This window comes from Oryzias latipes, chromosome 23, assembly GCF_002234675.1.
Source record: "Oryzias latipes chromosome 23, ASM223467v1".
In the NCBI taxonomy this organism is placed as follows: Eukaryota; Metazoa; Chordata; class Actinopteri; order Beloniformes; family Adrianichthyidae; genus Oryzias; species Oryzias latipes.
In genome coordinates, this window is record NC_019881.2 from 2,533,432 (window position 1) to 2,820,498 (window position 287,067).

At 42.7% G+C, this 287,067-nt stretch overlaps 11 protein-coding genes across 15 annotated transcripts in view; 5 read left to right on the forward strand and 6 right to left on the reverse strand.

The window, feature by feature from the left end:
* Positions 1 to 973: 973 nt before the first annotated feature.
* Positions 974 to 63,079, forward strand: plxnc1 (plexin C1). Of its 2 annotated transcripts, none has more exons than XM_023952137.1 (31): positions 974 to 2,045; positions 7,111 to 7,242; positions 8,218 to 8,352; positions 8,433 to 8,533; positions 11,683 to 11,788; positions 11,853 to 12,009; positions 13,868 to 13,970; positions 14,307 to 14,382; positions 21,005 to 21,043; positions 21,158 to 21,294; positions 23,228 to 23,407; positions 26,228 to 26,333; positions 27,513 to 27,683; positions 27,762 to 27,929; positions 28,266 to 28,359; positions 28,478 to 28,579; positions 31,176 to 31,279; positions 32,257 to 32,298; positions 34,486 to 34,610; positions 34,680 to 34,878; positions 36,922 to 37,068; positions 46,582 to 46,750; positions 47,382 to 47,482; positions 49,210 to 49,285; positions 52,673 to 52,707; positions 52,776 to 52,871; positions 52,952 to 53,115; positions 53,199 to 53,346; positions 53,424 to 53,564; positions 54,991 to 55,065; positions 62,765 to 63,079. In XM_023952137.1, the coding sequence occupies exons 1-31, from the start codon at positions 1,014 to 1,016 to the stop codon at positions 62,867 to 62,869; spliced, it is 4,566 nt and encodes a 1,521-aa protein (XP_023807905.1). In that variant the 5' UTR covers positions 974 to 1,013; the 3' UTR covers positions 62,870 to 63,079. The 2 variants fall into 2 exon arrangements, with proteins under 2 accessions (XP_023807905.1, XP_023807906.1); XM_023952138.1 differs by having other exon boundaries at positions 7,114 to 7,242.
* cep83 (centrosomal protein 83) lies at positions 63,066 to 71,847 on the reverse strand. Of its 2 annotated transcripts, none has more exons than XM_004082854.4 (16): positions 71,745 to 71,847; positions 70,727 to 70,931; positions 70,500 to 70,650; positions 70,324 to 70,416; positions 68,913 to 69,044; positions 68,590 to 68,841; positions 68,382 to 68,513; positions 67,641 to 67,755; positions 66,730 to 66,874; positions 66,512 to 66,661; positions 66,342 to 66,417; positions 64,181 to 64,338; positions 63,980 to 64,109; positions 63,798 to 63,901; positions 63,538 to 63,727; positions 63,066 to 63,334 (listed from the first exon to the last, which is right to left on the reverse strand). In XM_004082854.4, exons 2-16 carry the CDS (start codon positions 70,924 to 70,926, stop codon positions 63,215 to 63,217), a joined length of 2,148 nt encoding a protein of 715 aa, XP_004082902.1. In that variant the 5' UTR covers positions 70,927 to 70,931; positions 71,745 to 71,847; the 3' UTR covers positions 63,066 to 63,214. The 2 variants fall into 2 exon arrangements, with proteins under 2 accessions (XP_004082902.1, XP_023807908.1); XM_023952140.1 differs by lacking the exon at positions 71,745 to 71,847 and adding an exon at positions 71,533 to 71,704.
* Positions 71,848 to 71,928: 81 nt separating this feature from the next.
* hcfc2 (host cell factor C2) lies at positions 71,929 to 85,963 on the reverse strand. Of its 2 annotated transcripts, none has more exons than XM_011490864.3 (16): positions 85,726 to 85,963; positions 83,962 to 84,271; positions 83,691 to 83,893; positions 79,308 to 79,392; positions 79,074 to 79,177; positions 78,762 to 78,992; positions 78,482 to 78,685; positions 78,335 to 78,399; positions 75,601 to 75,664; positions 75,456 to 75,509; positions 75,330 to 75,385; positions 75,115 to 75,258; positions 74,840 to 75,037; positions 72,986 to 73,283; positions 72,837 to 72,894; positions 71,929 to 72,766 (listed from the first exon to the last, which is right to left on the reverse strand). In XM_011490864.3, exons 1-16 carry the CDS (start codon positions 85,889 to 85,891, stop codon positions 72,757 to 72,759), a joined length of 2,250 nt encoding a protein of 749 aa, XP_011489166.1. In that variant the 5' UTR covers positions 85,892 to 85,963; the 3' UTR covers positions 71,929 to 72,756. The 2 variants fall into 2 exon arrangements, with proteins under 2 accessions (XP_011489166.1, XP_004082919.1); XM_004082871.4 differs by having other exon boundaries at positions 75,586 to 75,664; positions 85,726 to 85,962.
* A 3,226-nt stretch (positions 85,964 to 89,189) lies between these two features.
* LOC101157174 (ETS domain-containing protein Elk-3) lies at positions 89,190 to 100,989 on the forward strand. 2 transcript variants are annotated; one of them, XM_004082855.4, is made up of 5 exons: positions 89,456 to 89,755; positions 92,689 to 92,916; positions 92,995 to 93,681; positions 95,498 to 95,620; positions 98,530 to 100,989. In XM_004082855.4, exons 2-5 carry the CDS (start codon positions 92,710 to 92,712, stop codon positions 98,623 to 98,625), a joined length of 1,113 nt encoding a protein of 370 aa, XP_004082903.1. In that variant the 5' UTR covers positions 89,456 to 89,755; positions 92,689 to 92,709; the 3' UTR covers positions 98,626 to 100,989. The 2 variants fall into 2 exon arrangements, with proteins under 2 accessions (XP_020569900.1, XP_004082903.1); XM_020714241.2 differs by lacking the exons at positions 89,456 to 89,755; positions 95,498 to 95,620 and adding an exon at positions 89,190 to 89,209.
* A 607-nt stretch (positions 100,990 to 101,596) lies between these two features.
* Positions 101,597 to 154,334, reverse strand: LOC101161849 (cyclin-dependent kinase 17). Its single transcript, XM_023952141.1, has 17 exons — positions 153,907 to 154,334; positions 128,321 to 128,464; positions 122,143 to 122,307; positions 115,422 to 115,555; positions 113,374 to 113,499; positions 111,075 to 111,131; positions 110,864 to 110,978; positions 110,676 to 110,770; positions 109,578 to 109,640; positions 109,384 to 109,507; positions 109,188 to 109,308; positions 108,257 to 108,354; positions 108,071 to 108,176; positions 107,828 to 107,870; positions 107,012 to 107,102; positions 106,856 to 106,933; positions 101,597 to 105,343 (listed from the first exon to the last, which is right to left on the reverse strand). The coding sequence occupies exons 2-17, from the start codon at positions 128,445 to 128,447 to the stop codon at positions 105,303 to 105,305; spliced, it is 1,584 nt and encodes a 527-aa protein (XP_023807909.1). The 5' UTR covers positions 128,448 to 128,464; positions 153,907 to 154,334; the 3' UTR covers positions 101,597 to 105,302.
* A 5,008-nt stretch (positions 154,335 to 159,342) lies between these two features.
* On the forward strand, positions 159,343 to 169,572 carry phyh (phytanoyl-CoA 2-hydroxylase). Its single transcript, XM_023952142.1, has 9 exons — positions 159,343 to 159,481; positions 159,973 to 160,028; positions 163,133 to 163,243; positions 163,349 to 163,517; positions 164,494 to 164,575; positions 165,069 to 165,250; positions 165,322 to 165,471; positions 168,132 to 168,263; positions 169,128 to 169,572. Exons 1-9 carry the CDS (start codon positions 159,416 to 159,418, stop codon positions 169,179 to 169,181), a joined length of 1,002 nt encoding a protein of 333 aa, XP_023807910.1. The 5' UTR covers positions 159,343 to 159,415; the 3' UTR covers positions 169,182 to 169,572.
* Positions 169,573 to 220,441: 50,869 nt separating this feature from the next.
* ucma (upper zone of growth plate and cartilage matrix associated) lies at positions 220,442 to 228,791 on the forward strand. Its single transcript, XM_004086950.3, has 5 exons — positions 220,442 to 220,593; positions 222,219 to 222,278; positions 222,366 to 222,461; positions 224,320 to 224,418; positions 228,413 to 228,791. The coding sequence occupies exons 1-5, from the start codon at positions 220,536 to 220,538 to the stop codon at positions 228,499 to 228,501; spliced, it is 402 nt and encodes a 133-aa protein (XP_004086998.1). The 5' UTR covers positions 220,442 to 220,535; the 3' UTR covers positions 228,502 to 228,791.
* A 1,129-nt stretch (positions 228,792 to 229,920) lies between these two features.
* On the reverse strand, positions 229,921 to 244,997 carry mcm10 (minichromosome maintenance 10 replication initiation factor). Its single transcript, XM_023952547.1, has 18 exons — positions 244,810 to 244,997; positions 242,639 to 242,687; positions 242,152 to 242,565; positions 241,915 to 242,076; positions 241,692 to 241,832; positions 240,517 to 240,718; positions 240,274 to 240,439; positions 238,931 to 239,098; positions 237,732 to 237,848; positions 237,457 to 237,653; positions 237,123 to 237,217; positions 236,109 to 236,222; positions 234,067 to 234,519; positions 233,198 to 233,325; positions 232,998 to 233,111; positions 230,729 to 230,874; positions 230,607 to 230,649; positions 229,921 to 230,530 (listed from the first exon to the last, which is right to left on the reverse strand). Exons 2-18 carry the CDS (start codon positions 242,643 to 242,645, stop codon positions 230,447 to 230,449), a joined length of 2,751 nt encoding a protein of 916 aa, XP_023808315.1. The 5' UTR covers positions 242,646 to 242,687; positions 244,810 to 244,997; the 3' UTR covers positions 229,921 to 230,446.
* A 1,121-nt stretch (positions 244,998 to 246,118) lies between these two features.
* Positions 246,119 to 254,531, reverse strand: optn (optineurin). Its single transcript, XM_004086957.4, has 13 exons — positions 254,400 to 254,531; positions 251,195 to 251,336; positions 250,906 to 251,114; positions 250,686 to 250,829; positions 250,425 to 250,609; positions 250,247 to 250,340; positions 249,293 to 249,408; positions 249,046 to 249,195; positions 248,891 to 248,975; positions 248,651 to 248,809; positions 248,428 to 248,570; positions 247,126 to 247,208; positions 246,119 to 247,037 (listed from the first exon to the last, which is right to left on the reverse strand). Exons 2-13 carry the CDS (start codon positions 251,313 to 251,315, stop codon positions 246,925 to 246,927), a joined length of 1,602 nt encoding a protein of 533 aa, XP_004087005.1. The 5' UTR covers positions 251,316 to 251,336; positions 254,400 to 254,531; the 3' UTR covers positions 246,119 to 246,924.
* A 5,122-nt stretch (positions 254,532 to 259,653) lies between these two features.
* Positions 259,654 to 269,694, forward strand: ccdc3 (coiled-coil domain containing 3). The gene is made up of 3 exons (XM_004086958.4): positions 259,654 to 260,409; positions 260,599 to 260,776; positions 268,322 to 269,694. Exons 1-3 carry the CDS (start codon positions 260,003 to 260,005, stop codon positions 268,625 to 268,627), a joined length of 891 nt encoding a protein of 296 aa, XP_004087006.1. The 5' UTR covers positions 259,654 to 260,002; the 3' UTR covers positions 268,628 to 269,694.
* Positions 269,695 to 278,433: 8,739 nt separating this feature from the next.
* The window catches only part of camk1d (calcium/calmodulin dependent protein kinase ID), a 117,304-nt gene continuing 108,670 nt past the window's right edge, over positions 278,434 to 287,067 (reverse strand). The window contains exon 11 of the mRNA XM_011473673.3: positions 278,434 to 286,160. Coding sequence (XP_011471975.2) covers positions 286,036 to 286,160 — 125 coding nt within the window. The 3' untranslated portion in view covers positions 278,434 to 286,035. The remainder of the gene's footprint in view (positions 286,161 to 287,067) is intronic.

The following is a 287,067-nucleotide window of genomic DNA, read 5'->3' on the forward strand; positions in this document are numbered from 1 at the left end:
AGAAAAAAAAAAAAAAAAAAAAAAAAAAAAAAAAAAATTACCATCTGGATTCAACTTGATTCATGTTTATTTTGCCTGCAGCACATTTTGTCATTGCAAACAGCCTCCAGTGTTTTATTGCTTTGATGTCTTCCAATATCATAAAGTGAACAAACTCATGTTGAGAATTATATCACTTTCACCTACACGAGTATCATAAGGGAGTATTGCTGACATCTACAGCCTCAGTCACAACTGCTCTTACAGGTGGATACGAGCTGTCTGCAGCTGAAAAACGGGACCAAATCTGCAGGAAGTTTTAAGATTGCAGACAACCTGAGAGCTTGTGGCCCGCCGACAGTAACACCTGCATCACAGCTTTTTCCAACAGTACTTTTTCATCTGCTCCAGAGTTACCACAATTTGAATAACAAAATATTCAGAAATGCCATTTTTAACTTAATTTTCTTTATAAAAGTCCTGCATCATGACAAAAATGTCACATGAAACATGTTAAAACACATGAAGCACGATTTTCAAAGGAGCAGGTCTTGAAGTGGTCATCTATAACAGTAAATTTAATGAATCGTGTCATTCTTATTGCTGCTAAAGTTACTCAACATACCCAGTAGGTGGCGGCATAGATTTACTCTTTTAAGCGACTGTTATATTACTGAGAAAAAGTCAGAAAGTGTTTTTAGAAGTCTTAAACTGCAAACATTGACCCTGAAAAATGTCTATTGATCCCTGATCCTCTGATTAGTTTTTAGAACTCTTTAGATAACATGCAGTGGTTGTTCAGGACTGATGAACACAACAACTCCTTCTGTCTTATTCTGTGGTGAGCTGGCATCAATGACAGCATCAGATCTGGTTCCAGTTGGTATCTGTATCTGTAGGAAGCAGAAAATAAACCGAGGAAAAGCTCACTACCTGAAAAAGCTCTGCAGTTCTCAGCGTTGGTGGATGCGCCGCCTCCTCGCCTCACGTCTAAGCACTTCTCCTTTGAGCTGTAATCTTCAGAGCAGAGTGACATGCAGACGGGGAGCTTGTGGAGGAAACAGCTTTGCTTCAACATGATCCTGCTTCTCTCTCTGCTGTTTCCCCTCTGGGCAGAACCTGCCGTGAGTCTGGAAGAGGACACAACTTTCACTTTGGAAGGAAAAGTGCGACACCTGGCCGTGGCTCCAGACGGAGTTTACATCGCCACGGAGGAGAAACTCTACCAGCTGAGCCACAACCTGACACCGCTGCACTGTCCCACTCTGAGGGGTCTGTCAGGTGGGGAGGGGCAGGGGGATGCTTCGCTTCATTGTGTCTCAGAAAGAGAATTATGGAAGTCAAATTTCACCGTCAACGTGCTCCTGCCTTTTGTGGCAAATAAAACTCTGCTCATCTGCGGCGTGACAGAGAAAAAACCACGAGGATACTGTGAGGTTCTGGACCTGAAGAACATTTCTAAAGTTCTGCACAGTGAAGACATTCAGGTGGGGCCACTGATGCAAAGCGACGCATCCATCAGCCTCCTGGTGGAACTGGAGAAGAATCCACCTCAGAAGGAAACTTACATTCTGACTGCCATACAGCAAGATCCAAATAAACCCAGTACTAGGTCTGATGCAAAGACAATTAATCTGCAGAACACGCTTGAGGCTCAAGACGGAGGTATATTTTCTCTCACTGAAGACCAAACCTTTACTCCGGTGATTGAAAGTAAGGGTACTGTGGAGTTTGTAGATGGCTTTCAGATCAACCAAACTATCTATATCCTCTCCAACGTGGACAAAAACAAAGTCCGTCTTCTTTGGCTTAAAGCTTCTAAAAGTAAAGAAGAAACTCTGGAATCTCTGGAAGCCGCTACGCTCAACATCAGTGGATGGGATGGGAGCAGATTGCTGGCCTCCTCGGTTGTCCCAGGTGGAGAGCGGGTGCTTTGGAGCGGGGTATTCTGTGTGGACAGAGGACAGACCAATACCCAGCTGGTTCTGTTTGACATCAGCCCTCCTGTCATCAATAATCCCAACAAGGAACCAGATTTCTACTTCAAGAAACCACCCACAAATGCGGTAAGTGGCTGAAGAATTCTTCTGTCCTGACACTAAAATCCTTTTTAAATGTTTCATTTTCTGCTGTCATTCCTGTGGTCAACAGTAAACTGGGAAATATTTGAAGTCCACAGATGCTGCTTAAGGGTGAATGGTGATAGATGTTTTAGCCCTCCTTGTCTTCTGACCTTTGAAAAGGGCGCATCCACACTCACCAGCCACTTTATTAGGTACATTTTGGAGTTTAGCATGGCTATTGCCTTGAGGAAAAGCTGTTTTTGAGTCTGTTTGTTTTGGCTCTGATGCCTCTGATGCGCCTCTCAGAGGGCAACAGGTGCTCTAGTGGGTTGAGATCTGATGACGGTGGAAGAAGAAACCAGTCTGAGATGATTCCAGTTTTCTGACATGGCGCCTTATCCTGCTGGAAGTAGCATAAGAAGATGGTCCACTGTGGCCAGAAAGGGATGGAAATGGTCAGCAACAATACTCAGGTAGGATATGGGGTTGGAACCATGCTCAACTGGTACTAAGAGGCCCAAAGTGTGCCAGGAAAATACTTTATGCCCCACACCATGACACCACCACCACCAGCCTGAACCGTTGATACAAGGCAGGATGGATCCATGCTTTCATGTTGTTGAGGCCAAATTCTGACCCTACCATCTGAATGTGGCAGCAGAAATGGAGACTCATCAGACCGGACAACGTTTTTCCATCTTCTGTTAAGATAAGATAAACTTTCTTTATCCCACAATGGGGAGATTCTCATCTTCGGCAGCAAAAAAGACATCCAGAAATATGACAGCAAAAAGTGGCATTCACATAAGATAAAGTGACCTTCAGAAAACATAAATGAGACAGAGGAACATCTGCATTGTCCTGTTCTGGTGATTCTGTGTGAATTGTAGCCTCAGTTTGCTGTTCTTAGCTGACAGCAGTGGTACCCGGTGTGGTCTTCTGCTACTGTAGTCCATCTGCCTCCAGGTTGGACGTGTTATTCTTTCAGAGATGATCTTCTGCAGACCTCGGTTGGAACCAGTGGTTCTTTGAGTTCCTGTTGTCTTTCTATCAGCTGGAACCAGTCTGGTTGTTCTGCCCACAGAACTGCTGCTAACTGGATCTTTTCTATTTTTGGCTGAAATTTATTATAATCACACAATCGAGCTGTGCAATATGCATATCGCAAAAGACGGAGAAAATTGCAATAAATTGTTATAATAAATGTACTAAAACCATCTTACGGCAGTTTGAAGTATTTAACGAATCCAATAAACCGATTTTTGCAATTGACCAATCCAATGTTGTTGACAAATCGGCTGGAGCTCTTTTATGTTAGATGTTCGCCTCCTATGTAACCGACGGTCATTTGGAGTTGAATTTTTAAACTGTTGCAGTGAAATGGAAATGATGTTTTTGGTTGTTTTGCTATTGGTTCATATATTGTCATTGCAATATTGATCACTAATATCGCGGGTTTTCCTCATATCGTGCAGCCCTACTCATTAGGAGTGTACATTAACCAACAGTGGAACAGATGTGCCTAAAAAGATGGCCAGTGAGTTTCCTATTCTACAGATACTTTCCTTCCACAGTCCAAAAACAAGCTTCACAGGTTAATTGATGACTCCACGTTGTCCTAATGTGAGAATGTGAATGTTTTTGGTCGTGTGGCCATGTGATGGACTGTTCAGGGTGTACCCCGCCCTTCACCAAACAGTAGCTGGGATAGGCTCCAGCAACCCTGTGACACTAAAAGACAATAAGCAGATTTGGAAAATAGATGGTTGGATGATGATTGAGACTGGCAATAAGAATGAAACAACTAAAAAATTTTGGGCAATGAATTAAAAGTTTGACTGCATTTAAACTAATGATTTTCTCTGAATAATCACAATTAATCACTGCAAAAATAATAGTGTATTAAATGTATTTGAAGGCAAAATTGAAGTTTGGAAAGTGTTTTTCTTAAAAAGCAAAGAGAATAAAGTTATTTAGAATCAAAACTGTAGTTAGTTTCACATTTCCTTTTCACATATTCAATAACTACGAACAATTAAATGTTTTTTTCTTGTCTCAAGGAAAAGCAGAACAGCCAGTGTTCAGTGAAAAGTAACCCTGTTAGAAAAAAAATAGACTAAAATCCCAACTAGGATTTTCTTTATGCTGAACTTGTCTGTTCATGATTTACAAACAGAAAACCTCCTCTACTTTGACCCCCCGATCATCCATGCTCAGAACATTGAGTTGAACAGTAAACTCCATCTAACGTGGCTGCACCATTTGTGATGTGATTAGTCACATCACCTAGTAGGGGTGGGATGGTGATGGGTTGAGCCGGGTCCTGGCTGGTTGGGTGGGCCGGGCCTACCGCTCTCCCGGCTTGGGCTCTGGTTGCTCGGGTGGGGGTGCGCACTCTGCCGGCAAATTGGCAGGGGTTCCTGGGCCGTTCCCGGTCAGTGCGGCTGACCGGGAACGGCGGCCGGGTGCCGTGCTGGGTGGCTGGTCGCTGTGGCGGGGGCTGGGGCTTGGGGTTGTGGGGCCTGGGGTCGTCTGCCCGCGGCCGATGTTTCACCCTTGGCCAGTAGTTGGCCATATATATATATATATATATATATATATATATATATATATATATATATATATATATATATATATATATATATATTATTGTTATTATTATTATTTTTTCTTATTTTTTTCTTTCTTTTTTTAATTGGGGGGGGCCTGGGGGGGCGGTGTGCTAGTCCTTAGGGAGGTCAGTGTCATGGTTTGAGTTTGTTTTGTCTTGGTTTTTGCTTTAGTGCTTGTTCTGTCTTGTTTGGTTCTGTTTCCTGTTTTATTTTGAAAGGTTTCCTGTCTTGTCATGTCTTGAGTTGTACTTCCTTGGTCCCCATCTGCCCTGATCGTGTTCACCTGTGTCTTGTCTACCCTGTCTGTATATAAGTCTTGTCTCTGCCTTCCTCTTGTGCTGGTCCGTTAACGTCTTCATGTGTCTTCGTCCCTTCATGCCATGTTCCATGTTCCTCGCCACGCCACAGTAAGCTTTGTTTTGTTTTGATTCCTGCTCTGCAGCGCCTTTTGTTTGTTATTAAACCCTCTTGCATTGGAACCGTGTGCCTCCTGCCTCTGCGTCTGGGTCCTACCTGCTCTCAAGCCCCCCTCACCCTGACAGAATGGACCAGCCATATTTTCTGGACCCAGCAGAGCGGCTGCTAGAGGCCTACTGCCAAGAAGCAGAGCGGACCAGGACATATTGGGTTTTCGACCAGGCCCAGTTTGCCTCATATGCCTGGAGTGGGAGCCACCTGGACTTTACTGGGAGCCATCTTGCCCTGAAGGGGGATCCTCGTGGTCGCCGCCACCGTCCCCGTCCACGACCCGTTTTTGTTCCGGCAGTGGTCCCGGATGCACCACATCCCCTTCCAGTGGTGGTCCCGGATGCACCCCTGCCCTGTCCTGTTCCGGAGGTGGTCCGGCACGCACCACAACCCCTTCCAGTGGTGGTCCCGGATGCACCCCAGCCCTGTCCTGTTCCAGAGGTGGTCCGGCACGCACCACAACCCCTTCCAGTGGTGGTCCCGGATGCACCCCAGCCCCGTCCTGTTCCGGAGGTGGTCCGGCACGCACCACGACCCCTTCCAGTGGTGGTCCCGGATGCACCCCAGCCCCGTCCTGTTCCGGAGGTGGTCCCGGATGCACCACATCCTGTGCTAGTGGTGGTCCTGGCACCGGGCCCCTTCTTTGCTGGCCGTCTATCGGCGCTGCGAGCCTCTATCTGCGGCTGGCTTTCCGCCTCCTGACTGCCTGGCCGCCCTGGGAGGGGGGGCGCCTACCGCGGCCGGCTGGGGGGCCGGTCGCTCGGGGGAGCCTTCTTCCCCCGGTTGTGCCCATCCGCCTACTCCTCCCCGCCGTCACCCAAACAAATGTTGTACATAGGGCTCCGGGAACTGGATGGGTGGGGTATGCTGGCGGGGCTCACTGGGGGTGTTTCTCTCTCTGGGGTCGCGTCGGCGCCCGCCCTCCATCCCGGTTTTACTTGGGCCTTATGTGGAGGGTTTGGTGGAACACATTGCACGTTAGCAGCACACACACAGCAAATACACAGCACACACAGAGGGACCCCGGAGTGGCTGGTCCTCTCAGGGCGGCCGGGCTTGTGGGTATCCTGTCGGCTGCGGTAATGGAGATACTTATTCATGCATTTGTCTCCAGTAGGTTAGACTACTGTAACGGCCTGCTCACCGGCCTCTCCAAACGAGCTGTAAAACAGCTTCAGTACATCCAGAATGCTGCTGCTCGAGTCCTGACCAAAACCAGGAAGTATGATCACATTAGTCCTGTGCTCAGGTCTTTGCACTGGCTCCCTGTACCTCAAAGAATAGACTTCAAAGCAGCTCTGCTTGTGTACAAGTCTCTCCATGGCCACGCACCAAAGTACATCTCTGACATGTTAGTGCCATATGAACCATCTCGTACTCTGAGGACCTCAGGGGCCGGCCTCCTGTTGATACCCAGAGTCAGAACTAAACAAGGGGAATCAGCGTTTCAATATTCTGCAGCTAAAATCTGGAACAGCATGGGTGGGACGGACCTGGGGGCTGGCTCGCTGGGATCCTCTGGGGCTCTCCCTCCCCATCACAGAGGGGGGAGGGCATTAAGGGGGTTGGGGAGGGGGGCTTAGACAATATGGCGGGGGAGGAGGGTTGTAGAGAGTAGGGTTATGGGGGGTGGCTGTGGGTGCACCCACAGATGGAGTTTACTGAGTTGAACAGTAAACTCCATCTAACGTGGCTGCACCATTTCAGGCTTCGTCTTTGTCTTTAGAATCCAAAGTCATAAATAATTGGTCCAGTGCACATGTCAATACTGTAGCTGTTCCACCTCCTGTGTTTTTTCCCGGTTGGGGAGTGGGAGGGGGGGTGTGAACATTTTTCCTCCCCCAAAGGGGGAAAAAGAGAAAAAGTTTGAGAACCACTGTACTAACCCATCAGCCATTCAAAAGTCTTTCACAATTTAATAGCTGTTATATCTTTAGGTGTTTGCGGACCCAAATCTGTTCAATGACAGACGTGTTTCTGTTTTTCAGCAGAGAACGTTGAAAAGCTTGACAGCTGAAACTGTTCTCTACAAGCAGAACAGCATGACGTCTGTGCTGGCTGTGAGACAGAAGACCTGGATGGTCTTCTTCGTTGGGACGGCGGATGGACAGCTAATTAAGGTGCATAGGAAATGAATTACACCTACAATTTCTCTTTTTTTCCCTTTCAACTGAAACGGTTAAATACTGATGTTGAGAAGTCTTCCCTGGTTTCTTTTGTAGGCTGCATAATGACTCAGTTAAACAAGTTAAGAAAAAAAAACGTTTTTGGTCAAAAAGTCGCAGAAAAACAGTTTTATTTTCAACACCTAAAATGTGAACTATTGCATTGTAACATCCTTTTCCTGTCGTGTTACTTCATGCAAGCCAGATCACATGCAGACAGCTATAGTTTTTAAATATACATTTCTGTTGAGAGTTCTTGCTTTTGTCACTGTTATGCACCAAAATAAAACTCCTGTTACCATTAAGAGGAAACAGGAAACAACAATGTTGATCACAACAGCTGAGGGTCAGACTGAAGGCAGGACCTGAAACTTTGAGTCATAGCAGCTTTTATTGAATCAGATTCGTTTTCCAATCGTCAGTTTACTTCTGTCATGAACATAAACACAACGTGACTCTTAGCACATAATTTTCTAAATACATGCAAACTTTCTTCTTGGCCGTTTGGACGTGGAGGAAGGGTTAGGGTTAGGTTTAGGGTTGGGTCAATGCGTTAATACGACCAACAAAAGCCTTTAGCCTTGGACGCACACTTCTAATTCATGCAGGCAATGCAGCAATGTGCATCTCAGCCAGATTATGTGTGGACAGAATGTATTTCCATCCGTTTCTGTGCTGGTCGCATGTGAATGCGTGCAAAAACATCAGCTGTAAAAATAACTAGCATTTCACGTGCGGTAAGTCCAGTCTTTTTTAACGACACAGCCACATCTTAGAAGATCATAGAATAAACTAAGATAAACATCTGAGGAAGTCAGAAAGACCGCAGTTTGTTTATTTTATTATTTTATGAAATATTATAATTTGTATCGTGAATGAAAAATGTCATAAAACAGTGACTTCTATAACCTGTTGTCTTGTCTTGATCAGCTTGTTGTGAGCCAAAACTATAAAGTCCTCTGCCCTGAAGTGCTCTACAAACCCTGTGATGAATGTAAAGTGTTTCCCAGAATGCAACTGGATCCGGTGGATCAAAAACACATCTATGTGCCGTTTGAAAAGAAGGTGCTTTCCTTTTTCAGCGTTTATGTTCATGCTTGTGCTTTTTTAAGGGGAGTTGTTCACTAATGTGCGTATCGTTGCAGATTCTACGTGTTCCTGTGTCACAATGCAGCAAATACAAAACTCTGCAGGAATGTTGGGGTGCACAGGATCCGTTCTGTGTCTGGTGTGGCTCCAACAACAGGTCGGTGAAACTAAAAATTGTAAAAAATAAAGATTCATCTATTTTCAACTCAAAAAGGGTCCCACTAGGAAAAACCCAAAGTTTTTTTTCTTGTTCCTTAAAAGTAACGCAAAAGTACTGTGAAGCTACGTTCAATAAAAAGTCATAGTAAATACACGTATACATGTAAATATGCGGCCTTCTGCATTCAAAACCCTCGTGATCTTGTCGCCGCAAGTTTTCTGGATTCAGTTCAAGCTAATTTGCTGGCCCCCCGTGGCGGGGACGTCTCTTTCAAATGTCTGCCCTATCAACCTTCGATGGTACTTTCTGTGCCTACCATGGTGATAACGGGTAACGGGGAATCAGGGTTCAATTCCGGAGGGGGGCCCAAGACACGCTACCACATCCAAGGAAGGCAGCCGGAGCGCAAATGACCCACTCCCGACTCGGGGAAGAAGTAGCTGACATTTTCAAATATGTGTTGGATAATTTGGATCATTAGAACTCAATATTACAAACTTTGTATGCATTTATAAAACATTCAAGTTTCCACTTTATTTCTGGTTAATAATAGATTTATTTATTTTTTAATAAATGTTGTTTTATCCCATCATGCATCACTGTTTTACAAACATTAATAACAAAAGGTTTGCATGCCTGACTTTGAGATTTTTAAATGTTTGCACAATGCCATTTCCCATTGACTCCCATTTTAAATTTTTAGGTTCAGATTTAATCAATCTCTCTGATGCAGTGAAAATAGTTAGTTTTCTTTTTATTACAGCTGTGGGGGATTTTCTACTCTGATGTAAGCAAGCCGATGAGTTTCACTGCTGCAATTTCCTTTCAGCAAGATGCAACAGAACAGGGAACTATCAGCCACTTTCAAACAGACAAAGATAGAACAAAAGATGAGTGGAGTGGGACTTTAAACTATTTTACAGCTGGACAAAAACCAAAACCTATCTCTATATATCTGGGTACACTTAAAGTTCCTTAATGTAAAACCAATATACCTTTTGATTATTTTTCGTGAATTGAAGGATTGCAAATAACATCACAGAACTTCCTGTTCACTGTGTCGGAGGGCAAGCAAACTTTCACAACCACTAGCAACACATAAACAAACTGTAAACTCAATTCTATCGTTTAAATTTAAAGTCCCATTAGTTGTCTCCCACCTAAGTGTGAGAAATTTCTTCTTCGAACTATTCTGTGGTTTAACGCCCCCCAATCCAACCCCTTTATGCTGAGTGTCAATCAGGGAAGCATTGGGCCTTTGGTATGACTCGGCTTGGGTTAGAACCCACGACCTTCCAGTCTCAGGGCGGACACTCTTCCACCAGGGTGAAATAATAGTCAATACTTGTAGTGTTTACGGTTGCCACAACTAGAAAAGGCGTGAATCAGATGGTGTATATTGTAGATTACCTGCAACCAAAAATGTGTTCATCCACAGGAGGAATGCTGGTGAGACTAAAATGGAAGGACATGACTTAAATGATTCTGGCTAGCCTATGAGTTTTTTTGTATATGTACTAAACTACAATCCGGTTGGATGGATGGCTGACTGTAGGACTGGCGCATGGGAAACCAGATTTCGTTTCCCAGGGGTCGCAATGAGCTTCATCCAATGTTGATCCTTGGGCAAGACCACTCACACTACTGCCTAACTAAGTAGCCACAAAGGGGGCCAAATATGTCTTTATGGACCTTCTAGATGAGGGGTGTCAAACTCATTTACACTGAGGGCCACATCAGCATAGTGTCTGTCCTCAAAGGGCCAGATGTAACTTATACATGTTACTAAATGTAATGAAAAATAAATGTAACTACTCCTTAATGTTAAAAAACTCATTTATTTAGTATAACTTTTTAAAGTGACAATTACAGTTGCACAGAAAACATTTGTTTGCTTGTTATTCTAGCATAAATTCTTTGAAATTTTGACCGCTTATTAAAACCCACATAACTCCATAAATGAAGGATCAAACTGTCAAGTGAATAAAGAAAAATAACATAAAACTGAGCTAAAAGAACATGTATGACACGTGTAACATTTGACAAAAAAAAGGCTGCACACAGCCTCGCATCCAACTGATGGTTTGATGACAACAATTTGTCTGCATACACACATAAGACCTGCAAACATTGAATAAATACAACAGCAGCTAAACATAAATTACATGTTATGAACAAAAAAAAAGTATTTTAAGAAATTAAAAACTTTATGCTCACGACGGGCCACATTTGGCCCCCGGGCCTTGAGTTTGACACATGTGTCCTAGATGTTCTGGTGCATAGTCACATTAAAACAGGAAGGCGCTTTCCCGAAACTGTTTCCACAAAGCTGGGAACATGTTATTGTCCAGAATCTCTCGGTATACTGAAGTATTCACTTCCTTTCAGTGGATCTAAGGGGGCAAGTCAAACTTCTGAAAAGCACCTCAACCTCATAATTTTCCTCAACCAAACATCACAACAGATACAAGGCAGTCTGGTAGGCTGTAGATCTCCTGGCAACAACCAAGCTCAGACGAAAAGGAATTGGTTACTCCATAGAATGATGGTGACGTGCTTCACATCCCTGCAGTGACACTTTACATGTGCATTGGAACATAGATGGCTATTCCATGTAGTTTTCAACCAACAGATCTTAATCAAATTTGAAAGCCACAAGAAATTGACTGTCTGTAGTTACGGTTTCTCTGCCCATCGTTCCCCTCAGCATCTGCTGACCTGCACTATTAGGTTACGGGTTCTAAGACTTTATGATTGAGTTTCTGTCCTACCCATTCACCTCCACTTTGTTAGAACACCACATAGTACCGTTTAGTAGAATGAAAATGTTCTTAGCTGAACTTCATTGCAGAGGAGAATCCTGCCATGGAGTCATACTAGACTGCAGTAAGATATTGAGAGAGGACCATTCATTCACAAATGTTAGAAGAAGTCCATTTGCCTTGATGATGATTCAAACACCTGTGTTTCTTGAATTCTTCCAATTAGAGGGGGAATAAAGACATACAGCTATGTGTTGTAGTTTTTCATAGAGTGACTTTGAGTAGAGACTCTCAGTCATCTAGGTCTGTTACAGGTCCATACTTTCATGTGTTGTTCATCTAAAGTAGTATTTTGAACAAGATCTCATGACTATCTTCTTCCAGTTGCATGTTTGAAGTGGACTGCAACAGTTCAAACTGGTTGTCCATCCCTGAAAAACCTCAGAAGAAAATGATGACCTACAAAGTAGTGAAGGAGACCACTGGACGGGTGGGTATCTCTCTGCTTCTGCACTCAGACACCATTTTGTTTCTCATGTTCTTTTCTGTTTCAGATTAAACTGGTCGTCCAGATACATGCGACTGTTGGAGAAAACATGAAATCCAGCTTTGCCTGTCGTTTCTCTGCGCCTCTAGACAACATTGACTCGTCTTCACAGTTCCCTCAATGCACCGTCGTCCTCCCTAGTCATCTTTTCCTTGCTGCTGAGGGTGAGTATCTAAGATAATTTTACTGCTGGTAATAAAAGCAGTTGCACTCACTGTGGGTGAGGTAGTGGATGATAGCTATGCCTCTTCACCACAGTGTTATCATAACTTCAGAGGTGATCGGTCTCTCAGCATCTTTGCAGGATCAATACCCATCAAAAAGAGAAAAACCTTTAGAGTTGAGTGTGAACAATGATCCTCTTATCTTCATGACACCAGCTGTAATAACTGTCATAGAAGTGAAACTACATCCAATAATGTTCTGTAACCTCATCATGTTCTGTTGGGCCTCAGTCTTTGCTGCAGCAGTCCTCATAGCACACTGCTGTCAGCAGGCTCTTCATGGTACTGCTGATGCAGTTGCCTGACAGCCTCTGGTGTAACGTTTTTCACAGTGTCTGTTGGCTGATTTCCAGCCATTGTATCATTGATGATACAATGGAAGCATAAAAGTATGTGATCCCTTGCTTTATTTTGTGAGTTTGCCAACTTAAAAAGAAATGAAAAATCTGTCATCCTATTGGTAGATTCCTTTGAACCATGACAGACATAAAATCACAAAGTAAACATGAAATCCACCTTAAAGAACCTATTTCAATGTATTCTGATTTCATTGAAGAAAATAAGTATTTGATCCCCAAGATATGATTTAGAGTTCTGGTTCCCACAGACCAGTTAGACTCTCCTAATCAGTCTGTCACCTGGATCGAAGACACCTGTTTGAACTAATCACCTGTAGAAAAGACACCTGTCCACAGAATCAGTCCATCAGTCAGACTCCAAACTCATGAACATGGAAAAGACTGAAGAGCTTTCAGTGGATTTAAGAAGATTGCAGACATGCATAAGACCAGAATGGACAAGAAACCCATCAGCAAGAAGAGGTTATAAGGTGACAACTGTTGATGCAGTTGGGCCAAAATACAAGAACATGACCATCAATCCACCTTGAGGTCTGGGTTCCAAACCAGATCTGACCATAGTTACCATGATCATTAGAACAGTGAGAAATTGGTCTGAAACAACACGGCAGGAGTTAGTCCATGATCTCAAAGTGGCTGGAACCACAGTCACCAAGAAAACCATTAGGAATACTTGTGCCACAGCGGTTTAACATCTTGCAGTGGTTGCAAAGTCCCCCTGCTTAAGGAGACACATGTGCAGGTCCACCTGATGTTTGCTAATGAACACCTTTATTATTTAAAGTAGGGCTGTCAGAATCCAGGCCTCCAGGGCCGGTGTCCAACATCTTTTCCAACCAACCTGCCATTGAAGCTACAAATTGGCTAAACTTACCTGATCCAGGTAATCACTAGCAGATAAGGAAGGATTTCTGGATAACCAGAAGGAGGCCGGCCCTCGAGGCCTGGAGTTTGACACGCCTGATTTAGAGAGTGATGTGATGTGAAGGTGCTTTGGTCAGGTCAGACGAAAACAGAGAGGTGTGGCATCAACTCAGATGGTTGTGTTTGAGCGAACAGAAATACTGCCTTGACCCCAAGAATACCTTCCCGACTGTCGAGCAACCGCCGCCACATCTTCATGATTTAGAAGTCATTTGCAAAGAAGAGTGGACAAACATTCCCCCTGATATGTGCAGAATCTAAGTCACCCATGAGGACAGTTGTGACTAACAAATGTGAAGGGTAACATGAAGTCTGGAACAGTCCAAACAACTCAGATCCTCAAGAGAATTGAATGACCTTTCAAACTGACTAGCCATCTCTGCCTGTTCCAACCAAGTCTGCTGGATCAGCCCCCTGTGAAAGCAACTGTAACTTCTATTAACAGTTACTGAACACAGTCTGCAGACGCAAAGACCAAGTACCATTGCTGTTCTCATCTCTGTCTTTGTTTACAGGCTTGTCATCTACACTTAATGTCACATTTGGAAAGGGGTGGGTGACAGAACAAGTCCATCTCAAAAACTGCTCTAGGATCCATGAACACCATAGTTCTTCTTTGTAAGTGAAATTTCCACCAATGTCATCATTTTATTATAACTGAGTGTCAGGAACTGGTGGATGGAAGAGGGGGCTTGTGGCAGAAGCATTCAACTTGAATGCGTGCTTTCAATTCATTTATTAAAGTTCAAAGTTCCTGTATTTTAGTTAATTGTTTTATGACAAGGTCAAAAGTAGAAAAACCAGAAATGATCAAACCTCATTAATGTTCTTGTGACAAAAGCCAACACATTTCTGACCTTTAGTTGACAGAATTTAATGTGCATTTTATTCAGAATTTTGTTTAACTCCTACAAGTGATGCTGATCTCAGCAACTGTGACTTCTTCCTGTTTAGGTGTCAGCATTGTATCAGAGCTGGGTGTACATGGACAAACAACCGCTGTTCTTGGGCCAGGGAAGGAGACCAGACTGTAAGGATGCATCATTACTTTTAGATGTTTGGATGAAATCAGTACTTGTTTGTGTCAAAGCGGAGCATGTTAACTAAATTAGACCTAAAATTTTCATGATTCATAATAAAAACAGACATTGTTTTAGTTGTCTTGTACAGTAATTTATGTTGAAAGACTTCATGTATCGTGTACAAACTAGTTCAATTACCACTAAATGCACCAAACAGCTGATATTACAGAATGTGCCAATACAGTGGCCCCTCTCTATATGGCAGTTCACCCTTTGCTGTTTCATTGTTTCACAAATTTTTTCAATGCAGTCATTCCTTTGTTTCTCTCTATAGTGCAGTGTTCTGTGGCCTGATTGGCTGCTGATCTTGTCAATCAATCTCCTCTGTGCTGCGTCTGCTGCAGTGTTGCCAGATTTGGCCCAACTGGGTGTTTTTTTTTTTTAATTTTTGGACAAAAATAGCTTTTTGCGGGTTGACATAACTTGGGCAGATTTAGAGTTGGTTGAGCGGTTTTTAGTTAGACTAACCTTTGGGGTGTTTTTGTGTGTGTGTGTGTGTGTGGCGGGGGGGGGGGGGGGGGTTCTTATGGTTTTTAGATTACATTTGGGCTGGAAAACCATGGGTTACATAAATATTCGATCGCGAACAGATCTTTGTTTTCCTTCTGTAATACTGGCCTTTTTTCCTGGGAAGGTTTGAACTTTGATAGTTTAAACAAAAAACAAGTGTAAAAACTGTTAACAGGCAGTTTCTATTGGAGTAGGATGTTCCGATCCTAATAGCCTACGTGCACGATAGAACTTCCGGTTAACTTCCGTGTTTCGAGTGTGAGGCCGACAACTTCCTGTTGGTCGTGTTATTGTTGTGGGGAGTTTTGTTGAGTTGCTAGTTTTGAGTAAATAGGAGCGGATTTCGGGTAAAAGAAAGGCGTTTGTTGTTTCAACGCATGACAAAGACATCACAACATTGTTGTGTACCCGTGTGCGAATTTGTCAAAGTACAACAGTACTATAAGCTTTCCAGTATATGTGTCGGTGAGAGCCGAATGGATCATGGTGAACACGGCGGGAGGACTTCACCCCAAGCAAGACGAGTCGTGTTTCGTATTTGCAGCAATCGGAAAGATAAAGCGTCATGTAAACACGCCGATCAGAATACTTTGCTCCGGTCAGACTCGTTCGGATCAAAATTTCTTTCCGATCGAGATAGCTGGGTATACCGATCGTTGTTCATGTAAACGGTCATTCCGATCGTGTGTCACTGCTGCTCTGGGTTACGTCATGCATAGACGGTGTTTCGCTGAGAGAAAGCTAGTGAGCTCATACGGGACCGACCAGCGGCTCTGCGGACGCCCCGCGTAAAGCCCCGCTCTGCTCTCGCCCCGCTGGGTCTCCCCTCTCTTTCACCCCTCACGAAGGAAATGCGGGGGGGATGCGTGTCCACTGAGGTCTGGACCCGGCATCCGAGCTCTGCGTTCGGGCTCCGGTGCCAGTGGACGGAGTGAACCTCTCTGAGCAGAGCAGCCGGATTTATTAATGTGTTTGAGGGGAGGGTGCTTTGTTACGTGTGCGTTTTGTTGTTTTGTTATGTGTGAGAATTCGGACTGCGAGCCGAACCGCCGCTCTGGGTTAGCGGCTGCCGGACTCGCGAGGACAGAGCAGAGCACACAGTGTGTGTGAGCTTTTCAGAGCAGAAATGCCGCTCAGTCCTTAGAAACTGTTCAAAAAAATCACGACACATGGAATTGTGTTTCTAATTGTGCCCCGACAAATAAAGGCTGATCATTTACGTGCAGCCAGGATGCAGATTGCAGCGTTTCCCACATGGTTTGTCCTGGATTTTGTCTCCATCAAAAGGCTAATGTTGTTAGCCCGTGTTGTTAGCCTCTCCTAACACTGGGTTGTTCTTCAGTTCTGTTCTTCTTCCACAAAAAAAGCACTGACCACGAGGATTAAATATAAAATGATCATGAGCGAACAGGCACTTATAATATTCATAAAATTAATAAAAGCACGTTTGGAAGATCGCTTTGTATATTATCGAGCTGCTGCATAAATATGTGACAGCACAGGTTTGTTTACAACGGGACAGATTTCCTTTCGGTATTTTCAACACTATATATTTTAGACACGATATTTTGCCCATGTAACCACGCACTGGTCGACAATCCTGTAGATGTCGTTCACGTCGATTTTCGGGAAACCTTGTAGAAAACGGGTGAAATATACCATCTTTCGGAATCAAAATCTGCCGTGTCGCTGCTATAGAAGTCGCAAGCCGGAAATGGTCGGCCTCACACTCAAGGCGGCGGAAGTAGAACTCCTTACTTTCGTGCACAGAGCCTATTTGATTGCCATTACAAAGTAAGCACAAAAGCCTAAATCCAGTGGGAGAATTATTTATCATAGATCCTATAAAGAAAATTTGAATCCCAATCTATTTGTTGATGATATCAAAAGTTCAAATTGGTCTACAGTTTTGCAGGAAATTGATGTAAATGTTTCTTTGAACACTTGTGGCAATTTTAGGAAAGGCTGTTGAGAAAAATGCTCCACTTCGGAAAAGAAACAGTAAAAAGAACAATAGTGCTTTATGGATAGACGAGGAATTATCTTCACTCAGGAAGCAGAGAGGCAATGCAAAAAAGGTGGCTTCCAAATCTAAATACTTAAAGGATCAAACAATCTGTAGCATATTGAGGAAAGAAATTACAAAATTAAATGTTTTCAAAAAAGAGAAGAATATTTTGGACAAAAAACCTGTGGTTCCACGATTGACAGCAAATGATTGTGGAAAGTGTCACAAGAACTGATGTGAAAAAAAACAAAGACTTGGGATTTGAATCTGGAAGCTGATGGTACTTTTGTCAGTATACCATTTGATATTATCAATCATTTGAATGACTTTTCATTAACAAGGGTCAGCAGAGTCAAGTCTGAGGCCATGTTTCTCCACCTGGAAAAAGATAGTCTGGTTTTTGAGGTTGAGCCCCAGATGGAGGAGTTAAATATCTTGGGGTCTTGCCCACAAGTACAGTAAAATTGGTGCGGCGATTGGTGCGGCATCTGCTCTTATCTGGTTGTTGTACTGGTCCATTGGGGTGAAAAGAAACCTGAAACAGTAAGCGAAGCTCTTAATGATCTTTGTTTTAATACTCATCTAATGTCATTTTTCCGGTTCCGGGTTACACGGCAGGACGCGTGGCGTGCCTCTCTGCGAATACAACTATCTTCAAATTACTTAAAAGGTTGATTTTCAAAAAAGAGAGCTGACCATGCCCCCGAAGAAACCCCAGGAATACGAAGACCTCAAAAAGACTCTTGACATTATTCAAGAAACGCTGAAAAGTTTTTTGGAACAAGTGTCGGCTAAGCTAACGCCACTTTGGGATATGATGGAAGAGTTCAGAAGATTTCGGGCTCAAAACGAGCAGCGAGAAAACCAGGTCGAGATTCTGGAGAAAAGACTGGACGATGTGGAACAGCAAGTAAGGATGAATAATGTCATTCTCACTGGAGTACCAATCAAGCCTCGAGCTAGCACTGCTAATGCTAGCGCTAGCGTAGCTAGCAGTGCCAATACGGTGATCGGTGCAGTGTCTTTGGAACAGCAAATACATTCATTTCTCACATCTAAAGGGATTTCCCTGGATCTCAATACCATCGAGACCTGCCACCTGCTCCCCAGGAGAAAGGAGACGGATAAACCAGCGATCCTCATCAGGTTTGTGAATCACAAACACAAGCTAGCTCTGACGGATCAAAGGAGGAATCTGAAGGAATCTGCTGCTTATCTGAACAACGATCTGACCAGAAGAAATGCTGAAATCTCCAAACATGCACAGCTTCTCAGGAAGCGTAAGCAGATTGAGAACACTTGGGTTAAAGGCTGCAGGATTTACGTCAAACCGCTCGGTCCAGAGGACCGGGCCAAGGTTCTGGTTGTGAACACCATGAAGGACTTTGAGAAGTGCTTGATCACGGTCGTCTGAAACAACATGCAGTAATAAACCAACGAGCCAAATAATTTCAAGAAATATGACACGTGGATTCATCACTTTACGTAACCTGAATAACAGCAGAGTTCTGACCTGCAGACAACTTGACCTCAACTTTCACCGTCACTGATATCAGCTGAAGAAGGATATGGACCTGAATCTAATGTCTGCAGACATAACATGGAAGAGAACTAAAAACTCTGTTTTGAACCCAGGAGATCAGCTGTTATCAGTAAAAGAAGAAATCCCAACCTTGGACAATCTACAGTTATGGACCCTTTTTATTTTTCCCCTACAGCATTTCTTTTTTATAAAAAAAAAAAAAAAAAATATTAAAAAAAAGTAAAACAAATGATTAATCACTTATTGAAAATTGTTAAATTGATTGACTTTTAATGATATTACTTCACTTTCTCCAAAACTTGATAAATTGATTCAAAAGTCTTTCCTAATGTAGCATAATTTTGCACATGTTTTTAACTTTTGATACTTGATGAAATTTTTGCTATGAAAATTCCTGAAACAGTGTTGTGTCTATTTTACTGATATAGTATTATGTTTTATTCATATGAATGGCTTTTATAAGTAACATAAGCTGCATATATTTCAGATGACTGATCTGCATTTGCCATGTTGATTTCTAAAATAGTTATTTTTGACGTAGTACTTAAGTAATTCATCTTTGGCATCTGCTTTATTGATACCTTATGATTCTTAATTCTGTCTGATAAAACCTAGGAACCGGATATTGATAAATCATGTAATAAAATGGTTACAGTATAATCGGGGTGGGATTATATAAGTTCGCTTCCTCCCACTCCCTTTCAAGCAATATTTATTAATATGTCTAATTATCCTAAGTTTGATTAGTTACTGTATGAGTGTATAACTGATGATTGTATTGCTTTTGTGTATTATTTCTATTTGATTGCTTGAAATAAACCATTTCAAATCAAATCAAAAAAAAAAGAGCTCTGGAACTTGACTGACAGAATTAGATTCCAGATACAAGAGGCTGAAATGAGTTTCTTCTACAGGATGGCTGGAGGCTCCCTTAGAGATAGAGTGAGGAGCAACGTATCTACTATAAGCTCACCGAGAGGAAGCCTATAGTAGCTCATAGTATCCTCCACGTTGAGAGGAGCCAGTTGATGTGGCTCAAGCATCTGTTCCAGATTCCAGACGGTGCTGGGTAAATTACTTCTAAAAAGTAATTGAGTGCTTTACTTAGTTACTGGATGACATTTGTAATTAAATTACTTTACTCATTACCCAGTTGTAAAAGCAATAATTTTCTTCCTATTGTGTACAAATTCTCGAGGGAAAAACTCAAACAAGATCCTCTTGTCTTCATTTAACATGATTTTTAAAGCAATGACTTTGTGCAAAAGTATGAACCTGGTTCAAGACATGAGCTGGCTTCATTAGAATTCAGACAACGCTGTAAAAAAATGACACAAAATTAGAAGAATCAACATGTTTTTAACCAAGCTGTTATGTAGGAGAAAAAACAAAGGGGAAATAAGGAGTAAATCTACGCTGCATGTCAAAGATGTGCCTCTTATGGTCTGAAGAAAACGATTGTGGATCTCTAGATAATCATGTCAGCCCTTTGGTGTCACTGCCTTCTACCCATGTAGTGATTCAGAAACAGTCAGTGACTCTTCTCAGATGTATGTATGTATAGAATACTAAATCAGACTGGGATTTCTTGATAGAAAACACCTTTGTCCAATCATAATCTCACTCAGAATTCAGTAAATACCTATTTGCTACTTAAATTTGGCAAACAAATACTTTTAGCAACTATACTATCATTTAAAAAAGTCTTTGCTTTTTACAATCAAACTAGATCTTCTTAAACCACAAATCTTTGCATTTTCATTTTTACAATAGTAATGGTCTGTAGTTCTTATAGGAAAGGCTTTCTTTCAAACTTTCATTTCCTTTTCTCCTGACTGCTGTAACTTCCTCTTCTGTTTTATCTGTTCCCTGCATAGAGTTGCTGCGGTGAAGAAAAGCGGAGCATGTTAGTCTATGTGCTAAAATTATGTTTTATTAACCCATCAATGTTAGGATTCAGTTTAAAATAGATAAACCTCTCCATTCTGATCCTTCCTGGTAAAACCCAATATTACTGTTTGGTCCTCATACTCCAGTCGGGCTAAATGTGAATTTTCTTAAACTGGTGCACAGACCATGAAAAACACTTCCTTTCAGTTTCTGTGCCCGCTGGAAATTCTTTTTTTTTTTTTTTTGCTTCTATTTGATTTTTTTTCTCACAAAAAGCTTTGATTGAGTTAAAAAAAATTCAAACTTTATAAATCTTTTTTTGCTTTCCTCAAATAAATACTTCAGTCTCTTGATGCAAATAGATAAATGTAATGGCCGTTAGGCTTTAAAGAAATGTTGTCCTCCAATATTAGTTTTTCTTTTTATCTTATTTTCAATATTGTAAAATAAGTTTCCCCAAACTAAAACATACATTTGTGTTTTAATGAACACGTGTTTTTATATTTTGCATACTGTTACACATGTGAAATCAAACATCTTATAGTTCCTCTTTTTATTGTGCTGCATAGAATATAATGTAAAGCTGCTGCTGAACTGATGTCCCATCTTCTTTCTGCAGGACAGTGTTTGCCAAAAGACCTCATCAAATCCGGTTTCTGTGAGTCTCAAAACCAATTCTTTCATCCTTTGATGTTTGACTGATTGGTTTTTAGTCACCATCAATCAAGTGGAACATATTAAAGCACAGTGTGTTTGTCTGTTTTGTTGTCAGGAGGAGCCTGTCATCTCCTCTATCACTCCCAGCAATGTGTCTTTCCATGGCAGAAACGGCGCTGTTCTGTCCGGCAGAAACCTTCAGGATGTGATTGGAGTGAGAATCCAGACTGACACGGACTGTAACCAACCTGAGTGAGTCCTTCTGTGGAGGAGAGATCGCTTTGGTTTGTGTTTCCTTGGAAAAACGTGTAAAACCTGAGATTTCCTCCTTTCAGATTAGATTTTTGGAATAAAGTTTCTTAATGTCATAGAAATGTTATTGGGTGAAAGGAAACTTTTTGTAGCGCAGAATAGAAGAATCAATGTGATATTTTCCAAAAATTTAGCTTAAAAAAAAGAAGAGGAAGAAAATATTCTCTTAAAAACCCACTCCAATGAAAACATGTTCATGTGCCATTTCTTCTCCTACTAGTGGACATATTTAAAGAAAAATAGGCTCAAAACAATATTTCTGAGTATTTCATTTATCAGATCATTGTGAACCAGGAGCAGATGAAAAAATGCTGTTTGTAAAAGCTTGTAGATGTGAGGTAGGATCCTCAACGCCATGCCTCCAGCTCCCTGCTCCGCTCCATTCTGATACATCTACGACAGATTCATGCTCATCTTTGTTTTTCTGAGCTGGATCAAAACTGATGGATCGCTCCAATACTTCTTGCCATTTTTGTTGCATTGGTAAGGTTAGGTTTGGTTTGTGAGGAGCTGTAAGCTAGCAGAGGAGCATGTAAACAGATGGATAATGGTTAATGGGGGCGGGCTTACTCTGCGCCAGCAGCTCTGCCCCCAATTCAGAGGAAAATTTCAAATAAACTACTGCCGCCCTGCAGAAATTATGTTCTAGAAAAATATACTGTTTTTTTTATTTTATTTTGACAAGAACAGCATCATTATAATTAAAGGAACACTGGGAAAACTTTGATAATACATTAAAAGATGATTGGAGGGAAATTTAGCGAGGCTAAATCTGCTGCAGTGTTTGCTAAATTCGCTGAACAAACAGTTTGGCAGTTTAAACAAAGCTGAACAACATTAGAATCTTTTCCTGTAAAATAAAATATATATGAAAAAATATTTCATCATCACTTTACTTGAAAAAACACCAAAAGGAAAACAGAAAAAGGAACTAAACTGTGGTGTGTTACTGAATTAGCAGAAGAAATTCTTAAAACAGCTCAAATAAATAAGTGTAAAGTATTATATTTGGTTTAGAAAGTTCTAGAAGGAACCAGTGTAAAAAAAACTAACCCACCACATATATGCTTAACGAATTGTAGGTTATTGAAGCCTGAAACAGATTTGCAGATTAGCAAGCAGCACTTTGGTGGTTTTCAACAAGCACAAAGTCTTAGTGTGACTAAAAACGAAAAATTAAGGAAATATTTCTTATTGTCTTGGTTGATTAATGTCCCAAATCAATGTTTTTACAAATCTGTTTTTGAAATGTGCTCGACCGAGTCCTTGAGCAGGAAAGTTGTGGGTTCAATTTTGTTACAACCCCCCCAACCCTAGAGTTATTTCAAACAGCAGCAGAGAGGCAAAGACCCCCAGGGTTTCATTCAGTGTTCAAAATGAGATGGCTGCTGCTGCTGGATGGTTTATTACTTCCATCTTGACTGTTTGAAGCAGCTGAACAACATTTCAGTCTGTTCTTGAAATACTCCTCCCTACAATTTATTGTAAAACGTTAAGAAATGAGGAGATTTTTGAAACTCTTGACGATAAAAGACATTTCTTTCTTTTCATGGGGTGTAGGAAGTGAAATCAAATTCTTAATTTTTTTGCAAATGTTAATTTAAATGTTTTCTATCTAATAAGAACTCTGGTGTTGTGATTATGGGATTCTGATGTTTACAATAAAGTTATATGGATAAAAAAAAGGTTTAAAAAAATTATTTTATTATGTATCAATTTTTTTCTTGGTTTTTGTTAATGACAAGACAACTTTAAGTTATAAAAATGAAGATGTAGGATAATGCAGAGCTTCTGTCATGGTCTCAGGCTTTTTCTATTTCCAGTTTTCTATGCAGATGATATAAGAGTTTTGTTTTCTCTTGGCTCTGCTCAGATCTCCAGTCTGGAACAACAATGGCGTGAACCTGACGTTCAACATTCCCAGCTCTGAAAAGAAGGGCCAGGTCAATGTGTGTGTTCTCCTCCCAGACGGAAGCTGCCATGGCAACGCCAGAATCACTTACAAATCGGAACCAATCTGCAGAGATATTTCCCCCAGAATCTCTTGGATGAGGTTTTTGAGACCTTTCCTAATTCTTGAGCTAATTCTGTCCTCTTTCACCAGAAACAGTCCATTTCAAGCTTCTTCCACAAAACCTTTGAGTCATATACATATGAGGGTCATCTGCTGGGAAAGCCATTTACTAAAGTTGACATTCTTTCCTACCCGACCACTTCTCCTTTCTACGCAGTGACTAAAAGTGTCTTTTTGTCTTTTGTGCATTTGCAACACTACTATAAGTAGAAAAGATTAGGCTAGACGGAAAAGTGTTCAGCTTCTCTGCAGGGGCGTAACCCTTGTGCTATCCTAGGCACTTTACCATTGGGAGTGGGGTCATCTAGACCCACTAGACAGTGCTCTGAACCTTTTTTCTTCAATGTTTTGTGATCTTCACTGGTGTCCATGGATTACATGAAATCTTTCCACCTTTATCCACCTTTGTCATGGTAGGGAGAACACGTCAATGGAAGGGGGGGGGGGGGGGGGTAGTCATAGGATAGCACAAGGGTTAAGTACAATTATTAAAAAGATGTAATGATGTAAGCGGGTCGTTAAAAAAATCGGATGTAGTCAGAAAATCGGATTTGGCCATCAAAACCTGCAGTGTAAATGCAGCCTAAAAGAAACTCTAATACCACCCAAATAAAACAACTTAAGAGTAAACAACTGTGCAGCACTCCAAACAGAACCACAGAAGAGAGAATGGTACTCTCCAGGAGAAGCTAAAGCAGAGGGGAGGAAGACCCCCGCCCAAACTAAACAGATAAACTGTGTCAATGCTTATTCAGCATAAACACATACCATGTACTGCAATATTTTCAATTCATCTTCATCAATTTTACAAAAAGGGTAAAAACAGGTCAAATCCTTATTTCTTTTTGTTTAAGAAGTATAAAAGTGCACATTTGTTTTGGTATCTTCATATTCTTCCTGAAGAACTCTGCATCCTGTCTCTGTAGATCTAGAGAAAGTCTGTCTATAACAGGGAGCCGAGCGATGAGCAGCAATTTTCATGAGGAAGTCTAGAATAGCAGAGAAGTAAAGTTGAGCAGGACATGCATGAGAGCCGGAAGACGGAGCACAACCAGATGTTAGATGTGCTGTAGGCGTGACAGAAGAGGTGGGACAGCGCCAAGGATCATCTCCCTGTTTGCTGTGTTGATGGACACTGACAGATGAGCTTAGGCAAGAATCTCTGTGGATCATGACGTTTGCAGATGACATTGTGATCTGTATTGAGAGCAGGTGGAGGACCAGCTAGAGAGGTGAAGGTTTGCTCTGGGAAGGTGAGGGATCAAGGCCAAGCTCCAGAAAGTCAAAGTATCTGTGGGTAAATGAGAAAATTTCAAGTGGAACAGTGAAGTATCAGGGAGCAGAGGTGGAGAACTTTAAGTTCTCAGGGTCAACAGTCCAGAACAAAGAGTAGAAGAGGCGTGTTGCTCTATGTTGGAACAGGTGGAGGAAGGTTCCAGGTGTGATGTGTGACTGAAGAGTTCCAGCATGAATGACAGGAAAAGTGTAGAAGACTGTGGTAAGAGCAGCCATGTTGAAGGTTTGGAGACTCAAGCTGGGTTTCCATTACAAATATGAGCAAACCTCTATTGAAATACTACAAAAGTCACCAAAATTAAAGACATAGTTTCGCAATAACACTGTTTTCATTCAATCATAATTATCAGAATAAACACAAATCAACTCAGGCGATTAGTCATTAAGAAACATGGCAGCTGATGTGAGCAATACTCTGATTTACAGCAGACAAATTCAGATTTCTGCCACGGCCCTAGCGCTCATCATCATCTATCAAAGGAGACGTCGGCGTTCTCTTCAGGCCTCTTCAGCTCCTTACACGTCAGAGCGACTACAGATTAAGAAATGTTGGGGAATCATTTGTGGTGATTTTACAGAGGAGCTGTGGCTCCAACAATTCCACATGAATGCCTGCTGTGCAGCGCCCAACGCAACCAGTTTCTACCAAGGCAGCGCATCGCCATCCGGTTGTTGGTCACATGACTCATTTAGTTTGAAAGAAGTTTTTCCACTGCAGTTTTGCGAAATATGTCTATTTCAATGCACCTGAAAAAAAAAAACCTTCTCCAAGCGCAAAAAACTGTTTTTTTTTTTATCAATGGAAGTATTTTTTTAAATGATCGTGTTTCCATAAGGTGAATTTCTTATTATTATTATCACAAATCCAATTTGTGCAATTTCCTTGTCAAAGAAACACTGCCTCTGGTGCAGAGACAGGAAGGTGGAGCTGTAGGTAGCAGAGATGAAAATGTTGACGTTCTCTTTGGGAGGAACCAGGATGGATAGAACCAAGAATGAATCCATCAGAGTACAGATCATGGTAGATGTTTTGGAGATAAATACACCGAAGCTGACTGAGATGGTTTGGACACGTTGAGAAAAGGAACAGAGATGATGTTTGTAAAAGGATGATGAGGTTGGAGCTACCCAGAGGAAGAGCTGGAGGCAGATGGTTTCCTGTGCCAACCCCTAAAGGGAGCTACGTTAAAAAAAAGAAGACATTCATTACCAAAGACACATATCTTCTCAGGCGTAAAAGGGACTCTAACAAAGGCATTGGGTTCCACCCAATAATATGAGGGAGGTTCAGGTTTATTGGGTGACTTTTCCTGTTCTGGATATGACACCCTTTAAACTGAGCATTCTGGATCACATTAAGTGATGTTAAAATGAGACGTGTGGTGGCATTTCAGGATATGTGACTGTAGTCTAAGGATCAGAATCATGATAATATGTGAAAAAGATTTTTGCTGACTTCAAGTTTCCTGTCTCTTGATTGGCTGCTTCTCTGTTTTCCTGCAGCGGGAAGAGAAAGGTCTTCCTCAACGGCTCTAATCTGGAATTTGTGGAGGAGCTTTCATACATCCACCCTTCACATGTCTTGCATGACATAAACATCAAAAATAAGGTGACATTCAAAATACTGTCATTGTTTTCTCATAAAACATGCTGTAGATTCTACATGTTACATTGGTTTGAAAACGTCCTAGAGTCTAGAATGTTGTTGAATCAATGAAACACGTTGTTTTAAATCCTTATTATTATTTAAATATGCTACATCTAACTTTGAATGAACGTAATTTACTATTTAGTGTTGTAGTTTGTCTAAACATTTAATTCTTCTGCAGGACAAATTTACCTAAATTTGTTCTACATTCACACAATTTCCTAAAATGGTTTGTCCTGTATGTAACATGGTTATAAAAGTACACTTATTCTCCAAAGTGTGTTTTCATTGCACATAAAATCACACTCAGTGTTTTTATAACTAACACAGAGGACAAATCTGGATTCTTCCCCTACCCCTACATTTAGTCCTCCAAACGTAGAGTTATGAAAAAATAGTGTATGATTTTTTTTCTCACTATACTATTCTTAATTTTAAAAAAAAGCTTAACCTCTGTTTCTGCCATGTTTCTGTCTGAAAAAAATAAACTGCATCCACTGCTGCCTGGAAACAAGACAAAACATTTTGTAAAGATCTTAGTACATTGTAGAAGTGGTTGATACTAAGGACAGTGAACTGTGTAAATATTTATAAAACTAACGGTACTGAATGTTTTAGCAACTTCCTGCTAGACTTATTGAGAGTCCCTGATGTCAGGGATCAGAAATTACTCTGTAAAAAATCCAAACTGAATCACCTTGTTCTATCCTGAAAACACGAGTTTCAGGGTAGAATAAAGTTGAAACATGACACTTGGCCTCTTTACTTGGGGCTGTTTTGTTGTAAATGCATTTCAAATAAAAATGCAGCTTTAGTACTGCAAAAACCATACTGGGTCTCCATGACCCTTTTAATGGAAAGTTCTCAGAGAGTCCTGTCAGTTAGTCAACTGTCTTCAGCGACCAGATCAGTGTCTTTGCCTTTGAAGCTGCTGCCCCAGCAGGTGTTTGCCTTTAAAACTGTGGTTTTGATACCAACCTTCTAACGAGATTCACAGAAAAACAGAGCTTCCTTGAAACACAATGCAATAAGAATTTGGACAGAACTCTTACAGTTTATGTTCTGCTTTGTGAAACACGTTTTTTTTTGTTTTGCTGCTGTGCACAGACTCAATCAAAGTAAAATGTTCCACTTTTGCAGACTATTGAATTTCACACCCCTGCATCAGCAACACCCCAAAAGGTCACTGTTTATATGAAAGTGGCAAATAAAACGTTGGAATGCCCCAAAAAAATAATCTACTACCCAGATCCAAAGTTCACGAACTTCAAAGACGCAGGGAAGGGGAATGACGTCCAAGTCATCATTCAGGTAAGGCGATTTATAATATTTTTACACCAAAACTTTTGGTTATGTACTGAAAATAATGTATTCTCATCCCTATTCTAGAAAAAGGGAGACAAGCTGGACATAAAGAAAGAGGAGCTGTCAGTGTGGGGAATCCATGATGAGAAGGAGTATCAGTGCATCATGGAAGCTAAAGAAAGCAGCAACAAGACAGATTCCTTCATCTGTGAGATCAAAAACATCGGAAACATCAACTTTAAACAGCTGAAGGTAAACTCACGAATAAGAAAAAACACATTTGACTGGATTTGACCCTCCAAAGATAATATTTGACCTTTTAATACCAGAGCTGTCGCTGAGACGGCAGAATAAGAAACCATCTTTAAACTACTCTTCAACCATTTACACCATCAATCCAAGCTTTTCTGCCTTTTCCAATAGTTCCTTCTGTTCTGGGTTTCTGTAATATTGGACTGGTGTTTACTTTAGATTTTTTTTAATTGCACATTTTCAATCAGTACTTGAGACTTTCTTGTAGTCATTTATCGGGTTCTTGTATTCTAAGAAGCAATGATCTAAAAGTATAAGGATCTCTATCTTCTACAGATAAAGTATGGAGACACGACGGTTGTACTAAAACAACCCGGAGCTCAACTTTGGATGCTGCTTGCCCTTCTTCTGGTACCAGTCATCACAGTTGGTAGGAACATTAAGCATGCATAAGTCATGAAGACACAATTTGACCCCCTGCTACTCGTCTTAAAGCAGTCAAACTTTCAAGCGTGTTCAGTTCTGTGTCTTTGCTCGCTCCTTTTCAGTGGTGCTGATCGTTTACCGTAACAAACAGAGGAAGCTGACGGCCAAGATGAACAGATTTATGGAAAACCTGGAGCTTGACATCAGGAATGACATCCGACAAGGTCAGTGGGACACACTAACAAGCCAAGGCTCTATGACAAGCAAAAATAATCATAATGTGCCAGGAACATTTACGTTAAAAAGCAGCATAGTACCCATAAAAAGCAACGTTTTTACATATTTTTCCAAAAAGGGGCGAGTAATTTACTTAAGTTTTCTGTTGTCCCAAGACTGCAGTGAAACGTGTTATTTTACCCAAATAGGACGCACATAGAGAGTGGCGTTTTACCCCCTTAAAAACTGCATTCTATCATGTCTCGTTACCTTGGTCAAAAATGTATTTTAGTTGAAATAAGAAAAATTATTGATAGCCTAAAGCTCAGGACATGTGGCCTAGCGGTTAAATCTAGGGCTTAATGTACATTTTTTTTTGTTTTATTCTGTGTTTGAGTCCAGCAAAGGAGCAGTAGTAATCTGTTAAGTTTATTTGAGGAGTTTGCACACAAAAGAAACACAACTGCTGAGTCTTTTGCTCCAAGTAGAGTCATTTTATCGTCCAGTTATCTGTAGACACAGAAGCCTGACCAGGCAGTCCAACACGGCGAGAAAGCAAAACAAGTTTGAAATAAAACATCACCTGTTTTATTTCATGTACGGATTGACTGTTGACGGTACCCCTCAAAAGACTTCAGCATCAGTGAGCACAACCAGAATTAATCTAGACATGAGGCGCTCCGGATTATAAAACACATTTTTCATTTTCATTTCTTTTTTTGGAAAAAGAAAGTAGCGACATTGCGGTCCAAGCGTGGATCTCATAGTGCCGATCCCAAGCTCGTATAAATACAGAGGGTCATGTAAGGAAGGGCATCCGACATAAAATCTTTGGCAAACCAAATACATGAATCAGATATCCATAACGGATCGGTGGAGGCCGTGGTTAACATGGACCACCATTGGCGCTGATCACCGATAGGGGCGAAGAAGGAGAGGAGGAAGGCACGATCGTAAGAAGAGAGAGAAATGGAAAATCATGTGTTGGACTGAGAATAAGGACTTTGAATGTTGGAACTATGACAAGAAAAGGTAGAGACTATGAGGATGTCTGGAGTGAAAGATAAGTATGTTAGACATGTATGAGGGCTGTAAGACAGTGGTGAGGTGTGGAGTAGGGATGACAGAGGAGTTCAAGGTGGAGGTGGGATTACATCAGGGATCAGCTCTTAGCCCCTCCCTGTTTGCAGTGGTGATGGATAGACTGACAGATGAGGTCAGACCGGAATCACTATGGACTATGATGTTTGCAGATGATATTGTGCTTAGTGAGAGCAGAGAACAGGTGGAGGAGAAGCTAAAAAGGTGAAGGTTTGTCCTGGAAAGGAGAGGAATGAAGGTTATCTGCAGCAAGACGAAGTACATTAGTGTGAAAGAGAGGAACCCAAGTGAAAGAGTGAGGTTACAGGCAGACGAGGTCAAATGGGTGGAGGATTTTGAGTATCCAGGGTCAACAGTTCTGATTAATGGAGACTGTGGAAAAAAAGTGAAGAAGCGAGTTGCAGGCAGGTTGGAATGGGTGGAGAAAAGTTTCAGGTGTGATAAACCCTTGTACTGTCTTGTGGGGTCCAGATGACCCCACTCCCAACGAAAAAGGTTGTCAACCTTTTTTCTTCAATGATTTGTGATCTTCACTGGTGTCCATGGATACCCTTCTCCACCTTTATCCACCTTTGTCATGGTAGGGAGAACACGTCAATGGAAGGGTGGGGTCATCTGGACCCCACACGATAGCACAAGGGATAAAAGGAAAGATGCACAAAACTGTTGTGATACCAGCCTTGTTTTTGGCCCGAGGAGGACCAGGAGGAAGAGCTGAAGGTAGCAGAGAGGAAGATGCTGAGGTTCTTTCTCTTTGGGAGGGACCATGATGGATGGGATCAGGAATCAGGAATGAGTGCTCAGAGGAACAGCCCACGTCAGAGGATTTGGAGATAAAGTCAGAGAATGGACTGAGATGGTTCGGATACGTCCAGAGAGACGGTGAATCTGTTGATAGAAGGATGCTGGGTCTGCAGCTGCCAGGCAAGAGGTCTAGAGGAAGACCAAAGGAGGAGGTTCATATCATTTGTCAATTCAAGTTTCTTGGTTATTTATAATTCTGTGGCAGTGTTTCAGTCTGTCAGTCAATCCAATTTTACAGACTTTTTTTATGTTGGCTTTTTTTTTTTAAACTTGTTTTGTCTTTGCACATTCGGTAATTTCTTTGAACCCATAACGTTTCTATGCTTTTGTTCCTGTAAAAAGCGAAGCCCCTGTAGTCACAGAACATTCTGGAAACTGTCTTTTGACTCAAATGATTCATCAAGTTTCACCACTTCCCTTTACTGCTACCACGTCCAAAGCCAGATACCATTGCTTTCACATCTTTTTTTTTTTTAGTTGTTAAACATCCTGGACAGCTTTTTCTTTTTTCAAATGTTGAACTTTTTAAAGTAAATTCTAATAATGTTATTGGTGCATTCTCTCATTATCAACATGCACAGGAGTAAGAGACACGACATTAAACCAAATGTAGGCACTTTCCACACTTTTTGTTGTTATTGTCATTTTTAAAACAGGGTACAGAAGTTTAAATCAGTTTTTATTAACTGTCCTCTGCAGGTTTTGTGGATTTGCAGACTGAGAAAGCTGACCTGATAGAGAACGTTGGAGCAATTCCTTTCCTGGACTACAAGCACTTTGCAGCAAAGATCTTTTTTCCAGAGGTAAAGTTTGTCACACAAACAGACAAAAAGAGGAACTAGAATTTCATTTTATAAAAAATACACACAAACATGACTATTTTCTATAAGTCAATGAACTTTTTATATGAGCAAATACTTGTAACTATGGTTTCAAATATGTAAGAAAAGTGAAAAAGGTGCCTCTTAACACTGCCCTTATCCCTGCTCCAAAACATGAACATGTAAGAAAAGTAACACAACTCAACACAGAAAAGTAAAGGAGCACACCAGTCTTTTGTTACAGACAGAGCTCTGACACAAAAAAAAATACTTAGGGATATTTGGTGCAATTTCCGTAGAAAACAAGCAAAAGTTGAAAGTGAGGAGGACATTTTTGTTTAAGTGGTAGATGATGAAGAAACCTCCAGCAGAGCCCGACTCAGTCAGGATGACCATCTGCTGTTTCTAAGATTTGCTGTCCGTCATAAAGTCTTACAGAATTCATGAGTAACCCGTTCATTCATCCATCCAACCATACATCCAAGGAAGGTTTGAAGTGTAACCCTTGTGCTATCTTAGATGACCCCCCCCCTTCCATTGACGTGTTCTCCCTACCATGACAAAGGTGGATAAAGGTGGAAAGATTTCATGTAATCCATGGACACCAGTGAAGATCACAAATCATTGAAGAAAAAAGGTTCAGCGCACTGTCTAGTGGGTCTAGATGACCCAACTCCCAATGGTAAAGTGCCTAGGACAGCACAAGGGTTAAACAAGAGAGAAAAAGTGTGAAAATGTGCATTCCTGTCTGAGAAAGTGTGTAGTGAGTTAGTCGCCTTAAAACATCTATAATCTACTCTACAAATCTGACCTATCACAGGTTATTTTTAGAGCGTAACTCTCGCGATAAACAAAGGAACACTGTGTCTAAAAACAGTACACATTTTTTCTGTCCTTTTGACTCTCTAGAAATGTTTGTTTGGGAGATTAACTGGGATTTTTTTGTTGTTTTTTTTCAGGGTGAAGCTTTGATGGCGCTGTGTATCAAAGACATTGGTCCGGTAAGGTTTTGTAGTAATTGTTGCCTGCTGTGTTTGGGCTGTTTTCACTAAGTAAAGACCACTACACACAACCACTACGGACATTTTGCGCAGACTGCATGGATTAAAATTAGTCATGCATGAATATACATGAGCAAAATGAGAAAAGTTGTGGTCTTTACTTGAAATTTTCACAGACGTATCATGAATAAAACAATGTTCAATCCACAGAAGAAGTACAAATAAACCACACAAAGAACACAGACATCAACGTAGAACATGCACCGTGCATGATTATTGCGCTTTGCAATGGGGCAAAAAACGATTTAGTCAGCCACCAATGGAGCAAGTTCTCCCACTAAAAAGATGAGAGAGGCCTGTCGTTTTCATCATAGATAAACCTCAACTATGAGAAACAAAATGAAAAAATAAAATCTAGAAAATCACCTTGTCTCATTTGGTCAATAACAAAACTTCAACACAATACTTTGTTACATAACCTTTGTGTGCAATGACATCAGTCAAACATTTTGTTAGTCTTCACAAGGTTTTCCCAAACTGTTGCTGGTATTTTGGCCCATTCCTCCATGCAGATCTCCTCTAGAGCAGTGATGTTTTGGGGCTGTCGCTGGACAACACAGACTTTCACCTCCCTCCAAAGGTTTTCTACAGGGTTCAGATCTGGAGACTGGCTAGGCCAATCCAGTACCTTGAAATGCTTCCTAAGAAGCCCCTCCTTTGTGTGTTTGGGATGGTTGTCCTGCTGAAAGACCCAAAATCTGATGATACCTAGCCCCATTCATTCTTTCCTTTACACGGATCAGTGGTCCTGGTGCCTTTGCTGAAAAACAGCCCCAAACTATGATGTTTCCACCCCCATGCTCTGAGGTAAGTGTGTTGTTCTTTGGATGCAACTCAGCATTCTTTCTCCAAACAATCAAGACGAGTAGATTATAGCAGAGTCAGTCTCTCAGCCTGGTTCAGCTCAACAATTTGGTTTCTGGTGTCCTTAGACAGCTCTTTGGTGTTCATAGTGGAGTTTGGAGTGTGACTGTTTGAGGTTGTGGACGGGTGTCTTTCTATAGATAACCAGTTCAAACAGGATCCATTAATACAGGTAAACAGTGGAGGAAAGAGGATCCTCTACAGAAGAAGTTAACAGGTCTGTGAGAGGCAGAAATCTTTCTTGTTTGTTGGTGACCAAATACTTATTTTCCACCATAATTTACAAATAATTTATTTAAAAATCAGACAATTTTCTGTAGTTTCTTTCCCTTTTTAGTCTCTCATTGTTGCGGTTTATTTATGATGAAAATTCCAGGCCTCTCTCATCTTTTTAAGTGAGAAAACTTCCACAGTTGGTGTCTGACTAAATACTTTTTTGGCCCCCGGTACTAGCAATTCATTAGTGATTCGTGCATCAATTACTTCATTTTAACTTGATATCGCCGTATACGCGATAAGAAAGTTAAACATCGGTGGTACATGCGTGAAAAGTCTGTTAGACATACGTGGAACGGTCGTAGAAAGCCACAAATTTGCGAATGCATCTCGCAAACATCACCCACAGTTGCGTAAGATTTACGTTATGGTTGCGCAGAAACTGCGTAAAATAAACTGCGTAATTCTCAACCAACCAAAAATCTTTGAACTGCTCAAAACTAGGGCTGCAGGATATGAGGACAACTTGCGATATGCGATGTAAGTGATCAATATGGCGATTACGATATAATTTGCGATATATAAACAAAAAGAAAAATAACCATAAACATCATTCCCATTTCCATTAAAAATTATACTCCAAATGACCCTCATCGACATAGGTGACAATCGTCTAACATAACAGGCCTCCATCTGATTGGTCAAAACATAAAGTGGTTTATTTGATGCGTTAAATGCTTCAAGCTGCCATAAGATTGTTTTAACACATTTCGGGTTTATGATCTATTGCGATATTCACCGTCTTTCGCGATATGCATATTGCAGAGCTGGATATTGCGATAACGATAAATTTGCGGTATATTGTGCAGGCCTACTCAAAACCAATCTCACGTAAAGACCTGTTGGCTAAAACATACATCCACGTACATACATCACGCATGTATCACCAAAGACTGAAATTTCCTACATGGAAAATGCACAAAATGTTGGTAGCAGCGGTGTGACTCCACCTTAACGTGCTGCTGTGTCTGAACTGTCTGCCATCAGGATGGAGTGAAGGTTGAGCTGGATAATTGCTGCCAGCTTTTGTTCAAGCTGATCGAGGACAAACTCTTTCTTACTTCAATGGTCCAAGCTATGGAAGAGCAGAAGAGTTTTGGCATCAAAGATCGGTAAGTTTGCCTTTGTTACTCAGGATCTTCCTGCCACGCTTTGCGTTTAGATTTTCTCTTCTGTTCCAGGTGTTCCATGGCGTCCCTTCTCACTGTAGCACTTCATAGCAACTTGACCTACCTGACTGAGGTGATGGAGGTTCTGCTCAAAGACCTGATGCACCAGAAGAGCAACGCTCAACCCAAACTGCTGCTGCGACGCACCGAGTCCACAGTGGAGAAGCTGCTGACCAACTGGATGTCCATCTGCCTCTACGGCTTCCTGCGGGTCTGTGCTCCTCAAACTGTCAGATTTGAGTGATTGGAAAGTTCGGTTGATAAGGGTTGCATGTGTTCATTTAGAGTTAAAACCTCAAATCTGAGATTACAACTGTTCAAATGTGCTGCTGCGTGTGATAGAATCACAACTGCGCTCGGACTTCTGACACATTCCTTGGGAGAAACTTGTGTCAAAACTGATCTGAATTGGAATGGGGGGGGGGGGGGGGGATCAACCAATCAGAGTTAGAGAGTTAGAAAGATCCTCACAGATCCGGACTTCCTGCTTCAGTAACTCTTCTGATAAACGTTCAAATGTATCTCAATCACTTTGTGTGAACACGGAGGGTGAACCACAAATGCATTTCTAAAGAAAAAGATTGTTTTTTTCCTGCCTTTTAATTGAAATGATCTCTTCGAGCTGTGAATCCAGACGCTGCAGCAGCGACGCGGCCTGCAAGGGACTGTCAACAAAGTGCAAGCTCCGTAAAAACACCATTCTGTACAAATCAATCTCTCAAAAATGAATAAATGTCTACATATATATGAGCCGGTAATGAAGCCTCGTTTTCATGCTACAACCAATATTTTCTGAGAAAGTAAATCTTTGTTTTGTTTTATTGTAGACATATTGATCATCAATACTTCGAACGCACCTTGCCGCCCCAGGTTACCCCCGGGGCTACGCCTGTCTGAGGGTCGTTTTGCAATCAATCAGTGGTCCCCGCTTCCCCTCTCCACGGGGGGGGGGGGTCCCCGCGGCTGGGGCTGTTGCTGTTGCAGGCACCAGCCGAGGGACCTGGGGGCGCCTTCCCGACATCCGGACCTGCTGCCGGCCGCTGGACCTTGGTGACTCTGTGCTGCCCAGGCAACACAGGGCCCCATGGCGGCGAGGGACAACGTCTGCCGCTCCCTCCAGCGAGGGAATCGAGCATCTCAGCGCAGTTGTGTCGCACTTGTGATTCACGCCAGCAGATTTGAGCGGTTTTAATCACAGATATGAGGTTGTAACTCTAAATGAACACATGCAAACGGGAATTTGTCAGTTGTGGTTTTGTTTGACAGACTTAACAGCAGAAGATTTTTAAACATAGATGCAGATTTTTTTTATCTCACATTCTATTTTACCATTTCTCACATCAAATCTACAAGCTCGTCCTTTTTAGAACATTATTACCTTCATAAGACAGCTTCCCTAAAGGTATTTTATGAAGCATAACATAATGTAAATACAAAACAGAGCCCTGAGGGACACCACCCATCCCGTTTCTTTGTGATGACATACAGTATTATGCCTGATTCAACTCTAAAAGTTCTGAATGTTAGACATGAAATGAACCAATTCACTTCACGGTTGACCCCAGCAACCAGAAAAGCAAATGAAGACAGCAGCCAACTTTCTTTTGCAAAAGGAGAAAAGACAGGAAGCAGAAGAATTTCGACAACATCAGTAGAAACCACAGCAGTGATACGACCACATCTGTGGTCCGTCTCTTCTGCAGCCGTGCAGGCCTGAAAGAAACTGTAGTTCTTTCAGGACGGTGCCGGTTCTAACCCGCTGAGACGGGATGCTGGATCATTTTCCCTGTTGTTTGCAGACATCTGAGTCTGTTAGTGAGAAAAACTGCCTCTGTGAAGATTTCTGTTAGAGATTTTCCTTTAGAAGCCTCTGCTGGTCTGGTGCCTGAAGAAAAAAGCTTCCATATAGAAATTTCAACGTAAACATTCAAAAACATAGACAACAAGAAATGCAAAATGTTTGAGCAGAAAGGACTTGCAGTTTAGCGGTTTCCTTTTTTTTAATCTTAAAGTGTTACAGTTGTTTGTTATAAATATGTCAAGCCACACGTCTTAAACTTGCGGTTTTCACACGACAGCTGCATAACAGATGTTATCAAAACCAGATGCATTTTGCTCAGACCTTCTCGTCTGCACAGAACTTTTGCCGCCATTTTTTGGTGTCAAACTGATCAGAGTGAACCGGAGCAGAAAAAAGCTCGATAGTTTGACGAATGTCTCCAGTTTAACCAGCAGGGTTCGTGTTTTGGTGCAGGAGAGCGTGGGCCAGCACTTGTTCTTCCTGGTGAGCGCCCTCATGCAGCAGATCGCCAAAGGCCCGGTGGACTGCGTGACGGGCAAAGCTCTGTACACGCTCAGCGAGGACTGGCTGCTGTGGGAGGCTCAGAACTTCAGCTCCTTGGTGAGAAAACACACCTTCAGGCTGCAGAACATGCATGGACGCTTCTCTGTGCCGATGTTTCATTTAGGTCTGCACCACTTCCACGTGTCACAACCAGCCATTAATACTCTCCAGTTCCCTCTTCTGGTTTTCGGTCGGTTACTTGTCGTACCTTGACTGCACATGTATTACTTCCTCTTCTGGTTTTATGGGCTTAAGATAGACACAGTCTTTATTATCTTCATGTGCACAGCCCATTAGATTTATGGTAAATCATCTGATAACCAAAACCAGACAAACTCCAAGCAGCTCAGAGTGCTCAGGCTCTAGAGATTGGATAAGTTGAACAGTCCAGCGGCTGACTCCATCACCAAAAACCTCCACCTGCCTCCAAAAAGACTGGTACAAAAAACTAACAAAGGTCAAAGGTTTTTAAGGAGGGTCTAAGTTAGGAGGGTCTAGTCTGTTATTGAATTCTATGACTTTATGTTCTTTATCATTGATGTTTATTACACAGTTACCGGTATGGAGCCCATTGAGACGACTATGGTTGTAAATATTGGGCTATAGAAACAAAATTGAGTTGAATTGACTTCAACACAGGATCAGGAAATGGAAGGACGAGGGGGTCATGGAGCTGAACTACCAGACTCAGCATGAGATGAGCTCTGATTGGACCGAGGCGAGGCAGAAAAGAGTCAATGAAACGATGAAAAGTTAAAGAGATCCATATAGAACCATGACGAGTGGATCCCAGAGACTCACGAGGAAAATGCTAGATTATACAAATGGATTAAACAGATCTGTAAATTCATTAAAGTCCCTCTCCAACCATCTTCTGATCTGTTTTCAAACCGTTCCGAGTGGTCTTTTATTTAGGATTACGTTGTTTTTAGTTCAAATCAAAAGTCCTGTGTCGTTTTCTAGGACATAGTTTCTGCAGAGCAGCAGGAGTTCATTAGAAATCTACCTGTGAGCTATGGACGGGAACCCCTTTCCTCTACCTGTTGCTGAGAAATCAGAGAGCAGCGTCATTTCTGTCACATAAAAGCTCTTTTTCAAATGTTTTTTTTTTTTTTGTCTGCTGCTGATTTACAACAATTTGAATAAAGAAATACTCTCAAATGCACTTTGGAACATAATTTTCTTCATATATGTGCTCCATCATCAGACCATGTTCAAAACAATTTTCATTGGAGAGGGGACAATAAAAAGATGAGTTTCAGGTGTTTGGGGCTTAGTTTTAGTTCACGTTTTTATTGCATAATGTCTGAGACTTTCAGCTAAAATTCTTTAGGTCCGTTTGGTGTCATGGAGATGATGGGGCATTTCCAGCAACTATCGGACAAAGGTGGGGTACACCTTAAGCCAGGAGCGGGCCACAAAGGGATCTAAAATTTTACAGAAAGGTCTAAACAGGAGCTTGGATTTAGTAATTGACCTCAACAGAGGAAGAAATAACATGTGGATGAAAACCTGCTTTAATTTGTAACCCTTGTGCTATCCTAGGCACTTTACCATTGGGAGTTGGGTCATCTAGACCCACTAGACAGAGCTCTGAACCTTTTTTCTTCAATGATTTGTGATCTTCACTGGTGTCCATGGATTACATGAAATCTTTCCACCTTTATCCACCTTTGTCATGGTAGGGAGAACACATCAATGGAAGGGTGGGGTCATCTAAGATAGCACAAGGGTTAATGAGTATTAACACATACAGTATATTTTAAAGGATAGATTTTTATATATATATTTATCTTTTCTTTGTTTTCTTCCTTTGGTTCTTTTTCTATCCCTCTTTCTTAATTCCTTAAAAAAATAGAAAAGGATATGTATAATTTAGTTCAGTTTAGTGGGCCACAAATGCACCCTGGCCGTAGGCCGTAGACCGTTCTCCACTCCGTTGGCTATTCTCAATCAACATCTGACTTCTCCAAATCCAAATATCTAAAAATGTCATTTTGTAAATTTAATTCAGGGTTTTTTATGTCGAACTTTTTGTGGAGAAATCAAAGGAAAGTAGTTTCAACCAATGAGGAAGTAGAATGAGCAGTTTCAGCAACGTTTCTCTGTGCTCTAGAATGAAACGTTGACGTCATTTCTGGGTCTTGATGAGACGATCTCAGGTAGAAAATCCATAATTAGCGTTTTTCATTTCCTAATCAATAGCTTGATTAGTGAATATCGTATTAAAGAACAGAGATTTTGATAATTGTACTGAAAATCTGAAATGAAACTCCTTCTTTAGAGTTGATGTAGTTTTGCTTTTAACAGCATTTTAATGGTTATTAACTAAATGTTACAGCTTTAAAGTTATTTCCTCAGAAACTTCTCAGAAGTGATTGTAATGGGTTGAATGGGTTCATGAGATCATTCTGACACTCTGCCAGTACGGTGAGGTTCAACATCTACCACAGGAGCTGCTTCCTAAAGACCGCCGCTTTCAGCGCTACTGCCGTCTCTGTGACCCAGTTTGGGAACTTGCAGTCCAGCATTAGTCCAAGGAGGGGGAAAATCTAAATGAGAATAAAATTGGCCCTTGTGCTGTCTATGGGGTCCAGATGACCCCACCCTTACATTGACGTGTTCATGTCACAAATCACAAATAAGCACGTTAACATTGGGTGTTGGGTCATCTAGACCCACTAGACAGTGCTCTGAACCTTTTGTCTTCAATGATTTGTGATCTTCACTGGTGTCCATGGATTACATGAAATCTTTCCACCTTTATCCACCTTTGTCATGGTAGGGAGAACACCTCAATGGAAGGGGGGGGTCATAGGATAGCACACGGGTTAAGTGATTCATTTCTATAGGAAATCATAACAAAAATGATCACAAAATCTAACGCAATTGTGTATGATTTTTGTGAGATGCAAAGTTTTTTCTTTTCACGACCGTTCCGCGTATGTCTAACGGACTTTTCATGCATGAACCACCGATGTGTAGCTGTTGTATCGCGTCTACGGCGCAGTTAACAATTAAAATTACACAACTGACAAACTCATTTTTGGGCCAAATTTAGCTTTTACGTTGGTTAACGTGTTCTTTGGGTGGTTCATTCATACTTCTTATGTGGGTTCATTTGTGATTCATCTGTGAAGTTTCCATGTGAACACCACAACTTTTCTCACTTTTTCCACATAAATTCACGAATGACCAATTCTCAAACCAGAAAAGTTTATCTAACTAACCACTATCTCACGCTCTGTGCTGCATGATCCCATTAAAGAGATGAAGCGTGCCTTAAGCCCTTTCATTATAGTGGTGTCACGCGAGCCATGCGAGCTTAACTGTTCTGTATCACTGCGCTGGCTTCTGTAACCCTTGTGCTATCCTAGGTACTTTAACATTGGGAGTTGGGTCATCTAGACCAGTGTTTTTCAACCAGTGTGCCGCGGCACACTAGTGTGCCGTGGGAGATGGTCAAGTGCGCCGTGGGAAATTGCACTCATTCACTGATCTAAAAACATTTTCCATCTCCAAGAAATCAGCTCTCTGTGTATCCAAACATGCCCTGATAAAACAATGAGTAGTTTGGAATATAAAAGATCTTAAAATTACTTTTTCTTTGTGTTTATTTGATTCTATTAAAGACATTTTGATAAGAATCACGGTACCGCGATTTAGCTGCAGCTATAACTGTGTAAGGAAAAGTCCCGCCCCTTTAACTGTCTCCGCCAATCATTCTTGAAGGCTTAATCACATGTCATCAGTCTGACCAATCAGAAGTGGTTAAAGTCTTCACTTCCTTGTTCTTAATTCTGCTGATAAAGTCGCTCAGTTCTAACAAAAATACCAGCTAAAGCTCGTCTTTAGCTGGTCGTTCATCTCCTAGAAAAAAACAGCTGCAACTTCCTGCTTTTTCTGCCACAATTATCACAAAAATCCACATGAGACTGCGGGGGGGGGGGGGGGGGGGGTCGATCAATACAGACCATGAATTTCTGCTTTTTTTTTTATTTGGATGCTGGTGTGCCGCAGGATTTATTGTCGGGGTTAAAGTGTGCCGTGGCTCAAAAAAGGTTGAAAAGCACTGATCTAGACACACTAGACAGTGTTCTGAACCTTTTTTCTTCAATGATTTGTGATCTTCACTAATCTAGCCACAGGGGTTGCAAGCCAGTTGCCTCTGTGCCGGTCCCAAGCCCGGATAAATAGAGAGGGTTGCGGCAGGAAGGGCATCCGGCGTAAAAATTGCCAAAATAACCATGCGAATCATCCACAACACTTTAGACATACCGGATCGGTCGAGGCCCGGGTTAACAACGACCGCCACCGATGCTGTTAACCTACAGGGTGTCTGTGGAAATTTGACTACTGTTGGTCGAAGAAAGAGGGGAGGCAGAAGGGTCCGTGGCCAGAGAGAGAAGGGAAAGGCAAGAACATAGGTTTGAGAATAGGGACTCTTAACGTTGGCACAATGACAGGGAAAGGCAGAGAGCTGGCAGACATGATGGAGAGAAGGAAGGTAGATGTACTGTGTGTGCAGGAGACAAGGTGGAAGGGCAGCAAGGCACGTAGTATTGGAGGAGGATACAAACTGTTCTATCATGGTGTTGATAGGAAGAGAAACGGGGTAGGTGTGATTCTGAAGCGGGAGTTTGTAAACAGCGTTCTAGAGGTGAAAAGAGTCTCAGACAGGATGATGAGCCTAAAGTTAGAAATTGAAGGGGTGATGGTGAATGTAGTCAGTGGGTATGCGCCACAGGTTGGCTGTGAGTTAGAAGTGAAGGAGAGATTCTGGAGTGAGTTGGATGAGGTCATAGAGAGTTTCCCCAGAGGAGAGAGAGTTGTTATTGGAGCAGACTTTGATGGGCATGTTGGTGAGGGCAATAGAGGTGATGAGGAGGTGATGGGCAGGTTTGGTGTGAAGGAAAGGAATCTGGAGGGACAGATGGTGGTGGACTTTGTGAAGAGGATGGAAATGGCTGTAGTCAACACTTACTTCAAGAAGAGAGAGGAACATAGAGTGACGTACAGAAGTGGAGGTAGGAGTACTCAGGTGGACTACATCCTATGTAGACGAGGTCATTTGAGAGAGGTTAATGACTGCAAAGTGGTGGTAGGAGAGAGTGTAGCCAGACAGCACCGCATGGTGGTGTGTAAGATGACTCTGGAGGTCAGGAAGAAGAAGAGAGGGAAAACAGAAAAGAAGACCAAGTGGTGGAAGCTACAGAATGAAGAAACTTGTGAGGAATTTAGGCAGAAGTTGAGACAGGTCCTGGGTGGTCAGGATGAGCTTCCAGATGACTGGGAAACTACAGCAGAAATTATCAGGGAAACAGGTAGGAAGGTGCTAGGTGTGTCATCTGGAAAGAGGAAAGACGGTAAAGACACTTGGTGGTGGAATGAGGAAGTACAGGAATGCGTCCAGAGGAAGAGGTTGGCTAAAAGGAAGTGGGATGTAGAAAGGACTGAGGAAGATAGACAGGAGTACAAGGAAGCGCAGCGTAGAGTGAAGAGAGAGGTGGCAAAGGCCAAACAGAAAGCTTACGATGAGCTATATGACAGGTTAGACACAAAGGAAGGAGAAAAGGACTTGTACAGGCTAGCCAGACAGAGAGACAGAGATGGGAAGGACGTGCAACAGATAAGGGTGATTAAGGACAGAGATGGAAAGGTGCTAACAACCCAGGAGAGTGTACAGAAAAGATGGAAGGAGTATTTTGAGGAGCTGATGAACGTGGAAAATGACAGGAAAAGAAGGGAGGAAGATGTGGTTTTTGTGGAGCAGGAAGTAGCAGAGATTGGAAAGGATGAGGTTAGGAAGGCTCTGAAAAGGATGAAGAGCGGAAAGGCCGTTGGTCCTGATGACGTACCTGTGGAGGTATGGAAGTGCCTAGGAGAGACAGCAGTGGAATTTCTAACGAAGTTGTTCAATAGGATTCTAGAGAGTGAGAAGATGCCTGAGGAATGGAGGAGAAGCGTTCTGGTTCAGATCTTTAAGAACAAGGGTGACACGCAGAACTGCAGCAACTATAGAGGAATAAAGTTGATGAGCCACACAATGAAGCTGTGGGAAAGAGTAGTGGAAGCCAGGCTTAGGAAAGAGGTGGAGATTTGTGAGCAGCAGTATGGTTTCATGCCCCGTAAGAGCACCACTGATGCCATTTTTGCTTTGAGAATGTTGATGGAAAAGTACAGAGATGGTCAGAAGGAGCTGCATTGTGTGTTCGTAGATTTAGAGAAGGCGTATGACAGGGTGCCGAGGGAGGAGCTGTGGTACTGTATGAGGTCGTCTGGAGTGGCAGAGAAGTATGTCAGAGTAGTTCAGGACATGTATGAGAGAAGTATGACGGTGGTGAGATGTGCTGTAGGTCAGACAGAGGAGTTCAAGGTGGAGGTGGGACTACACCAAGGATCAGCTTTGAGTCCTTTTTTGTTTGCTATGCTGATGGACAGGCTGACAGACGAGGTAAGACAGGAATCTCCCTGGACAATGATGTTTGCGGATGACATTGTAATCTGCAGTGAGAGTAGAGAGCAGGTGGAGGAACAGCTAGAGAGGTGGAGGTTTGCTCTGGAACGAAGAGGCATGAAGGTCAGTCGTAGTAAGACAGAATACATGTGTCTGAACGAGAGGGATCAAGGTAGAAGCGTTAGGTTACAGGGGGCTGAGGTGAAGAAGGTGCAGGAGTTTAAGTACTTGGGGTCAACAGTTCAGTGTGACGGAGAGTGTGGAAAAGAGGTGAAGAGGCGAGTGCAGGCAGGTTGGAGCGGGTGGAGGAAAGTGTCAGGAGTGTTGTGTGACAGAAGAGTGCCAGCAAGACTCAAAGGAAAGGTGTACAAGACAGTGGTGAGACCAGCTCTGCTCTATGGGTTAGAGACGGTAGCAGTGAGACAGAGACAAGAGGCTGAGATGGAGGTAGCGGAGATGAAGATGTTGAGGTTTTCCTTAGGAGTGACCAGGTTAGACAGGATAAGGAACGAGTACATCAGAGGGACGGCTCATGTTGCCTGTGTTAGCGACAAAGTCAGAGAAGCCAGACTGAGATGGTTTGGACATGTTCAGAGGAGGGATAGTGGATATATTGGTAGAAGGATGTTGGAGATGGAGCTGCCTGGCAGGAGGGCAAGAGGACGGCCAAAGAGGAGATACATGGATGTCTTAACAGAGGACATGAAGTTGGCTAATGTTAGGGTAGAAGATGTCCATGATAGAGTGAGGTGGAAAACGATGATTCGCTGTGGCGACCCCTGATGGGAAAAGCCGAAAGAGAAAGAAGAAGATTTGTGATCTTCACTGGTGTCCATGGATTGCATGAAATCTTTCCACCTTTATCCACCTTTGTCATGGTAGGGGAGAACATGTCAGTGTAAGGGGAGGGGGTCATCTAAGATAGCACAAGGGTTAAAAACAACCTTTAGCTTCATCATCTGGATTAAAACAAGCGGTAAGAGGTGAACTTTCTCTCTGAACGGATGCTTTATGTAACACATCGTGATCATCAGCATATATAAATATCGCTTTGTATCGCAGAATCTCTACTGCAGCCGTGGTGCAGCGCGTTGTCACGGTACATATGGTCCACTTTTTGAAAAAAACGTGATGAAATTCAAATCCAAAGGATTAAAAACTGGTTGAAAATTTATTTCTTTTGTAAGTGACTAAGGTATAAGCGGGTTAGTGGCCTTTGAAGTGTACATTATCAAAATTAAAGCACTTCACAGAAGCAACCGTGGTCCGCTTTACTGTGGTGATGAAGAGTGTTAATGGATACCCAATGCCTTAGTCACATTCGGTCAACCCCCGTATGGGTACTTGTGGTTTCGGGTCCCATGGAGGGTCGCAGACAGAAGTAGTGGATTTTCTGGCAACATGTCTCCCCCCCCCCCCCCCAGTATATCTGTCCTTGCTTCATCAGCATGTTTTACTTGTACCTGTACAGAATGTGTACAGTCATATGATGTTAAAATCATTTACACACCATCTATGGGTTACTTTTCCTATACTTCATTTGAAAAAAAAGAAAGATTCTTCTGCAATACATCTGGTTTAGTCTACAGCAGGATGTCTGAAAGCGTTCTTCATGAAGGGTGTGGGGGGCTTTTCGTAGCAGTGTTGTGTGGCTGAGCTAAAGAAAACAGAAACAACTCATTGGTAACAGAAAAATAAAGCTTCATAGACGGTGAGAGGAGAGCAAAGAATCTGACTAGGAAACAATGAAGAAGTTACTAAAGTTTTTGTGTTTTTTTAAATGCCAATAAAGTTATTTGATTGAATAGTCTACTCCTAAGGTATCTGCTTGGCCCGTAGATTTCATCTATAAGCCAACTTGGTCACTGCTCATGCATCTTCATAAAAATGAAACGTACCATTGTCGTATTTGTAAGGATAATGCAAGTTGCACACACTAACGACGTACAGCTGTACGGTGCCCATAACCCTTGTGCTATCTTAGATGACCCCCCCCTTCCATTGACGTGTTCTCCCTACCATGACAAAGGTGGATAAAGGTGGAAAGATTTCATGTAATCCATGGACACCAGTGAAGATCACAAATCATTGAAGAAAAAAGGTTCAAAGCACTGTCTACTGGGTCTAGATGACCCAACTCCCAATGTTAAAGTGCCTAGGATAGATCAAGGGTTAAGGGAAATTAGCTTAGATATCCACTATATTACCAAAAGTATTCACTCACCTGCCTTGACTCACACATGAATTGAAGTCCCATTCATTCCTAACCCATAGAGTTCAAGATGATATCGGTCCACCTTTAGACAAAAAATACAGTGATGTAGCAGGGACACAGGCGCTTCAATCAGCGGGCCACAACCTCCCCACACTGCATCGACTCGACTAGATCCACGTAGGACTTTGCTGTCCTTCTGCCCGCTATATTATTTTGGGGGTGTGAGGGGTTGGAAGCTAACGGTCTTGTCCATAACTCGGAGGTGATTTTCTGAAGAACTGCTGCCACTCTGCAGAAACTATGTCCTAGAAAACAACACAGGTTGTTTGTATTTCCAAACGTTTGTAAAGATGGATGTGCATGTAAATGGTAAATACGTGTAAAGCGCTTTCTACCTTCCTAGAAGGCCCAAAGCGCTTTACCGTCACAGTCTCATTCACACATTGGTGGCGGCTCCGCTGCCGCGACAAGCAATCTGGGGTTCAGTGTCTTGCCCAAGGACACATGGGCGGGCAAGGCGGGGTTCAAACCTGCAATATTATGATCAGGGGTTGACCACCCTACCACTGCACCACGGCCGCCCTGATATGTTATGCATATAAAAGGAAAGAGTTTAGCTGATCACTGCTACTTCCACAGAGACAGTGTGTGTGTTGTCTAAATGTGTGTCCAAACCAACAAGTAAACAACAATGAATGTCAAATCCATTCACATTTGAGTTTCCTAAAGTTCAGCCCACTGCCCACACCTCTCTGTGTGAACATTCAATTTCAATTTCTATGTATGTGTCAACATTGTAGATCTTGACAAATAAAGTTACTTACTTGACTTGACTAGAACGTTGTAGCACACTGGATGGTCACATGACCTCTGGAGGTGTCCGTGTTTGTGTTTGCAGAAGCTGAAGGTGTTGTTTGCCGTGGGCAGTAGTGGGGAAGTGAGCGAGCCTCTGGACGTGGACGCTCTGACCTGTGACACGGTGGAGCAGCTGAAGGAGAAGATTCTGACCTCCTTCAAAGCCAAGTTTGGTTTTCCCTACAACTGCCCCCTCCAGGATCTCTGTGTGGGTACGTGACGCAGCCCTTCCTCCTTAATTCTGGGGCTAGTCGCTGATGAACCCCGCTCTGTGGGGGCAACTGTCGCAGTGTAGAACTGGGTTCCAATCTGCAGAGAAATGGGGTTCCTTCTAGCTGCTCTCACCTGGATACTGTTCTGCACTGACATTTCTTCCACTGATAACAAGTCCCATACCATCACACTGCCTCCTCTGTGCAATCATCATAGATTTCTACGTTTTTTTATTGTAAAATACAGTTTTGACCAAATAAACACTATGGCTTCTAAGGTTGACCTTTTCTTGAAAATGCTTACCACGAACACAGTCTGTGACATTTTCCCTTAAATGGGGGTTGGGCTTCAGTTTGGTCACAATAAAAAAACAATCTGGATCGCTAGAACACCAGCCTGATGGTTGAGGTTTAAAGATGTTCTAGATCCATTTTAATTCAATAAATTGGATCCATTTAAATTATTCAAAATGAACCAATATTGACTATGATTCATCACAAATTGTTCAAATGAATCGTTAAACCCTTTGCAAAAAAAGGAGACTAATGAAGAAATGAACTATCTTTCCTGAATCGTCCATGAACTTTGAGTAAAAATGTGTGGAAAACAGTTTCTTTTTATTTTCACCAGAATATGAGAAGGAAGGAACCTTCATTCCCCTTCAGGAAGTAGATGCCAGTTCTGAGGTCATTGGGGAGGTGACCATGCTCAACACTCTGACGCATTACAAGGTAAAAAAACCGGAGTTGCTTTAACGCTACTGTTGAAACCCGCGGTTTGCTCTTGTTCCCTAAAACAGAAGATCAGTTAGGCGTTAAAGAAGCCACTGACATCCCACACCCACTCACACACACACACACACACACACACACCACACACACACACACACACAACAGATCCAGTTATCAGAGCTCTGTTTTTGGTTCCGTTTACATTTCCTTTCTCCTAGTCAAATGGGTGGGAATGCTCCTAATTTTCACCCTTTTACCCTTTACCTTTGGTTTGCATATCATCTCAGAGATGAACCACAGATCAAACTGTCTGGTACAATCATGAGTTCCCAATAAAAGCTGGGGGAAGTGGAAAAAACAGCCAAAGAGGAAAATTAATTCCATTAATTAAGAGTTTCCTTTCCAAAGAATGTCAACACTGAAGCTACTGCCAGGTGTTAAAGGGTTAATGCGAAGTTATCTAGCTTGACCTTTGCTAAATAATAATCCCTGCATTGTTATTTTTTATTGTAAGAGAAACTCTGGACACCCTGTTCCTGTAAACTCAGACGTCACACATGTAACCCTTGTGCTATCTTAGATGACCCCCCCCTTACATTGAGGTGTTCTCCCTACCATGACAAAGGTGGATAAAGGTGGAAAGATTTCATGTAATCCATGGACACCAGTGAAGATCACAAATCATTGAAGAAAAAAGGTTCAGAGCACTGTGTAGTGGGTCTAGATGACCCAACTCCCAATGTTAACGTACCTAGGATAGCACAAGGGTTGAACAAGTTTTTCAGCAAACTCCTGGCCACTAAAACCCTTGCTGTACCAAAAGCAACTTAGTGTTGACTCCAGCTAGATGCTGAGTTTTCATCACAAAACTGTTGTTTGTGACAAAGCTCAAACACATCCTGAACACTTCTATCAATAGCTGCGGTTACATGGCAAAGTAATCAGAATAAACGCCTGATCAGAATAAAAATGTGCCGTGTAAACACAGCGTTTGGAATACTCTGCCGCTGTCAGACTCATTCCAATCAATATTTCTGTCCGATGGAGATAGGTGGGTTATGGCGATTGTTGACCCGATCGTGGTGCATGTAAATGGTTCATTCCGGTCGTGGGTCACTACTGCTCTGGCTTTGCGTCATGCATTGACGGTGCGGCGCTCCAGAAAAGCTTTGGAGCTCAAACAGGACCGCTCTGCGTGAGCGAGCTGCAGGTTTGAGGGGGGTTTTAAAGGCGGAAGTGCCGCTTCGGGCAGTCCTGAGAAACCGTGTAAACAATCATTTGTGTTTCCAATAGACAAAATAAAGGCTGATGTTACTCCCACATATATGTTTAGTCAAGATGCACATTACGGCTTTGACAACATGGATTGTAACTGCGTCCACGGCTAAATGTTGTTGTTAGCACGTATTAGCCTAATCCTAACCCTTCTCCCGGCTCTGGGCGTCCAAGAAAACAAGCCAACAAGCACTTGATAATAATCATCTCCCTCTATGCTGCAGCTTGTTTGTTTACAAACAAACTCAATATTTCTTCTTCTACGGCCATTTTGCGCATGTCCAAATGATTTATTCCGTCCAAAAGTGTGGCGTTTGTAAACGTTTGTTCTCATTGGATCAAGTTTTTCTGGGACCATGTACACAGTTTTGATCCAACCAAAGATATTTTTCACATGGAACCGCGGCTTATGTCAAAAATGAACCACATGTGTTATTTTTTTTCTCATGTAGGTGAACGACGGAGCTACAATCAAAGTGCTTTCCAAGAAAACTCACCCTCCTGTTAGCCCACAAGGGAGTGTGAAAGGTAATCCTCCACACACACATGACTAAACACTGGACAACTTACAAATGAGATGCACAAAAGTGTATAAAAATATAAACGGACAGGATTTTTTCTTTAAAAGCAGCTTCAAAAACATCCCCTTTGTAAACGGAGTGGTGATGACAGTAGATATTATCAATCATGATCCGTTGGCTGATTTAATACGTTTTTGCACACGACGATGTAATATTGACTCATAAAAAAAAAACAACTCACTAATCCAGTGACTTAAATTTGATCTGTTCATTATTTTGTGTAGCTGTATTATAAAGAATACACTGTTAACCAATTTAACATTGTCTCAGTACAGCAAGTCTTCATTTATAACATAAGTTATAGATTAGTTATTTTCAGCATGAAGTTTTTCCCGCCAGAAGTGTTATTTATTAATTTCGCAGAGGCAGCCATTTTGAAATGAGAAGGAAAAGTTTTTCTACTGCCCCTAGTGGACAGATGATGAACTACAGGACAGAAAACATGAATCAAGTTCTGAACAGTATTGGTTTGGGTTGTAGGGTCCAGATTAATCCATGTTAACATGCCTTGGAGGCACGTAACCATGGAGGCACGTGGAGGCACGTAACCAGGACCCCACAAGATAGCACAAGATAGCACAAAAGTTATGGAAAGTTTGGATCATTTGGTCTCAGAAATGTGTATCAGATATGTTACGAATGGTAACACAATATTAACGACAACCAAAAGGCAGTTATAGATTAAGGTTGTAGATATGAAAGGCTGCAGGATGTTGGAAATTCTTTAGCGCGTGTTACAGGAAGTTAAGGACTGAAGTTCAGCTCAGTTACAAACCGTCACACAACACCCTCAGTAGAGGCAAATACCAAAAAACACTGGAAAGGAAACAACGAAACCCTCAACAGACTGTCCACATCTACAGAGACGACCCTAAACACACAACAAACATGCAATTCAAGAGTCTTTCATAGAAGAGACATGGCAGGCGGGATTTCAATAAGACAAACTGTGACCCTCTTACAGTGGGGTTGACTCTTTTTTCACACTTTTTTTCATTAGAATCTGAGAGGACAGGAGAGAGACATAAACACTGGAACAGCTGCTGTGACGAGTCAGACGCAGCAGAAGTGACATTCAGAAAAACAGCAGGCACAGAAATCAAGGAGGAAAACACCCACTTATGCAGGAATGACCCCGAGCAGCAGCACCACTACCCCGGCTAAGGGTCACCCTGATAACAGTCCCTAACTAGGGTTTAAGGTCCCGGTCCAATTACGGTTTGATCTATTGTCAAAGCATTCTCAGTGGTCCTGTAATTACCATGATGCCGTCTTGAACCTACATCAGAACACCTGTGTCGTTATCTAGGACAGAGTTTCTACTAGGGATGTGTATCGGCAAGAGTTTGGCGATATGATACGTATCCTGATACACGTATCACAATATGATATGTACCGGAACACATTTTCTTTTTTTTTTTAAATAGTATGACTATTGTATGAAAAAATATGAATATGCCTTTCATTGTAATAAATGGGGATGTTCATTGTACGTAATAATTACAACGTTAAGCCCTGCAACTGAATCTCAAAGACAAGTTGCTTTTACTCTGAATTCATTGTGCTTTTATTTTGGTAACTTAAAATATATTTGTTCTTATAGGAAACAGTTAACTTTGTCTGATTCACACAACAACCTATATTTCAGTATAAAAACAATTAAACAGAATGAATGTGTCTTAAGCAATAAGGTTCTAAACCAGAGGTGGGCACTGAGGGCCGCAGTCCTGCATGTTTTCCAGCATACCCTGCTCTGGCATGTTCTTATTTGCTGGACACACCTGAACCAGGTAATCAGCCATGAGTAGGGCAAGAGTATCTGGAAATCATGCAGACACACCGGCCCTCGAGGGCTGGAATTGCCCACCCCTGTTCTAAACGTATTATTGAGGAAATAGAGTTCTGTTCATTTTCAACATGAATGTAGATTTTCCAGAACTTTTAAACGGTTCAGGAGTCTGAACGGTGCATCAATAATGAAGGAGATGCAGCTCCACTTTCTCACACGTGGAAGTAAAGACGGATTTCACCGCTCATCGCCATGACGATGGCCTTTCTTCAGAGCATTGGACACATCACTCTGATCCATCAGAACTAGAATCTATTGCTGGGAGGTTCTGCAGAACTTTGACCCGCTTTGCCGACAGCATTTTGTCTCCGTGCATCAGCCGCTGTGCAGCTGCAGAGCTGCACTGGTTCTGATCTGAACTACAAAGAACCACAATCCGGGTTTTTATGGTACTGACAGCAACATGGAACAGAGTTTCTGTTCGGTACCATCCCAGTAAAAACCAAGAAGTTCATGTCTCAGAACAACAGAACCAGCTGCTTCTCTGAGATCTTGTTGTTTTGTGTTGTAGAGCTGCTCTAAGTGGCTCAGTGTTCTCTGCTGCCAACTAGTGGTTGGAGGTTGAAGTGGAAAACAAGAGTCAGACACTGAAGGACGCTCAGGAATAATGAAATAAATAAGAAATATTGTCCTGACAGCATTTTATATTGATTCAAATATTGGTAAATGAAACATCGCCAAATCTATTTTCCTGTACGCCCTTAGTTTTCTACAGAGCGTCAGGAGTTCATGAGAAAAATGAGTTGTGGGCAGTACTGTGGGTGTGGAGTAACCCCTCCCTCACTTCCCATCATCCCTTGGTTTAAACTCTTTCCATCTAGCTTGCAGCCCCCTCACACCCTCCTTTTGATCCAGATGTCAGCTCAGACGAGGTGAACAAAGACGAACATGGAGTCTACAGAGTCTACAGTGGAACGCTGACTGCAGAATCTACATCACTGCACTGCTTTTTCCAACAGCGTCTGATCCTAAATCACATCAACTTGAATTAAAAAAAAACTCAGAAACACAATTTTAAGCTCAATTTCCTGCATACATGTCCTCCATCATAAGACAAATGCTGCAAGAACATGTTAAAAACACCAAAAACACCACTTATACCAGCGTGGGTCATTTGGGTTGACATGGGTTCTGTGTCACAAACGAAAATCGAGTTCGATCCCCAATAGAAGAGCGTGCTGCCGTCCATGTAGAGAATTCTAGGAACAACCAGTGATCTGGAGACTGAAAGCAAACCGGTGAACGATGGAAAAGAGAAAACGTCTTTCAGACGTGCCGTCTGCTTTTGGACAAACTGAAAGAGACGAAGCGAATGATCAGCCCATTCTCCTCATGTCGATCCTCTCGCTATTTATGAGGCTTCAAAGCCTTTTTAGTGTAAAAACTGGGTTGTGTTGTTTTTCTGAGGCTTCTGATTCCGACTCAAAGATTTCATTCAAGCCCCAAATGTAGAACTGATTTGAAGTGTTTCATTTTTTCTCATAGATGACGAGAACTTTTCTGGAAAATACTTCCATTTGGTAAGAATCTTTTCCTGCACATTTGACCCATCATTACAACAAACCACTAACTTGAAGTCCTGATCCAGATCAACCCAGATGTGGACGAGGACCAGAGGAAGAACCCGGAGAGGAAGAAGTTGAAAGTGAAGGAGGTGCACCTCACCAAGCTGCTCTCCACCAAGGTACGAGCCAGCGCCGCCAAATGAAGCCGGAACCGAAGCCTGAATCGTATCCAGCGCCGTCTTTTCCGTCTCCCTTCCAGGTGGCCGTGCATTCGTTTGTGGCAAACCTCTTCAGGTCCATCTGGGGGGTGTCCCACGGCAGACCCCCCCCTGCCATCAAATACTACTTTGATTTCTTGGACGCTCAAGCAGACAGCATGAAGATCACAGACCCAGATGTTCTGCACATCTGGAAGACCAACAGGTGGGTGTGTTGGACCGGTGGGTCAAAGGTCAGAGCAGCGAAATGCAGCGATGCGCCTGCTGACGTCTCATTTGCCCCACCAGTTTGCCTCTGCGCTTCTGGGTCAACATCCTGAAGAACCCGCAGTTCGTCTTTGACCTGGAGAAGACTCCGCACCTGGACGGCTGCCTGTCGGTCATCGCCCAGGCCTTCATGGACTCCTTCTCTCTGAGTGAGACTCAGCTGGGAAAGGTAAGGCGCAGCGGACGCCCTATCGGTCTGACCGAGCGGAGAGGCGGCCTCACACTGAAGGTGTTCCCGTCCTTCAGGGCGCCCCCACCAACAAGCTCCTCTACGCCCGAGACATTCCCACCTTCAAGCAGGAAGTGAAGGCGTACTACAAACTGATCCGAGACCTGCCGCCGGGGCAGGACGCGGACTTCAAAAATTTCCTACGAGAAGAATCAAAGGTAAAACTACCTTTACGCTACTGCCTAACAGTGTAGCCACAAGGGGGCCCAAGTCTGGATCTCCCTGTGCCGGTCCCCAGCCCGGATAAAATACAGCAGGGCTGCTCATTCCTGGTCCTGGAGATCCACCGCCCTGTATGTTTTCCAGCTCTCCCTGCACTGCTAGCTGCTGATTACCTGGACTAGGTGTGTTCATTCAGTCAGAATGTTGAGCTAATCAGCAGCTAGCAGGACTTGAAGATCTGGAACAGTCAGGGTGGAGGATCTCCAGGACCAGGAATGAGCAGCCCTAAAATGCAGGGATGTGTCAGGAAGGGCTCCGGCATAAAAATCCAAAAATCCAACCACCTGTGGGAATCTGGGAAAAAGCTGGTTCTCTGTGGCGACCCTGAAGGGCCACGGTCAAAACAATAAAACAAAGGTTCATCTGCCACGGTTCATCCGAATGGATTTAGATTTCAAGGCACAGAGACGCTTCACAGAAGGTTGACCATAAATCTGTGGAGCCTCTTCCAAAAGCTTGCCTTTTTATTCACACTGTCTATTCAAAATCCCAAGTTTTATCCATCCATCCATCTACCGATCTATCCATCCATCTATTCATCTATCATCCATCCATTCATTCATTTATCCTCATCCATCATCCATCCATCTATTCATCTGTTTATCCATCATCCATCCGTTCATCCTCATCCATTCATCCTCCATTCATCCATCCATCCATCTACCGATCTATCCATCCATCTATTCATCTATCATCCATCCATTCATTCATTTATCCTCATCCATCCATTCATCCTCCGTTCATCCATCCATCCATCCTCCATTCATTCATCCTCATCCATCCATTCATTCATTCATCTTCATCCATCCATCCATCCTCCATTCATCCATCCATCCATCCATTTATTCATCCTCATCCATCCATTCATTCATCCAATCATAATCCATCTATCTATTCATCAGTTCATCTATCATCCATCATCCATCCATTCATCCATCCATCCATCATCCATCTATTCATTCATCCTCATCCTTCCATTCATTCATCCTCATCCATTCATTCATCCTCATCCATCCATTCATTCATTCATCTTCATCCATCCATCCATCCTCCATTCATCCATCCATCCATCATCCATCTATTCATTCATCCTCATCCATTCATTCATCCTCATCCATCCATCCATCATCCATCCATCCATCCATCCATCCATCTTCAGGAGCCAACCTAACTACTGGAGGGCAAAGGTCGGGTCCACCCCGAATGGGTCGGCAGTTTGTCACACGGCCATCATAACTGTCATTTATGATCAGAAATATTCTTTAACATTTGTTTTTCTTATTGTCTTGTTGTAAAAACATAATAGTTGTCCTGAAAAATGCGTCAGGAATCTCAACAGTGACTCTTTGCTTGTGATTTCAGAAACACGAGAACGAGTTCTGTGAAGCTGCGGCCCTCAAAGAGCTCTACAAATACGTCCAGCAGTACTTCAAAGAGGTCAGTGGTTCTCCGCCGTCTTCTTCTCGCTCAGCCTCTGTGGCGATGAGACAAATCCAGATCCTCTGGACTCGTTCCCATGAAAAAGCTGTTTGCAACAGGCTCTTCTGGCAGCTAATGAGAGAGCATGTAAACAGAGAGCTCTCTGCAACAAGAAAGGAAGAGGGTTGCCAACAGTCCCGCCCAGAACTCAGAGGTGAATCTCAAATGGACCTCTGCCGCTCTGCAGAAACTACGTCCTAGAAAACGACACAGGTCTTTGGTTAAAAATGACGTCATCATAATGAAAGAACCACTGGACGCACTTTGACACTAAAACAAAGGATGAGACTGTAAATCTGATAACTACAGGCAGCTGTGACGACCCAGGGGGGCGGGGCATCCAGAAGGCACAGCCAACCGGCACAGAACAAAGCAAATAAGGAAACCAACAACTTCCTAATTTTTCTTCCTTCTTTGCTCTTATGAAGTGATATTTTCAGATCAGAATCTCAATGTGGATTTTAAATTAAGTCACATTTAACTGAACCTCCATGCATAACCCCCCCTCCCCCAAAATAGCAAGCAAAAACCATGACACTGCCAACGCCATGCTTGACAGTTGGTCCATTTTTTTCCATTCAAACACATAAATGCACACCACAAACACACAAACACATACAGTGAGGTCAATAAGTATTTTATCACCGTGTGATTTAGCAAGTTCTCCCAACTAGGAAATCATGAAGGGGTCTAAAATTTTCATCATAGGTGCATTTCCATAGTGAACAGAATGTGAAGAAACATTCAGAAATCATGTTGTACAATTGTTTTAAACAATTTATTTGTATATTACTGTGACAAATAAGTATTTGATCACTTGATTATCAGGTAGATTTCTAACCAGCAAAGACCTGCTGTTCTGCTTTTAAATTGTCCAACTCCACTCTGCCCATGATTCTACATTAGTGGCACCTGTTTGAGGCGGTTAGCTTGCATAAAGGCACCTGTGCCCCCCCCAATCAGTCAGAAGTCTAACTACCGACATGGGTAAAACCAAAGAGCTGTCAAAAGACACAAGAAACAAAATTGTAGACCTTCACAAAGCTGGAAGTGGCTACGGAGCAATTGCCAAGCAGCTTGGTGAGAAAAGAACAACTGTTGGAGCATTTGTCAGAAAATGGAAGAGGCTAATGATGACTGTCAATGTCCCTCGGACTGGGGCCCCTCGCAAGATCTCACCTGGTGGGTTCACCTGCTGCAGTCAGCCCATGTCAAGGCCCGTCTGAAGTTTGCCACTGACCATCTTGATGATCCAGAGGAGTCATGGGAGAAAGTCTTGTGGTCAGATGAGACCAAAATTGAACTTTTTGGTCTTAACTCCATTCGGCGTGTTTGGAGGAGGAAGGAGGAGGAGCATCATCCCAAGAACAACATACCTACAGTGAAGCACAGGGGTGGAAGCATCATGCTCTGGGAGTGTGTTTCTGCACAGGGGACAGGACGACTGCACTGTATTAAGGAGAGGATGAACGGGGCTCTGTATTGTGAGATATTGGGCAAAAACCTCCGTACCTCAGTCAGAGCGTTGAAGATGAGTCGTGGCTGGGTCTTTCAGCGTGACCATGACCCGAAGCACACAGCCGAGAAAACCAAGGAGTGGCTCCGTAAGAAGAATATCAAGGTTCTGGAGTGGCCTAGCCCAGTGTTTTTCAACTAGTGTGCCGTGGGAAATTGCCCTCATTCACTGATCTAAAACATTTTCCATCTCCAGGATTTCAGCTCTGTGTTCATCCAAACAGGCCCTGATAAAACACTGAGTAGTTAGGAACATGAAAGATCATTAAATACTTTTTTCTTTGTGTTTATTTGATTCTATTAAAGACATTTTGATAAGAATGACGATTTAGCCGCAGCTACAGCTGTATTAGGAAAGTCCCGCCCCTTTAACTGTCTCCGCCAATCATTCCTGGAGGCTTAATCACACGTCATCAGTCTGACCAATCAGAAGTGGTTAAAGTCTTCACTTCCTTGTTCCGATTCTGCTCATTAAGTCTCTCAGTTCTAACAAAAATACCAGCTAAAGCTCGTCTTTAGCGCTGTAGCTTTCCACAGAATCCGGTGTCAGACCGTGGAACAAGTGAACAAAACCATGAAGCTCAGAGAAGAGAGTCTGTCTGCCGTCACTACATCTCCCATGATGCATTGGGTTAAAGTGAAGGTCTTAGCGCACAATGAGTCTCTCTTCTTAACGTCTTAAAACAACGAACACACAAACAGTTTTTGAATCTTTTAACTTAACTTTTAATACATCTTTTAGAAAAAACAACTGCAGCTTCCAGCTTTTTCTGCAACAATTATCACCCAAATGCATGTGAGATTGTAAAGGGGCTGTAGACCAATACAGACTGAGCTTTTCCTTTTTTTTGGATGCTGGTGTGCCGCGGGATTTTTGTCAAGGTTAAAGTGTGCCGTGGCTCGATAGTCGCAGCAATTCGTACCAATAATAATCTTTCACCTTTTTTTAAGCTGGGACGTGGAACAAGGCAAGGATGTCCCTTATCACCTTTATTATTCGCTTTGGTCATTGAACCTCTAGCAATTACTCTTCGAGGTGATGATTCTATTAAAGGTATTCAGAGAGGGGATTCTGAACACAAAGTATCTCTGTACGCGGATGACACATTACTATATATATCTGATCCCCTATACAGCCTTCCTCATTTATTCACACTTTTGCGTGAGTTTGGAAAAATATCAGGTTATAAAATAAATATGCACAAAAGTGAACTGATGCCCATAAATCCTGTTGCACTAAAAGATGTGTCAAATTCCATACCATTTAAATTAAGCCAGCATAAATTCAAGTATCTAGGGATTTGGATCACAAGCAATTATAAACATATGTACAAAACAAACTTTATTCCATTGTTAGATAGTGTAAAACAAGATCTGCAACGCTGGCAATCCTTACCAATTTATTTAGGAGGCAGAATTAATGTTGTTAAAATGAACATCATACCTAAGTTTCTATATCTTTTTCAGTCTATACCTTTATTTTTAACAAAAACATTCTTTTCTAACCTAGACAAACTGATTTCATCATTTATATGGAATGGGAAGACTGCCCGCATTCGCAAAAATATTTTACAATACCACAAAGATTATGGGGGAATGTCACTTCCCAATTTCCAATACTATTACTGGGCAGCAAATATCCGTACATTACTTTATTGGCTAGAGACATCAAGTCATAAGGATCTTAAATGGTTAAATTTTGAACGAATGTCATGTCAATCTGCCTCTTTACACTCTCTACTTTGTTCAACAATACCACTGTCACAATCCCTCGACAAAATTTCACAGAACCCAGTAGTTAAACATGCACTTAAAATCTGGGCACAATTTAGGAGAAGCCTGCACCTTAAAAATATGTCAATCTATGCCCCAGTTGTGAAAAATATTATGTTTCTCCCTTCCATAACTGATAACTCTTTTACATATTGGTCCACAAATGGTCTGAGAACCCTGAAGGATCTGTTCATCGAAGGTCAATTTGTTTCATTTCAGAGACTAAAAAGTGAATTTAAAATTCCTGATGTTCACTTCTTCAGATACCTTCAACTTCGAAGTTTTCTATCTACCACATTCACCCATTTCCCTTCGCGACCACCAGACTCACTTCTTGAAAACATCTTGACCTTTAATCCACAGTCAAAAGGACTCATCAGCAAAATATACACTGCAATCAACTCATCAAACACAGATCCACTGACTCATACCAAAAGAAAGTGGGAAGAAGATTTGGCTACGGACCTATCAGAGGATGTATGGCAGACTGCTCTTCAGAATATTTATTCATCCTCTATATGCTTAAGACAAAGGGTTATACAATTCAAGGTGGTTCACAGACTGCATTGGTCCAAAGTAAAGTTAGCTAAAATCAAACCAGACCTTAATGCTAATTGTGATCGTTGTGATAGGGTACCAGGTACACTTTCGCATATGTTTTGGTTTTGTCCGACACTAAGGGCCTTCTGGCACAACATCTTTCAACTTCTCTCTGACGCATTGGGGACACACATGGCTCCTGAGGCCTCAATTGCAATTTTTGGTGTATCAGAGTTCTCTCTGCGGCTTCCAAGTAAATCCAAAAGTGTGATCGCTTTCACTACACTTCTGGCCAGGAGGCTAATCCTCCTACACTGGAAAAACAAACAACCCCCTACTTTTAGGAAATATCTTGTGGATCTTATGTGCCATCTTACCGTAGAAAAAATCAGATATTCAATGAAGGGTTGTACTGCAGGGTTTTTTAATGTCTGGCAGCCAGTTCTGAGCAAGATCAAAGATATTGATCCATCGCTTCTTTCTGAGGGGTAACACTGTTACTCCATTCAGCAAAATCTTTTTTTATTGTATTTAATTATTTTTCTTTAGGGTGCAACAGGGGGGGTTTGTTTGTTTGTTTGGGGTATTAAGGGGAAAAAAAAAAAAAAAAAAAAAAAAAAAAAAAAAAAGTTTGAATGTCTTTTACACTGTATATGTTGCTGAATACTCAAATAAAAAGAAACTTGTGAAAAAAAAAAAAAAAGTGTGCCGTGGCTCAAAAAAGGTTGAAAAACACTGGCCTAGCCAGTCTCCAGACCTAAATCCAATAGAGAATCTTTGGAGGGAGCTGAAACTTTGTGTTGCTCAGCGACAACCCCGAACCCTGACAGATCTAGAGAAGATCTGTATGGAGGAATGGGCCAAAATCCCTGCTGCAGTGTGTAGAAACCTAGTGAAGAACTACAGGAACCGTTTCACCTCTGGAATTGTTAACAAAGGCTTCTGAACCAAATATTAAAGTTGTTTACTCAAGTGATCAAATACTTATTGACCTCACTGTATGTGCACACCACAAAAAACACACATACAGGCACACCACAAACACACAAACACACACATGCACACCAGAAACACACATACATGCACACCACAAACACACAAACATGCACACCACAAACACACAAACACATACATGCACACCACAAACACACACACACATACATGCACACCACAAACACACACACATACATGCACACCACAAACACGCACACACATACATGCACACCACAAACACGCACACACATACATGCACACCACAAACACACACACACATACATGCACACCACAAACACACACACACATACGTGCACACCACAAACACACACACACATACATGCACACCACAAACACACAAACACATACATGCACACCAGGAACAAACACACAAACACACACATGCACACCAGAAACACACATACATGCACACCACAAACACACAAACATGCACACCACAAACACACAAACATGCACACCACAAACACACAAACACATACATGCACACCACAAACACACAAACACATACATGCACACCACAAACACACAAACACATACATGCACACCACAAACACACATACATGCACACCACAAACACACATACATGCACACCACAAAAAACACACACACACATACATGCACACCACAAACACACACACACACACATACATGCACACCACAAACACACACACACATACATGCACACCACAAACACACAAACACATACACGCACACCAGGAACAAACACACAAACACACACATGCACACCACAAACACACAAACACATACATGCACACCACAAACACACAAACACATACACGCACACCAGGAACAAACACACAAACACATACACGCACACCAGGAACAAACACACAAACACACACATGCACACCACAAACACACAAACACATACATGCACACCACAAACACACACACACAAACATGCACACCACAAACACACACACACATACATGCACACCACAAACACACAAACACACACACCACAAACACACAAACACATACATGCACACCACAAACACACATACATGCACACCGCAAACACACAAACACATACATGCACACCAGGAACAAACACACAAACACATACATGCACACCACAAACACACAAACACATACATGCACACCAGAAACACACATACATGCACACCACAAACACACACACACATACATACACACCACAAACACACACACACATACATGCACACCACAAACACACATACATGCACACCACAAACACACACACACATACATGCACACCACAAACACACACACACATACATGCACACCACAAACACACAAACACATACATGCACACCAGGAACAAACACACAAACACACACATGCACACCAGAAACACACATACATGCACACCACAAACACACAAACACATACATGCACACCACAAACACACAAACACATACATGCACACCACAAACACACATACATGCACACCACAAACACACATACATGCACACCGCAAACACACAAACACACACATACACACCACAAACACACATACATGCACACCAGGAACACACAAACACGTACATGCACACCAGGAACACACGCACATACATACACACCACAGACGCACACACAGATTTATGCACACAACAAACGCACACATTCATGTAGACTACAAACGTGTGACGCACGTTTACAACACGCCTTAAGCATGTGGTGTCCCCCAGTACCAGCGATGTTCTCCGCCTTCAGGTAGGAGGTTTGCTGGGAAATGTCAACACGGTGCAAATCTGTTTTTTTTTTCACAGCTCTATTCCGATAAATGAGAAACTTTGTGTCATAGAACTCCGGCCAACTACAAACTCAAGCATTCGTTTCTCCTCCATGATCCATTTTCAAATAGTTGGTACTTTTGTGGATCACAAAAGACGCCATCGGTTCATCACCACCAAATCCGTGTCCCTGATTGGTCAAAGTTCAGCTGTTTTACCTCTCAGCGCGTTCATTTTGTAGCAAAACGGTAAAAGAAACTAGCGTAGAAACGAGCGAGTGTGTTATGGACACGGAAGCCCGAAACGCGCATTTGTCTGTAGACGGTTCATTGGAAGCGCCGGCGTGATGGAAGCTTCCGGGATAGAAATAAGTCGGGTTTTTCTGCATGGAGGTGCACACACACCTGTATAGGCACACATGGATGTTCACACAAACACACGCGTGTGTTTGTGTGAACATCCATGTGTGCCTATACATGTGTGTGTGCACGTTTGCTGGCAAAAACCTCTTTTTAGACGATGGGCTGTTTGCTCTTTTGTGAAAACGTGCGATTTTTCTCAGATGTTTCGTCTCTCCTTTGATCTTTGTCTCTGTAACAGATTTGTTTGTCGTCACACGTGTCGCGTTTTAGCCCCGGTTGGATTTTCTTGGTATGTAGTCTGGCACGAGGCTGAAACCGTGCCGTTGAAGAGGTGAGACTTTTTGACTTCCTCTAGAAAAAAAAGAGCAGAGGAAAAAAAATAAAAATAACCTTCGTTCTGATGAATCCCGGAACAGAAAAAGCTGCGAAGCGTCTTTCTGGCTGAGCCGAGGCGTTGCACCAGCAGCTTTTGTTGTGAAATTCTGTCGTGAGCTGCAAGCAAAAGGGAAGCGACTTTAGAGATCTGCTTCCCTCGCTGCAGCGTTTCCTGTTTGGCTTCAGTTCCCCTCTTAGGACAGAAAAAGACCGCAGGTTGTGTTTTTTTTAAGGCGGCTGTCGCCCATTCTGGCTACTGCCGGTCAAAGGTGGGCGGGGCTCACCCTGGACAGGTCGCCAGTCTGCGGCGTGATCACACGCTCACTTTCGGTTCTTCTGCAGATAAAGGAGAAACTGGAGCAGAACGGCGCCCCCGCTGAGCTGACGGAGCAACTGCATCACGTCAAAGAGGCTTTTGACGGACTGAAGAGCTGCTCCTGGAACTGAACGCCGGACTCACTGAGGAAACGCGCTCCCGGAGCGTCCGACACCGGCCAGGGGGCGTCGGCATCAGAGTTTGCACACGAGTCCTGCAGGGAATCGAACCCTTTGAGGGGGCGATGTTTGACTTGAATAACAAAAAGAACTCCGCACAGCTCCATAAAAGACATATTTTCTGTACATTTACACATTTTTTAAATTAAAATGTAAACTAAATACAAAAACCCTGAGGTTGTTTTTTTCCAGTCTCACAGAATAATTAATAAAATTATGTAAAAAATTTACATTTAAATGGAAATGCACTGTTAAAAAAACAGATTTCCTGAGCTTTTGGTGAGAATGGCTCAGAGGTCAGAGGTCAGGCTGAGGATCCGCCTCCTTCTGCACCAGAGATCCCAGCTCCTCCAGCTGCTGCTGCTGGGCGCTCTCCAGGCTCTCCAGCCTGCGCCGCAGCACGGAGAAGTCGGCGTCCTGCAGCAGAAAGCGAGCGCCGATCAGGATAGATATCAGTCACAGTCAGAGCCAAGCTTCTGCTCTGGGCCGTTTCCTGTGAACTTTAACCCCTCCCTGACAGAAGATCCCCTTTTTAAAAAATCTGACTAAATTATCTTAAATGGGTCAAACAGCGAGCAGAACTTCATGAAAAAGGACCTAGCGGTCTTTCGGCTGCTTACTGGATCGTTGGACGGGAGCCTCTCTGACAGCAGGAGGGGGGCGGCGGCGGCAGAGGAGGTCAGCAGCGCCGGGCCGCCGCCAAAAACACCCTGACTGCCCAGCAGGAGGCGCCGGAACTCGTTGTGGCGGCGCTGCAGCTCCCTCAGGCGCCTGTGCAGCTGAGCGTGCTCCTCTGAGAGGGCCGGACGCCTGGACAGAGTCAGAGGTCGTCATCAGCAGCCGCTCGGCATCATGGGATGCCTCCGGGCGGGCGCCTTACTTCTTAGCGGCTGCAGCTTCCAGCTCCAGCTCCTCCAGCTTGGCCTCCAGCAGCTGAATTCTGTCCCTCAGCCTCTTCTCGCGGTTCTCGGTCTGGTGTTTCCTCTGAGATTTAAAAACGCATCAGCTGCAGCTCCTTAACTCCGCCTCTGAAGCTTCAGGTGAAAAAGGGGGCGTGGTTACCTTCTTCTGAGCCACAGCGGCTCTCTGCAGTTTCTCCTTGAGCTGCGAGTACTTCTGCTGCAGCCCCGCCTCTCTTTCCTGCAGCTTGTGCTTCTCCTCCAGCCACTCCACCCGCCGGTCCTCCTCCGCCCTGGAGCCAATGAGAGTCGCGCTGTGAGATCGGCGGAGGCGAAGGCCCCGCCCCCCTGGGAGCCGCCGTACCTCTCTGCGTCGTGCTGGTTCCTCTCGGCCTGGACCCGCGCCGCCCGCAGCTCCTCCCTGGTTCGCTCCAGACTTTCCCGTAACCTGCGGTTCGCCTCCGTCAGGTCGCTCTCGGCGTCTGAGAGCACGCCCACTTTGGCGAGGAGCTCCTGGGTCTGCTGTGATGTTCAACACCAAGCTTTGGTTTACAGACCATGATTTTCACGTCAAGTTAGAGACTCACTGATGAAAATGCTGTTTTGTAGCTTTTTTTCTCAGGACAATCATGAAGACAATGAAGCTTGAAATTGTGTTTCTCAGGAGTCAACAGCAGACAAAAGTTTGATTTAAACTGTAAAATCAAAGAACAAAGTAAAGAAAGCGTCCTGGGCACACGTGTGATGGAAAGGACTGAAAATAAAAAGTTAAACTTTTTGCTGTGGTGACATGTGCGAGACTTGACCACAGAAAGAGTAGGGAGGAGTTTGTGGAATGTTAAGGACCGCCTCCCAGCAGCTGGATGCTCCTGTGGCCGGAAAGGAGGAAACGAGCTGTGAACCTCACCAGGGGCCTCATTTATAAAGGTGGCGTACGCACAAAAGAAGGCGTACGCCACTCTCTACGCAATAATTGAGATTTATAAAAAGCAACTTGACGGGAAAATGTGCGGTCCTTCACGCAAGCTCTGACCCAGGTGTACGCACAAAAACGGGTTAAATGAGAAACGGCGACGCCGTCTGCAGATGGAAGAAACACGTGAAAGTGAAAATGACAATCCTGCCTCTCAGAAATAACATGAAGACTTCACAAAGCAAGTCTTACAATTAACAGCAACACGAACACCCGTTTGATCGATCAGCAGTAAAACTAACAAAAAAATCAAACGAAAATTACAACAGAAATTCAAATGAACACTTATTTGCAAAAAGAAAAGTGAAATATGTTCTGCAATATTGGCATGTTGTGCAATTCATCCTCATAAATAATATATTTAACAGAACGAAATAATGTACAAAACTGATATTCCCGTCAGTGTGTCCGTCTGGCGGAGCAGATATAGGTGCAATTAGACAGACAGACAGACAGACAGACAGTCTATAATAAAATGCCCCATCACAATGCGTAATGACGCACAATGGCTGATCTTGCGCTCTTAGAAGATGTGGCAAATGGAAGAATTCGGAGTGAACGCATCTTTAGGCAGCAAGAAGACGTGCTGGCAAACGAGGACGACTGGCTTATGAGCCGGTTCCGACTTCCTCGAGCCGACCTGTTGGACCTCTGCGGGCTTTTGGGAAGAGGAGCACTCGGAGGAACCACGCCGTGCCAGTCCCAATTCAAGTCCTAACAACACTAGGATTTCCCCCCCCCCCCGTGGCAGAGACACTCGGGCGATGGAGCGCTAGACTTTTTTTGCCTCGACTTTGATGTCCGACCATTTCTTCTTTATTTGGGCCACGGTCCGAGGTTGTGAGGCTGCAGCATTTACGGCGTCTGCCACCGTTTGCCGCTCACGTGCCTTTTTGGCATTAGTAAGGCCCACACTGTGCCCTCCAAACAACACTTTTCTCCTCTTTTCCACCTCGCCAACGATAAATTCTACTTCACATTGAGTGAAGTTAAGTTTTTTTCATTTCCTCTCTGTGTTTGCCATGGTTTCGCAATCAATGAATATTCATTTGTGGGCGTTTCACGGACTATTTATGGGCAACTATGGGCGTGTCATGAAGCCGCAAAAGCTGCGCTGCATTTAGAATTGGTTGTGATTTATTAAGGGAAAGATGCGTAGGATGTGCGTGCGCACGGTTTTATAAATCCGAATATTTCTGTGCGTACGCACGTCCTATGTTTCATCCGTACGCCACTTCTGACGCAAATCCTACGCAAAGTTTTATAAATGAGGCCCCTGGAGGGGATCTGGATCTCCTCCTTAGGAGGATTTGGAACCAAAAGTCTGATCTTCATTTGTTTAATTTAGTTTGTATGTTTTTACCTTTGCCATCTATAGGAACATCGATGAGGATTGTGGGTTTCTCTTTCATCAACAGAAGCATACGTGCGTGTGTATGTAAACATACATGTGTTTGTTTGTCTGCATGCACTACACATGCATGTGTTTCTGTGCGTTTTTGGTGTGCATGAATGTGTGAACCTCCATGTGTGCACACGTGTGTGTTGTTACCTGCTGCAGGTCCGATAGCTCCGCCCTCCGTCTCTCCTGCTCCTCCAGCTGCAGACTCTGCTGCTGCAGCTTCATCCTGAAATCAGACCACAAGCCTCCATCTCTGCTGCTGCTGGCAGAAACAGAGCTTCCCTCCATGAATCCGTCATTATGAGCTGCTGGACTGTCACCTGAGGTTCTGCAGCTCCCTCCGTGCTAACTCCTCCCCCTGCTGGGCGCTGTGCACGCGCTCCTCCCACTCCTCCCTCAGCGCCTGCTCTGAAGCGTCCTGCAGCGCCCTCTGCTGTTCCAGGGCCGACAGTCGGTTCTCCATCTCCAGCCTGGCGGTGGAAAACGCTTCAAGTGGCTGAAAACAGGAAGTGAAATTAGGCGTGAATCCGGTTCTCACTTCTCCTCGTGCAGCGCCGCCGTTCTGCGCTGCTCCTCCTCCCGAGCAGACTGCACCCTCTTGACGGCGTCCCTCTCCTTTTCCATGAGGACCTCCTTGCTTCTGCTCACGGCGGCCTTCAGCACCTCCACGTCTGTCTGCAGACCTGACACACACAGGGGGGCGAGGCAGGGGTGAAGCACAGACAGGACCATTGACCATACATGACAACTGACTGACTCCTCCCCCCTGGCGTCCCAAACAGGAAGTACCCGCTGGTTCCAAGCAGCCAAAATCCCATCTACAGAGAAATAAACCGCTGTGACTCCGTCGTTCTGTTGGTCAGAAGAAGCATTCTGGATCTGATTGCTTTTTCTTTATCATGTTCTAAATAATCCTAAAAATATTTTCATGATATTTCTTTGTAGAGGAATTCATTCAGTAAAAGTGTTCGCTCTCACGTCAAACTTTTTAAATTCTTGATTGACAGAGTCTTCCGAGTTAGTTTAGTGGACTTTGAACACGCTCACTCCTGATTGGTGAGACTGGTTGCCATAGAAACGTAGATTCAGACCGACTGACATGTTCCTGGCTCCAACATGGTGGCTGAATTGACCTTATTTGGTTGGAGCCAGGACTACCGCATTCTCACAACCGTGAGGCGCACTGAAGAGTTGTAAACTTTCTCCAAAATATACGGAGCGCCTAATGTGTTGTTGTGAGGGATGCAGCAGATGAGGACTTTGATGGATAAATCACAACCAGCTCATTTTTACTCCTGCTTCCTTTTTCAAACACACACTAGTATGTGTGTTTTGTGTGTTAACGTGCCCGCGCCCTAAGACCCAGTGCGCCCAGTGGTCGGGAAGATCCGGTAAGTCGTTTTGGGTCCTGTTCCTGTCAGTGGTGTGAGCGTCAGAAGTGGGGCGTACCATCGTTCTGCCCCTGCAGGGTGTCCCTCTCCCTCTCCAGCTCGGCCTTGGAGCGAGCACACTCCAGGCGGACCCGGTCCACCTCCAGCTTGTGGGAATGCTTCAGGCTCTCCATCTGCGGGCAAAACAAAGCAAACATTTGCTCTAAGAAACTAAAACATTCTTACAGACCGACTCCAACGGTAATGGTGGTTTGCGTGTTTTTAACATGTTCTTGTTGCGTTTTTCAGATGACGTTGGACATATGTAAAGAAAATTAAGCTCAAAATTGCATTTCTGAGTATTTTTATTTAAAGTTTGAAAACGATTGTGACGTAGAAAAGAAGCTGCTCCGCCCCTTTCTGATCATCCACCTGCAGACAAACGGATCCGTGAACGTCTTTGTTTTCCTGGTCTGAGCTGGAATCTGGATCAGAACTGGATCGCTCTGATGTCGCTGCCATTTTTGTTGCACCGCTAACGTTAGGCTGGAGGTGTGAGGGGCAGTAAGCTAGCAGGAGAGAGTGAAAACAGATGGGTGACGGGAAGGGGGGGCGTGATTGCTGCATGCCAACAGTCCAGCCCAAAACTCAGAGGTGAATTCCTGATGAACTCCTGCAGAAACTATGTTGTAGAAAACGGCTCAGGTCTGCTCTGATAACAGATCAACAGCTGATCGGAGGACTTCTAGACTCACGTCTGATGCAGCATAAGCTGGGGGGGGTTGAGCATTTCTGGAATGTCTGGATTCGGGGCGTTTACCTGGCAGGACAGCGCGCTGACCTCTCGCTCGGCTTTGTGCAGTCGCCCGGTCAGCTGGTCGCTCTGTTCCAGGCTCTGGTGAAGTTCGCCCTCCGTCCGCTCCAGCTGCAGGCGCAGCGACTGCCGCTCCGCCTGCAGCAGCAGCAGCAATGAGTCAGATCTGTTTCTGTTTTGGCGCTCCAGCCGCGGCAGAACGACGGCGCCTCACCTCCAGTGACTTCACCGCCGCCTGGGACTCCGTGAGCTGCCTGGTCTGGATCCGCTGCACGCTCTCGGCCTGCTGGCCCGAGTTCTCCTTCAGGGCTCGGAGCTCCGCCACCTCCGCCTCCAGGCCTCTCATGCGCAGGTGGAGCTGGGCTTTCTCCCTCAGCAGAGCCTCCACTCGCTGCCCGTCCTGCAGCCGGTCCGAGTCCCGACGCTGAGCCATCAGCTCCTCTCTGTCCTTCTCCAGACGGGCGATCTGACGGCACAGCGGCGAAGCTTTCAGACAAAGCGGCGCTGCAGACGCCTGCAGGCGCAGTCGCAGCCCACCTCTGCCTCGTAGCAGATCCTCCTCTCCTCCAGCACCCGGCTGTGCTCCTCTCTCTGCTGCTCCCACTGGGACTGCAGGAAGGTGTAGTCGTACCGCAGCTTGTTGTACTCGGACCTGTACTTCTCCGCCTCCTGCAGGAGAATCACAGCCAACCAATCAGAGGAGGAGACGACGACGAGCACGAAAAAAAAAAGGAGGTTCATGTCTCCCCGTCTGTTGACAGAAGATCTGCATGTTCCTTACTGAAATAAAGATCAAGAATCATTGACCTAAACTGTGTTCATTTGAATGTTCATCACCAAAGGGGATGAATAAACGCTTCCTGCTTTTTCTACCACGGTCCGTGAGAATCCTCCGTTCTGATTGGCTGCAGGGTGTCCATGAAAAAGTGATAATGGACACCAGAGAAAGACGTTCCAGTCACAGAGTGTTGGACATGATGGCGCTGGCATAAACGGTAATTGGAAACGTGGAACAGATTAAAATGTCTCTATGGTTACTAAAACTAACCACTAAAAAACTATACAGTGCAGCACTATGTAGTGCCCTGGATTTTAAAACCAATTCGGACACAATGCTCACTATTTTTTGTTGTTTTTTAAACGGCGGATATGACGTTGGCGATTTCACAAAGTTAAAATCTAATTCATATGAGCATTTTACGAGGACTATTCATGAATCCACTGAGTTCTGAAGATAAAAACATTGATGGTTTATTTAAAAAATACATTTTTTGGGGCAAAAACTGTTCCGACGCAATGCATTGTGGTCTAAATCCAGTGAGCATTGATGCACACTGGTTTTTGGCAGAGACTTGTGACTCGGACAGCACTAGAAAATGGTGAACGCGCTAAATAGTGAAGGAATTCAGACACAACGCTAGTCAACGTTTTCTATGGCAACCACTCTCACCAATCAGGAGTGAGCTTGTTGGAAGGCCACGCCCCTGACATTTGGTAACTGACTACATGAATTCTGTCAAACAATTTGAACGTTCCAGGTGAGACTAGATATTAATATGTGATTGGTGAGTTTAGAACTAGAATAACTTAAATAAAAATGAGAATTATCAAGAATGCGTTATCAACACAGCAAGAATGGTTCTTCAGACCAAGCGAATGGCAGCTGTTTATTTCGCTTTAGAAGTCTTTGGGATTTTGGCTTCTTGGAGCCAGTGGGTACTTCCTGTTTGGAACGCCAGGGGGAGGAGTCACTCGGTCCAGTTCTCTTATACAGTCAATGATTCAGAAACTACTACGGTTAAACTATTTTTGCTTTTCCTCTTCCCGACAGGTAAACTGGCCTTGATTCTTACCTGAGAGCATTCGGCTCAGACTGTCACAGTACTAAACGGAGCTTTTAATTTTTTGTTTTTCATTATTAGTTTGCACTTTTCCATGGCTGGCCTACCTCCTCCAGCTTGTTGAACCTCTCCCTCACCGGAGCCTCCATCTCCTGCTGCACCTGAGCTCTGAGCAGCTCCAACCTCTCGGGAGTCATCACCTGTTGAACGCCACATGGCAGATCTACATCAGGGCTCTTTGCAACAGTGGGTTAGAAAGCTCCAGCTGGAGACGAAGGCCCACCTTCAGCCGGAGCTGATCCAGCTCCCTGCTTTTGTCCAGCAGCTGTCCTCTCAGCTCCGCCTGCAGCAGCTGCGTCTTCTCCTGCAGAGACTGCCGGTCGCTCAGCAGCCGCTTCAGCTCTGTCTGCGCCCGCACGAATTCATCCTGCAGGCTGCCGACGTCCACAAAAAGAACATCACGACTGATGGAATCGTTTTACCAACCCACTGCCAGGGGTTCTCCTGTACCTGGTGTGCTCCGCTTTCAGGGTCTGGTAGTTGGTTTTGTGGGTTTCGCTCTTCATCCTCTCGTCGATGAGCATCTTGTGCAGCTCCTTCTCCGCCCCCTCCAGCCCCACAGAAAGCCCCAGCACGGCCGCATGCTTCCCCACGCCGGGTTCCAGGCCCTGGACCGGCGGAACCGACCAGCCAGGGGTCGGGGAGGTCATCTCACCTGAGCGGGAACAGGAGAAAAGATCACAGGAAGCTGGTCGACTCCAAAGCAGAGCTCTGAAGGAGCTGCCAGGAGGCTTTTAGGGCTCAGTCAGCTGCTCCAGAAGGTTTTGTTGTCAGTATCCATGGTGGCCTCCAGAGGAGTCACCCAAGCCTGTTATTACAATCAGCCTGCAGTCTGCTGTCAGGGAGATGAAGCCGCCTCGAGTGATTAGCTGTTCCCCCTCAGGACAGCCGCCTCTGCTGGGGATACCTGCCTGATTAGACTGCGCGAGCAGAACAAGCCACTCAAGTGTCCGGATTTCTCCTGAAGGCACCGCCATGCGAACGATTAAACTTGATGAAGAAACGACATAAACTGAAGAAGCTCGGAGCTTTAGGTCCCAACAGTGATTGATGCCAATATCTGAGCGCTTTCATTAAACGTGGATTGTAAATCACAAAGATTTCAAACAGGCCGGTGCTCCGTTTGTTTATTTTTTTGAATCTGGCGCGCGCACCGCAACATGCTAACTAGCTTAGGTACTACGTCCGCTATTGGACAATCTTTAACTCTTAACTTGGCAAAACCCCTGAAACGGAATTTAAACATTCCTGCTCACATATAATTGGTGATTTTGGTAAAAGAACCAACATCTGAGCTGTGGAAAAAAGAAAAGAAAAAAATTAACGTTAACATAAGCTAACTTCAAACAAATTAAGCTAATAACTTACACAGACTGGCGTATTTAAAGACGCAAAGCATATATTATAAAGTTGTATTTTCTTCTTCTCTTTCAAACACAAAAGATTTATTTGAACAAAATAACCCCACCTTCTTATCCCGAGACGGCTGTGGGTCGTTCTCTACTGTTTACAGCTAGCTACCTGCTACCGGCTAGCGAATACGAACTACAAACCTCGGAATTATGGGTATTTTTTTTTTTTTTTTTACAATTTAAACCCTTCATTTGCATTTTATAGAAAAACATTTCTTTGAACACACAAACAAATCGTTGTTACTTTTTTCTGCATCTTTTAGATTTTTATTCGAAAACATAACATGAAAACAGATTAAAGTTGAATTGTAGGCCACATAAAATATTCATTTGACAATGAAAATATAAAAAGGCAGCTAGAAGAATAACAATTAACTTGCTTAAAAACCGGGATTTAAAACAATGTTTTTAGTTGTATTTACCATCACCAAACTTAATTTGGTCAAATGGGATTAAAGTCACAGATTTCCTTGTTGCCATAGTAACGTTAAACAGACAGGGATGACAGCTCCACCTGGGTGATGTCAAACCTGACCAAGTCTTCACCTGTTTACATACATTACACATGTGCAAACACGTCTTCTGATCTCAGGGTTTCACACCACAGATGATTACCTCATAGCATTTCCATGAAAAAATATAGTTTAAAAAAAATGACTGAAATGTAAAGGTACCGATGTTTACAGTAACGTGCAGCGATTAAATGTACACAAAGATAAACTTGGTCCATACATCTGAGTAAAAAACGACTTTTTTTATTTTACAGATATAAATGTTTGTCTTTTTCAGGAGCAGATATTTCATACAGCCCGTTTCCTTTGAAGCAACAGCGGTTTTCCGTCTGAAACATCTTCAGAACTTTCTCTGATTCTTGGCTTCTCTTCAACTTATCTGGTCGTTGAACCATCAACCAGCAGAGCGCACAGAAAGCCGCTGTCAGCACGTATTTACAGGACGTTCACTAAATACATGGGAATAAATTAAGGGAGCAGTTCAGGACGTGTACGGCGTCTCAGCGCCCGTCTTCCTGAGTGAACCGCCTTCTTCCCCTGGAGGGTGGAATCGCCTTCAGCTGGAGCTGCAGGAGGGAGGGAGAGCGGTCAGATGAGTCCTGGTTAGAGGGGCAGTTTCAGGTGTGGCGGGATTACCTGTCGGCGGCGTCCTGCTCTGCCTCGGCGCTGCTGGATTCCCGCAGTTTAATGGGATCTACAGAAAGAAGAGATGAGGCTGAAATCCAGCTCCCCAATGGTTTTACTGTGAAGAGTGAGCAGGAGGCGTCAGGTTGACGCTCCTCCACCTTGGATCCAGCGGATCTGCGTCGCCGGGCCGTAGCCCTGCTCGTTCTTGGCGGCGATGCGGAAGACGATGGCCGGCCTGTTGGAGGCGGAGCTGTCGATGTGTGCGTTCTCCAGGTTGGAGGAGTTCACCGAGCAGGACGTCTTGGTGCCGCGGTAAATGCGAATGAAGGCCATCTGACCGGGCCGCTCTGAGCAGGCGGAGCGGTTCTTCTTCACCGCCAGGTACATGGAGTACTCCAGGATCCGGCCCGACGGAGACGAGGGAGCCTCCCAGGTGATCTGGACCGAATCGCTGGCCTTTGGTGAGACGGGAAGAAAGACAAACAACGCTTTTTCAGTCTTCTCCGGACCAAAAAAAAAACAAGCAGTGGCGAACTGATCTTTACCCAAAAACAGGCTAAATCGAGTTTTCCACAACTAGACTGAAAATCCGGTTTTTCCGCTTTTAATGTAAAACTCATCAGCAGACAGGAGCGGAAGACTCTTTTCTGCTTGGGAATAAAAATCGGTTATGGCTGAGGCCGTAGTGAGTCATTTGTGTCCAGAAGCACCTGTTTGGGTGAGCATCTCCATGGCAACGCTCAATCGCTGAGCATCTTAGACCCTTCACACACACGCGCCACACGGTTGTGTCTGAATTCCTTCACTACTCGCTACGTGGCGTGCTGTGCAGTGCATTCGCCGTTTTGTAGAGCCGTCTGAATCTGTGGCCGTGTTTAAATCCGAGGGCTGCGTTCTTCCTGGGCCGCATTTGGAAGCTGCTTACGTCATGGCGCCGGTGTTCAAATTCAGCGACTCCTTCAAATACGGCCTTTTATTTTTCCAGATTTCGAGGATTGGTCTGGCGTATCCTTCTATGCTGTCCAAATCCCAAGATGCACTGCGGCCGAACCCGGAGATTTTCTGACAACATCGGCGGACTGTGGGACCCGGAGTTGGAGAGAATCACACCTCCAAGATTCAAAGTTGGATCAAATAAGCCAGGAAAGTGTTGAGCTCCATGCCCGGTTCACTACTCGGGACTCACGGTTGCTAGGCGACAGGACGTTCGTCAATGTAACGGCTGGAATTATCTCAAGGCTAGACTCGTCCAAATTCACAGCCGTTCAAATCCGGCCCACTCGCTGGACGATGGACCAGGAAGGCCGCGGCCGCTGTAGGATGCGGCCCTCAAATTAGGACACAGCCTACATTTCCCAGAACTCTCTGCAAACTTTCAGTGTGCATTAATGCTCACTAAATTGGTGCATATAGACCACAATGCATTGTTTTTTGTTTTTTTTTGAGTTCTCAAAGGTCATCTTCAGAACACAGCGGAGTCTTATGTTCATAAAAAGTTCATATTTAGGCTTTTACTACGGCAAAGCGTTGATGTCGTATCTGCCGTTAGCGTGGCGAGCTCGCAATGGCGGCGGTTCCCTGTTGCTGGCACATTTTCTTTTACCAGAATCTTGTGAAAAATGTATTACATGAATAAAACCAAATGATATAAGACAGGATGTGAACATATTTTGAATGTGGGCGTGGTTAACGAAAATCTCAGTTGGCGAGGAAATCCAAACGGTACGTAAACATGTCCATCACCCCAGGCAACCAAAACATAAAACTGTTGCTATGGAGATAAAACCAACAGAAAACTGCTTTTTTTTCATGACTTTGTCACATGCAGGTCTGACCAGCGGCCGGAGGGGTGAATCAGGGGCGTGTAGCAGCCGCGCAGCCATTGAGGGCGGGTCAAAAGGGTCGTGTGGCGCCTGTCCGCCCACTTTAATTCAGTTTGCTTTGCAGCATTAAAGCTGGCACATTTTTTAGGCCAACTTGAAGTGGCAGAGACGCACTCAAACGCGCCTCACCTTGCTGATCCTGACAGCAGAGGGCGCTCCGGGGAAGCCGGGCTGGCAGGTCTTGAACTCACTGCAGGGGCTGAAGTCTCCCTGACCGAAGCAGTTGATTCCTGCCACCCTGAACCTGTACGCCTGACCGGGAAGCAGCTCCCGCCGCTCTCTGCCCTGGTAGTCCTGAGGCCCCGGCGGCCTCCTGCAGGCAAGGGGCTGATGGGAAAACAAAAGGAGACAAAGATGAGCCGGAGAAGGAGGAAGCAGAGCGGCGATGCTCGCCCCATCTTTACCTCTTTGCTGGTGGGGGTTCTGCTGCTGCCCACTGCTGCCACGGCGTCGCTGTCGGCGGGTAAAAAGAAGCGGCTGACCTCAGAGAAAAGCGTTTTGAAGACTCCAACATCAAACCACTCCCCGCTGTCTGGACTCCCCTGAGCCTGAAGGGAAAAGGATCATGGTCTGAGTCCAACGATGCAGCTGCACATGTATGATCGGAGCGCGCTCCAACCTCATCTTTAAGTCCGTACGATCTTCCTCTTCTGTCAGCCACAGCAGCCTGATCCTCTGTCCAAAACGAAAACGAAAACATCAAGGATGGCGTTTTTGAAAAGTGCCGCTTGAGCGTCACGGTTACCTGGCTGGTTCTGGCGTCTGCTGTCCCCCTCCGATGCCGTCGGCTGTCCGCCAGCTGCAACGGTGAAACGGGATTAACGGAGAACGTTCACAGGGAGTCCCATCCGTGATCACTAAACAGGAACACTGACCGGCTCTGAACGGACCTGCTGTCCTCTCGGCGCTCTCTCCCTCCACAGAAGACTGGATGTCCAGCTGCTGGAAGGCCTCCTGACAACAAACAGACGTTTAAACCTACGGAAAAGACATTTCAATCACCGTCATCCGTTATTCCCCCTTTCAAATGATGCTAAATTGAGTGGAATCCTGGATTGAATGCTGGCAAATTCATTATAAATTTTAACGTAACAATTGCCTAAAATGTTTTTCTCCATTTCATTCAACAATCCTTTTTCCTCTTTTAACGATCCACCTAATGTTTGTTATTATAGATTTTAAACATAAAATGACTAAATAACAGACAGACAGCAAGTCCAATCCTGTTGGAACCAGATTACTGTGAGAGTTTAACTGATGAAGTGATCATCCAAAAGGATCCAGGCTCATTTTACAGCTTTTGAAAAGTCAAGAACATCAAGTATTTGCAGATCAAAACCCCTAGTAGTTGTTTCTTGAAGTGACGCGGCTCCAATTGTTTTTCCAAAGAGCTTCAGTGAAGGAAAAACGACGCTGGGACACTTTAAACATCCCATAGTCATTTATTCTTGTCATGGCCGAACAGCTTGAGCCTTAAGTACCAGAGTGTTCGCTCTAGTGTTGACGCTCTACGCACTAACTCTTCAACCGTTAACGCGGATAACGTGGAAAATTAAATGTCTATTAATCTGCTATTCTTTAATCATCTGTCAATAAACCTGCTGTTCTCTGCTAATTTTATATGTTCTTTAAGCAGCATTTTTTAAAAGAACCTGACGTCATCCATAGAAAAGCCCTTTCTTCCAGTGCCAGCACCGTTCAGGGGCCAGTTTTCCGCCGTATGGACATCGCCATCTTGGAGCCAGACGACAGCGATTGGTCTGAGTCGGTCTGAGCCAACGTTTCTATGGCAACTACTACCGCCAATCACGAGTGAGCTTGTTGCACTTCCACAGCTTTTCCACTGAAAGCGACTCAGGAGAATCTGTCAATCAAACGTTCTAGGTGGGGGCCAGCGGGCACCACATGCTTTTACTGAGGCATCCGATTGGTCAATTGATGACGTGAATAACTTGCCATAAAGGAAAAATATGAGTAAAAAAAATTGGATTAGCAAGACGTGAAGAAAAAGGTAGCATAGTAAGAATGGTTCTTCTGACCAGTAGAATGACTGAGTCTCTATAGAGGTCCATGGGATTCTGGCTTCTTCCAGCAGGTACTTCCTGTTTTGAACGTGAGGTGTCACTCAGTCCAGATCCCATTAGGGTTGTGCCGATGGACGATATCATCGTCCATCGTGATGGGTGACTGACATCCCGATGGAGAGACCACCATCGTGATGCCACGCCCCCGCCACGTTGCGCGTCGACACCATAAGCCGCGGTTACATGTACAAAATATCTTGATGGGATCAATGGTCGGATTAGAATCCAACCGTGTAGATGGGCCCAGAAAAATGTTTTCAGAATATAAAAACGTTCACTAAGGTCACAATTTCGGTCGGAATAAATCATTCGCACATGCGCAGTTTGAAAACCGGAAGGGGATACAACTTCCGCCGAGCGGCTTTTTTTTCCAAACTTTATTGAATGTAACAATTCAATACAAAACAATGTTAAACAGCGCCGAGCGGCTATATATATTGACATGTCAGCTCGGTAAAATACGAGATGATCTTCTAAACGTGCCTTTAATAATGTTACGGTTATTATCAAACACCTGTTCGCTCATCATTTGAATTTTAATCCGTGTGGTCAGTGCTTTTTCTGAACGGAGCCAGGATTAGCAGTATGCTAACACGGGCTAACAACATTAGCTTTGGGTGGCGCTGCATCCTGTGAATAACATCAGCCTTTATTTAGTCGGGACACGACTGGAAACACAAATCCGCGTGATTGTTTGAATGTTTTCTAAGGACTGAGCGACATTTCTGCTTTGATGCTTAAACCGCTGTGTGTGCTGACGATCCGAGCTGTGCTCAGACACGTTTAGACCCGGTTCTGAGTTCGGTAGCTCGTACCCCTAGAGCTGCGGGACGGATCGCAGTCCTAAATCTCCCACACATACCGCTCATGTACCCCCCCCCCCTTCCCATCAAACACAAAGCTGTAAATCCGCACTCCGCCGGTCCACTCCGCTAAGTGCGGGAGCGACTACTTCTTTTCTATTTTGTTTGTTACTTTTTCTGTTAAAGTCACTTCCCTCAGTTTATACTGGATCATCGCGGATTAACCATTAGTTGGGAAATAAAATGAAAAAAGCAAAATAACGAATAGCAGTTATATAAGAACGAAAAATGTAAAAAAAACACCCCCCCCGACGATGTCATCGTCCATCCCGATGGTTGACAGCAAACATCGTCAACGGCCAAATTAGGGGACATCGCCCAACCCTAGATCCCATATATAGTCAATGGGCAAGACCCTTTGTGCAACATAGCCACGAGTCCCTATGCCGGTCCCCAGCCCGGATAAAATGTGTCAAGAACGACATCTGGTGTAGAAAATCTCTGCCAAAACTACCTGTGCGAATCAGTGAAAGCTGATTTGCTGTGGCGTCCCCTAAAGGGAAATGCCAAAAGGTAAACAACACCTTGGCAGCATTTCTGAGTTAATTTTCTACCTTTGCTGCTTTGTCTCCGTTTCAGAATCTACTTTTTGAATCGCCATAACTCTCTGACTAATTACACAACTGACGTCATGGAATGACCGTGTTATGTCCTGGTGTTGAAGGAGTCCCTCTCACCTGACCGCAAGCTTTGTCTTCTGGGTCGGTGGTTCCGTCACTTGGAGTTTGGACTGGCTGAACGCCTGTGAGAAGAAGACGTTCATGTAAACACAAACACTCGTGTTGCTGCGTGTCGCTGTCTCCTAATGGAAGAGTTCTCCTGGCCTGCAGTCTGTCCGTCCTTCCCGCTCAGCCCCGACGGTCCAGTTGGATCCGTGGATTTTCCCTGTGAATCACTGCTGACGGTTTGACACACTGGTCGGATCTGAAGGATGTAGCAGTCCGCCGCGGCCACGGGCCGCCACGCCACGTGAAGCATGCTGACGGTGGATTTGATGAGCATCACCGCCTCTGGGGCAGCCGGGAGATCTGGCGGCAGAAGACAGAAGAGAGGATGTCACGTTTGTCGTCCGGGCTCCTCGCCCGCGCCGCCGACCGGCCTCACCTGTCTCCAGGTACCAGAGGTCTTTGCAGCAGACCTGGTAGTTCCAGCTCTTGCGGTATCCGTCGCGGCCGCTCCAGACGTAGAGCCTGGAGCCCACGGCTGTGCTGCAGTGGCCAGCTCTGGCTCTGGGCCTGCAGGCGTACGGATCGTCGCAGGCGGGCCCCTGACTCTGCAGCTGGGACTCCACGTCCTCCTGGTGCTCCGGGCCGAGGTTCTGCCAGCACATGGCGTCTGTGACAGGACGCCAGAACCGTCACCTCTGCCGTCTCAGTGAACCCCACCCCCTCCAGCTCTGAGGTCCCAAGAACTCACCCAGGTTGAGCACACTCAAGGAGTTTGTGCAGACCCACTTCACCGCCGAGTCCGTGTGCCTCTGTGACTCTGGAGCGGGAACCCAGCCGCCAAAAATGTACATCCTGCGGGCCACAGGACAAGCTGGTTACTAGTCCATCCATTGTCTGAGCAAAAAGGATTACTTTTGGGGTGGCAGGGTTGCTGACACAGAGTTACTGAACCTGCAAACTCTCATTCACGCATCTTTCTCACTTGTTTCCGATGACGTTGGCAGAGTGAAGACTTCTGGGTAGAGAGGGGGGGCCCTTCGGCTCAGGTGTCGACCAAACCATGGAGTCTGAAGAGAGAAGAGGAATCTCTGTTACCCCCGCTTGTCATTCAGCCTTCCTGATCACCATTCTGCGACCCCACCAGGGTTAAGGACTCTCTGGTAAACAGACAACAGTTCGTCAGGGTGAGGACCGGCAGCACAGGGGCACCGTTCTTTCACCTCTCCTCTTCATCCTCGTCACATGATGACATAGTCTGACGACGCTGCAATTGTGGCAAGTATCAAGGGGGGTGAGGAGGGGGGAGTACAGGGGCCAGGTTGAGTAGAGTCTGAAGATTTCAAAAACAAAAGGAGATGGTGCCGGTGTAGGTACCAAAAGTATTGGACCTGCAATAACTGTTTGTGGTCCTGCGACTGATGATGACGTCACATTTTGGGGTTGGCTGTACGCTGGTCTGATGACATTTAGGATAGTGACTGTTCCGCAAAGTTTGCACCGTTCTTCGTGAGAAACATGGATACTTGTACAAGAAGATTGCCCTCTATATATCAAAAAGGACTTATTTAAAAAGCATTTCATCTACGGAGACGAGTAGAAAATTGGATTCAAGACATTTAGCATTTGTTTTAGTGTTAATTCATTGGTTTTTTGGTTGGTTGTTTATTTCAATAACTTGAATAATACATAAAAATTGAACAAAACCATACGTTGTTTTTTTTTAGTAGTTAGTATATTAATACTGCAATCATAACTGTTAGAAACTGACATTTGGGTCAATTAAACCAGACTGCACACCATAAATAAATATTGTTTCTCATACAGTCATTCATTTACTCACGTAGGACAAATAAGCTTATATTGCCAATGTGTCCCCCTATTATACACTTGGTGTAACAAACAATTATGTCAGACACTTCTTAAGATTCAAAATGGCATTATTAGTTATGAGGAAAAGAACTTTAGGTTACAAAACCAAACGTGAAATGAAAATATAGAGCCCTAGTTTGTCCCGTGCCGGTGTTGCCGTAGTGTGACGTCATCATTAGTCGCAGGACCCCGAACAGTTATCGCAGGCCCTATACTTTTGGTACCTACAACGGACCTCCGCCGGGCGCCTGCTGCTCTACAACCCATCACCAAGAATAGGGCGAGTGGACGTGGTCAGCAGCTAGAAAGGCTAGTGGGAGAGAACGCCAACAGAGAGATCATGGGTTGATTTTGGCGTAAAACAGCATAATCATAACTAAAAGACCTCTGGCAACTCTAGAGTTTGAACCTCTACTCAGGATGTTTCTATTCCGGAAACCTTTAAGTTGATCTCAGTCTAAACAAGGATTTTACTTTTTTCTTCTTTTTAGCAGCGTTGGATGTTGCTGTCTGTTATTTTTCTAAAACACAAACACTGATTCTATTCTTAAATGGTAACACTTTCTTTTACAGTACAGTACTTACAGTGTACTTAAGTGGTATTTACCTGGTACTGTTTATGGAATTGACTGGGTACGTACATGGTACTTTTTGTGTCTACTCTGTACTTACATAGTACTTGCTGTGTATTTATGTGGTAATATTTGATTTATACTTATGTGGTACATACTGGGTATTTATAATATACATAACGGGTATTTACAAGTTGTGTAAAGGTGTCTTTTGTGGTACTTACCACATGTAAGAACAAGGTAAGTACAAATAAAGTGCCTTGAATTTAAGTCTGCACTCGCTGTAAGTTTCATGGTATTTACCATGAATTTACCACAGAAACTACCCCTAAAGTACAATGAAACTGGACTGTAAAAGAAAGTCAGCCCTATTTCCACTCTATTACTTGGTACTTTCAGTAGTAAGTACTGGGTATCTTCACGTATTACCTTTCCGTACAGTGAATATAAACACACTTGGTTTTCTGACCTCACCAAATGAGATAACTTGTTGGTAAGGGTGAAGTAACTGCATTGTAAAAACATTCTGGCCTGATTGCTTCTTGTAACATGAGGCAAATGTAAAGAGAAACAAGCCAGCAGTGAAAACAACAATCTTTAATATGATACACTTCTGCAGCATACAGAGTGTCATCACAATGACATTTGTTTTAAGTACAAAACAGTAAAAAGGAGCATTCCAAAGAACAGATTATTTATCTTTTCTTCCAGAGTTTTGTGTTGTTCCAGGAATGATTCACACTCCTTTGCATAACTCATTAGTTTGTCACCCACCGTGAAAACTGGAAATGGCCAAGATCATTACCTTTTCCAGCCAAAGTCATTTCTGTAATAGTTGCAGTCAAATCTATTGTATTTTTGTCTATATTACACTGACGACATGTGGGGTCATGCTTTTGGTCCGTTTAAAGGCCAGAATGTTTTTACAATGCAGTTACTTTACCCTAACCAACAAGTTAGCATTGTCTCCTTTGGTGAGGTCAGAAGACTAAGTGTGGATGTACACTGCACAGGAAGGTAATACGTGAACATACCCAGTACTTACTACTGAAAGTACCAAGTAATAGAGTGGAAATAGGGCTGAATTTCTTTTACAGTCCAGTTTCAGTGTACTTAAGGGGTAGTTTCTGTGGTAAATTCATGGTAAATACCATGAAACTTACAGCGAGTACCACAAAGGTGTAAAGGTGTAAAAAAGTACCACAAAAGACACCTTTACACAACATTTAAATAGCCAGTAAGTATATTATAAATACCCAGTATGTACCACATAAGTATGAACCAAATAGTACCACATAAATACACAGCAAGTACCATGTAAGTACAGAGTAGACACAAAAAGTACCATGTACGTACCCAGTCAATTCCATAAACAGTACCATGTAAATACCACTTAAGTACACTGTAAGTACTGTACTGTAAAAGAAAGCGTTGCCCTTAGGGCGTTCTACAGCACCCGTTTCGCCCGCAAAGCCCTCTGCATTGCCGATGACCCCATCCATCCATCCCACAGCTCCTGCAGTCTGCTGCCATCCGGGAGGAGACTACGTCGTCTTCAGGACAGGACCAGCAGACTCAGAGACAGTTTCCTCCTCCAGGCTGTCAGGAAGCTGACAGCCTGGAGAAGTTAGATTTCCCGTTTAGACTGGAGTTTGAAGAGAAACGGAATTTCAATTTCTATGTATGTGAAAACATCATAGAGATTGAGAATAAAGTTTACTTTGAACTACGTGTATCGTTACAGCCCTACTGTTATGTGAGGGATAAAGCCCCACGGGGTGTTTGGTGTCATACAGTAATGCCACTGGCTGATCCCACGGGACGGTAAACTGTAGAAACAGGATTATTTTGGTATTGATAAGACGTTTGAGGTCAATATTTTTGGAATTGCTCAGAAAAGTGATTCCTACTGTTTTTATGTGTTAAAATGGAGATGCGTTTCTTTCTTCATTATTGGAGATTGAAGGAAATTGTGAGAAAGTAAAGGTTGGAGGTCTATCATGAAAAAACGTCATAAGGACCCTTTTTCAGTTGTATGTTGATCTTTTGATCACAATGTCACAAATTTAAATGAAAATTCTTCCAAATGAGGCTTTTCGCATCAATTATTAGGTAAAAACGTTTATTCAACGTTTTAATTACACATCATGATTTATTAATAGCATACAAAAAAATAGCGCATGACAGCTAGAATCAATTCTTTCAATTCACTCGATATGTGTATAGAAATACATTAATAATCTATAGATGTTTTGAAGATATTCATATAACTCTGATGCAATACACATACTGTTACTGAAATAATAAACCAATGGATTGTTAACACCATCAAGTGTTTCATGGTTTCTGAAATGGAGAAGCTCCAACTTAAATGTGCTGATCGTTAAGAAACCTGCGTTTCAGTTTGGCCACTAGGTGGAGCTGGCGCTATAGCATCACACTTTATTCCAGAAGATTACAGAAAAAAAAAAGGACTTTAGACCACAAACGGTTACTTTAAAAATGTTTTCTTAAAAGAGTTTGGGAAATTCCTGCCTGTGAGTCTATAAAGCTGTTCATTTAGTCAGCAATGCATGTTTAGGTGGACCGCGCGTTAGCATTAGCCGTCCTATGGGAAATTTCATTATATGTTAGCATCAAGCTAGCAGACTTTGGCTTTACTGCTGTTATCCTTTGGTTACCAGAAAAAGAAAGACATAAAAGATTGATTTTTACTTTTATGGATCTATTTTTGATCTAATTAAGCTTGGATCGATTCAGATCAATGAATGGATTTCATCAACCCAGCCCTACTAAAAAATGTACTTACTTACGTCTTTTCCGAGGACACCCGAAGAAACTTTAAGTCAAGGAATGGTGCAGCTACTCTGACACACTAAAAAAAAGTTCTGCCATCTTCTGGAGGAGGATTCTGTAAAACTTACCGAGATCCAGCTGCCAGATGTCGTTCAGCCGGTTCCCCTGCATCCCTCCAAAGATGTAAAGCTTCGGAGAACCCAATCCGCTGTAGGCGACCGCCGTGTGGGACTCCCGCGCTGGCGGAGCGCTGCCCTTCGCCTCAGGGATGTTCCAGGCCCTCGCCCCCGACAGCGTCTGCAGCTCCAACTCGTACAAGTCATCCAAGTATCTGAAAGCAGAGACGGCCGTTTTGACCACGCCGGCGAGCTGCGGGAAGGGTTTCCTGCTCCACTCTACCTCGGCACATTGCCATTGGGGTCTTCACTGTCGTTGGCCATTCCTCCGAACAGGTAACATTTGTTCCCCACGAGAGTGAAGCTGTGTCCGATCCGAGGGCACGGGGCGGCGCCGTTTCTGGGAGCTCGCGGCTTCAGCTTCTTCCACAGCCAGCGGCTGGCCTGCAGCTCGTACACGCTGTTGGTGTAGCGGCCGTACTCAACCATGCCGCCGAAGATCAGCACCCGCGTCCCCTCGCACACCAGGCCGTGGGCGGCGCAGCCGGGGGGGATGTCGCCCCTCACCGCAGGCAGGAACCACTGCTTTGATACTGAACAGAGAAAGGAAAACGTCAGGATTACTGCGGAGAGTCCAGGTACAGGAAGTTGAAACAAACAGGAGGAGGCGTCAACATCCAGCTGCTAGTTTCACAAAAGATTTTCTGGACACCAGATTATAGGCCGCATTAAAATAAAACAGTCGGAAAATGTGACATGACTATACTACCCAGAATTCTTAGAGGGCCCAAAGGGCAGACGATTGGTCAGAAGGGATGATGGGAAGTTTTTCCAAGTGAACTGTGTTGCTCTTCACGTCTTTTATCAGCAATAATCAGCCTTTTCAGAGCTCAACACGACAGATGAATTGAACTTTTTTTTAATGCCACGTTTGCCATTTTGTTATGAAATCAACAATAAAACTTATTTTTTCTTTAACACTTCGCTGCAGGAAGAAGAGCTTTCACAGATCTCTCTTCCTGTCTGTTATTAGACTGCAGCGCCTCATACACACCTGACGATAATGACTGTTGTTCTTCACTTTGCAAGTGTATTTTCAGTGTTATTAATATTGTATCTACTGTTTTTAATAGAGTTAATAATAAAGTTTTATTCTAAAAAAAAGTCCCTCTCCGAAAATCTTTTGATTTTGATTTGTAAAAGCGTTTCCAGTGGTCTTTTAATTCATACTACGCGGTTTTTAGCGTTTTCTGGAAGTGGTTTCTGCAGACCAGCAGTAGTTGTGTAGTCCCCAACACAACTTCAACAGTGCAATCCCGCCCCCGTTCCCCTCAACAATGCTGAGCACTCGGAGCATGGAGCTTGTGGCCCCCCAGCATATTTTCTACGTCACAAATAAGCGCTTTTCCTGATTTACAATGATTTGAGTAGAGAATTACAGAGAAAAGCAACGTTAGACTCAATTTGCTGTCTATATGTCCTTCATCAACAGAATAAGGCCACAAGAACATTTTAAAAACACAATTTTTCATCAGGTGGGCCTTAGGTACTCACCTTTTGTGAGATATTTTGACAACAGTTTATTTTATCCTCCAACTAGTGGAGTCTACTGCAATAATCCTAGTGCTATGAAGAAATTATTTTTAACAGTACAAACTAGTAGAGAATACATTTTTCGATAAAAACAAACATTTTTGCTCAGATATTCACATGGTGGGTTTATATCTAACAATTAGACGTTTGTATGATATACAGATAATTTCGGGTTGTGTTGTGCTAGCTAGCTGACTTTATTTAAAGTTGTGTAACTAAGCTAAAGTGTGTAGCAGTTGGAAACACAGGTCTTAGCAGAAATAGCCTCAGATCTATGTTTAAAAAATAAATAAAAATAAAAAGAAGAAGAAGAAGCTTCATTGCTGATGCTTTCTGAAGGCTAACATCATGAGCTAGTGCTACACAGCTCCATAGAACGGCCTCTTCCTTCAGACAGATGCTAAAAACATTAGCCGCCTCCCTGCTAGCTAGCGCGCGGCTAACGTTAGCTTACCGGTGTTGTAAACATGCAGATCCTCCGCAATCCCCTCGTTCCCGCCGCCGAAAACGAGGATCAGCTCGCGGATGGCGGCGGCTCTGTGTCCGTGTCGGGACCGCGGAATCACGCCAGTGACCGAGTGAACTTTTCTCCATTGCGGCTCCTCGACTCTGGTGCTCATTTTCCCGTTAAGTGGCCAGAAGTTTGGCGCTGTTGACGCTTCAAAGATGTGGGCGGGGCCAAAGGAAGCAGATCTCAAACAAAGAGGTGGAAAAACGAAAGAGGTCTCACTTTGTTTGGTTTTCGAAGAAAGCAAAACAATCAAAGAACTACTTTGATTAACATATTAAAAATTTGTTTGGATATGAAAATATTAACCAAGTAGAATAGCACAAGTTCAAAGCTCTATGAAGTTTGCATTTCAGTAAATTAACTATTGAGAATAGTTAGATATGAAGAGTAGTAGGTGTTCATCGCTTTTAGCCTTTTCGAGAAGGACAAATCTAAATGTAAATAAGTTCGATATTTTTTTCAAGATCAACCAAATCAATCATACAGGTTTATGCTAAATTAAATAGTTATCACATGTTATTTCAATAGATCTTAATTGACCTATTGAAATAACATGTGATAACTATTTAGTCTATAGTTGATAAAATAAAAGACAAGAAAAAGAAATTCATAATGAGATGCATTCATAAACAGTCATGTCATGAATGATGTCATTAACGTGCCTCCAAGGCATGTAAATGTTGGGAGTTGGGTCATCTAGACCCACTAGACAGTGCTCTGAACCTTTTTTCTTCAATGATTTGTGATCTTCACTGGTGTCCATGGATTACATGAAATCTTTCCACCTTTATCCACCTTTGGATCCATCCATGCATTTTTCTTAACCTGCTAAATCTTTTTGTTCTTACTGGGTTGCTGGAGCCTATCCCAACTACAGTTGGGCGAAGACAGGGTACACAACAGACAGGTCCCTAAATCTACATCTGTCATGGTAGGGAGAACACGTCAGTGTAAGGGTGGGGTCATCTGGACCCCACAAGATAGCACAAGGGCTAAAGCGAGCATTTCTGTTTTTGACATTTTTTTTATTTATGCTACACAATCGCTTCCATAAGCCCATACCTTTGGTTACAGATTGGACACACCAGGAAGTCTCAAACGCTGCAGTTCCTCCAATGAACACCTTTACAAAGCATTTCCCCACTGATTAGCTTGTGAGAAAGTTTAACTTTAGTCCTCAAATAAAACGTTTCGAAGCCTTTATGATGTATGCATGACTCTGTCGTTACTTATTATTTACGACAAATGGGGGGGTGGGCTTCTTCTAACATCAGCTGTTTTCATTTCATCCATCTTCTGAGCCGGCTGAATCCCTTACAGGGTGGTTGGGTTGCTGGGGCCTATCCTTGCCATAGCTGGGTAAAGGCGGGGTAAACCCTGGACAGGTCATCAGACTCTCCAAGGCCAGACAATCACACAACTAAGGAGAATTTAGAGACAAGATCAAGAATTTTGGACTGTGGGACTGGAATTACTGTAGGAAAACCAACGTGTGCACGAGAAAAACGTGCAAACTGCCCTCAGAAGGAGCCCAGCCCTGAACGTCTGGATGGCTCCAACGTTGCTCACCATTTTTGTTGAACAGCCAATGTTAGCTTGGGGTTGTGAGGGGCTGTAAGGTAGTGGGTGTGAGAGTGTAAACCAAAAGACTGATGGGATATCAGCAGAGGCCTACTTCAACGCCAAAAGTCCCGCCCACAACTCAGAGGTGAATTTCTGATGAACTCCTGTCGCTTTGCAGAAACTATGTCCTAGAAAACGACACAGGTTTTTGATTTGTGCTAAAAACAGCATCATCGCGATTAAAAGACCTCCGGTGACACCTTTACAGTAGATCAACAGATGATCGGAGTGGGACTTGAAATGTTTGCGTCATGGGGGGCCTGTTTTTTGATTGACAGGTGGATCCAAGGTTTCCTTCAAGGTTTCCTTTCTCCCAGCATTCATTGGGGTGGGCGGAGTGAACGTCTCTGGTCCGTCCCACTTTTGACTTAATGTTCTATGTACGTATTTGTCCTGGACTACAATGACCAGATTCATTCATTACTGCGACTTTGAGTGAAAATTTCACCCCAACTCAAAATCTACACGCTCGATGACATCACAGCAGAGGAAATGGTCATAAAAATGAATGGGGCCAAAATGAAAAACAATTGAAATCCACTAACGAAACCAGAACACACATGTGCGGAGTTTCCAAATGAAGTTTTGTAATTATTATGGGATGGCCACAGGACCTAAGGCTTTGCAGCCACTTTGGGGAAAGTGTGAAATTTGAAGATTTTCACGTTTTCCCACAATATGGGGGAAAAAGTTTGAACAATCCTAACAAAATTTCACACACAACGCCAGTTTCTGTCTAAAACCACAACCAAAGTTTTATTGACCTTTGACCTCGGGATCAGCCCGCCATCTTGAATGTATCACCTTTTGTATCTTTTTCTGACTCAGGGTTTTAAATGTATCCGCCCATAGTTCCTCAGGCTCCATCGGGATCTTCTTGGGAAAAACACGTTGGTCTTAAGGTAGAGCCTTTCTATTCGCGCGTAGTTTTGTAAATATGTGCGGCCAGCCCTGAACTTTGTTTTACGCCGCACGGACCTAGAGGAAGGGTTAAGGTCAGGATTACGGTCACGGTTAGGGTTAAGACACTAGATGGTTCCTGAGTGTGGCTGTTTCTGCAGCTCCTCCAGGGGATGAATCAAATGGTGCCTCCAAGATAATGGGATTTGAACTTTAAGTTTAACTTTAAATACGTGGAGCCAACAACAAATGCAACCTTGGACGCACGTTTTGTGGACATTGAACTATTTTAGCGTGGTGAGCTCACAAGGGTTGAGTTTTCTTGTTGCTCAGAAATGTTTTACTGGATTATTGTGAAAATGTAACACATGCATCCTTGGCTCAAGCTGAACATCATGACATGAGATCTGATCAACATGATGGGATGTTTGGCGTGGTTGACAAAAACCCTGTTGCCAAGGAAATCCAAAAATGTACCTTTGTCGATTCTTCTAAAAATGACCGTTCGTCACCCCTGGCGACCAAATCATAAAATGGTTGCTATGGAGAAGAAAATAACAGAAAAGCCGCCGTTTTGAAAAACACAGTCTTTTTGTTTTTTGAATTTGTCATGTGACCAGGATGTCAGGGGCAGAGGTGGAGAACGAGGAGCCTGTGGGGGACAGGGGAACCCAATGCCGCATGCGGCTTGAATTTACAATGAATTTTTATTTTTAACAAGCCACATCAACAGACTGCAGATGTGTGAAAAAGGAGATTTCTTTGCTGCAGAACTTCATGAAAAAACGAAAATTCAGAGTTCCTTTTGTCCTTTTTTTACTTTTCCTTGTTTCTTACAACATGGCCTTGTCAAGAAAGCAACCCTTTGTTTAACATCGTGTAGCTTATGTATCAAACACACAAGGTAAGTGTGTGTGCGCACGCGCGTGTGTGTGTGCAGAAACAGGAACCTCTCCTGGTGAGCAGGAAGAAGATGACGTCAGTTGTCATTTGGTGTGTGTGTGTGAAGGTGTGTGTGTGTGTGTGTAAAGCCTTACAATATTTAAAGGCGCACGTGTGAGCGCGTGTCCGTGCATGAGTTCGAAATATGATTGTACCACTAAAGTCTGCGCTCAAGAAAAACATGTCCGTGCGTGTGTGACCACGCTGCCCTCGCGCGCATGTGAAAGTTGTTCAAGGGGTGTGTTTATGGGAAATAGAGACTTTGCGCGCGGGTGCGTGTGTTTACACAGACGGGAATACTGCGCCAGAGGAAGTGCGCCCGTTCCCCGTCTGCGCGTCCCGATTTCCTGCTCTGAGTCAGGAGAGAGAGGAGCCTCGGATCCGCTTTCAGACGGCGGGACGGCGGCAGCATGGAGCCCCAACGCCGCACACACACCCCGCATCTATAAAGAAACGCGCACATCCCGGGCGCGCAGACGGACAGAGGAGCTGCGGCACTGACTGACGGGTAGGTTCCATGTTTCCTTCAGTCTCCAACTTTCTGAAGTTTACGCATGTCTGCAAACTCGTGCGCGCTCAAAACGTTCACGCATCCTACTCGTAACTCCCTAACATCTTTACTGCAGAGCAACGTGAAGAAAAGTGTAGAGAAACGCGCGCATTTGGTAAATCTCGTGCGTAAAAACGAGTAAAGCTGTGCGTAAAAGGCAAGGAGCGGCGCTTAAAACGCTTTAAAATTATAACACCCCCCAACACACACACACATTCACACACACTTTGCTAGGGTATAGTTGTGATAAAGGGGGGACTAAAAAGGTCCGATGACCAACTCCAGTGTCAAAGAAATGTGCCGTGGCTCCTTTAAAAACCGTTCAGTTGACTTTCTGGTTTGTCTGGACCTCGCAGACTAATTGCTATGCGCTTCCGGATTGAAGCTGGCAGCAGACAACATCTTGAAAATGAGTCACTGTTGGAAAAACAAAGAACTGTTTGAGCTCCAGCAGGACCTCGTTGCTGTTGCTGCTGCTGCTGCTGCTGCTCACAGATTCACCAAACTAAGAGGAATCACCAGCCTGCAGGAAACGGACAGCCTCACTTATGTGCGACTTCAGTTCTTGCAGAGAGACAAACCCTACTTCTTTATTCACCTGGACTGAACACAAAGTTTACACCTGCTGGAAAGTAGAGACTTGGAGAGAACAGAGATGTAGAAATCTGCTTTTTTATTCTGCATAAATATTTCCTGATGCCCCCCCACACAACCCCACCCACACAAACACACACACCTTAGACTGAAAGCCCATACATCAGAATGTGACATCAGGGCATAGATGTAGCCGTGTGCTCACTCTTACCAAAACACTTCTACATCTGTGAGTTGTTAACAAGAACAGAGCTTAACACAAGCAAAGACACATGCACAACATGTGCGTGTCTCTGATGTGCACGTGTGCTTTTTTTTCCCCTTTTTTTTTTTTGGGTGCTTCCCGGAGACAGGAAGTCCTGGAGAGCCTCTCTCCGGGAATGACGCCCCAAAGCTGAATGACAGGAAGTCCTCCTTTAGACAGACACAGATCACTGCAGTTCCTCCATCACCTCACACACAAACACACACACACCTATGCAGGAAATAGGAAGCAGGAGCACAGTGGGTTGTGTACCTGTGCACGTTAAGGGATCATTGTTCATACTTTCCCCTTTTTCTGTTGGTGGGCTTCCTTTTAAAGAAAACACAGAAATAATTTTAAAAAACCCCAACATCAACCGATTCATTTGGATTTGCTGAAAGGCAGGATGCTTTTATGAAGCATCATATTTTTAGCATCATATTGCACGAAGAGCACGGCGCGTCGCAGACAGTAGCCGTTTTGTGAGCGGACACAGGAAGCAGACACTCCCAGACAGTCAGCGGTTTCCAGGTAAACACGCGGGTAAAAAAGGGTCACTGACCACATCCTGAGAAATCACCATGGAAACATCTGCAAACCATTCTCCGGTGTCTGTCCGTCACACATGAGCGAAACGAAATGGAGCGCGCCCAGATATGAATGTGAAACGAGCCAGGGCACCAAACCTCGTCAGCCATTTTCCCTTTTTAAACATTTTCTACGACTTGAAATACAGTGGAACTTTGGTCAAAGAGCATATCTGTTTAGGAAATGATAATGCCATCTGCTCATAAGTTGTGTGAGGAAGTAGCAAAACCACAAGCCTGCACATGCAGCTGCAGTTGGCCTGCATGTGCAGGCAGGACCATCTGCGGCTGCTGAGGTCAACCCCCCCCCCCCCCCCCCAATCCTGGATGAAAAGTAAACAAACAAAAAGGATAAATCATTTTTGTTTACTGAATGTTTGAAGTTGTCAAAGGTTATTAAAATCCAAGCCCTACTTTGTAAGAAAAAAAACACTTTTAAAGCATTTTATTGACTTATGAAAGTGTTTATTTATTTCCTATTTATATTATTTTCCTTGATCTGTTTTAACACCATCTAGATGGCAGTATGATTCGTTTGTTGTAGCTGGAGCTGACTTAGCCTCCATTGCCTTTCTTTGTGTATACATGAGAAAGATCCGATGTCTGGATAAAGTTGAACGCTTGTTGGCGCTGCAATGCGACATGATCCTTCACTACGCTGTGACTCAGATAGGAAATCCAGTTAGCCAAGGAGAATAAGTGACATATGTGCGGTGTGTGTGTGTGTGTGTGTGTGTTTTGACACTGCAAATCTGAAGAAGCTGGAAAAGTCCTCTTGGATCAGTGAGGAGTTCCAGGCACTTATCAGAGGACAAAACCATCACGTACGAAGTAGGATATCCTCTTCCTGACTTTCCTTTTTTCTTCTTTTTAAAAGATCCTTGAGGGTAAATCCGCCCACAAACAAGCTCATTTTGTAACTCCACATCTTCAGGGCGGTTAGATCCAACCGCAAAAGTGCAGTGTGAGAGCAAAGAAGTGTGAAATGTTCCTGCAGTAGCAGCCAAATGGTACTGAGTTTACCAGACTGTGCTTTCTGTTCTCCACGTCTACGTCATCAGTTTAATGCACAGCAATGAATGAGCTCAGTTCACCAAATCATCAAAGACGGTTTAGACTTTGCTGCTCATAAAACCATCCCAACCTCATTTGAGGTTAACAATGATCAACTCAATCCATCCATCCATCCATCCATCCATCCATCCATCCATCCAACTAACCAATCAACAATCCATCCATCCATCCGTCCGTCCGTCCATCCATTTTTCTTAACCTGCTAAATCTTTTTGTACTTACTGGGTTGCTGGAGCCTATCCCAACTACAGTTGGGCGAAGGCGGGGTACACATCAGACAGGTCCCTAAATCTACATTACTCAATAATTGGGTGGATCAGCTGACCAGTTCTTATTCATCAATCTATTTGTTGTTTTTCAGATTGATGTTTGGTGTCTTTTTTTTTTTCCAGATCCCCAGGACATTCATCGTCATGGAAAGCTCCATCACGCTCTGGCAGTTCCTGCTGCAGCTTCTGTTCGACCAAAGCCACAAACATCTCATCTGCTGGACCTCCACGGATGGCGAGTTCAAACTGCTCAAGTCAGAGGAGGTGGCGAAGCTGTGGGGACTGCGCAAGAACAAGACCAACATGAACTACGACAAGCTGAGCCGAGCGCTGCGCTACTACTACGACAAGGTGGGCCAAGCTCCTGAGCGGAGCACACCAGGCTTTCACCGATTTGATATGAGGAACTCCTTCTTTTTCCCTTTGCAGAACATCATCAAGAAGGTGAACGGGCAAAAGTTTGTCTACAAGTTTGTGTCGCTCCCGGAGATCCTGAAGATGGAGCCTCCAGCGGTGGAGTCGGGTCGCAGCAGCGCCGGGAGCGCAGGAGCGTCTTCAGAACCTGAGCTGGATGACGAAGATGGACGGCAGAGAAACCAGTGCCTCCAATCCGGCCTTTTCTCCTCTTTCCCTGCAAGCTCCTTGCAGCAGCTCTCGGAACACCCGCGACCAATCAAATCGGAGCCCAGATCTGATCGTCATGACGACAGCTCTTCGGTCATCCGGTTCGTGACCAACGGTGGCCGCTCTTACACCCCGCCCCCTTCCTCCAACCCCTCCAGGGCGTCTTCTCAGCTCTCTTGCTCCCCACTACAAAGCTCCGCCCACATGGGGATGATGGGGCGGAGCCAGAGCGATGAAGCAGATGATTTGGAGCCTGGCATCCAGCCTCTGAATCTGTCGTCCGGTCAGAGGGAGAGGGAGAGGCTAAAGACCCAGTCAGCGTCAGAGAGAAGGGGGTTGGCTCACAGCACGCCGCTGAAAGGCAGGAAACCGAAAGGTTTGGAAATCCCCGCCTCCTCGCTCCTCCTTACAGGAAGTGACCTCGTCTCCATTGCCCTCAACAGCCCGGCTCTGCCTTCTGGCTCCATGACCCCCGCCTTCCTCACTGCTCAGGTACACATCTACCTGTCCACATCAGCTTTCGCATGCACATCTGTAAGTCACTGCAGGAGATGGGGGGGGGGTCAGGCAGGGAGAGGAAACAGAGAGGTGAGTGGAAAGAGGGGAGGAGAAGGAGGAGGAGGAGGTTTCTAAGTGAAGCCATATGTTCCTGACGCTCCTGATTCTCTGGCAGCAACTCCGACCAAAAGAGGATAGTCTGCCTACAATTCAGGCATTCAGCTGATGCTCCTTTCCAGACTGAGCAATCACGCGCCGCTGCGCGTAAACCACAGACGGAAAGAGGCAAAGGCCGGACGGGATGTTTCCCAACGCACTCGTTCACGTGTCTGCAGACCCTCAGCTTCAGAAACCAATTCAACACAGTTTGAATCACTTTCTGCCCCACTTTCCTCTAAACTAGGAAAAGCCAATGTATTGTCTGATGTAGGGTGCCATTGTGTTTTAAGGGGGGCTTGTTTGGCCATTTAATAATAATCATCATCATCATCATAATGATCATAATCATAATAACTTAAAAGGTGACAGAGCAATTTCGGAAAACACAGGATCGTACATGTTTAGAAAAACCAGAATGAGCCAAAGGCTAGATTTCAACTGTTGACCATCATGTAAAAAGGCAAAAAGCACACATATATGTCAACCATTCAGTACATAATACATGTAAAGCTATGTTCACACCGCCACCGGCAACCCGTGTTCAAGCGGCCACTTCCAATAAAAAGTCTCTTTAGATGCACGTAGACACTCACCCTGGCGTTCACAATTGTGCACGACAGGTTTTCTACTCTACAGGCAAAGTTCGTGGCCATTGAACGTGCGTTGAAAGTTAAATCAGTGGAACTTGGACCAGTCAAAGTTCCTGTTCAATACAGGAAGTGCCAGTTGTTTGAAATCATGGAGGAGAAATTAATCATTGCAGTTTGCGCCCAGCCGGAATTAAATGACACCAATTCTTTCTTTACTTTAATATTATCACTTTAAATTGTTCGTCACAAGATATGGACTATTTGATACACGGCGTGACCTGTTGTCATGGTAACGACTATTGAGGCTGCAACCTCGCTCTATTGCTGCTGGTGTATGAGAACTAACTAGTAAAGTAAAGTGGTAATTATGCTAAACGTCATCTTAAGTGATACAAAGCGTCATTTCAGGGAGAAAGTTCGTCTCTTCTTGTTTTTCTCCAGAAAATAAAGATCGCTTTGATTTAAAAATATCCAATGTAAACTCTGATCATGAAATATGCATCAACATACAATTGATTGTATAATTCAATATTAACACTATTTATAAACACATATTCACTCTGTATCAAGCAATAAGGTAAACACGACAGAAATTGTTGAGGATTTGCTAGAGATACTGTCACGTCCATCACAGTGCAGAGATCTTTTCTACGGTCTTATGTTGTGATAAACTGTTGTTTTGGTACCAACTGGGGGAATAATATACAACATTCCTGCTATGTGACCGGAACGTCAATGGGAATGGGTTTGGGAAGCCAAACCCACCATATGCTGATTCTGGAGTTGAGTAAAGCACCAACAGATGATACTTGAGGTGTAGCTATGATGATGTGACTCCTCAGTGACTAACAGCTGACAGATATCCGATCAGCCCTGGAGACTCAGAGGCTACCGGTATCAGCCAGGATCAGAAAGCTGACTTGAGAAATGGTTCCATACATACCCAGGGAACTAATGGTTGAAACCCAAGGGCTACCAGGGTGCACCTAGACCTGTAGTTTTGAGTAGAATACCAAAAATTTCTCCTCTGAAAATAGATTTGATGTCTTCTTTACATTTAGACTCCGTCTGGTCTACTCCTCACTCCCAGTCCTTTACTCTCAAGTATCCAGTTTTGGTCTGGTTTGAGCCCAGTGGGACCACTCAGCCCCGCCCAGCTCCAAAACCACGCCCAGCTCTTCCAGGTAAATTTCATTATTCGCTTTACTGAAAGTACTAGGACCTTCAGCACCACCTGGTAATCTCTAAACTGGTCATAAAAAACCTTAGCCAGTCTAGACCCAAACAGGAATATAGAATATGAAACTAGATAGAGTCAAATACTTAAATTAAACTAGTTTACTAAATGAGCCATACGCGATGATGACCATTGTGCCTGACTGTTAGCACTGAGGAAATTAGACAACCAGAGTGTGGTTTGTGTGGACATCCCACAGGCACCTGAACACCCGGTGCATGCACGCAGTAAGGGGCCAGCACGCTGACCATAACAAGTGTGGTGTAAGGCCAACGTACACCAGCATCATCCGTGTGTCATAACTGCGTGCAACTTATAGTATCCTTACGAATATTGCACGATACACTTACCACACACATGATAATGGCACGTTCCATTGTCACGATGTCCTTTAAGCCCCTAGGGAACTGCAAAACCTCTGCACACCTCTTAACCCTTGTGCTATCCTATGGGGTCCAGATGACCCCATCCTTCCATTGACGTGTTCTCCCTACCATGACAAAGGTGGATAAAGGTGGAAAGATTTCATGTAATCCATGGACACCAGTGAAGATCACAAATCATTGAAGAAAAAAGGTTCAGAGCACTGTCTAGTGGGTCTAGATGACCCAACTCCCAGCGTTAAAGTGCCTAGGATAGAACAAGGGATACGATGCGGCTGCTCCTCTCCACCACTAAATTTGTCCTAATTCCAACTCTGGACAGCTAAACTCATCAACACAGAGAAATGCTTGCATTTTCACAAATGACGGGTTTTATACAGATAGGCACTGTCGAAATTAGTGTCTATCTATAACTTTACAGCCGCTTTTTAACAACAGGCTTACCTCTAGAAGTTGGTCTCCATTCAACCATGTGTGCGTGGTGTTTGTGTAGGTGTGATCCACGTTTGCCAGGGTTTCAAAATAAGCAGCAGATGTTTCTGCTCTGGTGTGGAGGATACCGGGACAACTTCCTGTTGGCTAGGTCCTAAAGGGAGACAGTTGGTCTGTTAGAAAGTCCTCATACCAGCATCAAAAAAGCAGCACATTCAGACTCTAAAGTCCTTATAACGTTACACAATCTCTGCAGAATAGACGGCCAGTGGATGGATGGGAGATGTTTTCACATCCTTCAGACACCAGTTCCACTTATGTCTGAAGGATGCAATGAAAGCGTGAAGCTGCTTTTGACTTCAGTGCAAAAGTTTTTGATTGATAAAATGCACAGAAAATTTGCTGAGAGGAGATGTTTTTGTCATGTGGAGTTTGGATGCAGCGTTGCGTCATAGACAATGGCGCTTCAGGCTATATTTCTGTAGCAAAGAGACACAGCAATAGATTCCTGTTCAAATCAAAGCAAAAACTGTTTTGTTTCCAGTCTGTTTCCACAATGTTATTTTTCCCCGTATTCTACATTCCAACTACATTCGAAATAATAAAAAACTGAATCTATCTCAAAAATCCCCTGCAAAAATAACATAAAATTGTTATTTTTTGTGTCAATGAGCCGGTAGTGTAGTTATGATTTAGAAAAATCTATTCAGAACGTTTGTGCTACGTTCACTACGGGCTTGGAAACGAACGTTCTACTTTCAATAAAAAGTCAATGGAAATGCGCGTTGAAACTCACGTTCACGCGTCGCTACTCAAGTCAAGTTTTCGGGCTCAGCATGTGAAACCTGCAGCCATTGAACGCACCTTGAAGGTTATATCAATTGAACTCTGACCAGTCAGAGACTCAGATTTGGTAGTGACATATAGTTACCATCCTGTTTAATTCACAGATGTGCCAACCATTAGGAAAGTGATAATGGAGGAGAAAGTAATAATTGAGGTTTGTGTCCGGCTGGAATTATGTGACACCAAGTCTTTCATAGAGTAGAGCTGTGCAAGAAAATACCTGGGGCAAGACTCATTAGATTTGCACTGCTTTGACGTCTCCCACCAAGCCTCTTTCAACTGTAGATATATGAACTTGGATGGTGTCGCTCCAGTCCAGTGTGAACACTGCACGCTGAATTAGTGTGTTCTTCAAGGCGCATTGCAGGCCAGGTGTGAACGTAGCATTGCTCAAATCACCACTTTTTCAAAATAGGGCCATAACATAATCGCAAACAATTATAAATTATAGTACTGGTGAAAACAAAATAAAGCAGACCACAAGAGCAGAGTAATGCCTTAGTCACACGGGTGCTGCGGGGTCTTGGGTTGTCCGGTGCCGTGGAGGGTCGTAGAGAGAAGTGGCTACATCTTCAGATAAGCACAGATGTGTCTTGCAGTTCCCTTGAGGCTGATGCGGCCACCTAAAGGGACATCATGAAAATGGAATGTTCCATTATTATCGTCGGCAGCCGTCCGTCTCGAGAGACGATGGTGTAGCTCCTTGTTGAATCTACCTGCACCGCCGAGAGTGGCTGTGCAGTCCATTATTATACAAGTGAAGTATTTGCAAGAACGATGTAAGTTACACACACCTACTGTATGACTCTCGGTTGCTGCTGTCGTGTGGTGCCCTTACGCCACGCTCTAGTCATCAGTAAAATGCAAGTACAGGCCCCTTACTGAATGTGTGTGAATGCTGCACGCATGCAGGTGCGCAGGTGATACGCAAGTGCCCATAAGACACCTGTGTCCCTTGGACAGGTAAGCCCATTTTTTGCCTGCAGACAGCCTGTATCCACCTGTAAGAGCAGTTACCAAAGATGTTCTTCCCTCATCTACTCCTTTAAGGCCACGTCACAAAGCCAAAATTCAGGGGACTATATAGTCCTGCACTATCTTGTCTCTAGGGGTTAGAGAGTAGAGAGGGAATTTGGACACAGCCAACGTTAAAGTGTTGTATCGTTTTCCACTAAAAAGGCTATTTTGTTTGCAGTTTCCATCCCTGATGAATGGACCTTTAACTATTCCTCTGCCCGGCGGAGATGCGTCTTCTCCGCTGCTCCTCTCCTCCAGCTCCTCCAAGTCCTGATTCAAACCTGAGCTTGAAGATCAAACTGGATCCAAAGATGTTAAATCAGCACTGACCAAAGGACCAAAAAACCAACATTAAACTGAGAAACGACATTAAACTTGAACTTCTACCAAAGCCAATTAAACATTTATCTGAGTCTTTTATAGTTTTAGGGAAAAGAACCTAAGCTTCTCTCTGAAACGGAGCAGACTATTTTCATCGTGTTAACTTCAGGGTTGTCCGAACATTCATGTTAAAATGCAATAAGATTGACTTTGGGTTTACCTCGTGAAGTTTTTCCTCTCCTTTTATAGTTTGTTTGATCCTGATCGGTGATGTTGTCAATATAAAAAATAGCTCGGGGATCCTTGTGTTGCTTTCACTAACCTCAGCATCCGCACCTCAAAATCCAAGGGAATCCATGTCGAGATTTTTTTCAGTATGAAAAAGATCTCATCGAGCCAGAAGGATTCATACAAGGGAACTACAATGGTGGAAGATGTTATGTCTTCAGGAGCCAACAGCTGAGATTTAAACTTTGCTTTAGTTTTGGAGGGTGAAAAAAAACGCTTATGTTAGCCTTACTTTTGTTGTGCTAGCATAACCTTTGCAGTGTTAGCATAATTTCTGTCATGCTAGTACAACTTTATTTGTGCTAGCATAACCTTTATTGCCCTTGCATAACTTTTGTTGTACTAGCATAACGTTTGTTTTGCTAGCATAACGTTTATTGTGCTAAGATAGCGTTTATTGTGGTAGTTTAAAATCATTAAAAAGCATAATTTTCCTAGCTAAGCCTATGGTCACATATCGCAAAATGCCATCCATAGTGACCTAAATGCAAGTTTTTCAACAAAGTCGGCAGGTGGCCGCGTGGTGACATTTGTAATTGGAAGGTGGCAGTCGCATTTTGACATGTCAAATGTTGATGCCGAACGGACGTTTTTTTTCTAGAAGTTTGGAGGTTGCGTGGTGGCATTCCAGTGACAGGTGAGGACGACGCCATTACAAAATCAGGCGACAGCTTTGATTGGATGATGTGTAAATGTCTCCGGACAGTGGGCGTCCACATCAAGTGCCACCTGCTGCAAGGGTTTATGAAAAGTGGGTCATTCTGCACGGCTAACAGATTCCTGACTGCCACTATCTATATTCTTGACTTCACCAACAATTTTCAAAACAATCAGATGTTAGCATGTTTGAGTAAAGTATTATTAAAGGTGCTAATATAGATATTGGAACGGATAGTTTTGAGCGTAAGTCGGCCATTTTCAGCTAATCTGGTTTTGACCCTAAGCTAGCTTCTAGCTATACATTCCGTATTAATTGGGAAATTTAAAATGTAAGTAAAGCTAATCAATAAACTCACCTAAACTCTGAACAAGGGAGAGATCCTGGTTTCCATTCATGTGAATCCTGGTGTGGTTCACGTACAGTGTAAATGCCAAGAGAACCAAAATGGAAAAAAACAACAAAAGAAATGGCCCAAAAAAAACCAAATGTGTTCACAGAAAGATTAGCAAGATGCCCATTAGTAGTATGAACACAAGTGGGACCAGCCACTTATCTTTGTGCCTTTTTCTCTTCTTGGCTGCAAAAGAGTGTAGAGTTGGAAGTCGCAGTTTAATGAAGCAAACTATTTTCCATCTTCTCCTTTTGCCATTCAATGCAATAGTCCTGGCAGATACTTTAATCTGTTTCAATAGGAATAGAGATGAAGCTCGAAATGTGATACAGTAAAGAAATCAGTGGTATAAAAGAATAAGAAGAAGATCCACATTTGGGATCTACACAAGACTCCAGAATCGTTCACCTCCTTTGTTAATGTTTCCAAATATTCTTTGGTAATGTCTTCTGGCACAGTATCCAAAACGATCAAGAGGGTTTGCAAAATGGATTGACGGAGACACGGCTTGCAGGTCTTGCTCAGAGACTAAATGACCAACAAGGCTAAGATTGGAACCTCTAACTAACCAATTGTGGAATTGGACAAATGTAGGCAAACACCTCAAAGGGAAGTTTTCTAACCACCACAAGGTAACATTTATCAAAATCCTGCACAGGAAACAACGCAAGCTAACGTTTTTCTCAAACGGTGCAAAAACTCCAGAAAACAACACGACTTTAATCTTCATTGCAGTTGAAACCATTTCAGTGGCTAAAAAACAAGTTTCTCATACATCTGATCACATTTTTCAAATGTGAAAACTTCTGGTGTGTATGTCTGGAATTGTTTGGTGTTCTTTGTACGATGAGTGTATGTTCGGCCCTGAACTATCAAAGCATCTGCTAGCCAGAGTGCTAATAATGTTTTCCTGCATAGTTTTTTAGTGTAGCTCTGTAATTTAAAAAAATAAATAAAATGGCTGTGCTTTCTGTATTTCAACATTTGTCATTCTTTAAGTGGATAAATGGACAATATTTGAGAGGTAAGTTTGGTCATTTGTTGATCCAGGAAGAACAAAGCGATCCCGGTCATGGAACGGTGGACCAGCAATACACCCTCTTTAGGGTCCTGGAGGGTTTGTGGGAGTTCACTCCTCTAGTGTGCTTTGTGAATTTGGAGAGGGTGGGAGCTCGGTTTGCATCGCCATTGGACCTGTTCCTGGTACATGTTGGACTCCAGCAGTGCTGCCCTTTTATTTCCGGTTCTGTTCATAATCATCATGAACAGAATTTATTAGGCGCAGCTAGAGGGAGAATGGTTTGGGGACCACAGGATGTCCTCTCTGCTCTTTGCAGATGATGTTGTCCTGTTGGCTTCATCGAGCCAGGACGTCCAGCTTGCATTGGGCTGCGATGAGGGTCCAGTTGAGGTGGCTCAGGCATCTAAACAATATAAGTAAAATCTACTGTTGTAAAGTTTAGTCTGTTTCCTAACCAAAAAAAAAAATCACAAGCAAATATTTTATTTCTGTTTTTCAATTTGTTTTAGAATAATAGTAAAAAATAAAATAAAAAGACGTTAAAGAAAGAGTCCAACACAGAATATATGAAAGTTTAAATTTTACTTCTGATGGTTATGAGAAATAAATAGTTCCAGTGAAAAGAATCACACACCAACTGTTTACCGGCAGCTCAGTGTTTCAGAAAGGTCGAGTTCACAACACAGCAGGCCTTCCGTGCATCAGGCTCACATGCATACCTCCACGCACGCACACATACGTTCACATCTAGTTGTACATCATACATGGTTCTGAAAAGTACAGTTTAATAACAATAAAAGCTGTATTAGAAATCTCTTCGTGCACGTTGCTGCTCTTTATGTAAAAAACAAAACAAAAACAAAAGTTCTAGTATCGGAAACACAGTTTGAAGTTTACAGTCAGATAATCCCCGTTTAAGGTGGAAACTCTTGAAATGTTCAAGCAAATGGGAAATCAGCAGGATGGAAACAGACTTATTTAAAACGGCCAAGAAGCAACTTGCAGGACAACAGGCATCTACCATTAATATAATGAATGTTCCTGTTTACAATGTTCCATCTGTTGTTACCAAAATGGGGGTCATTAAGACGTTAAATCCCCTCGAAAAGCAGAAAACGTTTTGCTAGCAACACAAGAAATGAAGATCAAAACGTTAGAAGCTGCAAACTGTGTTTTACGCTAACATCCATGGTCTCGAGCATTAGCTCATTGAGCTTCGCTAGTGCTTCAGCACCTTTTAAAAACTAAATCAGTAAGTTAGAACAGAGAACTCAAAGCTTGAAGCCAAAAAGATGATGCCTTTGAAATTTCCACTTGATGGGGAAACCTCTAAAACGTCCATTTTTACATATGTTCAATGCAATCCTCCTGAAGTTTGCGTGCTGTGCTGACTGTTGCTACGGCGGGGGCAGAAACGGTTTCTGCTTTTGCCACCTGTGGGTGTTGAGTCTCGTTGTGCTATTTACTGTGGACCGCCACTGAAACGCACCATTCGGTTTTGAAAGGAAATTAATCCGAAAGCGCTTCTGTACCGAGAATTTGAAGAAAAAAATTGATGCCACCCTGTTGATTCCCTGGGATGTGAAAAAACAGAAACTCATTTTGTCGATCACAAAGATAACAAATTGTTGCGTAGCAACCTTGACGTGTATGCCGAGTTTATTGCCATCGTTCATAAAAAGGAGGGCATGAGTGGCATCAATTTTCCTGTGTCTTTTCTTGAAACTGAAATAAATCTTTATTGTCCTGCTGACAGACAAACACCACGGCAGTACGACACACGTGTTTAAAAGTTGGGTTTATAGTTCTGCTTTGAGCTGTCATAGACGCTCCGGGTCTGAACCCCTCGCTCTGCAGTAATATCTTTGAACACAAGATGGCGGCAGAGGGCTCTTTGTTGTAGCTGAAGCTAAAGTAACATGCTAATATTAGGGGCTGGACCCACGGGACATGTTTTAGAAACAAAACAAAAAAACAACAAATTGATGTCAGTTCTGGAAGACTTCAACAAGAGTGTAGCTATGTGGTATTTTATTTTGAAAAAATACATCTATAGATAAAAACTTTCCTTCATTTTGGTCATTTTATCAAATTATTTTGTGCTTGTTTTTTAAGGTTCACCTAAAAGACATTTTTTGATCATCACAGTAGATTCTTCATTCTTCTAGATTTACCTTACCAGTCCAGTTACTACAGAAATGAAATCCACTGGATTCTGTCTATTCTCTTCCTTTTGGAAGACTTTATCTGACCCTGTTATAAAAAAATGGACCCTTTGTGAATCCATAGCTTATGTTTAAATTGTTGGGATGTGGTCACATGACCTCAGTGTTCGTACCAGAGGCTTTCTAAATGATCAAACATATAAAAGACAATGTACAAAAAAATATAAACTCCGTTGCTAATGCTTTATAATTAAAAAAAAAGGTTTTAAAGTGGTTTACTTTGACGAAGTTAGAATATTTTACAGTGAAGTGAGAGAAGACTGAGACAGGGCCAGGACGGTTCTGCTCAAGTATGGGTTCTGTGTCCAACCTTTTGTCTGAATATTCAGCTAAATAACATCCAGACAGCTGATGGAAACGTCTTCATTTGTTCTGCATCACGTATGACTAAAGCTATAGGGGGACCTGTAGACCCTGAACAGAGAAAGCTTCAAAGCAAAACTATAAACTTCACAAGAACAGAAACGGTTGAAACATCAGTCAGTCGAGATCGACAGCCGGCAGTTGGACTGAAGTTGTTTTTTTTGTGTGCAATAGTGCTGAAGCGCCGTGGACCGGAACCACTGACTGTATAGGAGAACTGGAACAAGTGAGAGTGACATCGTAAAATAGACGCTGCCACGTTGGAGCCAGACGACACGAGTAAGACAGTGATGGAGTCAACGTTTCTATGGCAACCACTTTTCCCAATCAGGAGTGAGCTTGTTGGAAAGCCACGCCCCCTACCGCTTGAAAGCGGGCGAGGTGGAAATCTGTCAAAGGTGGTGAACGTTTCGATGTGAAACTGCATCCTTTTATTGAGGCGTCTGGTTGCTCAGTTTGGAACTTGAATAGCTTAAACTACAGACAGATTATGAAAAAAAAGAGGATTATCAAGAACGTGTTAAGTAAAAGGTATCAGATCTGGAACGGTTCTTCTGACCAATAGAAAGACTGGGTCACAGCTGTTTTTTTCTCCATAGATGTCTATGGGATTTTGGCTTCTTGGAGCCAGCTGGTACTTCCTGCTTAGAACGCTAGGGGGGAGGGGCCACTCAGTCCAGCTCTCATATACAGTCGAAGACCGGCACCAAGTGGAACCAAGACAACCGTTGTTGCTTTTAAGAACCGCCCCTTTCCCCTCCCTGTGGTTCCACTTCCAAAGAACACGGCACCTTTGTTGCACAAGGAGAGGTCAAAGGTCACAGACACAAAGATCACATCTTAATACTTTTGGGTAAACTCGGCCAGGTCCAAGGCCGTGTCCCTGATTCACAAAGAAAGGAGGGAGGAGGAAACTGGCTGGAGTGCAAACGAAGACCTCCTCTCTGTGCGAACGCTGAAGCAAGCTAACATCTAGCTCCGCCTTCTCCTGGCAGTTTTCAGAGGTTTAATGCAGCGCTTCCTGGCTTCCAAACTCCTTCTGGTGCTCTGACGTTCCTCACTGCGTTCTCCTCTGGCCCTCCAAGCGGTCTCCTGCTCAACATACCGTCGGTTCTGGTCCCATTTTGAGCCAAAGTCCCGCAGAGAGACATTTGCATGTTTGGGTGGATCTGCTCAGCTTCCAGCGACCTCTGAGTGCAGCAAGGCCCATCTGAGATGTTTTTAGGAGAAAGGAAGAGGGGACCTCTGGAGGAGGGAACCTCCACAAGTCCCCTCCTCCCTCCCCGAAAAAAAACGAGCCACTAAACCTGGAAAGTCGATTCACAGAAACTCGGAACCAGGAGAACGTCGACCCGGAGTCGAATCGCGATGAAAGGAAGCTGGAGGATCTGAGACGGACTGTGCACGCCGTCTCCAGTTCACATCATGTGCACGTACATGCACACGCACCAAGTGTTACAGACAGTAGTTTAGCAGCAAAAAGAAAAACTCAAACAAACAACTTCACCCCCCCCCTTCCCCCCCCCACACACACACCCAATAAATACTCAGTCTTCAGACGGGTGTGTGCGTGTGGGCGTGCATGTGAGGGCTGGTCGCTCTGAGAGGGAGGTGGGGCTCATGGCAGGCGGTGCGGGGGACGTGACGAGGCTGGCCGCTCCACCCTCCTCCGCAGGAACCTTCAGAAGAGCATGCTCTGCCTTCTGTTGACCTTGTTGTTTGCTGCAAAAACAGAACGCCAGCTTAAAATACATTACCCACAATGCATCTGGCCTACAGCCTTTGCAAGCAAAAAAGATTCTCGGTCGTACCTAGTTTTACAAGAAACAAAATAACAAAACAGGCAGAAATTTGCATTCTGGGAAATGTAGGAACATTTACGATAAGCTACACTGTAAAACATCAAAATCTTCCGAGTGCATTTGTCAAATTTCTAGTTCAGCGTTTCCTCGTTTACCACCGGAATTACGTTTAAAAATGACCCGCGATAGATGAAATCTGACAAGAAGGATTACAGATGTTCTAACCTTCTCAGAAAAATAAGTCCAGAATGGAAACAAAGATCTCTCAGAATCAAAGATTTGTTTCAATTTGGTAAATTGAATACATTCTGGACAGGAGAATCTGCCAATCAGGATGCAGAACACAATGCACTTTAAAAAAGCATGCACAAGTTTACTAAATAATACAAGTTTAACAAAAAATACACAATCATGGGAAAGTTCCAACAATACAAAGTTGTGAAAGATAATTTTGTTTATTAAAAACTGTTTTTTAGCTCATTTTGGATTTTCTAAAGGGAAGTAATTCTATGTCAGAGAAAGTTTCACCTGTAAAAAATGAAATCTAAGTAGAAAAAACGGCATGTTTCTGCGCCACAGACCAGAACTTTCCACAGTCATTTCTGTAAAACAGAGGTGCTCGTTACGTCGATCGCGACTGACCGCCATCATCCTCGCCGCGAAGTACGTCACTTGATTCACTTGAAAGCACAAGGCCTCTCCAGCCTGGAGGGGCGTTTCTTGAGGCCTGGGACGGCCTGCCTGCTCCCCGATTGGAAGCGAGACAGAGACACGGATCCAGCCGTCCCGCCATGGCGCCACAGTCCCGCCCGGGGACTCCTGGCGCCCTGCCTAACGGAGCAGGGGCCTGTGCTCTGTCGCCGTCGCCGCGCCCCCACCTGTCCCGCCACCCATTAGAAAAGCCTGAGAGGGCGGCGGGGATCCCCCATTAAGCAAAAAGAAAAATAAATGTCTTTGGTCTTCATCTGCAGAAAGGCGTTCACGCCAACTAGGAACGCACACATCTGATTCAAAAGGCTGTTGATGACAGACAAACTCTTTATCCTGTTGTAATCAGAAAGATTTGTCTTAATTGATCCGTTTTATTCCAAATAATAGTGATTGACTTAAAAACCTGCTTTATTAAGTCTGACAAAATAAAACATCAGCATATGATTCTGAAGAAAGAGAATTAACTTTATCTTATTACCTAGATTTCTTTTTTTTTAAAAGACACCTACAGTGTTCATTTGCTTTATCGTGGTTCACTTTTGCTGTTTTTTTTTACACTTTAATTTTTTTAGAGTGCACTCTGTTCTGCACCTAGAATGAGGTTATGGCTTTCAGCTATGGCAGGACATTATTTGAACGTAACCGTGGCGATAAACGAGGAAACGCTGACCATGTTAGTAATGCCTTCATGAACCTGAGGCGGAGCTGCTTCTCCACTCACCTGACTCTGGGTACGAGGAGTTCCTGTATCCGGGGTCTCTCTGCAGCTGCACCTCCTTCAGTGTGAATATCGACACGTCTGAAAGAAAGCAGGGAGAGTCTTGGTCAGCCGTTTGTCCCGGGGCAGGACGGGCTGTGACGAAGAGCGGCGGCTCACTCTCGGGCAGCGCGTGGACCCTGGTCCCGAGCTGCCTGAAGTAGGACTGCTTCATGGCCTCGTCGGCTGAGATCCTGGCCTTGGACTCGTACTGTGGCGACAAAAACAGGAAGCGTGAGCCTCGCTGGCGTCTGGTGCCTGTGCTGTTTGAGGTTCACTCGGATGAATGTGTAAAAAGGAAACACTGCCTCCTGCTGTCGGCATGTGGTACTGCAGACAGGCAGCTTTCTCTGGTTCTGGTACCAGGAGCAAACAACATCACTATGGGATGCCCAATTAGGATTAAGAACATCTGAGAGATTGCACTACTTCATTGTAGATGTTGGGATTTTTTGATCCTGCTTGATTCTTGACTAGTATTAGTAACTACACTGCAGTAACAATGACCTAAAGTAACCTGACCCAAAAATAAAACCAGTTTTTGTTCAAATCCTGCTTTTTTTTGAACAAAATAAGTAAAAACATGAAGATCTTAAGACACACTTTTTTTAGTTAAATATACTTTACTTCATCAGGCATGGAGGTGGGGGATTAATGATGAGGGAATGTTTTGTTGCTATGAGTTGACGCATTCGGCTTTAATTCTTACACAAAGTTACATTAAAAAGCTACATTTGGTTGTTTCCCTGGCTTTTATGTGTATAACAAACAACAATAGAGCTAGAAATTGTGTTTGTTTGTTTTTTTGCACAAAACTACTATTATTGTAAAAATCTGGGAGGTTTGAAACCAAGAGACGGTCTACAGCTCTAAGGATCAACCACCACCTGCTGTTCAGAGCAGCGTATTTAAACGCTTCGGGAAGAAGAGACTCACTTTGAGGAAAGAAAGCAGCAGCTCGATGCCGTCACCGTCCAGCCTGTGGAGGACAAGAGCAGCGGGGGGGTTAGTGTGCGCTCGAACGTTGGGGCTCATGGGAGGAAGGAAGGAAGTGGACCGCCGGCACCAGAGCCGTGCAGGATTTCCTGCCTGCAGCTCACAAACACCGCCTGAACTCACAACGATACCGTCCGTATTCAAAGGGAAGGGGGGCGGGCCGCTGGGCGCACAGCTCCGTACCTGGGGGCGTGGTTGATCAGCGGCTGAGGTTTGTATTTGGGGAAGTTGTAGGACTTGAACTCTTCGATGGAGGAGATTCCCGGCCACTTGTCCTCCGTGGGCGTTCCTGGAGTCGCACAAAAGCAGGGGGGGGTCAGACTTTGTTTGGGGGGGGGGGGTTACAGTTCAATGGGGGTGGGTGCTCACCGAGTAGCCGGAAAATGAGGTGAAGCTCGTCCTCCACGGTGGAGCCGGGGAACAGAGGCCGACCTGCAGCCATCTCATAGAATATACAACCGACGCCCCTGAAGACGCAAACGCACACAACAAACACACATCACTGACACGAAACACGGAGGTCAGGGTGCACACACCTTCACTCACACAAAACCTGATCGGGAAGCAATGCAAACAAAAAGTCCAATGGTGGGATTCAGACAACAGAAGAGGATCAGCAGAGAGACTTGAGCTGTTGGACTTAAAGGACGTGAAAACGGCTAAAAACGCCTTTTGTTATTTTACAGTGCATTGTGTTCTGTGTCCTGATTGGCTGTTGGTCACTGTCAATCAAATCTCCTCTGTGTGAAAGCGCACAGATTTGTCAAACTCATTACAGAAATGATCAAATGCATAGATTAAAAGATAAATGATCTTTAATGAAAAAACAACAATGACCAAAATGATTTTTATTTTTCTGATCAAAAACATCAGAAAAAGGAAAACTCCCGAGTCCGGACCTGAACCAGCAACTCTAAAATGTTGTGTAATTTTTGGGTCATATATGACACAAAATAGACAAAAGCCTGGAGAATTCTGCAGGAGGGGGGGGGGCACCCCCTCCAAAAAAAGGCCCAGAAGTAACCGGTAACCGGAATCTGATCAGGTGTGTGTGACAAACCCAGAAATGCTCTGAAACGGTCTGAACACAGAAAAATCAACATCTGCAACGTTTACAACCCCCTCCAGAGGAAACGGGGCTCCAGGCTTTTAGAGAACAATCTAAAGTGCTTTCTGTTTGACAAACCAAAAGCAGAAGAAGCTTTCAGAAACAAGAGCTGAACTCCTGATGCCTGAATTTGAATTTTGAATGACGGTCATTCTGTGGTTTCTGCAGAAAAGGCGGAGCTCTGGTCTTTACCACATATCGATCTGCGTGGAGTATTCCGAGGATCCCAGGAGGACGTCTGGAGGGCGGTACCAGAGGGTCACCACCTCGTTGGAGTAGGTTTTGGTGGGAACCGACTTGGCCCTCGCCAGACCTGCCAGGCGGACAAAGATTTCAGCAAAAGAGGCGCTTCCTGCATCCTCAAAGACGGGAAACGCCGTCTCCTCACCGAAATCCGCCAGTTTCAGCTCCCCCTTCTCGTTGATGAGGAGGTTCTGCGGCTTCAGGTCTCGGTGGAGGACCTTCCTCCGGTGGCAATAAGACAGGCCTCGCAAAATCTGGAAGAGGAAAACCTGCAGAGCAGAGGGTCAGATGTGGGCGAGCTGCAAACACACCCAGGCTGAAAGCAAAGCGGGGAGTCACCTTCACGTTGTGCATGCTCATGATGTTCCCGCAGTCGTCCATGTACTGCTTCAGATCTTTGTCCTGCAGGGAGAGAAGGATCCTGAGACGGAGAGCGGCTGCCAAACGCCGGAACGGGCCTGCTGAGCTTCATTTAAACTCCCATCATCCTCTGCTTCATCGTCAGAGTGTTCTTTTCATTCTGAAGAATCTCAAAAAGCCCCGTGGGTTTCTAGAATACAGTTTCTGCACAGCGACAGGAGGTCAAATCCACCTCTGAGCTGTGGGTGGGGATTTTTTTGCCGCGGGGCAACCCCGCCCCCCTTCCCCTCCCTGCTGCTGAGGGCAGGAAGTGACGTCACAAAGGAGTTTTTTTTCATCTGCTCCTGATTCACAAGCATTTCAATAAAGAAACTACTCAGAAATGCAATTCTAAGCTTCAAATGCTATAAATCCTTCAATCCATCCTTTTCCTGTTTCTTTATTCTAGTATCTTCATCCATTTTTTGCTGCTTAACTCCTCCTACAGTCTTTCATTTATTTCAACCATTCAACTATTCAAATGTTCAGCTCTTTCAGCTTTTCCAGCTATGACTTTTGCTCCTTCAAATCCTTGAACTTTTCCAGATTTTCCAGGATTTCTGCCTCCATTGAAACACATGGAGAATCCTTTGGTGCAGAAGCTCGCTGGTTCGATACCCGGCTCTGACATTTTTCACAAACATGTTATTGTGCTGTTTTCACTTTATTTATGGTCAACTTTGATCATTTCTTTCTTTATTTGTTGCCAATTATGACCCTTTAAGTGTCATTTTCCTTCATCAATGTAGCATCAACGGTGCATTTTCCTCCTTCTAGTTCTCTACATACCTGTCCTCCATCATTTTCAGTAAGGCGGGTCTTTAACTGTGTAAAGGTTAATGTTTTCTGAAAAGCTTTACAGAATGAGTGTAAACTTCAAACTCTGTTGTAGAAAATGACAAACGTTTGTTTTTACGCCAAACTGAAAGCTTCTCTGCTTCTCTCCTGTTGTTTGACTTTCCTCCTCATTTTCATCAAACCTTCATCTGCGTCCTGAATGTCTTCCCTGGTCTGCATGAGGAGGCGGGGAAACGTTACCAGGTACTCGAAGACCAGCGTGAGGCTCTTCTCGGTGTGGACGATGTCGTGTAACGTCACGATGTTGGCGTGCTTCAGGTCCTTCAGCAGCGACACTGCAGAGACCAGGACAGAACGACAGCGCGGATGACAAACCGCGCCCCCTCCACGCCGGCAGAGGTCCGCTCGGAAATGATGATGAGGATCACCTTCTCTGATGGCGGTGCACGGCGCCCCCTCCTCGTGCTCCAGCCGGATCTCCTTCAGCGCCACCAGGTTGTCCGTCAACTTACTGCGGCCTTTGAACACGGTGGCGTACGTTCCCTGAAACGAAAGCGACGTCTGGTTAGCGTGACGCCCAGCGGAGGGGTGGGCGGGGCTTTCCGGGGGGGGGGGGGGGGGGGCACCGCTCCTCCTCACCTCTCCCAGTTTGTCCAGCTTGATGTAGGTCTCTAGCTTCCCAAAGCCGATCTCAGACTGAAACACATCAACACACGTTTAGTCCATGAACGCAGCGTAGAAACTCCCATAATGCATTGCACTTTGTTCTTTTTATAAAAGGTGTTATTCTGGTTCTGTCTGCGCACAGGAAGGTTTTTGATTGATTGATGTCATTAGGAATATTTATGGTTTTCTTTTCAATCTTCATTCATAAACATTTAGAGAAATACGTTTTTTTTAAATTAATCTGTTTAAGTTTGTTTTCATAAAACTAAAGGGACCAAAATGCAAACTGTGTTGTGTCAATCACTGACGTCCATAAATGACCCGGAGAACAGAACTGCAGTCCAACATTTAAGGGGGGTTGAAATTAGCTAAATAAATCCCTGATTGGAAACATAAATGCCTTTTTTTATGGCAACATTGGTTCATGTTTTTGGTATTTTCTGCTGGCAGACTCTCCATCAGTGCCGCTGAACTGGATCTCCATGGCGCCAAATCAGGATCAGAACCAACGAGAAAGAAACGGGACATTTGAAGAATGAGAAAGAGTTTGAAACTCAGAAGTACACATTGTGCTGCGACAGACAGACTGGCGACCCGTCCAGGTCGTCCCCCGCCTTCGCCCATGAGTGGCCGGGATAGGCTCCAGCAACCCCGTGACCCCGAAAGGCGCAAAAACGGGTTTAGAAGACGAACGTATGAAAGTTCACATCGTAAACTTGGAAGAAAATGGATAAATTGAAGAAGAAATTGTGAATTTGAAAAATGAATTAAAATAAAAAAACTACAAACCTCAAACTTTTACTCAATGATAAAATAAAGTTTATTAGTAACAACTTGCTAATTTTTATTTCCACTTTTGTTTTTTCTTTTGTGTCCATCGTTGCTTTCAGTCCGAATTTTACCGTTTTAATTCAGACTCGTTTGTTTTCAAAGTTGATCCTAATTTCCCGTGGGGGCGGGGCTTGGAGCCTATTGGTGGATGGGGCTATGATGTCAGTCGTGCCCCGGTAGCCTCTTCATCTGTTAATATGCATCTTCAGGAATCTTCAAAGGATCTCAATCTACCCAATAATTTACAATGAATGAGGCTGATTCACCCAGAAGAGAAACTTCTGAAACATTCGCTTCACTACTTCCTGTTCTAGCGAGTTCGTTTTGGGATTTATTGAACATATTTAGATTTTCCATTCATCTAAGGAGGAAAATCTACAAACGGATGAGAAGCAGCTGCTAAGATAGAATAAACAGAGTGTTTTTGCTTTTGTACTCGTGTGTTAATGATATGTGAATCACAGAGCCGAAGACGTTTTGACTCATGAGAAACGGATTCAACACAATCAGATTAGATATGAAGTGTTGAACCTCCAAGCTCTTCTGTTTCCATCATGTGGTTAAAACTGAACCAATCTAAAACTTTTAAAGATTAAATGAGGAATTTCTCAAAAACAAACTGAATTTTAAGAAAGTTTAAAAAAAACCTTGCTTCAGGAAAAATTATCCTATTTTCTGTTTAGCAGGAAATAAAATTATCTTTTTTCCGTAAAACCATTTTTCTTACAATATTTCATTTATTTCTTTGTTCCTTTCATGAAAGTGATTGATTGTCCAATATGTTTACCTGTTTGTCTTACAATATTGAACATTTTCACGGTTGGAAAGGAGCAGAATTGAAGATATTAACAGATTTTTACTCAGAATTTTGGACATTTTTCTAGAGGTCCTGTTTTTAAGGTCAGCTCTTGTGCGCACACGCCGAACAGCAGAATTCTCACACAGATAAGGGAAACCTTTCTCTTTTTTGAGGCAGATTCCAGATAACATGAACACTGACTCCATGGCAACCTTGTGTTCTTGTGTGGCACCTTTGGCCGTGAGAGTCTGGTGGAAACTACTGGAAGGAATCTCCGCTGTCTGTTCAGGGAACTCAGATGCACCTTTTCTGCATCAAAGGGAGGAAATCGAAGCACAAGCAGGTTCCTCTGACTGGAGGAGGATTATGAAAGAGGTTGGAGGGCGGAGTCGCTGCAGGACAGACTGTTTTAGCCCAGAATCTGCCAGCAGGCCTCAGTCTGCAGCTAGCTGCACAATCGCACCACAGCGGAGTTTAGGATCTAATCTGATGGGCTCCAGGTGGGAGGTGAGTGCCTGTGTCTCCAGATGAATCCATCCTTCGCTCGCACTGGGCCAGTTGCCATGGCGACCGGCACAGAGGGAGTGCTGCACAGCAATAATAGAAAGGGACGAACGCCTCGACGCTCGCGGGCGGACTGACCAGCGAGGCTCGGCGGGAGCGCCGGCTGAGCGGCTGGTCGAAGGGGGGGCTGCTGAGCTGCAGCTTCTCCAGGTAGCCGTCGGGAATTCGGATGTCGGCGGGCAGGGACAGCCGCTTGTTCAGGTCCTGGAACACACAGAAAAACAGTCCGGGGGTTAACTTGGATGCTGCAGTCTGCTGCTGGAGAAAAACCTGTATGTAGGAGGCCCCCCCCCCAAAGAGTGGCCGGGTCCGCATCTTCTGCAGGAACACGGAGCTGCTGCAGACCACCGTTCCGCTGCGCTGCATGGATTCTGCAGGAAGTTTGGGTTCTTCCTTCTCCAAGCAGCTCCAAGCTCCCGACCAATCGGGGGTTTGGGTTTGGTAGCGACACGGAGGTGCGAACCGTTTGAACGTTGGTCATGAAGGAGAGATTGTGGTTTGTGCTTTGCATCCATCTTGGAATAGAGCCATGAAGGACAAAGCCTGGAGCAAGATTAGCAGTTCTGCACCGCTTTGACATTTCCCGCCAAGCCTCATGCGCTAAATGTGGGGGGAGACAGACCTGTGTGAACTCCTTCTGCTAAAAACCACGTTCCAAACCCAATGATCAGCACGATCACCTGTCCACTATGGAGGTAGGATAAGATCTAAAGATATCAAGAACGACGGAAAGATGTTTCTGCTTGAGAAACATTTTTAGATTCTCTGACTGACAAGTAAAAGTGATTATAAGACTTTTTTTTTTTTTGCACAATGAGCTTGTAAAAGATAAAAACAGGTCGCCAGCATCTGGGGGCCTCAGTTAAAGAAATATCAAATTAGTTTTTGTCCTCCTCTACCAGCAGGGGGCAGGATACTGCCAGGCTGCTCCATCCATCCTCCCACACCCCCCCCCCCCAAACTGTAACACATGCTGCATGTAAAAGGCACACAGTGAACCCTAAAGGGGGGGGGTCCGACTGCTGTGTGCGGGTGGGATCACCACACAGGAACAGCAGGACGGTCATTAGCTCATAAAAACAAACCACTCAGGTAAAATTACAAACTAGGAGGTGAAGACGTTTGCTGAAAATCATCAGGCGTTTCTGTTTTACCCTTTTAATTGCAGAGCTTGTGCGGCAAAATGGCGGGAAGACGAATCAGCATCTTTGAACCTGAGCGTTTAAAGTCCCATCATCCTCTGATCTAGTGTCCAAGTCTTCCCAGTGCTCTTTTAATTATGACTATGTTGTCATTTTCTAGGCCATAGATCCTGCAGGGCGGCAGGAGATCATTAGAAATTCACCTTTGAGATGTGGACGGGAGTGTTGGCGTAAAGCAACCCCGCCCCCTGTCCTGTCACCTATAACTGAGAGCTCTCTGTCTACACACTCCCCAGCTAGCTTACGGCCCCCTCAGAACCCCAGCCCATTATTACAGGTGAAGCAAAAATGGCGAATGAAGGCGTACATGGATCTCGTTGATCGAAGCAGGGAGCTTGAGCCCCGCCCAGCGTATTTACTATGTCACAAATAGGGATTTACATTTAATACATATATATAATTTAGAGACATACATATAATTTCTTAAAGTATGTTATACATAAATAGTTCACATAGTATTTGTAAAGTATTCATGTTTATATATATATTATATATATATGTGTGTATATATATATATATATATATATATATATATATATATATACACATATATACACATATATATATACACACACACATGTGTCCTCCATCATCAGAAAAACAAATTGGTAAAAACGCCGTTTTCATCGGCGTGGGTCTTTGCTTTTGATTAAATGTGTCTGAGCCGGACTGACAGGACTCTCCAGTCTGTCTGCATGCGGTCCTTCGTGGCTTTAAGCTGATCTTTTATTTAGGAGGGCGGACGTATCCGTGTCAAAACGCTGTGCGAGCGTAGGCTTGATTTAAATGGCCTCAGGACGATCTGTCCCAGAATGCCCTGGAGCTGTGAAAGCAGTCGTAAAGATAATCGTCACGTCTCCAGCTCGGCCTCCCCTCCCCCTGCAGGGTTTTGAGGCCAAGACATGGACGTGTGGGGGTTCTCACCTCCATGGAGATCCGCCGGTGGACCCGGCTCCTCAGACAGACGCCCGTGGGAGACTGAACCTCGTCTGAGGACGTCCCGGACGCCTGGTCGCTCTCGCCGTCGGAGCCCATCTTCAGGTTCTCATGAACGATGTCTGCAAGCAAAAACCAAACGAGTTCATCCCCGGTTCCTCACGAGTTTGAAGATGTGAAAGTCTTTGATTAGACCTGAATGTTAACTGTTTCTATCAGGAAAGCGCCAGCACACACGTGTGAATCCTGAGGCCGTTGTTCCTGTCATTTCCACAAAAAGCATCAAACACACAGATCTATTCAGCCAAACTACAGAAAACGCAGAGAAGGGCAGAAGATGCAGGGAGGAGGGAAAATAGAAAAAACTATTAGTCATTCTCTGCATGTTTACTTATTTAACCAGAACAGCCAATAAGCAGGAACCTGCAGTACAGGGCATTTATAATTTTATATGTCTTGTACCCCCCCCCCCAATTTTGTTTATTTATTGTTTTAAAAATTTGGTCCTGGTTTTAAAAGCTGAAACAGGGCTTAGAACCAAGAGTTCAGATATTGCTGGTTGTTCTAGAATTGAAATGAACAGAAAGAACCCACATGGCTTTGGTCACAGCAATCTCGTTAACTACACGGCTAATTCTGAGAGGCTGCACTTTTAAGACACTTTTTAAGTCAAACACCCTTTCCTCAAAAACCTCTCCAGAGAGGTTCCTCAGGGCTCAGAAATAGAGCCCCTTTTGTTAGCCATAAACCGCCAGCATCTCTTTTATGCAGATGATATTCTACTCTATCATCACAATATCGCCGTCCAATTTGAAGTGCAAAGGAAGCAAACGTTTAGGTCAGGGTGGGGCAAACTACGGCCCTTAAAACCATTTAATCAGGCCCAATAAACAGGTAAAAACCAACACTGGTTCCTCACCAATGGTAGGGAAACCAGATGTCATTCAAATTAGCATTACTCAATATATGCAAACTGAGGGCTTAAATAAAAGCTGTTGGTACAAGACATTGTTTTTGTCTGAACTGCAACTGAACCAGTACTCTGTTCCAGAATCTACTGCAAACCAAAAGGCTTCATTTCTAAAATCCCTACTGTAAATAAAAAAGGCGAGTTGACTGTAGCTGCGGTTACATGTGCAAAATATCCTGATCGGATCAATGGTCGGATTAGAATTCAACCGTGCTCATGGGATCAGACAAACTTTTTCCGATTAGAACAAACGGTATAAATCATTTGGGCATGCACAGTAGTGTTGGAAATACAGGAAAAGTAAACGAGTCCCACTGTAAACAAACCTTTGCTGCCATTTACATTTATGCAGCAGCTAAGTAATAAACAAGACGATCTTCTAAACGTGCTTTTATTAATGTTATGAATATTATGAAGTGCCTGTTCGCTCATTATTTTATTTTTAATACGTGTGGTCAGTGCTTTTTCTGTGGCAGAACGGAGCTGGAAGAAGCCAGGGTTAGGAGAGGCTAACACGAGCTAACAACATTAGCCTTAACATCAGCCTTTATTTTGTCGGGAAACAACTGGAAACACAAATCCACGTGATTGTTTGAACCGTGTCTAAGGACTGAGCAACATTTCTGATTTTGAAAAGCACACACACCGCCCCAAAGCCGCTGTGTGTGTTGGCGGGCCGAGCTCTGCCCGGACACACGTTTTTTTGTTTTTTTTAGCATGTTCTTGATCATCTAAACTGGCCAATCAGAGGCCTCGATAACAGCATGTGGTCTCATATCCAATGTTTGAAAACATTTGTTTCACAGGGTCCACTTTAAGGTGGTATGGGGTGTGGCCTTCCAACAAGCTCACTCCTGATTGGAGAGAGTGGTTGCCATGGAAACGTCGACTCAGACTGACTCGGACCGATCACCGCTCAGCTGATGACGTCTGGTTCCGACATGACGTTTAGCAAAAAAATGGCAACAAAACAGAGTCCATTTGGGTGGAGCCAGAAGTAAACCGTTTTCTACGGGTGACGTCACACTCGCTCAGTCCAGCTCTCACATACAGTCAAGGGTTTGTACTGAATGTGTTTCTGGTTCACTCTTTCTTACTCATACTGAAGAAGCGCGTCGTTCAGAAAAGTCCGAGCTTTGCTCACAGAACTCGTTCCATTTCAAAGAAACGTTTGGTTTTGCAGAGAACCGCTTGCAAAAATATAACATCAACTTCCAGGCGTGGAAGACTGAGAGAACGTTTGACTGATAATGAAGCTAAAGCAACTAGATGGAAAGGTAGAGGTGTTTCAATAACCATTTTGCACATAGAAATAATGCATGAATAAACAGATTTTTGTTTCGATTTGATCACTTTGGTGACAAAAAACCATTTAATTGAACTAAACATCTTTGTCAATAAAGCACATTAAACTCAGGTTACAGACCTGAAAAAAATAGAATTTGATTTTTTGTTAATTGAGATACCTTCTGTTTTTATGAGCATGTAAAGACCAGAAACATGCAAACTTGTTGAAGACATTTTTGATCTATCAAACTTGATCATCTGATGGTAAAAAAACAAAACATTTTTATCAGTGGATCATAGCCAAAATAGCAGGGATCTTTTTCCATTTTGGGCAAACTCTTGTACCCAGTTGTTAATATCCAGTTAAACACATGAACCCAGGAATTACACAGAGCCCTCCTTCCCTGTCATGCTCCTCCTCTCAGCCTCCAGTGGCTGATGATAAAACGCTGCACCAGATTTCTTGCCTCTGCCTTTCCCAGCAGAGCCGGAGCCGCCGCGCTCCTGTTCCAACCGCACGCCCACCCACCCATCGCCAACCACAGTTAATGAGAAGTCAAGTCGGCGCTCTGTCATCAGCCCCTCCAACCACGCGGCCTGTCATCACACATGGAGGGGAGTCGGACAGACTTCACTCCGAGCGCTTCACTAACTCCACCATTTCCGGTTCTTTTAAGGATTTGAAGACGGCTGTTTTCACTGCAGATTCTGATCCAATCATTTCTGTGGAACAGGGAGCGCTGACAGACGCAGGGACAGCAGAGGAGGTCTGACAGGCGAGCAGCCAGAAAAGGAGGCGAGCGCCTCCTCCATTTAGCTGATTTAGAACTGCGTTTTTCTCTTCTCATTCCAAACTCATCAATCTGGAGTGAAGCGTTCACACACAAAACGAGCTTAAAGCTGCAGGTCACATGACCACAAACCCTGTGCTGTGTGGAGGTGAAACTGAAACCAAGCGTTGAGTCTGTCATTGATGGGATTCTTCTCTAAATTGGGTTCAGTTATTGATGTGTCGGTTCAGATTTGACCCAGTGGATCACGTAGAAGTACTTTGGTTTAGCTTTGGTTTAGATTTTAGTCCCACACCTGCTTTGACATTAGGACAGAACTTCCCCTAAAAAGCTTCAGCAAAAATCCATTTTTTCTGAGCTTTATTTTCGTTTTGAAAGGAAAGTTGCACATAAACAATCCCCCAGACGTGATGCAAACCTGTGTATTATCCCATAATCTGATTAGGATTGTCTCCTGGCATCGCCTGAGTGGAAACTTCCCTCTGATCTGTCGCTCATCAGGAATGCCTTTCATCTCCTCCCGCTGTCCTGCGTTATGCACCGGCGCTTCCGCTTTGTCGATGCGGTTTGCCGTCCAAGAAGCTGATCTCCAGACAAAAACGCAGTAAAGGAATAACGAAGACCTAGATGGACTAGAATTAGAGTTTTAACTGCTTCACTTTCCTGTTATACCTTCTTGTTTTTACCTAAGTTGAATTATAAGAATATAAACATGAGATCTTGAAAAAATGGAAAATATTCCAAAGGATTTTTAACAATAAATGAACAGTGGTGTTGAAACCGTTGACTGTATATAATAACTGGAGTCACTCAGGACATTTCTCCTAGACTTCTCCTGTTCTTAAACAATCCTTTTTTTTGGTTATTTTGTCTGTACTTATTGAAGTTATAATGTGGTCTCATGTCAAATGTATTAAACCTTTGATTAACCTGCTTTTAAGTGCTCGGGGTGTGGTATTTCAAAAAGCCCACCCCTGATTGGTGAGAGTGGTTGCCGTAGAAACGGTGAATCCGACCGACTTGCCGACGTCTGGCTCCAACATGGCGGCGTCCGTATCACGAGAAAAAATGGCAGCTGATTGTAGTTCATCGGTTGACGTAAGTCATTTTCTGTGGGTGACGTAAGCGTCGCTCAGTCCAGGTCTTGTATACAGTCAATTGTGTTTGTCAGCCAACATTTAGACTAGTAAACCTAAATTAGCCGTAATCTCTACTCTCGTTATGCGTGGTTCCATCCGCCTCACGTCCCAAACGCTTCCTCCTTTTCAGGTTCCTCAGTTCTCCTTTTGGCCTTCAGCTCCATCGTCTTGTTTTTCTCTGTTCTCCAACCCCTCCTCCGCCGCTGCAACACATTCCTCCACAATCTGCTCTCCCAGCTCTTCTCTAGAAACATCTGAATGATCTAATCTGTCCCGCTTTCACATACCTCTCATTCATCTCCTGCTTGCTTCCATCTTCCCTCCAGAAGCCAGGATTCTTCGCCTCTCCAAACATGATTTTCATCTCCTCCTGTCACACCCTCTGCTCCTAAATTCCAACTTCAGAAGAGAACTCCTCCTCTGAAATGACGAGGGTAAAGCTTGTCTTCATTCACTCTTCTTTTACCTTATGTAGCCCAAAGCCTCCCAAAATAATCCATTTTCTTTGTTCTTTTAAATCATTTTCTTTAAGAACCTGTTTTTTTTCCTCACACAGTAATTAGCATCTCTCCTATCAAGGCCACAGAGTGTCGTCGCATTAAAGGGAAGGACGATGGCGGCGTCCTACTTAAGAGTCCTCTATTTAGATCCATGTCCTTCTATCTGGGACAGGGTCCAGGGAGAGCATCAGGGGGTCGTCTGCAAAAATCGGCTTCAGAAGCTCAGATGAGCTGAGAAAAGTTGGGCAGAACCGGCTTCAAGGACTAAAGGTCACCATGTCTGCAAAACTTAAAAAATTGGATGTCAGGAGTTTTTCTTTCCACTGGAAATGTTGATTTCAGAACACAATTGTGACACTTATGACAGGTAAATGAACTGTTGATGCTCATTCTATGACAACTAACACAACGGGGGAGGAGCTAACACCATAGACGGTATATGACTAGACAGCTTGGCCCCTCCCTCCAGCGTTCCAAACATAAAAACCGCTGTTGGTCAGAATGACGTACTTGATCTGATACATTTTTTTAAACCTCTCTTTCCGATCAGATGCCTCAGTAAAAGCGTGTGGCGCCCGCTGAGCTGACTTTCAGTGGCAGGGGTGGAGGGGTGTGGACTTCCAGCAAGCTTACTCCTGATTGGCGACAGTAGTTGCCCTGGAAACGTTGACTCGGACCGACTTGGACCGACTCGGACCGATCTCTGGCATCTGGCACCGAATGGCGGCACGCGTGTCGCAGAAAAATGGCGACTGAATTGGCTTCATCGCGCTGCAGCCGGTCTATGGGTAACGTTCAGAATTAAAGCCGCAAGCAGAATTGTGTGGCCGCCCCCGCCCTGACCAGCTGCTTGAGCCCCCCCCCCCCCCTTCTTTGGGTTGGCTTCGTCTCCATGGTAACGATTGGAGTTTTTGGGGACGACAAACAGGTGTAATGCTTAGAAGAATCAGCAAAAGTGAAATTGGAGTTTCCTTGGCAACAGAGGTTTTTTGGGTAACCCCGCCCACATTCTTAATATGTTCATATCGTATGACACATCCTCTTTGTTCATCTTCTGGTAAAGATTATGTGAGCATAAAAGGGAACGCCACTTTTGCGAGCTCTCCACGCTGGGGCTGTTGAAAATCTGCCATTGCTAATTCCAACACTTTTTCCCAAAGAGTTTAGCAATGATGGCGGCTTCTTACTGAGGTCAAAGGTCAATGAAACTGACGGCTGTAGACTTAAGCTGGCGGCATTTGTGTGGCTCTGTCCGAATTCCCACACTAACCAATAAAAAACTCATTTTAAAAGCAGTTCGTACACCACGCTCAGTACTTTATTTATTTTTTATCTTTATGACGTCATCGATTTCACAAAGTTAAAATCTCATTGATGTGAGCGTTTTGAATCCACTGTCTTCTGAAGATGAAAACATTGATGGTTTAAAAAAATACATTTAAATACATTGTTTTGGCAAAAAGTTTTCCGACGCAATGCATTGTGGTCTATATTTGCCGATCTAGTGAGCGTCGATGCACACTGGTTTTGCGCAGAGACTTCTGGGAAATTTCTGGCCCTGGATTTTGGACTTGTGGATTCGGACGGCACTAGAAAATGACAAACGCTCTACTATACAGTGAGTAGGGAAGGAATTCAGACACAAACTGGGACATTTTGTAAAGTTCGCTCAAGAAAAGTTTTCTAATGTCCAACAAAAAGTTGAGCCAAAATATGGATAATATGGAGGATGATTTATTGATGGACTGACCGTTAAATCATATTCCCCTGACCCCCCCTTGTGCTGCTCCGAGCCCCCATTTTCTGCTGATCTGATTCATCTGATAATTCCTCGCCGCCACAGATCGACTCTGATGAATCAGCCGGCAGGAAAGCGCGTCACGTCTGACCCAATCCCACATCCAGCCGTCACCCTTCTGAAGTCCCGCCATTCCGCCCGGCCGACGTGAAAGGAGGATGACGCGCTTCCCGCCGCCTGCTTCCCCGCCCTCCGGTCGGGTTCCCCGCGCTCACGCGTCTCACCTAGACGGCTGCCGTTGCGCGGCATGGCCATGAAGGAGCCGAGGGTGCCGCCGATGACGCTGTGCGGCCGGCGCAGGGGCGGCTTCTTGAAGGAGCCGGTGTACTGGTGCAGAAAGGAGTGCATGCTGTGGGAGGTGGGCGGGCGGCCGTTCCTCATGAAAGGCTCTGGAACACAGAAGGAGACGAGACGTCCTGAAAAATCACAGCGACACAAAGAAAAGCCCGGATCTCTGAGCCACAGACACAAACTCTGACGCTGGTTAAATACAAGAAACACGGAAGGAAAACTGAAAGAATCAAGACAACATGTTTTCACATCAGAGACCTGCACCTCTTTTTTTAAACCCATTTTTATGTAGCTGTTATTTTACATCAGGATTTTTTATTCTGTAGCTTTTATGGCCGTAAATTTGTCTTTTTACCTTATTAATACAGTTGACCTACATTTAAAAGTTGATCATTTTAACAGGAATCTGTTCAGCCTACAAAATAAAAAACAGACTGTTAACCAAAAAAAAAGGTCCAAATATGGGAAAGAAAGAGGTAAAATATCTAGTCTGGTTTGGAGAAGAAGCTTTATCACAGACTCAAGGTCCATTTGTCACATTAAACACAAAACATATAAAAGACTTAAGGATAAAAATAAAACACTCAAACATGTATAAGAACAATATCATAAAAGTATAAAAATTTATGACAGGAATTTAAAAACAATAACAGTATAAGAACATTAAAGGAAAACAGCAGGCATAAATAATGTCAGAAATGTAAAAAAGAGGTCGATTTGAAGGAAATCTGCCCTTTTTTTGTTTCAGTGCAGGGTCACTGGGTTGCTGGAGCCTATCTTACTACACCGCCATGCAGCTTTTCAAGAAAACCTGGGAGACTAAATACGGCAACAAGCATTTTTATAAGAATTCCCCAGAAATCGAATACATGTTAAATTCAGGAGAGCAGACGCTTCAGCCTTGTCCCTCAGCAGACCTCTCAAACTCTGAATGTGGTCGCACGCTCTCGGAAAATTACCTCCAAAACTACTGATGTGGCGTCGGCTACGCGAGCTGGCAGGAGTTTCCACGACTTTTATGAGTTTTTGTCAGTTTTCCATGGAAGACTCTTAAACACGGCTTTACATGCCGTTATATGAAGTCAATAAAGAGGCCACTTTATTTGAACAATGTCTGTAATAAAAACCCGACTGGTGTTTTCCTCCCTTTAGATTTTAAACAGACCAGCTCTGATACAAATATGTTAAAAAGAATTGAAATCAAAATGTCCCACTGCACTTCTGAGACCAAACCACCTTTATTTACCACAAAGGCATATTTCCAAAAACACGTGCCAGCTAGGAAGGAAAAATGTGAAAAGAAAACTTTCACTTGGCAACTATGCATGAATATATTTACATAAATATATATAAAACAGACCAAAAGTTTGGACACACCTTCTCATTCAAAGAGTTTTCTTTATTTTCATGACTATGAAAATTGCAGATTCACACTGAAGGCATCCAAACTGTAAATGAACACATGTGGAATTATAGACATATGACAAAAAAGTGTGAAACAACTGAAAATATGTCATATTTTCTTCATAGTAACCACCTTTTGCTTTGATTACTGCTTTGCAGATAGCAAATCTATGTGTTATATATATATATATAACACATAGATTTGCTTCTTCCCACCTCTTTCAAGCAATTCATCAAACTCCACTTGACGTTAATTGATAATCATTACATTTAAGGAATGTAATGTGTTTTGTGTGTGTGTAATGTATTCATGACTTTTCATGATTCTGAGTAATTACAACGTCAAGAAGACGGCATCATCTTCAATCATCTCTGTTTGTTTATTAATGTATGTATTTATCAGCAATATAATGCTGCAAATGGGTTTGATGTATGCTAGGACTGCACAATAAATTGCACATTTATCGTTATATCAAACTGTGCAGTTTGCATCTCGCTAAAGTGGTCCAAAACAACAGTAAGGTTGTATTGCATGGAGACAGCGTGATGCGCTCTTTCCATGCGGGTCCTCTTCTTCTGCGTGTTACATAACTGGATGCAGGGTGACTCAGAGGAGGACGGCTGCATCTGCTGCAGACGCACACAGCCACCCGCCTCTGCCTTGATTTAAATGCTCCGGAGAGCTGCCAGAGCTCCCAAAACTCTGCAGGCTTTTAAGACTTGCAGACACAAAAGTACGGCAAACAGAGAGAAAAATTCCGATTGGAAGTCGTCCTCTCCCTCATTAAACTCCGGTTCGTCTTACTAAAAGGCATTTTGGTGGCAGATGAAGCTTAATAGATGGGTTATGGGACTGGCTTGTTCCTGTTACATTCCTGACAGATAGAAGGCTTCATTTAAATGATTAAAACAGAAAAAGTCTAAACAAACCACCTTAGTCCCAACAGATGCCTATAGGCTGTCTTTGGATGAAAGTGCAAACTTTTTCAGATCATAGAGCCCTCAGTAAACTCGTAAAGCCAAAACCTTTATGCGCTTTTTTTATAGCCATGTGTCTCCACGGACCTGAACGGCCCGTAAACCCGCAGCGCCCGTTCGGGTCAACCCACATCCAGTTTCATGTTACTAAGGCACAAACAGCCACCAATAGAAAGTCTCTTCTGTGGTTAAGTACATAAAGCTGTGATGTTGGGATTTCCAGAATCAGTTTTTTCAGAAGTTACCGCCTCGTTTTCTCAACCGCAGAATATCCCTGTTGCAGCACAGTCAGCGTTACACACAATAGGATTAGTATTGCAACAGCCTGTCAGAACATGTTGGTGTCACTATCAGACGTAACAATGACATTTATGTCATAATATAAAAAAGTTTCTTCTTTTTGTGATTAAAAGAAATTCAAATGGAACCAAAAAATGAAAGAAAAAAATACATTGAGTTTTTCTTACACTTAGAATAATCAATTACATCGCAAAATCAACACAACGGAACATGTTCAGACTTTATTGAGTTGTCAAACTTTTACAAACGACATTTAATAAGCTTGCAGAATAGAGTTCAAACAGGAAGGAGTAGGACTAATAAATGTTGGGAGAGGCAGAGTTGTGAAAAAAATAAGAGTTAGATCCGGAGTTCTGTTGAATTTATCTGACAGCAAATAAAAATGAATCCCTTTCACGTCCCAGGTTACTAACATGGTAACATTTTTATGAAATTCACAGATGTTTCAGTACAAATCCAGACATTTGCTTCATGGGAGTTTAACTGGGCATCAACTAGTTGTGAAACTCCATAGTTTTCAACTCTTGAATAAGTTCATAGATAGTGAGCAGCAAAAAGAGTGATTTCTCTCTGTGAATGAGATGAAGCTGATCGCCGCACATTCATTCTTGTTGGGTCAGATGGGCTTGTGTTGGTAATGTCACGTTGGAGCTTTATCTTCGTATGTTTCTGAAGAATTACATTTTTAAAGTCACACATCTTTTCAAGCTGCTGTGTTTCAGAATCCAGACGTCTGCCTCCATAACACTCTAGACCTGTTCTGAAGGTTGTGTTTTCATCTGCACTGGGGTTTGTTGGTTTGAATAGTCCACTTTGTTTGGCAAATGTAAAAGCTATCTGAGCTATGATCCGGGTCAAACAAGCTAACTCTGGTTTCACTTAGGGATGGACTAAAGTGCAAAAGTAAATCAAAGGAAGTAAACGTGCAAGCTTCGTTAAAACGGCCCTTTGACGAACAAATAAGCTAGAAACGTTCTAACAAGCTAACCGTGGTTTAGTTAAGGATTACCGTATTTTCATGATCATGGGGCGCACTGGGTTAGAGGGCGCGGTCTCATTTTTCTGTATTTTGACACGTACACAAAGTGCACCGGGTTTTAAGGCGCAGGCACGTTAACACATACCAGTAATTCATGCGTGCTAGTGTGTGTTTATGGCAGCGGGAGCAAAATTGAGTTGGTTGTGATTTATTTTTCTTTTTTTTTAGTCATCAATCAGCATCCAAGAATCCATCAAAGTCCTCATCTTCTGTATCTGAAATGAACAGCTGGGCTACATTTTTATCAAACACGCCAGGTTCACTTTCGTCATCGTCAGAGTCCGCCTCGTTTCTGTGCGGCTCCTCGTCAATGATGCCGGCTTTTCGGCACTTTGAAAGCGGTCCAAGCAGACACGTTAGCGCGAGCTTCTACAGTCCCGCCGACGCTTCCCACAACAACGAAAGCCGTGCCCCGTTGTGCGTATCGCCGCCGCGCGGCACCCGTTCTTCTCGACAGTGAGACTCACTGTCAAAGTCAACGGCGCCTTGTCCATGTTGGTGATGTGGTTGGCGGTGTTTGTGGGCGATCTTTCTACTGCAGTATGAGCGGAAGATGAACAGCTTTTCATTCTAATCCGCTGGAAGTCACTGCGGCACCGTAATCCTCGCCCGGATGGAAAAATGACGGTGTTTCATAAAACTAAAGCAAAAGCTTCCTCTGTAAGCATTACTGCCCTCAGTAGAATGGTGACTGCAGAGAAGCTTCTCCAAGCTGATCCTTCGTCGTTGACTTGTTTCCGTGGAAACTCAGCAGCGTCATCCTGACTGTTGGAGTTTGTTTTCCAGCTTCCTCCACTTGTGAACCACGGATTCATTCATCTGGTATTCTCTGCAGCTGCTCCCATGTTCCCGATAACTTGCAGTGTAAACTGTGCTTCAGCCATGTTGTAATCAAAGTTGTTCACGCCCACCCCCCTCCCCCGCTCTCATGCCGTCTTCTTCTACGCCCCACAACAACACGTTAGGCGCACCGCCTCATCGGGCGCCCCCTACATTTTGGAAAACATTTAAGACTTTTAAGTGCGCCTCATGGTGTGTTGAAGAACCCGCATTGATTGTTTATAAGAACAGGATTGAGTGACACCCCCCCCCCCCCCCCCGCGCGTTCCAAACAGGAAGTAGCTGCTGGTTCCAAGAAGCCGAAATCCTGTTACTCAGTCCTTCTATTTGTTCAAATAACCATTCTTGCTCTGCTACCTTTTCTCAACATGTTTTTGTTGATCTTCGTTTTTATTTCATAACATTTTTTCTGTATTGCAACCAGTTCAAGCTTTAAACTAAATCAGATGCCTCAATGAAAGTAGGTGGTGCCTGCTGGCCTCCATGTCAAACATTCATAACATTTGATTGACAGGTTTTGTGTAGCCCGCTTTCAAGTGGTAGGGGGTGGCCATCCAGCAAGCTCACTCCTGATTGGTGAGAGTGGTTGCCATAGAAATGTTGACTCAGACCAACCAGTGGTTACTGAGGATGTATGGCTCCAACATGGAGCCTGAATCGTTTCGTCTATGTCACAAAAATGTCGACCAATTTCACTTCATTAATCAGAGATGGAAGAGAGTCATTTTCTATGGGTGATGTCATTCTCACTCAGTCCAGTTGTCATTTACAGTCAACAGAAACTGTTTGATACTGTCGTCCTTTATTGCATCACTGCTCTTCAACATTCATTCAATGGTAAAGTTATATGCTTTTATTTGGTCCTCCTAAAGTTGTAATGTATTGATGTGAGTAAGCACTTTATTTGTTGAAGAAAAACAAATATAATTAATAAAAAAAGTAGCTGCAATATGTATATGTATATAGGTTTAACAGGAAATAACACACGTTCTTTGAACTGCCGTAACTCTTCCACTATTTTTAACCCTTTTGATGCATCAACCCACTTCTGCTCCAATCTCACCTTAATTTAGTATCTACTTGAAAGCAAAAGACATAAGTGACGATTTTTGTTCACTGCTGGAAATAAATTCTGCGTCAAGGCGTTTACGTAATTTCAACGGATTCTAAAGCTAAGAAACGGATTCTTGGCGTCAGAAGCTGTTGGTTTACATTAGTCGCAGAAACAATAGAAGAGTTTATTTAGAAAAGGTCAACACTGGAGCAAAAACTACTGTGTTAAAACTGCATTCATGATTCACACTGGAAATGAATTATATCAATGGAATCATTGGGAGTAATAGATTCTTTCAGAATAAATAAAAATGCAAATATGAGGTATTTTTTATGTCTGATACCAGCCAATTTCCTTTAACAAAGTATATTGTTAAAACAACGACGTCTTCCAGGGATAGACAGGGCTTCTAACTCAATGTTTAGATCGAATGATCGGAAATTCTGTCCATTCGACTTCTCCTGAAGGTGAAGTAAAACGTATGTTGGTGATTTACCGTTGTCCTTGGTGCCTCCGTCCTCCATGGTCATCTGTTCTGCCAGTTCGGACAGAGACTCGTCGATGGTCTGGCTGGGGCGGAGCGTTAACGACAGGCGCTTCTTTATCCTCTTCATCTTCTCCATAACACAGCAGTGACGGCCTGAGGGACACAGAGGAAGACACGTCACTCACACACTGTGAAAACCCCGCAACAAACGCCAAGGACCGTACGGACACGGGAGGTTCACAACAGTGTCGGAGACGGCAGGAGCCTCTGAAAAGCCCAAAATATCTCAGCTCATGAATAACCTAAAGCAGCTTTTAATCCAATATTCATTTACTCTGCAAATGCCTGAACAGCAAATGAATAATCCATGAAGAGGGCCTGAATAAAGCATGAATGTCACGTTTCTTGAACACAGCTGTTTTTCTGCTACACAAACATTCACACATCGGAGAGATTAACGAGCTCTGATTGAAGAAGGGGAGGCGGGCGCACACGCCGTTCCTCCTCCAGACAGGCGTGTTTGAGTGGACGCCGCGGTGTCCCAGGTCACAGGAAACACCTTGTTGAAGCAGCCTCAGGCCGGGCCTCGCTTATTGTGCTGCTTCACGTGTGCACGAGCTGGCTTGCAAAGTGCGTGGAGGAAATGCAGCAAGGAAGCAGCAGAAACGCCCCTCCCACTCTGCCGGACCACCGCCGCAAAACAAGTCAACCCCTGCTGACAGCGCCCCCCCCCCCTCAGTTTCAAGGTTGTTAGCTTCCTTGTGCTCGTGGGACACCATCTGGCCGTCTGTTCTCACACACGGATGCAAAAGTTTGTCATTGATTGCTGCGAGGCGAGCATCACTCCAATCAGAGCCACGAGCTGCCGCCATCACACCGCCACAACCTGACTGTTTAGACTCTCTACCCTACAACATCTGCACCTAAACTATTGGAGAGACTTCTGCTCAAGCTGGACATGATGCACACCTCCACCCAAAGAACAGGGGTGGAGCACACAAAGAAATACTAAGATTTTATGCAATATTTGTGTTCCCAATCCATCATTGTTACTGTTTACTCCTATGAGGAAATGCAGGTGTGGCGACATCTTTACACCTGAGCTTGATTAGTCTGCTCCTTGGCAGGAAGTGTGTCGTGTTGGCCGTGTTGGCCGTGTCAGCATGCCCATCTGATGGCGCCTTAGGTTTGTGCTCATGAAAACCCATCAAGCTGTTTATTCGTGGAGGGGGGAAGGTAGACGAGAAAATACCCCTCTGCAAATCCTACTGGTAAAAATCAGACTGCATAAATGAAGGGAAGGCGCTGGTAAATACGTCCAATCGCGGGCGCGCTCGCAGTTGACGGGATAGGGGCTCTTTGTCTCCCAAACAGAGGAGTGTAACAGAGACGGGGTTTTATCTCTGCAGCGAACCAAAACAAAGAGACCCATGTGACGTGCGCGTGTGTGATGCGTGTGCGTTGAAAGTACGGCCTCTGGCAAACCGGAATGATGTGCGTAGGTGGCGGTGCGGATTTCAACTCAAAAAGCAACATCAGCAGTATGCCAGCAACAGAGAGGCAGTGAGGGAGAACGCCCTCCCCATCAAAGCCCCTCCAGATATTCACCAACACATTTTGACCCACATCCCCCCCATTCCTCTGGATGCTTCCCAAGTGCATCCGAGGAAGTCGGAAGGAGGGGAGATGAAAGAAAGAGAAGGTGGTGGTGGGGGGGGGGGGGGTTAGGGACCAGGCCTGATCACTAGGCTAATTATCACACACTGTACACTCTCCTAACCTCCTTTTCAAGTCTTCCTCGATTCCCCCTTCACCCCCCCCCCCCCTGCAACTGCAGACGTAATGATACGGAAAATGTGGCATCACGTCTGATCTGGGAGATGTTTGCAAGAGTGTGAACGCGAGGAGGAGGAGGAGGAAGAGGCAGAGAAGAAATATGAGAGAAATGAGAGTTTATGTCAGTGAACGAAGCCATAATGGAGTCTTTGTGTTTGGTTAAAAAACCATGAAATCATCAGAGTGAGTACAAGCATGGACAGCGGCGCAGAGCCAGAGAAAGGCTCTCTGAGGCGGCGGCGGCGGAGGCGGCGGTCTAACAAACGGAGCTTTCAGTAGCAGCACACTGCTTTTATAGACGCTTTGGGATTGGATCATTCAGAAGGAGACCAACCAAGGGTTCCCCAAAATCCTGCTGGTGCAAACGTTTGTGTCAAAACAAAAGTGGCGTTTCATTCCGGAGGGGGTAACATTTTTCTAATGTTGAGGACATTTTTTAAGATTCTCTAAAGTGGAGATCGAAGAAAGCAGCAGTCTGAAGGCTGAAATCAGGCCCTTGTGTGGCGAGACGGTAAATGCAAAGAATTCACAAGAAAGCTTTAGTTTAGCTTGAATTGATGCAACTTTTTGCAATCTCACAAGAAGTATTTTTGCTGCACAGCTCAGATATTTCTGTGGCTTCTTCCTGTAACTGAAAAGACGATTTTACACTAAATCAGCATTTGCATAGATATAGTTAGCAGGGCTTGTTGGTGTGGTCTCTTTCAGTTTCTACTTTCATAACAGAACTATCCATTAGTGGTGTGCTTACATAGACCTCGATGCTGTTTAAGTGTTAGCTTTTAGTTTTCATTTTTAAGTTCTTTTCACTCATTTTATGTATATCTGAACAGACATTTTACTAAGGGGAAAAGAAAAAGTAAGTTTAGCTGATTTCAAGGAAGAAATTGGGCTATAAATTATGAATGTAGATCTGTGAGATCTTTGGTGATTCACTTAAAGTCCCACTACGTTCATCTTCAATTTAATTTCAAAGCATTCCCAGTGGGGGGTTTGTTTTAATTACGATTGGGCCATTTTTGGTCATAAATGAAAAAACCTGTGTTGTTTTCTAGGACAGTTGAGTTGAGGGCAGAGCACCCCCCCCCCCCTACTTTCCCTCTCCTTTGCTGAGAGCTCTCTGTTTACACTCTCTTACAGCCCCTCACAACACCAGCCTAACATTGAACACATAAAGACAAAAATGGCGAAAATGAAAATCGGAGCAGTTTTGATCCAGATTCCAGCTCCCATGAGGAAAACAAAGATGCACACAGATCTATTCGTCTGCTAGTGGAAGCTAGTGGCTCACCCAGTGTATTTTCCACATAACTATTTCAAACGACAATTTTTCATTTACAACAATTCAAATAAAGAAATGTTCAGAATTGCAATTTTGAGCTCAAATTTCTTTACACATGTCCTCCTCTATCAGAAAGCATGTTAAAAGCAGCAAAAACACCATTTTCAGTGCAGTGGGTCTTTAAGAATGTTTTTAAGCTGCTGTCTGTTGGAAACGGACGCATGTCTACGTCACTGGAATGACTCCAAAGCTCCTGTATCTTTACTCTAGTAAAGAACAGCAGGCAGAGAAGTGTTTATTAGAAGGTGATGATTTGACGTCATTGTCGCTGTTCAATATTTCTAATATGTCCGATTCCAAGGGAGCTTTGCAGAAAAAGCATCAAAATACAGTAAGTCCGAAGCCCGGTTCTTCCCCTACCCCTATGACTTCTCCCTACCCCTATGACTTCTCCCTACCCCTATGACTTCTCCCTACCCCTATGACTTCTCCCTTCCCCTATGACTTCTCCCTACCCCTATGACTTCTCCCTTCCCCTATGACTTCTCCGTACCCCTATGACTTCTCCGTACCCCTATGACTTCTCCGTACCCCTATGGCTTCTCCCTTCCCCTATGACTTCTCCGTACCCCTATGACTTCTCCCTACCCCTATGGCTTCTCCCTACCCCTATGGCTTCTCCCTACCCCTATGACTTCTCCGTACCCCTATGACTTCTCCCTTCCCCTATGACTTCTCCGTACCCCTATGACTTCTCCCTACCCCTATGACTTCTCCGTACCCCTATGGCTTCTCCCTTCCCCTATGACTTCTCCGTACCCCTATGACTTCTCCGTACCCCTATGGCTTCTCCCTACCCCTATGGCTTCTCCCTACCCCTATGACTTCTCCGTACCCCTATGACTTCTCCGTACCCCTATGGCTTCTCGCTACCCCTACATTTAGCCCTCCAAACGGAGAGTTATAGGCTATGTCTGAATTCCCACCCTAACCCCTATAGTGCACTATGTATTGGGTTTGCCATTTAGTACAGCTGTCTGAATCTACAGTTCCAAAATCCAGTGCCCTCGAAATTACCCAGAAGTCTCTGCGATAAACCAGTGTGCATCGATGCTCACTAGATCGGCAAATATAGACCACAATGCATTGCATCAAAACATTTTTTACTAAATAAAAATGTATTTAAATGTATTCTTTTGATAAACCATCAACGTTTTTATCTTCAGAAGACAGTGGACTCATAACCAATAGTCGCAAAACACTCATATCAATTAGAATTTAACGTCTTGAAATCGCTTAAAAAAAAGAAAGTAGTGAGTGTGGTGTCTGAATAGCTTTTAAAATCCAGGACACTTCATCGTCTCACACTATATAGTTTTTTAGTGGTTAGGGGTTAGGGTGGGAGTTCGGACACAACAATAGGAAAACAGTGTCTTCTAATTAGGGAGTCACTCCCACTTGATGATGTCATCACAGTCGCCGGTCATTCACATTAGCGAGTAGCTGCCAGCGCTCGGAAAATGAAAAAAACACCAGTTTTTGCACTGCGCCAGGGTGGCCGTGGTGTAGTGGGAGGGCAGTCGACCTGAGATCGGAAGATTGCAGGTTCAATTCCCGCCTTGCCTGCTCATGTGCTGAAGTGTCCTTGAGCAAGACACTGAATCCCACCTTGCCTAGTGGAAGGTCGGCGCCATTGTTCGAAGAATTCGGATTCTGTCTCACACTACTTGCTTTTATTCAAAGTTTAAAGAGCTGTCAGACTTAAAAGAAGCCAACTCTAGTCAAATATTAAAATCTAGCCTCCCCTTACAATCTTCTGTGAGAAGGTTTCTGGAGCTGACACAATCAGAGCAAGAACAGAGAACAGAGGACGGGTTGAAAGGAGGGTTGACCTGTCCGCCAGCAGCGCTGTCATCTCCAAAGACAAACAGCGGTTAACGCTGTTAAAACGGCCGCTGAAAATAGACTCTCATATGAGAATCACAGCTGCTCTAAAATAGATGGAATCGTCTTTGTGCTCATGGAAAGCTGACAGGATGGAGCCGTGGCAGAACAGGGCCCGAGGAGAAATTTTCTCACACCTCAAAGAGATCCATTGATCAAATCCGGGTTTTATTTTTGGCCAATTCAGATTTTTCTGAGTCATTCTGTGCTAGATTGTGATCGTTAAAGAATCTATTTTTAACACGGATTCACAGTTGTAGGAGCACAAACAGTTATTCTGAGTTTAGCTGATGTGCACCAAGTTAGGGCTACATGATCTGAGGAAATCTCAAAGTATGTGATAGTGGTATTCAATACGGTGATATAGCAAAAAAAAAAAAAAAACTAATACATCATTTACCTTAAAAAATACTCGATGTGACCCTCGTCTACATAGAAAGCAGGTATCTACCATAAAAGGGATTGGTCAATGACATGAAGGGATCCGTCCAATTGACCAAACGTGTAAAGGGCTCAATTTAATTCTTCAAGCTGCCATAAGATAGTTTTAGCATCTGTATTAACGCAACCGTTTGCCAGTTTACGCTGTCTTTTGAGATGCGTGTATTGCACAGGCTGACTTTGCGATAACGATACATTTGCGATTTATTGAGATGGCCTAAACACTATGCAACTGTAATTGACCAACAAAAAGAAACTTTTCATTGTAAATTGTTCATTTAAATGACTTTTGGGCCTTTATCAAATGGTCTCTAAAAAGAAATGTCCTCAACCAACATGAATTCATTATCAAATGGGAATATTCATTTATTTTTGTTGCAGGTTCAAATACCCATATGGAAAAAATGTCAACAAAGGAACCAGCTGGTCAACAGGCCTTTCATGTAGGATTTTAAACTACAGATTAAACCTAGTTACATTTTCCCAAATCCTTACCCTTTAACCCTTGTGCTATCTTAGATGACCCCCCCCCCCCCTTCCATTGACGTGTTCTCCCTACCATGACAAAGGTGGATAAAGGTGGAAAGATTTCATGTAATCCATGGACACCAGTGAAGATCACAAATCATTGAAGAAAAAAGGTTCAGAGCACTGTCTAGTGGGTCTAGATGACCCAACTCCCAATGCTAAAGTGCCTAGGATAACACAAGGGTTAACACGGTTGATGTCGCCGTGACACCTAAAGAGCACATGGTCTTCGACATACTGTAAATCTTTGACGATTTACTCGATCACGAGAGAAAGCCCATCTGACGCAAAAAAAAGCGGCTTTGCACCAATATGTAACAAATTACTAACGTAAAATGTCTTTGCAACAGAATCAGCTGATTTACATTCATTGCACTTCACTACTGGGAAAGGTCAAACATAAGCACAAAGCTGCTTTTCCTCATTTTACAATCAGTTGGAATTATGTTAAACGGTTGAAGAGTTCCAGTGGTAAAAAGAATGAAAACTCTGGAGCTAAAACTCTGGTTTTAAAGGGTTAATGACGGCCCCTAATGTGAATATAGGAGGCTGGATTATAATAATACATGATGTTTTGTTGTGAAAAGATAAGTAAGCACATCTCTAGGCAATATGAAAGTATGTATCATGAAAAGAACTGATAATTAAAACCTGGACTAATGCGTCAGACAGAGAAAAGAGACTCCACATTAGCTATTGGGTGTTGGTGGTTTCTAAAAGCCTGGATCAATATCAGCTATAGGAAAGCCTGAATTAGCTGACCTCTACTGCAAAAAAGCCAATTTCAGATAGAGAGGTGCTGAATCAATATTTTTATTTAGCAGTAATTGTTAAAAGCCCTGCTGTGTTTCATGATTACAAAAAGACGATAAAAAAACTACTGAAAATTCTATAGAATAAATATGCTTTAGATGTTCTGTAACAAGTCAAAATTCTTGCTTTTTTCAGAACTTTTAATGAAGTTTTATGTTATCTCTAACACTCGCAGTAATATACCTACACTGATTGAAAATAACGTACAATAGAAAAAGTGACAGATGGACCTTTAAGGCCTCAAGATGGAATCGGACCCCACAAAGGGGCTCAACAAAAAGCATTTTTCATCTACGAGTGTCTGAGAATGATAGCTCCGGTTGACTTACTGATGACACAGTGATGCTGCCTTCAAAGCAAGTGTACATTACAGGCAAAGACCATTGTGGTTCTTACACAACACACGCCAACACAAAGCCTCCAAAGAACACAGAGTATCTATCTCAACTCCATAACAGAGCTAAATAGCTGTAGAAACTGTAGATCAAATATTTTAGGATGCAAAAAGGTTAAGAGTTTTACATAAGTGAAAAACTGTTAGCCACCATCAGCCTCCAGGCAGCCATTTCCGCTGCCAAGTACAGTCACAAGTATGTGTTTGTGTGGCTGGAAGAACATGCACAAACAGAGCATCAGTGCTGCTGCCCAGTGCAGTGGGCGCTTTCCACTGAAAGACCCTTTGTTTTGTTTGAGAGAAAACCAAACAAGAAACTTCAGCATGACTGACCCAGAGGGGTGAGCTGAAATAACCCGGTATGTGCACCATTGGAGAGTTTACAAAGGCCTGCAATGTTGGTGTTACCAGGAAAAAAACAAATGAGAAGCGACAGAAACATGTCTTTAGATGATGATGAACCAAAGTCTAAGTGGAAAAGGAGGGAAAAGAATGAAATAAAAGTGATCAAAGAATCTCAAGACTGTACTGCTAAAAGCTGGAAAAATTGGAAAGTAACTAAAATTGCATAGACCATAGAGTGTGTACAGCTGAGCTTCAGTCAGGTTACACTGAACAATGACTTACACAACACCATCAGAACTCTGGGGGAGAGCATGATGTCATCCACATACATGATTTAAAAACAGTAGACACATTCATCCACACTAAAACACAGGAAAAGGTCTAAAATAAAGTAGACTGTTAAAAACTAATTCAGCAAATAGTCTGGGTGACCTGAAACCACTGTCCAAGTCATTAAAGTCAAATGAATCACTGAAATTCAGGATAACAACCTAAGTCTAAACATTCAAACATCAATTCGCTGTCTCCACTTCCTGTCTGCTATGCTAAAACTAACCCTGTAGCACCTGAGCTCAAGCTCCAACATTTTGGTTCTTTCCACTACAGTAACTAGGTTACCCGTTTTACCAAATATCTCCTGCGTTAAAGGGTTAGATATAAAAATCAATCATTGCATTTTGGCAAACTGGAATCCCTGTACACGACCAGTACATATTTTGTTATCATGACCACAATTACAATTCATTACAACTGGAAAACACAATTTCAAAACGAAATCCTACTTTTACCAAATCTGTGCTAGTATTTGAAATAACACTATAAAATTTTAATGCTCAGTGGTTTTTTGCAGGAAAGTTAGCTTTTGTTAGCTGGAGACACGATAAACAGCTCAACAAAAAGAAAACTTAATAGAATAGAATAGAATAGAATGGATAAACTTTATTTATCCCACAAAGGGGAAATTCTTTTGTCTTAATGACTATCCTTTGCTTGCTTTTCATTCCAGTTAGCCTTTAAAGTCAATTGCAGTCACTTGTAATCAATGGTTACCATGTTTAGTAAGTTCTAGTTGTTGTTAAGCACATCTGAAGCAGCTGGAATATAAAAGGCAAACGTTGCTCTCCAGAAGATGATGGAGCAGGTCTGACATGACCTCATACTCATCGAGACACCAAGCAGAGTGCAACATTAGATGAGGCGAGACAGCTTGAGGGTGACGTGCTGGTCTGCGCTTACCCATTAATGTTTACCTCAACCTTTAGCGAGAGAGTTTTCTTCTCAGACGGAACACTGGCAGACAGTGAAGTTGCTGCCTTTTCTCTGAACTGGGGAGTGTGATGAAGATAACCCCAGGATACCTTCCTGTGGAGGCCTTTCTGGCAGAACACACTGTGAGCAGGGCCTGGGGTAGACCCCGAACAGGAGGCCTTTTGTGTCCCATCTGGCACCGGTGGCATCCAGACTGAGGGGTGTTTGGGCTACAGCTACCTTACTAACCCTGCCGTGGCAGCAGCCACATTTGGGAAAAACAGTAATAATAACTCATGCAATACACAATGCTTTGTAATTTTAGAACACTTGCAAGAAAACAAGGTTTTATAGAAGGAATCAACGTCCAGAAATTCATAATTTCACAATAAAAACAACAGACACAAATTCAAAGTGTTAGCATGAAATCCAAAGATGACAAAAGATATCAAGAGGGAAAGATAGAAATCAGGAGAACAAATGGAAGAGACTGGGAAAATGCACATCAACAATAAAGAAGGAAGATGATGAAGACGATGACGCACAAAACACAAACAAATGCACCATATGGTTCTGCTGCCGCATGACAAAACCCAGCAAAACATGGAGGGAACTCAGCTGACAAACACACACGTGGCTGGCAGAACGCCCACACACTGTCATCCGGTTGCATCAACAGGAAAGGTATGGTTAAAAAACAAAATACACAACATGACTGTGTGTGTGTGTGGGGGGGGGGGTTTGCTTGGTTGAGCGCGAGGCGTTTGAGGTCAAGGCAATGGCACAGAGTTTTATTTTCCATTTGCAGAAGACAAGTCACGTGCAGGATAGCTGATCCTCTTATGATACCTTCCCATCGGCTATAATCACTCTGCAAAGCGACACGCACACCGAAGGAGGCGGAGCCTCTGGCAGGCCACAGATATCTGGAACAGCCTCTTGGCTTTGTCATACCTGTGTGCTTTAAATGTCTTTTGTAGGATGAAAGTAAACAAATATCAGACAAACAGAAGTTATAAAAGAAACTGATACTTGTAAAACTGTCAATATGTTGGAACAATTAAAAATAACAGAGACACGTTAAAAGCCATTGAACCTCAAAGAGAGCTGCTGTTGCTCAGCTCTTCAGCTTCACCTCAGCTTTGCACAGGAAGTTTGCACTTCTTAGTTCAATGCTTTGATTTTACGGCCTGCAGGTTTATTGCCGTACATCAGCCTCAGGTCTCATGGCGTTGCAGCTGTTTGTCAAAACAGAACAGCTCTGAAGAGGTGGCAGCGATGGGTCATTGGAGTTTTTACTGTATTTGAGGGGTAAATGAAGATAAATCTGTATGGTTGCTTAATGCTGATGTGAAATTAAGATTGACAAAAAAAGAGCTGTATCTCCTTATTTCTAACAAAGTATTTGATAAACAAGGCGTTTATCAACCTCACAGCTAAACCACATAAAACATTTAATATTCCGCTCAAGTCTAAGCTGCTGTCCTGGCTTGCATCCATGAACAGACTCCGTTTTGTTTGGGCAGTCAAAGTGGTTGTTTATTTGTGGCAGTTTTATTTGGAGTGAAGCATGTCTGTGTGCTGCTGTTTACATGCTGGCGTGTCTGTATAACCAAGTGGGTTTCCCATCATTTACTGTACGGACAGATGCATGAATGAAGTCCACGAATGAGCCAGACGCAGCTTTGAATTCAGTCGCTTTAGTCTGGATTCTGAAGATTGCAGAGTAGAAGCTACAGTCAGTGACATTTTTTTCAATTATATTACCCCAAAAGTCTCTTTCATGTTTTCATTTACTTCTCAACCTACATAGTTTAACCCTTGTGCTATCTTAGATGACCCCCCCCCCCCCCCTTCCATTGAGGTGTTCTCCCTACCATGACAAAGGTGGATAAAGGTGGAAAGATTTCATGTAATCCATGGACACCAGTGGAGATCACAAATCATTGAAGAAAAAAGGTTCAGATCACTGTCTAGTGGGTCTAGATGACCCCACTCCCAATGTTAAAGTGCCTGGGATAGCACAAGGGTTATCAGGCAGCAGGCACAGCCACCAAATGCTCTCTTGCGTACAGTTTGTCTGTCTGAACATGCATCAGATTAACGAGAGGTTAGTGAGAAACTTCCGGTTTGAGGAACACGTGCGTACACAGCTGGACGAACAAAACATCCAAGAATGTGTTTTCATGCCTGCATGTTTGGTTGTTGATCAACTGCTGCTGAAGAGCTGAAGATTGAGAAGCTTAAATGAGAACCCACACACCCAACATGTGTTCCCGCTGATTGAATACTATCCAAATGATGTTGAACTGAACAGAAAAGACAGTTTTACTTCGTTTTTTTCTGATCTGTGGTTTGGATGTGAAGAAAATGATACAAAACAAGTCTGCCTGTCTGGAGGATTCATCTACCAACACCAAGAGCTTTCAGATCATCTTTAACAAGAGAATCAACACACTTTCAGTTCCTCCCACCATCTATTTTCTCCATTCTTACACTCTTTAGTTTCTAACTGTGGTTTCTTGTGCTTTGGCTTCACATCAGTCTTTGTCTCCAACTCGTGTCTTTAAGGCCAGAGGCATTGGTGAACAGGTGTTCTTGGGCTGACAGACATTGATCCCATCATCCACCTGTGCCAAACAAGGTTGGTCAACACATGCTGAGGCAGAGTGATACCAATAAACCGCCACGTCAGACTCTGACAAACTCAAAGACAATTTGTGCAATTCTGGTGCTGTGATGCACAAATTGAGCAGCTTCATGTCATTTTGAAAACTATGCAGACTGTTTCAGGTCTAAAAATTGTACGGCTTTGTTTTTCAATGGACACTTCCCTGATTCCTATCAAGGTAATAGATGACTTGTAATATTTGAGTAGCACAACAAACGTAGGGAAGAACCTGCTCAAATTGGTGGTTAAAAAACGGTTTTAAGGCATGTCTGCAGCTAATCTGACAGGGTGGATAAAGAGAAATGAGGCGCTCACAGAAGCTAACGTGGTGCGAACCCCGCAAAAACACAAAAAGGAAACACTTCAATCGCGTTTCATAAAGAAGTAATTAGACGTGGCTGTAAGGCTGGACGGTTTTCCCCGTGGGACCAGTTAGTGTCTGAAGTCCAATTTTCGATGCAGCTTCCTGTGACCTTTCAATGCCCTGTATTGGCACAGATTGTAGATGGCGCCTGTGTGGGAGGCCATGATTCTCCCACCATCAGCTCAGCTCGGGTAATTAGAGGTTTCTCTTTTGAGATTAAAAAAACGAAAGTCGGTACAGGAAGGAAAGAAGAAAGTTCCTCAATTGGCCTTAAAAACCACAAAAACTCTGCTAAAAAGGGTGTTTGGTTGCATGTGACCAACGAAAACAAGGCATGACATCAAATTGCAAGCTTCTAAATTGCCCACTCATTCAAGAACCTAATAAACCACAACACAATGGCTTGATATGAAAATGTGTCATTGAGTGAATCATCCTGATTTGTGAGATCACTGACTCAGATCAGAATACAATCAACGTGCCCGCCATTTCCTAGTCTCAATGAAGCTTTCAGTGATTCATGGTCTTAATCAGTCACTGATAGAAATAGAAATGTTTAATTACAGGATTTATTATTAATTCATGGATTTAAATGAGATTATTGTTATAAAAGATTGGCTGAAGTCATCGTCTTTGGTCCACAGAAACAAAGGGAAAGTGTCAGCAGCTACCTTCACTCTCTGTCTCTGAAACCTTCAAATCAAGTCAGAAATCTAGGAATCATCACGGACTCTGACCTGAACTTTAACAGCCATATCAAGTCAGTAACATCAGCGGCATTTTACCATCTGAAAACATTGCCAAAATCAAAAACACAGTGTCAAAGCCAGACCTGGAGATACTTACTCATGCATTGGTCTCCAGTAGGTTAGACTACTGTAACGGCCTGCTCACCGGCCTCCCCAAACGAGCTGTAAAACAGCTTCAGTACATCCAGAATGCTGCTGCTCGAGTCCTGACTAGAACCAGGAAGTACCGTCACATCAGTGCTGTGCTCAGGTCTCTGCACTGGCTTCCTGTAGCTCACAGAATAGACTTTAAAGCAGTTTGCTTCTCTGACTTGTTAGCGCCATATGAACCATCTCGTACTCTGAGGACCTCAGGGACCGGCCTCCTGCGGGTGTCCAGAGTCAGGACCAAACAAGGGGAGTCAGCGTTTCAGTTTTATGCAGCTAAAAGCTGGAACAGTCTCCCTGAGGTTGTGAGACCGGCCTCTACTGTGTTGAGGTTCAAATCCAGACTCAAACCATTCATGTTTGGCCGTGTGTATAGGCCCGTACACACCGGGACGAATATTCCCCAGGCGTTATTCGCCAGCGTTTTTCGCCACGTTTTTTGTGTTCACACCCAGGCGATTTTCGCTGACGATGAGTGGAGGGAACATGCAATTTCATTCCCTGACATTAGATGGCGCTTAATGTAAAACAGAAATACTCCTGTACACAAGGTGGCGCTGCGCAACTTTACGCTTCTTAAAGTCGCTTTTCACTCAGAAGAAGAGAGCAAGTATTTACGCGCTTGTCAGAATCAAACAAAGAAAACATGAATATTTCAAGCATCAGTAGCTCCAATTGGTGCTTGGTTCGGGGATATTTTAGAATGTCCGTCATTATTGCTTCGCGGCTGTGTAGACGCTACTTGGCGTCTATCTTCTTCGCTGGTATGTGTGCTCAGCAAGGCAGTTTTGTGTTTGAGCGCCCCCAAGTTGTGTTTTACTGTAACTTCAGAAGCTCCAGACACGTGAGCAAAAGCGCCGTTCTCATTGGTCGAGTAGATTTCGACGCGACGCGTCGAAAGAAAAAAACGAACCCGAGGCGTTTTTTTTTTTTTGACGCTTTAACGCCTGGCGTTTTTTCGCGTCGGTGTGCACACTCTCGTTGGTGCCCTTTGTTTAGTCACGAGGCGTTAAACGTCGGCGAAAATCGCCGGCGAAATTCGTCCCGGTGTGAACAGGCCTTATAACTGAAGGGTCCTTTTCCACACATATTTTCATTTTTTTCTATTTCCTTTCTTTTAAAGTAACTTTTATAATGATCATTTGTGTTTTTAATCTTTGCACTGTTATGTATTGTGATTTTAATGCATTTTCCTGTTTTGTGAAGCACTTTGAATTACTTTGTGTACGAATTGTGCTATACAAATAAACTTGCCTTGCCTAAAAGTAAGAGGTAGTGGAACTAAAGTAATTTTTTGTTTTCTACCTTCCTGCTTTTTTTGTTGCACACTCCACAATCAGGGGGATCAGATTTAAGGCTACTGAGGGAATTTAGATTGTTGTTAAAATATTAGCATGCCGCTAGCCAAGTTTCTATAAGGTTGCAATGTCAGAGTAACACTCCTGTATGTTTATTTATTGTAAATAAGCATCTTTAGCTTATTTGCTTTGTACAAACTTTCAACTGCCGCATCTTATTTTTCATGTGTCTTTCTATGGCTTTATGAGGTTTGTTTTATTTTGTGTAGTTTTACGCGCCTCCTTCAGATGGCACTGTAGCCAAATCTAAAAAAGAGGAGTCAGGAAAATAAAAAGCGGTGAGTACTTAATAGAGAAAAGGAGAGAAAAAGTAAAATAATTCATCTCTGGTAGTGCAAAACCAATGAGGTAGCTTCGTTTTATGTTGGTATTTTTCAACAAATACAAATGCTATATGTCGGGATTTGTCTTATTTGAGAATATTAAATTATTTGTATGTGTTTTTCATTTTTTTCCATGGTGTGTCTGTTGAACTTTAATAAAATCAATAATGTGAGGACACCACTTGTGTCTAGATATGCTTTATGGGAATTATAAAACAGCATACATTTGTTTTGTTTTTTAATAAAATGTCAAAAGAACTAAAGCAAAAATGTAACATGCCCATTTATTTCAATGGCAGAAAGCTACAAAATGTAATCTAAACCTAATTTATCTACTACTGCCAGTTATTCTACTGTGTAGAACACATTTACTACAAATGCAAATGTTTTTGGGTTATTTTTACCGGTGAAATTCTGTAAAATTGTTATTTTTGTTATTGCAGTCCCAAAACCTTTTCAGATTAATCTAAATAAATTAACTCGTCTCAATCAGGGAACAAAATGTACAAATGTTTGGATCTGGTATTTCACTTACAAAATACACCAAAAATTAAAACCAGAGATCCTTTGTGTTCCATCAGATCTAACTAACTAAACAAGCAACTTAGTATCATAACAGCCAAAAGAATCTTTATGTGAAGTCCTGATCTTAATCAGTTCTCCTCTGCATCTAAAAATCTAAGGGTTAAATGTGCAACTTATGAAAGCAGTCAAGCAGAGTTACAGTTAGGTCATAATCTTTGGGTTTTTTAAAAATGATTTCTTAAGTTCCAATAACAAGTACAGTGGGGCAGAAAAGCATTTGTCCATCACTGATTCTACAAGTCCCCCTTAAAATATGAGAGGTATGTAATAAACATAGTAAACATAGATACACGTCAACATCACTGCTCTTGAGAAGATCTGCGAGGAAGAATGGGCCAAAATACAGCTACATGGCAAACCTGCTGCACACCATCAGGAAACCTCTGACATCTGTCATGTGGCAATTTGTTATTGACCAAATACTTAATATCTGCACCATTATACAAATAAATTCTTTAAAATCAAACAATGTGTTTTCCTGGATTATATTTTTACTACCTCAAAGTTGAGTTGTTTATGAAAAGTATTTCAGATTAAACTCATAATTTTCAGTCGACTGATACTTTTCGGTGCCACAAAACCTGGTAAAAGGATTCACGAAATAATTCTTCTAACAACACAGCAAACACGATGACCTAACTGTGAATTCTTACTCCACAATGGTTTGTTCCTGCAGAAAAAAATGGTCAGTCCTTATCGTTTGCTTCAAATCTAAAACCTATTTAGGAGAAAGCAGCAGATGGTGAAAGCTCTGTTGTACAAGATGTACGGAACAACTGAACAACAGCTGAGCGCTCTTGGCAGCAACATTAGAGCGTTTATTTGAGACATTTGTATCAATGCAATTAATAGTCAATGTAACAAATGTAAACTTTTGAATTTTCTTTTTATATTTATTTGAAACAACATTAATGAACACAATTGCTGTTAGGACAATGAAATGAAAAGCTAGGTTCACGTGTTTTCAGACACTAGCTGACATATAGTGAAAGTATCTAGCACTGCAGTTTTTTCAAGATAACCCCTCAAATGCACAACATAAAAAACACGATTTGTGGTTGACTGAGATCCATGTCAAGAAGACCATCACTATAAAACTGACTTTCAACAGCTCATAAATCACAGACTTGCATTTAGGTAAATATTTAAATACTTCTCCACAATACCATCCATCCATTTTCTAATCCCTGTTGAGGTCACAAGGTTAATACAGCCTATTCCAGCTAACGTTGATCTAAATTCAATTTAGAAATTTTTCAAAATTTCATTTAGATCAACGCAGCTCCCTCTGTATTTATATGGCCTAATATTTACAACAATAGTCGTCTGAATGGGCTTCTCACCGGTAACCGTGTTATAAACATGAATCATAAAGAACATAAAGCCATAGAATTCAATAAGTAATGGCTAAACTAAACTAAACAGACTAAACTAAACTGGACATCCCTCCCCTTAGCCCCTCCTTCGCGGTAAGGAAAAAGTCCCCCCCCCCCAAAAAGAAGAAACCTCAGGGGTGCCCAAATACAGGAGGGATCCTCCCCCAGGGTGGACAGGCAAGGTACCAGAACTCTTAGAGAAGCATTAACTTATGTAACTCTACAACTACATATTAAAATAGTCCAGCAGATGGGCTTCATCCAGATGGGTGGGGGGACGGCTGGGGGCGCGAGACGAGCCAGAGACAGGATCCACAGCCAAGTTTTGGAGCAGGAGCAGAGACGAGGTTTTGTTCTGTTTTTAATATTGACTCCAATGACTTGCAACATGTGTAAGTTTCTAAATACAGCATGTACTTTACAGAAATGAAAGCAGAAAGCCATCAACTGTGGAGTCATCTTTGTGTCCTATGACCAATTCTTCCCAAAGATTCACACACGCCACGTCTGTACAGGCGTCATAGCTCATGGTGGACTGTCACACGCTACTGTTACCGAGGTCAAGTACAGACATGTAGTCAAGCACTTGGGATACTTGATGTAAAGGCATTAGACATTCATATTAATGAGACAAACTGTGGGACACAGTCATGGACCAAAACTTATTTAGTACAGAGACGTTTCACTGTTTAGTCACCGGCCCTTTGTCCCATAATTTTTAAACAGGTTCAGAAAATGGATGGATTGATGGATAGATGTTTAGTCAATATGGTAAATGCCGTATACTTGTATAGCACTTTTCTACCTTTCTCTAAGGCCCAAAGTGCTTTTCCAGTCACAGTCCCATTCACCTATTCACACACACAGTCACACGCTGCCAAAGACTGGCACCAACCTTACACTAGAGGTAAGGTGGAGTTCAGTGTCTTGCCCAAGGACACTTCGACACATGGGCGGGGGGCAGGGCGGGAACAGAATCTGCAATCTTCCAATCCGATCAGCCCTACTGCTGCACCACGGTTGCATTATATGAACAAATATGACTAAAATAAAATAAAAACAGGAGCTTTTCTTGTTGCCCCCAGATGAGTAGTTCTTACCCCTTCTTTAAACCTCTCTCTAATCCACCGTACTGCTGTGCGATTATTAAAGGGTTTTAACTGAGTTTGTGTCTCCAGAAAGCAGATGTATCTGGGGTCAACACAAGAGAGAACAAAAGCCGGGATCCAACCTGGATCTGCTCATGTTATCACTGTAACGACTACACTGAAAAATAACTCAAAAACAACCATTATTGCCAGTCCTGCTGCTATTTTGTTGCTACAATGCTTCACTCAACGCGTGTTGTTTTCATGTGAGGACATCACAGAAGGCAGGCACTTTAATACAAGATCCAGAAAGATCATTGTTCGAGTTCCTGCATCCGTGAATGCCAGAACAAACACCTTACTGCTACTGGAACAGGAACCAGTTTGAAAGAGTAAAGAGGATTGGGTGCCAAAAGTCTGTAGTGATGCCCAAAAACCTGTAACCTGTTTGGGAGCTATCTGACTGAATACAACGATTGTAATATTGTTTGGGATCCAAAAACCAGATCCAAAAGTGTCTTGGTCTGCTTGCAAGTGAACTCTGATACGGTTCACCCATTGAATGAAAGCACACTGACTATGCAGCTACCATTCGGCCATATTTCTTTTTGGAATGGTTTGGGCTAAATTGGATAGTACTAATCTGAAACCTCCAGAATCACTTTGATTATAGAAATTCTCACTAATTAAGCTTGACCCTGGTCTGTATCTTAATAAAAGCAAATCACAAACAAGATCAAAATGTTGGTAATAATTTTTTCTGGTTGGTTCTCTTCGTAATATTTTCCATTTTGTACATTGTTTGAAAGATACAAGCCAAAACAAACCTTTTTGGATTATTTTTAGAGAATTCTGTAGAATTATGTCAATTCCAGGTCTGATACAAACTGCATAGCTCATTTTTCCTGAAAAAAAGTCCATCTACCAAAAGCGCTTTATAATAACCTCTGTGACCTTATCGCAGTGCAGTCTACCACCTTTTTATTTTTTGCCAGAAAGCAGGATGCCTCCAGTCCTTTAAGTCAGCTAACAGACTGCTCTTCTGAGAGACTTCCTCCTTGATCTTTGAAAATGATATTTCATCAAATCCATGAATCGTTTTTTTCTTTTTGAAGAAATATTTGGTCTTTTTCAGCCAAATAAAACAGCTTTTGTGTAAATATTGATAACTTTTTAGAGCATAGTTTAGCTTTTGTCCAGCTTAAATCCCTATTTACAGTTTTTATAACAAATATCTCATCTATCCAACTGAATAGAAACACAATAGAGAAAAGGATCATGGGAGACTGTGTGAGAGGCTGGCCGTTTTGTATATCAGTGATGAATATTTCAGCATTTTCCCTGTCAAGTGACACCACTTGAGTTCGCTGCGTGCACTCGCTGCAGACACTGAAGAGGCCCGACGAATGAAAAAGGCGAACATTTTATTTTTAATGTGTGACCTCTGAGCGCGTTTGTCTACTTGTGTGTAATCGGTGTCTGCTGCCGCTTTAACAATGTCAGCTCCTAATCTCTAGATTACAAGACTCTCTCCCCCCAATCCTCCCAGCGCAAACAAACACACTGAACCAAAGACCAGGCGGCCAATGGGACGACAGCAGCAGAGAAATGGCTAACTAAATACATGAGATTGTAGGATGTATTGAGGTGGGAAAAAAAGATAATTTTAGTGTAAATGTTCTTCAGAATATAAGTATATCAGACTGTGACTCGGCTCTCGGTTCTCCTTAGGAGTGACCAGGTTAGACAGGATAAGGAACGAGTACATCAGAGGGACGGCTCATGTTGCCTGTGTTAGCGACAAAGTCAGAGAAGCCAGACTGAGATGGTTTGGACATGTTCAGAGGAGGGATAGTGGATATATTGGTAGAAGGATGTTGGAGATGGAGCTGCCTGGCCGGAGGGCAAGAGGACGACCAAAGAGGAGATATATGGATGTCTTAACAGAGGACATGAAGTTGGCTAACGTTAGGGTAGAAGATGTTCATGATAGAGTGAGGTGGAAAAGGATGATTCGCTGTGGCGACCCCTGATGGGAAAAGCCGAAAGAGAAAGAAGAAGACTGTGACTCGGCTCATTTGCCGTCCTTGAGAGAACAGACAAACAAACCCCACAAAGTTTTTATTTGAACATTCAGTAAAATTTCGTGGAGAGGAGCAGCAGAATCTTACGGAGTGCACAGGTGTCTCACATGAGTGTCTCACATGAGTGTCTCACAGGTGTGTCTCACAGGCGCGTCTCACAGGTGTGTCTCATAGGTGCGTCTCACAGGTGCGTCTCACAGGTGTGTCTCACAGGTGTGTCTCACAGGTGTGTCTCACAGGCGCGTCTCACAGGTGTGTCTCACAGTCACGTCTCACAGGTGTGTCTCACAGGCGCGTCTCACAGGTGTGTCTCACAGGTGTGTCACACAGGCGCGTCTCACAGGTGTGTCTCACAGGTGTGTCTCACAGTCACGTCTCACAGGTGTGTCTCACAGGCGCGTCTCACAGGTGTGTCTCACAGTCACGTCTCACAGGTGTGTCTCACAGGTGTGTCTCACAGGTGTCTCACATGAGTGTCTCACAGGTGTCTCACATATGTGTCTCACAGGTGTGTCTCACAAACGTGTCTCACAGGTGTGTCTCACAGGTGTGTCTCACAGGTGTGTCTCACAGGTGTGTCTTACAGGTGTGTCTCACAGTCACGTCTCACAGGTGTGTCTCACATGAGTGTCTCACATGAGTGTCTCACATGAGTGTCTCACAAACGTGTCTCACAGGTGTGTCTCACATGAGTATCTCACAGGTGTGTCTCACAGGTGTGTCTCACAGGTGTGTCTCACAGGTGTGTCTTACAGTTTCCCTGAGGTTTGTTAAAAACAGAACATTCGATTGTCCTACTCGTAAAGCTAATTTCAGTTGTGTGCACTTGTAACATATGGGCGATGCTGTCAACGGTGCCCCTTAAAACACACTAGTTGTTAGTAAGATTTGAGCACTGGGTCCATCCTGACTGCACGCAAATACCACACGCATGGGGCATGCACGTGGGCATGCACGTGATGCATATTCCATATGCCGCCTGTAGGATACCTACACAAACGGCGCTCTGGTTGTCTAATTTCTTAATGCCTAACAGACATTAAGAAACCAAAGGGGCCTGAAAGGAGCACGCAACTCTCGGCCTCCTTAGGCAGTCAGCAGGATTTGAAACAATGAAAATTCTGTTCAACACGCCTGCGTCTCACCTTTTTACTTCTCCTTGTGTGTTATATAAGCGTTGACTACCACTTGTCACCTGTAGCATGTCCATAGGAAAAAATGCAGGACGTTTCTGCTTTACATGCTCACAGAGTGGTCTACATCGATGATTCCTGTTGTTCGCCCATTTTTCACCCGCAAACAGCCCGTTTCCACCCGTAAGGGCAGCTGTGATTAAAGCTTTGAGCCGTTTTGTGTCTGAATACAATCCTAATTGAAAGAATGGGAATGTTTGCGACTGGAAGAACCTTCTAGACCTTTTTACAACAGTGTTAATGTTGCTGTAAAATATTCCTAACTGGTAAGTAGAAAATGCGTTGGGCTTTACAATGTTCTCTAATGTTCATTTGGCTCAAACTTTGTTTTTAGAGGAAAAGAGCGTGCAGCTTACACCTAAAGAGAGAACACAGCCACAATGTGGAAAATGTCATAAATTCCTTGGTTCGTGTTATGATCAGCTGATTCCAGTGTTCAGAAGTTAAGTAAGGCCACTCCCTCTGCTCGAGCCTGTCCATCAGAACGAGAGCGATGGTCCTACTTCCAATTCAAAGTGATGCGTATGAGCGACTAGATCAAGTCTGACTGCAAAACATTAGGAGGTGAGAATCATTTCCACAAGATCATCCATGCAGATCCACTTCAGAAAGAGAAACAGAAATAGTAGAAGCAGCTGTTTAATAAACAAAACAACAGCAGCAGACTAACAGAATCGGGTTCTTCTGTTCTTTAGAGCCACGAAGATGAAGTTTGTGAGCGTTACTGAGAAAGACAGACAATGAATTCACATTCCCCACATGATTCGCATAACTTTCTCAGCGGCGTGTGCGTGAAAGCGTGTGCTTGTTTTCATATGGCTCAGAACGGGTCTCAATGTATATTTGCTCAGCATCCGGCACACACTCACACTGGAGCCCTAGAATTAGACCCATCCACCAAAATACCCAGTAATTATGACGTCCCGTTCTTAATGCCCACCCTGCAGCAGAACTCCAGCAGGAGAACACGGAATAGCTAGCTTGTTTCATCTTCCTATTTTTATTGTTTGTGAAAAACAAACAAAAAAACAAAGGTTATCCTAATGAAAGACAAATATATGTTTCCAGCAGAAATTCCAAGTTGGCCACAAAAAGTCTGTAAAAATGAATCTACATCATCTTCACATCTTTAAAGTTTAAAGCTTTAGGGGGTGGAGCCAACCTTTCCTCCGACCTTCATTTGGAAATGAAGGTTGCTGCAATGTGCTTCACACTTTTAAGGTGCAGGAAATGCGGCGTGATGAATTTGGACAGAGATTTAGGAAAGGAAAGCTAACCGGTTCTGTTCCAATCTAGGTCTGTGACATCACTGAACCTTTCAGGTGCTAAAAACCGGACTAAATAATTCCATGTTAGCTTAGGAGTCTTCAGATAAACTGAGATATTTCGAAATGTTTCGTTTTGGTAGAGACTATGGCTACGTTCACACCGCAGGCTGAAATGATCCAATTCTGATTTTTTCCCTGTATGCGACCTGTATCTGATCTTTTCATGACAGTCTGAACGACACAGATCCCATCTTTTCAAATGTGACCCAGGCCACTTGGGTATGTGGTCCTGAATCCGACACATATCCGATCCAGGACACATGAATCCGACCCGTACGTCATCTATACGCTACAAACGTCATGATTCTGCGTTGAAGTAGGCGGAACCAGAAGATGAACAACAACCATGGTGGACAATGCTGCTGAGACCAGTCAGTGGAAGGGAAGCGAGGTCACCCATTGGATTCATATTTGGGGTGACAGCTCTATTCAGGCCAAACTCCAGGGCTCTTATCGCAACCGGCGGTTTTTGAAAAGATTTCCATCTAAATGGCCGAGCGTGGTGACAGAAGATCCTGGCTCCTCACATCAGTATCCCACCACAGTATCTCACCCACACGTTTCTCTGTACCGACTTGGCTAACACTGCTCCACAAAACGCCATGGCCAAAAACCTTGCTATCCTCCTTTTTGATTTTCTTCTTAAAATGAGAAGATTGTAATTGTGCTGGCTCCTTTGTGAAAATTACATTTAATAATGCAAAAACAGCTCCGCTGTTGACAACACTGTTGTTAACGTTAGCTACTTCTGAAGCAAGTAGCAAATGTGAACGGCCTTGCAAAAAAAATCGAATTTTTTCAAAAAATCGGAATTGAGCATTAAGTCCTGCAGTGTGAACGTAGCCAAAGTCATAGAATTCAATAGGTAATAGCTAAACTAAACTGACATCCCTGTCCTCAGACCCTCTTTCTTGGTAAGAAAAAATTCCTAAAATAAAAACGATTTTGGAAAAAAAAAACAAAAAAGAAGAAACCTCAGGGGTGTCCACATGAAGGAGGGATCCTCCCCCAGGACGGACAGGCAATGGACCAGAACTCTTAGAGAAGAATTGACTTATCTAACTCGACAACTACATATTTGAAGTCCAGCAGACGAGCTTCATCCAGATGACTTAGGGGACGGCTGAGGGAGCAGGAGCAGAGACGAGCCACAGGTGAGGACCACAGAGAGCGTTTACGTGAGATGCCCTTCCTCACCTGTATTTATGAGGCACAGAGAGGTTCCGGCAGGCAGGAAGGGTCCTGTAGTCCCGCAGCCAGCAAACCGAGCCATCCAGCCACCACAATATGTCCAATAGAAGGATTACAATGACAACTTCTGATTATTTTATCTAAACTGCACTCAAAAGCTACTTTATTGAATGTACCTGTATGATATAAAACAATTCAATACTGCAGCTATATAATAAATGTTTGTTTCACTAAACTTTAAAGACCCACTACAATGATAATGGATTCTTTTGGTGTTTCCAATATATTCTTGTGGCATTTTTCTGATGTACCTCAAAATGTCATTTCTGAGTATTTCTTCATTTAAATGGTGAATCAGGAGCAGACGAAAAAATGCCTTTTGAAAAAGATCGCATTAGTTTTATTGAAAAATACGCTTGGCAGGCCTCAAGCTCGCTGCTCTGCTCCGTTCTGATCATCCACCTGCAGACAAATGGATCCATGAACGTCTTTGTTTTCCTGGTCTGAGCTGGAATCTGGATCAGAACTGGATCACTGATGTTGGGGGTGTGAGGGGCTGTAAGCTAGCGGGACAGGACATAAACAGAAAGCTCTAAGTAATAGGGAGAAGGGGGGGGCCAACGGTCCGGTCCACAACTCAGAGGCAAAGTTCTGATGAACTGCTGCCACTCTGCAGAAACTATCTCAGACACCGTGATTTTGTTTAAAAGCAACATAATCCGAATTAAAAGACCACTGAGAAGCTTTGGAAACGGGTCACACAATGATCACTGTGGGACTTTAGGTTAGAGAGGAGCTGCCTTCTGGATACGGAGAAAAACTAGGAGGAGCTGCATTTCCAGAATAAATGCAGGCTTGAATGCTTTGCTGCTGAATGAAAATGAAACTAAAGGGGAATAACTGCCCGAAATAAAAGTTCAATAAAGAAATGATCAGAGTTATCCTTCAATCCAAGTTGGATTGAAGGATTTATAGCATCAACCAATAAGCTAAAAACATGAGCAACTTGTAAACAGCATCCTTCACGGCACAGACGTCTTTCTGGACCTGCAACACTACATCCCATAAGCCCAAATGATCTCATCTTGCCTTTTACTTTACATCCAGAACATTTCAACACAAGCTAGTTGCCCCACAGTCCAAACCACAGAGGTGATCCACTGCCCCCGCTGTCCCGCCAGGTCGCCCCCGGCCAACCTCAGGTACTCGCTTCCCTTTTTCTGAACCACATCGCCAAACTTTTCTCCACAAGACGAATACTCGACTCCTCTGAGCCAAAACCGGACAGAAGTGGGTTTGTCAGCTCTGACGCTCCGTCCACGGCAGAGATCAATGACAGCACTGCTATACCAGGACGGGTGGGGGGGGGGGGGGGCAGGGTAATTACATGGCTCTCTAGGGGTGTACCGCAGCCAACAGCCTAGATCTTAATGTGGGTCAGGTATAGATACACAACGGGGAATCAGAGGCGGTGGAAGGAAATCCAGGTCGAACACGGATGGATGTTTGTTTCACAAAATAACCTGATTTATGGGAAAAAGATGAGAATAAGAAGTGATTTTTGAAGGGATGAGCCTGGGGGGGGGGGGGTTCTCTCCCTGCATGCCGTGTCTGGGTGGCAACAGGGTGATGCATCAGAGCATCAGAACCAGCAGCTTCTGACGGACAGACTCTCCTCTCACTTTCTGCTTCATGACGCCACAGAATGTCTACGAACGTCAACCTGATTTCAAACTGCAAAGTGAAAACAAACGCGCATTTTGATGAGGACCATTTAAACAAAAAGGCTTTGAAAATGGCAACCAAGACACAGAACTTCAACAATAAAGCATGTATTGTTGTTGACAGTGTACTTCCCATAAGCAGAGCTGCTGCATTGTGGGCTGTGATGTACAGAATGGCAGGATTGCAATCAAATGTGACGCATGAAGATTGCATCTGTGCTGATTCCATTCACAGAGATGGACTTAAATTAAATACATTTTTATTTGATGCATGTTTACTGCAAGGTAAACAAACAAACAAACAGCGAGTTTTTTATTATTCAGGATAAAATGTGCGTCAAATAGTTTTTGTTTTGTTTGTTTCCAATCCGTGATGGATGAACCTGAGAGGAGCGTGAACAGCTGGATTCTTTTTTCTTCTCTGCCGCCGTTTCCTCCGCGTTATCATCCCCGCGCGCGCTCGTGTTTAGTCTTCGTCACTCGCATCCGGACGGGACGCAGCGCTGCGGCGTCCATTATCGGACAGGCTCGGAACAATCCGCCGCGCGAGCATTCAGATAGGGGGGGGGGGGGGGTAAATTACCTGAAAACGGTGAATTCCGTCGCTTGGAGGGAACCCTGCGGTGATTCCAGGCCCGAATGTCCTCCTCCGCTTTTATCCGCCCAGAGAGAAGAAGAAGAAGAGGAAGAAGCAGAAGCCTGATGCACAAACACGCAGCTCCGAATGCGCTGGGGTTCTGTTTAAAAGACACAATCCGAGAAAAAAGAAACGGACGTCCGCCGGAAAGAAACGGACAAATTAATGTGAGCGCGCGGGCACCGCCTTTGAGACTGGAACCCCAAAATGCCGTTTGTTCGGCGGCGAAGTCAGTTTAAGGAGGCAGCAGGAGACGGACCTAATCTCACTGGAAGGGTGCAACCCTTCTGAGTGGCTGCTGCCGTTATGATACTGCCACTTCCGGTAAAGTTTCAAAATAAAATCACGCGATCCACACCTTTCCCTGGACATTTCAAAATAACCGTGTTCGGGTGTTTCCGGTAGAGACGTGGACGATGCAAGTACTTTACACAGGAATCGCAATGCACGCACTGTGCACATCTTGTACATATGTTGTAACTTCCATAGCAGTATTTTACTAAATAAAAGGAGAAAAATGTGGTCCACTTCTGTGTTTTTTTTATTGAACACTACAAATGTTGACATTAAATATATATCAGTTACAGCAAAAAAATTAGTTACAATATCAAATGAGAAGATAAAAAAGCAAAACAAAGACACAAATACTAAGGAATTTGCATAACTTGTTGTTTTTAGCAAAAGTGAAAAATTTCCTTTCTTTACTTATTTTTCATGAATTTTAGCAAATTTAAATAGAAACAAATCTTTTGAAATATATTTAAACGTTTTTTATTTTATTTACTTGTATGACTATAAAACCTGCTCAGGATTATGAATACAATAAAAACTGAATTGTACAGACACGTGACAGACATGTATGACACCAAAATTAAAATGCAAGAAGTGGCATTGAAGTACTGATTACATTTTATTCTACTTTTGAATCTTCCATTGTCCATAAAACTAATTAAAGAATGTACATTACATCTTTAGAAAAGTGTGTGTTTTCCCAAATTTCTCTTCACACAATGCTTCTTCAGTTTACTGTGATTTTCTGCCTTTCACTTTCACAGTATAAAGTGCATTTAAAACAGAATATCAATTTATTTTGTATTTTTACTTAACTTTTGTGTTGAAAAAAAGGCTTAAATGATCCAATTCTTTATTAATTGTTACAGAGGAAATACTGAGTTTGAAAATCAACAAACATCCTTAAAACGTAGGACTCTTCACATTTTGTGTTGTTGTTGTTAGGTGGCGCGCCCTGCTGGACAAATGCTACAGCTGCCATCCCATCATGCACATCCAACGTAGACTCTTCAGAATCGGAATCCGCTGTATTTGTCTAGTATTAGGGGCACATAGGCATTCGGCTTTGGTGACGTATACTCTCATCTATAAGGACAAGGCAAACAAACACAAAGCATAAATATGTGTAAAAAGAAAAAAGGAACCGTTCAACGTTTACGCTGGTTTTGAAGTTGTCATGTTTGTGGTTTCATACTCTGTGACTGGTCAAGAGTTGGTCAAAGTGACAGCTTGGGGGATGAATCTGTCTTTGTGCCAGGTGCTTTTGGCCTACAGAGCTCTGAAACGCCATCCGGAGGGGGGGGTCTAAGCAGATTGTGTCCGGAGTGTGTGAGGTCTGTGGCGAATTCACCAGACCAGCCCGCTTCCTAACCCTGGACCAATACAGGTCCTGGGTGGAGGGAAGGTTGCAGATCTGATGGTTTTTTTGCAGCCTCATGTCTGGTTGCATATCCAAACCAGACTGTGGTGGATGTGGACTGGATAAATGCAGTGTAAAAGATGGTCAGCACCACCTGAGGCAGGTTGAACTTCTTAAGTTGACACAGGAAGTGCAAAACCTCTGCTGGGCCGTGTTCTGGAGGGAGTCTATGTGGAAGGTCCCCTCCCATGAGACAGTTGACACAGGAAGTGCAAAACCTCTGCTGGGCCGTGTTCTGGAGGGAGTCTATGTGGAAGGTCCCCTCCCATGAGACAGTGGACCCTAGGAACCTGTGTGAGACTATTGAGGGGACTTTCCCATTTGAGATTTGTAGTGAAAGACTTTTTTTTTCCTGAAGTCCACTATTATCTCCATAGTTTTACTTTAGCTCCTTGTGGCTCTGGCTGCACACGGCGAGGACTAGTCTCCACTTCTCCTCATCGCTGACTTTGGTTTGGCGCTGCTGACTTTTTTGTTAAAGGTTTTAAAATTCTTCGATATCTTTGTGTGTGCAAGCAGGTTGTAATGGGCGGAGGACGGTTTCAGCTGTGACTGAAAAGAGTCATCTCTGTGCTGAGAGCAGCCATGTTGTTGGTGTAGAGACTCTGATGCAGAGATAGGAGGCAGCAGAGATGAAGATGTGGATGTTCTCTTTGGCCGAGCCCAGGAGGGATCAGGAATGAATCCATCAGAGGAACAGATCATGGTAGATGCTCTGGAGATATAAGCAGGGAAGCAGATGGAGATGGTTTGTACACATTGAGAGAAGAAATAGTGATGATGTTGGTAAAAAGGATGATGAGGTTGGAGCCACCAGGGAAGAGGAGCTTTGTGGATGCAGAGGAGGACATGAGTGTGGTTGGTGTGAGTGAGGAGGATGAAGAGGAGACGATTAGATGGAGGCAGATTATTCCCTGTGGAGAATCCACAAGGGAACAGTCAAAAGACAAAAAGGATGAGTATTTTTTGATACTGCTGGTCAGTTGCTTGACTTGGACCTGATTGCATGTGTTGTCATGCAACTTTTGGTTGGTTTTCCACACAACCAGGTAGGCCTGCACAATATACCGCAAATTTATCGTTATCGCAGTATCCAGCTCTGCTACACGTATATCGCAAAAGACGGCGAAAATCACAATAAATCGTGAACCTTAAATGTGTTTACATGCTTGAAGCATTTAACGAATCAACTAAATCCCTTCATGCATTTGACCAATCGGATGGAATCCTTCACATTGTTGACCAATCGGATGGAATCCTTCACGTTGTTGACCAATCGGATGGAATCCTTCACGTTGTTGACCAATCGGAGGGAATCCTTCACGTTGTTGACCAATCGGATGGAATCCTTCACGTTGTTGACTAATCGGATGGAATCCTTCACGTTGTTGACCAATCGGATGGAGCCCCAATAAGTTAGATGTTCGAGGAGGTTCATTTAGAGTACAATTTTTAAACTGTTGCAATAAAATGGGAATGATGTGCTTGGTTGTTTTGCTCTTTGTTTATATATCTCAAATTATATCGTTATCGCAATATTAGTCTTTAATATCGCGAGTTTCCTTCATATCAGGCAGCCCTACAACCAGGTTACACAATTGTATTAGATTGATCCTAATACCATTGCCAAACCGGAGGCCAAATTCCATATAACTGAACGTGTCAGAGACAGGACTTCTTAGGTCGTTCTGTTATCAGACACAGTTGTGTTTTTTTACATACCTGACAAGTTTTCACGGACGCCTTCCGTCTTCGTCAGAGTCGTCATCAGGTGGTGGTGATGTGACGTATATAAAAACAAATGGTTTGTGACTGAGGCGGAGTCACCTGTCAATCTTTGACAGGTGACTCTGCCCCCTCATCCCGGTTCATGGAAGTGTGGGCTCGCTTTCGGATCTCCACCGCCTCCATCATCCATCTGTGGTGTCTGTTGTCTTCAGTGTGGAGGACTTTGGCCTTTTCCCAGTCCATGATGTGGTTTTCTTGCTTGCAGTGGTCTGTTATGGCTGATTTTATGTTTTTTTGAGATGCCTGTTGTCGTCTGGGTCTTGTTAGTATTTTGTCTGTTTCCTTTTCACATTCTTTTTGATGTTCTGTTTTTCTTGTGCCATAGGTGCGTCCTGTTTTCCGATATATGTTTTGTTGCAGGTGTGACATGGTATTTCATAAATGACACAACCGTGTCTGATAACAGTAGAACCAAGAAGTCAGTCAATAATACAGACACTATGGACTGTATTGCACTAGTTTCAGAGACATGTCTCAAAGTGGACAAGCCAAGAAAACTTAGTCCAATAGAACTTTTTCCTAAGCCTATCTTGAACTTAGGTACTACAGTTTTTCATCTACAGGTCTGCAGTCAATAATCCAGGACAAAATGGCTCATAATTCTCATTCTCATAATCTCACCAAAAAGCTCAGACGTCTTCTCTTCCTGCCCTTTGCTGGGCATGATCTGAAACCTGAATGGTTTGTTCAGCAGTAAGTCCAGAGTCTGCCTGTGGCGCTTCAACAGTAGAGTCAGCATGTGGTCAAGACGCAGATGTTCCAGTTTGCCGCACCAAAAGAGAATTAGCTGTAGGGGGTGGCAGTGTGATGGTGTGGGGCAGCATCTTTGATGCAAAGATGAGGCTTGTCATCACTGAAAGCAGTCTCAACGCAGAGGAGTGGAACAACCTGAGGTTCTGCACCGGTGGAAGTCTCACAGTCGGCACCACAGAGCAGACGTTCTCAAAGACTTCCTCCAGAAAATGGGAATTGAAAAGGATGGGCCAGTGGTGTTGATCTTATACCTTTTAGAACGCTCCAGAATGTACTGTTGTTTCCAGAGGGAGGACCTTAGCTTCCATACAACAAATGCTTGTCCATCTCACTGCAGCATTGGGCATTAGGAAGAGGTGTCTGTTTGATGTTGTCGTAACTGTTTCAGTAGAGTAGAGCAAATAAAATTTCTAAATTGCCAATATATCCTATCTTTTTACTTTAACCGTCCATTTCCCCAAACACAAGTCAAACCAAACTGTGTTTAGCTGTGGAGATTGAAAAATATCTGGCACAGCTCTGTAACTTAGCTCTGGGGAACCGCCTCCTTCCTTCTGTTACAGCGTTGAAGATGGGTCGTGGCTGGGCCTTCCAACATGACAATGACCTGAAGCACACAGCCAGGAGAACCAAGGAGTGGTTCCATAACAAGCAGCCAGTCTCCAGACCTCGCCCCAATAGAAAATCTTTGGAGGGAGCTCAAAATGTGTGTTTCTCAGCGACAGCCCAGAAACCTGTCTGATCTAGAGGAGATCTGTGTGGAGGAATGGGCCAAAATCCCTCCTGCAGTGCCTGCACATCTGCTGGAAAAACTACAGCAATCGTTTGACCTGTGGATCAATGACAAACAAAAGCTGCCAAATACCAACATTGATTGTCTCAGGTGTTCTAATCCATCTTTGCAGCACTAGCATACAAATGAATAATAATGCAATGTTATTACCAGATTTATTTTTATCATATGTCTCTCGCAGTGGAAATGCACTTAATAGGAAAATGTCAGGCCCCTCCACGATTTCCAAGAGGAAGTGCAACACACCACTGGGTGTCATTTGCCTCACTATATATGCTGCATGCGTATGACGTATGAGGGGGACGTACATACGTCATGTTGCCCCCCTTCCTCCCGTTATATAAAAAACAGTCAAACAACAGTCAGCAGTCTATCTGGTTCTGTGTCCTCTAACAGCACCGGGAACAAACATGTCTCGAGCTGCAGACAGGCTCCGGCTGGTGATGGGTCACGTGGACCGCTCTCCGTCCTCCATCGTATCCTTTCAGCAGCGATAACATCTCGTCGGACGCGCCTGCGGGCGGACGCGCCGCGAGCTCCGGCACAGCGCCGGGGGAAGGAGGGAGGGAGGGGCGGGCAGGTCACGGGAGAAACGGAACGTTATTATTTTAAATGTTCATGAGGAAGTTTCGGAACCAGCAGTTCTAGCTGTAACAGTACGTGTTCTGACATAGATGCTAGCTTAAACTGTTGTTTTCCCGCCTCAAACTACAAGAGTTTGTTTTGAAGTCAGCCGCAGGGGCGAAGCAGCCGTATTTTTTCAAACGCGCGTCTGTTTTTAGGTTCCGTTTGTGCTGCTTTGACACGAACGCAGAGGATTGGACTTTGTTCAGTAAACGTGTCAGTGTTTTTGGAATAAATCCAGCTTTGATAACGATAATCACACTCTGAGGTCAGAGAGAGGCAGCACCTTCAAATCTAAAACAATAAAAAAAACACAAATTTGTCCTTAACTGTTTGCCGTAAGACCTGTGAGCAGACTTCAGCCCAAGCCTTCACCTCCAATCAGCCGCAGAGACTGAGGTAGGAGCCTTCAGGGCAGGAGCCTCCTGGGGCTGTTTATCCCTCCTGGGGCTGTTTTACCCCTCCTGGGGCTGTTTTACCCCTCCTGGGGCTGTTTACCCTCCATTGAGGCTGAGGACAGAGACAAATAAGGATAAAAATATGCTAATAAAGGGTTCCTTACTTATTCCAATTTAGTTGCATTTATTAAATCACTGTTTTTCTGCTGTTTCTCTTACTCCATTCATCTTTTGATCACAGTGGACTTTTAATTATGATAATGCAGTTTTTTTCTCCTCAACCCCTTGTCTCTGTCTTGTGGACGGAGTGAGCCTTCCCTCATTTCCCATCATCCACTTGTTTATACACGCTGTCCTGCTAGCTTACAGCCCTTTACCCTCCCAGCCCAACGTTAGCGGTGCGACAAAACGGCGAGCAATATCGAAGCTATCCAGCTGTACCGTTTAGATCCAGATTCCCACTCAGACGAGGAAAAAAAATACGTTCATGGATCTGTTGGTCTGCAGGTGGATGTATCAGAATGGAGCAGAGCAGGGAACCTGAGGTCCAGCATAGCGTATTTACTAAAACACTTTTTCTGCTCCTGATTCACAACGATTTAAATAAAGAAATACTCAAAAATGTAATTTTGAGCTTAATTTTCTTCATATGTTTTCTCCATCGTCAGAAAAATGCCACAAGAAATCCCCTTTGCATTACGAGTTAAACACTGAGCTAATAATCTGTCAGTGTCATTCATTATTAGAAAACCTTGACAACACAAAGTTTTTCTTCTGCACAATGTTTAGTTGTGACCAAAGACGACATATTTCTACAATGTGCTTTTTCTATTGTAAACCAATGAAGTCGTGTTTATATTCAGCCTAAACGCAGCTACTAAGTAGGTGAAGGGTGACGGCCCAACACACGACCAACTACATGTAGGACAGGAGAAAGTACCACTTTGACCTGAGCTGTTTACATTTTTTTCAATGGAGAACATTTGACGATTGTGTTTAATGGGTCGATAGATGTCCTGCTTTTCTGAAGCCTTTCAGAGTCACCTGCATCCATGTTTATGATAATATATTAACCATGGCACACTAAAAAACAACATTTTTATGAAATCAGTTCTTTTCGCGGCCCTTTTTCCTACTCAAAAGTAAGACAACTCGATCTCTGAGGCTCTGCCTTTTTCTCCTTGTGGGTGTCGCCCATTTCATGACATCATCCTAGAGTTGGCATCGGCAGCGTGTCTACTAGCTCCTACGAAAACAAACATCAGAACTTTTGCAAATATGGACGTAGACATTGTGTATATACAATAAAAGTTTAGCAAAAAAAAAAAGTTTAGCCAATCACCGCTAGCTCCCTGGAGAAAGTAGGTGTTAGTTTGGGGGCGGAGCTGGCAGCATAGACTCTTCTTGGAAGGGGCTGTTCCTCACTTTGTGATGTCACATTTTTGTGGGTTGGAAGGGGCTGGTGCTCAGAGAGCAGGTTTTTAGAGGAATACTCAGAGATCCGTGAATGGATCAAAATACAGGTTTGGTTTGTTTTTCATGAGGAATGAACATTATAACACACTTAAAAGCTCAAAAAAAGTTAATTCAGCATGACATAAGCTCTTGAACACATGAAGTCTTATTTTCAGAGGAACTCGCATGAAAAAAAGCAAAAAACGATATTGCATTCAGAAAATACCTTTTATTTTCTCTTTGCATCTGTATATTTTTATTTAAGCAAAAATACAAAGCAGTGTTGTCGTTTTCTCAATGGATACAGTATGTGAGGCTGTGAGTCTCCTCCTGGCTGTTGGTTTGGGAAAAAAACACTCCTGAATGGATCTTCTAGAGTTGATGGTTTCTAACCCTGCTTCAGGTTTTTCTGCCCAAATCCTTTTTTTTTTGGTTCCTTAATCAGGGACTGATGAAAAATAGTTTGGAACCAAACTGATCTTTTTTACTTCGGTCCCCACGTTCTGTTCCTGAACATGAAGCCATCTTAAAAGAACCAAATGTTGTAGTACGCCCCCAAAAAATCACTATAATAGTGATAAAATAAAGAAAAAATAGAAGCTGATTTCAGAAGGAAACTAAGTTAGACTGACTGTTTAAAAAGACAAGCTCTGTGGAAAAAAGAAAGTGTGTTCGGAAAACATGTTTGATTGTTTTTTACCAAGAACATAAGTTATTATGATGTAACTGAATAGTACTCATGGTTTACGTGGTCTGTTTTTGTATCTATTTTTAAAATGTAAAACTAAATATAATTTGTCATCCCTTTGAACTAATTGCTCAAAATTCTGAGGACATTTGTAATCTGCTCTAAAACAGGAAAAAGTCAAATCTTACAAAAGAAAAATTAATCATATATTGTTTTGTTCAGGAATGGAAAAAAAACAGGTTTATGAACCAAAAAATCTGCCAAAAAGAGCTTAAACTCTTATGTTTTTCAGAACAAAACTCAAGTGTTTTTTTGTTTACTTTACAAATCCATACATTTTTATGAGACACTCAAACTGCAAACCACAACTAACAGGTATTTATGTTGAGAGTTTGGAGTAAAATCTCTGAATGTTTAAATCCATTTGAAAGCTTTCTAGTGATAAATGTCCGAAGTGATTCCTGACCTTCGCCGTTTGCGCCGCTTATCTCTGTACCTTTGACCCGACCACGTCTGTCCTACATTCCTCCACCCTCTTGCTTGCGTAACAGCAGGTGGCACATTTTCCAGAGGGCATCGTTCAAACCCACCGTTTACAAAGACGTGGAAACCTTTGCCCAAAAATTGAAGCTTCTAGAAAATTCAAATCCGTGAATCTTCTCATTGTCACACTACAACACCCAGAACCTGAGGACAGTTTGATTTGGGTGTCAGGGTTAACCCTTGTGCTATCCTGGGCACTTTAGCATCGGGATTTGGGTCATCTAGACCCACTAGACAGTGGTCTGAACCTTTTTTCTTCAATGATTTGTGATCTTCACTGGTGTCCATGGATTACATGAAATCTTTCCACCTTTATCCACCTTTGTCATGGTAGGGAGAACACGCCAAAGTAGGGGTGGGGTCATCTGGACCCCACAAGGTAGCACAAGGGCTAAGATGCGGCTTGCTTCTTTGAACAGGTATTCCTACGACACGGGTTTGCTGAGCCCACAGCAGCGGCTCTTCTACGAGGAGAACGGCTTCATCCTCGTCAGGAACCTGGTGTCTGATGGCGACATTGAACGATTCAGGTGACCTCTAACATCCGATGTCGGATAAACAGTGTCGGCTTTGCATCCGCTGGTTGGTTGGGAGCAGAGGAGCCTCAAGGATCTGTGGTTGTTTCACTTGTTCAGGAAGGAGTTTGAGCGCATCTGCCGACAGGAAGTGAAAGTCCCCGGCCTGGTGGTGATGCGGGACGTGGCCATTGCCAAATCGGAGTTCGTTCAAGATCAGAAGGCCGTGTCCAAACTCCAGGACTTTCAGGAAGACCCTGAACTGTTTCGGTACTGCTCCTTACCAGAGGTACCGTTCACACAAACACATTCGTGTTCATTTCATTCACTATGCAGTGTTTCTTTCATAAAAACAGCTCCATAAAGTTTGAAGCAAAGGCTCATGGGAGGAGAGTAGGACAAGCCCAGCATTAGGTCATGTGACTTTCATTTAAATCCAGTTTTTTTAGCTCTGAGCAGGAAGTGACATCAGCAAATCCCCGTCTTTCCGAAAACAAATTAAGAAGTAGTTGTTGTTTTTTTAATTTACTTTTATTTATCCCACAATGTGGAAATGATTCTCCGCATTTTGACTTATCCCCTGGGGGGAGCGGAGAGCTGCACCCTAGCCGCGCTCGGGGGGCAACAGTTGGCTGGGGAGGGCGGTTGTTGGACGACCTGCTCTACCGCCTGAGCTGAACTGCCGCCCTTGAACCACCTCCCTCCTAGTGGTGACTTTCTGAACTGAGCTGGCTTCAGCCATGCAGGGTTTCCCAAAAGTCCCATTTATTTAACACACAAGTTAAATAATAATGTCATCTGAGAAGAACCCCTTTTAACCAAACCCATAATGCTGCATAAACAACCGAGTCTTGCAACAGACTGGTGAGCTGTTCAGGGTGAACCCCTCTTTGATGGGATAGGCTCCAGCAACCTGGGGACCCAAACGGGATTCAGCCGGTTCTGCGGATGGATGGATGGATGGATAAGCAACCAATGACCTGACACGGGTCCCCCACAGTTCTGTGATAGATAGCTTACATACTTTGGTAATGGTCCCGCTCAGAACTTAGAAGTGAATTTTACTGAACTTCTGCCGCTCTGCAGAAACTATGTCCTGGAAAATTAAGTTTTTCATTTTTTATTTTGACAAAAATCAGCATCATCATAATTAAAATAGGCTTTGGAAAAAGATCAAAGGATGATCTGAGTGGGCGTTTGGTGTGATCTGTGTTAGTGTCTTCTTTGTTGGAGTCTAAAGGAAGTCCGCCTGTGGCTTTTGTCAGATCCTGAAGTATGTGGAGTGTTTCACTGGACCAAACATCATGGCCATGCACACGATGCTGATCAACAAGCCCCCGGATGCAGGTACAGAGCTGCCCACACTAGATCGTCTTCCAAGGAGCCCGACTTCCTTCTACAATTTTACAGAGATCGTTTTTAAACTTTCTGAAGAATGAAGTTTTCATATTTTCTATTCTTTCCTTAAACACCAGAGCTTTAGCTTCACTTTCTTTGGACTAGAGCAACTCTCGGTCATTCTAGATGATTCTGTTGCAGAGAAAAGCAATATACCTGGACTGATATCATTTTCTCTGCTCTCAGTTGAGTTTTTTATTTACCTATTGGTGCCCTCCAGTTTTATTTAGTTTCATTTTATTTTTGTAATATTTTTTGTTGTAGTTGTGTTTTAATTTCTAATTTCTTCTTTATGTTGATGTGATGACACGTTATGTAATATTGTCAAATTTCTCATCAGAAGATTTTAAACACTATACTGCCACCTTGTGGCTGTACATGTGAATTGCTACCTGTACATGTAGAAACAAATCTCCAGGACTCGCGCGTCTTTTCGCTTCAGGTAAGAAGACGTCTCGCCATCCATTGCACCAGGATCTGCATTACTTCCCATTCCGGCCCACGGACCGCATCGTCTGCGCCTGGACGGCGATGGAGAAGGTGACCCGGCAGAACGGCTGCCTGGTCGTCCTGCCGGGAACACATAAGAGTACGCTGCAGGAGCACGACTATCCAGAGTGGGAGGTACACGGCCACCCAACCTCCTGATCCTGGGTGTGTCTGCCGACGGTTTAAGGGAATTCATATGTCTCCAGGGTGGGGTGAACAAGATGTACCACGGGGTGCGCAACTATGACCCAGATCACCCCAGAGTGTATGTGGAAATGGAGAAAGGGGACACCGTCTTCTTCCACCCTCTGCTCATCCACGGCTCAGGAATGAACCAGACTAAAGGCTTCAGAAAGGTACTACATTTCCCAGAATTCATGCAATTCCCAAGCTGCTACGTTTTAAATTAGGTTCACAAGTCACAGAGAGAACTACTCGTTTAAAGATGAGAAACTCGGCTCTCCGTCAGTCACTGCAAAGGTGCTTTCACACTGAGCTGTCGGGTCCACAAGAGGGTCCGAGTCCTTGTTCGGTTTGTTTGGGAAAAGTTCAGCGAGCGCCAAAGTAGTCGAGTGAGGTTCCTCTAAACACGACCGTCTGGTTCCTCTTTATGCAGAGCATTCATTAAATATACAGTTCCCCAGTTCAACACAATAACTCCATGACAAAACTTTGTGTAGTGGTAACATTTAAAAGATGTTCATTGCTGCCCCCTAGTGGTCCCAAGTGTACAACACACCCGGTTGCAGCTGAAAGTGTCTCCAGTGTGTGTCTCTAGTGTGTATTGTGTGTCTCCAGAGTGTATTGTATGTCTCCAGAGCGTATTGTGTGTCTCCAGAGTAGGCCTACACAATATACCGCAAATTTATCGTCATCGCAAAATCCAGCTCTGCAATATGCATATCGCAAAAGACGGCAAATATCGCAATAAATCGTAAACCTTAAATGTGCTAAAAAAATCTTATGTCAGCTTGAACCATTTAACGAATCAAATAAATCCCTTTATGCATCTGACCAATCGGATGGAGGCCTATTACGTTAGATGTTTGTCACCTAAGTCGACGAGTGACATTTGGAGTATAATTTTTAAACTGTTGAAATGTAATGGTAATGGTTATTTGGTTATTTTGCTATTTGTTTATATACCGCAAATTATATCGTTATCGCAATTTTAATCTCTAATATCGCATATCTCGAGTTTTCCTCATATCGTGCAGCCCTACTCCAGAGTGTGTATTGTGTGTCTCCAGTGTGTATTGTGTGTCTCCAGTGTGTATTGTGTGTCTCCAGGGTGTATTGTGCGTCTCCAGAGTGTATTGTGTGTCTCTAGAGTGTGTATTGTGTGTCTCCAAAGTGTATTGTGTGTCTCCAGAGTGTGTATTGTGTGTCTCCAGAGTGTATTGTGTGTCTCCAGAGTGTATTGTGGGTCTCCAGAGTGTGTATTGTGTGTCTCCAGTGTGTATTGTGTGTCTCCAGAGTGTATTGTGTGTCTCCAGAGTGTATTGTGTGTCTCTAGAGTGTGTATTGTGTGTCTCCAAAGTGTATTGTGTGTCTCCAGAGTGTGTATTGTGTGTCTCCAGAGTGTATTGTGTGTCTCCAGAGTGTATTGTGTGTCTCCAGAGTGTGTATTGTGTGTCTCCAGAGTGTGTATTGTGTGTCTTCAGAATGTATTGTGTGTCTCCAGAGTGTATTGTGTGTCTCCAGAGTGTGTATTGTGTGTCTTCAGATTGTATTGTGTGTCTCCAGAGTGTATTGTGTGTCTCCAGAGTGTATTGTGTGTCTCCAGAGTGTATTGTGTGTCTCCAGAGTGTGTATTGTGTGTCTTCAGAGTGTATTGTGTGTCTCCAGAGTGTATTGTGTGTCTCCAGAGTGTGTATTGTGTGTCTTCAGAATGTATTGTGTGTCTCCAGAGTGTATTGTGTGTCTCCAGAGTGTGTATTGTGTGTCTTCAGAGAGTATTGTGTGTCTCCAGAGTGTATTGTGTGTCTCCAGAGTGTGTATTGTGTGTCTTCAGAGTGTATTGTGTGTCTCCAGAGTGTGTATTGTGTGTCTTCAGAGTGTGTATTGTGTGTCTCCAGAGTGTATTGTGTGTCTCCAGAGTGTATTGTGTGTCTCCAGAGTGTATTGTGTGTCTCCAGAGTGTATTGTGTGCCTCCAGAGTGTATTGTGTGTCTCCAGTGTGTATTGTGTTTCTTCAGTGTGTATTGTGTGTCTCCAGAGTGTATTGTGCGTCTCCAGAGTGTATTGTGTGTCTCTAGAGTGTGTATTGTGTGTCTCCAAAGTGTATTGTGTGTCTCCAGAGTGTGTATTGTGTGTCTCCAGATTGTATTGTGCGTCTCCAGAGTGTATTGTGTGTCTCTAGAGTGTGTATTGTGTGTCTCCAAAGTGTATTGTGTGTCTTCAGAGTGTATTGTGTGTCTCCAGTGTGTATTGTGTGTCTCCAGTGTGTATTGTGTGTCTCCAGAGTGTATTGTGTGTCTCCAGAGTGTATTGTGTGCCTCCACAGTGTGTGTTGTGTGTCCCTAGAGTGTATTGTGTGTCTCCAGAGTGTATTGTGTTCCTCCAGAGTGTATTGTGTGTCTCCAGTGTGTATTGTGTGTCTTCAGAGTGTATTGTGTGTCTCCAGAGTGTGTATTGTGTGTCTTCAGAGTGTGTATTGTGTGTCTCCAGAGTGTATTGTGTGTCTCCAGTGTGTATTGTGTGTCTCCAGAGTGTATTGTGTGTCTCCAGAGTGTGTATTGTGTGTCTCCAGAGTGTATTGTGTGTCTCCAGAGTGTATTGTGTGCCTCCAGAGTGTATTGTGTGTCTTCAGAGTGTATTGTGTGTCTCCAGAGTGTGTATTGTGTGTCTCCAGAGTGTATTGTGTGTCTCCAGAGTGTATTGTGTGTCTCCAGAGTGTATTGTGTGCCTCCAGAGTGTATTGTGTGCCTCCAGAGTGTATTGTGTGTCTCGGGAGTGTATTGTGTGTCTTCAGAGTGTATTGTGTGTCTCCAGAGTGTGTATTGTTTGTCTCCAGGCCATCTCCTGCCACTACGCCAGCAGTGACTGTTATTACATCGACGTGAAGGGAACCACGCAGGAGAACATCGAGAACGAAGTGTCGCAGATCGCAGAGAAGAAGTACGGCATGGGGGACGTCAGCTTCATGGTACGACCCGCACTTTTCTCCACGTTCCAGTAGTAGTTCTGTTCTATCAGCCATAAAAAGTCTGCGCTAAAAACTGACAAAGGGTTTTAGTAATATTTGGCTTGTAGCTCTGTTCGTCCAATGGGTGTCTTCACCCTGTCACCCTCACAAACACGATCATGAGTAAAATCATCTTGGGTACATGTGGCGTTCCCCAGGGTTCGGTATTGGAACCTCTGTTGTTTTCAATTAAATGCTAGCACTGGAGGAGATAATCCGCCGACATAGCCTCAATTTTCATTTTTATGCAGATGACACTCAGCTATACTTATCCTTTAAACCTGATGAACTTGGTCTTTTACAGAATCTCAATAGCTGCATTTACGAAATGAAAAGCTGGATGCCTCAAAATGTTCTGCAGTTGAATGTGGACAAAACTGATGGACGTATTTTTGGATCAGTTGAGGCCCAAAACGGTGTGGCTCAGAAATTAGAGTCTCTGTCTAAGAATGTTCCTAGAAACTGCAGAAATCTGGGGGCAATTTTTGATTCTGACCTGAATTTGGAGACACGTGTCAAAGCGGTGGTCAAATCTTGTTTCTGGCAAATACATAGATTATACTTGATAACCGCTCTCCTATCTAGAAAATGTCTTGAGATGGTGATTCACACTTTGATTTTGTTCCTGTTTGGACTTTTGTAACGCACTCTACACATTCACTGCAGAGTGTGTAGAAACTCCAGTTAGTCCAAAATGCTGCAGCCAGACTGCTAACCAAAACCAGAATGAGAGACCCGATCACTTCCAGTCCGTTTTAGAAGAGATTTAAAGATGTTTTCACATGTAAACCTGTTTGGATTCACCCTGTTTTCTTAATTCCACAGGATACCTGGGCCATCCGAGGTCGCCTGGTGCAGGGGGAGAGGATCTCCATGTGAAGATGCCCCCCCGCAATCAGCAGGACGCAACAGAACCCGAGAAACCAACGGCACTAACCGGCAGTCCTAAGGGGAAAGATAAGGGATTATAATTCCACTAACAGACTGCTGAAAAGGAGGATGTTTGATGCCAAGAAAAAAAAGGTGTGTGTGAGAAAAGTGAAGGAAGAAGGGAGGACCGACAGGAAACAGAGAGGAAGAAGCTCAAATAACGTCTGTCTGTGTTGGTTTGATTAAATGAAGCCTTAATAGCATCCTGCCTTAAAGAATCATCAGCATTTAAACTCACAGCTTCAAAGATTTTAAGAACGAATAGCACTTATTTTCCTGAATTCTTTCCAAGTATATAGATATTGAATTAAAATGTATAAATAAAGTCATTTAAACTGGACTTTTTAAGTGTTTTTATTAAAAAGATAAAAACACAAAATCCCATTTTCTAAATTATTCCATGAGTTACAGCAATTCTGTGCAACGTATGAAGAGGAAAGCCGTTTCCACGTCTCACCGTCTTCTGAATCGGAACGGGGTCATTGTGAAAGTCACAAAGTAGGTTGTGTAGGTCGTGTGTTGCCTGAACGTCCGGACTAAAGCTGCGTTCACGCCGCCCTCGGCTCCAACCAAACGTCTGTGTAAATGTGCGTTTCCTCGTTCAAAACCTGCGTTCACGCGTAGCTACGCACGTTTCTACGACTGTTTTTGGGCTCTACGTAAAGAATACGTGACCATGAAACGGAAAAAGAAAAGTCTGCACTTATTTTTAGCACTTGATTAATTTACGCTATGAAGATTTCTGAAACAGTGTTATTATGTCTATTTTACTGATATAATGTTATTTTTAACCATAATTATAATTTTTCTAATGAAAATAATCTGAATATCTTTTAGATAACTGACATGTTGTTTTCTATATATATAAAAATGTCTAGTTTTACATAAAACCTAAGTCTCTGTCATGTGATTTATTGATACTTAAGGATTCTTTTATTAGATGATAAATCATGTAATAAAATGGTTACGGTACAACAGGAGTGGGATTATATAAGTTCGCTTCCTTCCACTCCCTTTTAATTTAATGTCTAATTATCCAAAGTTTGATACGTCTTTGTATGAATGCCTATTGTGTTGTTTTGTGTATTATTATTGCTTGAAATAAACCATTTCTAATCAAAGGAAAAAATAATCCGATTTGAAGAAGCTCGTGTCGGCTGTAGGTGTGATCAGACCGACTGAGAAACACACAATAGTCATCCAAAAATAACACCGACCATTCAAGCACCGGGCTGCTGCAACTATGTTTACCGCCATTTATTTATTTCTACTTCTATGTGTTTAGGTTCATGTGAATCAACCCAGCAGTCCTATCAGCGTCAGGAGCACAGCAGACAAAGACCCAACTCCCAACGTTAATGTGCCTAGGATAGCACAAGGGTTACAAAGTATTGGACCTAAAATCGACCCTTTTAACGTTTTAGTTTGACGAAATATGTAAAAACAAAAAACATTGTGCTGATTTTTTTCTAAATCACGTTGATTAATTAATGATTAATTGCTACAATGAGCATGTTTTGCGGAGCACAGCTTTTCAAAGTGAGGTTTGAAGCATGATAGAAAGCGGGATGATTGCTGGCCATACTCTGCACATTTTCACTGAAATAAGTCAACATGTTGAAGATGTAATGTCTGTAGCTGATGTCTTCATTTATCTGGCTTCATGCTGTCCACTGCCAACATTTTCAGACACGGTACACACACACTGGTCTTTGCTCCTTTCCCGCCGTCACAGTGAATCCAAGCGCTGGATAAGCGTCATCATATTTCCTCGTCTTAGTTTTTGTGCGACTTTCATTTCATTACTGTTACATATTTCTCCATGGTGTCTTGAGGGGTTTGTTGACAGCAGTTTGAAAAGTTTTAAACTCCTGCGCAGTTGAAAGACACCAGAAAGGAACATGAATTCTCCTTATTTGGTCAAAGGTTGGTAACTTCCTTCACTTGTGGATCACTGAATCTGAATCTCTAATTTCTGTTTATCCACTGAAACTTTTTACTCTTGTAACCCTTGTTCTATCCTAGGCACTTTACCGTTGGGAGTTGGGTCATCTAGACCCACTAGACAGGGCTAATCTGGATGGTTGTGATAGAAAAACGTTGATTAAAGCATCTCATGAGCTCAGAGGTGACACAGAATGTTTGAACCTGCAAACTTTGATGGATTCGTACTGAAAAGGTGAGAAATTGAAAGCTGCTGTGCGTAAATATCGGCCACAGATCCAGAATGAATGGTTGATCAACTGCTGAAAGGAGAGGGAGGAGACAGTCTCCACATTGTTGGAGGTTACCTTGCTGGGTCCCAATACCCCCCCCCCGGCTCTTGGCAGCACATGGATGCAGGGACGAGTAAGAGAATAAACAGAGGGCAGGGACAGCTCCCATCACTGCTCTCTCATGGTCTGAGTTTACAGCCAGTCTGTCCTCCGAAAGTCCATCTGACTTTTTTTGTACTCATCTGTTTCTATAAAAAGTTAGAAGGACGGTGTTGTGTTTACTGAGCTTGTAGTGTGCTGCTGCCACTAGGGGGCAGACTTGACAACTAAAATTTAAGATTTTTCTCTTAGTTTTTGGTTGCTGAGCTGAATATTTACAATAAAATCTAAAAGGTTTATTTTCACTTGTGGTTCTAATGTCAGAACCACAACAACCGGTCTGATGAAAAGGAATCGGAATTAGTTTATTTCAAACAATCAAAACAAAGAATTGCTAAAGAAGACAAACATCATGTATGTCTCTACATATAGATTTTAAACTTTGAGTGATTTATTTACCATTTCCTGCGTCTACGCTATCATGAAGATGTTACTTAGAAACTTTGCACGTGAAGCCAGATCTCAGCAAATTAAGATACTGCAGTTAAAATATCTAAAAAGAAATGAAGAAAAAATCATAGAGAAGAAAATATCTGCACTCCCTTAAACAACAAAACTGTGAAAAAAACCTGTTTTCTTGTTTTTATTAATAAGAGGAGTTTTCTGCATCTCTTCTTCACAGGGCGTCTTCATCATCATCCACAGTTCTTCTCCCTGAAGAAGCAGAATTTAGAAGATGAAGCAGCTTTTTTGATTTCCAAACGTGCAGGAAAACAGGAAATGACATCATCCACATCAGAAGACGATGAAGAGTAAAAGAGTGAAAGTACTTGTTCCAGTTCTCTGGTCCTCATTTCCTTCGGTTCTCCTCCTGTACATGTAGACCAGAGCAGCAACCACACCCAGAATCATCAACACCACCTTCACCACGCCTCCAACGATGAAGATGAAGTCGTGAACAGAAAGATCTGCAGACAAAAGATTCACCAACATCAACTAAAATGATCAAGACAAAATTTGTCTTTGTGTTCGGTTTTTCCTGTGATTGTTGGTTAACCCTTGTGCTATCCTAGGCACTTTACTGTTGGGAGTTGGGTCATCTAGACCCACTAGACAGTGCTCTGAACCTTTTTTCTTCAATGATTTGTGATCTTCACTGGTGTCCATGGATTACATGAAATCTTTCCACCTTTATCCACCTTTGTCATGGTAGGGAGAACACGTCAATGGAAGGGGGGGGGGGGTCATCTGGACCTCACAGGATAGCACAGCAGTTCTGGATTTTTAAAGTAAATATCCCCTCATTTGAGATGAAAACTGATTGGTTTTGACTCTAAACTTAAATAAAGTAACCATTTTTCATCTATTATAGAATCTTAAAGAATTTAGATTAAAAAAACTCCAAATGTCAGAGTCTCTTCAGGGTTTGAGCTTTTTTTGGAATGTTGACATTCATGGAGTCGCAGAATTATTCAAGCCAGAATACTCACCGCTCAAAATATGAAGATACGTGTCAAACTCATTCATGTTCCCGAGCCGACAGAGATATCGACCAGCATCTTGATCAGTGATGTTCCTGATGAGCAGATGGCAGTCACTGCTCACTCTCAGCTGAGAAGCTCTAGCTGAACTCTGGACAACATTTCCATCCTGTACTTCTGCTCTAAATGCTTCATCTGGGTCTTTCTGGTAAAGCCATTTAACATCAGAGCATGAGGAAGAGGAGGATGTAGGTCTACAAGGTAAAAGGACGTCATCTCCAACTCTTTGATAAAGATGTTTAGTTTGTCCGTTTATCTCTGCAGGTGAGAAAAGAACAAACACAGAGAAAAGTCGAACCTGTAACACAACAGTTACTAACAAAATCCATGAAGAAATTAAATCAAAGAATAATATCTGCAAAGTTTTGTTTTGAAGGTAATTTAAATGAATAAATAATAAAATGAATTAATATTACAAATTATTTTTTCATAACTGACATCAAAGTTTGGCTTTTTAGACAATTTAAATACTGACATAAATTAAATTTACTATTTTAATATGACATTTTAATTTCTCATTCCCTTTACTGGTAACACTTTATATTAAGATTCCTTAACAAGCTTTGTTAACACATTAAAAAGCATTATAAATGAATTTATAGGGTGTTAGTAAGACATTTATTAGTACAATAAGTCTAATAAGGTTTATTAAATTACTTAGTTAACACATTTACAAGCATTATTATTAGGATGTTTTCAAGATGCTAATGATGCATTTACTGATATTATAGGTGCTTAACAAATGTGTCAGTGTTAATAAGCTTAATAAGATTTATTAACAACCTTTGTTAACAAATTAAGAAGTATTATTATTGTTTGGGGTTCTACTAAGATATTTATTAGCATTATAGATGCCTCACACAAGTCTAAGTGTTCATAAGCTTAATAAGTTTTATTAACTAACTTAACAAATTAATAGGCTTTATTCATTTGTCAGATGCTAGTAAGATATTTATTAGCATTATAGATGTCTTGCAAATACCTGAAAGTGTTAATAAGATTTATTAACATCTAAAGTCAGACCATTGTCTTCTAAATCCATATTACTAAACTGCTTATAAGCTTTACAAATGTATTAATTAACTTTGTTAATAGTTTATTAATTGTTTTGCAGCACCTCATCTAAAGTGTGGACGTTTTTTACCACAAACAACCACAAAGCATAATGAATTGTGTATTGTGTATTGTGTATTGTGTGTCTTCAGAGTGTATTGTGTGTCTCCAGAGTGTATTGTGTGTCTCCAGAGTGTATTGTGTGCCTCCAGAGTGTGTATTGTGTGTCTCCAGAGTGTATTGTGTGTCTTCAGAGTGTATTGTGTGTCTCCAGAGTGTATTGTGTGTCTCCAGAGTGTATTGTGTGTCTCCAGAGTGTATTGTGTGCCTCCAGAGTGTATTGTGTGTCTCCAGAGTGTATTGTGTGTCTTCAGAGTGTATTGTGTGTCTCCAGAGTGTATTGTGTGTCTCCAGAGTGTATTGTGTGCCTCCAGAGTGTATTGTGTGTCTCCAGAGTGTATTGTGTGTCTCCAGAGTGTATTGTGTGTCTCCAGATTGTATTGTGTGTCTCCAGTGTGTATTGTGTGTCTCCAGTGTGTATTGTGTGTCTCCAGAGTGTATTGTGTGTCTCCAGAGTGTATTGTGTGTCCCCAGAGTGTGCATTGTGTGTCTCCAGAGTGTATTGTGTGTCCCCAGAGTGTGTATTGTGTGTCTTCAGAGTGTATTGTGTGTCTCCAGAGTGTATTGTGTGTCTCCAGATTGTATTGTGTGTCTCCAGTGTGTATTGTGTGTCTCCAGTGTGTATTGTGTGTCTCCAGTGTGTATTGTGTGTCTCCAGAGTGTATTGTGTGTCCCCAGAGTGTGTATTGTGTGTCTCCAGAGTGTATTGTGTGTCCCCAGAGTGTGTATTGTGTGTCTTCAGAGTGTATTGTGTGTCTCCAGAGTGTATTGTGTGTCTCCAGATTGTATTGTGTGTCTCCAGTGTGTATTGTGTGTCTCCAGTTTGTATTGTGTGTCTCCAGTGTGTATTGTGTGTCTCCAGAGTGTATTGTGTGTCTCCAGAGTGTGTATTGTGTGTCTTCAGAGTGTATTGTGTGTCTCCAGAGTGTATTGTGTGTCTCCAGAGTGTGTATTGTGTGTCTTCAGAGTGTATTGTGTGTCTCCAGAGTGTATTGTGTGTCTCCAGAGTGTATTGTGGGTCTCCAGAGTGTGTATTGTGTGTCTTCAGAATGTATTGTGTGTCTCCAGAGTGTATTGTGTGTCTCCAGAGTGTGTATTGTGTGTCTTCAGAGTGTATTGTGTGTCTCCAGAGTGTGTATTGTGTGTCTTCAGAGTGTATTGTGTGTCTCCAGAGTGTGTATTGTGTGTCTCCAGAGTGTATTGTGTGTCTCCAGTGTGTATTGTGTGTCTCCAGAGTGTATTGTGTGTCTCCAGAGTGTATTGTGTGTCTCCAGAGTGTATTGTGTGCCTCTAGAGTGTATTGTGTGTCTCCAGAGTGTATTGTGTGTCTTCAGAGTGTATTGTGTGTCTCCAGAGTGTATTGTGTGCCTTCAGAGTGTATTGTGTGTCTCCAGAGTGTGTATTGTGTGTCTCCAGAGTGTATTGTGTGTCTCCAGAGTGTATTGTGTGTCTCCAGAGTGTATTGTGTGTCTTCAGAGTGTATTGTGTGTCTCCAGTGTGTATTGTGTGTCTCCAGAGTGTATTGTGTGTCTCCAGAGTGTGTATTGTGTGTCTCCAGAGTGTATTGTGTGTCTCCAGAGTGTGTATTGTGTGTCTTCAGAGTGTGTATTGTGTGTCTCCAGAGTGTATTGTGTGTCTCCAGTGTGTATTGTGTGTCTCCAGAGTGTATTGTGTGTCCAGAGTGTATTGTGTGTCTCCAGAGTGTATTGTGTGCCTCCAGAGTGTATTGTGTGTCTCCAGAGTGTATTGTGTGTCTTCAGAGTGTATTGTGTGTCTCCAGAGTGTATTGTGTGCCTTCAGAGTGTATTGTGTGTCTCCAGAGTGTGTATTGTGTGTCTCCAGTGTGTATTGTGTGTCTCCAGAGTGTATTGTGTGTCTCCAGAGTGTATTGTGTGCCTCCAGAGTGTGTATTGTGTGTCTCCAGAGTGTATTGTGTGTCTTCAGAGTGTATTGTGTGTCTCCAGAGTGTATTGTGTGTCTCCAGAGTGTATTGTGTGCCTCCAGAGTGTATTGTGTGTCTCCAGAGTGTATTGTGTGTCTCCAGAGTGTATTGTGTGTCTCCAGATTGTATTGTGTGTCTCCAGTGTGTATTGTGTGTCTCCAGTGTGTATTGTGTGTCTCCAGAGTGTATTGTGTGTCTCCAGAGTGTATTGTGTGTCCCCAGAGTGTGTATTGTGTGTCTCCAGAGTGTATTGTGTGTCCCCAGAGTGTGTATTGTGTGTCCTCAGAGTGTATTGTGTGTCTCCAGAGTGTATTGTGTGTCTCCAGATTGTATTGTGTGTCTCCAGTGTGTATTGTGTGTCTCCAGTGTGTATTGTGTGTCTCCAGTGTGTATTGTGTGTCTCCAGAGTGTATTGTGTGTCCCCAGAGTGTGTATTGTGTGTCTCCAGAGTGTATTGTGTGTCCCCAGAGTGTGTATTGTGTGTCTTCAGAGTGTATTGTGTGTCTCCAGAGTGTATTGTGTGTCTCCAGATTGTATTGTGTGTCTCCAGTGTGTATTGTGTGTCTCCAGTTTGTATTGTGTGTCTCCAGTGTGTATTGTGTGTCTCCAGTGTGTATTGTGTGTCTCCAGAGTGTGTATTGTGTGTCTCCAGAGTGTATTGTGTGTCTCCAGAGTGTATTGTGTGTCTTCAGAGTGTATTGTGTGTCTCCAGTGTGTATTGTGTGTCTCCAGAGTGTATTGTGTGTCTCCAGAGTGTGTATTGTGTGTCTCCAGAGTGTATTGTGTGTCTCCAGAGTGTGTATTGTGTGTCTTCAGAGTGTGTATTGTGTGTCTCCAGAGTGTATTGTGTGTCTCCAGTGTGTATTGTGTGCCTCCAGAGTGTATTGTGTGTCTCCAGAGTGTATTGTGTGTCTCCAGAGTGTGTATTGTGTGTCTCCAGAGTGTATTGTGTGTCTCCAGAGTGTATTGTGTGTCTCCAGAGTGTATTGTGTGCCTCCAGAGTGTATTGTGTGTCTCCAGAGTGTATTGTGTGTCTTCAGAGTGTATTGTGTGTCTCCAGAGTGTATTGTGTGCCTTCAGAGTGTATTGTGTGTCTCCAGAGTGTGTATTGTGTGTCTCCAGTGTGTATTGTGTGTCTCCAGAGTGTATTGTGTGTCTCCAGAGTGTATTGTGTGCCTCCAGAGTGTATTGTGTGTCTCCAGAGTGTATTGTGTGTCTTCAGAGTGTATTGTGTGTCTCCAGAGTGCATTGTGTGTCTCCAGAGTGTATTTTGTGCCTCCAGAGTGTATTGTGTGTCTCCAGAGTGTATTGTGTGTCTCCAGAGTGTATTGTGTGTCTCCAGATTGTATTGTGTGTCTCCAGTGTGTATTGTGTGTCTCCAGTGTGTATTGTGTGTCTCCAGAGTGTATTGTGTGTCTCCAGAGTGTATTGTGTGTCCCCAGAGTGTGTATTGTGTGTCTCCAGAGTGTATTGTGTGTCCCCAGAGTGTGTATTGTGTGTCTTCAGAGTGTATTGTGTGTCTCCAGAGTGTATTGTGTGTCTCCAGATTGTATTGTGTGTCTCCAGTGTGTATTGTGTGTCTCCAGTGTGTATTGTGTGTCTCCAGTGTGTATTGTGTGTCTCCAGAGTGTATTGTGTGTCCCCAGAGTGTGTATTGTGTGTCTCCAGAGTGTATTGTGTGTCCCCAGAGTGTGTATTGTGTGTCTTCAGAGTGTATTGTGTGTCTCCAGAGTGTATTGTGTGTCTCCAGATTGTATTGTGTGTCTCCAGTGTGTATTGTGTGTCTCCAGTTTGTATTGTGTGTCTCCAGTGTGTATTGTGTGTCTCCAGTGTGTATTGTGTGTCTCCAGAGTGTGTATTGTGTGTCTCCACAGTGTATTGTGTGTCTCCAGATTGTATTGTGTGTCTCCAGTGTGTATTGTGTGTCTGCAGAGTGTATTGTGTGTCCCCAGAGTGTATATTGTGTGTCTCCAGGCCATCTCCTGCCACTACGCCAGCAGTGACTGTTATTACATCGACGTGAAGGGAACCACGCAGGAGAACATCGAGAACGAAGTGTCGCAGATCGCAGAGAAGAAGTACGGCATGGGGGACGTCAGCTTCATGGTACGACCCGCACTTTTCTCCACGTTCCAGTAGTAGTTCTGTTCTATCAGCCATAAAAAGTCTGCGCTAAAAACTGACAAAGGGTTTTAGTAATATTTGGCTTGTAGCTCTGTTCGTCCAATGGGTGTCTTCACCCTGTCACCCTCACAAACACGATCATGAGTAAAATCATCTTGGGTACATGTGGCGTTCCCCAGGGTTCGGTATTGGAACCTCTGTTGTTTTCAATTAAATGCTACCACTGGAGGAGATAATCCGCCGACATAGCCTCAATTTTCATTTTTATGCAGATGACACTCAGCTATACTTATCCTTTAAACCTGATGAACTTGGTCTTTTACAGAATCTCAATAGCTGCATTTACGAAATTAAAAGCTGGATGCCTCAAAATGTTCTGCAGTTGAATGTGGACAAAACTGATGGCAGTATTTTTGGGTCAGTTGAGGCCCAAAACGGTGTGGCTCAGAAGTTAGAGTCTCTGTCTAAGAATGTTCCTAGAAACTGCAGAAATCTGGGGGCGATTTTTGATTCTGACCTGAATTTGGAGACCCGTGTCAAAGCGGTGGTCAAATCTTGTTTCTGGCAAATACATAGATTATACTTGATAACCGCTCTCCTATCTAGAAAATGTCTTGAGATGGTGATTCATACTTTGATTTTGTTCCCGTTTGGACTTTTGTAACGCACTCTACACATTCACTGCAGAGTGTGTAGAAACTCCAGTTAGTCCAAAATGCTGCAGCAAGAGTGCTAACCAAAACCAGAATGAGAGACCCGATCACTTCCAGTCCGTTTTAGAAGAGATTTAAAGATGTTTTCACATGTAAACCTGTTTGGATTCACCCTGTTTTCTTAATTCCACAGGATACCTGGGCCATCCGAGGTCGCCTGGTGCAGGGGGAGAGGATCTCCATGTGAATATGCCCCCCCGCTATCAGCAGGACGCAACAGAACCCGAGAAACCAACGGCACTAACCGGCAGTCCTAAGGGGAAAGATAAGGGATTATAATTCCACTAACAGACTGCTGAAAAGGAGGATGTTTGATGTTTAATGCCAAGAAAAAAAAAGTGTGTGTGAGAAAAGAGAAGGAAGAAGGGAGGACCGACAGGAAACAGAGAGGAAGAAGCTCAAATAACGTCTGACTGTGTTGGTTTGATTAAATGAAGCCTTAATAGCATCCTGCCTTAAAGAATCATCAGCATTTAAACTCACAGCTTCAAAGATTTTAAGAACGAATAGCACTTATTTTCCTGAATTCTTTCCAAGTATATAGATATTGAATTAAAATGTATAAATAAAGTCATTTAAACTGGACTTTTTAAGTGTTTTTATTAAAAAGATAAAAACACACAATCCCATTTTCTAAATTATTCCATGAGTTACAGCAATTCTGTGCAACGTATGAAGAGGAAAGCCGTTTCCACGTCTCACCGTCTTCTGAATCGGAACGGGGTCATTGTGAAAGTCACAAAGTAGGTTGTGTAGGTCGTGTGTTGCCTGAAAGTCCGGACTAAAGCTGCGTTCACGCCGCCCTCGGCTCCAACCAAACGTCTGTGTAAATGTGCGTTTCCTCGTTCAAAACCTGCGTTTTCACGCGTAGCTACGCACGTTTCTACGACTGTTTTTGGGCTCTACGTAAAGAATACGCGACCATGAAACGGAAAAAGAAAAGTCTGCACTTATTTTTAGCACTTGATCAATTTACGCTATGAAGATTTCTGAAACAGTGTTATGTCTATTTTACTGATATAATGTTATTTTTAACCATAATTATGATTTTTCTAATGAAAATAATCTGAATATCTTTTAGATAACTGACATGTTGTTTTCTATATATATAAAAATGTCTAGTTTTACATAAAACCTAAGTCTTTGTCATGTGATTTATTGATACTTAAGGATTCTTTTATTAGATGATAAATCATGTAATAAAATGGTTACGGTACAACAGGAGTGGGATTATATAAGTTCGCTTCCTTCCACTCCCTTTTAATTTAATGTCTAATTATCCAAAGTTTGACACGTCTTTGTATGAATGTATGAATGCCTATTGTGTTGTTTTGTGTATTATTATTGCTTGAAATAAACCATTTCTAATCAAAGGAAAAAATAATCCGATTTGAAGAAGCTCGTGTCGGCTGTAGGTGTGATCAGACCGACTGAGAAACACACAATAGTCATCCAAAAATAACACCGACCATTCAAGCACCGGGCTGCTGCAACTATGTTTACCGCCATTTATTTATTTCTACTTCTATGTGTTTAGGTTCATGTGAATCAACCCAGCAGTCCTATCAGCGTCAGGAGCACAGCAGACAAAGACCCAACTCCCAACGTTAATGTGCCTAGGATAGCACAAGGGTTACAAAGTATTGGACCTAAAATCGACCCTTTTAACGTTTTAGTTTGACGAAATATGTAAAAACAAAAAACATTGTGCTGATTTTTTTCTAAATCACGTTGATTAATTAATGATTAATTGCTACAATGAGCACGGAGCACAGCTTTTCAAAGTGAGGTTTGAAGCATGATAGAAAGCGGGATGATTGCTGGCCATACTCTGCACATTTTCACTGAAATAAGTCAACATGTTGAAGATGTAATGTCTGTAGCTGATGTCTTCATTTATCTGGCTTCATGCTGTCCACTGCCAACATCTTCAGACACGGTACACACACACTGGTCTTTGCTCCTTTCCCGCCGTCACAGTGAATCCAAGCGCTGGATAAGCGTCATCATATTTCCTCGTCTTAGTTTTTGTGCGACTTTCATTTCATTACTGTTACATATTTCTCCATGGTGTCTCGAGGGGTTTGTTGACAGCAGTTTGAAAAGTTTTAAACTCCTGCGCAGTTGAAAGACACCAGAAAGGAACATGAATTCTCCTTATTTGGTCAAAGGTTGGTAACTTCCTTCACTTGTGGATCACTGAATCTGAATCTCTAATTTCTGTTTATCCACTGAAACTTTTTACTCTTGTAACCCTTGTTCTATCCTAGGCACTTTACCGTTGGGAGTTGGGTCATCTAGACCCACTAGACGGGGCTAATCTGGATGGTTGTGATAGAAAAACGTTGATTAAAGCATCTCATGAGCTCAGAGGTGACACAGAATGTTTGAACCTGCAAACTTTGATGGATTCGTACTGAAAAGGTGAGAAATTGAAAGCTGCTGTGCGTAAATATCGGCCACAGATCCAGAATGAATGGTTGATCAACTGCTGAAAGGAGAGGGAGGAGACAGTCTCCACATTGTTGGAGGTTACCTTGCTGGGTCCCAATACCCCCCCCCCCCCGGCTCTTGGCAGCACATGGATGCAGGGACGAGTAAGAGAATAAACAGAGGGCAGGGACAGCTCCCATCACTGCTCTCTCATGGTCTGAGTTTACAGCCAGTCTGTCCTCCGAAAGTCCATCTGACTTTTTTTGTACTCATCTGTGTCTATAAAAAGTTAGAAGGACGGTGTTGTGTTTACTGAGCTTGTAGTGTGCTGCTGCCACTAGGGGGCAGACTTGACAACTAAAATTTAAGATTTTTCTGTTAGTTTTTGGTTGCTGAGCTGAATATTTACAATAAAATCTAAAAGGTTTATTTTCACTTGTGGTTCTAATGTCAGAACCACAACAACCGGTCTGATGAAAAGGAATCGGAATTAGTTTATTTCAAACAATCAAAACAAAGAATTGCTAAAGAAGACAAACATCATGTATGTCTCTACATATAGATTTTAAACTTTGAGTGATTTATTTACCATTTCCTGCGTCTACGCTATCATGAAGATGTTACTTAGAAACTTTGCACGTGAAGCCAGATCTCAGCAAATTAAGATACTGCAGTTAAAATATCTAAAAAGAAATGAAGAAAAAATCATAGAGAAGAAAATATCTGCACTCCCTTAAACAACAAAACTGTGAAAAAAACCTGTTTTCTTATTTTTATTAATAAGAGGGGTTTTCTGCATCTCTTCTTCACAGGGCGTCTTCATCATCATCCACAGTTCTTCTCCCTGAAGAAGCAGAATTTAGAAGATGAAGCAGCTTTTTTGATTTCCAAACGTGCAGGAAAACAGGAAATGACATCATCCACATCAGAAGACGATGAAGAGTAAAAGAGTGAAAGTACTTGTTCCAGTTCTCTGGTCCTCATTTCCTTTGGTTCTCCTCCTGTACATGTAGACCAGAGCAGCAACCACACCCAGAATCATCAACACCACCTTCACCACGCCTCCAACGATGAAGATGAAGTCGTGAACAGAAAGATCTGCAGACAAAAGATTCCCCAACATCAACTAAAATGTTTGTGTGGAAAGGTTTGACTTTTAAAATTTGTCTTTGTGTTCGGTTTTTCCTGTGATTGTTGGTTAACCCTTGTGTTATCCTAGGCACTTTACCATTGGTAGTTGGGTCATCTAGACCCACTAGACAGAACTCTGAACCTTTTTTCTTCACTGATTTGTGATCTTCACTGGTGTCCATGGATTACATGAAATCTTTCCACCTTTATCCACCTTTGTCATGGTAGGGAGAACATCTCAATGGAAGGGGGGGGGGGGGTCATCTGGACCTCACAGGATAGCACAGCAGTTCTGGATTTTTAAAGTAAATATCCCCTCATTTGAGATGAAAACTGATTGGTTTTGACTCTAAACTTAAATAAAGTAACCATTTTTCATCTATTATAGAATCTTAAAGAATTTAGATTAAAAAAACTCCAAATGTCAGAGTCTCTTCAGGGTTTGAGCTTTTTTTGGAATGTTGACATTCATGGAGTCGCAGAATTATTCAAGCCAGAATACTCACCGCTCAAAATATGAAGATACGTGTCAAACTCATTCATGTTCCCGAGCCGACAGAGATATCGACCAGCATCTTGATCAGTGATGTTCCTGATGAGCAGATGGCAGTCACTGCTCACTCTCAGCTGAGAAGCTCTAGCTGAACTCTGGACAACATTTCCATCCTGTACTTCTGCTCTAAATGCTTCATCTGGGTCTTTCTGGTAAAGCCATTTAACATCAGAGCATGAGGAAGAGGAGGATGTAGGTCTACAAGGTAAAAGGACGTCATCTCCAACTCTTTGATAAAGATGTTTAGTTTGTCCGTTTATCTCTGCAGGTGAGAAAAGAACAAACACAGAGAAAAGTCGAACCTGTAACACAACAGTTACTAACAAAATCCATGAAGAAATTAAATCAAAGAATAATATCTGCAAAGTTTTGTTTTGAAGGTAATTTAAATGAATAAATAATAAAATGAATTAATATTACAAATTATTTTTTCATAACTGACATCAAAGTTTGGCTTTTTAGACAATTTAAATACTGACATAAATTAAATTTACTATTTTAATATGACATTTTAATTTCTCATTCCCTTTACTGGTAACACTTTATATTAAGATTCCTTAACAAGCTTTGTTAACACATTAAAAAGCATTATAAATGAATTTATAGGGTGTTAGTAAGACATTTATTAGTACAATAAGTCTAATAAGGTTTATTAAATTACTTAGTTAACACATTTACAAGCATTATTATTAGGATGTTTTCAAGATGCTAATGATGCATTTACTGATATTATAGGTGCTTAACAAATGTGTCAGTGTTAATAAGCTTAATAAGATTTATTAACAACCTTTGTTAACAAATTAAGAAGTATTATTATTGTTTGGGGTTCTACTAAGATATTTATTAGCATTATAGATGCCTCACACAAGTCTAAGTGTTCATAAGCTTAATAAGTTTTATTAACTAACTTAACAAATTAATAGGCTTTATTCATTTGTCAGATGCTAGTAAGATATTTATTAGCATTATAGATGTCTTGCAAATACCTGAAAGTGTTAATAAGATTTATTAACATCTAAAGTCAGACCATTGTCTTCTAAATCCATATTACTAAACTGCTTATAAGCTTTACAAATGTATTAATTAACTTTGTTAATAGTTTATTAATTGTTTTGCAGCACCTCATCTAAAGTGTGGACGTTTTTTACCACAAACAACCACAAAGCATAATGAATTGTGTATTGTGTATTGTGTATTGTGTGTCTCCAGAGTGTATTGTGTGTCTCCAGTGTGTATTGTGTGTCTCCAGAGTGTATTGTGTGTCTCCAGAGTGTATTGTGTGCCTCCAGAGTGTGTATTGTGTGTCTCCAGAGTGTATTGTGTGTCTTCAGAGTGTATTGTGTGTCTCCAGAGTGTATTGTGTGTCTCCAGAGTGTATTGTGTGTCTCCAGAGTGTATTGTGTGCCTCCAGAGTGTATTGTGTGTCTCCAGAGTGTATTGTGTGTCTTCAGAGTGTATTGTGTGTCTCCAGAGTGTATTGTGTGTCTCCAGAGTGTATTGTGTGCCTCCAGAGTGTATTGTGTGTCTCCAGAGTGTATTGTGTGTCTCCAGAGTGTATTGTGTGTCTCCAGATTGTATTGTGTGTCTCCAGTGTGTATTGTGTGTCTCCAGTGTGTATTGTGTGTCTCCAGAGTGTATTGTGTGTCTCCAGAGTGTATTGTGTGTCCCCAGAGTGTGCATTGTGTGTCTCCAGAGTGTATTGTGTGTCCCCAGAGTGTGTATTGTGTGTCTTCAGAGTGTATTGTGTGTCTCCAGAGTGTATTGTGTGTCTCCAGATTGTATTGTGTGTCTCCAGTGTGTATTGTGTGTCTCCAGTGTGTATTGTGTGTCTCCAGTGTGTATTGTGTGTCTCCAGAGTGTATTGTGTGTCCCCAGAGTGTGTATTGTGTGTCTCCAGAGTGTATTGTGTGTCCCCAGAGTGTGTATTGTGTGTCTTCAGAGTGTATTGTGTGTCTCCAGAGTGTATTGTGTGTCTCCAGATTGTATTGTGTGTCTCCAGTGTGTATTGTGTGTCTCCAGTTTGTATTGTGTGTCTCCAGTGTGTATTGTGTGTCTCCAGAGTGTATTGTGTGTCTCCAGAGTGTGTATTGTGTGTCTTCAGAGTGTATTGTGTGTCTCCAGAGTGTATTGTGTGTCTCCAGAGTGTGTATTGTGTGTCTTCAGAGTGTATTGTGTGTCTCCAGAGTGTATTGTGTGTCTCCAGAGTGTATTGTGGGTCTCCAGAGTGTGTATTGTGTGTCTTCAGAATGTATTGTGTGTCTCCAGAGTGTATTGTGTGTCTCCAGAGTGTGTATTGTGTGTCTTCAGAGTGTATTGTGTGTCTCCAGAGTGTGTATTGTGTGTCTTCAGAGTGTATTGTGTGTCTCCAGAGTGTGTATTGTGTGTCTCCAGAGTGTATTGTGTGTCTCCAGTGTGTATTGTGTGTCTCCAGAGTGTATTGTGTGTCTCCAGAGTGTATTGTGTGTCTCCAGAGTGTATTGTGTGCCTCTAGAGTGTATTGTGTGTCTCCAGAGTGTATTGTGTGTCTTCAGAGTGTATTGTGTGTCTCCAGAGTGTATTGTGTGCCTTCAGAGTGTATTGTGTGTCTCCAGAGTGTGTATTGTGTGTCTCCAGAGTGTATTGTGTGTCTCCAGAGTGTATTGTGTGTCTCCAGAGTGTATTGTGTGTCTTCAGAGTGTATTGTGTGTCTCCAGTGTGTATTGTGTGTCTCCAGAGTGTATTGTGTGTCTCCAGAGTGTGTATTGTGTGTCTCCAGAGTGTATTGTGTGTCTCCAGAGTGTGTATTGTGTGTCTTCAGAGTGTGTATTGTGTGTCTCCAGAGTGTATTGTGTGTCTCCAGTGTGTATTGTGTGTCTCCAGAGTGTATTGTGTGTCCAGAGTGTATTGTGTGTCTCCAGAGTGTATTGTGTGCCTCCAGAGTGTATTGTGTGTCTCCAGAGTGTATTGTGTGTCTTCAGAGTGTATTGTGTGTCTCCAGAGTGTATTGTGTGCCTTCAGAGTGTATTGTGTGTCTCCAGAGTGTGTATTGTGTGTCTCCAGTGTGTATTGTGTGTCTCCAGAGTGTATTGTGTGTCTCCAGAGTGTATTGTGTGCCTCCAGAGTGTGTATTGTGTGTCTCCAGAGTGTATTGTGTGTCTTCAGAGTGTATTGTGTGTCTCCAGAGTGTATTGTGTGTCTCCAGAGTGTATTGTGTGCCTCCAGAGTGTATTGTGTGTCTCCAGAGTGTATTGTGTGTCTCCAGAGTGTATTGTGTGTCTCCAGATTGTATTGTGTGTCTCCAGTGTGTATTGTGTGTCTCCAGTGTGTATTGTGTGTCTCCAGAGTGTATTGTGTGTCTCCAGAGTGTATTGTGTGTCCCCAGAGTGTGTATTGTGTGTCTCCAGAGTGTATTGTGTGTCCCCAGAGTGTGTATTGTGTGTCCTCAGAGTGTATTGTGTGTCTCCAGAGTGTATTGTGTGTCTCCAGATTGTATTGTGTGTCTCCAGTGTGTATTGTGTGTCTCCAGTGTGTATTGTGTGTCTCCAGTGTGTATTGTGTGTCTCCAGAGTGTATTGTGTGTCCCCAGAGTGTGTATTGTGTGTCTCCAGAGTGTATTGTGTGTCCCCAGAGTGTGTATTGTGTGTCTTCAGAGTGTATTGTGTGTCTCCAGAGTGTATTGTGTGTCTCCAGATTGTATTGTGTGTCTCCAGTGTGTATTGTGTGTCTCCAGTTTGTATTGTGTGTCTCCAGTGTGTATTGTGTGTCTCCAGTGTGTATTGTGTGTCTCCAGAGTGTGTATTGTGTGTCTCCAGAGTGTATTGTGTGTCTCCAGAGTGTATTGTGTGTCTTCAGAGTGTATTGTGTGTCTCCAGTGTGTATTGTGTGTCTCCAGAGTGTATTGTGTGTCTCCAGAGTGTGTATTGTGTGTCTCCAGAGTGTATTGTGTGTCTCCAGAGTGTGTATTGTGTGTCTTCAGAGTGTGTATTGTGTGTCTCCAGAGTGTATTGTGTGTCTCCAGTGTGTATTGTGTGCCTCCAGAGTGTATTGTGTGTCTCCAGAGTGTATTGTGTGTCTCCAGAGTGTGTATTGTGTGTCTCCAGAGTGTATTGTGTGTCTCCAGAGTGTATTGTGTGTCTCCAGAGTGTATTGTGTGCCTCCAGAGTGTATTGTGTGTCTCCAGAGTGTATTGTGTGTCTTCAGAGTGTATTGTGTGTCTCCAGAGTGTATTGTGTGCCTTCAGAGTGTATTGTGTGTCTCCAGAGTGTGTATTGTGTGTCTCCAGTGTGTATTGTGTGTCTCCAGAGTGTATTGTGTGTCTCCAGAGTGTATTGTGTGCCTCCAGAGTGTATTGTGTGTCTCCAGAGTGTATTGTGTGTCTTCAGAGTGTATTGTGTGTCTCCAGAGTGCATTGTGTGTCTCCAGAGTGTATTGTGTGCCTCCAGAGTGTATTGTGTGTCTCCAGAGTGTATTGTGTGTCTCCAGAGTGTATTGTGTGTCTCCAGATTGTATTGTGTGTCTCCAGTGTGTATTGTGTGTCTCCAGTGTGTATTGTGTGTCTCCAGAGTGTATTGTGTGTCTCCAGAGTGTATTGTGTGTCCCCAGAGTGTGTATTGTGTGTCTCCAGAGTGTATTGTGTGTCCCCAGAGTGTGTATTGTGTGTCTTCAGAGTGTATTGTGTGTCTCCAGAGTGTATTGTGTGTCTCCAGATTGTATTGTGTGTCTCCAGTGTGTATTGTGTGTCTCCAGTGTGTATTGTGTGTCTCCAGTGTGTATTGTGTGTCTCCAGAGTGTATTGTGTGTCCCCAGAGTGTGTATTGTGTGTCTCCAGAGTGTATTGTGTGTCCCCAGAGTGTGTATTGTGTGTCTTCAGAGTGTATTGTGTGTCTCCAGTGTGTATTGTGTGTCTCCAGTGTGTATTGTGTGTCTCCAGAGTGTGTATTGTGTGTCTCCACAGTGTATTGTGTGTCTCCAGATTGTATTGTGTGTCTCCAGTGTGTATTGTGTGTCTGCAGAGTGTATTGTGTGTCCCCAGAGTGTATATTGTGTGTCTCCAGGCCATCTCCTGCCACTACGCCAGCAGTGACTGTTATTACATCGACGTGAAGGGAACCACGCAGGAGAACATCGAGAACGAAGTGTCGCAGATCGCAGAGAAGAAGTACGGCATGGGGGACGTCAGCTTCATGGTACGACCCGCACTTTTCTCCACGTTCCAGTAGTAGTTCTGTTCTATCAGCCATAAAAAGTCTGCGCTAAAAACTGACAAAGGGTTTTAGTAATATTTGGCTTGTAGCTCTGTTCGTCCAATGGGTGTCTTCACCCTGTCACCCTCACAAACACGATCATGAGTAAAATCATCTTGGGTACATGTGGCGTTCCCCAGGGTTCGGTATTGGAACCTCTGTTGTTTTCAATTAAATGCTACCACTGGAGGAGATAATCCGCCGACATAGCCTCAATTTTCATTTTTATGCAGATGACACTCAGCTATACTTATCCTTTAAACCTGATGAACTTGGTCTTTTACAGAATCTCAATAGCTGCATTTACGAAATTAAAAGCTGGATGCCTCAAAATGTTCTGCAGTTGAATGTGGACAAAACTGATGGCAGTATTTTTGGGTCAGTTGAGGCCCAAAACGGTGTGGCTCAGAAGTTAGAGTCTCTGTCTAAGAATGTTCCTAGAAACTGCAGAAATCTGGGGGCGATTTTTGATTCTGACCTGAATTTGGAGACCCGTGTCAAAGCGGTGGTCAAATCTTGTTTCTGGCAAATACATAGATTATACTTGATAACCGCTCTCCTATCTAGAAAATGTCTTGAGATGGTGATTCATACTTTGATTTTGTTCCCGTTTGGACTTTTGTAACGCACTCTACACATTCACTGCAGAGTGTGTAGAAACTCCAGTTAGTCCAAAATGCTGCAGCAAGAGTGCTAACCAAAACCAGAATGAGAGACCCGATCACTTCCAGTCCGTTTTAGAAGAGATTTAAAGATGTTTTCACATGTAAACCTGTTTGGATTCACCCTGTTTTCTTAATTCCACAGGATACCTGGGCCATCCGAGGTCGCCTGGTGCAGGGGGAGAGGATCTCCATGTGAATATGCCCCCCCGCTATCAGCAGGACGCAACAGAACCCGAGAAACCAACGGCACTAACCGGCAGTCCTAAGGGGAAAGATAAGGGATTATAATTCCACTAACAGACTGCTGAAAAGGAGGATGTTTGATGTTTAATGCCAAGAAAAAAAAAGTGTGTGTGAGAAAAGAGAAGGAAGAAGGGAGGACCGACAGGAAACAGAGAGGAAGAAGCTCAAATAACGTCTGTCTGTGTTGGTTTGATTAAATGAAGCCTTAATAGCATCCTGCCTTAAAGAATCATCAGCATTTAAACTCACAGCTTCAAAGATTTTAAGAACGAATAGCACTTATTTTCCTGAATTCTTTCCAAGTATATAGATATTGAATTAAAATGTATAAATAAAGTCATTTAAACTGGACTTTTTAAGTGTTTTTATTAAAAAGATAAAAACACACAATCCCATTTTCTAAATTATTCCATGAGTTACAGCAATTCTGTGCAACGTATGAAGAGGAAAGCCGTTTCCACGTCTCACCGTCTTCTGAATCGGAACGGGGTCATTGTGAAAGTCACAAAGTAGGTTGTGTAGGTCGTGTGTTGCCTGAAAGTCCGGACTAAAGCTGCGTTCACGCCGCCCTCGGCTCCAACCAAACGTCTGTGTAAATGTGCGTTTCCTCGTTCAAAACCTGCGTTTTCACGCGTAGCTACGCACGTTTCTACGACTGTTTTTGGGCTCTACGTAAAGAATACGCGACCATGAAACGGAAAAAGAAAAGTCTGCACTTATTTTTAGCACTTGATTAATTTACGCTATGAAGATTTCTGAAACAGTGTTATTATGTCTATTTTACTGATATAATGTTATTTTTAACCATAATTATGATTTTTCTAATGAAAATAATCTGAATATCTTTTAGATAACTGACATGTTGTTTTCTATATATATAAAAATGTCTAGTTTTACATAAAACCTAAGTCTTTGTCATGTGATTTATTGATACTTAAGGATTCTTTTATTAGATGATAAATCATGTAATAAAATGGTTACGGTACAACAGGAGTGGGATTATATAAGTTCGCTTCCTTCCACTCCCTTTTAATTTAATGTCTAATTATCCAAAGTTTGACACGTCTTTGTATGAATGTATGAATGCCTATTGTGTTGTTTTGTGTATTATTATTGCTTGAAATAAACCATTTCTAATCAAAGGAAAAAATAATCCGATTTGAAGAAGCTCGTGTCGGCTGTAGGTGTGATCAGACCGACTGAGAAACACACAATAGTCATCCAAAAATAACACCGACCATTCAAGCACCGGGCTGCTGCAACTATGTTTACCGCCATTTATTTATTTCTACTTCTATGTGTTTAGGTTCATGTGAATCAACCCAGCAGTCCTATCAGCGTCAGGAGCACAGCAGACAAAGACCCAACTCCCAACGTTAATGTGCCTAGGATAGCACAAGGGTTACAAAGTATTGGACCTAAAATCGACCCTTTTAACGTTTTAGTTTGACGAAATATGTAAAAACAAAAAACATTGTGCTGATTTTTTTCTAAATCACGTTGATTAATTAATGATTAATTGCTACAATGAGCACGGAGCACAGCTTTTCAAAGTGAGGTTTGAAGCATGATAGAAAGCGGGATGATTGCTGGCCATACTCTGCACATTTTCACTGAAATAAGTCAACATGTTGAAGATGTAATGTCTGTAGCTGATGTCTTCATTTATCTGGCTTCATGCTGTCCACTGCCAACATCTTCAGACACGGTACACACACACTGGTCTTTGCTCCTTTCCCGCCGTCACAGTGAATCCAAGCGCTGGATAAGCGTCATCATATTTCCTCGTCTTAGTTTTTGTGCGACTTTCATTTCATTACTGTTACATATTTCTCCATGGTGTCTCGAGGGGTTTGTTGACAGCAGTTTGAAAAGTTTTAAACTCCTGCGCAGTTGAAAGACACCAGAAAGGAACATGAATTCTCCTTATTTGGTCAAAGGTTGGTAACTTCCTTCACTTGTGGATCACTGAATCTGAATCTCTAATTTCTGTTTATCCACTGAAACTTTTTACTCTTGTAACCCTTGTTCTATCCTAGGCACTTTACCGTTGGGAGTTGGGTCATCTAGACCCACTAGACGGGGCTAATCTGGATGGTTGTGATAGAAAAACGTTGATTAAAGCATCTCATGAGCTCAGAGGTGACACAGAATGTTTGAACCTGCAAACTTTGATGGATTCGTACTGAAAAGGTGAGAAATTGAAAGCTGCTGTGCGTAAATATCGGCCACAGATCCAGAATGAATGGTTGATCAACTGCTGAAAGGAGAGGGAGGAGACAGTCTCCACATTGTTGGAGGTTACCTTGCTGGGTCCCAATACCCCCCCCCCCCGGCTCTTGGCAGCACATGGATGCAGGGACGAGTAAGAGAATAAACAGAGGGCAGGGACAGCTCCCATCACTGCTCTCTCATGGTCTGAGTTTACAGCCAGTCTGTCCTCCGAAAGTCCATCTGACTTTTTTTGTACTCATCTGTGTCTATAAAAAGTTAGAAGGACGGTGTTGTGTTTACTGAGCTTGTAGTGTGCTGCTGCCACTAGGGGGCAGACTTGACAACTAAAATTTAAGATTTTTCTGTTAGTTTTTGGTTGCTGAGCTGAATATTTACAATAAAATCTAAAAGGTTTATTTTCACTTGTGGTTCTAATGTCAGAACCACAACAACCGGTCTGATGAAAAGGAATCGGAATTAGTTTATTTCAAACAATCAAAACAAAGAATTGCTAAAGAAGACAAACATCATGTATGTCTCTACATATAGATTTTAAACTTTGAGTGATTTATTTACCATTTCCTGCGTCTACGCTATCATGAAGATGTTACTTAGAAACTTTGCACGTGAAGCCAGATCTCAGCAAATTAAGATACTGCAGTTAAAATATCTAAAAAGAAATGAAGAAAAAATCATAGAGAAGAAAATATCTGCACTCCCTTAAACAACAAAACTGTGAAAAAAACCTGTTTTCTTATTTTTATTAATAAGAGGGGTTTTCTGCATCTCTTCTTCACAGGGCGTCTTCATCATCATCCACAGTTCTTCTCCCTGAAGAAGCAGAATTTAGAAGATGAAGCAGCTTTTTTGATTTCCAAACGTGCAGGAAAACAGGAAATGACATCATCCACATCAGAAGACGATGAAGAGTAAAAGAGTGAAAGTACTTGTTCCAGTTCTCTGGTCCTCATTTCCTTTGGTTCTCCTCCTGTACATGTAGACCAGAGCAGCAACCACACCCAGAATCATCAACACCACCTTCACCACGCCTCCAACGATGAAGATGAAGTCGTGAACAGAAAGATCTGCAGACAAAAGATTCCCCAACATCAACTAAAATGTTTGTGTGGAAAGGTTTGACTTTTAAAATTTGTCTTTGTGTTCGGTTTTTCCTGTGATTGTTGGTTAACCCTTGTGTTATCCTAGGCACTTTACCATTGGTAGTTGGGTCATCTAGACCCACTAGACAGAACTCTGAACCTTTTTTCTTCACTGATTTGTGATCTTCACTGGTGTCCATGGATTACATGAAATCTTTCCACCTTTATCCACCTTTGTCATGGTAGGGAGAACATCTCAATGGAAGGGGGGGGGGGGTCATCTGGACCTCACAGGATAGCACAGCAGTTCTGGATTTTTAAAGTAAATATCCCCTCATTTGAGATGAAAACTGATTGGTTTTGACTCTAAACTTAAATAAAGTAACCATTTTTCATCTATTATAGAATCTTAAAGAATTTAGATTAAAAAAACTCCAAATGTCAGAGTCTCTTCAGGGTTTGAGCTTTTTTTGGAATGTTGACATTCATGGAGTCGCAGAATTATTCAAGCCAGAATACTCACCGCTCAAAATATGAAGATACGTGTCAAACTCATTCATGTTCCCGAGCCGACAGAGATATCGACCAGCATCTTGATCAGTGATGTTCCTGATGAGCAGATGGCAGTCACTGCTCACTCTCAGCTGAGAAGCTCTAGCTGAACTCTGGACAACATTTCCATCCTGTACTTCTGCTCTAAATGCTTCATCTGGGTCTTTCTGGTAAAGCCATTTAACATCAGAGCATGAGGAAGAGGAGGATGTAGGTCTACAAGGTAAAAGGACGTCATCTCCAACTCTTTGATAAAGATGTTTAGTTTGTCCGTTTATCTCTGCAGGTGAGAAAAGAACAAACACAGAGAAAAGTCGAACCTGTAACACAACAGTTACTAACAAAATCCATGAAGAAATTAAATCAAAGAATAATATCTGCAAAGTTTTGTTTTGAAGGTAATTTAAATGAATAAATAATAAAATGAATTAATATTACAAATTATTTTTTCATAACTGACATCAAAGTTTGGCTTTTTAGACAATTTAAATACTGACATAAATTAAATTTACTATTTTAATATGACATTTTAATTTCTCATTCCCTTTACTGGTAACACTTTATATTAAGATTCCTTAACAAGCTTTGTTAACACATTAAAAAGCATTATAAATGAATTTATAGGGTGTTAGTAAGACATTTATTAGTACAATAAGTCTAATAAGGTTTATTAAATTACTTAGTTAACACATTTACAAGCATTATTATTAGGATGTTTTCAAGATGCTAATGATGCATTTACTGATATTATAGGTGCTTAACAAATGTGTCAGTGTTAATAAGCTTAATAAGATTTATTAACAACCTTTGTTAACAAATTAAGAAGTATTATTATTGTTTGGGGTTCTACTAAGATATTTATTAGCATTATAGATGCCTCACACAAGTCTAAGTGTTCATAAGCTTAATAAGTTTTATTAACTAACTTAACAAATTAATAGGCTTTATTCATTTGTCAGATGCTAGTAAGATATTTATTAGCATTATAGATGTCTTGCAAATACCTGAAAGTGTTAATAAGATTTATTAACATCTAAAGTCAGACCATTGTCTTCTAAATCCATATTACTAAACTGCTTATAAGCTTTACAAATGTATTAATTAACTTTGTTAATAGTTTATTAATTGTTTTGCAGCACCTCATCTAAAGTGTGGACGTTTTTTACCACAAACAACCACAAAGCATAATGAATTGTGTATTGTGTATTGTGTATTGTGTGTCTTCAGAGTGTATTGTGTGTCTCCAGAGTGTATTGTGTGTCTCCAGAGTGTATTGTGTGCCTCCAGAGTGTGTATTGTGTGTCTCCAGAGTGTATTGTGTGTCTTCAGAGTGTATTGTGTGTCTCCAGAGTGTATTGTGTGTCTCCAGAGTGTATTGTGTGTCTCCAGAGTGTATTGTGTGCCTCCAGAGTGTATTGTGTGTCTCCAGAGTGTATTGTGTGTCTTCAGAGTGTATTGTGTGTCTCCAGAGTGTATTGTGTGTCTCCAGAGTGTATTGTGTGCCTCCAGAGTGTATTGTGTGTCTCCAGAGTGTATTGTGTGTCTCCAGAGTGTATTGTGTGTCTCCAGATTGTATTGTGTGTCTCCAGTGTGTATTGTGTGTCTCCAGTGTGTATTGTGTGTCTCCAGAGTGTATTGTGTGTCTCCAGAGTGTATTGTGTGTCCCCAGAGTGTGCATTGTGTGTCTCCAGAGTGTATTGTGTGTCCCCAGAGTGTGTATTGTGTGTCTTCAGAGTGTATTGTGTGTCTCCAGAGTGTATTGTGTGTCTCCAGATTGTATTGTGTGTCTCCAGTGTGTATTGTGTGTCTCCAGTGTGTATTGTGTGTCTCCAGTGTGTATTGTGTGTCTCCAGAGTGTATTGTGTGTCCCCAGAGTGTGTATTGTGTGTCTCCAGAGTGTATTGTGTGTCCCCAGAGTGTGTATTGTGTGTCTTCAGAGTGTATTGTGTGTCTCCAGAGTGTATTGTGTGTCTCCAGATTGTATTGTGTGTCTCCAGTGTGTATTGTGTGTCTCCAGTTTGTATTGTGTGTCTCCAGTGTGTATTGTGTGTCTCCAGAGTGTATTGTGTGTCTCCAGAGTGTGTATTGTGTGTCTTCAGAGTGTATTGTGTGTCTCCAGAGTGTATTGTGTGTCTCCAGAGTGTGTATTGTGTGTCTTCAGAGTGTATTGTGTGTCTCCAGAGTGTATTGTGTGTCTCCAGAGTGTATTGTGGGTCTCCAGAGTGTGTATTGTGTGTCTTCAGAATGTATTGTGTGTCTCCAGAGTGTATTGTGTGTCTCCAGAGTGTGTATTGTGTGTCTTCAGAGTGTATTGTGTGTCTCCAGAGTGTGTATTGTGTGTCTTCAGAGTGTATTGTGTGTCTCCAGAGTGTGTATTGTGTGTCTCCAGAGTGTATTGTGTGTATTGTGTGTCTCCAGAGTGTATTGTGTGTCTCCAGAGTGTATTGTGTGTCTCCAGAGTGTATTGTGTGCCTCTAGAGTGTATTGTGTGTCTCCAGAGTGTATTGTGTGTCTTCAGAGTGTATTGTGTGTCTCCAGAGTGTATTGTGTGCCTTCAGAGTGTATTGTGTGTCTCCAGAGTGTGTATTGTGTGTCTCCAGAGTGTATTGTGTGTCTCCAGAGTGTATTGTGTGTCTCCAGAGTGTATTGTGTGTCTTCAGAGTGTATTGTGTGTCTCCAGTGTGTATTGTGTGTCTCCAGAGTGTATTGTGTGTCTCCAGAGTGTGTATTGTGTGTCTCCAGAGTGTATTGTGTGTCTCCAGAGTGTGTATTGTGTGTCTTCAGAGTGTGTATTGTGTGTCTCCAGAGTGTATTGTGTGTCTCCAGTGTGTATTGTGTGTCTCCAGAGTGTATTGTGTGTCCAGAGTGTATTGTGTGTCTCCAGAGTGTATTGTGTGCCTCCAGAGTGTATTGTGTGTCTCCAGAGTGTATTGTGTGTCTTCAGAGTGTATTGTGTGTCTCCAGAGTGTATTGTGTGCCTTCAGAGTGTATTGTGTGTCTCCAGAGTGTGTATTGTGTGTCTCCAGTGTGTATTGTGTGTCTCCAGAGTGTATTGTGTGTCTCCAGAGTGTATTGTGTGCCTCCAGAGTGTGTATTGTGTGTCTCCAGAGTGTATTGTGTGTCTTCAGAGTGTATTGTGTGTCTCCAGAGTGTATTGTGTGTCTCCAGAGTGTATTGTGTGCCTCCAGAGTGTATTGTGTGTCTCCAGAGTGTATTGTGTGTCTCCAGAGTGTATTGTGTGTCTCCAGATTGTATTGTGTGTCTCCAGTGTGTATTGTGTGTCTCCAGTGTGTATTGTGTGTCTCCAGAGTGTATTGTGTGTCTCCAGAGTGTATTGTGTGTCCCCAGAGTGTGTATTGTGTGTCTCCAGAGTGTATTGTGTGTCCCCAGAGTGTGTATTGTGTGTCCTCAGAGTGTATTGTGTGTCTCCAGAGTGTATTGTGTGTCTCCAGATTGTATTGTGTGTCTCCAGTGTGTATTGTGTGTCTCCAGTGTGTATTGTGTGTCTCCAGTGTGTATTGTGTGTCTCCAGAGTGTATTGTGTGTCCCCAGAGTGTGTATTGTGTGTCTCCAGAGTGTATTGTGTGTCCCCAGAGTGTGTATTGTGTGTCTTCAGAGTGTATTGTGTGTCTCCAGAGTGTATTGTGTGTCTCCAGATTGTATTGTGTGTCTCCAGTGTGTATTGTGTGTCTCCAGTTTGTATTGTGTGTCTCCAGTGTGTATTGTGTGTCTCCAGTGTGTATTGTGTGTCTCCAGAGTGTGTATTGTGTGTCTCCAGAGTGTATTGTGTGTCTCCAGAGTGTATTGTGTGTCTTCAGAGTGTATTGTGTGTCTCCAGTGTGTATTGTGTGTCTCCAGAGTGTATTGTGTGTCTCCAGAGTGTGTATTGTGTGTCTCCAGAGTGTATTGTGTGTCTCCAGAGTGTGTATTGTGTGTCTTCAGAGTGTGTATTGTGTGTCTCCAGAGTGTATTGTGTGTCTCCAGTGTGTATTGTGTGCCTCCAGAGTGTATTGTGTGTCTCCAGAGTGTATTGTGTGTCTCCAGAGTGTGTATTGTGTGTCTCCAGAGTGTATTGTGTGTCTCCAGAGTGTATTGTGTGTCTCCAGAGTGTATTGTGTGCCTCCAGAGTGTATTGTGTGTCTCCAGAGTGTATTGTGTGTCTTCAGAGTGTATTGTGTGTCTCCAGAGTGTATTGTGTGCCTTCAGAGTGTATTGTGTGTCTCCAGAGTGTGTATTGTGTGTCTCCAGTGTGTATTGTGTGTCTCCAGAGTGTATTGTGTGTCTCCAGAGTGTATTGTGTGCCTCCAGAGTGTATTGTGTGTCTCCAGAGTGTATTGTGTGTCTTCAGAGTGTATTGTGTGTCTCCAGAGTGCATTGTGTGTCTCCAGAGTGTATTGTGTGCCTCCAGAGTGTATTGTGTGTCTCCAGAGTGTATTGTGTGTCTCCAGAGTGTATTGTGTGTCTCCAGATTGTATTGTGTGTCTCCAGTGTGTATTGTGTGTCTCCAGTGTGTATTGTGTGTCTCCAGAGTGTATTGTGTGTCTCCAGAGTGTATTGTGTGTCCCCAGAGTGTGTATTGTGTGTCTCCAGAGTGTATTGTGTGTCCCCAGAGTGTGTATTGTGTGTCTTCAGAGTGTATTGTGTGTCTCCAGAGTGTATTGTGTGTCTCCAGATTGTATTGTGTGTCTCCAGTGTGTATTGTGTGTCTCCAACTCAACTCAACTCAACTCAACTTTATTTATAAAGCACTTTAAACAGAACAAGGTTCACCAAAGTGCTGAACAATACAAAAATTAATAAAAGCACATAAAAATATAAAGCATAAAACACATAAAATAGGTCCGGATCCCAACTCAGTTAAAAGCCAAAGTGAAAAAATATGTTTTAAGAGCAGATTTAAAAATACTGAGTGAGTTTATCTGTCTGAGGTACAGGGGCAATTCGTTCCAGATTTTTGGTCCGAAGACTGAGAAGGCTCGGTCACCTCTCAGTTTTCTCCTGGTCTTCGAGACGACCAGCTGTGTCTGATTTGTTGACCTAAGGGAGCGGGGGGGATTGTACACCTGAATCAGGTCAGACAAATATTTTGGGGCGAGTCCATGGAGACATTTAAAAACAAATAGGAGAATTTTAAAATCAATGCGTAAGCGAACTGGGAGCCAGTGAAGAGATGCTAAAATGGGAGTGATATGTTCTTGTTTCCGTGTACCAGTTAGAAGACGGGCAGCTGCATTTTGGACTAACTGCAAACGAGCAAGTAATTTCTGGGAAAGCCCAACATAGAGAGCATTACAGTAGTCCAAACGTGTTGAAATAAAAGCATGGATTAAAATCTCAAAGTCATGGCGGGAGAGGAGAGGTTTAACCTTGGCCAGTTGTCTCAGGTGAAAAAAACTGGATTTCACCACTAAGTTTATATGAGCATTAAAAGTTAAATTGCTATCCAGTTTCACACCTAGACTTGTTGCTGTCTGTTTCAGGTGATCATTTAAAACGCCTAAGTCGACATGTGCCTTAGAGACATCACTTGGACCAAATAGCAGAACCTCTGTTTTTTCCTGGTTTAAGTGCAGGAAGTTACATGACATCCATGTCTTAATGTCATCAAGACATTCTAGTAACTGGTGAGCAGAATATGCTTCTTCCTGTTTTAACGGTATGTAAATCTGACTGTCGTCAGCATAGAGGTGGAATGAAATCCCGTGTTTGCGGAGAATAGACCCAAGTGGAAGCAGGTACAATGAAAAAAGAAGAGGCCCCAGAACAGAGCCCTGAGGTACACCACATGTGAAAGTTGCTCTACGGGATTCTGCACGTCCAAGACGGACACAGAAGCTCCTCTCATTTAAATAAGATCTGAACCATTCTAAAGCACTACCTCGAAGACCCACCCAGCTTTCCAGGCGAGACAAAAGGATTTGGTGGTCAACTGTGTCGAATGCAGCTGCCAGATCGAGCAGAACCAAAACAACATGGTGACCGGCATCCGTTGCTAGAAAAATGTCATTTGAAACCCTCAATAGCGCAGACTCGGTACTATGACGGGGTTTAAATCCTGACTGAAACACCTCAAGGATGCTGTTCTCCTCTAAAAACGTTGTTAACTGGCAGTACACAATTTTCTCCAAAACCTTCGAAAGGAAGGGGAGCTTAGAAATTGGTCTAAAGTTTGACAAAATGGAGGAGTCCAGGCCAGGCTTTTTAATAAGTGGTGTTACTACTGCATGTTTGAAGCACGAAGGCACACTCCCATGAATTAAACTGCCGTTAATTAAATCGAGAACATAGGGAGCCAGAGTGGGAAACACTTCTTTAAAAAGACGAGGTGGAACTGGATCATTGGGAGATCCTGATGGCTTCATCTGACTAATTAATTTTTCCAAGTAAGACAGACTGACATGCTCAAACCGGTGGAGAACAGTAGAACATGAGGTGGAGACGGAGTGACTGAAAGAGGGGGGGCTAATGAGGGTCCTAATGTTCTTGATTTTATCAATAAAAAAGGTCATAAACATCTCACAAACCTCAGTTGAGTTCTCAAGAGAGACCGGTTGTGGAACATTTAAAACAGAGTTAATGGTTTTAAATAAAACCCGAGGATTGTGCTGGTTGCTTGCAATGATGTCTGAAAAATGTTTAGTTTTAGCAGCCTTCATGGTCTTTTGATAAGATCGCCAGCTGCCTCTCAACAACTGGAAGGAAACTTGCAGCCGGTCTTTCTTCCATTTCCGCTCGGCTCTCCTGCACTCTCGCCTGACGGCACGAGTGGTCTCATCTAACCAGGGCTCAGACCTCAACCTGGAGAGCCTTGTTTTTAGTGGAGCTACACTGTCTAAAACAGTTTGACAGGTTGAATACAAGCAGGATGACATGTTCTCAACATCTGAATTGCAGCTCTGATGTTCTGGTAAAATGATGGTAGAGTTAAAAGCTGCAGAGAATTGTGCGGCCGTATGGGAGTTAATAGTGCGACTGCATAAAAAAGGGGCTGGAAATTTAACTGTGTGACATGGCAGCTGTACATTAAACAAAACAGGCATGTGGTCAGAAAACAAAGCATCACAGATTTCAAGGTCGAAAGTTGTTAAGCCATGGGTTAGAATTAAGTCAAGTGTGTGACCATGTTCTTGCGTAGGGGCAGACACAAGTTGAACAAGATTAAAAGAGTTGATAAGATTCAAAAAGTCTCTGGCCGGTGCTTTATCAGGACAGCAGACATGAATATTAAAATCCCCAACTATCAAAATTCTGTCATATTTTGGCATTATTCCAGCCAAGAACACAGCGAAATCATCAATGAAGTCCTTGTTGTATTTTGGCGGCCTGTATATAACAGCACAAAACATTGAGAGAGCAGGGTCTAGTTTAAAGACGCTTGCCTCAAAACTAGAGTAGGTCTTTGTTAAAGTCACCTGTTTACAGTTGTAGCTGGTCCTGTAGACGGTGGCCACACCCCCTCCTCGACCTGACGATCTAGGAGCGCTTAAATATGAGCAATCCGGTGGTAAAAGTTCAGTGAAAGCGCTACTGTCGTCTCCAGAGATCCAAGTTTCAGTTACATAAAGGAAATCCAGTCGATGGGTGACGAAGAAATCCTTTAGGATGAAGGTTTTGTTGGCTAGCGATCTAGCGTTCACGAGCGCCATCCTAGCCGGGATTGGAGTGCCCTTCATTGGCAGAGCGCGAGGAAGCTGCCGCAGGTTGTGGAGGCCTCTCCCCCGCTTGCGGAGGTACGGCAAGGTGGGTCGACGGCCCCGCAGCTCCACGTCCACGCCGACCAGAGAAACCAAACAGGGAGCGACCGGGTCCGTACAACGTACAGCTTTCAGTTTCACCAGTAAACCGCTACGTCTCCCTCGCCGCCTGCGCCGCCATCGCGGAAGCGGAGCACGATACAGGTGAGCTGGTATGCTTGAGAAAAGCGGGGGACAGCGCGATTCTTGCCCGGGGAATTTAAGTTGAAGCGGATTTTGAAACGGGTTTCTGAAGGGGGGACGTAGATTCAGAAGAGTTTGGCGATCGTAGATCAGCAACAAGTTGACATTCGTCACTAAAGTCAGTAAACAAAGCGCAAATACAAACAACACTCGTAGAGACAGAAGGCTAGCCAAGCACACCGGCGCCATCTTGACTAGTACGGGTTCAGTGTGTATTGTGTGTCTCCAGTGTGTATTGTGTGTCTCCAGAGTGTATTGTGTGTCCCCAGAGTGTGTATTGTGTGTCTCCAGAGTGTATTGTGTGTCCCCAGAGTGTGTATTGTGTGTCTTCAGAGTGTATTGTGTGTCTCCAGAGTGTATTGTGTGTCTCCAGATTGTATTGTGTGTCTCCAGTGTGTATTGTGTGTCTCCAGTTTGTATTGTGTGTCTCCAGTGTGTATTGTGTGTCTCCAGTGTGTATTGTGTGTCTCCAGAGTGTGTATTGTGTGTCTCCACAGTGTATTGTGTGTCTCCAGATTGTATTGTGTGTCTCCAGTGTGTATTGTGTGTCTGCAGAGTGTATTGTGTGTCCCCAGAGTGTATATTGTGTGTCTCCAGGCCATCTCCTGCCACTACGCCAGCAGTGACTGTTATTACATCGACGTGAAGGGAACCACGCAGGAGAACATCGAGAACGAAGTGTCGCAGATCGCAGAGAAGAAGTACGGCATGGGGGACGTCAGCTTCATGGTACGACCCGCACTTTTCTCCACGTTCCAGTAGTAGTTCTGTTCTATCAGCCATAAAAAGTCTGCGCTAAAAACTGACAAAGGGTTTTAGTAATATTTGGCTTGTAGCTCTGTTCGTCCAATGGGTGTCTTCACCCTGTCACCCTCACAAACACGATCATGAGTAAAATCATCTTGGGTACATGTGGCGTTCCCCAGGGTTCGGTATTGGAACCTCTGTTGTTTTCAATTAAATGCTACCACTGGAGGAGATAATCCGCCGACATAGCCTCAATTTTCATTTTTATGCAGATGACACTCAGCTATACTTATCCTTTAAACCTGATGAACTTGGTCTTTTACAGAATCTCAATAGCTGCATTTACGAAATTAAAAGCTGGATGCCTCAAAATGTTCTGCAGTTGAATGTGGACAAAACTGATGGCAGTATTTTTGGGTCAGTTGAGGCCCAAAACGGTGTGGCTCAGAAGTTAGAGTCTCTGTCTAAGAATGTTCCTAGAAACTGCAGAAATCTGGGGGCGATTTTTGATTCTGACCTGAATTTGGAGACCCGTGTCAAAGCGGTGGTCAAATCTTGTTTCTGGCAAATACATAGATTATACTTGATAACCGCTCTCCTATCTAGAAAATGTCTTGAGATGGTGATTCATACTTTGATTTTGTTCCCGTTTGGACTTTTGTAACGCACTCTACACATTCACTGCAGAGTGTGTAGAAACTCCAGTTAGTCCAAAATGCTGCAGCAAGAGTGCTAACCAAAACCAGAATGAGAGACCCGATCACTTCCAGTCCGTTTTAGAAGAGATTTAAAGATGTTTTCACATGTAAACCTGTTTGGATTCACCCTGTTTTCTTAATTCCACAGGATACCTGGGCCATCCGAGGTCGCCTGGTGCAGGGGGAGAGGATCTCCATGTGAATATGCCCCCCCGCTATCAGCAGGACGCAACAGAACCCGAGAAACCAACGGCACTAACCGGCAGTCCTAAGGGGAAAGATAAGGGATTATAATTCCACTAACAGACTGCTGAAAAGGAGGATGTTTGATGTTTAATGCCAAGAAAAAAAAAGTGTGTGTGAGAAAAGAGAAGGAAGAAGGGAGGACCGACAGGAAACAGAGAGGAAGAAGCTCAAATAACGTCTGTCTGTGTTGGTTTGATTAAATGAAGCCTTAATAGCATCCTGCCTTAAAGAATCATCAGCATTTAAACTCACAGCTTCAAAGATTTTAAGAACGAATAGCACTTATTTTCCTGAATTCTTTCCAAGTATATAGATATTGAATTAAAATGTATAAATAAAGTCATTTAAACTGGACTTTTTAAGTGTTTTTATTAAAAAGATAAAAACACACAATCCCATTTTCTAAATTATTCCATGAGTTACAGCAATTCTGTGCAACGTATGAAGAGGAAAGCCGTTTCCACGTCTCACCGTCTTCTGAATCGGAACGGGGTCATTGTGAAAGTCACAAAGTAGGTTGTGTAGGTCGTGTGTTGCCTGAACGTCCGGACTAAAGCTGCGTTCACGCCGCCCTCGGCTCCAACCAAACGTCTGTGTAAATGTGCGTTTCCTCGTTCAAAACCTGCGTTTTCACGCGTAGCTACGCACGTTTCTACGACTGTTTTTGGGCTCTACGTAAAGAATACGCGACCATGAAACGGAAAAAGAAAAGTCTGCACTTATTTTTAGCACTTGATTAATTTACGCTATGAAGATTTCTGAAACAGTGTTATTATGTCTATTTTACTGATATAATGTTATTTTTAACCATAATTATGATTTTTCTAATGAAAATAATCTGAATATCTTTTAGATAACTGACATGTTGTTTTCTATATATATAAAAATGTCTAGTTTTACATAAAACCTAAGTCTTTGTCATGTGATTTATTGATACTTAAGGATTCTTTTATTAGATGATAAATCATGTAATAAAATGGTTACGGTACAACAGGAGTGGGATTATATAAGTTCGCTTCCTTCCACTCCCTTTTAATTTAATGTCTAATTATCCAAAGTTTGACACGTCTTTGTATGAATGTATGAATGCCTATTGTGTTGTTTTGTGTATTATTATTGCTTGAAATAAACCATTTCTAATCAAAGGAAAAAATAATCCGATTTGAAGAAGCTCGTGTCGGCTGTAGGTGTGATCAGACCGACTGAGAAACACACAATAGTCATCCAAAAATAACACCGACCATTCAAGCACCGGGCTGCTGCAACTATGTTTACCGCCATTTATTTATTTCTACTTCTATGTGTTTAGGTTCATGTGAATCAACCCAGCAGTCCTATCAGCGTCAGGAGCACAGCAGACAAAGACCCAACTCCCAACGTTAATGTGCCTAGGATAGCACAAGGGTTACAAAGTATTGGACCTAAAATCGACCCTTTTAACGTTTTAGTTTGACGAAATATGTAAAAACAAAAAACATTGTGCTGATTTTTTTCTAAATCACGTTGATTAATTAATGATTAATTGCTACAATGAGCACGGAGCACAGCTTTTCAAAGTGAGGTTTGAAGCATGATAGAAAGCGGGATGATTGCTGGCCATACTCTGCACATTTTCACTGAAATAAGTCAACATGTTGAAGATGTAATGTCTGTAGCTGATGTCTTCATTTATCTGGCTTCATGCTGTCCACTGCCAACATCTTCAGACACGGTACACACACACTGGTCTTTGCTCCTTTCCCGCCGTCACAGTGAATCCAAGCGCTGGATAAGCGTCATCATATTTCCTCGTCTTAGTTTTTGTGCGACTTTCATTTCATTACTGTTACATATTTCTCCATGGTGTCTCGAGGGGTTTGTTGACAGCAGTTTGAAAAGTTTTAAACTCCTGCGCAGTTGAAAGACACCAGAAAGGAACATGAATTCTCCTTATTTGGTCAAAGGTTGGTAACTTCCTTCACTTGTGGATCACTGAATCTGAATCTCTAATTTCTGTTTATCCACTGAAACTTTTTACTCTTGTAACCCTTGTTCTATCCTAGGCACTTTACCGTTGGGAGTTGGGTCATCTAGACCCACTAGACGGGGCTAATCTGGATGGTTGTGATAGAAAAACGTTGATTAAAGCATCTCATGAGCTCAGAGGTGACACAGAATGTTTGAACCTGCAAACTTTGATGGATTCGTACTGAAAAGGTGAGAAATTGAAAGCTGCTGTGCGTAAATATCGGCCACAGATCCAGAATGAATGGTTGATCAACTGCTGAAAGGAGAGGGAGGAGACAGTCTCCACATTGTTGGAGGTTACCTTGCTGGGTCCCAATACCCCCCCCCGGCTCTTGGCAGCACATGGATGCAGGGACGAGTAAGAGAATAAACAGAGGGCAGGGACAGCTCCCATCACTGCTCTCTCATGGTCTGAGTTTACAGCCAGTCTGTCCTCCGAAAGTCCATCTGACTTTTTTTGTACTCATCTGTGTCTATAAAAAGTTAGAAGGACGGTGTTGTGTTTACTGAGCTTGTAGTGTGCTGCTGCCACTAGGGGGCAGACTTGACAACTAAAATTTAAGATTTTTCTGTTAGTTTTTGGTTGCTGAGCTGAATATTTACAATAAAATCTAAAAGGTTTATTTTCACTTGTGGTTCTAATGTCAGAACCACAACAACCGGTCTGATGAAAAGGAATCGGAATTAGTTTATTTCAAACAATCAAAACAAAGAATTGCTAAAGAAGACAAACATCATGTATGTCTCTACATATAGATTTTAAACTTTGAGGGATTTATTTACCATTTCCTGCGTCTACGCTATCATGAAGATGTTACTTAGAAACTTTGCACGTGAAGCCAGATCTCAGCAAATTAAGATACTGCAGTTAAAATATCTAAAAAGAAATGAAGAAAAAATCATAGAGAAGAAAATATCTGCACTCCCTTAAACAACAAAACTGTGAAAAAAACCTGTTTTCTTATTTTTATTAATAAGAGGGGTTTTCTGCATCTCTTCTTCACAGGGCGTCTTCATCATCATCCACAGTTCTTCTCCCTGAAGAAGCAGAATTTAGAAGATGAAGCAGCTTTTTTGATTTCCAAACGTGCAGGAAAACAGGAAATGACATCATCCACATCAGAAGACGATGAAGAGTAAAAGAGTGAAAGTACTTGTTCCAGTTCTCTGGTCCTCATTTCCTTTGGTTCTCCTCCTGTACATGTAGACCAGAGCAGCAACCACACCCAGAATCATCAACACCACCTTCACCACGCCTCCAACGATGAAGATGAAGTCGTGAACAGAAAGATCTGCAGACAAAAGATTCCCCAACATCAACTAAAATGTTTGTGTGGAAAGGTTTGACTTTTAAAATTTGTCTTTGTGTTCGGTTTTTCCTGTGATTGTTGGTTAACCCTTGTGCTATCCTAGGCACTTTACCATTGGTAGTTGGGTCATCTAGACCCACTAGACAGAACTCTGAACCTTTTTTCTTCACTGATTTGTGATCTTCACTGGTGTCCATGGATTACATGAAATCTTTCCACCTTTATCCACCTTTGTCATGGTAGGGAGAACATCTCAATGGAAGGGGGGGGGGGGTCATCTGGACCTCACAGGATAGCACAGCAGTTCTGGATTTTTAAAGTAAATATCCCCTCATTTGAGATGAAAACTGATTGGTTTTGACTCTAAACTTAAATAAAGTAACCATTTTTCATCTATTATAGAATCTTAAAGAATTTAGATTAAAAAAACTCCAAATGTCAGAGTCTCTTCAGGGTTTGAGCTTTTTTTGGAATGTTGACATTCATGGAGTCGCAGAATTATTCAAGCCAGAATACTCACCGCTCAAAATATGAAGATACGTGTCAAACTCATTCATGTTCCCGAGCCGACAGAGATATCGACCAGCATCTTGATCAGTGATGTTCCTGATGAGCAGATGGCAGTCACTGCTCACTCTCAGCTGAGAAGCTCTAGCTGAACTCTGGACAACATTTCCATCCTGTACTTCTGCTCTAAATGCTTCATCTGGGTCTTTCTGGTAAAGCCATTTAACATCAGAGCATGAGGAAGAGGAGGATGTAGGTCTACAAGGTAAAAGGACGTCATCTCCAACTCTTTGATAAAGATGTTTAGTTTGTCCGTTTATCTCTGCAGGTGAGAAAAGAACAAACACAGAGAAAAGTCGAACCTGTAACACAACAGTTACTAACAAAATCCATGAAGAAATTAAATCAAAGAATAATATCTGCAAAGTTTTGTTTTGAAGGTAATTTAAATGAATAAATAATAAAATGAATTAATATTACAAATTATTTTTTCATAACTGACATCAAAGTTTGGCTTTTTAGACAATTTAAATACTGACATAAATTAAATTTACTATTTTAATATGACATTTTAATTTCTCATTCCCTTTACTGGTAACACTTTATATTAAGATTCCTTAACAAGCTTTGTTAACACATTAAAAAGCATTATAAATGAATTTATAGGGTGTTAGTAAGACATTTATTAGTACAATAAGTCTAATAAGGTTTATTAAATTACTTAGTTAACACATTTACAAGCATTATTATTAGGATGTTTTCAAGATGCTAATGATGCATTTACTGATATTATAGGTGCTTAACAAATGTGTCAGTGTTAATAAGCTTAATAAGATTTATTAACAACCTTTGTTAACAAATTAAGAAGTATTATTATTGTTTGGGGTTCTACTAAGATATTTATTAGCATTATAGATGCCTCACACAAGTCTAAGTGTTCATAAGCTTAATAAGTTTTATTAACTAACTTAACAAATTAATAGGCTTTATTCATTTGTCAGATGCTAGTAAGATATTTATTAGCATTATAGATGTCTTGCAAATACCTGAAAGTGTTAATAAGATTTATTAACATCTAAAGTCAGACCATTGTCTTCTAAATCCATATTACTAAACTGCTTATAAGCTTTACAAATGTATTAATTAACTTTGTTAATAGTTTATTAATTGTTTTGCAGCACCTCATCTAAAGTGTGGACGTTTTTTACCACAAACAACCACAAAGCATAAAGATTGTAAAAAGAACTTTATGACATTAAAACAAACTAAACATACACAAATCGTTCTGTAAAAGATATATAATAATTTAATTCAGACAAATATTTTTTTAAAAAAAACATATATACTGGTGTTGGATGACTCTAGCATCATAGCTAATAAGGATAAAGTATTAGCATCTATCCTGAGTGAAACATTCATTGCAAATCCCATCACCAGGAGACAATTCTCTGCATTCAATGCCAACTGCATTCAACCACTGTTGCCTTGCTTCAAAGTCCACCAGAAAGTTGCACAACCCAGTCATTTTTGAAGAACGAAGACAATAAACCTACAGGAGCCATGCTAAAGCTAACACGCTAACGACCGACCGGTACAGAATCAAAGATGGGCGGGGCTTTTTTCGTCACCTGTGTGAAAGCAAAGTCTAAGAGGCCATTCAATTGGCTGAAAGCGAGCAGCCTGTTTTGCTGATGAGTTTGATTGACAGATTCATTAGCCAATGGTGACATTAGTTAACCTGCCCATCTTTGATTCATAGATGGGCAGGTTAGCGTGTTAGCTTTAGCATGGCTCCTGTAGGTTTATTGTCTTCGATCTTCAAAAATGACTGGGTTGTGCAACTTTCTTGTGGACTTTGAAGCAAGGCAACAGTGGTTGAATGCAGTTGGCATTGAATGCAGAGAATAGACCTTTTTCGCAAAAACCGGAAGTACGTCATCAACGTGTAAACCTAGTTCCGGTTTGTGCTTCGCTGGCGGAGGAATGGCAGAGCCTAGAGTGTTTTCGAAGAGCCTGAGTTGTGTTCCGAAGTTCACCAGCACCGATGTGATGAAGAGTGTGAAGATGCAATCGTCCACTAAAGGAAACAAATTGGACATGGGATATAAATTCGTCCACGAAGAGTTTATCCACCATTACCAAGGTAAGCTTCAGCTAGCTTTAGCCATAGCCGCATCACCGGTAACTCTGTGTGTTTACGTCAACTGTAAATCCTGGTGTTATTAATTTGTAATATAAGGCATCGCAGTGAATATGTTGTGTGTATGTTTAAGTGAAAAGGCATGAGATTAACATAACACCCAAAAATTTGGTGAAGCTGTAAATAAGAAATGTTAAGTTGCCCGTATGCGTGTTCATTTTGCTGCGGTTGCGGCACTTTCTTCACTTACTAGTATTATTTTTCTGAAAGTATGGTGAGCAGAAGTCCTCTTTTCCTGGACATGTCCTCTCTTTTGATACTTATATAATAAAATAACATTGAACATAGATGAAATGTAATTATATTTGCTTCATGTATGCAGCTCTGAACACCAATTACTCTCGATGAAATATCTCACAAACTCACTTCACTCCTCTTTTTTACAAACTCAAATCTGGTCACCCTATTGACAGTTATAGTTTCATGTCATTCTGAACATTGATGTAGCAACATAAGTATGTCCTAATTTTAACCTATATAATTTATTGTGTCTAGATATCACTGGACGCAGAAAGTGCCAACCTGAAAGCTTTCGTCTGCAGTTGTGTGGCTGCTAAAGGATTTTGCAATCACATAGTTGCCATCCTGTTCCAGACCGCACATTATTCACAGCTGGGTCTGCAGGCTGCTCCACCCCCCTGGCCTGCACGAGTGGCTTGCAAAGATGGCACAGGTGGGTTTGTGATCATATTGTCATTATTTTTTAAGAACGTATGTGTATCCATAACAACTCTAAATTATTATAAAAACACCCCAAGTAGTTACTACAGACTTTAATTGCTTTCTGCCTTTTACTTATAAGGGAATCCATCCTGAACCGGTTAGTGAGCTGATGGTGCAAAAACCCAAAACAGTTGGCAGGGACGGTCAGAGGTCCACACTGTACAAGGCATACAGGTGATTAACTTTTTGTTGCTTTGTGAGCAAGTTAAGTTGTTTTTTCTAATCTTATGACTAACCAAATTATGGTTACAGCAGATATAATGAATTAAATTGAAATGTAGTTATGCACTTATGTCTAACTTTTGTGTGTTGTGTTTCTCTTGTGTAGGACCACAGCCAGATCCATATGATGGCATCTGGAAGCAGATTATGCCAGATGCAGCCCCAACCTCTCATGGCTGGGTTGGATGGGTTTCTGAGATGGAATGAAAGAGAACTTGGATATATATTGTGGCAAATGCATGAATGCATACCTTAAATTACACTTATCTTGTCTTTAACAATCAGTTCAGCCTTCTGTCTTACTGTTGATCTGTAATGTTATTTTTTATTGTAAATGTTTGATGTTATTTGCATACCAAAAAATTAAACGAGGCACAATTTTGACCAAAATTGTTTTATTTGTTCATCTAATTTTTTTGCGTAGTCAGTCACATTTCAACAGAAAAATATTACGAATATAACAATTATATTTAATTAGATTTTAAGAATATGTGGAAACACTAAATTTTTCCATACTATTTGCACATTATACATTATTTACATACCAAACATTAATTCACTCTTCAAAACAAAAAAGTCCATGATAATTTGCCAAAACACGGCGGTTAAGCCAGATCTGATTCACACTGCCCATCAGTGTGAGCGGCACAGAGAGTCCCTGATGTGAACGGACTTTATCTTACTGATCACTCTTTCCACCATAATTCTGAGGCGGGTGATGGCTGCGGTTTGTTCTGTTTCCTCCTTGCTGAATTGAGCTGAAAGCTTAAAAGGTGGAATGATGATCTTAGATCCAATGTCAGTTAGGAGGTCTTGAACGAGGAACTTTTGTCCGCCATGACATCGTCTTCTGGCTCCAGCAAAGGAACTTGGCTTCTAAGTCATGGATGTAATCCAAAGCCTCATCCAGAGCACCTGTGAAGATAAAGAAATTAAAAATCAGTCTTAATATATTAATGCTACCTTTCAACACAACACAGTAATCATGTTTTGAAAAGTATGTTAAGTATTTAATTACAAATACATTTCATTTATTTTTGTTAAGGAAATTACAAAATGACAAAATGCTCAAAAGTGATTAAATACATGTAATTAAAATAGGTGAGAGCATGAACATCTTTTATTATAAATATTAATTTGTTCAGGTAGAAATGCATGTATCCAATAACGGTACACATAGTTGACTAACGTTAACCAAACACATTATGAACAACCTTACCTGCAGGTGGGTGTGTCACGTAGTCGTGATCCATCTTTACTGTCTTAGCTTAGCCACCATGTCGCTAGTATCTTCACAGCTTAGCTGCATAGCCTGACGTTTGAGGTTCTGTCATATTCTGACTCCCTTCTCAAAGGATCAGTAAAGTTGTTCCAAGGGAAAATACTCGGGGCAACACCACTCTTCAGGCGACGAACGACGCAGCCGCACCACAATACCGGAGCGAAGTTAGTAAGTGCCGGCAGCAGAGGGTGCTACCTGTGTTTACATTAAAACTATGCCCTTCATCTCTTCGGATCGCCTATATCCATTTGGGTTTCAGGTTTGGATCCACAGGAAAATAATGAAATGAAAGGTAAGGCTGTTTTTGGTTGGAAGACGAACAGCCTGGAACGCAACAGAGACTGCAACTCTTCGACTCTGCCATTCTTCATATCTGCTGCTACGCTAACAGGAAGTTGTTTTACACGTCATTGACGTATTTCCGGTCGAAAAATGCGGAAGTGTGAAAAAGGTCTATTGTCTCCTGGTGATGGGATTTGCAATGAATGTTTCACTCAGGATAGATGCTAATACTTTATCCTTATTAGCTATGATGCTAGTCATCCAACACCAGTATATATGTTTTTTTTAAAAAAATATTTGTCTGAATTAAATTATTATATATCTTTTACAGAACGATTTGTGTATGTTTAGTCTGTTTTAATGTTATAAAGTTCTTTTTACAATCTTTATGCTTTGTGGTTGTTTGTGGTAAAAAACGTCCACACTTTAGATGAGGTGCTGCAAAACAATTAATAAACTATTAACAAAGTTAATTAATACATTTGTAAAGCTTATAAGCAGTTTAGTAATATGGATTTAGAAGACAATGGTCTGACTTTAGATGTTAATAAATCTTATTAACACTTTCAGGTATTTGCAAGACATCTATAATGCTAATAAATGTCTTACTAGCATCTGACATATTAATAAAGCCTATTAATTTGTTAAGTTAGTTAATAAAACTTATTAAGCTTATGAACACTTAGGCTTGTGTCAGGCATCTATAATGCTAATAAATATCTTACTAGAACCCCAAACAATAATAATACTTCTTAATTTGTTAACAAAGGTTGTTAATAAATCTTATTAAGCTTATTAACACTGACACATTTGTTAAGCACCTATAATATCAGTAAATGCATCATTAGCATCTTGAAAACATCCTAATAATAATGCTTGTAAATGTGTTAACTAAGTAATTTAATAAACCTTATTAGACTTATTGTACTAATAAATGTCTTACTAACACCCTATAAATTCATTTATAATGCTTTTTAATGTGTTAACAAAGCTTGTTAAGGAATCTTAATATAAAGTGTTACCGATTAATTCCAGCAGTAGAGTCATTCTTAGTTTGTTGGTCTCTCGCTGTAAATGTTCATTTACTCTTTGATGATGACTAAATAGAAAAGAAAGTTTAGGCTCCACCCACTTAATATTTTAGTGTCAGTACATGTGTGAGAGATGTCAGAGTGAATGAATTACAGATTAAAAACATATAAAATTAAGTGTCTGAAGGTAAAAATGAAACAAAAGCAGACATTTGATGTCATTATATTTGAAGATAAAGCTCAACAGTTCATCAGTTGAGTACCATTTTCTTCCTGTCAGAACAGTTCTAACAGAGGAAACAATGCGTCTGTCCCTTTCCTGTACTCTGTACATGCTTTTTACTGAACTTTACCCGCACTACTTTTGCTCAGAAACTGTCTGGTTTTGATCGTTTGTAACAAACTTGATGTTTCATCAAAGCAGTAACGGAATCAACTGTCATTACATGAACGAGTCCGTCCTCTTGTACTGTCCAGTCTTGTGCTTTGAAAAACTGTGATCAGATTTGATCACAGCTGGACCTCAGTATGCAGATGCTAATGTCACAGTTTGCTTTCAAGTAAAACTCTCAAAGTTCCGTTTTTGACTCTTCAGCCTTCTTGAAATCTATTCTGTAAGCCTTAAAACTGGACACAGACCAACACCAATTTCATGTTGCTTTCCAAACAGTACTTTATTGCATTACTAAATAACAAACTGCCCTTTCTGGTGGTGGGATGGTTGTTTCTCTCCCAAATTCCTTTTTAGACAAACTCTAACATTAAATTCTGGAGAGTCTCATCTACTGCCCTGTACATCAGGTTTGTCTATTTTCAATCAAGAGAGATCATAGACACCTTTTGTATCGATGTTGACCTTCATTTTAATCTTACTTGTATGGATTTCTTTTTGGAACGGATAAAAGACAGAAGGTAAGGGGAAATTGGTATTTTAGAGACGGGGAAAAAGGATAAAAAAGGAAGCAGAAGTTTGAGAACTATTAAAGAAACACATAGGAGGGGGTACGATTAAAAACAAATGAGGCTAATAGTATCTTAACTTGTTTATCATTATAACTTTAACATACAAACACACATGCCAATTGACATGTAGACAGAACAGGTACATATTAACATGCATCCTTCCTGTGTTCATGCAGATATCCTGTTTGTGCAAAGGTGAGCTTTCACCAGTGCTCACTTATTTGTCTGTGTTCTATACTGGTTCTGCAAACCCAAATGTATGAAGATCAACGAAAAGAAACTTTCATCATCTTATAAGAGTTTAGTGGTTTCCTCATTTTTAAACATGTTCTATTACACGAACATGTTTGTGGACATTGTCACTTGAGTGTCTTTTTTTAAGCTCTGTGTTCATTAAAGAGATGGGGCGACATTATAATTTAGTGTTTTCATTTTATAAAGAAAACTAGAGAATCAGACCAGCAATATATACTTTTGCTAGTGGTGAGGTGCTCATGGTTTGAATGGTTCTTTCATTGACCTGTTCCCCTTCAACTCTCAGAGAAACGTTTCACTCCTTTAGGTTTCTCTGCCGGGAATTCATTCATCTGTTGTTGACTCAACTGCAGAAATTCTCTCAAACCTTAAAAGTCTTTAAGGAGAATCTCTAGCAGATTTAGGTGAGCAGTCATGTAAAGGAAAAAAATCCACTTGCAGTCTGGTCTCAAAAACTCGTTTATTCTTAAATAGATTTAACATGTGTGATCAGGAATACTGTCGTTCTTTCAACATTGTCTTTTTTCTTGCTTTTTAAAAAAAAAAACTTTGGTGAAACTTTATTTGTGATCCAGAAAGACCTGCAGAAACAAATACATTTCTAAATCTTTTGTGGTTAGACTCTTTTGGGATGAACGGAGCGCATAGATAACACTGTTGGTGGTTAAACGTCAGACCAAAGCGTCACTCTAAGAGGAGAACGGCGTGTAGGAAGGGCGGTATGAAAGTATTAATGTTCCAAAATGGACGAGCTTGTATATTTGATTTGAGAACTTGTAATACAGAATGTGAATACTTGTGCAAAAAAAATCTGCATCTGTGTGTAAAAATCTTCTGCTGTAAACTGACAAATTCCCATTTGCATGTGTTCATTTAGAGTTACAACTTCAAATCTGTGATTACAACTGCTCAAATGTGCTTCTGCGTGTGCTCGAATCTGCTGCGCAAATCACAAGTGCGCTACAACTGCGCTCTGAATTCTGACACATTCCTTGCGAGAAATTTGTGTCTAAACTGATCTGTGTCCGATAATGGACCTAGGGGGGCGAGGGAGGGTTAGAGGAGGCGGAGTCAACCAATCAGAGTGCAGGATTCGGAGAACGAGGTAAAGTTAGAAAGAGCTTCACAGAGTCGGACTTCCTGCTTCAATAACTCTTCTGATAAACGTTCAAATGTGACAGCAAGTCTCTCAATCATTTTGTATTAACACGGAGAGTGAACTACAAATGCATTTCTAAAGAAAAAAAAACGTTTTTTTCCAGCATTTTAATGAGAAATGATCTCTTTGTGCTTAAATGCAGACATGCAGCTAGACGGCTGTGAACGGACAGCGTCAGCAGGAAGATCATCTTTGTTGCAGTAGGACAACAGGGCCAGGGCTATTGAGCAGCTTTATTATAAATCATATGGATTAACATTTGAAAAAAATGTATTAGATTAGATCAAGGCGTTCCCCGCGATGTTCCAGGCGACGCCACGGCGGAGCGTGGCTGTGGCGGTCCCAGCCCACTGAGCAACGGCTGTTTCTGCGCGAGCGACAGGCGTGCTCCACCGTCGGTCAGCGGGATCCTGGCTTCTTCTTTCCTCGGCGGAGCACGGCGTCTGGCCGCTGAGCTCCGCGGAGGAAATAAGAAGCGAGGATCCCGCTGACCGACGGCTGGGTCCACGACACCGCGCTACGCCCTCGTCCAGCGGCCAGACGGCGAGCGAGCGACGGGCGAGGCTGGGTATTCAAGTATTCACATTCTGTATTACAAGTTCTCAAATCAAATATACAAGCTCGTCCATTTTGGAACATTAATACCTTCATAGGGCGGCAAATCTACAATGCAGAGAATTAAACATCCACAAATGAAACAATGTAGTGTGGTTGGCTGAGAAGAAGGTGAGCATTTCGCTATTGGTTCAGACTGAATGTGTGTTGATGATTGGAGTGTAGAGTGAAGCAACAGCAGCCAAAGTTCCTGGAAGTGAGGTAGAGCTTCATGACTGAGATGTCCCATATGAGTGCGGGCGGTTACTTTGTTAGTGCCGTGTTTGTGTAGGTATCTAGTGGTCAAAATACTAAACCAAAAGGTAAGGTCAGGTAGTGAATATTGTGGTGCGGATCGGACCTAATGGTCCCTTGAATAAACAGTGTGGTTGGGGTGGGAACCCTGTTCCCTCGTATCGTGTGTGGTGTAAGGAGAAGGGGGTGTGGTTAGGGTTAGGAAAAGGGTCAGGGGGAGGGCTAGGATAGTATTAGCGGCAGGACAGATAGCGGAAGGTTAGGTTTAGGGTTAGGGATGGTGCAGGGTCAGGGTCAGGTGTGGAGGAGGGGACAGGAAGTAGATTATGTGATGTGCACAGGACCTGGTGGTCCCATGAACATACAGTGTGGTTGCGGTGGGAATCCCGTTCCCTTGTAGTGTATTTGGTGGTGGGGGGGGGGGGGGGGGCTGGTATAGTTTCGGAGATGGGGTGGGAGGAGAAAACAATAAAGAAAGGAAGAGGGGAGAGAACAAATATATAAGAGAAATAAAAAAAGAGAAAGGAGGGGCGATAGGAAGAATCAGAGGGATTGTGGGAAGAGAGAGCACAAAAGAAAGGGAGAGAAAAAAGAGAGAAAAAATTGTTTTGGAGAGAGAAAAAGAAAGCAAAACCAAGTGAGCCCTCCTAGGGATGACGGTAACACTCTAAGAAGCACACATTCATTCAACCCGCTTGCTTTTTACTTTTGCACAAATATGGGCACAGGTCTTGTTTTACACCCCTCTTTGAGAATCTTGTGTGTAGCTGTCTGTGCAGAAATCTGTAAATCTTCCATCATCAATGGATGAACATACTTCCAATCTGTAAATAGTTGTGTGCAGACTATTTGCTGATGTGTGAACTAAGTCACGCAATTTACTAAGAACACTTACAACTCTGCATTATGGACCCCCCCATCTTAACCCTTTATCCCCCATATCTAACATCCCACTCTTCTTTTTCCCGTCTGGTCCAACAAGGAATTCATATAAATATTCATATTTTTCATCATTCATCTTCTAATCCGTTTTGCCCCTTTTGGGGTCACGGAGCTGCTGGAATGTCTTAAAAAAAGTCTAAAAATACAGTGAATGAAACAGGTTAATTTTACTGCGACTGTTTTACAGTGCGCACTGTTGAATCTGACTGGCTTCAGCTGCAGCATGGAGGGAGCTGGCACCTCAAAGGAAGCCAGATGTTTCTGCTTTGAAGCTGGAGTTCCTCCAAGTCCCTAAGCTAGAAGCTGTTAAAGAGAAGAAAAAGAGAAAACATCCCAACCAGGAGCAAATGCAGCCGGTTCACCTTCTCAGGGAAGTTCTCAGATCTGCTTCCCAACTGAGATGTGGAACCGGTGCTTTACTATAAATGTCTGCGTTCACTGGAGTTAAAATCTCCCAAAATGCAACTGGGTGTCAGTCAGAAGCCTTTTCCCTTCAGGGGTACGGGTACATCATCTCTAAGTTTAGCTGATTCTTCAAGCAGCTCCTGAAAGATGGATTTGTTAGTCACTAATCTATGTGTACTTTGGAATTAGTACATCATACAAACACTGAAGTGGTTTTTAATTAATCAAACTTAATGTCATTTTGAGAAAACTTCAGCCCAGAACTGGTGGTTCAGAAATAAACCAAATTGTGTTGATCAGGATTGAAGCTGAAAATACAAATATACACAAAAATGAGAGGCAAACACAACAACAAGCAGGTCACTCTTATGATTTGATATCTCAGAGTCCAATGAACCATCTGATGCAAAGAGGAGGACGGTTGTTTCCACGAAGTACGTTAAGGCTGATGATGCAGACTTTGAACCCGCTTATCCCTTGTGCTATCCTAGGCACTTTGACATTGGGAGTGGGGTCATCTAGACCCACTAGACAGAGCTCTGAACCTTTGTTCTTCAATGATTTGTGATCTTCACTGGTGTCCATGGATTACATGAAATCTTTCCACCTTTATCCACCTTTGTCATGGTAGGGAGAACATGTCAATGTAAGGGGGGTCATAGGTTAGCACAAGGGTTAAACCATGGTCACTTACTAAAGAAATAAACATTATATCAGTTTTTAGTAATTTATTCTTGATTTTCTTTCGGTTTCGATCGCTTTTTTCACAAAATGCAGACCATTTGTTAAGTGGTGTGGCGCGTTGTCACGGTAACTTGACGGACAGAGACGGACCTCGACTTCAGCCGCAAAGTAAAGGGATATCCATTTACTAAACATGCCCATGGGTTGAATAAAGCATCAGTTCAGAGAGAAAGTTCACTTCTTACCGCTTGTTTTTGTCCAGATGACGAAGCAAAAGGTTGTTTTAAAGAAGCCGGCGCAGTGATACAGAACATTTAAGCTAGCTGACCAGAACTACCTTTTTAGGCGTGCAATATCACTTTTTAGCACACACCCAGCAGCCAATCAGAATCAAGAATTCACCCGGACTGTGGTGTAAATGTGAGCATGGAGTGTACCAAACCTAAGTTATTTTTTGCTTCTTAAGAAACAAATAAATTACCAAGCGATTTTTAATAAATACTGGTTTGGAAAAGTCTAAATTATGTCTGCAGGAGACATTTGCTGAAAGTTCCTTAAAGTGAATAAAGTTAAATGTACTAAAGTATAGAGAGAATCAGTTTATGGAGCTAAAAATATTACGGGGATTACAAAATAATTCAGATATTCTCCATCAATAACTTGAAATATTACTGTCAGTCATGTGATCCAAATTGATTCTAAATGGATCAATAATGGATTTACTTGTCTTTGACCTGTGTGGTGCAAGTTAGTTCCCAACTGTAAAACATTCAATTACAATGTTAACCTCCGAGAATTGTAATGGATTATAACTCTGGTCTTAAAGGTTCACTGGAGGGAAAATTGTGTTTTTGGTGTTTTTAAAGTGTTCTTGATGATGGAGGACATACTGTATGTATTTAGCTTAAAAGGAGCGAAGAAGGAATTTCCCATTTCCACGTGGATTATTACCGACATCTGTAGCTTGTCAGATGTAATTAAATGGAGGGAAATAAAATGCCCCATCACAATGCGTAATGACGCACAATGGCTGATCTTAGAAGATGTGGCAAATGGAAGAATTCGGAGTGAACGCATCTTTAGACAGCAAGGAGACTTGCTGGAAAACGAGGACGAGTGGCTTATGAGCCGGTTCTGACTTCCTCGAGCCGTCCTGTTGGACCTCTGCGGGCTTTTGGGCCCGGCGTTATAGAAGAGCACTCGGAGGAACCACGTGTGTCACCCGGTGCATCTGGCGCTCCGGTGCCCCCCCCCCCTGGTGGCAGAGACACTCTGGCGATGGAGCGCTAGACGTTTTTTTGCCTCGACTTTGATGTCCGACCATTTCTTTTTTATTTGGGCCACGGTCCGAGGTTGTGAGGCTACAGCATTTACGGCGTCTGCCGCCGTCTGCCACTCACGTGCCTTTTTGGCATTAGTAATGCCCACACTGGGCCCTCCAAACAACACTTTTCTCCTCTTTTCCACCTCGCCAACGATAACTTTTACTTCACATTGAGTGAAGTTACGTTTTTTTGATTTTCTCTCCGTGTATGCCATGGTTTCACAATCAATGAATATTCATTTGTGGGCGTTTCACGGACTATTTATGGGCAACTATGGGCGTGTCATGAAGCCGCAAAAGCTGCGCTGCATTTAGAATCGGTTGTGATTTATTAAGGGAAAGATGCGTAGGATGTGCGTGCGGTTTTATAAATCCGAATATTTCTGTGCGTACGCACGTCCTATGTTTCATCCGTACGCCACTTCTGACGCAAATCCCACGCAAAGTTTTATAAATGAGGCCCCTGATCTGTTACGTAGACGGGCCACAAGCTTCCCCCTGTGCTCCATTCTGATGCATACACTTGTAAACAGACCCGTGTCCGTCTTTGTTTTTCTCATCCGAGCTGGAATTTGGCTCTTTTTATCAGGATTGAGCAGTTTTTAGCCTAAATCCAAAAACCTGTGTTGTTTTCTCAGACATGGTCTCTGCAGAGCAGCAGGGACTCTGAATCGGCGGTGGGACGCCCACTTTCTGTCACCCATCTGTTCATGCTCTCCCGCTAGCTTACAGCCCCTCCTACCCTAACATTACTGGTGCCACAAAAATGACAGCAGTTTTGTAGCCATCCATCCGTACAGGTTAGATCCAGATTCCAGCTCAGATGAGGGAAAACAGGCGTTCATGGATCCGTTTGTCTACAGGTTCATCAGAATGCAGCAGAGCAGAGAGCTTGAGGCTTGTAGGTCCAAACTAACACACCTACAAGCTTTTACCAACAGGATTTTTTCATCTGCTCCTGATTCACAATGATTTGAATAAAGAAATACTCAGAAATGCACATTTTGAGCCTCATTTTCAGTCTATATGTCCTCCATCATGAGAAAAAGGCAACCAGAAGAGGTTAAAAACAATATTTTCATTGGAGTGGGTCTTTAAGGTTTTCCAAATAGCTGGCACCTCTGCCTGACAGTTCCGTGTGTCGAAGTGTCTTTGGGCAAACCGCTGAAGCCACACTGCCCCTGGTGGTCAGGTTAGTGCCCTGCATGTGTGTGAGTGGCTGAATTGGACTTTATCTGTCCCTCAATATGGTGGAAAATTGATTCATATATATTCTTTTCCTTTTTTTAAAAAAAACAACCTTTTAGACGCTTTAAGCAGCAGTTTGAGTTTCTTCATGCCAAAGACTCCAAAAATTAGATTTTCAAAGCCAAATACTTTCATAACTCTCTTCTTTCGTCACCTATCCGGGGCAGCTGAAATGCCAGCACCCTCCTGTCCTTCCACAAATCTATTTTCCGTACTCGTCTCTCCTCCCACTTCCCTCCTGGCTCCCTGCCTCCTTCACCTTCCTCCCCTTCATCCTCCTCTTCCCTCTCAGTTCTAGTCTGACCGGAGTGCTGCTCAGTCCTTCAGCCATTCTTTTTCTGTCACGCGTCCATCTCTAAAAATGTCTTGGACTCGAGTTCTGGTGCTGCCTCTGGTCTCCATCCTCCTCATCCTCACCTGTAAGTAGGAAGGTTAAGATTTTCAGTTGTGCAAGAAAAAAGCTTTGAAAAGAAAAACAGCTGACAGAGTAAATGGATGAAGAAGAAGAACATTTGTACGATTTGGTTTGAATTCTTTGATTCAGGGAATGAACTTTGATTTCAGGATTTCCCTTTTAAATTAGCATTTTTGTGTTCTTTTTAAATTCCTCTCTAAGGTTATATAAATCAAATGTGTGTAAACCATGGCATCACCAGCGTGGTGAAGCACTATTAGTGTAAACAAGACAAGCATTTAATGAGCTTTCAAAAGTTAAGATTAGTTTGAGACTTAAAAAAATGAAAGAAAAAAGATCATTTTAACTTGAAGTTCATTTTAAATCGCACTCCTGCTACTGAGACTTTCAGAAAGTTTGTCTCCTCTTAGTCTCAGTTTAATTTTATAGGTTGAAATATTTTACATTTTTATTCTTGAAGAAAGCTTTATGAGGCATTAAAGACTGTGTGAGTATTTTGACATTAGATCTGTTCCTGTATTTCAGTCTATAGGGTTAAAATTCCATTAGAATAGAATTTATATTCAGGAAAATAGAAATCTTAGTGTCAGATGTGTCTGATGAGCTGACGTAGAGGATGAAATGTGTTATTGCACAGCTGCAATAACGCGTTGTGGACTTTTTACATCTGTTAAGCTGTCCTTAATTGTTCTTAAACACAAATTATTTTTTTTAACCACGTCAGGTCACGGGCTCCGTACATTTCCTTTTATTGGATGATTTATTGGATTTATTCTCTTCATAAAAATAGCTGGTTCGTATTGAGCCGAGGAAGAATATCAAATGTATAGCGATTCAAAAAAACATCAAGGTAGATGCTAAAGTTAGGCTAGAAAATAGACACGAGACACACACTCTCACACTGATCTAACCTTTACTCATAAATGAAGTCCATACGTTTTCCCTTCTGGACAAAAATCTCCATGACTTTAGCGTAAAAGTCGTTTAGTTTTAGAAATCTCCGTAAAAGATGCGCTGGTCCAACATGTGTCGTCCTTTAATTATTGCTTTATATTCTGATTAAATGTCCAACTGTAAGACATTTTATGACACAGTTTTTCAGAGCTAAACATAAAGTAAAGGACTCCTATTGAACTTTATTAGCAACAACTGAACAACAAACAGGAGCTCTACATTGAGTGACTGCGTGTCTTACCTTCTTCAGTGCAGCGTCATGGAGAACGAGTTATTATTTTTTACCCATGTCAGGTCACGGGCTCCATACAGTTCCCTTTATTGGTGGATGGTACAAAAAGGGGGGCATACTGCCACCTGCTGTAAGATCGGGGAACTCAAGGGGGAAATAAAAATAAGAATCTTGGTACAACTTGTCTCATATGCATAGACTTCTGATGGTTTCAACGGTAAAGGCAGCACGTGTCGATAAAGTCAAGACTTTAACAATATCTACTCCTGTTTCTTGCCATAAACAGTCAGATACTGAAGTTTTTTAAATGAACTGTTGAAGAAGTTAGGTTTGATAAATCGATCTGAAACAATATTTGATGAATAGAAAATAAAAACAAGAGAAAAAAACAAAATTTAAGAAAATAAGAATTGTCAGCAACCGTTTGAACGTCTCGCCGTCAGTGACCAGCGCGGTGAGGAGCGCAACTGTCCGGGACGACGCCAAACCGGCCGATGCAAAAGGTGAGGCTAACTCAACCCGTTCATGGCGTCATCTCCACCAGCTGCTGTGTTTCAGAGGCGTTAACCCATGTGACCTTTGACCTTTAGACGCAGCACGACGGGTGTTCGTGGCCGGGTCCGAGGCCTCAAACTTCTTCAAACGACGCAGCCGTCGGTCACCTAAGTACTACGCAGAGCTCGTCGGTAAGCTGTGTCCTCTGCAAAAAAAAAGTTCCATTTCTGACCAAAGCTGGAAGCCGCTTGATCCAAACTCGACTCAGAATCAAAGTCTTCTCAGCTGCTGGTTTGGCGTGTTCAACATTTCTGTGGATTTCCTGTTGGCCTCGCAGTGGAAGGCGATGTGGTCTAGATACGGGTTTCGCTCAAAGACCCACTCCGAAGAAAATGTGGGTTTTTCACAGGTTCTTGTAGCATTTTTCATTTACAAAGAAAATTAAACTTAAATTGGCATTTTCTCATGTTATTTTAATTCAAATGGTTGTAAAATCAGGAGAAACGAAAAAATGCTGCTGGAAAAAAGATTGTACTTGGGATGTTAAAAATACGCTGGGCGGGCCACAAGCTCCGCCCCATTTGGATGCATCCACTCAGCAAGGGGGGAGGGGAAGAAGGAGCGGGGTTGCTCTGTCCCGCCCACAACTCAACAGGTGATTTTCTTATAAATTCCTGCCACTCTGCAGAAACTGTGTCCTAGAAAACGTAGTTTGGTTTTAGCTAATCATAAATAAAAGTGGGACTTTAGGAACTTCGGTTTGTAGGTGGGGGAAAAAAATGGAGGTTTCCTTGTGGTTCATTTGGATAAAAACCAACTGCAAGCTGGGAAAATCAGGAACTCCATTCCCTTGTATGGTATGTGGTGTAAGGGGAGGGGATTGGAGAGGAAAGGAAAAAAATAAGGGGGTGTGGTTAGGAACGGGTTAGGGATGGGGAGTGGATAGCGCGATGCTAACAGGACCTGGTGGTCCCTTGAGTGCACAGTGTGGTTGCGGTGGGAATCCCGTTCCCTTGTAGTGTATTTGGTGTTCCTTGTACCAAATACGGCTAATTTAGCTTGGAATAGGAAATAGTCAAGCATCTGCCAAAACCAGTTTACAGAAGCTTATATTTTATACCAACATTTACCAGAACATTGTTTTTAATAAGTTACACCTAAAATAACAGAATAAACTAAAATTTGAATGCCTTGGAGGCACGTTGACGATCCTGGCGCTTGCTGGACTTTCTTGGACGCCCTGAAGCCTTCTTAACAAAAACTGAACCTCTGTCCTTGAAGATCCTATAAATTGTTGATTTAGGTGCAATCTTAGTTGCCCCAATATCCTCGCCTGTGGAGCCATTTTTAATGCAACGCAATGATGGCAACAAGGATTTCCAGCATCACTCTCCTGTTGTCAAGTCTGCCATTCTAACGCCCTCAGCCTGACATCATGATCTCCGGCTCGTCAACATTCTCACCTGAGTTAACGAGACGATGGCTGAAAGGATCTCAGCAGGTCCTTTAACGACAGCAATGAGCAACAGCGACAGCAATTTTTCAGGATTACGTTAACTTTTATGGCAAAGACGGACTATGCAATTCATCAGATCACTCTTCATAACACTCTGGAGTAAATGCAAATTGCTATTAGCAGCAATTTCCAATATTTATGTCATTCTCATAATGTTTGGCCACGACTACATGTGAGGTTTTTCTCCTGGATCTGGGTTCCTCCCTCTGCCAAAAGACATGCTTCATAGGTTCATTGGTTACTCTAAATTGCTTATGCATGTGTGGCCCTGCAGCAAGTCCAGGGTGTATCCTGCCTTCACCCAATGGTAGCTGGGATAGGCTCCAGCAACCCTCTGACCCTAAAAAGGATTCAAAAGCAGATGGAAACATTTTCCCCACACACACTGAATTATGGGCACTTGTTTTGTCATCTGTTTGTCTTCTTAGTTGAGCAAAACCAAAGTGAGTTTAGTAAATGCTGCTCATCCACCTGCCTCTTCTTTCCTGTTTCGTTGACGCTGTATTTTTTTTTTCCTGGACTTTCGTCAAAAGCGGAACAAGGGATGAAGCGGGCCGCCAGCGAGCGAAGGAGGGAGTTCAACGAGGAGCAGAGGAACGAGTATGAGACGTACGCCGAGGAGGACCGTGATGGTAAGAACCGGAGCGGTTTTGGTTCCGGCTCAGCTTCATGTCCGGCAAACGCCACACTGTCACTGAGCGTCTCAGGTTCTGCTTAGAGAAGCTTTTGTCAAAAGAAAAAAGAACAAATACGGCGGGAGCCAACGTTAAAATCAATCCACAAAACAAACCACTCAACCAATGAGCATCATTTATAAAGGACTTCTTGAAGGTCAAAGCTGCCGAGGTGCTGAACAGGTTAGCAGAATAGAACAATAGAAATAAAAACACTAAATGATAAGAGACTCTAAAAGAAACTGTGACAACAAAACCATAAAAGGTTTTAGGCTTTTATCGACTAAATCCACTGAGGTTTTGCCGCAGCAAATACTCTGACTGGAGTAAGAAGTGATTTAAACAAACAAACTAAAGTATTTTACCTGAGTACTTCCTCCTCTTTACCCAAAAAGGAAGAGTGAAGCCCACATGAAAAAACACATCCTCCCTTCCTACTGGGCGTCACTCAATAAACCAACAGAAATGGTCCTTCAGGAAAACATTTGAAATGAAAAACATTCCCAAGATCATCCAGGATATTGACTGTAAATGAGAACTGGACTGAGCGACTCCTCCAGGAAACAGGAAGTATCTGCAAAATTCCATGTATAGAGAATTAAACATCGCCATTTGTGCTGCACACATGGAGAGCAAAACGTCCAAGAACTTAAAGGATAAAACCAAATTAAAAGAGACTAGAACCAGGCTGATGCTTAAACGATTAAATGGAGGAACAATTCTTTTTTTAAACTCTCCAAGAGCGTGACCTCTGTACTCGCCGGTGGCAACTGGTTCCACAGTTTAGGAGCCGACACGGCAAACTTAGATGTGGATCTGGGAACCATGAACACAAGCTGGTCGATGGAACGTAAGGACTTTAGGGGGAATGTCTTAAAAGCAGACTGGAGAGGTAAGAAGATGACGTACCTGCCAGGTACTTAAAAAGTAAGGACCAGAATCTGAATAAAACCCAAATACTGCACTGTTACTCCCTCATTCTATCGGTCAGAAGAACTGTTCTTTTTAACCAGGTTTTTAATAATCCTCTTTTTTTTGTTTCCCAATTTTTCTTTATTGCAAGTTATTCAAATCTTTAACTGACCAATCAGACGCCTTAACAAAAATCTGTGGCGTCACGTCAAGCATTTAAAATGATTAATAATAATAATAATGGATTAGATTTATCTGCGCTTTTCAAGACACCCAAAGCGCTTACAGTGTGTCCATTATTCATTCACTCCTCATTCATACTTGGTGACGGTGAGCTATGGTTTGAAGCCACAGCTGCCCTGGGGCAGACTGACAGAGGCGTGGCTGCCAGTTCGCGCCTACGGCCCCTCTGACCATCACCGGGATCATTCATGTGCATCCAGTGGAGCCACACTGGAGGCAAGGAGGGTGAAGTGTCTTGCCCAAGGACACAACGACATTTTGGCTGGTGGGAGCGGGGATCGAACCGCCAACCCTTCGGTCATTGGACGACCCACTCAACCATCTGAGCCACTGTCGCCCATTGACAGATGATTGACAGATTCTCCCGAGATCGCCGTTTAGTGGTAGGGGTGTGGACTTCCGACAGCTGATTGGAGACGGTGGTTGCTATAGAAACAATGATTCAGAGTGACTCAGACCAATCACTGCTGACTGACAACATGGCGACATCCGTATCAGAAAAGAATTCATTTGGTTGGAGCTGGAAGTAAGCCATTTTCTACGGATGACATCACACTGAATTTTCCGGTTGTCCTACAGAGTCGATGATCCAACGTTGGTTCATCGACTCTATAGGACAACCGGACAACGTCACACTGACATTGACCACAAAGAAGGGTGGAGGAAGCTTCGTCTCTCCAGAGCCTGTCTCATCTCTGGTTTCCATGGCGATCGGAAGCTCCAGGAAACGCCACATTTTCAAGAAACAATTGCAGATTTTTAGGGCACTTCTCTGTAGGTTTTTCTGTGTAAAACTGGTCGACTTCTAAGAGAAAATGCTTTGAATCCTCAATTCCCTGAGGAATTGAATGTCCTCCTTTTGCCTGAAACAGCCAAAGGAATCAGGGGAGGCGTGAGGGACAATCTTTCTTACAGCAGAACGATGGAAATCAGAAAAGGAAGCACACAAAAAGAAGGGAAACAGACGGATGGGCTAAAGTCAGGAAGAGAAAAACACAGCTTGGAGGACTCTGGATGCAACCGATGGAGCCAAATCCCGTTTGTTGGCGGTAACACCAGCGGACGCCTCACCAGAAACCTGACATTTACTGGACTGCTCATGCAACCAAGCGGCCCAGCAGAGAGCTCACACTGACGGATCCAGTTTTCGTTTGGGTCTTGGTGAACCATCAGTGGCTCACCAAGACCGCCAATCTTCCCTGCAGCTGCTTGTGATGCATTGTGACAACAGCCGCAATCGCCGCTTCTAAACTGAGATCCGGACACCACAAGGATGTGACTTAGTTTGCAAAATGCACTCAGGACGTTTGGTAGGGCTTGAAATAAAGCAGAAATCTATTCCAGCTACACTTTTTATGGCCACAAACAAAAATAAAAGTCCAAAAATAGAGAGCTAGCACACTGCAGAAATGCCACTATTATCTTTGAAGACCCACTGGGATCATCGTTTGATAGAAATGTTACTCTGTCTTTTCATTATAACTAGAAAGAGCCGCTTTTCCAGAAGAAAATGCAGGTTGAATGCTGTATTCCTGAATAAAAATGAAACTAAAGGGGAATAACTGGCAAAAATAAAAATTAAAGAAAGAAATGATCAAAGTTGACCATAAATAAAGTGAAAACAGCACAATAACAAGACATGTTTGTCAAAAATGCCAGAGCCGGGTATCGAACCAGCGACCTTCTACACCAAGGATTCCCCATGGATTTCAATGGAGGCAGAAATCCTGGAATATCTCGAAAAGTTCAAGGATTTGTAGGAGCAAAAGTAACAGCTGGAAAAAGCTGAAAGAGCTGAACATCTGAATAGTTGAAATAACAGAGATTGTAGGAGTTAAGCATCAAAAAATGGAGGAAGGTACTAGAATGATCCATGATCATAAGATTGCAGGTTCGATTCCCGCCTTGCACACCCATGAGTCGAAGTGTCCTTGGGCAAGACACTGAACCCCACCTTGCCTCTGGTGGTAGGCGGGCGCCTGTGTTTGGCAGCGGAGCCGCCACCAGTGTGTGAATGTGTGAGTGAATGTGTGTGTGACTGTGTGTGTGACTGGGTGAATGTGTGTGTGACTGTAAAGCGCTTTGTCCTTGTAGGAAGAAAGGCGCTATACAAGTATACGCCATTTACCATTTACCAGAATAAAGACAGAGAAACGGGAAAACGATGGATTTATAGCATCAACCCATCGTGTTTTCAGCCAAAATTAAATAAAGACGAAGAACGCCGTTGTGGGCGGGACTGTTGACACGGAGGAAGCCGGACTTCATTTCCCATCATACCTTTGTTTTCACCCGCCATTCAAAACCAATGGAAGGGGGGAAAAAAAGATAAACCACAACAACAAACTTTAGTCTTTTAACTTTCAAAACCTTCCGGTTTCCATCTTTTAGACATCCACTAGTTTCTAACTACCGGTACCTCCATCTGTGCCTTGTGGGCCAATTTGTACTCTAGAAAAAGCCAGAGATGACACTTAATAAAAGGCAGAAAGTTGTGTTTCTTGGCTTTAACTTTGTGAGTGTTTGTCAAACATTAACCAGGCTTAGGTTGCCGTAAAGACAAACTGTAACAAATTTTGACCAAAAAGCCAGATTGGAAATCGCCAGTGTTATCCATGGAGATACTGGACTAAAATTCAGAGGAAAAACTTCAAAATAAATGCTAGAAAATTATTGTTTGCCACTGCAAAAAGCAACGTATAAAGCATTTTAGCACATGTTAGCAAATCCCAACTGAAGATGTAGAAATAATTGGTAATAAACTACTTTTAGTGAAAGGATTTTTTTTTCTCCACAGAGATAAACGAGAGATCGAGGGAGATGAACGAGCAGCTGCGGGAATATCACTACGACGGCCTCTACCCTCGTTTCCACTGGTTCCACTGAGCATGCTCAGTAGACAGCCCAATAATGTGTCCATTACCTTCACCGTCAATTGGTGTTTTTTGCATGCCAGTCTAAGTTTCCTGCACTTTTATCCAAATTTTTCCAGACTGTTTTCTGGTAATAATAATTTTAAACATAATGAAATGTGCAGGAACTGTAACGAGTGTTTAAAGGAGCAGTTTTTGTAGGTTAGTGCATGCCGGTTCTAGTTTTTGTGTATATAAAGTGATGCCAACGTATCTATAGGATGAACCATAGCAACAGATAATAAACAGCCTTAAGAAACTCAACTGATGGGTTATTTCTGAAGGAAAGATTCTGAAGACGTGAAAGTCACTCTAAGAATGTTTGGTATTTGGGATCCTCAAAAAAGCAGAAGAAGACGTGGAAAAAAAGAGGGAGCTGCAGAAGTGATCAGGCTGAAAGCATTCCCACATTCCTGAGGGGAAATAGTAGACAGAAACCTGGAGAGGAGGTGGAGGGAGGCCTGACAGAGGGACAGACACTTCCAAATAAGAAATGGATTCAGGATGAAGCAGCTTTTCTCTGCAAATACGCCCAGAAACTCAGTCTGATCTGCAGTAGAATCATTTATTCTTTTACTGCGCCTTTTAAGGGAAAATTTGGCCAAATACTCAAAACTCTCAGAAATTTGCAAGCAACTAGCATCTGGGCTACAATGTAGCCTATACCGCCCTCTAGTGGCCGGGATAGGCTCCAGCAGCCCCCTGACCCAGAAAGGTATGGAAGCATTTGTGGAGCATAATTACAAATAAAAGTCAATACCAGAAATGCTTTTTCATTTTCAAAATAAAGCTGCATTTGTTGACTCAAAAGTAAAATGAAAAAACAATCCACCAAACCGCTTTTTCTGTTCTTCTAAGACTCTGTCAATTAAAATGATAAAGAAAATGGTATCTGACATTTCATTTTCAAGTTTTCTGGTAAATGTGTAGCAAAATCCAATTAGAAATATCTAATTTGACAATTAAAATGGATTAACAGACATGCTTTTTCATTTTCTTTCTTTCTGTGACATAATTAAAAATGCAAAGAGGACACTGCGTTTCGTTTTCACATCCACCTCGCAAAAATGTTATTACGTGACAGAATAAGCGGTGTTGAAGAGGAAAAAGCGGTTTGGAGGATTCAACAAATGCAGCTTCATCTTGATAATGAAAAAAGCATTTCTGGTTTTGACTTTTATTTTTCAACTATGCAACAGAAATGCTTCCATAGAAAGGGACAAAAACCGATATAGAAGATGAATAAAATGAATGAAGCTGGTAAAAAGGAATTTTGGGAATTGGGAACTCTCCTTCCCAAAAATGAAACCGTTAAAAAAAGTCTCTTATGGGGCTCCAAATAACATTTCTAAATCCACTAAACCAAAACACATGTGTAGGAGAAGTTTAAAGGAAGTTTTAGAATTATGGGATGGCAACAGGACCTACTACTTTGGGGGCCATGTTGAGGCAAAGTGTGAAATTTGCAATGTTCACATTTTTTTCACAATTGGGAAAAAGAAAACTTTGGTTCCAGCAATTTGAACAAAATTTCAAATGAGTCTTTGACCCGAACCGAAGTTTGGTTGACCTTTGACCACAAGAAGAGGCCATAATCATAACAAACGTTTGGAATTGTATTCACAGTATTCAATGCTGTTTTTTTCCTGGTTAAATCATGAGAATGTGTAAAATTCAGAAAGAAACGTCTCCTTTAAAGGTTTTGGATTTTGCATTTTAACAGAAGAAGCTTTTATTTTGACGAGGTAAGAGCCACACATGTACAAAACATGATTCGGAAAAAGACATTTAAGACAAAAATGTTGATTTATCGGCAAATTCCAGCAAATCCTGAACAAAATGACATTTGAAGAGTGATTCCATCCAGATAAAAAGGTTTAAAACCACACATAAAACACCACAAACCCTAAAAGCTGAGGTCACTTTAGACTGTTGATGAACTTGGCGTGCTCCTCTCCTCGCGGTAGCAGAAGCTCCGCCCCCAGCTTTGGTCCAGTTTTCTCCTGCAACATAAAGACATGGGTTAAAGTCCTGAACACACTGGATCCCGTTGGTGCATTTCCGTTCCGTCTGTTCCACCTTCAGCATCCCGTCACGCTCCCATTTGAACAGGCCGCAGTTGCTGGAAAGGGAAACATGTCAATGAGAGGATGGAACGTGCAGCTTTGCAGCTGATTTTCTCTGGTTTTGTGGCCTCGGACCTGCAGTGTTTGTGCGGCAGTCGGTCCAGAGCGATGGCTCTCTGCCCGCAGGGACACCGGAAAAACCGCTTGACGGCGTCGTGCCACCGCAGGTCGTGACTCTCCTGGACGCAGCGATCCGCCGGCTTAAAGTAGGTGTAGCTGCACTGAAAGACAAACAAAAGACACATTAAGAGCTTTGATCGGGAAATAATGCGCGCATGTTCTACCTAAAAGCTACAGCTAAACTGATTATTTTGGTTTTAGTTTAAGTATCTTAATATCAGACATAACGAACTCACAATTAATTCCTCACTAAAATGTATTGATTTGTTTTTAAAATAAATTGTAAATATCTTTCTTAATCATCTGATCTCAAAAACATATGTTTTAACTATCGCTCTCTCTGATGAGACAATATTTATTTTTGTTTTAAAGCAGAGGTTTTCTTTGGGATGGTGAGTATTTCTGCTTCAGGAAACGGGCTTCTATGATTTAGAAGAGCCTGAAAGCTTCATTCGACTTTACAGACACATTCTAATTTATACTCAAATGTGTCATTCTAGTCTTAGCTTAAATACATTTGGGAGAAAAGTGAATCAATATACCTACTTTAAAGGTTTTTATAGCAATACGTCCAAAATTTCAAATATAATTGACCAGAGTATTATCTAAATATGAATATTTGTAGCTTAATTTAAAAGTTTATCTCATTTTAAAAGGGCAGAAAATTACAATTAATTAAAAAAAAGTAATTCAGGATGGCTGCCATCGTGCAGAGCAACATATATTCTTTATCAGGTCATAAACTTTCTATTTTTAGACACATAAAACACATTTGTTTGTTAAAACATAACATTTATGAACACTTATTTGAAGCATTAATCAGTTCACTTTCATTAATCGTATATGTTGTTGCTTTGAGTTTTAATTCAGCAGGAGGCTGAATATAATTTAATAATAATAATGAATTTTATTTATATGGCGCCTTTCTAGACACCCAAGGTCGCCTTACAGATAGAAAACAATACTGCTCGACGCCCCACAGGCTTGTGGGAGGAGCAAGTGGGAGGAGCTACCACCTAATGTTTTCCCTACAGGGAGAGTTCCCTGTATATTTCTGGAAGACATGGAGGATGTTTAGAGATCAGATTTCTTTATTTAAAAAAAAAGCTTCACTATGGAGCCCGTGACCTGACATGGAAAAATAAATACGGTAAATAATGCGTTCCCACAAAATAATAATTCACGTGGTAAGTCATTCATAAACATGGATGGCTTTCTGCTTAACCATGTAATATTCTGATATACATCTTTCCTGTACTATTTGAAGGTACCACAGTTACAGTGACACGTTGATTGGTCGAGATGCATTATGGGATATGTGTGATGCATGATGGGTAACGTACGAAATATGTAGACTTTGGATGTAAAGTGACTGCTAACTTTAAAGTTACCTCAGCACGTCCTGAATATTATTCTTCATGCTAGAGTAAAGTAAAAGTACAACATCCCGTCTGGATGCCAGCATGACCATCAACGTTTGTTGATCATGAACGTTTGTTCTGGTCCCATGCACACGGTTGGATTGTAATCCGTCCATTGATCCCATCAAGACATTTTGCGCGTGTGACCACGGCTAGTGACACGGAAGTAGCGGCGGAAAGCGGCTTTAGTGGCAGGATGGAGAACGAAGCGGGATGTGAACGAACGCAGACATGGAGACGTGATCACCGATGCTTTTGTAGAGCTTTTTAAAAGAAATAAATCCGATCTCTAAACATCCTCCGTGTCTTCCATGTAATGAGACACACAGACAGAAATGAGAAGGTATCTGCTGCAAATTCAACTATTGCTCACATCTGTGTTTATGAACGACTTATCACGTGAATTATTATTTAGTGGCAATTGTTTATTTATTTATTAACCCATGTCAGGTCACAGGCTCCGTACTCTACTTGAACTACAGCAGAAACATCATGAAAAATAATCAGGATTAGCAGAAGCATGTCAATAAAAGGTAGATGAACAAGAAGGGTTATTTTGACTAACGTAATGAATGAGTAACAGCTGTTTCTATAGAAATCTATGGGCTTTTAGCTTTTTGGGACTAATGGGTACTTCCTGTTTAGACCGCGAAGGAGGGAGGGGTTGTTCAGTCCAGTTCCTATTTTACGGTCAACGGTTGCAACACTGGGACCCCTCAAAAAGCTGTAGAACGTCCTGTTTCTATCAGGAGCTCTAAAATACCTTTCCAGTCCGACAGAAGCTGATATTTCGGGCTCAGTACCTTTTTACAGGTGACGGCTCGACACTTCATCTCCTTGATGCCCTTCATCTTCTCCTCCATCTGCTCCTTCTTGACCAAAGCATCAAAGTAGCGTTCCTGCAGCTGGTACTCGGCCTGAAACAGACCAGGATGCACGTGCTGAATGCTCAACCGGGTCACAGTCTTTGCAAAGCTCATGTTGACTGCAGATGAAACGATACCGCTTGGAGGACGGTCTCATGGCGAGATTTAGCGTTGAGGATCTTTTGGAACTCCTCAGACTGGATGTAGCGGAGCTCCTCTCGCTTCTTCTTCAGGGCCGGCTCTTCTTCCTCCTTACCCAGTTCTTCTGCACGGGCGACATGAAGAGTCGTGGTTTTTTCCATAACAACCCTAATAGGCAGCAGCGTGAAGGGTCCTGCCTAAAGACCCACACTGGATTTTGGCTCATTGTACACCCTGGGAAGCAAACCCAGATTTCCTGTCGCCTTTAATATAATTACTATAAAACATCAATTATCTATAAAATACAGTTCTGCAGTAGCATGGTGAAAAAACTTTGATTCATAAAGATTAAAAAAAAAACAACAGATAAAAGAAATTTAGTTTTAAATTGTCTACAAAAATGCTGCAAAACATAAAATTAAAGCCACATGTCCCGAGCTGCACTGACAAAATCATAAAATATCCTTTTTTTTCGTTTTATCTCCATAGCAACCATTTGATTTTTTGGTCGCCTGGGGGTGACGGACAGATCGATGTAATTTTTGGCAGAATTATTAAAAGTACATTTTTGAATTTCCTTGGTAACGAGGGGCTTTTGTTAACCACGCCCACATTCCTAATATACTCATATCATGTAGCGTATCGTTTCGTTCAGCTTGAGCCAAACGTTCATGTTTTACATTTTCACAAAATTACAGTAAAAAAAGGTAAAAACGCCACTTTTGGAAGCTCGCCACAATAACGCCGTTCCAAATTTACAAAAGGATCAGGAGTGAAATATGTGAACGAAGAATTGTGGAAACAATCTAGTAGTCCAGGACCGCTGCGGTACATAAATATACAGTAAGAAAAGGCGTTTCTGCACCTTTGGGTGAGCTCCGGTTCTTCTCCACTCGGGCGCTGATCTCACTGTTGTCGATCCTCTTCCTCTTCACAGCGTTGGGGTCCTCTTTCTCAAGCCCCGCCCCTTTGGCCCTCAGCTTCCTCAGAGCAGCCAGCTTGGCGGCGGACAGGCTGGACGAAGCGGCTGGAGGAGGGCTGCCATCGAAGAAGAGGATGTCGTCGCCCGCAGAGAAACCTCGTCCCAGCGTCGGGGTGGGGGGTTGGGTGTCGCCGGGAGCCTGAGAAGCAGCGAGCGGCGACACCAGACCTCCTTGGTTCTGAGGCGATGTAGAGGCGCCGCCGTTCCTCTGCTGCTGCCTCTCGTTGGCCCGCCGGCGCTGGATCTCCTGGAGCTCCCGCTGCTTTTGCTTCTGCTGCTTCAGCAGCTCGGACGCTGAGATGGACTGAAGAGGAGCGCCGGCAGGACTTTTGGAGCCTGAAGTCGGTGAAGAAAGCTTGAATGAAGGCTGAGTTGATTATATGACATATTAATATTAAATACTTAAGAGTTCTTAGCGTTAACAGTCCAGGACAGGGGTCGGGAACCTTTTTGGCAGAGAGCCATAAACACCACTTACTTTTAAATATCATTTCGTGAGAGCCATACCATATAGCAGCGTCCCTTTCCCACACCGAGGCTTAACCTCTTTTAAGGTTCTTTATTCTGGTTACTACGGCCGTAACCAACGCCATACAACCTCGTTCAGCAACTCCTAAGTCCCTCCGCCGACAGCGCCCCCCCCCACTTTTTATTCCACCGCTCCCGCCCTCCTATTTCCCTTATTCAGCTCATAGCTGAACCCCATTGGTCCAAACTCCCCAACGACAGGCTGAGCGACAGAACTGAGGGCCAATCAGCGTCTCTGCTTGATGCGTTCAATGAACTCCGGAACTTAGAACGCGACCAAACAGCCACCTCGTCCAACCCTGTCCGCTACAATTGCGACCCCCAACCTTAATGGCCCACGGACCGCTTTGATGTCTGGCTAAGTTCTCATGAACCGCAATATTATATATGGCGGACAAACACTGTAGCAACGCTACAACAGAGGCACAGCCGCGTGATAAGACGGACTCTGCGTTTTTCTTTTGACATGAATGACATTGAACATCGCACAGGTGTCATCATCCTCTCCCCTTCCCTCACTCATGGTGCTAAAAAGAAGTACAACAGTACAACATGAAGAAATAACTAAGGGTGAAATAATAAAGTTTTATTCTATTCTAAAACACATTACCAAATATTAACACAAATAAGATCATTAAGGGTTTTTTTAAAGGGTTGCACGGTGGTGTAGAGGTTGGCTCTCTTGCCTCTAAGTGAGAAGGTTCTGGTTCAAATCCTGGGTGGGCCTTTTCTGCATGGAGTGGGCCTGTTCTCTTTGTGCACGGAAACCAGATACTCTGGCTTCCTCCATAGTCCAGAAACATGTTTCATAGGTTAATTAGTATCTGTAAATTGTCCCTAGGTGGGCTTGTTGTTGTGCAGTCATGCAACCGACTGATAGTGGCTGGGATAGGCTCCAGCAACCCAGTGAGCCCAAAAGGGATGTGGCGAGTTTGAAAAATGGATGGATGGACTAATTTGCCTTTTGAGAAATTTCAAGAAGCTGAACAGGCGTTTCATAAACAGAGATGGTTATTGATCAAGCAGCTCAAAACAGCTTTAACACATCTGACTAACACGCCCTTTGACCTACCCCAACCACTCCACTGCTCACGGGATCAACACGAATCAGCTGATTCTGACACGGCGAAGAGCGGCTTTAAACACACAAAGTGTTGCTTAATAATCAGCTGGTTTACATTGTAAAGTGTTGCACATCAACGACGCGCTGCTTTTTTTCTGCAGGAATTCTGTGTAAACAGCAGAAAAGTTCCGGTAGTCGAAACACCGGAGCTAAAACTACGGAGTTAACGGGTTAACCGTCCAACCAGAGTTTCACTAAAAACTCTGAATAAAAGTAAGTATATGAATAATAACCTGCATAAACGTGTGAATAAGGTGTGGCTCAGGAGGATCACCTGATTGGCTGCTCTGCGTCAGGTGCTGCTTCAGCTGCAGAGCTCCAGGAGTCGGCACCGACATCAGGCTCTTGAATTCATTGGAGCAGCCGGACATTTCTCCAGACTGCATTGCTGGAAGACACAAATAAACAATGAGGGTCAGCGACCTCCTCCACCTGACCCGTCAACCTGCAGTCCTCAAGGTTCTGTAGATGTCCCCGCCCTCTGCTGGTTACCTGGTTAGTGTGTTCTATAGGAGGAGGTTTAGAAATAAGCAACAAAATCGATCCCTCTACACCTAAAATACAACACTGTTTCAACAAAAACATGAATGGATTCAGCTTTAATGCTATTTCCTTTATTTTTAAGACTAAAAAGGCTTTTCTATTAGCTGGTGAATGTGTATGTTTGTGGTTAAAGGTTCCTCTTTTGTTTACTTAATTTTTTTTTTTAAACGGGTTTTAAAACCAAACTAAATTGGTCTTAGTGTGATAATTTGCCAAATCATCTTTTTAACCAAATCTAGTTCAATTTAAAATCAAACATATTCTGCTTGCTGCTGTGGGAATATGGTTAGGTTAGGAATCTGGTTAGGTTAGGAATCTGGTTAGGTTAGATATCTGGTTAGGTTGGGATTCTGGTTAGGTTAGGAAGCTGATTAGGTAGAAATCTGATTAAGGTAGGAACCTGGTTAGGTTAGGAACCTGGTTAGGTTAGATATCTGGTTAGGTTAGATATCTGGTTAGGTTGGGATTCTGGTTAGGTTAGGAAGCTGATTAGGTAGAAATCTGATTAAGGTAGGAACCTGGTTAGGTTAGGAAGCTGGTTAGGTTAGATATCTGGTTAGGTTAGGAAGCTGCTCAAAACCCAATTTCTAACTGCATCCATGGCAGACACAGAGGTAGAGGCTAAGAAAGGTTAAGAGCATCTTCACATCTGATGACATCAACCACAGAGTTACTAAATAAAACAAACTAAGTCACTCCCTCCTTGAGTCTGTGGTAAACCACAAACAGACCAAGCAGCTCCTACCTATCTGCTTGGCGCGCCTAACGAGCTGAGCTGAGCCACTCACAAACAGCTGCTCCAGAGTCTTCTGCTGGGGTTTGCTCGGTTTGGAAGCAGTTCTGGAAAAGATGAAAATGAGGACGGCCTTTCAGAAAACAGACGTGTCATGATTCATGTGCTGCTGAGCCAAATGTTTACAATAAACTTTGTTGTGTTTCAGGACAGTACTTCACTGTTTGTAACATAAAAGCTAATTCTAAAGCACAAATCTGAACCAACAAAGGTTTAACCAATGAACAGCCTTGAAGCGTCCTGACAGATCTCTCTGATCACTCCTCCAGGACAAAGCTGCACTCACAGCGTGGCGGCGCAGGCAGAAGACGACACGCCGCCGTAGTAGAAGCCATCTTGACACAGGCGCTGTCTGAGGCCGCCCCCCTTCCCCTTCAGGGTGTTTGGGCCTTTTCCAGAGAACGATGACTGCAGCTCCGCCCTCTTTGAGCTCATCTTCTTATACTGGGCCTTGACATGGTACTGGCAGTACTGGCATTCGTACTGCAGAGAGGAGCGGATCGTGAAGGGAGGTGAAGGAGGAGGAGGAGGTGAAGAAACGCGGTTTCACTTAGGACTCACCAAGTTGACGATTTGAGAACAGGGATCTCCGTTCTTCTTCGAGGCTTTGCAGGTGCCGTAGTCCTGAGCTTCGCCCAAAACGAGCACCTTCTGTGGGTGATCCACCGTCAGACTCACCTAAAAAAATAATTTTAAAAATCCATTTCTGAATAAGCAAAATGAACCCGAATGCTGACATTCTGCTGATTCTTCAGCAGACATTATTTGAAGCTTTCTGGGATCGTCTCAAGATTCCCGATTGCACTTAAGGTACTAGGTTATTAAAAACAAAGGGGGAAACATTTGATTTCTTTAAAGACTTAAACCCCTCAACCTTTAGCTAAACCAGTGCTTCTCAAATAGTGGGGCATGTGATGCCGGGGGGCAAATTTATCGGGGGCCGGTGGGGCTCAGTGCTAGGAAAAAAAACTGTAGCCCACTATTGGTTTCCTATGATGTGTTGAATGACAGAGTTTGTATCAGCCTGAAACTGTGAATGGGCGTCTCTGGCGCACGGAGCACAGCCTGGATCATGGTTCCTTTAGATTCCTCAGCTCATGCTAGTAATGTCATTCTTTATTAAGAATTGTAGACATTTTGATGACGTATCTTTATTTTCCATCAATGTATTCTTTGTCTGCCTGTGGTTTAGTTGGTGTCAGTATTTGACATACAGACAGCAGGTAATGCAGGGAAACAGCTGCACTTTAGGAGATCAGAAATAAACAATCCATCATTTAGAAAAAAAATCATTAAAAAAACCATGCCTCTGGTTCGGCCTTTGTGACAAATGTTAGAACCCTTTGTGGCCCCAGGGTCCAAACGTTTGCCCACCCCTGATGTAAAGTGTTCTGAAAGGGATTTTGATCCAATACTCTGCACTACTGTTGTAAAAAAATGGTTTTGAGGATTTTGAGGTAAACATCATCAAGGAGGGAAAAAATACAACTTTCAAATAAATTCCCAAAGTTCAATCAGGAAAAGTTTTCATGATCCTGAAACGGAACCGGAAGGATCAACCAGCAGACGTCCTGTTCTCAATCATTTAATGTTTTCATTAAATACTTGTCTTTTTGACCAAATGATTGTTTTTCAAACAACAAACAAGTTGAGTTTTCTAAGAAGAATTCGATTTGATCAAATATTCCGGTCATGTTTAAGTTTTTCTGTCTGCGGTAAGAATGAGGACGTGCTTCCATGGCCGCCGTCCGTCTGCTCACCCCCTTGTATCCGTCGTTCTGCTTCATGGGGTTCGGGTTCAGGAGCCCGATCGCCGTTCCCGGTTCCATCTTCCAGTGCTCCTTGTGGACTTCTCCGAACAGGAGGAGGGAAACGAACACGTCCAGGCCGTGGAGGTCGTTGAGTTTCCAGATGCTGAACGTTTTTCCCTGTGAGGAACGGAACACCGATCATCCTGCAGTTTGTCCTGACATGGCCGTGTTTTAAGAAAGCAATCAGAAGAAAAAAAATCTCCAGCAGCAAATATGGACGTTTTTTTCCCACAATTCAAAGTAATAAGCAATTCTCAATGGATAATGTAATTTGCGATTTGATGATGCACTTTAAAAAAATGCATTTTGCAATGCAAATTACAATTTCATCTTACATTTTTAAAATTGCAATATTAAATGAAAACAAACTGTTTTTTTTAAACCATAACTCAAATGTAAACTGCAGTTCAATGTACAAGTCAGCCCTGCTTGTTCTTAAATACAATATTTAAAAAAAAGAATTCATTATTTCCTTTAAATTAATTCTAAAGTAACTTAAACTCCACCAGGGGTTTGAAGTTTCCTTTACTGTTGGAAAACTTTTTCCAGCCCAAAATACAACGAGACTGCAACTAGATTGCAAACTTAAAGGCTCCCAATCGGGATGGGAGGGGGGGGGGGGGGGGGGGGAGTCCTGCCTCCACTGCCTTTTGGTCAACCAATTAAAAATATCGAAGATGCTCAACCAGCCAATAGAATCGTTTGACATGGGAGGTTAAGGAAGAGAATCCGCCTTGAGCTCCCCTGTTTGTGACCACGGCTCATAGAAGTTGGTTTTGGAGCTCGTCTTTGGGGCGTCTGTGTCCTCCCCCCATACGTATGTTTGTGGTTATGTTGTATAAATATGTCCTCTCTGGCCATCTTTTCGCGTTTTGTAAAAGCGTTTTTGGCCAAAATAAAAACCCCTGTGTTGTTTTCTAGGACATAGTTTCTGTAGGGCGGTGGGAGTTCATTAGAAATCGTGATCCGCTGCAATTTGAATAAAGAAACACTCAAAAAAATAAATTTTAAGATTCTACTCTTCATATGTGTCCTTCATCATTAAGGGAAATGCCACAAAAAAACATATTTCTTGGAGGGGGTTTATAAGTTCTTTTTGAAGAAATTTGAAGAGTTTATTTTAGTTTGCAGCAGATTTTCTAGTGTAGATTTAATTGTCGTGTTTTGATGATTTCAAACTGATCTTTTAAACAAAAATCAGAAGACTATTTTTTTTTTAAATAATATTTGTGGCTCTGGACGGATGAGCAGGATGAGCAGGATGAGCAGCAGGAGCGGCGCTGCTTGCTTACGCTGCGACTGCTTTGTGGCGTTGCCTTGTCGACCAGCACGCCAAACGTCACCCAGTCGCTGTCCTCCAGCTTCTCCCGCGTCAGACGCTCCGGCACCTGTGACAGACGGATCAGCCGCCGACTGGCCATCTTCTGGTCCATCTCGACGGAGGAAACCCGCGGTTTTCTGATTCAGACGGAAAGCAAACGCATGAAGCAAAAAGACAGCAGAGTGAGCGTTCGTCACTGGCAGTTTCATTACACCTGAGTCTGAGTCCTGAGTATTTCTCAACGGCCACGTCTTTGGGGGGAGGGGGAGGAGGAAGAGGGGCCGGCTTAGGCCTTCCTGCCGATGCCGCTGGCGTGCTGGGACGGGCGGGAGGGGAGCGAACGGGAGCTGCAGCTTTGCTCTCCAGAGGCTGGAAGGAGCTGCCGATCTTTATCTCCACCAACGGGCCTCTGTCCTCTGACGAGAAAACCACGGACAAAAATGTATTCACACAAAAACAAAGCAAATCTAAGAAGAAAAAAACATCTTTAATCGGATCAAAGATCAGATTAGAATTGAACTGTGTTCATGGGCCCCAAGAACTTTATACGATTATAACAAACGTTTACAAACGGTCAGAACAAATCATGTGGACATGCGCAGAACTCTCTAAAATAACAGAAACGACTGCAAAGGAAGAAATATCGAGTTCTGTTGTAAACAAACAAGCTGCAGCATAGAACAGATGATCTTCTGAACCTGATTTTGTTATGGTTATGGTTAGTATTAAGTGCTTGATGCTTGTTTTTTTTGGCCGCACAGAGCCGGGTTAGGATTAAGCTAATATGTGCCAACAACAACATTTATCCGTGGAGGCAGTTCAAATCCATGCAGTCATGCTGGCGTCTGCATCTTGGCTGCACGTTAGTCTGTGGGAATAACATCAGCCTTAATTTTGTCTGGACATGAGTGGAAACACAAATCCACGTGATTGTTTACACGGTTTCTCAGGACTGTGCTGCATTTGTTGGGGCGGTCTGAGCTCTGCTCGGAGACACAGTTCTCCCATGAGACACTGCAGTTCACTCGCCCAGAGAGGCGGGGCGGACACCCTAACAAAGCACCCCCACTGCCCGTAAACACAAAGCTATGAGTCCGGCTGCTCTGCTCAGAGACGCACTTCGCTCGCGTGGAGCAGCTGGCCGGTCTTGTTTGCGTCCCAAAGCCTCCTCTGGAGCGCCGCACCGTCTTTGCATGACCTAACCCCACGATCGGATCAACAATCGGCATAACCCATCCATCTTTATCGGAAAGACATTTTGATCCGGATGAGTCTGACCGGGGCCGAGTATTCCGAACGGCGCATTTTTATTCCCATCAGGCGTTCTTTCCGATTACTTTTGTCCACGTAACCCCAGCTAGAAATGTTGGAAATGTTTTGTATTTTTACCGGAATACGAAGCAGCTTTAGCAGCGTGAGCCACTCTCTGTTTGCGTTTGAATGAGTCTGCATTGTTCAGCTGAGAGGAGAAGTCTGAGGACTCCTGCAGTTTGGAGCTTCCGGATGTCGCTGCGCCGGATGTCGACGGCGCTGCAGATAAAAATCGAGAAAGACAAACGTTAAGGAAGCGCGTGTGTAAAACAGCAAAGGCCGGTTAGCAGCCTGGCTTTACCTGCTTGTGATTTGCTTTTTTGTGATCGTTTGGACGGCAGAGGTGCGGCCGGTGGTTTCAAACCCCCAAGTGCTTTAGTGGACGATGAGGCCACATCCTTCTGCTTTGCATCCAGCTGCTCCTGCAGTTTCTTCATCTTCTCCTGCATGAGCCGAAGGACCTCTGGAGAAGCAAAGCGCTGGATGAATTACAGAACCTCGAAACGTGAGTCAGATCTGAAAGCGTTCCAGCACAAACCCTGCAATTCCTCCTTGGACACGTCCGGGTTCTCTCCTCCACGCTCCGCTTTCCCTTCTGCATCCTTCTCCTCATTCTGGATGTCGTCCACATCTCCAAAAAGTTCTGTCACCACATCCTCTGTGGCCAAGATGTCCCCCTCAATGCCGTCTTTGTACTCCTCCTCTTCATCGTCTTCATCAAAGAGGCCTTCCAGGTCGTCGTTTTCCTGCCCTTGTTCTTTACTCGCGCCGCTGTCCTCATCTTCGTCACAGAGGTCTTCCAGGTTGTTGTCTTGTTGCTCTTCACTCGCGCCTCCGTCCTCATTGTCGTGTTCGTCACAGAGGCCTTCCACGCCATCCCCCTGCTCTTGCTCTTCACTCTCGCCCCCGTCCTCATCAATCAGAGCCGTCAAAATCTCCAGATCGTCCTCGCCTGTAAAAACGACATCTTCTTTGTTTCAACCGACCAAAGTTATTTCAAATTCAAAAAATGTCACAACACTTACTGTCCATGTTGGAGGTGATGGATGCGTCACCGGCAGGTTAGTGGCTTACCTGGAAAAATAAAATGCATCAATGTCTCGTTCTGCGACAACAGCAGTACTTTAAGAGTATATTTTTAAAAAGTCCAAATAAACTGAGAAGGAGACTAAGAAAAAGGCTTTTTAAGGGAGGACCGATATTTACTGATCCAAGATTTTGCAGCAGATTGGGAAAGTTTGTCGTTCTAATCTCTGCTCTCGCCCTTTTAGACATTATGGCGATAAAAACAGATCAAATGCAGATTACGTTCTTTTTAAAAACGTAATTTCATACAGAGATGGCCAGAAGAAAAAGAGTACTTTATAAAAAAGCAATAAACTTCCCAAAATGTTGAAAATCTGTAAAATCAAATAAATAATAAAAAACTATAAATGAATGTCTAAAGGCCCGTACACACCGGGACGAATATTCGCCAGGCGTTATTCGCCACGTCTTTTGTGTTCACACCCAGGCGATTTTCGCTGACGATGAGTGGAGGGAACATGCAATTTCATTCCCTGACATTAGATGGCGCTTAATGTAAACAGAAATACTCCTGTACACAAGGTGGCGCTGCGCAACTTTACGCTTCTTAAAGTCGCTTTTCACTCAGAAGAAGAGAGCAAGTATTTACGCGCTTGTCAGAATCATACAAAGAAAACATGAATATTTCAAGCACCAGTAGCTCCAACTGGTACTTGGTTCGGGGATATTTTAGAATGTCCGTCATTATTGCTTCGCGGCTGTGTAGACGCTACTTGGCGTCTATCTTCTTCGCTGGTATGTGTGCTCAGCAAGGCAGTTTTGTGTTTGAGCGCCCCCAAGTTGTGTTTTACTGTAACTTCAGAAGCTCCAGACACGTGTGAAAAAGCGCCGTTCTCATTGGTCGAATAGATTTCGACGCGTCGGAAAAAAAAAACGAACCCGAGGCGTTTTTTTTTGACGCTTTGGCGCGTGGCGTTTTTTCGCGTCGGTGTGCACACTCACATTGGTGCCCTTTGTTTAGTCACGAGGCGTTAAACGTCGGCGAAAATCGCCGGCGAAATTCGTCCCGGTGTGAACAGGCCTAATAACTGCTTTTTCACAGCTAAATTAGTATATTAATATCTCTCAAGTGGAAATTGAAACTGAGTTCCAGTAAAAACAAAAAAAAGGACATTGTACAGACCGTTGAGACGTGGTTCCAAGTCCTAAAATGTCTCACCCAAGTTTGTTTTGGTCAAGGTAAAAGCACAATCCAAGAGGTCAAATGAGGTCATTTTATGGGCGGCAGTGGCTCAGGTGGTAGAGCAGGTCGTCCAATGACCAACGGGTCGGCGGTTCGATCACCGCTCCACCCAGCCAGCTGTCATAGTGTTCTTGGACGAGACACTTCACCCTCCCTGCCTGGTGTGTGGATGTGCATGAATGTCCCAGTGATGGTCAGAGGGGCCGTAGGCGCAAACTGGCAGCCTCGCCTCTTTCAGTCTGCCAAGGGTTGCCAAGCTGTGGCTACAACCGTAGCTACCATCACCAAGTATGAATGAGGAACGAATGAATAATGGACACACTGCAAGCGCTTTGAGCAACAAGAAAAAGCGCAAATAAATCGAATCCATTATTAGTTGAGGATCCTTACGCCTTCCTACTGAGATCTGAGTCCCTCTGTCATCTCCTGTTGCATGCATGTAACTTACATGCATGTAGCTTACATGCATGTAAGTTACATGCATGTAAGATACATGCATGTAAGCTACATGCATGTAGCTTACATGCATGTAACTTACATGCATGCATGCAAGTTTGCCCTTATTGTAAAGGCAAACCCACACTAGTTATTGGGTTACATGCCACCAGAAGCCAACTTTTGATCACTCCAATTGATCCCATGAGGCTGCCTTCCACCTGCTGCGACCATGACAGATGAGTGAGAAGCCTCCTCCTGTCTGCAAGGAGCAACATATGACCGGTAACAGTAATTACAAAGCAGTTATCAAACACCCTATAATGCAGTATAAAAATAAAATCTGCATGAAAAGCCTTTATAAAAATAAAGACCTTCAAAACTATTGCTAGTTTCATTAAAGACGTATAGTTCGAGGGATACCCACAATGTTGACACCATGTTGATCAACAACCACGTCCGTTTTTTCTTTCTGCCGGCTAATTGACTAACCTCAGGCTCAGTCCGCAGCGGCTCCGTTCGGTTCTTTAAAACCTCTCTCCCTTATGCCACCGATACAACGTCTTTTTTTAAATCAAAAACTAAAATAACTTTTTTTTTTTTATTCCCAAAACGCTGAAAGGCGAGACAACTTCAAATTGTCTTCAGACCACGGCAGAATGAAACTGGCGCCTCACGCAGGACCCAATGTGTTTGGGAAAAAAAGTTTTTAGTTGCCCCACAATTTGCCTGAATGTAATTTTAATTTTTGTTAATGTGAAAACCAGTTATTAGTCACAGAGGCATATGAATGCCCTCATATCACAACATGTCGATATACATTTTCTTATAGTTTAGCTTAAATATAACGCTGTTTTCCAATTCCGGTAGTTTTGGGTTTTAAACACACAGGCGTTTAAAGGGCTAAAAACGTGAAGTAAATTTCCCTCTTGTTTGACTGAGCATAAAGTTTCAACAATTGACTGTTCTTAGAGAATGTTTCAACTTTTCTTTAAAAGTTTTCAGACTAATTGTGTGCCTCGGATTCCTTTTGTTGGTCATTTCAAGTTGGCATCAATACAGAGAAAAGACTAACTACAAATTGCAACGAATAATTTGGAACTTTCCCCCAAAATAAAAGCATTTTTATTGTTATATTAATAAAAAACGTATATTATTATTATATTTTTATTGTTTTATTAAAATAAAAGCATTTTTATTTTGGGTACTAAAAAAGTCCTAAAAAAGTTGCTTTTTAAATTAAAATATTCAATTATTTAGATGCCAAAAACTTGTTTTTCATAGAAACAAAATCCAACAAAATGAATGTCATGGATGACCACATGAATTTTTTTAGGACATTAAATTATATTCTTATATTATAAGATGTTCTTAATCTCAATGGAAAATTTCCTGGGTAAATAAAGTTTGAAACTTTGCTTGTTGCTGTGGTCTCCTGTGTGTTTCTCTTTGTTGGGTGGATTTATTTGACTGTCCCACATTAGAAATACGCTAGACTTGACCTCAATAATGTGAGCTTCAGGATGAGCTAAGAATTTATTCTCATTTCCAGGTCCTTCCCATCAGAATTCTGGAAACTTTTTTTTTTGTTCCAGTTTTGTTTGATGTGGTGCACAAACACCAAATACTTTTTATTCTGCTATGGGACTGCAATGACATTTTGAGACTATAAAACCTTCATTAAACCTATGCAGCTATAGACAGGCAAACCCACAAGCATCCATTGTTATAATAAATAAAAACTCCTTTGTAAAATGCTTGAGAAATCTTTTCTGATGCACCACAGGAGTGAAAGGCAACACATTTTTCCCATTTTTATTTCATTTTCAGATAAGATCTGATAGTTTCGATATTTCAAAAAGCAAAATAGTCTTTAATATATTTTATGATCTGCATAAATCATCGTAACTTAAGTTTCACAGAAACAACTAAAAAAACAGAGATATTATGCTAAGAAATAGACTAGAATTAATACACATTTTATCTGAAGCTTAAAAATAAAGAATTATTTCCAAACAGATGAAAACAGTGAAACAGCAGGATTGTGGTTGACAAATATCCAGATAAACATCGTCTGCAGGTCGTTTAGTTTTGCCGTATATGGAATAACTAGAGTCTAAAACAAATGCAAGAACATCTTCTGTTCAAAATGAGGCTGTAGAAAAGATTGAACAAAGAAAACTATCATCTTAGTTTTAGTTTTTTGGAAGTTGAATTAATTCTGCAATTACAACTGAATTTGAATGGAAGTCCTCACAGAAGATCATTTTTAAATTAGGTTCACGAAAGCGTAAAAAAAATGCAACTTTTTAATCATCTCATGTTCATATTTTTATTGATTTTTTCCCCCTGAATCTGAACCTAACAGAAATCTTTACCCATTTAAATATATATAAATTACATTCAACGCCAGACTGTTGGAGAAACAGAAAAAAAAAAAGTTCATCTACATGTTAGAACGGAGACTCTCTTCACATGCATAACCGGGGGCTCTGGTGTGGAGAGCCGTGGCGTGACGCTTCGGGGGTCAGACGGTACAGGTATACGTGTCACAGCAGAGGAAGACTCAGATTTAGGTGCAAATTCAGCATCTTTGGGGATGGCGGTCTAGTTGATGCAGTCCATGATGTGGATCTGCAGGGAGTCCAGGTCGGGCAGGATCTCGTTGCACTTGGGGCAGGCGTGCTCAGGAATGTTCCCCTGCTGCTGCCAGTCGGTACCTGGGAACCACAGAAGTGGGACACGTGAGATCGAATTGAATGTTTTCACGGCAGCTGGTTTGGAACAAGAACTGGATTTGCTTCTTACTTCTTCCCACTAGAGAGGCTCCGGCTCCGTGCGGGTTTCCTCCGGGAATGACGTGTCTTTGCTGCAGCTCATTCAGGGAACGCCTGTCGAAGAAACAAGTTTGTTTTCAGGCTTTGATTTAGTCGACCCAGTCTGTAAGGGTAAATAAGAGGGAAGTAAAAGTCGACCTAATGAGGGCAACACCGGTATTGGTTGAAAATAACCGATACAAACGAGATTATGTTGGTAAAATGTTTTAAAATAGACCAGGAAGTCAATACTCAGTTTCTTGTAAACCGTCAGTTTCTCTTTCTGTTGACTTAGGGCTGTGAATTGGCAAGAGTCCAGCCAGAAAATATAAATATCCTGATATAAGATTGTAGCCGAGACAATGTATCACAATGTTCTAAAGGATGACTTAGAAATTAACTTTGTCTGTTTATGAATTTACCTTTCACGTGGATATCCCTTGTGCTATCTTGTGGGGTCCAGATGACCCCACTCCTAACGTTAATGTGCCTCCAAGGCACATTAACGTTAGGAGTGGGGTCATCTAGACCCACTAGACAGTGCTCTGAACCTTTTTTCTTCAATGATTTGTGATCTTCACTGGTGTTCATGGATTACATGAAATCTTTCCACCTTTATCCACCTTTGTCATGGTAGGGAGAACACCTCAATGGAAGGGGGGGGTCATCTGGACCCCACAAGATAGCACAAGGCATAAACCAAAGTACCAGATGTGAGTTTTTGTTCTGTGACCATAATTCTGTAAAAAAAAAAGGTTCAAAAGAGGTGGAGAAAGCTGATATCGCTGTGACCAAAAAGCCAAAGGGAAGAAGAGGAGTTCTGTAGGTGCTGGTACCGGTACCGACTTAGCACAGAGTTGTGGTTGGAACAGAGATGCATCCGTGTCATTGAGCTCCGTCAAAACAGCCACGAGGCTCATGAGTGAGCGTCTACCATGAGATGCTCTTCAAAGGATCTAGTTGCTGTTTTGGCGTGGAGCTGCTCATAGAAACCCTCCAACCAGTGGTGGGTTTTTTCTTTTAGGTGGAACACAAAGCTGAATTGTGAAGTCAAAAAGAATTCATTAAAAACTGTTTTTGCCAGCATTTCAAATGGATACAAGTATAATCAAATGAAAAGCTGCACTATTTCCCGGTAGCTTTGCTCTCTGCTGTACATTGAAGCTTTTATGTCTCGAGGTGCACAATAAGTACAGCAAATGTACCGACCGAAGCGTTTAGGAACTCGTGTAAAAACCCAAATGGTTTGTTTCTGGAGGGCCGGCGCCTCTCGGGCTGCGGTGACGTCACATACCGGCCCAGAGAATCCACCTCGTCCTGCAGCTGCGTGTTCATCTTCTTCACGTACTCCAGCTGAGCCGCCAGGCGCTCCTTCTCCTCGTGGAGCTTCTCTCTCGCCGCTCGCTCGGCATAGAAATCCGAGGAGTAGACCTCCGCCTGCAGAAAGGACGACGCCGTCTTCACGATGAAGCATGTTCACGGAGGTTCACTGAAGCCTCGAAGCCAGGTTTGCTCACCTGAGCCTGAAAGACGGAGATGGTCTCCAGATCCTTCTCCTTCAGCAGCATCTCTTGGGTCATCATGTCAATCTTGCTCTGCTTAGCAGCCAGCGCTTCTTCGGCCGTGGTCAGCTGGCGCTGCAGCTGCTCCACCAGCTCCTTCTCCACCAGCCGGGCCTGCAGCGTCAACAGTCATGTCACGTTAGGCTCCAAAGGCTTCATGAGTGCTGGAGACCATGGGGACTCCCTCAAACATGCCTCTCTCTTCTTCCTCTCCTCCTTCAGCTCGTTGTAGTCTTCGAACAGCTTGGTGTAGGCGTCTTTTAACTGGGCCAGGTTGGTCCTGTGCAGAGAGAACACGTGTGGGGATGGACTCGGACCGAGCGACCTTTGCCCTCCGCTTCAACCCCCACCTCTCGTCCTCGGCTTTCTTCTGCTCCACCAGGTTCTGCGTCTGCACGCTGCCCAGCTGCAGCTTCAGCCGGTCGTTCTCCGACTGGACGGCTTGTTTCTCCAGCAGCTGAGCCTTCAGGGTGGCGGCATCCTGCTCCAGCTCCCGACACCTCCACAGGGGACAAACGCAGAGTCAGAACAGACTTCTGGAATCGCAGCGTCACGTGCTGCGGAGTTGGGTTGAAGAAGCGTGTTTGTGTGGCGGACCTGTCCTGCAGGTTCTTCTTCATGCCTTCTGCATCGTCCAGCTTGCTCTGAGCTTGCTGCAGGTCTCTGAAGAGCGTCCTCACCTGGGACTTCAGGTTCTCCACCTCTGAGGCAGCCTGAACGACGCCAACACAACACAAACATCCTGAACTCAGGAAGAAACTTCCACAGGAAGAAGAAGCTCATATAGTTTGATCTGTTTTTGTCTTAAAGACCCGCTCTGATCATCTTCTGATCTATTCTCAACAAACTGGTGTTGTTTTCCAGGACATAGTTTCTGCAGAGCGGCGGGTCAGGAGTTTGTTAGAAATTCACGGGACTGTCGGCATCAGAATGGAGCAGAGCAGGGAGCTTTTTCAAATGGACTTTTTTTGCCCGCTTCTGCACCGTGATGTGAATAAAGAAATACTCTGAAATGCAATTTTGGGCTTAAATTTCTTTATATTTGTCCGCAATCATTAGAAAAAGACAAAATGACACAAGAACATGTTAAAAACCCCGTTTTCAGAGTGGGTCTTTGAAGACCACATCGTTTGGATTTCCTTTCAGAAAATGTAAGGGTTGGAAAATTGCATATGATCTAGTGCATGTTGTTTTTGTTTTTTTTTAAAGAAGTCTTAAAATGCTTTACAATATACGGACATGTGAAAGACCCCCCTGGAAATGAGGCGATGCCGTTAGGATAACGTGATCAAGTGCCATAGTCTGGTTTTTCAACGTTTGTGACACATTTAAATATTGCTGAGGGGCTGTAAGCTAGTGGGAGAGCAAGGAAACGGAGGGTCATCAGCACCGGGGAGAGGAAGGGGAGGCGGGGCTAAAACAGTCCCGCCCACAACTCAGAGGCAAATATCTAATGATCTCCTGCTGCTCTGCAGAAACTACGTTTTTTGGATTTTGGCTAAAAATGACTTAAGATTGTTTTTTTTTATAAGCAGGAAAAACTGAAAGCACCTTCTCCTCTTTGGCGGAGTCGTCCTTCGGTTCGGTCTGGGAGGTCTGTGTGGACTCGGACACGCCACGCTTCTTTTCCTGCAGCTCGCTGAATCTGTTTATGAATGAAGATCGTGTCTGCGACAAAAGGCCTGGAGGTGTCAGCGGTCTGCTGGGGGCGGGGCTGGCCTGCTCCTACCTGGCACCGGAGGTCTGCAGCTCCGCCTGCAGACGCTCGCAGCGCTGCGTCTCGTCCCTCAGGGACTGCAGCAGCTGGCTGACCGTCGCCTCCTCGTTGTCCAGTCGGGATGCGGTCATGCCCAGTTCCGGACACCTGCCGCGCTCTGCGCCGCGTGCTTCGTTCACGGCGTCCACGCCTCCGTCCTGAGGAGACAAAGGTTTCTGTCGAGCGCCTGACAAGACGAGAGCGGCCTGACGGGTTCGGGGCGAGCGTCCTCACCGTGACTCTGATGATCTCGATGAAGGAGTCGTCTCGGGAGTCCTGCTCTGCCTTCAGCTGCAGCTCAGAGTTCAGAGCCACCAGGTCGTTCTTCTCCGCCTGCAGGCGGGCGACCTGGACGCGCAGAGCCTCCACCTCTGCAGCCTGAGGTTCCCACAGCAGACGCTCGTGAACGCAGACTCACATCCAACGTGTGCAAAGATCAGGAAAACCTTCTCACCTGGCATTCCCCTGGAGCCTCTCCAGCCTTCCCAACGTCTGCCAGCTTCCTGCTAAGCTCTTGGTTTTGGCCAACCACAGACTCCATGTTCCTCTGAGCCTCTTTCAGCTGGTTCTCCAGGAAGTCGCGCTCCTGCTTCTGCTTCTCACGCCACGCAGAGAGGCCTTCAAAGCGCTCCTTCATGGTCAGGTTGGTTTGACGTAGGGCTTCTGGGGAAAAAAAGACGCAGACTGAATGAGCTCCCAGAGGCCTCTCCCCCTTCAGGGACGTTTTGGTACGGTGACCTCACCTTTCAGGTCTCGGTTCTCCTGAATCAGGATGTTCATTTGCTGCAGAGTCTCCTCCAACGTTCCAGGCTGACCAGAGGAGCGCGACACGTCTCCATTCATCATGGAGCTTCCGGACGCCATGATGCTGCAGAGAGTGTCCTCCTTTAACAGAGAGGAGACGGGTTTTTAAGAAATGGGCCTTTTTCCCTCTGTGTTTGGCCCTTTCTGTGTTCCCATGTCTCATCAAAGTGATCCATTTAAAGGACCTACAGTGGAACGAGACAGTTTTCATTCAGACATCAACTGTGGAAGTTCTCCCACTTAAAAAGATGAGAGAGGCCTGGAATTTTCATCATAGGTAAACCTCAACTATGAGAGACTAAATGAGAAACAAAATCCAGAAAAGTCACATTGTCTGATTTGTAGAGAATTTATTTGTAAATTATGGTGGATAATAAGTATTTGGTAATCAACAAACAAGAAAGATTTCTGTCTCTCACAGACCTGTAACTTCTTCTGTAGAGGTTCCTCTGTCCTCCACCGGTTACCTGTATTAATGGATCCTGTTTGAACTGGTTATCTATAGCAGTGTTTTTCAACCTTTTCTGAGCCACGGCACACTTTAACCTTAAAAGAAATCCCGCGGCACACCAGCATCCAAAAAATTAAAAAAAAAAACCCGGAGAAACTCATAGTCTGTATTGATCTACAGCCCCTCCACAATCTCATTTAATGAAATAAAACATTTTTTAGATAATTGTTGCAGAAAAAGCTGGAAACTGCAGCTGTTTTTTTCTAAAAGATGCAATAAAAGTTAAGTTAGAAGATTTAAAAACAGTTTGATGTGTGTTCGTTGATTTCAAGACGTTTAACGACAGATCTCCTTGAGCGCTGTCACTCTCACAATCCAATGCATCATGGGAGATGTAGTGCAATAAACGGCCGGCGGAGATCGCCTTTCGGGGCTTCATTGTTTTGTTCACTTGTTCCACGGTCTGATACCGGATTCTGTGGAAAGCTACACCGCTAAAGACGAGCTTTAGCTGGTATTTTTGTTAGAACTGAGCGACTTTACGAGCTAAATCGGGACAAGGAAGTGAAGACTTTAACCACTTCTGATTGGTCAGAATGATGACATGTGATTAAGCTCCCCAAGAATGATTGGTGGAGACAGTTAAAGGGGCGGGACTTTTCCAAAATACAGCCGGAGTTGCAGCTGAATCGCGGTAACGTCATTCTTATCAAAATGTCTTTAATAAAATAAAATAAACGCAAAGAAAAAGTATTTTACGATCTTTTATATTCCTAACTCCTCAGTGTTTCATCAGGGCACACTTGACCATCTCCCACGGCACACTAGTGTGCCGCGGCACACTGGTTGAAAAACACTGATCTATAGAAAGACACCTGTCCACAACCTCTCACAGTCACACTCCACTATGGACAACAAGGAGCTGTCTAAGGACACCAGAAACCAAATTGATGACCTGAAACAGGCTGGAAGACTGAATCTGCAACAGGTAAGGAGCTTGGTGTGAAGAAATCAGCCGTAGGAGCAATTATTATTAAATGGAAGATGTACAAGACCACTGATGATCTCCCTTCATCTGGGGCTCCCCCCCATGGGGGTTAGATTTTAAGAATGGTGAGCAAACATCCCAGAACCCCAAGAGAGCTGGGACCAAAGTAACAAAAGCTACCATCAGTTACACACTACACCACCAGGGACTCAAACCCTGCAGGGTCAGACGTTACCCCCTGCTAAAGCCAGTACATGTGCAGGCCAATAATAGCATGGGGGTGGAAACAACATGGTTTGGGGCTGTTTTTCACCAAAGGAACCAGGACGACTGATCTGTTCAGCAGGACAACCATCCCAAACACACAAAGGAGGGGCTTCTTAGGAAGCATTTCAGGGTCCTGGAGTGGCCTAGCCAGTCTCCAGATCTGCACCCTGTAGAAAACCTTTGGAGGGAGGTGAAAGTCTGTGTTGTCCAGCGACAGCCCCAAAACATCACTGCTCTAGAGGAGATCTGCATGGAGGAATGGGCCAAAATACCCGCAACGGTTTGTGAAAACCTTGTGAAGACTAACAAAATGTTTGACTGCTTTCGTTGCCCAACAAAGAGTATATAACAAAGTATTGAGTTGTTATTTCTGTCATTGACCAAAAAATTATTTTCCACCATAATTTACAAACAAATTCTTTAAAAATCCAGAAAATCCCATTTTCTCATTTAGTCTCTCATAGTTGAGGTTTACCTACGATGTAAATTACAGGCCTCTCTCACCTTTATAAGGGGAAGAACTTGCACAGTTGGTGGCTGACTAGATACTTGTTTGCCCCGCTATCATGCAAAATCATTTTTTGAGCTTTTAAGTGTATTATATGTACCTTCCTCACTATAAACAACGCCAAAGTGGTGTTTTGATCCGCTCATGCATTTCTGAGTATTTCCTCTGAAAACCTGCTCTCTCAGCACCAGCCCCTCCCAAACTAGCCTTAATACTCCCCATCGTTTTATTTCTAAATGAAAGCAAACATTGGAGACGAGGATGAGTCTGAAAGGGGGCGTGGTCTTTCTGATTAGAGGTGACTTCAGGTGATACCAGGCGAATCCTTTCCTCTGAGCTGATTGGGCGTGTCCCAAGAATTGTCAGACGTGCCCCCGCCCCCCTTTTGGAATGGCTATTTAAAAGTTACGTCACAAGTAATCATGATGGCACCCCCCCCCCTCCCGACCCCCACACCCAACAGCAGGTCACGTGACCACCTCATTGGCTCTTCCCTCCCTGTGGTTCAGTCTGTCGCACATTTTTAACATACAACTGATAACACACAAAGTTCGTTGTGAAGCAAACTGCAAAAGTGGTGACTCATCTGCGCATGCTCACAACAACAACCGTAACACACTGCGTCATTAAAAAACAGAGCCTCGAGTCTTTCATAAACGTTCACTCCAAGAAACTAAAGATAACTAAATCATGATTTGATGGCAAAGTAACTAAGACCAAAGGAGCTCCGACGCCAAATGACTGCGCAGCTTTTCACAATAAGAGTCGGCTCTACTTATCCTAACTTTGAGGTTTTCGCCGCCGCGGGCCTGATGATGATGATGATGTGACTAGTTCAGAAAAGTTCCCCGAAACCCAAACAAACGCAGACTCGAGCGGAACCAGCCCGCGTCAGCTTAGACGGAAACCGGTTCGGAGAGTTGGACTGACCTGCTGCTGCGTCCGAACCGAACAAAGGCTCTCTATGGGGTTTAAAATGGACCTGAAGCCTCAGGGAAGAAGGGCAAAACAGAACGAAACTGCCTGCTGAACCCTGGTGTACGCTTTAAACCACTGCGATGGTGAGAGAGGGCATTTCCGGTTCACGATTTCAAAGTAAAACCGAGAAAAAGGCTACTGGCTGAATGTTTTCAGGTGCAAATATTAGTCCTAAAGGCTGAATTTAAGATTCAAGTAGAAATCCTCAATTATAGACTTACTTTATGTGGCTAAATTTGTGCCTAGTTAGTCAATTTCCACCCAATTTCTTCACTGAGTAAAATTATGACTTATTCAAAAAGCCGAAAAGCTGGACGTGGTAAATGGATAGATGGTTTAACTGCTGGTCTTTGTGTGTTTAAAATGGCAAACAGCAACATCATGGTCATTTTTTCTTGGCCAGCAAGAAAAGTCGATCCATCCAGTTTCTTCATTTCAGCTATGTTCTTTTCAGGGTCTTGGGGCTGCCAGAACCCGTCCTACTGTAACCCAGGAGAGGTCACCAGTCCTTCACAGGGCCACACAATCAGTCCCACACATGCACACCTGGGGGACTCTTTAGAGCAGGGGGGTCCAATTCCAAGGCCTCCTGTTGGTTCACACCCCTAATTTACTAATCACTAATCAATCTATGTAGCATGTTTTTGGACTGTTGGAGGAAACCGGAAAAAAAAATCCAATCATCTACGAGGAGTTCTGCACATCTGACATTTTTAGATCTGTACATATTTTGCATATTTGCACACTTTGTATATATTGACATTTCATATTATATACGTTGTTATACTTTGTTTTTGCACTGTAGTGGTGACTACGTTAATTTCTTTGTCCTGGTGGGCTGCGACAATAAAGGCTTGTCTTGTTTTTGTTTACTCCACAGAGAAGGGTCCCAGCCGGGATTCAAACCGAGGCCTTCTCCCACTAACAACCACTGCTCCACTGCTCCACTGCTCCACTCTGCAGCCCAAGCAGTAAAAAAAGTGGTAGAAAATGACATTTTCAGTTAACTAACCATCAAGTATGGGTTACTTGAAAGTGAAACTACACACGATAGGATAAAGATCAACAAATCATTCAGAAAATTAGGAAGAAATAAAAGTCTGCTTCAACGTTTACATGCATATCCTACTATAAGTAATTTAAACTTTTAATTTTAGGTAGTTTGTCACTATGATATGATTACCAAATGCCCCCATCGGCATTTTCTCTCATGTTCGGTTGTGTAACAAAAGGAAACGTTTTTTGTTTTATTTTGTAGGCTCTGTTGGGTTACTTCCGGTCTAAACCTTGCTGAATTTGGCGTGTGACTCAGCCCCGATTTGGAGGAATGTCTTCCGTTTCCAAGAGGTGACGTCATCTTCACAGGAACTGATTTGTGCAGCAGCGGCAGCGGCGCCTCCCCGTCCCTCCGCGGACCGCGCTTCATCCGAATGTTTTGTAAATCAGCGGAGGATTTTCAGGGCGGGGAATGTGCTCAAAGGTCAGCTGATAGCGGGAATTCCCTGCTGGAGGCACCTTCATAAAAACAGACGTGGAGATTCCCCGATCTGACGGACTGTAGGAAAATGTGTGACGGAATCATGTCATTTCTATGTTTTTTTAAACCCTAAATCAGTCCTCGGCTGCATTATAGAAAAAAATAACCACTATTAGGATATTTAAAAATGAAAAAATGCAATAGAAAATACTTTTTTTAGCTATTGGTGTTCCAGCCTTAATTTGTCAAAATCTATGACATTCAATTAGGGAAGTTTGCCCGATTTGTTTTCAAATATTTATTTCCGCGCAGTTACCCATAATGTCCACTAGATGGCAGTGCAGTCCAATAATTTAACGTCAGTTGACTCATGCAGCTGAACCAGACGGTTCTAGACTATTATTTATAACATTTCTGGAATATTAACTGTAGCCAAAAAAAATAAAAAAATATATATATATTAAAAAAAACTAAAATAATTAAATGTTTCATTCTGAAGGCTAAACAAAGAAACTTAGCTAAAAGTGAATTTGCATCCTGATGTCATGTGCCCCATTTTTATATGCATACGTATATTCTTTTGTAAAAATGCATAGAAAAATAAGGCTGCACAGTGGTGTAGTGGTTAACACTCTCACCTCACAGCTGGGTGGTGGTTCAAACCCCATCTGGGTGCTTTCTGTGTGCAGTTTGCATGGTCTCCTTGGTGCATGTGTGAGTTTTCTCTGGGTTCCTCCCACAGTCCAAAAACATGCTGCATAGGTTAATTGGGGGATTGTAAATTGCTCCATAGGTGGGAATGTATGTGAGTGTGTGAGGTTGTGTGCCTCCATGCAGCCTGCGATGGACAGGTGAAGGGGTAACTCCGTCTCCGCCCTGCAGCAGCCGAATAGTCTTTAGGAATTCTGTAAACCCCAAAACAGGAACTACTCAAATTTGGAAAATGAATAGATACAACAGTGAATCGTAAAATTATGGACTCATAGCTTGAACTCACAACATGCTATGTTTGTTGGCTGCTTTCTTCCTCTCATGGAAGAACTGCACACGTCCCACTGCATCAAAAGTAACCCATCAGTTTGATCTGCTGCAGTCGGGTCGACGATGCAAACACAATCAGAATCAAGAAGGCTTCTTATCTAACGGCTACAACTGCAAGAAACAACAAAGTACTGTGTATTTTGTAATTGATTAGAGTTTGTTTAGCTACATTTTTATCTACTTTAGATGTTTTTCTATTTTAAATAGTATTGAAACTTTAAAAACTATATTGTACAAACTACTTTAACTTATTGTAGCTCATCTTTTTTAAACCCGGAAGCCCAAATTAGTCGCTCAAGTCACAATTATTTTGACTGAAGAGTGTTTTTTAATCTTATAAACGTCTTAAAATGAAAGATCCCTTTGAAATGATTTGCTTAGTATTTGAAACACTTCCTGGTGAATGTTTACTTTCTCGTTTGAAGCATTTTTTAAAGGGTTTCACACTGAAAAGGTGTTGGAGTTGCACAGTCATGATAACCGTTCCTTAAAGTCCATGCCACTATTTTACAGAGTAATTCATGGTTTTAATGTGGCTCCTCCCCAAACCTAAGATTAATGAAGTTTCCGTGTGAAAGCAGCTTTTATTTTCAGTCCAAATGTTCACTGCTGTGTGTTTTTCCGAAGGTTTTAATCTTCATCTTCAGTGGATTCCTGTCAAAGCCTCCAGCCCTCATGGAAGCCTTCGATAACACGGCAGAAGAAGAACAAGGCCCCCACAGGCACCTGAAGGATACTTCAAAGACCCATGAAAAGAAGTGACCCTGGAGCTAGAGATGACTCAGTTCCATCCCATAAACATGACAATACCTTCACTTTTCACCCTGGATAGACGTTTTTAGAAATCCACACTTGTATGATGGAAATTCTTCCCTAAAACGCTCCTGTTCTCATAATTATCCTCTAATTCAGGGATGAACGAAGCTCCAGAGCCTCATCCCTCCATTATGACTCTTTAGCTTTGAAGAAAATGTGAATAATTTGGATAAATAATGGGTTTGTGGCTTTGTTTTAGTCCATTTACTTCATGTTTAAAAATGTTTAGATGCCAGATAACTGGGCAGAGAATAATACTAAAAGGTTGGATCTGCTGTGAGAGCAGTTTAGACTGAATCAACTCAAATCACATGTTCTGATGTTTTGCTGAACAACAATTGAATCAGTTAGTTCAAAAGGGGCCCAAGTCCAAGAGGTTTGTTTTTCCAGGAAATGATTTTAATGTCATAGCTTAAAGGGAGGTTACACCAGATGAGTCATACTTTACCCAGATTTAGCACCAGTTCTTAGCTTACAAATGCTATAATATGAAGCACCTCACTTTAATCATTTCAGACGACTAGCAAACAAAAGTCTCTGGACTTGGGCCCTTCTTGAATTAAACAGGGGTGCTGCCATATTGGATAACTAGTGCTGCCATCTACGGGATAAAGCTAAACCCATGCAAGAGAGTCCAGGAATGTTGCACATAACCCTTGTGCTTTCCTGTGACCCCCCCCCCCTCCACTGACGTGTTCTTCCTACCATGACAAAGGTGGATAAAGGTGGAAAGATTTCATGTAATCCATGAACACCAGTGAAGATGACAAATCATTGAAGAAAAAAGGTTCAGAGCACTGTCTAGTGGGTCTAGATGACCCAACTACCAATGGTAAAGTGCCTAGGATAGAACAAGGGTTAATGCATTTTAAATGTCAAGCATAGTCAATACATTCCAACAGACTTGGGACTTTTTCGGCACATAATCAGATAGCTTTTCCCTTGAAGACCATAGAAAATATAATATCTCTATTTTGAAAAATTGAGGACTTGGGCCCCATTTGAACTAACTGATTCAATTGAATTTACACATTTGCACTTTAAAAAAACATTTTAAAAAAATTGATTCTATACTGAGGTTGCCATGTTTACATTGAATAATAGAATGAGAAAAAGAATGGCATTTCTTTTTGTTTTATTGTCCCCTTTACTGTGTGAGACGTGAAAAGCTAACGGCGGGATCACTTCAAGATAATTATGGATAGAGAGTTAAATAGAAATACGCAAATGTAGATGTATGCATATTTAATTGAGTAAGGGACAGACACAAAATAAGAGTTTTAGTCTTCAAACTGCTCCCTTCCATTCACGTCGTTGTATTTTTGCTGCTTGATGAAATAAATACATACACGACAAAAGAAAAGTCCTTGTTTGACTTTCCTACATTTTCCTTCACGTCCATCTGCTGCTGCAGGAGGATCTTCTTTTATTTTGAAAGGAACAGGTATTTACTGCTGTCAAAAGTTGGTTCTATGTAGAAAATCTAACACTGATTACATTAAATCTTGCAAACATTTAGAAACTACATTGTATAAATGGATGTCATCATGGCCTCTAAAACACAAAATAAATGGGATTTTTCTGAACTTTGCAGCTCTTGCTGGGTTTTGGCCAGAGACAAACTACCCCAATTAGCTCATTTACATAAAAAAAGGTTACAGACCCCAACTCTAACTGATTCTGACATGAAAAACTTGAAAAACAATATGGTGCTGTTTAAAAGATACCTCGAATATTTATTACTGTCAAACTTTTCTTCGTGTGGGTGTAGGTGGGGTGTGTGTATAAGTGCGCGTGTGTGTGTTTCAGCAGTTCTAAAGATGTACATCCAGAGACACAGAGAGCAGCCCACGTGGGAACCTAAAATTCCCGAGGTGGTTGTTTAAGTCCGTGAACGCAGCGCAGCTCGCTCAGCGTGTCGCTCCAGCTGCAGGAGAGCCAAGCAAACAGCGTCACGCGCGTTTCGGCACTGTGACTCTGAGAAAAGAATGAGGGACATAACGCACAGCATCCTGGGATTATTAGTTCAAAGTATCAGGATGTGTTTTTGAAGCATCCTCGCGCGCCCAGGTGAGACAGCACGGCATGATGGACTTTTGAAGAGAGACGCACTTTTGTGGGAACTTCTTGATGAGACGCAATATTGGATTTTTCAAACTGAAACCAAACAACTAAAAGAAAGAAAACATCACAAAGTTGAAGTGAGAAAATTACTGAAGGGATGTTTGCCACGGCTGTCCTCGCCACTGCGCTCTGCGTTTTTGCGCACTTGGAGACTTTTACGCGCGGCTGCCAGCTGCCATCCGAGTGGCGGCCGCTGAGCGAGGGCTGCCGGGCGGAGCTGGCGGAGATCATCGTGTACGCTCGGGTCTTGGCGATCCACCGGGAGCCCCTGGGGATCGGAACCAGCAGCCTGTTCAACTCGCTGCCCTTTGGGTTCGCGTATGGATACGAGGGCGCGGAGGACGGACTGCTGTACTCGGCGGAGGTGGAGCTGCTGTGCGACCAAGCATGGGGCAGCATGCTAGAGGTGCCCTCTGGATCCAGGCTGAACCTGACCGGGCTGGGCTACCTGTCCTGCCAGTCCCACACGGTCATGGAAAATGACTCCTACTTCTTTTTCCTCAGGTGAGAAGCACACTGGAGGTCCTTGAATGGACCCTTGACCTTCTTTAGTGAAAAATTAAAATGAAGATTTTGCCAACAAAAAAGTACTTCCACAAATAAAAGTTGTTTTTAAAGAAGTAATTTGGGATTTAATTAAAAAGATTCCTCCTTCCTCCATCCTTCCATCGCTTTCTTCACTCTCCTTCCCAGGATGGATGAGAACTACAGCATCCTTCCTCATGGCGTCAACTTCCAAGATGCTATTTTCCCTGACACAGCAGAGAACCGGCGCACTTTTTCCAGCCTCTTCCAGTTTGCAAACTGCTCAGAAGGGGGGCAGCTGTTGCACTCCTTCAGTCCCGAGTGGGACATCCAGGAGGACAGCAGGGTGAGGCGCTAACCTTTGAAATCTCTGACAGAAAAAATGTCGAAAAGGAGTTCAAACTGACGGAGAAAATGCAGGCAGGATTCACTCAAACTACTAATATTTGATAAACATTTTCATGAGGAATTTTTGACTTTTTTGTTTAGGTTCAAAGGACAAATGTCAGAGATCAGTTCACAGCTTTAAAAGGAAGTGGTTTTCATGTGCACATCAGAACAGTTTCACTAATAGGCACTTAACTCCGCTGACCTGACACGACCGACCATTTTTATCACCAGTTCTTTCCCTGAGGTCGGCTTGTCTCCCAACCCACAAGCTGGAACTAAAAAGAAAACTTGATCCTTACTCATCACTTTAGTCTAAATGGAGAAGTTCTATCAGTGTTTTTTTTAACCTTTTTTGAGCCAAGGCACGTTTATTCTTGACAAAAATCTCACGACACACCAGCATCCAAACATTAAAAAAGCAGAAACTCTATAGTCTGTATTAAACTACAGTCCCTCCATGATCTCACAGGCATTTTTGGGATAATTGTGGCAGTAAAAAAAGAAGTTGTAGCTGTTTTTTCTAAAAGATGTAATAAAAGTTAAGTTAGTTTTCATTGATAATTTTAAACTAAATTATTTGACATTTTACCCTGATAGTTGTTTTTTCCCTCTTTTATGTATTTTATGTAACCTCACAAACATATTCTTTCTAAATAGTGATTTATTTATTTAACATTTATTTCAATGTTGGTGCAAAGGCAACTGTAATTTTTTTGAACAATTATATGATCAAAATGTTTATATATTTTACACAAAGAGATTAACATTGTATTTATGTTTTCTGTAGCTCCACAAAAAGTGAACATGTTGAAGTTTTATTAGTTTTTCTTTTGTCTTAATCAAAGATGAAGTCTTTGAAAACTTTAACAAAAATGTTTTATTTCTTTTTAGATGATTAAATTGTTGGAATTTAGTTTAATTGTGTCTGTTGGCCACTTCACCTTCATCCTGTTTCTTAAATGTTGTTATTACTTCTTCTTAAGTTTAACATCTAAAATAATCCAGACGTTCATAGAAAAGTGTTTCAGTTAGAAAGATGACTTGGACCAAACTCTGGGATGTTTGGCTGTTAAGAAACACAAACCTGGAAGGAGAACTAAACTGTTGACCTCTGACCTCTGATTTCATCAAGAAGATTGAAAAACTGGTTGTGTGTTTGTTGTGGCTTAAGACGTTTAACAGGGAAGACTCATTGTACGTTGAGATGCTGTCACTTTAACCCAATGCATCATGGGAGATGTAGTGATGGCAGACAGACTCTCTTCTCTGAGCTTCAGTGTTTTGTTCACTTGTTCCACGGTCTGACACCAGATTCTGTGGAAAGCTACACCGCTAAAGACGAGCTTTAGCTGGTATTTCTGTTGGAACTGAGAGACTTTAGGAGCAGAATCAGAACAAGGAAGTGAAGACTTTTAACCATTTCTGATTGGTCAGACTGATGACGGATGATTAAGCCTCCAAGAATGATTGGTGGAGACAGTTAAAGGGGCGGGACTTTTCAGAAAACAGAGCTGAAGCTGCAGCTAAATCGCGGTACCGTCATTCTCTCCGATTCGTCATTATCAAAATGTCTTTAATAGAATCAGAAAAAAGTATTTTATGATTTTTCATATTCCAAACTACTCAGTGTTTTATCAGGGCCTGTTTGGATGAACACAGAGCTGAAATCCTGGAGATGGGAAATGTTTTAGATCAGTGAATGGATAATTTCCCACGGTTCACTAGTCACACCGGTTGAAAAACACTGCTATACATCATTTTTTTACCAATGATTTCAGTAAAATATTAGTTAAAAAAACATTTTTCCATGAAACAATAGATGCATTTTTCACTATTAGGGTCGACTTCAAAATATCTGTATTTATTTACGACATCTGATCACGCGTTTGCACGATAAGACGGTTCAAAGCAATATTTAGGATAAGATTTATGCTCAATGCCATTTCGTACATTTTGCGCATTTTCCACATTCGGCATTTCGGTTTTCGTAGATCCATGCGTGATATACGTCATTCCGAAGTGTTTGATGCCTTTTGTCATCTGTCGATGTGCGCAGACGTCTGTTTGGCCGACGGGTCTCTATGTGAATTCGGTTTGGAGCTGTTGACAATGTTTGTTTGTTTACGATAATTGAAAGTTGTCATGTCCAGATGACAGCTTTTATCCTGCTTCTGCGATGGAATCAACCTGGATGCAGTAATTATGTTAATCCTACACAATTGTGAGTGATTTTTGTGAGATGCGGATGCAAATTTGTGTCTTTCCTCAACCGTTCCTCGTATGTCTAACAGACGGCGCACACAGGACAATGAAATGACCTGATTGACACACAAATCAGTAATGAATCGCATATGAACAGCGCAATAATCACACAAGGTTGGTGATCTACGTTGATTTACGTGTTCTGTGCGTGGTTTATTCGTACTTCCTCTGCCGTTTTAACGTGGTTCATTCGTGATACATGTGTGAAAATTTCACGTATAAACTTTCTTTCACATATATTCACGTGCGACCAACTTTCATCCGTGTAACATGTGCATAAATGTACGTAGTGGCTGCATTTTCCCATTTATTTATTTGTTTGGAGGATAAGACCCCTTCAGATGGGCCCCCTCGTTTCAGAGGAGACAGCAAAAACAAACAAGTACCGACAGGCACAGCTGAAAGCAAATTTTACGTATATTAAAACCATGATAAAGAACTTAAAGTACACAAGACGACGCACACACACACACACACAGTTGTGAGAAAGTTTTCTTCCTGACTGAAGAGTTGATTGATAGATAAAGTAATTGGGGACACGCCCTTTAGATTTATTAATCCGAGTTCTGATGATTTCCCAAAAGCATCGTACATTTATCTGCCCTGAACAGATAAAATGGTTTGGGATGGAAAATCCTGAATTCATTTATTTATTTCATTTATTTCATTGAGTTTCTTTCAAGTCAAAATCTTTTGAATCAGACTTGATTCTAAAACAAGATCAGCAGCGCGTTCCAGCAGCTCTAGTTTTCTATATCTATGTTGGATCTATTTGATTTGTTTTATAGGTTTTATGTTGAATGCTCTTTCTGAACGTTCTCTGCATTTACCGGGCTTGGGACAGGCACAAGCAGGACGCTGGTTTTTGGTCTTTAGTATTCATATTATTTTGTTGTTATTTTTTATTATGTATCTGTTTTTTTGGTACTTATTTTTTTAGATTTTTGGTGGCTATCATGTTTGGAGGGGGCAGTCATGGCATTTGAGGGGGGGGGGCATTTCTCCCCCATGCTACCCAGCATTCATCAGTAGAACCTGGAGGTTTGTGTCTTTTTGTGTCTGATGTTGCAGTAAAACGCTTTCCAGAGGTGGTTTTGGTTTGGTTTTCAGGGCAAACGACGCAGATAAATAAATCAGCAGAGTGACGCGGGTTGCAGTGTTTGTTGGGCTGTCCGTCCCTCTGTGTGGGGTCAGGGGTCACACACAGAGCGGCCAAAGGCAGTCCTTCTACGAGCATTTACACGCACAGCGCTTATGCTGCAGGCAAAACACAACAGAACAGATGTTTTCTTTTTCTTTTTTTTTAGAGAATAGAACATGTTTGGGAACATTTCCTGATTAACTTCACTATCTGATGTTCTTTTTTTTCCTGGATGCATCGCTTCCTCTGTGCTCAGGACTTTTGAGATTCTTCTGATGGAGAATAAACACAAAAACTCTCAAAAAGCCGGCGCTGGGGGTTGCTTTGCCCCTGGGTGCAGTTTCATGGGAACCAGATGCCCCACCGGAAAGACTGACAGGAGAGCTCCTCCACTGCAGTCTGCTGCCAAAAGCCTCAATTAGCCTCAGAAACAAAGCTCTGCCTCACCAGCAGACAGACAGACGAGTCTCTGCTGAGCCTGAAACTCCTGAGAGTCTTTTTTTTTTCTGGAAGACGCTCAGTAATTTTATTTTGTTATATCATAATACATTATGTTTTACTAACTTGTTGCTTAAATGGATATAGCATAAAGGTTTCTGACCACTGTCCAAACTTAAAAAGCGCAGCAGAAAGAGTCCGGCTGTAAATCCTCAACTGTCCCTGGTAAAGAAAAAATAAATAAATAGAAAAGTAAAGATAAATTAAGGCAGCAAGCGGCGTTGTATGGCCCACAGGCGCTACCCGCCCCCATCGTCACCGCCTCACTGGCTGAGCAGCTGCTCCTCGCCGTCTAGCTTTGCTATACTGGTCAGGGCTCCACGGGACAAATGGAGGAAAAATAAAAATATTGGTTGACCTTATCGCCATAGCAACCATTGCATTTTTTGGTCACCTAAGGGTGGCGAACAAATCCATGTAAATTTAAGAAGCATTGGCAAAAGTAAAATTTTGAATTTCCTTGGTAACGGAGGATTTGTCCCGGATGAGCCAGCAGGAGGAAACCCAGATGCGGGAGAGAACAACCAGCACATTTGTAACAGCGTCCAAGGGGTTTGATCACAAAGGCAAATTTAAAAAAAGTACTAGAGGTCAGGGAACAGAAGGAGCCGACGCTGAAGCAGAGCTCCTTAAATACACTGAGACTAATTACTTACCGTAAGTGCAGGCAGCTGGGAGTGGCTCCACAGGAGAATGGGCGGAGTCACGGCCAGCCAGCACAGACGCAAAAGAAAAGACAGAACAAAACAAGCAGAACACGAAAGGTTTTTTTGTTAGCCACGCCCACAATCCTAATATATTCTTATTGTATGTCATCATTTTTTCCAGCTTGAACCGTGAATTATTTTCACAATCTTCTGGTAAAAAATGTGCGAGCAAAGGGGGAACGCCACGTTTACGAGCTTGTCACGCTTAGGCCATCAATTTTTAAATCCGCTCTTTTTTCCTAAATCCTTTCCAAATGATCCTCGAGGAGTTAGAAGGTGACAACGAACATCTATACCTGGTAACAAAAGGGGTTCTTTTAAAAAAAAAAGTCAAGATGGCGGGTTCTTCCTGAGGTCAAAGGTCAACAGAAATTTGTAAAGAAGTCGCCTTTCCCGTATTGTGGAAAAAATGTAGAAAATTCCCAAATTTCCAGATGTGCCACAAAAACTTCGATGTCAAAAAGTGATTTTCACAGAGTTGCAGGAGTTTTTGAGTGAGTGGTGGGGCCAAATTTGTGAAGGCAGGGGACACCTTGCACAGGTCTCTAGAGGGCCACGTATCACACACACCCATGCAGGCTCACTAACCAAGTAACCGAGTAACCAATGAACCTATGAAGGGTGTTTTTGGACGGTGGGAGGAAGCTGGAGATCCTGGAGAAATCCCACGCATGCACAGGGAGAACATGCAAACTCCACATAGAAAGGTCCCCCAGCTGGGACTTGAACCAGGGGCCTTCTTGCCGTGAGGCAATGGCGCTAACCACTGCTCCACTGTGCACCCTAGATTGGCACTTTATTTACAAACCTCAGTTTAGCCACACACAAAAAACCTGTATTTGTCTTCGTGTTATGAAGGAAGAAATGTATTAAAGAGTCTCTGAACTCAAAGCATCCAAAACGTATCATTTATATGGAGAGAAATTAGACTCAGTCGGATTTGTGCGTGCTTAATTCTTGATTTGTGCGTAAATTAGGATTTGTGCATAAATTTGGATTTGTGCGTGATTTGTTACTCACATAATACGTTTTGTGTAGAAGTTAAAAAAATATAAAATGAAAAAAATACAAAATGCAATTTACGTATGCACAAATTAAGATTGCAACAGTTTGAAACTATTTACACACACACATCTTTAAAAAACACGCACAAATCCCTTGTTACGCACACACGAAGCCAAAGTTACGCACGGATCTACCGTGAGACTGTTTTCACGTCTCACAAATTCGTCCGTAAGTGCTGCGTTTAAATACCAGTGGAATGCTCAGTCATTAGAATTTTCCTATCAGCCTTCCCAGACAATGACTCAATCAATACATGAAGACAGTAGATGTAAGTGTTGAACATAGAGGCTACTTACTTCGGGGCGCTGACCACCGAGATGGGCCGCCATTCTTCCCGTGACTCTCTCAGTCTGACTGCCTTTGATTTTTCCGGAAAAAAAAACCAGTGCCCCCTACTGGTCGTTCCTGTTACGCATTTTGTATCAATTCGGTGTCTCGGAGAATAATATACTTTTAACATATATATTAGCGTTTAAAAGTGAATGTCATATTCTCAGATAATAATTTTTATTTTCCTTTAAAGTTTTTTTAAGGCCTGCTACACCCACTGAAGGAAATACGTCGATCTGGATTTCACGGGCAATCTTAATTTGTGCATATGTAAATTGCATTTTGTATTTTTTTCATTTTATATTTTTTTAACTTATACACAAAACATATTATGTGAGTAACAAATAATGCACAAATCCAAATTTATGCACAAACCCTAATTTACGCACAAATCAAGAATTACGCACGCACAAATCCTAATTTCTCTCCATACATTTAGCTCTCTAAGCTTATCTTTTCATATTGAATTCATATGTTTAGCTGCACGGTGGGGTAGTGGTTAGCGCTGGTCCCGGGTTTGAATCCGAGCTGGTTTTGGTTGCATGTTCTCCTCGTGCATGTTTGGTTTTCTCCAGGAACTCCTCCCACAGTCCATCTACATATTTCATGGGTCCACTGGTGAATCCAATCGTCCCGTAGGTGTGAGAGTGTATGTCAGGGGTGCCCAAATCCAGGCCTGGAGGGCCGGCCTCCTGCTGGTTTTCCAGAATCCCTGCCTCATCTGCTGCTGATTAACTGGATCAGGTGTGTTTAGCCAATAAGGATTTTCAATGGGAGGTCGGTTGGAAAACATGTAGGACACCTGCCCTGAAGGGCCTGGATTTGGGGACCCCTGGTGTATGTGGTGGTGCGGCCTTGTGACAGACTGATGACCTCGCCAGAACAGTCGGTGGGATAGGCTCCAGTAACCCTGGAGCAAGTTTGGAAATAGAAGGGATTTCATGTCTTTGACTGAAGAATAGATATAATTTGTTTTGGAGGCGTGTAATAGTAGTGGTTGTTTTACTTTCTGTAGCTTGAATTAAAGGACTTTTTGAACAATTATGGCAGCAGCAGGGGGGCATCTCCAGCATTGTGCTTTGTGGTTGTGCGTCAGTGCTGGATGTGTGTTGTAATGTTCCTGAATTATCGCGAGACAGACAGATAGAGAGAGCGGGAAAGACAGAAGAGCAGGAGACGAGCAAGCTGGAAGATTGAATGAAAGGTGCGTCAAATAAAACAAGATAAAACTAAACTAAAGGACTGTTGATTTGGACAACAATGTGTCTCAGTGAGTTTTCCTTTGAGGAAAGAAGAGATTCTAGCAGGGAATAACAATTATGTCACAGCTTTAAAGTTTCATTTACACAAAAAAGTGTCTAAAATTCCCCACAGAAAATAATATTGATCATGACAACAAGAGCTTTTTGTGCACATTTCCAAGAGAATCACATGATCAAAGATCCAAGAAGTGAGGCTTTTACAAAATAAAGAAGGCCTCTTCCTCTCTTTGTTGCAGCTGCTGTGCTCCTCGGTCCAGGTGGCGCTGTTCGAGGAGGAGGAGCGCAGCCAGAAGCTGCAGGAGCGCCTGGCTGCGCTGGAGAAGCGGAACCGGCAGCTGAAGGAGCGCGTCCGGAAGCTGAAGCGTTCCCTGAGGAACGCCCGCAAAGCTGCGCGGAAAGCGGAGCAGGAGGCCCAGGAGCTGCAAGGGAAACTGAACGGCGTGGACAGAAGGGCGGGGCGCTACCTCAACGCCATCACGCGGGAGGAGCCCGCCAACGGCGCCTTCACTAGTGCAGCGATACAGCAGAGGGCGCAGCTTTGAACCAGCACACAATCCACGTCCACCCAGACTGATATGTGGAACTACAGTCAACACATTCATCAGATTTCTCAAATAAATCTTTTTAAATAAAAAAAACACATTTTTTTTCATAACCTCAACTTTCCGGAATGACAGCAAACAGATTTGATGAAAGTTTCGTAAATCAAATAGACACAAACCTGTGCAGTTGTGTTTTTGATGGACTCTGAAAGAGCTCTCAACTTTTTTAATAATAATACCATAATCCAGAATTTTGGACCTTGAATCTTATTTGCTGGGTGAAAAACACAAAAGCCTCTGAAGGCATCAGGTGTTTGCAGGGACTTCCTGCTTCACACAACCGTCAATGAGACGCTGTTTGCTTCAAGTTCTTTGTTTTCATGTTCCTCCTCGAGGTTTAAATCCAGACTTTAACAATTCTGACTCTGAACTTGCACAGCAAAGTAACCCAAATGACTTTAAAGTCATTTGGGTTACTTTGCTGTGCAAGTTCAGAGTCAGAATTGTGTCTAAAACACAGAGATCAATGGACTCGTCCTTTGTGTTTTAGACACATTAGCGCCCCTACTAGCTTGAGGTGCTTGCAAGTGAACCCTGGTGCGAGTCACTGAAGTGTGAACGCAGATGAACTCCTTTGGAGGATCGAGTAAAATGATGTTGTTGTTGTTCAGCTTCTGGCACATCCCATGAGGGGTCGCCACCGCGATTCAGTGAAAGCTGATTTGGCAGGGATTGTTTTTTTTTTTACACCAGATGCTCTTCCTGTATTTTATCCGGGCTGGGGACCGGCACAGGGAGGCCCCTTATGCCTACATAGTTAGGCAGAAGCGTCTTGACCCAGGAGCGACACTGGATGAAGCTCTTGAGGAATTTCATGTAAGTTTCTTTAAATATTGAAAACAATCCGAAACAAGCACCAGTGTCACGCCATCGTAGTGAAGAGTAGATGCTAGTCTGAAGTTAAAACAAAGAGAAAAAAAATAAAAGAAATCTATACAAATTTAAACTCTGTGAGGTTTTCTCTTTCTGAACGTAGTCTGCATTTTCCGGGCTTGGGACGGGCATAAGCAGGACACTGGTTTGAGCTCTGTTGAGGCTGCTTTTATCGTTTTTTTATTTTTATTTTCATGTCTGCTTTTCCATTTTTTTTCTTTAGAATATTTTTTTTCTTTTTTATATTTATTCGTTTTTTCTTTTTTCTTTTGTTTGGGTACTTCCTTCTTTAATACATTTAGATTTTTGCTGGCTATCATGTTTGGAGGGGGCAGTCATGGCATTTGAGGGGGGGCATTTCTCCCCGTGCCTGTATCTGGCCTTGCTTCCCAGCATCCATCAGTAGAACTTGGAGGTTTGTTTCTTTTTTTTTTGAGTTTGTGTCTGATATTGCAGTAAAACGCTTTCCAGAGGTTTTTTTAGGTGCTCTGAACCTTTTTTCTTCAATGATTTGTGATCTTTACTGGTGTCCATGGATTCCATGAAATCTTTCCACCTTTATCCGCCTTTGTCATGGTAGGGAGAACACGTCAGTGTAAGGGTGGGGGGTCATCTAAGATAGCACAAGGGATAAATAAGAGGAAACAGTCAGCCTTAAAAGCTCAAACTTTAATAAAAAATGTTTAGTTGCAGGACAACTTACAAATAATAAAATTATTACAAAGAATTAAAAAATAAATAAATAAAATAAAACAAAATAATAAAATTAAATTAAAAAAAAAATTCTAAACATTTAGAAGTTTTAGACCTCTTGGGCTTTTCTAAATAATTTAAATTAAAAGTCAAACAATAAGTCAATAATAATAATAAATAATAACATTAAATAAATAAGAAGTCAATACATAATAATAATCAATAATAATCAATAATAAGTCAACAATAAGTCCAAAAGTTAACTATAGATTTACCCTAAAAAAAGAAAAAAAAGAAAAACAATAGATTTACGGATTCATGTCAGTGATCAGTTTGTGTAACACAGATGTTATGGTGTCGGGTTTCAAGCGAACAGTCTGGCCTCTTATTAAAATCTGTTTCCACAAAATGTTCTGAACATAGCCAGACTGTATTTCTAGCTGGTACCACAGTGATCCATCTGGGTTAGCTCTTTTTATTGCTAAGATCCACTTTTTCCTTAAGTCTGAATCCATTGGAAACCTGCAAGAAAAGTTCAGTCTCTGAGTCAGAAATGTATAAATCTATATTACCATAATAGCCTAGTCCTAATATGCTGTGTACTGTATAGGTTTAACAAAATAAAATTTACATTTATGTCGACAGCAAATTGTACGCCCTGCAGCATCATGCATGTCAACATGTGTACGATTAATGAAGCCCCTGCAGCATTAAAAGAAAAAAATTATAGTCCTTGCCTGTGAAATGTTCTGCCTTTCTCCTCTAGCGATAGAACTCATTGGGTAAAACCAGGGATCAAGCATGGCCCTTTGCTCTACTGCCAAATATCTTGCCATGAAAAGGCCCAAATCTGGGTCTCCCTGTGCCGGTCCCCAGCCCACATAAAGTAAAGGGTGGTGTCAGGAAGGGCATCCGGCGTAAAAAACCCCACTGCCAAACCCACCTGTGCGGATCAGTGAAAGCTGATTCCCTGAATGGTAATGCCGACGGGTAAACAACAACTTCATCAGGGGCATTTATGGACAAGTTCAAAACTGCAGGTGTGGTTCATTTCCATGGCAGACTTACATTGTGGCCTACCAATGTAAATGTGGATTAGAAAAGGGAGATAGACGTGGAACAATTGGGATTGGTGGCTTGATAAGCAGGAAAATGCCAACTGACTATGAAAATGCAATCATCAGAAAATCTCTGCATACATACAGTCAATCTGATTTGTTTTAGGGAACCAGAGAGAGAGAGAGAGAGACATATGTCGGTTATGTTAAACACACAAACTTAAAATATCAACATCAACATTGAACAAAATTCACCTAAAACTAGGGATTGCCCGTTTCACACAGACGCCTGGCGCTTGTTTCACCTTCATGAAGCAGACTGGTTCGGCATCATGTTTCGAGGCGTGTAGCAACTAGCGCAGATCACGTGGTTGATGACGTATGAAGCGCCAAATGCTTCTTTTGGTCGAACCACGGTTCAGGGGGGTATTCCAGAAAGCAGGTTATGCTAGCTCCCACGGTAAGTTTGAGGCTAAGGAAGCGGTTAACTTCAGCTTTCGGTTCCAGAAATGGAGGTATGTTTCAGGATATGTCAGGTTGCCATAGCAACTCATGCTCTGAACATAACCTGGTCTGGAGCAGGTTTAGTTGAAGGTTAGTTTGTTTTCAGAGAGGTGAAGCAGCATGGCGTGTCCATTTAAAGATGATTTAGTGGATGAAGAAGCTCAGATAATACTTTTTCCACCATGGGAGGGTGATAAGACCACATATGGATGTTGGAAAAATAAACTTTATACTTTGATCTAACTTCATTATTTGCTTCAGTTAAGATAAATATTTTAAGATAAATAACACGTAGTTATCAGACAGTTATTTTACTTTCATCGAAATTAATTCAATTAAGTAGGTGTAACTTTGGTGCTGCTGTTAGATCGGCACCGCAAGGGATTCTGGGATACCATTCCCTTTGCCTGTCTGGACGGATTTGGGTTTAAGTGTGGCTTTTTGACCAAATGTGTTTAGTTGTTTAGCTGTTTTACTGTGTTTTGTCGAGATATTTTGTCCTACTAAGCTCAAATCTCTGCACCATGAGTGAGAGTGAAGGAGAGGATGATGAGTTTATATAGCACCACTTGTTAAAAGTACCATTCTGATCATATTAGAAAATTGGTAAATGAATGTATGCATTCCGTGTGTAATGTTTCTTTCTTTTTATTGTTATACAATTGAGTATATCTGCCGGCTCAAACTTAGACATATGAGAGTTCAAGAATCATAATTAATTAAGATGGAAAAAATATTAATTGAATTGGAGTAATATGACATTTAGTTAGATAAATATGTAAATTTGAGTTGTATAAACACTAATTAAGTTTTATAGACGTAAGAAATTAGGTTGAATAAATTTAACTCAATGACTTGTTACCAATAGAAGTAATTCATTTCAGTTGGCAAAATTGGATAAGTTATACATATATATGCGTCACAAGGAAAAATGGAAATAAGATCAGAAACTCGTGCGTTTACTTTGTCTGTTCTTTGTCTCCAAGCAGAAACTCTTTCTTTTGCTGATGATGCAGTCGTGTTACTTTTTTGATGGTCTTATAATCTTCATACGCCGTCATTAAAATCTCAGACTCCGTCTCACTTCCGTCTCAAGTGTTGCGCTTTCTTTTTTTTTCACCACGCGTTTCTAAGGTGACTCCGGAAATCGGTGATCCATTGAGAATGTCTTTATGTACCTGCTGTGCACGTGCATTAACCCAGGGTTACCAAGTCGAGCGTAATTACGCTAACTCATATCCGGTCTTTTGGAACCGACATACCCAGAGTAAGCAAGTTCAGGCGGATTTCAGCCAGAGTTCAGGCTTAAAGTCAGGCTAGTTTAAACATGCTTCCTGGATTACCCCCCTGGAAACCCAAAATCAAAACATGACAGAACAAAACACAAAAGCAAAGAAACGTAAACCGTAACAATCTACCCACAAACTGATAGAACCTAAATTAAAGAAAAGAAGAAAAAACAAAAACACTTCTCAAAAATTACTTCACAACCACAAGAGTCTCTCAGTCCAGAAGTTATTTTTGATATACAGTATTTTTAATGTATGCATTTTTTAAAACTGATTTATGGAGTTTCCATTCTTCAGATCGCCAGATAATAAATTCCACATGTTGACCCCCTAAACAAAAATGTGATTCTTTATTGCATTAGTTCTGACCACCATAAATCACAATCATTTACTTTAATTCCAAACAAACTCAGTATTTTAGCAGGGGAACGTTGTTTTTGAACTTTAAACATAAAAAGTCCAGTACTAAGATCAACTCAATCCAAACATTTAAGAGACCTTAATTCTGGAAATACATGTAATGATACTTTCAAGTTTCTTGTTACTTTCAGAAACTCCAGTCGTTTGTTCTCCATAGCCCTTGTGTTATGTTGTGGGGTCCAGATGACCCCACTCTTCCATTGACGTGTTCCCCCTACCATGACAAAGGTGGATAAAGGTGGAAAGATTTCATGTAATCCATGGACACCAGTGAAGATCACAATTCATTGAAGAAAAAAGGTTCAGAGTACTGTCTAGTGCAGGGGCGGGCAATTCCAGGCCTCGAGGGCCGGTGTGTCTGCATGATTTCCAGATAGTCTTGCCTTACTCATGGCTGATTACCTGGTTCAGGTGTGTCCAGCCAATAATCTTGCCCTACTCATGGCTGATTACCTGCTTCAGGTGTGTCCAGCCAATTAGAACATGCCAGAGCAGGGTATGCTGGAAAACATGCAGGAATGCGGCCCTCAGTGCCCACGTCTGGTCTAGTGGGTCTAGATGACCCAACTCCCAATGTTAAAGTGCCTAGGACAACACAAGGGGTTAGGATCTCCTGTGAGTTCTGTCTGCTGCATTTTGTCTACAGACATCTATAAAATACAAGTAAGGTGGACATATGAGAGGAACTGTTCTCTTTTTGGAGAGGTAATGACATGCAGTAATCCAGTCTCAGATCAAAATCCTCAGATTATTCTGTTTACGTGCTACTTGAAATAAATCTGATGCTTTCATTAATCATTGACATCAGTGTGCATCTGAACGGACTCGGCATTGAATGTTTCAAAAGGGATGAAAATGCTTTTTTAGAAAAGCTGTTTGGATTTTGTTTTCAAGTGATGAAAAAATGTGTTAAAAAACGCAAACGAAGATTTGTCATTTTAATTCTTACTTGATCATTTTTCTCCTGCATCTCTCATTAAACTTTCACTTTGAAACCAGGCAAACAAAAGCTTTTTTATGTCCCCGTTGACCTAATTTTTGGGGCTTCTCTGCTCTTTATCCCCCAGGTACACACAGGTTTACTCATGTTGCTGTGGTCAGAAATACAATCGATAACATTTTTAGTTTTATTTTTGTGGTAATCTCATGATTTAAGGCTGTTTTATTTTGAAAATGTTGTCTTTTTTTGACCGTAAACACATACATAAAGTAAATTGTCAATCTTTTATAAAAAATATGATCCAATACCTTTATTTTTCCACAACTTTTTTATTGTTTTAATGTGGAATTATTCGTATGGTCGAAAATGTGGCTTTTTTGGTTGTTTTTTATGACTTGAGGGCAATTTTGTATTTTCATATTACTATTATAAAAAAAAAACAGGTTTTCTGCTTGCAAAAGTTAAATGTGATGAGCCCTTTCAAGAGGATGAAATATTTGGAAAAAAAGCTTTTTGGCTGTCTGACTGTAATGGACCAGCAAACTGGATAGGCTCCAGCAGCACCATGACCCTGAATAAGAATAAGTGGGTTTGGAAAATACACGGATGGACTCCCTTTCTGGAGCATTTTCTCAGTTAGACCAGAGTTCACATCGTTGCAAAGGAACCTTTGACCATTGTATTTGATGTTACCGTGGTGACGTTTGATCATTTCCACCTCTGTTTTTATTTGTTTTTTTTCTCTGGGGAAGTGTGTGTGTGGAAACAAGATCAAGCTGGTGTTTCCTGGCGTACACATCTGTCGATCTGGATGTCACGGGGAATCGTCCACCTCCTAACCGGCAAACATGTGGAGATGCCACCCCCGTCTGAGGCGGAGAGTGACTTGTTATCTCTCCGCCTCAGACGTCTGCCTGTAATGACTTTATGGGATTCCCACTCAGTGTGCTGCTTTTTTAAAGACATAGCAGAACTCTGCAGCGGGAAGGCGGATGATGAAGAGGGTTGGATGAAGAAAATCACAAAGGAGAAGATGAGGAGGATTTATTTGCAGAATTTCAGAATAGACATCAGCGTTTGTTCTAACTCAGAATTTGAGTGTGTGATGTTAAATATTTGGAGTTTTTACCGTTTGAGGAAATGAGGAATGCACTCAGACGCTCTACTTCACTTTGGGTGGGGATCTTTCCTGAGTGGGGGTCAGGACTTAAACCCCAGGAGGCTCCACCATGTGAAGCTGTGCTGATAAAAGACCAATATGAGCAGAGCTTATCTGAGGTGGGCCAATATGGGCCTTTAGGCAGCTGACGTCCGACATGCTATACAGCGGTCATTTCAGTTAACAATAATAATATGGATCTAGAAAAAAAGTCCAATTCATTTGGTTTTAAATTCAGGAAATACTTTGTGAGCTCATTAGCTTCATTAGAAACATGCTGCTCCCTCTTTTTAATTCTCCCCTCTCTACATGCCCCACTCTGCCCCCCTTTTTAACTGGCTGGACACACCTGATCCAGGTAATCACCCATACCGGAAAATATTCGGACATCTTACCGCCCACCCTACCTGTAAATTCCAACAAAGTTAAATAGAAATGAGCTTTATTCAAGAAACACTTTTTCAACAGAGACGTATTCCCTTATTTGATTTGTTTTGTTTTGGTAAACATTTTTGGAGCCACCAGAGACGTGGTTTGGTTGATTCTTGATCAAGTAGTTCTCTTTAACCCTGTAGGTGCCATGAATTAACTGTGCTTTTTATTTTGAATGAACGTTGTTTTTGAGTGTTTTAATTATAGTATTATTGGCGGTCATTGACTCAGTAATCAGCTAGTGGGTGGGTCACATGTTTGTGGGGGGAGACATTAAGTGATTTTGACTCACCTGGGGTTTTTCTCCCGTGTAAGATGGAAGGGGGAGGTGAGCTGGGTCGCCGCATTTGTTTGTTGACCGCTTTTTGACTTTTTCTTGATTTTTTTCTTTTCGATCTCGACATCATAAGTGGATTTAATTACAGTGATCCCTTGCTATAACGCGGTTTGCTTTTCACGGTTTCGCTACTTCACGGATTTGCATCGTGCATTGTGTTCTGCATTCTGATTGGCTAAAAAGTCACTCCGCTTCTTCTCTACCCGTGCGTCAATAACGTTGCAGTTTAATATGTACACGTACGTAAATCAGCTTGCCAAATTTTCATTACGTACGTGCAAATTCTCTTGATGGTGGCATGTCGGTGTATAAGGATCTTTTTGCAAAGCAGAAAAAAGAGCGACAACAACTGCCGATCACTGTGTTCTTCTCCTGAACAAACACAGCTGCACCACGGGCTTCAAAAGAAGAAAACACTGCAGAGCGGAGTCAGGATGCAGCGGCTCAGTCTGTAGAGCAGTGAAATACACCTGAGTCACTATTTGTCTGAATGTACTTTGTATTTTTTTCATAATCATTTTAAATTTTCTCCCGTTTAATCCAATACTCTGGTCGCGGTGGGCGGGGCTAATCTCCGCGATTTGAAGCCTTCTGTTCACATTCATTAAAATTATCATTTGACAGTACAGTACAGAGTTATTTGTTGAAAAAAAGGTTTCTAAAGTACTTTTATTTGTGAAACAAATGCTTGAGCCTGTAAATTGGTTTGTTCTTTCTTTACAATGTATAATAGAGTATTTAATTGTATAATAATAGTTTAAAAAAATAAAGGTTTCTACTTCACGGATTTTGTCTATCACGGGGTCTTTTTGGAACGTAACCCCCGTGAAAAACAAGGGTTTACTTTACTTCAATAAAGTTCATAGTGTCTTTGTCGATAACTGACATCTTAGGTTCTTCTATTATCAGACACGGTTGTGTTTTTCCACATACTTTACGTGTTTCTACAGATATCTTCCGTCTTTGTCAGAGTCATCCAACGGTAGTGATGTGACTTATATAAAACAGATATCAAAGGGTGGAGTCACCTGTCAAACTGTGACAGGTGACTCCGCCTCAGTCACAATCATCTGTTTTTACATCCGTCACATCACAACCATCTGAGGAAGACTCTGACGAAGATGGAAGACATCCGTCGAAACATGTAAGGTATGTGGAAAAACACAACCGTGTCTGATAATAGAAGAAGCTAACATGTCAGTGGATTTAATTGCCTTCTTTTTTTCACTAACAAAAGGTTAAAAATACAAACTTGGTTAAGCTTCCCGGTTTTGAGCGTGTCATTCAATACTCTGACCCAGCATCCGCCGTTCAGCAACTCTGTTTTTTGAAGTCGGTAAAAACCCTCGAACACTCTTTATGTATCTGTTGACGTTGTTTCGACTACCGTAACTCTTCAACCGTTTACACCACCAAGCAGGTTCTGACACGGATCAAAGCAGCTTTGCGCCGACATGCCAAACTATATTGCTTCAGCGTTGTGCATCGGCATAAAGTTGCTATGCTCAGACTAAGAACCCTTTGGGATTTCGTTAATTGGGTAAACAGTGGAATAGTTACCATAGTTCATAAAATGTGTTATCTTTTGTTGTCGGCAAGATCTCCAGTATTAAAAGGTTTGTGTAATGGTTTATTATAAAGGTACTAAATCTTTGAATCCATAAAGTTTCTATATATTTATTAATATTTTGTGATGAGAAACTGTCATCACCATAGTCCTTGTGCTATCCTATGACCCCCCCCCTTCCATTGACGTGTTATTCATACCATATAAAGGTTAACGTGCCTCCGAGGCATAATGAATATTGGACATAACTGTAAACCATAAGCTCCCCATTGCCAGGGATCTATTAGGAACAACCTGCATCCCTATCTTGGATAAGAGGTGAAACGTCTTCTAACTTTAAAACCAAGTCCAGATGACATCCCCTAAACCAACTACAATGGAACCAACCTGGATGACTGAGAGTCTTCATAGACATCCCTATCATAAAGTAACATTTACTTAAAAACAGTCAATTACTGACAATGACTGGAAACATAAACTTCACAATTTATTGGGAACAAGTATGCATTTAAAAAATAAAATGTTTCTGATTACAGAAGATGTGGATTCTTTTAATATTGGCCTGACAACGATAATCTCAAATTATGGAAATACCGGCCGATACCGATACGGGCACCGACACATCGCCCATACCTACCATCAAATGTCCTGCCCTGGATTTTTTCGTTCTGTGCTCACTGTGCGTTTCAGAAAACACCAAATTCAAGGTCATCCATTTGCTGAAGTAAAAACCTAATAATATGAACATTTTGTGGATTTAGTAAAAAGAAAAAAAAAGTAAATACATTTTCTAAAATGACAAATTGTTCAAACACAATGCATTGTGGTCTATATTTATCAATTGAGTGAAAATCAAGGAACACTTGTGATTCAGAGACTTCTGGGAAATTTCTAGGGCACCAGATTTAGGAATTTTAGAGTTGGACACAAAAAAAAGCTGAACGCACTATATAGTGGACTTAGTAGTGAACTCAGATGCAGCATCTATTTTGCTATTCTTGAGTAAAATATGAATTTAAGGTAAAATATTAAAAAATATTTTTTTTACTACACAAAAACTGTGGTATTTTAGTTGTGATGGATTTACTTTAAAAATACTGAACCTCAGGTTGCAAACAGATAATGATGAAAGTGAACGTGACTCTCCAGCGAGAATGTCCCCCGTCCTGCAGCAGTAAAGGCATGAAGCGGACGTTCACAGCAGATCTGTGGTGAAATCGCTCACGGAGGTAAAGAAAGTCCCACAGAAACACGGCAGTGATGGATGAAGAGATATGATCATTCAGAATTTATTCCAGGAGACAAAACACGGTCAGTCGCTTGGTGTCATGGTGACTCTGATATGTGCTCATGATTGTCGAAGGCATCTCATATACAAGCCGGTCAACTCATCATCATCATCGTAGCACAATGATGATGATGTGTCAGCCCCATCGGCCCTGATGGGAGTCTGTTTGCGAACACATGCAGAGAGTAAATACAGCTGAAAGACTCAGCAGGCGCTGGACGAGGACACCCACGGGGGGGGGGGGGGGGGGGGGGGACGGCGAGCGGCACGCAGAGGAGTTTCAGTCCCAATTCTCAAAAGCATCCCATAGTTCACCATCAAGAGTTTGGAAGATCTTTGCTTTTAGCCCGCATGAGTTCACGCTCAGGGACCTTTCAACGTCTCATCGGGATTCTATTTTTCTTTCAAATCTTTTTTTTTTTTAATTGTGTAGATTTGGAGCAAAAAATAATATGAAGTATAAAAAGCAGCTTACAGAGTGCAGTTAGTGTGAGTAGTAACTGAGTTAAGCTAATGGAAAGAGTTGACTTAACAACAAACTGGAAAATAAACTGGAGTTCTGTTACACAGAGTTTTTATAAAACAAATCAAAAACTGAAAGAAAGTGAATTTCCATCTTTTAGTCACTACTACCAGCTACACTGCAAAAACTGAATATTAAGTAAAAAGACATGAAAGAAAACATGAATTTTTTTCTTTGCTTATTTAAAAAATCTGCCAGTTGGGTAACAGTGGTTTGCTTTATCGAATTTCCTGTTTTATTACCTTAAAACATCTTTTTCTTTACTGGCTTCATAAATTAAATTTTCTTTATCCTTAAACAACCAAAAATCCCAAATGCTAAAAAAAAAAAAAATTAAGACTTTCTAAGACTTTTTCTGAAGTATTTTTGCACTAAAATGTTATTTCATTCTTTGATTGACGCCTGTAAGTGCGGGGCATCGACATGGACCGCCGTCCGACTGCAGAGATGGGTTATGGGATGCCCAAGAGAAGAGTGGAACTGAAGCCTAGCGGTTAGACGGTTCCACCCGACCCCCGGAGAGCCCCTAAGGGAGTCACTAACATCAAACAAGGGCATACAATATAATGGTGAAAGTTCATTTCAGAAGCACTTTTGTCCCTCAACATGCTCGTCTTTTTTTCAGTCCGACTGCAGCGTCTTCACTGTGAGAAGCAGTCAAAGGAGAAAACAACAGGTCCAGTGTGTTTCTGAGTCAATCACAGCTTTGGATTTCCTTCTTCAGAATGGCAAAAAGCCTGAGTTCAGTGGACGATCTTTCTCCTGGATGACGTGCAGGTGGAACACCGATGGCGTTTGGTTCTCCGTGCAGCTGCGCAGTCACAGTTTCTGAAAGCGAACTGCAGTCGGGGAGTAAAGGGGAATTAAACGAGAGACATTCCTCAGATGCTACAATCAACTTCCCTCAACACACACATTCACTCAGCCACCCCTGGACAGCAAAACATTCAGGAAACGTCCTGCAAATATTCATATGTACACGCTGAAAACAGGCAGGATTCTCTCTTTTTCAGAAACTGACAGATGTAAAAGCAGAGGAACCTGAACTTAAATCCTTTACCTGCTTCAGATTTGCAAACATCAATAAAAAATAAAAAAGAACTGTTGGCTCACATAACAAAAATTCACCACAGAACTTCGGCGTCTGAAACAAACTCCGATTCGGTTCGTCTAACCACAGCTGCTAATGTTTTCCTCTTCTTGATCCGTCTTGAAAACAAAGCCTGACCAGGTTTACATGTGTACAAAAATGCATAGCAATCAGTGGAACGTACAGAGATAAAGGTGATCATTAGAACAAAGCCCTTACATGGTTACAGGTTCCCCTCAGTAAATGGACATGAAGTGATTTGGGTTTGTTTCCACGGTAAAAAATGGTTTTACTGAGGATTACTTAAAAGATCTTAACTGTAAAGAAAATAAACAACTGATGTTCTTTTACAGTCTTTGACACAATCTATACAGCAGGGTCTTGTCACTTATCAGCGTAAGAACACAAGCAGTTTTATTCTTCTCCTTTCCATATCAGGACTTCTGGAGAGGGAATGAAACATTTAGTTACATATCAACACCTTAACCCTCTGTCACCCCCACGCACCTTTGCTGACCCCAAGATGTCCTCCATCAGAACTTTGAAGTAGTTCTGTGGTATTTAGAACTCAAGTCTGCATTGTTTCCTTGAGGTGTTGTAGGGGTAAGGCTTCTACGGGTCATACCCCATGTCCTGTACATCCTGTAGATGCTGATGGACTGGGATCTGGGGAACTTCTAGGTCAAGTCCAGGATTCAAACTGGTTGTTGTTCCATGCCTGATCTCTTCCTTTTCTGGCCAAGGTATTGTATCTGAAGGAGCCAAAGCCGTCAAGGAATTTGGATTTCGTTGAGTATTATGGTTTGCAACAGTAGCATTGGCCAACGAAAGGAGGTAAGGTTTCTCTGGAGGATGTTGGCCAAAGCATTAGTAAGCCTCTGCTGAGTATGGAACCCCCAGGTGGGGGCACACATGTGCCTGGCTATCGGTGTCAAAGAAAATGTGAGGGATCAGACCAGACCAGACCTTCTTGTCTTGGGGGTCCAGCTGTGATATATCAGCACCTTTTTAGTGCATCTGGCAGTGAACAGGTCTTCCTGCTGCTGAGACTCTTTTTCTATCAGAACCAGGATTGGAGCTTCCGTGTCCGGATTGTCCATGAACCCAACCTTGACCACTGCTCAGCCTTTCCAAAATGTCAACTAACCACAGTGACCGATTGGATCACTTTTAATCAGTTCTGACCACTGCAGACCATAAATACTTTTGCAGATCTACGTTCACTGTCAAGTACGTGTTTTTTTGTTTGTCTCGGAGATCACTCTCATGATGTTCTAAAGCACAAACTTCTACCGCACTTCTATCAGTCCTAATAATCAGCAAAATACAGAATAGGAGACTTTCAGATCACAACAAACACATTCCAAAACACAAAGACATCTGGTTCGTCTGGTTATCTGGGACTGTCCCCCCCAGAAATGCTCCAAAACAAATTCCTTTGGCCAAATAATGTGGCAAAACATAAAAACTGCAGCTTGGTAATATGGATCATTTGGGTCGTGACTAGCGGCTAACAGGAGTACACGCTGCCACTACTTTATCAGTGTCAGTGTGTTGTATGGGAATGTCTTAAAGAGTTTCCTCGGATGTATGGATGATAGGGCTGCGTATCACCAATAATTTTCATAATCGACTCGATTTATTTGATGATATTTTTTCTTTTTTCGATTATTTTGATCCATTTCATTCACTTGGAATTGATTCAATATTGAACTTACATAAATTACACATTTAGACATTTGTATAGAAATACAATAATCATTTATATATGTTTTTAAGATATTTATATTAATCTGATACAGTTCACATACTGTAAAATGCATTTGTGAGATAATAAACCAATGAGATTGTTAACACCATCAAGTGTTTCATGATTTCTCAAGAGGAGAAGCTCCAACTAAAATGTCTCTCCTGATGACGTTTCAGTTTGGCCACTAGGTGGAGCTGGCGTTATAGCATCACACTTTATTCCAGAAGATTTGAGGAAAACTGTGCTTTAGACCACAAATGGTTACTTTTAATAAAGTGTTTTCTTAGAAGGGGTTGGAAATTTTCTGCCTGTGATTCTAGAAAGCTGTTCATTTAGTCAGTAATGCATGTTTAGGTCTACCAAGTGTTAGCATTAGCCGTCCTATGGGAAATTCCATTATATGTTAGCATCAAGCTACTGGACTTTGGCTTTATCATTGTCTTCCGTTAGGTCACCGGAAAAGGAAAGGCATAAAAGATCAATTTCTACATTTATGGATCAATTTTTGAACTATTAAGCTTGGATCGATTCAGATCCATTAATCGATTTTATCAACCCAGCCCTAATGGATGACATAATCTCCTCCACTAACCAACGGTTATCTGGTATCGACTTGACCTGTCAGGACTCATGAGTTGGGATCTTCAACAAGGATCGATGTGGGATGTTTTCTAAATCTGCAGCAGCTCAGTACGACTTTTAAGCTGCATTTTAAATATTAGAAAAAAAGTTCAACTCCATTGTTGACATTCTTTTGTCACCACAACTCTTTAATCACTCATGCAATTAGCAGAAATCAGCCGATTCTGTTGTACGTTTTCGTTACCAAAGTAAACCTTTACGTTCGGCTCTTCATATCAGTGAGAGCCGATACGGAGAGCTGCTTTTCTTTGACCAATGTTTATCTTGTAAATGTTTAGGTTTCGCCTGAGACATCTGGGTGTTAAAGGGTTAAAGCAGTTTAAGAATGAGGACTGGTTGGTTAAAAAAAAGTGTGGTTTTTTTTACGTTTGAGTCATCTTTAGGGCCCAGCAGGTGAAGCTAAAAACAAAAAGGAGGTCGCAGAAAACTGAAATCCAACCTCTGAATAATTTCCTGGTTGCTTGGATGACAAAAGTATTTCAAAATAAAAGGAGGAAAATTCTACTTTCCTAAAGACTAAACTTTTTCCCCCAATTGTCTCCATCAGGAACCTTTAGATGAACTTCATTGTTCTCAAACCCAACTGGAGTCTTTGGCTACATTTCACAATAAAGGGATTAGAAAGCCTGCCTTTAATGAACTGGATTCTTATGATGCGAGTGAGCAGATGCCCTGCAGAGTTCTGCCCTGCTCTCTGATGTGACCTTTCAGAATCAAGTCCATGAAAAAAAAATCCCAAAACCTGACCATCCACAGCCCTACTCCGCCTTTTCTGTTTGGACATTTCATCTGTCTTCAGCCTCAGACAGTGAACTGGGATGCCCTCTGGGGGTGGGTGGGGGGTGGGTACGGACAGCAGAGGCAGTGCTGGCCGGTGCAGCTGCAGAAACTCTGAGGACCTCTGGACTGGGTGCAGCTTTGCACAACTGGAAGGTTGGACCATGGCTTATCAGAGAGGAAAAGAATTCAGTTCTGGACGTTCGCACGGGTCACACGTGTTTAGCCGACCTCTTGCTGCGTACATTAACGCGTGTACGCATTAAATCCTATGGCATAGCTTACGGATTTGACCCAGAACCATAAACCAGACGTTACATTCTCCATCCTAGAACGTTTTTACAGAAACATGGCGCTCTCTCTCCAAGGCTGCATGTTTCTTAGAAACCTGTATGCGCATCCCTTAAAGGGTGATTGTTATAAACTTTATAAAGCAAATATTTGAGACGACAAGCCGCCCTCTCTCTGTGAAACATATGTACATGGCAGCTGACACAAAGACCAATAAAGCGCATCCTCGCCTCGCCACGTCAACAGTCATGTGGTATCTTTAAAGCACTTTTTCAAGCACAGACAAACACAGAGAGAGGACAAACAACTCCATACGGACACAGAAAATGTCTTAAAGGTGCTATGTGTAGCATTTTCATGAAGGAGAATCAATGTCAAAGAAGTTTGCAGTAAAATGTGTGTAAACAAGTGTCGGCTTCGGTGTAGCATCTCCGTTTTAAAGATGGATTCAAATCAATGGGACCCAAATAAATGGGTTTACAGGTGACAAATGTTTCAAAGCGCATTTATGAAGAGGGCGTGGTATCTCTGTGAAATGCTGATTCCATTCACAGTGTAAAGTTCCTTTAAACATTAGCTTAGCTTGCTTATGAAAGACTTTTTTTGACCTTGGCTTATTGAAACTGTAACGCTATGTTCACACGGCCTTTGGAAATGCGCGTTCCAGCGACCGCTTTCAATGAAAAGTCTACGTAAACGCATGTACTGTATGTGCGTGTTTTGGGCATTAACACTCAATTCTTTTAGGCGTCCATTGAGCGCACGTTAAGCCAGTTGACCAATCAGGGTCTCAGATTTGGCAGCTACGTATGGATGGCGTCCTTTTCAATTCACGGAATTCCCGACCGGTGGAAAATCGATTATGAAGGAGTAATTAATACTATGACACCAAGTCTTTGATAAATCGTAATAGAGCTGAGAAAGAAAAAACCTGGAGCAAGGATCGCCAGCTTTGCACTGCTTCGACATTTTGCATCAAGCGAGCACATGCGCTAGTATCGGGTAGCGACAGTCCAGTGTGAGCACCGTACACCACCTGTGCAATGAAAAAACCCACGTTCAGGGCATTCTGGTACGCACCCCCGATGTGTATGTGGCGTTCACGCCTACCTTGAATTTAGACGGCAAAGCTTTCCTTGATGCATACAAATAAGCTATGGCTTTAAAAGAAGTTCACCTATGTGTTTTTAAGAATCCATGTTGTTTTTTGTATGAATAAAAACATTAGTTTTTATACTCTATGATGCTGATCATGGCTTTTTAAATCCTAGATATAATTAAGGGTTCAAATGAATCATTAAAAAACAAAATGGTTGTATGACGTTTGCTACGCTTTACATAAGCACCTTTAAAATAACAATTGCACAGAAATGAAAGAGTCCAGTTGTCAACAGCTTAATAGGAGCAGGAAAAAAGATTCAGGAGGGAGGGGGACCGACACGGACTATGGGATGTCAGCAGGAGGGTGGATCTCCTGCCGCACGACGCTGCATGTGCTCCTGATTGGCTTACGGTTTGATGCTTGACTTGGTGGGGCGTGGAGGTAAAGTCCTCTGCTCTTCTTCGAGCAGGGCGGGGCACTAGGTGGGTGTAGGGGGGGGCACATGTAAGAGAAGGATGTGGAGGACGAAGAAGGGCGCGGTCTTCCTCCGTCTCCTCCTCTCTCTGTTTCACAGTGCTGTGGCCTCCCAGCTGGCGCCCCGCGGGACCTGGCGTCACTTGGTCTCCGTTAGGACAGGGGCGGGGACAGCGGAGGGGCGGGGATGGTTTAGCTCCACCCCCGCAGCGGGAGAAGAAGCAGCGGATGCCAGACTGCAGGGAGTCACGGGTGCCGGTGCGCCTGCGGAGAACAAGGAGGTAAACGGTTTTAGACAACAGCGGCGCGTTAGCTTAATGCTACGCTCATGTCAAACACGATTCGGATCACGTTTACGTCCTCTGCCTGTTGTTGCAAGATAAACTGGGTCCTGTCCAAAAGCGTGTTTTTGAACTTACTGCCCCCACAGCGTTGTGGGAGGAGCTACCATCAAACGTTTTTTTTGTCTCATTGCTACATGGAAGACACGGATGAGGTTGTGAGATCAGGTTGATTTTGAAGAGTTCTACAAAAGTATCGGTAATCCCGTCTCCATGTCCCGTCTCCATGACATCATTTAGATCAGTGTTTTTCAACCGGTGGTCAGGTGTGCCATCTGAAATGACCCATTCACTGATCTAAAAACATTTCCCATCTCCAGGATTTCAGCTCTGTGTTCATCCAAACAGGCCCTGATAAACACTGAGCAGTTAGGAATACGAAAGATCGTAAAATACTTTTTTCTTTGTGTTTATTTGATTCTATTAAAGACATTTTGATAAGAATGACGGTACCGCGATTTAGCCACAGCTTCAGCTCTGTTTTCAGAAAAGTCCCGCCCCTTCAACTGTCTCCACCAATCATTCTTGGAGTCTTAATCACATGTCATCAGTCTGACCAATCAGAAGTGGTTAAAGTCTTCACTTCCTTGTTCTGATTCTGCTCATAAAGTCTTTCAGTTCTAATACCAGCTAAAGCTCGTCTTTAGCGGTGTAGCTTTCCACAGAATCCGGTGTCAGACCGCGGAACAAGTGAACAAAACCATGAAGCTCAGAGACGAGAGTCTGTCTGCCATCACTACATCTCCCATGATGCATTGGGTTAAAGTGACAGCATCTCAACGTACAATGAGTCTTCCCTGTTAAACGTCTTGAAACCACAACAAACACAC

Bases quoted from the DNA above. Each gene is read 5' to 3' on its own strand.
- plxnc1 (XM_023952137.1), top strand. From the start codon at position 1,014: ATGCAGACGGGGAGCTTGTGGAGGAAACAGCTTTGCTTCAACATGATC. The intron at 27,930-28,265 runs GTAAACTCACGA...TATCTTCTACAG, and splicing joins TCAACTTTAAACAGCTGAAG to ATAAAGTATGGAGACACGAC. The intron at 47,483-49,209 runs GTAAAAAAACCG...TTTCTCATGTAG, and splicing joins ACACTCTGACGCATTACAAG to GTGAACGACGGAGCTACAAT.
- cep83 (XM_023952140.1), bottom strand. From the start codon at position 71,566: ATGTTGGTTCTTTTACCAAAATCACCAATTATAT. The intron at 70,417-70,499 runs GTGGGCCTTCGT...GGCGTTCAACAG, and splicing joins TGGATCAGCTCCGGCTGAAG to GTGATGACTCCCGAGAGGTT. The intron at 69,045-70,323 runs GTAGGCCAGCCA...ATTCTCCTGCAG, and splicing joins GGTTCAACAAGCTGGAGGAG to GAGGCGGAGAAGTACAGGTC.
- hcfc2 (XM_004082871.4), bottom strand. From the start codon at position 85,891: ATGAGCACCAGAGTCGAGGAGCCGCAATGGAGAAAAGTTCACTCGGTC. The intron at 75,510-75,585 runs GTCAGTGTTCCT...TCACCGTTGCAG, and splicing joins AGCAGGTCCGTTCAGAGCCG to CTGGCGGACAGCCGACGGCA. The intron at 72,895-72,985 runs GTGGAGGAGCGT...TTCTTTCTGTAG, and splicing joins GCAGATCCGCTGGATCCAAG to ATCCCATTAAACTGCGGGAA.
- LOC101157174 (XM_004082855.4), top strand. From the start codon at position 92,710: ATGGAAAGCTCCATCACGCTCTGGCAGTTCCTGCTGCAGCTTCTGTTC. The intron at 92,917-92,994 runs GTGGGCCAAGCT...TTCCCTTTGCAG, and splicing joins TGCGCTACTACTACGACAAG to AACATCATCAAGAAGGTGAA. The intron at 93,682-95,497 runs GTACACATCTAC...CTTTACATTTAG, and splicing joins CCGCCTTCCTCACTGCTCAG to ACTCCGTCTGGTCTACTCCT.
- LOC101161849 (XM_023952141.1), bottom strand. From the start codon at position 128,447: ATGGAGAAGATGAAGAGGATAAAGAAGCGCCTGTCGTTAACGCTCCGC. The intron at 115,556-122,142 runs GTGAGACGCGTG...TTTTGCTTGCAG, and splicing joins GCGCAACGGCAGCCGTCTAG to ACATCGTTCATGAGAACCTG. The intron at 109,641-110,675 runs GTAACGTTTCCC...CTCTCCCTGCAG, and splicing joins CGCTGGTCTTCGAGTACCTG to GACAAAGATCTGAAGCAGTA.
- phyh (XM_023952142.1), top strand. From the start codon at position 159,416: ATGTCTCGAGCTGCAGACAGGCTCCGGCTGGTGATGGGTCACGTGGAC. The intron at 159,482-159,972 runs GTATCCTTTCAG...GTTTGCCGTAAG, and splicing joins ACCGCTCTCCGTCCTCCATC to ACCTGTGAGCAGACTTCAGC. The intron at 165,472-168,131 runs GTACTACATTTC...GTTTGTCTCCAG, and splicing joins AGACTAAAGGCTTCAGAAAG to GCCATCTCCTGCCACTACGC.
- ucma (XM_004086950.3), top strand. From the start codon at position 220,536: ATGTCTTGGACTCGAGTTCTGGTGCTGCCTCTGGTCTCCATCCTCCTC. The intron at 222,279-222,365 runs GTGAGGCTAACT...TTTGACCTTTAG, and splicing joins CAAACCGGCCGATGCAAAAG to ACGCAGCACGACGGGTGTTC. The intron at 224,419-228,412 runs GTAAGAACCGGA...TTTTCTCCACAG, and splicing joins CGCCGAGGAGGACCGTGATG to AGATAAACGAGAGATCGAGG.
- mcm10 (XM_023952547.1), bottom strand. The intron at 237,654-237,731 runs GTGAGTCCTAAG...TCCTCTCTGCAG, and splicing joins GTTCTCAAATCGTCAACTTG to TACGAATGCCAGTACTGCCA. The intron at 233,326-234,066 runs GTGCAGAAACGC...TCGCCCGTGCAG, and splicing joins GAACCGGAGCTCACCCAAAG to AAGAACTGGGTAAGGAGGAA.
- optn (XM_004086957.4), bottom strand. From the start codon at position 251,315: ATGGCGTCCGGAAGCTCCATGATGAATGGAGACGTGTCGCGCTCCTCT. The intron at 250,830-250,905 runs GTGAGAAGGTTT...TGGGAACCTCAG, and splicing joins AGGCTCCAGGGGAATGCCAG to GCTGCAGAGGTGGAGGCTCT. The intron at 248,571-248,650 runs GTGAGCAAACCT...TCCTTTCTGCAG, and splicing joins TCTCCGTCTTTCAGGCTCAG to GCGGAGGTCTACTCCTCGGA.
- ccdc3 (XM_004086958.4), top strand. From the start codon at position 260,003: ATGTTTGCCACGGCTGTCCTCGCCACTGCGCTCTGCGTTTTTGCGCAC. The intron at 260,410-260,598 runs GTGAGAAGCACA...TCTCCTTCCCAG, and splicing joins TCCTACTTCTTTTTCCTCAG to GATGGATGAGAACTACAGCA. The intron at 260,777-268,321 runs GTGAGGCGCTAA...TCTTTGTTGCAG, and splicing joins ACATCCAGGAGGACAGCAGG to CTGCTGTGCTCCTCGGTCCA.